Raw genomic sequence first — 250,375 nt, forward strand, 5'->3', positions numbered from 1 at the left:
CACATATGAGTGAATGAATGTCGTAAGGGATCACGTCCTTATCTTACAGATAAAGAAACTGAGATGAACACGGGAGTTGCATCTTCCAAGGGCCACAACGTACTCTAAACGTGGGACTGCGGCTTCAGCCCAGGTCTTCTCCAGACACAGAGGAGGACATTCTGAGTGATCCCGTTCCTATGAGATTCTGGAAAAGACAAAACTTCAGAGAGCAGGTGTGAGGCCGGAGGCCAGCAGGTGGGGCTGAGAGTTACTAGAGAAGACGGTGGGCAAGTTTTGGGTGGAAATGCTTGATTTGAGTGGTCATTTGTGGTGCATATATTTGCCAAAGCTAATTGAACTATCCAATTACAATGGATGCATTTATTTATTGTATGTAAATTTGCCTTGATAAAGGTTTTTGTTGTTGTTGTTGTTGTTTTTAATCTGGGTCTTCTGACTCAGACTCCAGTGCTCTTGCCCCACCACTCAGGAGACCCCACGGCGAGTTGTCAGTGACATGTGTCCGTACGGCCTGCAGGAGTTATTCTTGGCGCCCAGTGGTGTTAGAACTCCGTCTGGGCACGGACCAGAGAGCAGTCAGAAGAAGCTGAGGGCTTCAGGACCTCGCATCCTAAATCTGGCTGGAACAACGGATGAATCAATTGGCAAAAGTCAAACATCGTCACAGTCCAGGAGAGCCGACCTTGGTTTACGAATCTGGGAACAGGAAATGCCCTGTTTCCCTAGAAGCTGGGTCCCCATGACCCCACTCACCACTGGGACAGGTAACCGTTCTGGAATCTGCCCTCCTTCTGAGCCCACAGTTCCGGCCAGGATGATTCATAACACCTTTTCTCCAAGCGATGAAAAATTTAGAGTGAGACTTAAATTTAACAAGTTCCCTGGTGGCCTCTTCCAATTTGCATATCGCCTCTCTAACCTGGCCCAGATTTCTCCCCCCCAGAGCTAATTAAGAGGTTTCCTAGTCAGGCAACGACAAGGAGAGCAGGAGCCACAAGGGGGCAGCAAACACGACTGAAGTTTAGAGGCTCCTTTGGATGATAAAAGGTTCCCAAGGGAACCTCAAGGCCCTGGCATATCCTGTTCTTTTTAGCCTCATAATGATCCAGGCCAGCACTAAGAGCAAGAAGGTTCCAGAAGCACATTGCCACGAGCTGAAGTAAAGGGACAGCAGTCCCTGTAGCTTAAGAGGATTTATTCCATCTTAAGGCTGCTGATGCCACCTGTCCTGAGTTCGTTCCTGTCTTGGAACCAGGTAGGAGCTGTGCCCAGATAACACCCACGAGCTACAGCCCACCCCAGCGGTCTGCGCAGTCCTACATTTGGGGAGAGCTTCTCCCGTGCGTGCATTTGCCTCTGCTGGAAGGGACCACAGGGCTGCGCACCTTTCCCTCCTCAGTGGTCACACAAGGCAGCCTGCTGCTTTCAGACAGCGGGTGAAAAGTGACTCCACCATGGGGTTTGTAGAATTTGTTCGCTCAGGAGGCATCACAGGAAGAACTTGCAGGGAGCAGCCTGGTTTGGGGCAGCAGCCTGTGCCCGAGCTTTGCAGGGCTGAGGACTCTGGGCATCACACCCACTCCCTCCGAGAGCTCCCAACCTCCCTTGCTCACACCTTCGGTAGCACCCGCAAGTGGGCGCCGGGGCCACAGGCCGGGGGAAACGCTGCCTCGGAAATCTCTGGCCAGCGAGGAAACGGCCTGTTTGAACAAGCTCAGTACCACCCAAGAGTGCACCAGGGAACATCTCCGTGATTCACCCGCGATGGCAGACGCGATCTTGCCGGAGGGAGCAACGACTGAGAAGCCAGGGACAAGCCCTCTCTGGGAGACCTGCCCTGTAGACGTGAGCCTCTCACCCCGAGTGGCCAGCAGTGTCTGAGTTGATTTAATTGACTATTGTCAGCTTCCACGACAGGAATCCCAGAGTTCCACTGTCCTGCTTCAGCCCAAGTTGGAAGGCCAAGGAAAAATCCAGATGAGTCACAGGAGAGTGGAAACAGCTGATCTTATGGAAAGGTGCAGCAGGAGCTACGGGGGCGAGTCCTGCTAATTTGAATTATATAAAGACAGGTAGTTTCCCGGCTGCTCCCGAAGTTCACTGGGAATTCAGGTGCTTGGCAAGGCAGACCCATTTCCCCGGGGCTCAGGCTGGCGCTGCCCGCTGGCCCACGGTCCACTTAGCCCACAACCCGGTGGTTTGCAGACTGGAGGATTCCACCAGTCTTTGTTTTCGATTTTGAGTTTGATTTTTTTAAGAGTCTAAGATCACCAGTATTTTATTTTTCCAAAGAAAAATTTTTTTTAAATTACTATCATTTTCTACAACAAATATTTCCACACACACACACACACAAAAAAAGATAAAAGACTAGACACGGTCTTTTATATGGAATAATTTTGAGCTTCATGAAGTGCTTATTACATGTTCCTTGTTTGGGGAGGGGGGTCAGGAGAACTCCCGGTGGGCCGGCTGACACTGGTGGCCCCCAGCAGGACCCGCCTGAGTTGAATGCAGCCACACTGATCACAGTGCTTTGGGGAACAGAGGGGAGGCTTGGGGTGAGGTCTAGGCACGTGTCGGGGCACCACCCGTGCAAATCCAAGTGTATCGACTGTCACCCCAATCTGATGCTCCTCCTGACCTCCCAGCCGCTGGGTCCCCTCCCCCCAGGCCTGATGTCCTCACGTCTTCATGACCCATTTCCATTACCAGTGGGTCCCACGCCACCACGTTAAAACCACGTGGACTGGAGCTTTGCACGCGGACTCCCAGAGGCCTGGTCTAGCAGTTACGGGATGGGGTCTGGTGGGCACTTCAGCCTGGTGCCCCCACCACCCCACCCTATGACGACCAGAAGCCCTCAGCCCTGGGTCCTGCAGAGCGGGGCTGGGCACAGGGACGGAATGCCGGGGGGTAAATGGCAGCACCTAAGCCAGGTGAGCAGCGCTGGCCGCGGGCTGTGCTGACGCCAGGACACCAGGAGACAGGGCTCTCCCAGGTCATGGCCGCCGTGAAACACCCAGCTGGAGGAGACAGACAGGGCAGGACGTCAGCCCCTTAGGCACATTCCCAGGAAGGTCTTGTCATCCGGTAGCCTCTTTTGGAAGCTGCCCTGGCCTCTCACCACCGCCTTGGCCTCTGGGGTCTCTGCCTCTAATTCTCAGCACCCTTCTCTGTGCTGGTCCCCAACCCAGTCCCTCACGGTCCAACACCTCCGCCCCGCCCCTGCGCCGTGCACACAGCTGAGGAGCTGGCCAGAGACTTGCTGAGGGACCAGCAGGGGCACCATTGGCCCAGGGGGCTCCTTGTGAGGTCACTGTCCAACCCGCCGGACGGAGAGCCGCGGCGGGAGGGCCGCAGCGGGAGAGAGAGCCGCAGGGCCGATCCACAGCACGGAATGCTCCGGCGGGAGAGCTGCAGCGGGAGAGCCACGGCGGGCCCATCCACAGCGCGGAATGCTCCGGCGCTGGGCCTGTGAGACGCCCGCCCCAGCGCGTCCAGCCGGCCCCCCCCCCCCCCGGCCCCGCCTGGGGCACCTGACTGCGGTGTTGCAGGTGGCTCACTGACAATTGCAGAACGCCAGGCTGAGCCTGAGCGGACTAATTCTTGCAGAACTACTTGGGGGCTCGTGAGTTACCGGCGATCGGGGCTGCTGGCCATCCCTCGCAGACGTGGTGCGGTTCTGCAGACGCACGGGAGGCTGGGATCTGAGTGACAGGCCTCTGACAGTGAGGAGCCCTCCCCACACACTACGGACCACGATGTCCACGCCAAGCTCAGAGCCGGCCCTGCGGAGGGCGCCCCGAGAGGCGGGCATGGGCGCGTGGTCGGGATCAGACGCCTGCTCCCCAGGCTGCACTCCCGTCATCTGTGTGCTCACTGGGGATCTCATCTCAACCAGAGGGTGCAGATCCTGCACCTGCCTGTCCTCCTTCCTGAAGCTTGGGAGATTCAGCCCGGTCCCAGGTTCAGACTTCACACCAGTCCGGACCTCTGTCCTCCCTACAGAAAGGTCCCAGGACCCTGGCAAGAGCAGCAGTTTGGGATGTCGTTTAAACCACATCCCACAGAGATTGCTCTAACAAGGCCCTGAGGTTGTTTGATCACTCCACAGGGCTTCTCGTCTGTGACCCAAAGGCTGCTGGATGCCACAGCCTGGGGCTTCCCTGCCAACGTCAGGCCCTCACAGGGAGAGTGAAGTGGATCATCTTAAAATATAAAACACAGACCATGAGAGGCCCTGGCAGGTTGGCTCCGTGGTAGAACATGGGCCCAGCGTGTGGAAGTCCCGAGTTCAATTCCCAGTCAGGGCACACAGCTGGTCAAGGCACACAGGAGAAGCAACCATCTGCTTCTCCACGCCCCCCCCCCCCCCCCTCCAGCCATGGCTCATCTGAGTAACTTGGCCCAGGAGCTGAGGATGGCTCCATGGCCTCACCTCAGGTACTAAAATAGCTCAGCCCAGCAGCAGAGCAGCTGCTGCAGCTGAGCAGAGCAACACCCCTGGTGGGCTTGCCTGGTAGAGCCCAGTTGCAGCACATGTGGGAGTCTGTCTCTCAGCCCCCCCGCCTCTCACTAAAATAAAAAATAATAATAATACAGACCATGAGAACCAGGATGGGAGGGGATACATTTACTACAGGTATAAAGATTTACTATTATTAACAAGTTGTCATTATTATTAACACATTTATAAAATGGAAATAAAAATGACATACGCGTTTGGTGCCAAAGTGGCACATAGAAACTAAGATCGGTACAAAAATAAATTTCCAAGCTATGTATTTTTAAAACAAACGTCATTGGAACAGGAAAGGGAACAAACTCCGGACGGGCACGCTGAAACGCAAACATCGCGGCGAAGGCGCCGGGCAGGCGGCACCGAGCCCAGTGCCCGCCGGACAGGTCGGCCGGTGCGCGCAGGGACCCGGCAGGTGCACGGAAGCAAACACGGGGATGTTCCTGAGCTACAGAAGCCTAGAGCCTCTAAACCGCCGGGGCTCCTGCCGCGAGGGTCCAGGCGGACTGAGCGGATGGATTTTCTCTAGCACTCAGCTGGTGGCACCCGGGCACGGCATTGTGGGCGGAGAAAGCTAAGCCACTTGTGAAAGAGAGAAACCCGCTGCTAACAAAGAACAGTGCCCCCTGAGTCCTCCCTGCCGATCACCCATCCTAGCGAGTCTTCTGGCCGCAGGTAACAGGGACATGGGCAAAGGGGAAGCCGGAGCTGCCTGGTGGGGAGCCCCTGGGTGACGCTGGGAGCCACCGCCGAGGTCCAGGCTCTCATCCGTCTGTGGATACACTTACACCCAGCAGCAGACTCACTGGTCAGCACAGCGCTCCCGCGGAGGAAGCCAGGCCAGCCCGGCAACCCCTGTGCCCCGCCCCCACCGTGCTGCCTCAGCGACAGTGGGTAGCTTCCCTCCTGGGGCCCCATCAAGCTGGGCCGACGCTGTGCCTGCTGGGGGTGGCAGGCTGAGTCAGTGAGGGTGCCCTGAGCAAGGGCAAAGCCCAGCCTCTCCCGCTCTGCCTGGGGGCAGCGGGGCGGATGCCCGCCCACGGAAGGGCTGAGGAGCGCGGCACGCCCAGCTGCGGAAGGTTCCACTTGGGCCAGCAGCACGGAGAAGCCCCCGCGGCTGCAGCCTGGCTGTCACTGGTCCTGGATCTTCGCCCTTTTGGCTTTTAGGGACAGGTGCTGCAAGAGAGGAGAAAACGTAACTGGGGTTGGTTAGACAAAGAAACCAGGCTTTAACACAAATCCCATAAAAATCGCCAAATCAAAGCTTCCGCCTGGTCCCCACCTTCTCAGTGAAAGCCGTGCCTCCCCCGGGGAAGCAGGCTGCAGGATAAGAACACAGTGACCGACAGAGGAAGGGGTCTCCGTGAGCCACAGCGGCCCGGCCCGCCCGCCACAGCCCGCCTGCTCAGCCAGGCTCAGCGGGAAGCTGTCGGCGAGGCTCGCTCTCCTGGGCCCCAGCCCACAGGCCTGCACTGCAGCCCACACCTGCGCTCAGGGCACTGGGCTCAGCTGGACACCAAGCGAGCCCCACGGAACCCCTTGCATGCGCAGGGAAGACACAGGACAAGGCTACTTCCTAGTGACAGGTATTTCTTCCACGAACGTCGCCCTCTACCAGCATAAATGACATAGGAAGCACAACACTGTAATCACAGGCATCCGGTAATAGGACTGAGGGAGACATTCTTTACATTCTAACACAGCGACCTTTTTACATTCTAACACAGCGACCTTTTCACATTCTAACACAGCGACCTTCAACCTGTCATCTCATGATGCACATAAACTAATCACTCAAATTCCATGGTATACTGAGAAATACCTATTTTTTGCCGATCTGAAAAAATATAGGTATAATTTGGATTTAGTCACAGGACAGCTATTATATTGGCTCTTGTCATTTTTAAATTCGACAATCTACGGAAAAAGAGGTCAGTGCACCTGACTAATCAGGGTTTAAAAAAAATTTTTTTTTTTTATTTTTCCGAAGTTAGAAGTGGGGAGGCAGTGAGATAAACTCCCGCATGCACCCAACAGGGATCCACCCGGCATGCCCACTAGGGGGCGATGCTCTGCCCATCTGGGGCGTGGCTCTGTTGCGACCAGAGCCATTCTAGAGCCTGAGGCAGACGCCATGGAGCCATCCTCAGTGCCCGGGGCCAACTTTGCTCCAATGAAACCTTGGCTGCGGGAGGGGAAGAGAGAGACAGGGAGGAAGGAGAGGGGGAGGGGTAGAGAAGCAGATGGGCGCTTCTCCTGTGTGCCCTGACCAGGAATCGAACACGGAAGTTCCACACACCAGGCTTAAGCTCTACCACTGAGCCAACCAGCCAGGGCCAACGTTTAAAAATTCTTGTGGTGCTCTCGTTGAAAATCACTGTTCCAAGGTAAAGCCTAAAGTGCTAGAAATCCTAAAATATGCAATTACAGCATGGTGCATAAACCTAAGTTTTTAATAAAGAACTGTTCACCACCCGAGGTACCTGGATACCCCCTCAATGACCATACACAAATAACCAAGAGAAACCTAAGGCACGTCACCGGCACGCTCTGTGCCCAAACCCGCTGCTTTGCACACCCCGTGCTGAGACAGCAATCCCCATGGCCGACAGGGAGCTGCGGACCCCGCATGGATGCAGGGCACTAAGGAGACAGCACACCTCCAACCACGACAGAGATGACTGCGTGGGCAGGACACAGCAAAGTGGGCCAGAAGAGGCCCCTTTCTAACTGCTTATGCCCAAAAAGACCCCAGTTAAGAGAGTTCTCGCCAGATTCCAAAGATGTCTCTGAGAATCGGGGGAAAAATGTAAGGACTGAAAGGCAACTCTCTGATCAGGTCACCTTATTTTTCTCCCCGCTGTAAGTTTCACTAAATTTCTCTAAGTTCCCTCACTTCACCTGATGGGACCCCGACAACCACTGTGAGACAATGCACAGCCTCAGCCAGGGAATGGGAGATGATATCACCGCCCTGGGGGACCATTTTTGGTGCTCTTTCGGGGAAGAATGTTGAGCATAAACAAAGCCGGCTCTGGACCATTTCAGGCCTCTAGACAGGAGAGAGCCACGCTGGAAAACAAGGATAATGGAAAATCACCGGAGGCGCCAAAAACACAGGGAGGGTCCGGCCCTGGGGTCACGAGGTGCCACAGGGCTCAGGACGGAGCATCTGCCACACAGGGGCTCTCGGAGAAATCAACCCCTTCTGGGCCAACAGTGCTGCTGGGCAGAGAGCTCAGGAATACACAGGACGAGTCATGCGAAAGAAGTAACAGAAACCTATACGGGGCTGCCCTGTCCCTGGCTGAATACTAAGCTGTGCGTGTGCAAACCAAGATTTGATACGGCTCACAGATGCAAAAAAGTAATACATATGACAGCACACAGAAATAAGCCCTGTGTAGAAATAACATAGACGTAAATAACATGTGGGAATAAAATATACGGCAATAGCACAAAGAATGGGATGGGGAAATGAAATACACAAGTTCTTACATTATAAACTAGTGCAATTCCAATTCAAGGTCCACTGTGGTGAGGTAAGGATGCACATATAATCCCTAGAGCAATCATGAAGAATAAACCAGGAAGTATAAAAAACCATTAAAAGAGATAATACAGAGCATTAGAAAAGTATGATTAACTCAAAAGCAGGCAGTAAAGAAAGGAACAGAGTAAACTGGACACCCAGGAAAGAAATAGCAAGACGGTAGACTTAAACCTAACCACATCAATAACACATTAAGTGTAACTGGCCTGAACACACCAACTAAAAGCACAGTGCAGACCAGACGGAACAAGTCCTTAGGCTGATTCTGCCAGGCAGTCTGTGAGTCTGCTGTTTTCCTGTCAACCTTCCGAATATGACCACCTTTCAATTAAAAATCTTGCTAGAGAAACGAGTGATCTTTTCTTTTTTTTGCAATGAATGGGCCATTTTTGGGAAAACAAAGAACATAAGCTATGAGCCTGCTCCGTGAGGCGCACACTCCGTGAGGCGCACGTCCCGTGGCCCCGGAAGGCCTGCGGGGAAGAGCATCACCGCACAGCAACGTCGGCGCGTGGCACCGCCTGCCACTGGGCGACACCACCCGGGTTCAAGCAGGCACCTCTCCCTCTCACGGCCTGTCCTCGTCAGGGCACATCTGTGCCGCTCCACGAGAACATGACCCGCACTGCAGTACTGTCCCACTGGAAATAGTTTAGAAGAGCAAAGGATGAAGAGAGGGCTGAAGACACAGCCTGGTTTTTGTCGTATGTGTTCATTTTAAATGTTCCTCACTGTAAGCAAGTGGCACGCTGCTTCCACTCTGCACGGTTTGGGAACATGGCAATGGCTGTTTCACCCTACGTGCTATTGGGGGACAGTTTCCGCCCAGGACTGAGGGCTGTGAAGAGGCCGGGCACCAGGCAGTGTGGGGCCAGCAGCGTGCTCCTACCGTTCCCTGCTGGTAAAAGTGCGGGGCCAGCTCCAACAGCCAGGCCGACTCCACAGCGGTCACGTCCCTCATGTAGTACTTGGAGGTCTGCACCACTTCGTTGTAGATGACCCTGAAACAAGAAAGGGGCCTGAGCTAACTTCCTGCACCGTGTGATGACAGTCAAGAATCAGTTAGAGGAGACGAGCCTTCCCCGCCACCTCTAACCGGTGCCTGTTCTGAGTCCCAGGCACTGAATCAACACAGGCACCGATGTCGCTCACTTAAGCCTCATGACCCGAGTGGTGGACACGTGTGTCCATTTCACAGGTGGGGCTCTAAGTCCGGCGTGATTTCCAGAACCCCGCAGCCTACCCTGACTCTCTCTGGCGCGTGAGCACTGCCCTCAGCCCTTTATACCCCCTCCATCACAGCCCTTCTCCTAAGACACTGGCACCCGTGTCTGTCTCTCCATCCGAACTATGCTTTCGTCTCCACACAGCTGTGCCCGGTGCGGGGTTCAGCATCGAGTCCACGGGCAGACTGAGCATCGGCCGAACCAAGGGTCCCCAAACTTTTTACACAGGGGGCCAGTTCACTGTCCCTCAGACCGTTGGAGGGCCGGACTATAAAAAATACTATGAACAAATCCCTATGCACACTGCACATATCTTATTTTAAAGTAAAGAAACAAAATGGGAACAAATACAATATTTAAGATAAAGAACAAGTAAATTTAAATCAACAAACTGACCAGTATTTCAATGGAAACTATGGGCCTGCTTTTAGCCAATGAGATGGTCAATGTCCGGCTCCATACCTGTCACTGCTAGCCGTAACAAGTGATATGACGCACTTCCGGAGCCCTGACGCGAGCGTCCCGCGTCACCGGAAGTAGTACTGTACTGAGCGACGTTCTGCAGCCCCGCCACATACAGTACTCCAGGACTCACTGACCACCAATGGAAGAGGTGCCCCTTCCGGAAGTGTGGCGGGGGTGGATAAATGGCCTCAGCGGGCCATAGTTTGGGGGCCCCTGGGCTGAACGGTGAGCGAGCGGAGGACTACCACCGGCTGTACAAGCAGATCTCCGTCAGAGCAGTAACTATAACCACCAGGATACCGAGTCCACAGAGTGTATGGGGCGCCTGTTCCGGGCACTGTGCCAGGCGACAGGGACCCCAAGATGAACAAGAACGAGGCCCGTCCTTCCGCGCATTTGGGCGGCTCACCAGCGCGGCGGCTTCTCCGCATAGAGGACCGACGCCGGGTGGATGTGCAGTTCGTGATCGTCGCGGATGGTCCTGGTGGAAAAGAGTTTCATCAGAAGTACACTGTAAATGCTACAGCGAGACGTCCCCATTCTAAGGAACGTGGCCTCGGCCAGGTGGCTCGGAATGGAGAGGGCCTCCCCAGGCTCGCCTCAACCTCAGACAGCTCCGTATTGAGGGCACTCATGCAATCAGCACGTCATGACATTGAGAGGGTAGAACCCTCGGCCTGGAGCGACAGCACAGACTAGAGAGAGATGTAGCGTACATCACTTAGGTTCAAACAGTTTAAGGGCTCCATCTACCAGGACACCAGATGGAGATCGGAGTGACTGACGAAGCCCAGAGTCTGGGCCATTGTGACTGACAGTAGGTAAGGGGACTGGAGTGCCCTCTAAGGGGGAAAAGCTCATGACCAAGGAACAGCTGAAGGCTAGCTCAGGCCGAGCCGGGGGAAGCCTGGCCGCTCCCTTATGAAACCACTGCGCTGTCAACGGGCCACGGGGCAGTTCCAGGACTAAGATGAGTGGGGAGAAAAGACTAAACGGAACAATTCCAAGAGCCGAATGATTTCGTTTGGAGAAAAGAAAGCGACACTGAGCATCAGCTCTCACTGCCCTTTAATATACTGAAGGCCAGCACGGGGGCCGCAGCCAGGGCTGGTTTTCTCGGCCTGGAAAATGGAACTGGAAGCCACAGGCTGGAGTCTGCAGTGGGAGGCAGGCCTGGCACGTGCAGAACCACTGGCCGACAGCCAGACTCCCAATGCGGCCACAGTGTACCAGGAGACAGCAGCAGCATCCTGAGGCTCTCTAGAAACATCTGAGCTACTCAACGACAATAGCAGCTTCTCCAGGAAAGACCATCTTTAATGGTTCCTTCTGTTATTCTATTAGCAGAATGGAAACATTACCAGCCTCCTGAGTTGTGAATTGTCATCTGTCTACAACAAATGGAGAGGCTGAATATAATCATTGCCTAAAAAGTTAACATACTTTGCTTAAAGCACATACTTTGCTTCGGCTGGAGGCACAACATAAATAAGGGAGAATTCTTTCATTTAATTTCTCTTTCCCCTGAACATCAGCTGTCTTGTGGTTTGGATCATTTTGAAGATTCCTCCCGTAATAAATGACTTCACAAAGTATCACGTTACCTGTAAGCTCCGGTAGAATGACACCTCGCTGCATTTGCGAAGAACCCCGACACGATGCACCTCAGGACCGGATCTGGATCGCCTGCACGAGGCAGCCAGGAGAAGGATGGGTGAGCTGGCTGCGGTACACTGTGTGCTCGGGCCTGTGCCGTGAGCCCCCCGCCCCGGCTCCGAGCCCCCCCGCCAGCACCACGATGGCTGCTGAGGGAGACGTGCTGACCCCTCCTGGGCCGCAGACGCCCAGACCAAGGCTGGCCCCAGACCCTCGGAGGGCACTCCACGGGCTGGCCAGCAACCCCAGGAACTCCCTTCTCAGAGAGCATCTCGTGGGAATGACGTTCCTTCCACAAGACACACAATGGGACACTAACATAACACTACTTCTGTTATAAACTCCAGTGTGCAACTCTCCACAATTTTCAAACATCCCATTTAATTGGTATTAAAATGAAATATTCTGTAAAGCAATTAAAAATCTACTGCTACAAGGATAAAGACTTCCCATCTATTAGGTGATTCTAAAATGATACATCTGAATTATTGTGCAAACATATAGTATCATTTATTTGGCTTATGACATACCATTTCATCATTTCTGAGACTCACTCTTTTTTCACACTTGAACTCACTGAAATCAGGACAGCATTTTATAATTATAATTGGCAGCATTTTTCTTTCTTAGTGATACATAAAATAATGGCATGTCTGATGATGTTTTAGAATGAAATACAATTTATTGATAAGCAGGTTCCCAAAAGGTGGTATGGCCACAAAGCCACCAACAGTGTGAAGATCGTGAGCTTCACTGCTGTCCTGCCAGCACTGTTTTGGCAAAAAGGTACCCCTTCTTTTATTGCACAATTACTTGATTACTCCTAGATTTAGCACAGAACTGATGAATCTCAAATTTATATCTCTAACCACAATCTGGTCCAAGATTCAGTCCCTTCTTTCCAACTGCCCCTGAGAAACTTCATGGGTGAGAAATGGTCCTTGGGGACCAAGGTAGCAGGAAATCCCAGATACTACAGTATCTGAGCCCCTCAGACGTGCAACCTTTCCTCACAAATCCTTCTAGTTCACCTGGCTCACTCACTGGACTTCCGCCACCACCGGAGGCCTGCGGTGGGAGCTCCCAGCAGCCCCGCCCGACGCCTTCTTCCCGCCCCTCCCGCCTCTGCCCCTGCTGTCCGCCACGACCACTGAGGCGGCTACTCCCGAAGCCACTCAGAGAGCTGGCCAGCTCATCCTGTGGCAGTCTGTCTGTCTGTCTGTCTGTGTGACTCCCTTCACCGCAGTTTCCTGAGGAAGAACCATGTCTTCTTCATCTTTTCATCGCTTGCTCTTAATACAAAGGTAAAACCAGGCTCTGATACCACACGGCCTGGGTTCACATTCTGACCCACTCTGCACTCACCGTGTGACCATCAGCAAGTCACCGGTGCCCCCTGGCCCCGTTTTCCTCATCTAGACAGTGGGGATAACAACCACGTATCTCACGGGATCACTGCACATAGGAAAACACCGCAGAACACCGCGTGGCCTGCCGTCAGCACGTGCTGGGGGCTGCGCAGGCCTGCTGCCCGGCACACGGCAGCTGTCCCAAGGCACCTGCTGAACGAAGGAGTGTGTCGCTTCCTGCAAAGTGTAGGCTCTGAGCCACACAGGCCCTGCCCTGCCATGACCTGAGCTCAACTCCTCCCTAGGACTGGACAACCCATCTGTAAAATAAGGGTAGTGTTACCTACACCTCAGAGAGGGGGAGACTGAGAGAAGTGTGAAACCCCTGTCACAGTGTAACTAGTGTGTCCTCAGTTCGGGGCAGTTCACTGTCACCGCTAGAGGACAGAGACGATATACCCTACACAGCACTCCCGGCGTACCTGGTGACGGCCTAGCTTAAACACAGCCCTTGCTTTAATATTTAATAATACCTGTATCTGAAAGTAAAATGTAACTTACACGTAATAGCCACAAATACTGTCCAGTTAGATGTAATTTTTCTTACAAGTCTACATGGGAAAATTAACTATATACAATGAGCAATGATTTGAAGGTGAATGATTCTTAAGTGTGGTCAGGGCTTATGAACATGCTTTAGTAAGAGGAGCCCTCGGACATTGGGAAAAACACACTTTTTACACAGGGCTTTCCGTGGACACGGGCCGAGCACGCCCCCACGCTGCCGCACGTCGTTCCAGCACCGGAACCGACAGGGCACGGGACAGACGGCAGTCACCCGCGGGCAGTCACTCCTACCTTCACTCGAGTTCTTGGGCACTTGGAATTTGACAAGGAGCTTTTTCAGTTGTTCTCTTACTGTCGCCGCTCTGACAAGACCCTTGTAATTCAGGAAATGCTCCTGACACCACTGCGAGTTCTTGTTGTGCTACAGAGAAATCCAGGCGGAGGGAGAGACACAGAAAGGTTCTTGACTACAGTGACACTGCCAAGCTCATCACTTCCTCTTCCTGCGTTTGCTTACTGCGTGGGACACGATCTTCGGATCGTGACCGGCCCTTTTAGGCCCATCTCCCTAGACAGATGTTGAGAGAGACTCCTGCCCGCTCACTATCTGATTGCTCTTTGATCTCGCTCTCTGCCTCAAGGGCAAGTGAACGCTTAATGACAAGCAGAGCTGTCAATCTTAATGAGTCTTAAATGCCTTCCCAGTGAGTGGCAAGCTAGGCAACAGAACCACTTCCCTGCGGTTCTCTGTGAACCAACTTTCCTCCTTGGCAGACTTGAGTTTTTACTCTGACGACAGGCAAGCACTATGACACTTGCCAATTCAGAAATACTTCCCAAATTACTATCATTTATCCCCAAGGTATGATTTTTCTAGCAACAGAACTTCATTTGGCTCTACACGCTTAAGGATGATCATTATGTCTTAGATTAATTACTGCTGTGGGAATGTACCTCTGAAATTACAGTCTAAGCCGGGAGGAGAGTGTTTAATGAGGAAATGGGAATCGCCGAGGACTTCCCCAGAAGGCCAGCACAAGACAACGCCCTGTGGATCTGCGTGCTGCTGGCAGGGCGCTTCCAGCTGGACACGGCACACTCTGCACATACAAACGGATTCCAGCCGTAATGAACAATCTCAGTAAGAGATCAGGGTTTCCTAACAGAATAATCTCCCTTTAGATCTCTGGTAAAACAAAAAGTTAGTATTTCTCCTCTTCTAAAGAAGTGTTTCTACAATGAATACAAGGTCCTGGAAATCTGAGATCTCTCGTTTCCCGAGGCCCTGAGACATTTCTGTGTTCATTGTCTCCATCACTTTTAGGTCTCTCTTTCTATCAATTTTTACTGGTAACTTGAAGCTGCATTATTTGCTCTTAGTTTTACAGGTTACTAAGAACAATAAGAATCACCACCACCTATGGCTAAACACGGGCAGGGTGTGTGAATGCACACGGATCCTCGCCCGGCGTCTCACATCCCGTCTGCCGGAGGAGCGCTGGCTCAGGGCCGCCGCACACTCACATTGACCGCTTTGAAAAGTAATGAAGCCTACGAGCTCCTCTTAGCCTCGTCTATTTGCAGACAATGTAACAGAACTTCCTATTCCAAGGTCGCCAGCGCTGTCCAGCAATGCTGGGTGGCGAGGGAGGGCACGCCGTCAGCCTGGCGCCTGTAGGCGACGTCTCTAGACAGGACGAAGCAGGAAACGATGCCCGTGTTCTTCCAGGCAAAACTGCACCACAATCTCGGCCGGGCGGCAACCATGGCGACCATCTAACCAGATGCAAAGAGGTCGTGGCCATCCCTTTACGAACTGAACTTTCGGCACCCTCGCTCCTAGAGTGAAGGGGTGTTCAGAGGGTCCTTTAACGTGGGAGCCGGGCTCACCTTGACGAATGCTTCATACACGTTAAGCATAGTGAGATGATCACCTTCCTCCACAGCAAACTTTCGGTGCACTCGCGTCTGGAAAGGAAAGCTAACATTTAGAAGTTGACTCCCGTGAGCCGTACAGGAAGGCAACGTTATACAATAAAGGGCTTGTGGTGTCTGGAGCGAGAAACACCTGCTTTGTACCATTCTAGCTCTGTCGTTTCCTGAAAGACCTCCGACTGAATACTCAACCTTTCGCGTCCTCTACTTCTCCATCTGTAAAATAGGGATACTCAGCCTCCCTATCGAGACTGCTGTGAGATTAAGATAATTCACTATAAAGTACCCGGCACAGTTACTAGACAAATGGTAGTGTTCTCTCTCCTCCTCTCTCCTGTCAATATCTTCTCTTTCAGAACTCCTCCCAGCCCCCAACAGAGTGTAAGCTCTGGGCGGGCAGGAGACCGACTGTCAGTGCATGACAGATGCCATGTTCCCAGCCAGGCTGCCACTCAGCCCTCGGCCCTAATTCTTTCCTTCTGTAACATCCTGGGCAATGAGACCTGCCCCATGGATTCAGGAGCAGCACATACAGCAGTGCAAACACAAGCACACGCGTGGACTTATCAACTCCAGGATTTTCTCCTTGCGTCAACCACCACGTAACTCATCTCCCCTTGCTCCCATCGCTCAGTAACTGGGCACCACTACAAGCGAGGCACGTACAGGCCCGCTCCTCCCGACACGCGTGCACGAGGCTGCCGCTTCCTGCCTCCTCCAGCAGCAGCCAACCTGGAAGTCATCAATGACTGCCTCCGCCAGCACGCCTTGCCGCCAGGGCCTCGTCAGCACCCTAACTCTTCCTTAGTCTCTCCAACCCCCACTCTTCCAGGCTCCACTGATGCCTGGGCCTCAGGCCGGGCCTAGCAGCTACGTGGCTTGATCACAACACTACTGGGGTCCAGCTGCTAAGCCTGGACACTGACTGCCTACGTCACTAACGTGCCCACCCAATTCCTCCCAGAGCAGCCTGAGGGACACTTCCCCTTGCAGGGAAGCCAGCAGGATGAGAGTGAAGATTTGGGGTGCTGGCCTGTGAGAGGCAACTCCAGCATGGCTGCACAACCACGAATGAGCCGCCTGACCGTCCTGTGCCTCCACCTCTACGGATGATTATAGTGGAATCCACCTCCTGGTTTCCGGTGAAGAGGAAATGAAAGGACGCACACCAGACGCCTGGCACAATGGCGGGCACGCGGCAAGCACGCCAACGTGGGCCTCTGCACACGTGCAGTCGCGGTTCCTCGTCATGCTGACATGGCAAGCCCGCGGTGAGGGAGACGGGGCTGAACGGCTCGGGGAGAAAGCTGGACTTACCGCCTGCGACTTCTGGTTTGAGGGCACCACAAAGATATTCTGGATCTGCATCATGGCTGCGATGCTGAGGATTTCCTGAGAGCAGCCAAAATTCCCTAGGAAACAAAAAGCGTGTTTGATTTCAACCGTGCAAGGTGTTCGGGAGAAGTGAAAGACATTTTCCAACTGTTTCCTTGTACCATACACCAAATTAAGATGCTACATCCATATATAGCTTGATTTTTAAACTGTATAATACAGAAGTGCTTCGCCCTGCAAATGGAACGTCCTCTTCACAGCCGGATGACTCGAGGCCCAGGAGGACCCGGAAAAAGGAGCTGCTGGCCCACTCTGTGGCTGCAGCACTGGGCACCTTCACCATGAGCCACAGGGGAGCCAGCCAGGCCCCGTCACGGAGGGCAGGACAGCTCCACACCTGCTCCCGACTCTCTTACGTGGGCACCTGGAATCCTGCAGAAAGCCTGACAGGGTAAAGGGGCAGCAGATATGTGGGCGAGACAAGCGAGCGAGCTGCATGCCAGGCCCACTGCCCGCACCTTCCTGCCCCACAGGGTTATACTGAGAACCCTGCTGCTCAGTGTCAGCTGCTCCAAGTCACACACTTCTGTCCCTTCACTCACATCCTCACAGAAACCTGAAGGTGTCAGAGAAGCTGGGACCCCTGTGTCCCAGCACCGGTGGTGGGGACACAGAATGGTACAGTTGCTGTAGAAAACAGCTCGGTAATTCCACAGAAAGTTGAACACAGAATTATCAAATGATCTAGCAATGCTGCTCTAAGTATGCACCCAAAAGAAGTGAAACCGGGAACCTGAACTGGTGATTTGCACACCACGTTCAGAGCAGCCAAGAGGTGGAGGCTCCCGAAGTGCCCACCAACAGATGAGTGGACAAAGCGCGATCTGTACAGACAGAGGAGGAGTACTCAGCCTGAAAAGGGGCGGGGCAATCTGAAAAGGGGCAGGGCAATCTGAAAAGGGGTGGGGCAATCTGACATGTGCCACAATATGGATGAACCCAGAAGACATTACCCCAAGCGAAACAAGTCAGCCACAAGAACAAACAGGGTATGCTTCTACTTCTATGAGGCTCCTGAAGGGTGAGGCTCAGAGACAAGCAGAATGGTGGCTGCAGCGGTGGGGGGAGGAGAGACGGGGGCCTTGGTGTCTAATGGGACGGCACTTCAGTCTGGGAAGATGAAAGCTTCTGGAGATGAACAGTGGTGATGGTTCGACAGTGTCAGTGTATTTAATGCCCCGCAGGACTGCACACTTCAAAGATGGTTAAAATGGTAAATTGCGTTATGTATTTTTTAGCACAATAACAAAAAATGTCCCTGGTGAGAAAGAAAATCTTGAAGGCGCTAGTGCTAGGCCCATGAGAAACAAACAGAAGTGTTTACTGAATGAACGATGGCTGACACTGAATCACAAGTTAGCAGTGTGCCCCACACCCAACAGCATTAGGCGACAGCCCCTTCGCGACTCTACAGGTATTGTATCCTCTTCCCCAGGGTGCGCAGGATTCAGGAAACAGCTTCTCTGACAGTCAAAAGACAACCAATGGGAACTGTCAGGTTCCACCCACCTGATTCGAGCAGCATTTTTGCAAACATGGGGTTCAGAGGAAACTCCGCCATTCGCATGCCAAGCGGTTCAGTTAGGCGACAGTCTTTGTCCAGACCTGCTACGAGAACAAGCGTCAGAAGGCGTGTCCCATTGCACTGAAACGTGCAGTTGTCGAGAATAAGATGATGCATGCTGGAAAAAGGCACCAAAAGGTGAATCATGCGCTACCAAGCTCCCTCTGACACCGAGAGCCGTTACATTACAAGAAGATTCCTTCGAGCTCTTGAATATTTAATCTGAAAACCTGATACTTCTAATGGCTGCTACTTGAGGACTTAAGGATTAGGAACCGGCCCTGCGGCCTCCTCGGGCTCCCAGCCCGGCTCCCACCCTGTACCCACAGCAGCCTCGCTCGGCCCCTCTGCCCCCCACTGCCTGCTCTTTCCAAGGCCCGACTACTGCACGGTGCAGAACAAAGGAGGTCCTGGCGGTCTGCAGCAGCCTCCCGCTCGGCACACCCCAGCTCCTTGGAAACCGCTCCCCCAGCTCCCCAACCCCCACTCTCCTGCTCCTCTGCCACCTCCCCTGCTGCTCCCTCTTCGTCTCCTCTGGATCTTCGGCCATGTCCCCTGGTAGCTGCCTCAGGATGCCATCCGTGCCCTCTGTTCTTACTCTGTGCCCACTGGGTTACTATGGGAGCAGTTACAAGGCAGTGACTTTGAACATCCACACTTGCCCAGGTCTCTTTGGTGCCAACCCCAGAGCTGCTTATCCAGCTGCCGCCCGGGCAGCGACTGAACAGGACAGGCTCCCCCCCCCCCCCCCCACCCGCTGCGCCTCCTCTCCACCGGCCAGCGTCCCGGAACTGAGCCCCACGATGCGGACTATGTTCTACTATTGCCAGACTATTCCCCGGACAGAGCCCTAAAACAGAGGCTTCAGGGCTCAGATACAGCAGAAGAGGTACTTTCTCTCCTGCTCCCACAGAGCCATCTCTTTACAGAGGATAATTCAGCTTGCAGCGAAACTTAGTTGGGGGTCCCTCTCTACCTTTTCCGACTAATACAGGGCAGTGAAGACATACAGAAACAAAAATACTTGAAATGTCATTCCAACTGAAGCAAAATCAGTCCAAATGGAAAACTTCTCTGCAGTCAACACCCTCCCATCCTCACTGCAGATTACCCCTGCAGTCAACACCCTCCCATCCTCACTGCAGATTACCCCTACAGTCAACACCCTCCCATCCTCACTGCAGATTACCCCAGGAAACGTCGCTTTCGAGTTCCCACTACCCGCCCAGGAACAGGAGAGGGAGCGCGGCTCCCGCACACACGCACCCTGGGCTGCCTGACGCAGACCCACCCGGACGCCTTCAAATTCACTGCAGATCTCAATCAGTAACTGACTATTCCTTCACAGGGACGTAGCATAAATACAATACAATGGATAAAGATGGACATACCCCATAAAAAAAATTAACTCAAAATGGATCATAAACCTACTATATGTAAAAACTAAAACTATAAAAACTCTTCAAAGAATACCTAGGAAAAAAAATCTTTGTGTCTGTGGTAGGCAATGGTATTTTTGCTATGACACCACAAGTGGCAAAAGAAAAAATAAACAAATTGAACTACTTAAAACTTAAAAACTTTTGTGGCCTTGGCCGGTTGGCTCAGCAGTAGAGCGTCGGCCCAGCATGTGGAAGTCCTGGGTTCAATTCCCTGCAAGAGCACACAGGAGAAGTGCCCATCTGCTTCTCCACCCCTCCCCCTCTCCTTCCTCTCTATCTCTCTCTTCCCCTCCTGCAGCCGAGGCTCCACTGGGGCAAAGTTGGCCCAGATGCTGAGGACAGCCCCATGGCCTCAGGCACTAGAATGGCTCCAACTGCAGTGGAGCAACGGACCAGATGAGCAGAGCATTGCCCGCTGGTGGGCATGCTGGGTGGATCCCAGTCGGGCGCATGCGGGAGTCACTCTGTCTGCCTCCCCCCACTTCTCATTTCAAAAAAAGAAAAAGAAAAACTTAAAACTTCTGTACTGCAAATGATACCATCAAAAAAGTGAAAAGCCAACTCACAGCCTAGGAGACAGATTCACAAATAGAAACATGTACCACAATATATAAAGAACTTCTCTAATTCACTAATAAAAAACCAAAACCCCCGCTCTGACCTGGGTGGCGCAGTGGATAAAGCGTTGACCTGGAACACTGAGGTCACCGGTTCAAAACTCTGGGCTTGCCTGGTCAAGGCATATATGGGAGTTGATGCTTCCTGCTCTTCCCCCCTTTCTCTCTCTCTCTCTCTCTCTCATTCTAACTCTCTCTCCTCTCTAAAACAAATAAATAAAAATAAAAAATAAAAAAAGACAAACCCCCCAAATTAAAAATGGGCAAAAGTTTAAATAGACCTTTATCCAAAGAAGATATACAAGTAGCTAATAAGAATATGAAAAGGTGTTCAACATCATTACTCATTAGGAAGGTACAAATCACACCACAAGATACCACTTCATATCCAGGATGGCTACATGCCAAAAGACAGGTAATAACAAGTATCCACAACTTGTTATTATGTAGAGAAATCAGAAACCACCACACATGGCTGGTGGGAATGTCCACCAAACACTGGTATGTGAATGTTCATAGCGGCCTTATGTATATTGGCAAAATGAGGAAACTGACCCAAATGTCCATCAACAGATTAATGAATAAGGACAGTATGTGGTATATCCATACAATGGAATGTTATTCGGCAATAAAATGAAAAGAAGTATCAATGTGTGCTACACCCCAGATGAACCTTGGCAACACCATGCTGAGTGAAAGAAGCCAGTTACAAAGACCACATATCATGATTCCATTCAGATGAAATGTCCAGAACAGGCAAATCCACGGAGACAGAAAGTAGGCTAGTGGTTACCCGAGGCTGGGAGGAGGAGGGGAGGGGGAATAAGGAGAGAGTGCTGATGGGTACGGGTTTCTTTCTGGGAGATAAACACGTTCTTGGGGTGACAGCTACACAACCCTGTGAGTATACTAAATACCACTGAATGGTATATTTTAAATGGGTGAGTTATACCTCAATAAAGATGTTAGAAGCAAAAAAAAAAAAATTTCAAAGGACAAAACCCCCACTAAAGCTTAATACCAAGTGGATATTATATTCACTTAGGGCCACATTCACCAAAAAATACGTACTTTCTGAGGGGGTGAATTACAGCGACAATAAATAGAGATTCATCCATAACATGGTGTTTCCTTGCCCAAACAATGCTACAGGCTGGCAGGCTACCCAGTCCTCCACAGGGAGCTCCAGGAATGGACTGACAGGCAGTCAGGAGGAGAAGGCTGAGCCCCAGATTTCAAGATGGGGTGGAGGGGCAGAAAGGTCTAGAGAGGTGACAGCTGAAATACTGGCAGGGAATCTTCTGGATGTCTTTAGGATGGTGGCTCTGGTGATGGTTATTAATAGCTCTCAATATCCTGACATGTCTTCTGAATTCACTGTGTTGAGTAGACTTCATGAATTATTAATTCCACCTTCTTATTTCCATAAAGCTTAAGTATCCTTAAGAGGATTATTTGTGTGGGGAGAACCAATCCGATTCCTGAGCCCTAAAGTCAATACAACCTAACAAATATATATCAGTAAACGGATCAGAGAACACATAATAAGAGACAGGCGTACCTCCCAGGGCATAGAGTAACTCCAATGCTTGAACCATCGACTGTGCTGGAGGAGGCTGTAAAAAAAACATAAAAATCCTCTTAAATTAGTTTCTTGGGGTGACAGACATAAAAATGTGCCCACTTCCTGCTCAGATGCACACTCCCCTCCATGTATCCTGTTCCAGACCTCCACGCTCCTATTCATGGTGTCAGGTGCTCCTTGGACTGCCCTTCCCTCCCTCTCAGCACCCTCTGTGCTGCCTGGTCTTTAATCTCAGCTTCATTCAACATTTCCCTGGGCAGCTCTTTCTCACGCTGCCCTCCTCAGAAGCGGACTACCTTGAACTACTTCCTTGTTTTTCCTAAACTCGCATCAGACGGTTCTCATCATTATGGCTTCGTCTCCACCTCTACGCTAGAAATCCCACAATACTGCAATACTGGTTGGCAACTAGGAAGAGCCCTGCTCCAGTCCTTAACTACAGGGGTACTGACACACACTGGATGTGGACTCCTGAGAATAACAGAGAATGCTGGAGAACCTGCAGTTAAGCAGCACTGGTATCGTGACCTTCAGTCTGACTCTCTGGAGCCTCCCTCCTCTCCTTCCACAAATCTTCACCAGGCATCTCCTAACTGCCAGGCACCATTACTAGTTTCCGCTACATTATTCCATTTATAATAGGCCAGGTAATACAATTACGGTACTTTTCAAACCATGTGGCACTTTTTTTCCTAAAGGCATTCAGGTAACAAACATATTTTAGGTATCACACTGTTTTCCTTCAATTCTAGAGATGAAAAAAAGTCAGTACCAACAGGTAGCAAACATCTGCACACAGGCAGTAGGCAGTTGGTGGCAAAGCCATAAACTGAACTCAGATGTCTTATTTCCACTCTACCCCACCCACTGACAGTCAAGGAACATAACTGCCCTTAAAAGTTGTGATGACCGCCCACACACACTCTTGAGGCTAAGAACTAGACCTAATGCACTATGCAGAGGGCTTTCAACACGTTTTGGTTGGCTAAAACATGGACTGATTCCCCAGCCTTTCCTTAGCGTCTCTGACATCCGACTGCACAAAAGAGGCAAAACGCACAGCACCTAAATGGAGGAGCTTAACCCCTCAGGGACCTTGTAGCTGTGATCACACGAGATACGGTAACAGGAACAGCGAAGCACTGAGCTAGGTCTTGAATACTTACCCAACTAAACTAACATGGTCCTCTGTGACTCTTCTTGGTCCTTGACCCTATTTCCAGTCAATTACCAAGTCCCCTCTTAACTGCACTCTTAGAACTGATCATCAATCAACAGAACAAAACCTCTCACCATCCCCAAATCTTAGCCAGAGTATTTTCACCTAAACACCCATTTGCCAGTGTTTCTCTATGGTGGATTTGGTATCTTCTTCATCGGATTTGGGATCGTACGAACACTGTTCCGACATAGCTGGAAGGGCTGAGTATGTATAATTTTAGCCTGTTTTTCTCACTGTTTGGTTTTCTGTGTTCATTGTTTCCTGTACCCATAGAGACTTCAGTGATTACTTGGGATAGCTGAATAACATTCCAACAAGGTCACATACACTCTGCAAAATAGGCAATCTTCTTACTATTGGGCAACTGACTTGTTTTCAGCTCTTTGCTACTATAATTAGGACTGCAAAATATAGAAAATTAAATGTACACTGTGATTTCAATTGTGAAAAACACCATTTCAGGGGTAAATAACCAGAAGGGACTACATGAAGATGAATTCGCATATATTTTCCTCATTTTTCAGTTGTCCAAAGTGTATGGTTTTCATTACTTATACTTTTCCATCTAATATAAAGTGATGCAAAAACATTATCATACATTAACATTTTCTGTCCTCTTTGGAATTATTTTCTCAGGACAAACTTCCCTGGGAAGAAATACCAGGCATTTCTACAGCTCATAAACTAATGTCAGGAAGGCCTCCAGGACTGAACCAGGCATGAAATCATTCCCCAAACTGTGCCCGCTGTGGACCTGACCCCCTCTGGGAGTTCGGGCACTTCATCAGTGTGAAGTGGTACCGCACAGCGGTTTCCACGTGCACCGCTCTCTCTTCCAGAAAAGCCAAACGCACTCTGACACGCACTTCCTGTTGTGCTGTTTCCTGTCCCGAGCCTTTCCTCAGGGGAGCTGGACTGACTCCACACGGTGCTGAGCACTCCCGGCAGCTGTTGTGACGCTGAGCCACCACTGCTGCCGCTGTTTCCCCTCAATCTTAGACGTGGGGTTTTCCATTTGCACTTGCTGTGTTCATCTTTTCTTTGTAATTTCTTATACTATACACCAAGAGAGACAAGGCAGATTTTCTCCAAACTTACAATAAACCCATCATTGTTTTCTTTGGGGGGGAGAGTGCTATTTTTCTATTCTTTCATTTGCTTAGTTTATCATGACATATGTGACACTAGGGACTTTATTATCCAAGAATCCAGAACTGCCGCACCATTTACCAACACAGCTGAGACAGAACAAAGGGTGACAATGCAAGTCTTTCCAATCATAAAGAGCCAAGAAGAAAACATGGGTGGGTATTTTTTAACTAACTGACCTAGATATGAGGAAGTGCTTCCTAAGCACAAGAGTAACAGAAGCCACAGAGGCAGAGATAGAAAAATTTTACTGTGGAAATGGGTAGCCTGCACATTATAAAATGATACATATAAATTTAAAAACAGTAAAATACAAATAGCTAGAAAAACTTTGCAAGAAATACTGTAGACAAAGATTAATGCCTTTAATAGTTAAAAGACTTGAAAATCGCCCATAAACACTAATTCAAACAGATAAATGGCTTAACAACACAAAAGTATAGAGTGGACAATAAACTTTTTTCTAAACTCTCTTAAGGGAAGTAAAAATAATAAGGTCAAAATAGCAAATCTCTACAAGAAAATACAGGGCGTGACAGGGCCACAGTGGGCGGGGCACAGTGGGCGGGGCATTCGTGTGCTGCTGGAGTTTATAGCAGTGAAGCCATCCGGCCACAGCCACATGTCAAGCTCCTACAACATGACTATAGCTCTCTAACTTGCTAATTTCACACCTGCAAACCTGCTTCAGGAAATCAGAAACACAACCAGCCACAGGAGCCCTCCCTGCAGCTCTACCAAAGCCCTCTGGGTCCCCAGCTGTGACTCGCTCACGCAGGCCTACAGACTCCTCACGGCTCTGCCGCCCTCCACACCTCCCGACCCGGTAAAATCCCACAGGAGTCTCACGTCTCCCCCCAGGCCTGACCGACTGGGCTGGGGGCCGGCCCCGCCTCTGCCAGCACTGTAACCGCACACCCACTGTAATCACACGCCTACTGAAATCGCACACCCACTGTAATCGCTCACGATGTCTCTCTTCCCTGCAGACCAGACCCGGCACCGTGTCTGCCTGGTTGGCCCGTCTCCCCCATACCCTGCGCCGAGCCTGGGGCAAAGCAGGCACACATGCAGGAAAAAGAGAGAAAGGTGGCCTGCTCTAACACCGTCGCGCCAGCCCCTGGGAGCACTGTGCCACCGCGGCCCAGACAGGGGCAGGACTCACCGCCATGAAGTGGAACCTGAGGACGTTGTCGATGCCCAGAGCCTTGAGCTGCAGGATGACGGGCGCCAGGTTGCTCCGCTGCATCTCGGGCACGGTGCTCTGCGGCAGCTGCTCAAAGGCCTCCTCTGGGGACAGGAAACCAGAACTGCTTGGGGTCCAGTGTCACCATCAAATGCAATCACTGTGACAAAGGGGCATGTTTCCTTCTCTAGCAAGAGGCTTTAGGACTCCAGGGTCAGATGCTGATGATATTATGATATAAAGCTATTTCATGCTCAAGAAAAACCATCCCAGTTAAAAAATACTTTAGCAATTTATAGTTTTATAAGCAATCTATCTTTATGAAAGTCTGTCCTTTTATTTTATGATGCTTTTATTAAATGTTTCTTTGTCAGCAACACACATTAAATCAGAGTAACAAGTATTTGCTGAATCCCAATTGGTGCCCAGTTACCATTACCTCTTCTTGGGATAAAGTAAGTCAAAAAGGTAAGAACAGTACATATAAACAAAGAACAATTTCATAATAAATTACCAAAACAGTAACCAGACTATACCAAATGACTGAATCACATAGAAAGCAAAAACTGGCCCTGGCCAGGTAGCTCAGTTGGTTAGAGCATCATCCTGATATGCCAAGGCTGTGGGTTCAATCCCCAATCAGGGCACAGAAAAGAATCAACCAATGAATGCGTAAGTAAGCGAAACAACAAATCAATGTTTTCTCTCCCCCCACTCCTCTCTCTCTAAAGTCAATAAAAAAAGAAAAGAGAAAAAATTGTCCAAAGCTAACTTTTAAAATCAATGGACCAGGTACACGTCATACTCATAACGCAATGGCTGTCCCCAAAAGATTAAGGAACGCTTACGTGCCCCATCAGGAACAAAACGTGACTTCTCACAGGAAAAAGCACCATAAGGCACAGACGTGCCAAGGCGAGAGGGACAGGAGAACAGACAGGGAGAGACTTTGGGAGGCCTTCTTATAAAAGCCAGACAAAAGGGTGGGGAAAGGAGGGAGGGAGAGATGAAACCACTCAGTACATTCTCAGAGAGCTTATGGGTCACACAGAGAATGCTCCACCCACAAACCCTCCGCAGTCCACATTTTAACGTGCACACCCTCCTGAACACAAGGGTGGCCCACCTTCCACTGAGACCAGTACGCTTCAGTTCCCCAGAGAAAAAGCCGGCCGAAGCAGCACCTCACTGAAGAACTTCCAAAAGGCCTTCTCTGCGGCAACAACCTACATTCTGTGCAGTGACTGATCAAATGGCCACCTGGAAGGTTCTGGGTGACCGGCAACAGCAGCAAGTCCCAAGTGGAACACTGCCTTTGCATTTCAAGAGCACTCTGGGAGTTTTCTGGTAGGAAAGCCTCATTTTCCAAGGACACTGCTGACCAAGGGACAAGCAAAGCTGTCGGGTAAGAGGACAGCCCCACTGCGGACACTCACAGGAAGCAAGTGCTTCCTAAGAGTTCAATGACACTCAAACATGGACCTGAGCGTATGAAGCACTGGGCCAGCAGCCGTGGGAGCCAAGGACAGTGGCTCTGAGAAGCTCAGTGACAGGGGGCGGCTGGGCCAGCCAGAAACAGTGCCCTCGGCCACCAGTCCCACGGAGGCTCCTCCCAAAGGGGGGTGCCGGGGGGAAGAAGCACAGCCACTCCGTTCTGGCACCCCTATCGCACCACAGTGACAACCTGTATGAGGGTCTGCCTCCATCACCAGGCTGCCAGTGACCACACGTGGCCACAGCCCACGGCTCACTAGCGCTAGAGCGCCAAACCCTGGCCCCACGGCTGGAATACAGCAGGTGCCCCGTAAATGTCGGCGAGAGGACTGACTGACGCCAAGGACTGGAAAGGGCAACAGTAGCCAGAAAGGAAAGGAGAGAAATGACAAAACCCCCGGATCTGGAGTGACTGCAGATGGATACTGGACAGCGGAAGGAATGAAATCCGATGTGAAAACTGAGTCTGGACAACAGAGAGAAAGCTGACGGCAGCCCACACGGAGGAGAAGTGCAGAGAGGGGCAGCGCGGGCCTCACCGTCCGTGGGCACGGCGGAGGCTGCCGCTAAGCTGGAGAGCGGGCTCCTTAGCCGGTCTTCACGGTGTTTGTGTAGCTCCTTCAGAGCCTGGCGCGGTGCACGCACAGAGCAGGAGCTGAGCAGCTATTTGCTTTCTATCGGTGAGTCTCAGGAGAGATCTTGCCATTTTAGTTCTGCAGAGATGTCCTGACCGGAGGTGGGGATGGAACCCGACGTGGGGCCCCACAGGATTTAGGGATTGCAGGACAAGGAAATAGCACGTTAAGGGAAAGGGAAAGACAGGACACATGGCCTAAGCTACAGGGTCACACTGGCTAAAGGCAGGCCTAAGCCCGAACATCAGGTTAGAACAGGATGGCAAATGATGGGTGACGTGGGCCAGCTCTGACCAATAGGGAACAGCAGCAAAGAAGTGCTATGTTCAGAGTGAGGAGGGCGGTGGGGGCCAGGTTCCAGGAGGTCATGTGAAGGAGGCCTGGATTTTAGGTGACCTCCTGCCCACTGAGGGTAAACAGAATATTCTCCCATGCCCAGGCTGACCGAGAAAATCAGAAACCCTTGAAGAAAGCCACACTGACCTGTATAAAGGCGGTAACACTTTCCAGAGCGGCTGCGGCCCCCACGTCCTGCTCGCTGGTTGGCTGAGGCCTGGGACACGGGGACCACCACCAAGCACTCAATAGCTGTCCTGGGGTTGTAGGCTCGGAGTTTCACGAAGCCACAGTCGATCACATACACAATCCCGCTGATTGTGATGGAGGTCTCTGCCACGTTGGTGGCCACTATCACCTACGTTCCCCACAGAAAGAAAAGATAAAAGCTATTTGGTTCTTTTCACTTTTAATAAACTGTGCAAACTCCTCAAAACTCAGAGATACTTCCAACAGTACAAAACCTTTCAGAGGCAGAGGCAGTTCGCTATACTGAGAAGGGCACGAGTTTCAGGGTCAGGGCGCCCTGGGTTTGCATTCTCTCAGAACATGTGACTCTGGACAAGTTAACTGACCTCCTGAGCATGGTTCCTCATCACCACAATTATTTCCCCTCTCCCAGGGTTGCAGACAGGATTAAATATGAAATATACATAAAGCGGCCAGAGCCTGGTACTTGGCTCATAGTAAATACTCAACAGGTGCTAGTTTTTGCCTTTCACACAACTAAGGTGAATCGCTCTAGCTTCTTTCCGAGGTTTTGTGCTTTGACAGGCACGGCTCAAGGTGCTGGGGGTGCATGATGGACAAAGAAGAGAAGATACTCTCTCCCAGACGTACTGAGTGTTACGTGATTGCAGATCATTTTGGAGTGTCAAATACGATGAAGAAAATACAAAAGAATAAGAGTGTGCTTCAGGGTATTTAAGGTGTGTATTCTGTAGTAATGGGGTGTGCTGTTTTAGACTGGCTGGCCAGGGACAGCCTCTCTAGGAGATGATTTTGATTTTGAGCTGAGACCCGAGTAACCAGCAGCAGCCGACCCTGCAGAGCTCCGGGCAGAACAAAGGGCAAGAACGGAGCCGCAGCCAGTGCGGCCGAAGTCAGAGCAAGCTCCTGGTGAGGCGGGGGGAGGCGGGGACAGACTGTACCCAGGGTCTGGGCCCCGTGAGAGGTCTGCGTTTTACTCCACGTGCACTACAGCTGCCCTGGAGGACCCGACGCAGTCGGGACGTGTCAATACAGCACTCAGAACTTTTTAAGGCATTTTTTCATCCATCATTTCCTAAAGATCTTCCCACTATTTTTAAATAGTAGACATGTAAGATTTTATGTTCTAAAATCATCTATCTAAAAGTCACTATTATTTGTTCTACAGCTAGAAGAACCTGGCCTTAAGGTTGAGTGACACATCCCAGGGCACAGGGTAACTCGGGCACAGCACCCAGGCCTGTGACTGGTTGGCCACAGGTGACATTTACTGGGCAGACTGGAGCTGCTCCATCCCAGGGGCCAGGGGCTGAGCACCCTCTTCCCAGTGGTCCGAATCAGGAGCCTATCATCAGCCCATCCCTCACCGGGTTCTCTGCCCACTGCTGATAAACAGCTACTGAGCCAACCTCAGGCTAGCTCTGGGCCTCTCCGATCCAACAGGCGGGCGGGAAAGCAGAGCAAGGCCCAGGCAGACAGGAGCAGGAAGCAGGCCAGCTGCCTGCCGGCTCCTGCACACCAGTTCTTCCCACCACACCCGTCCCTACCCTAATTCAACACTAAATAGTTTTAAGCCACACCCTGAATTAATTGACTTAATCTTGGCTCTACAGGCAAACTGAGGCTTCAAACAAATGGTTTAAGAACCACTTGTAGCAACAGATCTATTGTTCCCACTAATCACAATCCACCAACAAGGTCCTGTAAGCCAAGGTCATATTGTGTCACTGGGAAATATTAGGCAGGCAGGGAAGAGGCAAAGAGAAGCCACCTGCTCTGATAATGATTGTCAGAGCAACACTTCTGCAGGTCCTGAAATCTTTAGAACATGTTATTTATTGTGTTTTTAGAGCTACTACACAAAAACACGGACCTAAAATTCTTAAAGAAGCCTTCCCATATAGCAACTTTCATTCCATCTAAAGTCAGATCTTTCCAGGGCACAGCAAGGGACACCAAAATGACTAGAGGTGTCTCCACACACCCTGGGCACTGGGTCAGTCTCACCTTTCGGACACTGCGTGACACCCTTTCAAACACTTTCATCTGCTCAAAAGAAGGCAGCCCCGCGTACATGGGGAGCACGCGGAGGGGCCTCTTCATCCCGGTCCGACCGAGCGCCCGGGCCTGCTCGATCAACATGGACACGACAGTCTCCACCTCTTCCTGAAACACCGAACCGGGGGCCAAAGACACCAAGATCAGTTTGAAGCAGGTCACTTTTTCATAGGAAAGAAAATGCAAGTCGGGATCAGGATTTCGACTGTGGGCAGATTCACGACTCCCAGTGTGATCACTTCACTTCACCCTGGGGTGGCATTTAATCAAATGTCACCAAACAGTGGTGCCGGGGGGGTGGGGTGGGGGGGGGTACAACTGTCAGATTAATGATAGAAAGCTACAGTGTCTGAGGTAAATGGCAGAGGTCCTAATAAACAAAACCAGTGACTATTTAACTCCACTTTCAGGTACTGGGCAGACTAAGGACCGCGCACGTGTACGAACAAGTTGGGGCAGATAAAATCGCGATGAGCACTTCCAAGGGAAGATTGCTGAACTGCGGAGAACGCTCAGCACCGGAAAGGCTGCGGCTGGAGGGAAGCTGAGCAGCGCGGCGCCCCCACTGAGCGCTCCGCTCGTCCAGCTGTCTTCCCAGCGAGGTGCCCACGGCGCCCCCACTGAGCGCTCCGCTCGTCCAGCTGTCTTCCCAGCGAGGTGCCCACGGCGCCCCCACTGAGCGCTCCGCTCGTCCAGCTGTCTTCCCAGCGAGGTGCCCACGGCGCCCCCACTGAGCGCTCCGCTCGTCCAGCTGTCTTCCCAGCGAGGTGCCCACGGCGCCCCCGGGACCAGAGGCAAAGGCGTCGCTGGCAGAGACACAGACGCGTGCTCAGGCAACACTTCACGAAACGCACTTGATGCGATACTCAGCTTTAATAAACAAAACAGCCACTCAGTAGAGTCTGGAACAGACTTTGGAATCAGCCAATAAACTGAAGCTGTATTTGACCCTCTTGCAGACAGAGGCAGAAGCCAATGCTCTCTGACAAGGTAGTCAGTAAATGAATGACATCTAACCAACAATTTTTTTTAATTAAGGAACCACAAAATAAAATAAAATGTGAAACAAATGGCTAAGCGAAGGGACAGGCATCTGTATTAATTTTCGTGCTGCCCTAACGTGTCTGTTTATTACAGACAAAACACCCGACAGAATTACCTGGCCAGTAAGAAACGCTAGTATGTCTCCATCCCCCTCTGTCTGGTGAATTTTCATCACAGTGTCTACAGTAGATTTGATATAATCTGGAACAGGACTGAAAGATACAGGAGAAACAGTTATCACTAGAACATATACACTATATACACTAATTATAGATCAATTACCCTGGCAGTAGTCTTGCCGCAGAATCTCATGAAACTCACTTTGGGCTTGCCCAGCAGTAATCAATATATGAATAAATAAAAGAAGTATTTATTTTTTTCTTTTTTTAAAAGTAACATTTAAAAATAATTCATCATTACATGTCAATTATGACTTTTTATTTGCAAGAAAATAAAAACAATAAACCTATGCAAATCAATGCATGCGAGGGTGTCTGGCCAGTGAAAACAGGGGGCTGCTCCCGGTGCTAATAAGCCCCACACTCTCTCCACCCCCCCCCAGAGGCATGTCAGAGAGGGGTGGACGGAGCTGATGGGGGCACTGTCCAACCAGAACGACTCCAAAGTCAAGCCCACACTCTGGATTTATCAGCCGCTGTCTCTGTCTGCCCAGTGATTCAGTGTGGGGAATTAGAATGACCCTCTTCCTGTCCAAGGGGATTCCTCCCAAAAATGTCAGCCAGGCCTTCTTGCTAGGATATGGAGAACCCCCCATGACTCAAATCACCAATGCCGCCCTCACCAACAGATGTCTTATAAACCCAGTTCTGAAAACGATCAAGTCCTTCCCCCAACATGTTACCCCTTCGCTCTTTCCAGCTGAGCAACTGACCACAGATCCACAGAAATCTCTACATCAGGGTCAGGAGTTTAAACGACACTCAGCAGCGATACTGAGCAGAGCTCCAGAACGTCCTGTCACTGACAGGAGACACCGAGCACGCCCCTCCCCTGCAGCCTGGCATCTCGCCCTGGGGATACTGAGCAGAGCTCCAGAACGTCCTGTCGCTGACAGGAGACACCGAGCACGCCCCTCCCCTGCAGCCTGGCATCTCGCCCTGGGAGGACAGGCGGCTGCCTCTCATTCCACCAGCCCCGGCCCGCTCTCTAATCACCACCACTAAAAACGCAAGTGCCATCAAACCTTTGCAGATAAAAGATATCCACGGGAAACGTCCGCCCTTCCACTGTAAGGATCACACACGTATCCCTGGTTGGGTCTCTGGTTTCGTTTTGATTAAAGAAATCTCGAAATTTCTAAAAATAAAAAAAAAAAGCAATTTTTTATTCCTCTCAAAAAAATAATAATGGCTCAGAATAAGAAAATAATACAAAATTGTGGTAGGGCACGAAGTGAGTAGGAATTCAATACGTAGAATGCAGATCATGGGTTGCAAAATAGCTATAAAAATCCTCATTGCAATCTTGAGGAAAGCACATTTTAATCACACACTCTTTACTAAGGCTTGATAAAAATAAAGTTCAGATTTCAAAACCATATGCACTGATACATCTGGGTTAACAGGTAGCTGTAGTATTTCTTAACCAGAAGTATTTGGTTAAATAAGTATTTTATTTAAGCAAAAACTAGGTCAAAGGTGTGCTCCAAGATGAAGGCACAGCAAAGCGGGTGAAGTGCAGGTCTCATCTGGGAAGAGAGACCTGATCACACAAGGTTATCAGTGTCTACAGGAAACATGTGCTCCTGTGAACAGCCGTGGGTTCCTGGCGCCCCAGGCCCAGGCCCACGGTACTGGAACCTTCCCAGGGGTCTCGGGCTAGTCCATGGCAGCAAGCGTCTTCTCCGTGTTTACAGGAGTTAGCACACTCTGCCTGGGGCAGGTCATCAACCGTCACTCCTCAGGCACTCCCACAGCACCCTGGTGAGAGAAGTGGCTCTTGGCAGTTCCTCACAAGTAAGTGGCCACGTCCCCTTCAATGACACTTGACCCCCAGGCGGCAGTCTACAGGGAGGCCTGGAATAAGCAGGCTGGCCGACAGGGCTCAGGAAGACACTACCGAAGATCCCGTCAGGGGCTGTGACCCGAGACACACAGAGACGCTGAGCCGAGAGCTGAGTGACCAAATTGGCTGGAGAGTGAGTGCTGGATGGGCAGCCGCTGTGTCAGCGACCTCGGGGGCGCGGACGTCCCACTGGGTGGAGCGTGGTCAGTGCCTGGTTCTCAGTGACCTTCCTGTTCTGCAGCTACATTCCAGGTCCCCTGCGGCCAGGCCAGGATCAGTTTTAATCCTCCTGGGAGCCCAACCATGTGACCACAAGTCCTGTCTCCTTCATTTCCCCCAGGTTCCTTTACTAAGCATGCCCAGGCCTGCTCCTGGAACCTGGGAGCCCAGCGGTGCATCAAATACAGAATGAGCCTGACCAGGTGGCGGCGCAGTGGATAGAGTGTCGGACTGGGATGCGGAGGACCCAGGTTCAAGACCCCGAGGTCGCCAGTTTGAGCACAGGCTCATCTGGTTTGAGCAAAAGCTCACTAGCATGGACCCAAGGTCGCTGGCTCAAGCAAGGGGTCACTCGGTCTGCTGAAGGCCCACGGTCAAGGCACATATGAGAAAGCAATCAATGAACAACTAAGGTGTCACAATGAAAAACTGATGATTGGCCCTGGCCAGTTGGCTCAGTGGTACAGCGTCGGCCTGGCGTGCAAGGGGTCCCGGGTTCGATTCCCGGCCAGGGCACACAGGAGAAGTGCCCACCTGCTTCTCCACCCCTCCCCCTCTCCTTCCTCTCTGTCTCTCTTTTCCCCTACCGCAGCAAGGCTCCATTGGAGCAAAGATGGCCCAGGCGCTGGGGATGGCTCCTTGGCCTCTGCCCCAGGCGCTAGAGTGGCTCTGGTCGCAACAGAGCGACGCCCCGGAGGGGCAGAGCGTCGCCCCCTAGTGGGCGTGCCAGGTGGATCCCGGTCGGGCGCATGCGGGAGTCTGTCTCTCCCCATTTCCAGCTTCGGAAAAATACAAAAAAAAAAAAAACAACCCAAAAAAAACTGATGATTGATGCTTCTCATCTCTCTCTGTTTCTGTCTGTCTGTCCCTATCTATCCCTCTCTCTGACTCTGTCTCTGTAAAAACAAAACAAAAACAAACAAAAAAACCAGAATGAACAGGCATAGAAGAGCACTTCTAAAAGAGTCAACCGGATTTAACTACAAAATCTGGGATACTACATGTTAACTTCCAAGTTGTGTTTGAGAAGCCACGTGCCAACAAAAGAAACACACTGTGCTATGATGACCCATACAGCACCATTCTTTACTTCCCTTTCAAGAAAATTCCTTTTGAGTGACTTCAGCATGCCTGCGTCCTTTGACGTAGAGCACAGGTATGCTAGCTAGAAGGGATGCACAAACAAGTGAGAAGAGATACCCCTCGATGCCCCAGAAGAGTGAATAATCCGGGGGACAGGCGTGCAAAGAACCAATCATAACATAAACCGAAGCGAAGTGACTGAATGACCAGAAAAGAGATGCAGGTTACAACTGGAGAGCGCAGGTCAGCGCCTGGCTCTCGGGGGAGGCAGCACGGACGTGGCCGTCACCTTGGCTCAGCCTTACTAGATGACTAGGGAGAAGAGACACCCCTTCTCAAGATGAGAGCAGAGTGTAGAGAACCATGTAAAGGGACAGGGGACAGAGGACAAGGTCGAGGGCAGGCCAGCCTCGGCTCTGAGTTAGCCCTCTTGCCCGCCGTCTACCCTGCAAGACTGTTGTGCAGTTCAAATAGTGACCTAGAATGCGTACACAGTAAGTGACTGTGTTACCACTCTAAAGGGGCCCAAATGCCATGCTGCTCGGGCACTTTAGTGGATGGGCACGTTATCAGTCCTATGCGCTGGATACCTGACTCCGGTGGCCATTCTGGAGGAAAGGCCAGCAGCCTAATTGAGGAAAGGTGCTGTGACAGCTCAGGGACAGATGAGTGTGAACTCCAGCAGGGCGATGTGAAAGCAAAGCACTCGGGAGGTTGTAACAGAGGGGCCTGGCAACCAGGGAGTGAGCACGCACCCGGGCACGCTGGCAGGATGGAACAACGTCTTACTCCTTCAGGTCCCCCAGCCACGGAAGTCAATGAGGAAGGGACGGGCAGAGCAGCAGCCTCAGGTTGGGAGAGGAGTTCCGGGTCTATGAGCTTCGGTCTGTGACCAGCCAGCAGCTGGCAGCTCAGGCTGGAACCAGGAGCACCGTCTCGACAGCCTCAAGCACTAAGGAGGTGGGCAGCTGGAAGTTAGGTGGGCAGCGGGAAGGGGGAACAGCCAGCACAGCGGCTGGGGAAGCCATCAGGGAGGAAGCAGAGAAGGGAGACCGTGGGCTCCAGATGCCAGCACGGGAGGAAGATTTCGGGAAGGGCTTCACAGACTTTTGAAACCAAACAAGTAAGCAGAATGGGGAGGAAGTTGATGCCTTAACAATGTCGTTGGAGTGGACGGCTACCCCTTAGCTGCTCACGAAATAGTGTTGAAGAATAAAGACAGGGAGTTACTCTTCCAAGAATTACAATTCAGCATTAACTGAGAGGGCACAAGATCTTAATCCTTAAGATCTTCGTCTTCTATCTGTATTTGGAATTATAAAACACACACAAATTATTACAGGCAGACACAGCATCAATAGTGTAGGCATTTTGAGGCAGAATGAAGGCGCAGGAAGAACGAGGCGTTCAACGCACCTGGAAAAGGAGATAGTCCGAGTCAGGTTTACAAGAGGTGAGGACACCCTGACAGTCGCACGGTAGGAAACAGAATGCAGTCAAGGAAGAGGACAGCCGGGCAGTGAACGTAAGCACGGGGGACACCCTGACAGTCGCACAGTAGGAACCAGAATGCAGTCAAGGAAGAGGACAGCCGGGCAGTGAACGTAAGCAAGGGGGACACCCTGACAGTCGCACGGTAGGAAACAGAATGCAGTCAAGGAAGAGGACAGCCGGGCAGTGAACGTAAGCAAGGGGGACACCCTGACAGTCGCACGGTGGGAAACAATGCAGTAAAGGAAGAGGACAGCCGAGGCAGTGAACGTAAGCAAGGGGGACATCCGCTCGGCTTCTTCCCAGCTCCCCGGCTTCCTTCCCCGGCAGCTGCTCGAGCCCGCTGCGCAGGAGGGGGTTTCCAGCACCAGGTCTACACAACACACCCACAGCCCAACAGGCCTTGGCCCAGGCAGACTGGTCCCAGGTGGGCCTCTGACCTCAGCCAACCCCAAGTTCCTTTCCTAGGAATCTGGAAAGAGAAACTAGTTTCCTTCCAAGTAGCTGGACCTGTAACAAAACACTGTGGGAGTTGTTACCACTCCTATTTTCTGCCTCGTGAATAGAAGCAAATGAAGAAATACAACAGCATGTGATACAATGGTCAATAAATACTTTGTAATAATATCTGATCATGTTTTCCATAATCACTTGCTTAATTAGGCTTGTATTAACAAAGCAGCTAAACCAATCAAGGCAACCATGTGGCCAGCCCCATCACTCTCTGCTTGCCTCTGCCTCCAGCCAAGGTCCCTGCTGTCTTCACCTGCGTGCCGGGTACCTGGGGCCCTGGGCAAAACAGAGCAGGTGGCATCACCCATGCCTCCAGGCAGTGGGGCAGATCGGTCACCCACAGATTCAGCAGCAGCTGGGGGACCAGGGTAAGTTCCAGTACCCCTGGACCCGTCGGTCAAACGCTGCCTTAGCCACACCTCGCCCCGCCCCCTCGCCCACTCTCACCCTTCCTGTCCTCCTCAGCCCACTCCATTCCTTCTCCTCGCTTACTTTCACATGGGAATTCACAAACCGTGCCCCACACACCTCAATCTCACACCCTCACTCCCACAGAACTGCCCTTCCCCCCTCCCCGGCCCCCCCCCCGCCCCGCCCTGGGTGAGTGGCTAGCCCGTCCAAGGCCCAGCTGAACACGAGGTGCCCGCTGACCTGCGTCAGAGTATTTCCACAGCATGACTAATCTCCCACTTAAAAAGTTACTTTCAGAAAGTCTATCTACTACAGGCAGAACTTAAAGAAGCTTTTTTAAAAAGATCTCTATATCACATCGAAAGACTATGAAAGGTAATTAAGAGCACTAAATGTTAACAGTCATTTTAGAAGAAGACTTGGATATTACAGGCACATAACTCACACCCTCCCAGGGCTCCCAACTAGGTGCCAGATGGAGTAGTCTCTCCTTTGTTTGGCTTGTACGGCCTTCCATCATCTGACCCCTGTCGACCTTCCCATTTTAATCTCCCACTGCTTCCTATCCAATCAAAACTCATTCAACCCACAGCGCCGACTTTACGCCAGAGGTGTTTTAGGTGAGAGGAATAAAGAAATGAGGGAAGACAGTCGAAGTCCCAGTCTTCAGGGAGCATACTTTTCGTGATGGGAGACACATAATAACCACTTGGATATGCACGTGTTAGGTGGTGATAAGGACTCAACAGAAAAAAGCAGAGTAAGAAGCTGGACAGCGACAGGAGCACTATTTTAGACAAAGCAGTCAAGAAAGGCCTCAAGGAGATGATAATATCTGATCAAGACTGGAATGAAATGGGGGCGGAGCCATGAGAACCTCTAAGGGAAGAATGGTCTAGAAAGAGGGTCCCTCCCAGAGGAGGAGCAGCCTGGGTTTCCCCGAGGAAGAGCCAGGAGACCAGTGAGGCTGGAGTGTAGGGAATGCTGGAGAAAGTGGAGGTCAGAGGTAGATCACCCCGTGAAGCCTACAAGTGAGATGCACACCTTACGCTTGACTCAGCTCCTCTCGCTTCCCTCACGGCCCCTCACACCTGACTCAGCCCCTTGCACCGGACTCGGCCCCTTGAACCTGACTCGGCCCCCTGCACCTGACTCGGCCCCCTGCACCGGACTCGGCCCCTTGCCTGACTCGGCCCCTTGAACCTGACTCGGCCCCCCGCACCTGACTCGGCCCCTTGAACCTGACTCGGCCCCTTGCCTGACTCGGCCCCTTGAACCTGACTCGGCCCCTTGCCTGACTCGGCCCCTTGAACCTGACTCGGCCCCTTGCCTGACTCGGCCCCTTGAACCTGACTCGGCCCTCTGCACCGGACTCGGCCCCTTGCCTGACTCGGCCCCTCGCACGTGGTTTCACCCACACTCTGTGCGTGCTTAGGATGCCCCTCCCCACCCCTGCCCCTCTGACAAACTCCTGTGCATCTTCCAGACCCAACTGAGAAGTCCCCTGGGAAACCCTCTAGCCAGCTGGAGTTAAGAATTCCCTCCTGGACCCTGGCCAGATGGCTTGGTTGGTTGGAGCATCGTCCCAGAGCACAGAGGTTGCTGGTTCAATCCCCGGTCAGGGCACATACAGGAGCAGATCGATGTTCCTGTCTCTCTGTCTCTCTCTCTCTCTCTCTCCCTCTCCCATTCTCTCTTACTGAAATCAATAAATAAAATTTAAAAAAAGAACTTCCTCCTTGGCTATCTCAGCACCTTGAACATATTGACCTGTAAACACCTATTTGTTTTATATATAAATATAATAAGTGGTCAAAATTATTAGTTGAGTTGAACTGCTGCTTGAACTAAAATATTATTTGCTAAGGCAGAGTAATAATATCAACTTAGCCACAAAAAGATGTAACGTGGAAATTGTATGTACAGGAAAAACATCAACTGTACAAAAATTCTAAATATAAAGGCTATAGTCATAAACAAATGCAAGAAACATGGCCTCATACTAAAAAAAGGAATAACAAAACACTGCAATAAGACATGGCCTGGGAGAGGAAACACTGCCTACAGAGAAACAAGACAGGGCGGTCTGATGAACACAATTAATTACGGGTTCGTTTCCACCCACAGGCTGAAAAGGAGGATCCTGTGTCCCCCTCTGGAATCTAGGTCACCAGGCAGCCCCAGAAGGCAGGCAGGCCAGTGTGCAAACATCAGCTTCTGCTAGAGGTACCCTCCCACAGATACGGCCAAGGATCCCAGGCTCACGGGGGTGGGGGGCGGAGGGGAAACAGCCTCACCTCAGCATCCAGGGTGGCCGAAGCCACAATCAATCGAAGGTCCCCACGCTTTTTCTGAATCTGAAAGAGAAGGCGTCATGAAACAGTGATAACTGTTGGATAGCTGGGATTAACTTCGGAATAATTCCGTGTGTATTTTGGGGTGTGAGGCGGAGCTTACAGATAAAACAAGACTGACCACAAGTTGATAATTATTAAAAATCATGGGTAAAAACAGGGTTTATCATTATACTCTTTTAAATTGTACAAATGTATAAAAGTTCCCAAAATAAAAAACTAAAAAAAAAATTATAGAAAGTATAAAGGAGTTTAATACTTGAATTTGTATTTATGGAAAGCAACACTGACAAATGGCCCTCTGGGTAGTCAGAATCTATATATGTATACAGGGTGGGGGCAAAAGTAGGTTGGCAGTTATTCATATGGAAAATAATACACTAATCAATAATAATACATGAATAAACTGTTTCATGCACTCACAACTGTAAATCTACATCTACCACATCCTGCATATAAAATATTAAAAAGTACTGTAAAAGCAAACAAAAAATAAGACCAAGACAGAAATATGGGTAAAAGACATTAACAGTTATCAGAAAAAAAAGATGATCAATCAATAGGCACAGAAGAAATGATCAAATAAACTTTAGCAAATATATAACAATGAGATTATTTTCTCATTTTTTTTTTTTAGTTGAGAGGCGGGGAGGCAAGGATCTTTTTTTTTTTTTTTTTAGTTGAGAGGCGGGGAGGCAGAGATAGACTCCCATGTGCACCCTTTCCAGGATCTACCCAGCAAGCCCACTGGGGGGCAATGCTCTGCTCATCTAGGGTGTTGCTCCGTTGCTCGGCAACAGAGCTATTTTAGTGTCTGAGGTGAAGTCATGGAGCCATCCTCAGCACACAAGACCAACTTGCTCCAATCGAGCCATGGCTGTAGAAGCAGAAGGGAGGGAGGGGAAACAGATTGTTGCTTCTCCTGTGCTTCCTGGGACATCCACATGCCGGGCCAATGCTCTACCACTGAGCCAACCAGCCAGGGCCAGGATCTATTTTTTAAGATTAATATTTACTGTTGGCCAAGATTTAGTGAAATAAGTCCTCTTATCATATTAGGAAGAATATGATACAGGGTAAGCCCTCATAAAATATCAGAAAGTTTGAATCTTTGGCCAAGGAATCAATGAGATAGCAGCAGCAGATGACAAACACTAAGCTCTGTACTGTCCCAGGGCCCCCGAGGGCAGCAGCGAGTGTGCGCACCACACAGAGAGGCCTGGTCAGGAGGCTGGGGCATCTGAACTCCAGGCCCCCTCCCCTGCGGGAACAGCCTCCCAGGGGGGGCACCTTTCTCTAGTTTGCACAAAGGCACCTCATACTCTCTGTGTGACCCTGTGCCAGATGCCATCCTAGGAATTTATTTTTAAAGATTTACTGATATTTTTTTTTTTGAGAGAGAAAGAGAGAGAAAGAGAAAGGGAGGGGGAGGAACAGGAAGAATCAACTGGTAGTAGTTGCTTCTTGTATGTGCCTTGACTTGGCAAGCCCGAGGTTTCAAACCATGGACCTCAGCATTCCAGGTCGGAGCTATCCACTGCGCCACCACGGGTCAGGCCCATCCTGAGAAGTTCACATGATCTTATTTAAGCCTCACAACTAATTATGATCCAGAGCGGCTCTGTGCGAGAACTCTGCGACAGGGAGGTCCCGTCCTGTGCGGCAGCCCCGCGGCACGGGCGGCTCCGGAGCCCTTGAGGGCAGGCCCGGGTGACGGAGGCCCTGGAGTTGTTACTTCATTCTACTTCAGCCCGGGTCAATCCAAGGCGGTCAGAGGCGCCCAGACAGGAAAGGGTGCCTGCACACGCAGAGACGACTCTGCTGTCCCAGCCCAGAGAGTCAACTCGGCAGCCAGAACTTGAACCTGGGCTGACCCAGACTCCATGTTCTTAATCACTCTGCTCCACCACCTCTCTCTAGACTCCTGGAACTGACCCCCCAAAAAACAATCAGAAAATACAAAAAATTTTAAAAAAGGTTGAAACAAGATTAGTCACAAGTTATAATTACTGAAGCCAGAAAATGGGCACATGGGGGGTCATCAGACCTTCTCTTTATTCTGGGGTATGTTTGAAACTTTCTGTTTTTAAATTTTTAAAAAAAGAAACATGAATGCAACCATTTAAGTTCAAGGGTGACCACTGGGACATTATTTAAAATACTTCAAATCTGGAAGCATATAAATGCCTAATAGTAAGGGAAAAATCAAATACTTTATGCTAGAGACATGATCAATAGCCATTAAAAATAACATCTTCAAAGGACACTTAATAACACAGAAAAATGACCCTGATGTAATGTTAAGAAAAATATGCAAGACACAGATTAGCATGTACATTCCAATACCTATTACGTCAAGACAGAGGCATGTACACACTCAGAGGAACACTGGGGGAAAGAAGGAAAAGAAAACATACCGACAGCCTACCAGCGATGGCGCTGAGTGGGCAAATTAGGATTATGGGTGATGATTTAAAATGTTTTTCCTTCACGTGTCCTTAGATTCTCCAAATTGCTACAATTATTTTCCTAATCAGGCAACAAAACAAAACAAAAAAACCATCTAGCCAGAAGTCTGGCAGCGAAGTCACACCTTTTTCAGCAAGCCAATGGCAATGTCTGTGTACAGGGTTCTCTCGTGGGCTTCATCCAGCATGATGGCACTGAGAATCAGAAAGGAAGGTCGCTGTGAGCATCCAGGCCGTCAAAGGGACATCTGGGTGTCTAGCCCCATGCAATCACCTTGTATCAAAATAAAGCCAAGAAACTCCTCTCTGAAAGGGAGGTAACTCTTAAGCTAATAAATATGGTGACACCAACATATCCTGGTGAAGAAAATGGCGTATTTATTGCTCTCTTTAAAGAGTTTTATCACCCACATTGGATTCCAATAGGGTCTAATGCCTGATCTTAAATTACAATACAACATACAACCCCACAGAGCACGTACGAACTGGAACAAGTCCAACCACTTACAGACACACACACAAAGAGGCACATGACCACAGCTAAGATGCATGTGCACCAGACAGTCACACGTGACATCCTTTCCCAGAACACCAGAGCCTGAGTGGGTCAGTTTTAATGCCTTGAGTGACGGACAAAGACACGCAGCAGGGAGAAAGTGTAATTATTTGGACTTTGAGTAGTACTACATTCAACAAAACGCTGCCCACTTCTGAGCTGCAACTCTGTGGTCACCATCACCCCTGCGATGTAACAGAAGCAGGATAAAAAGGATGAGTCAACAGGCTGCTCTGATAACACCAGGGGTATTAAATTGCCCTCCTTTGACTGTCTGCAAATTCCGAGAAAAACATTCGGAGGCTAAAGAGCCAAAGGAAGGACAAAAGCTTTAGGGCAGCTGAACATGGACATGAACTCCAGCCACTAACATAACTGCTCTTCAATCTGCTTGTGTCCTTCTGAAACTTTAGGAGAGTTATCATAGGAAAAAGACATTTACCTGTATTTTGTTAACAAAGGATCAACCATCATTTCCCTGACCAACATTCCATCAGTCAAAAACTAAAAAACAAAAACACAAAGATTTTAGAAATAATACATTAATACCGTATATTACTGATTCTTTTTCTAAAATGTTCAAGTACAACTAGACAACCCCTTCACAAGACAATTCCCACGAAGGACAATGAAGAAATGCCCCCGCATTTGAGCTATCAAGCAATGGCCTGATCTCAAACAAAACTTCTAACACAGGCTCCTCAGTGTCAAACATGAGCTCTCCAGCTGGGTCTGCAATTCTTCTAGCCGGATTTCACCAGCAGTGACTATCGGAACATCTGCTAGGCCAGTACTGGTTCCCGGGGCCAGCACCACCGGTACTGCTGACCGGGCCGTGAGGACAAACCTGTCTCTGCCCGAGGAAATGCCACAAGAATGAGACAGCTCTTCTTAGACTGTCCCAGTCTACGGACTTGCAGCTTTTGAGGCGACTGACCTCCATTTCAAGTGATGTTCTTCGAGGGCGCTGGAAGGGGCTGTGGTTAAGCACACGGGCTATGGTATCGGACTGCTGGGAGTTCAGATCTTAGCTCTACCTCTTACTAGCTATGAACCTTGGGCAAGTTACCCTGAGTCTGATTCATCTGTAAAATGGAAATAATAAAAGGATCTATCTCAAAGGGTTATTGTGAGAATTAAGTGAGACAGTATACATAAAGTGTTTAGCACAAGACCCAGTACATAGTGTTCAAGAATGCCAGCTACTATCATTTAGGATTAGTGAATGTTTACAAAATGCCTTAGAAATATACAGCAAGACTTAGATATTGTTACTCTCACTCAAAGCCAGTTCAGTACATAGACAAGGCTAAGCATCTCCCTCACAAGCTAGAGTTTAGTGTTTTTACTTTGTTTCTAAGAGCAGGATGCACTCCCATAATATTTTCCTCCGGAACTGGTACCAGCTGCCAGACACACTGGAGTGAAGCTGAGAACCTGCCACCAACAACTGGTTACCAGTTAAGAAACGAGTGGCTTGAAATCATGACCCAATGGAATGCAAAATCCTTTCATGAAAGATTTAAACTCAATCATGTGGTTATATAATCCATGGAAATTTATCTAAAAATGAGCTAGTTTAAATACATGTAATGGTACAGAATATTTCCTTTACCTAGTAAAATGAAAGTAAAGCTAACTAAATAACAGAAATTTGCAAAACAAGGTCTGTATTTTGTATAAATCACTACATTGTTCATTTAGCTCATCTGATTACTCCCAATTTTCCTCTGCTGCAAATTGAGAGGTTAACTGAGATCCTAATAACCCATTTCACTTCATCAGAACATTTGCACTCATGGTTTTAGAGTAATATTCGATTAGACTCTTGACTCCTTCATAGTGGTACCCAGAAGATACTCTGTTGAATTGATTGTATGCTAATTACTATTGATACTAATTATTTGAATATTAGCACGTAGGTCAAAGAACACACGTGTAAAATCATGATCATATAAAAATTAGAAAGTTCTAACTAGTAAAGCTAAATTCTATACTTTATCGATTTATACTGACTTGCCTGTTTTTAGGCCTTTTATATAAAGGCAAGCTTCTATATTCAGACAGCTACGTGGCTCAGTGGGAAAACAATAAACACACATAGCAAAGCAGCACTTTCCGGTTCTGTCACTGACAGGCACAGAACAAGGGGCAAGTCGTCCGACCTCCCAGGTCCGCAGCCTCTTCCTCTGCAGAACCAAGAGCTGAATGAACTTACTTCCAAGGTCCTTTCAGGGCTAAGATCCCAGCTCTGTAGCTCCCGGTAGACTAAATTCCCCGAAGGTCATGGGATCGGTGTCCCATCAGGGGTAATGCTGCATGTTTTGAATTTCCCCCAAATCATCATCTTGCTTATTTACAACAGAGAAAGCAGCTTGAGCGCCTGACCTTAATTCTCGTGGCCAGCAGGTCAGTGCAGTCGTCGAAGCGGATGCAGTAGCCCACCTCGTGGCCCAGAACCGCGCCCCTCTCATCTGCTACTCTCCCTGCAACCTTTGGGAAGAAAGAGCATGCTGAAAATAGAGACACAGAAATTACTGCACAGACCACATACTGTGGAAAAGCCCAAGGTCGCTTATTTTTACATAGTTGTGAACACAGTGGAAAATGGAAAGGGACAGGTTATTAGAGAACAAGTGTGATAACCTTTGTGATTTATTAACTTTATAACATGTCATCTCATTCTATGAGGCAGCTTATGAAACCTCATGCAATACAAACAGAATGGTATAAAGATGTTACAGGTTGGGATCAAAGAAATGACAGACGGAATTCAAAAGATCAAGGCCAATGAGAAAATTTTAAAAACACAGATATGCCCAAGTTATTTAAGTTGAGCTATAAATTCAGCTCCAAATTTCATGGTGGCCAAAGCAGAAAGGGAAGCAGAAGAAATGACAAGATTCTCTCTATTCCCAACGCCTTCTCTCGTACACCAAGCACAAAAGCTCATGTCTTTGTGCCTTGAAAGATAGCACCTTGCACTGGACCATGAAAGCAGGAGAGCAGGAATGATCAGACTCAACACTGGGCCAAATTCATCTTCTCTGTCGGCGAAAGAAAATGTTTCCAAAGCAAGAGAACATAAAAAAATGTGCAACAGTGTCCCAGCTACTAGAGCCATTCAAAGAGGAAATCAAGACAAGAATGCAGATTAAATAAAAAGGGGCAAATGAGCTGATGAGAAGATTAATCAAAGATCCAAGTGAACATAAATGAAAACCAGAAAACAAAATGCATAATATATTATTTTTTAAATGCATAATGTATTATGAAGATCATAAATTACTGGTAGATTTTTCACCCACCAATATATGACAAATAAAAGGTGAGTGTGAGGCCCTGGCCAGTTGGCTCAGTGGTAGAGCATCGGACTGGCGTGCAGGAGTCCCAGGTTCGATTCCCAACCAGGGCACACAGGAGAAGCGCCCATCTGCTTCTCCACCCCTCCCCCTCTCCTTCCTCTCTGTCTCTCTCTTCCCCTCCCGCAGCCAAGGCTCCATTGGAGCAAGGTTGGCCGGGGCACTGAGGATGGCTCTATGGCCTCTGCCTCAGGCACTAGAATGGCCCTGGTTGCAACAGAGCAACACCCCAGATGGGCAGAGCATCGCCCCCTGGTGGGCATGCCGGGTGGATCCCGGTCGGGCGCATGCAGGAGTCTGTCTGACTGCCTCCTTGTTTCCAGCTTCAGAAAAATACAAAAAAAAAAAAAAAAAGGTGAGTGTGAGAAACAAAAAAAAAAAGTCCAACAGCAACATCCCCTACTTCCCCAAGGACAGTGAAAGATTATTAACTTAATAATAGAAAATATCTGAAATGATAAATAAGTATAAAAGTACAAGAGTAATAATGCTTATAATTAAGTTGAAAGAAAATATTTATAAAGAGAAGCAATACTACAGAGGTTTCCTGGGGACCCAGCACGCCCGCCCAACATCAGGCAACGTGCCCCGTGGCCCCCAAGTCCGGGACGTGGGTGTGCACAGGCGCAGCAGGTGTCCTGAAGCAGAGCTTACAGCGACAGCCACTGGGCCCCAGCAGCCGCAGGCTCGGAAGCCCAGTCTCCCTGCACCAGCTCCCCGAGCCAAGCACACCAGGAAGTATCCGGCCACCCGTGTTTAAGAAACTGAAGAGCAGATGAGGCTCAGAAGTGGCTTTGCCCAACAACTTGAAATTACAGATCTAGTCGGCCCAAACAGAATCAATCACCCAGCAGCCGGTCTACAGCCCACAGTCTTTCAAAACATTTTATGAAAGCAGAAATTCATCCTATATACTGCTCTACCTCGGCAGGTTCTATTTCCTGATAACTAGTATGTCACCAGGACATACTAGTTATTGTTATTGTTTCCATTTCGACCCTACATCATTATGCAATAAATCTCAGAAAATGGTACAAGTGGTACTAGGAGTTGATGGGGAAAAGAGGCTTATAAGGAGAAGCATAAATGAACCAACTCTCTCCATAAAAATATAATCATTTTGTAGGTCTAGAGGGAGAAGCCAAACCTATTTAGTCCTATTATTTAACTAGTTTATATATATTTGCTGGAAAAAGTATGTATTTTCTTTTCAAACTTCTTTAAAAAATTTTATTTATGACCATACCACTTGACATTTGAAAAGTCATAATCTATTGGCTTTTTAATAGTTTACTCAAGGTTCTATTCCCAATAACCTCATCAATGGGACTAAATAAATACTAGCTTTTTGATAGACACAAACAAACACGGACAGGGAAGTAAAAAGAAAAACCAGGCCCTGGCCGGTTGGCTCAGTGGTAGAGCATTGGTCTGGTGTGCAGGAGTCCCGGGTTCGATTCCTGGCCAGGGCACACAGGAGAAGTGCCCATCTGCTTCTCCACCCCTCCCCCTCTCCTTCCTCTCTGTCTCTCTCTTCCCCTCCCGCAGCCGAGGCTCCATTGGAGCAAAGATGGCCCGGGCGCTGAGGATGGCTCCATGGTCTCTGCCTCAGGTGCTAGAATGGCTCTGGTTGCAACAGAGCGTTGCTCTGGATGGGCAGAGCATCGCCCCCTGGTGGGCATGCCGGGTGGATCCCAGTTGGGCGCATGCCGGAGTCTGTCTGACTGCCTCCCCTTTTCCAACTTCAGAAAAATACAAAAAAATAAATAAAATAAAAACCAATGCCTGAGCACCTATTACCTGCAAGTACTGTGCCCTGAGTGTTCACGAACTGCATCTCATTAAATATGCACACAACCCAGGAGGTGGGCAAGATGCCTCCTTCTTCCAAAGAAAGAAAGTGAACTGAGACAGGCTTCGCGCTTGTCCGGAATCGCAGCTCAAGGCAGGGCCCGGCCTGGAAGCCAAACTGGACCGTCGGAGCCACGTGAACTTGCTCAATAGTAACTGCCTCTCACAGATCAAGTTACAGCTTATGCAACCTGCTCTTCGGCTCGGCGAGTGTGTTCAGATTCCAGTCTGCACACCAAGTCCTTCTAGAGATGCAGCATTTCAAACCTGACAGCTCTATTAATAAACATTACATGGCTAATTTATACACTTTCAGTTCTTTACAGAGAAAGCGTGTGGTTTCATGGAAATTATCCACAGCTACAAATTTGGAGCTAAAATGCAAACTGATTAAGAGCTGGGATTCTAAACCACAAAGAGGAAAAAATTAAGTAACTGAGTCATCTCTGGTGACATAAAAGTTTAAGTAGTTTCCAAACTGTTACCTCTATTTTTACACACACACACACACACACACACGACTTGGAAAATGTAATTTCTAACTTGAAGACAATTAGAAAATGAACTTTGGGAAAAAGGATTACACTATAATTAAAACTCAGTACACAGCAAAAACAGCTCAAAGAAACTATTTCTTGTCCACGTAAAGACACCCGTCCATCTCAGAGCTGATTTAAAACAACAAAAGAAGGTCCTAACCAGCTGGCTCAGCGATAGAGCATTGGCCCCCTGCATGTGGAAGTCCCAGGTTTGATCCCCACTCAGAGGAAACAGAAGTGCCCAACTGCTTCTCCACCCTTCCCCCTCACCTTCCCCCGCCTCCCTCTCTCATTTCCTCCAGCAGCCATGGCTCAAATGAGCAAGTTGGCCCCAGGCACTGAGGATGGCTCTCTGCCAAGCAACAGAGTATGGCCCCAGACGGGCAGAGCATCAGCCCAGATGGGGGCTGGCAGGTGGATCCCAGTCAGGGTACATGTGGGAATCTGTCTCTCTGCCTCTCACTTGATTAAAAAAAATAAAAAATAAAATAAAATAAATAAAACATTATCAACCAAAACCTCCATTTAACATGAAAGAAGGGAACAACCAGGAGCCCAAACAAGAAATTAAGAAGGACAGCTGCCAAATACTGTGAAGTAGGAATCTGGAAGAGAAGCCCCAGCCGCCTCACAGCCAGAGCAGGCTGTTGGCTCCCTTAATGTAAGCGTTACCATCCTTAAAGGCAGGGCTGACAATCCTCAGATTAGGAAGACAAAAACAGTGTGCTCAGACCCTGAAGACATGGGAAATGTCTCAACAGGGGACCCACTTTGACAGCAAAGAATCACAAGGGATGGGGAGTTGAGGAAGGAGACAGGCAATCAGGAGCAAGCAGCAAATCCCAAATCAGCCCAGAGAATTATATCTTGAGCCACTACAGACCTTTTAAATCATTAAGGACTAGTACCAGTGGTCAGCAAACTCATTAGTCAACAGAGCCAAATATCAACAGTACAACAATTGAAATTTCTTTTGAGAGCCAAATTTTTTAAACTTAAACTATAAACATATAGGTGGGTACATTTCTTATCGAGGTAGCACCTGCATGTGGTATTATGTGGAAGAGCCACACTCAAGGGGCCAAAGAGCCGCATGTGGCTACGAGCCGCAGTTTGCCGACCACTGGACTATACCACCAGATCCTCATCCACCTTCCCCAGCAGAGGAGCAATTTGCTGAGAGGCTGTTCATTGTCCAGACCAGAACAACCTCACAATTCCATTTGCCCCGGCCAGATAGCTTGGTTGGTTAGAGCATCATTCCAAAGCGCAGAGGAAGCCGGTTTGACCCCCAGACAGGGCACATACAGATAATGTCGGTTTAATATCCAGTCAGGGCATATAAAGATAATGTTCACAATGTTTTTGTGTGATGGTGAGATTTGAGGGTTTGGGGGGGTTTTCTTGTTCAACTTCCTCTGTACTTTATTCCTCTTAAAAAATTCATAATGTACAGATTATAAAAGTAATCAGGCCATAGTTCTTTTGAAACTAAAGAATTAAATATTTATGGAGCAATGTCATATTTATTTGGAGCTTTTAGGAAATAGAAGACACAGATGGAGTCTGTGCAATACAAACAAAGCAGAAACTCACTGTAACAGCAGCCACTCTTCGGGGCTGGGTCACCCCTACAACTTTTCCTTCAGCTGTCCAGCCAGCCTCTGCAAGGTACTACAAATAAAATCACATCTAAGTATACGTCCGACACCTCCTCTTCAGAATCAGTCTCCCCCAGGGTCACTCTGTATTGTGCTACAATCACTGAGAAAAGGAACAGCAGATGGTTCTTGTCCCAGTAGACATTTTGGAAATAATTTTGCAAATGAGGGTTCTGGGGCTTAGAAATGTCAGGTAATTTGTTTAAGAGCACATCAGAGCTGACAGACAGAGCTCAATATAAATATCAACCCTATGTTTTAGTTAAATACAAATAACTGAGATTTTATATATCTACATGGATCTATGTCACGAGATTATATTAGTAGACAAAAAATTTGCTTCTATGTATTTATCTGATTTAGTTATATACTTAACTGCTATATATTTATGTTCTGTATTTATTTGGTTATGTGCATTTTTAAAATCCAAAATGGAAAACAACATTCGATTATGTTTAAAGTGATTGTTTTATGTAACAATTATTATACTACTTACTAGTTTTACTATTGCTAATTATTATGATTCTCTGATAATCTCTCAGTAATTTAACATGGCCCTTCTCCTGTGTCCTTCTGTAATTGTCAACTATTTACAACTATAAATATTTTTATTTACAACTATAGCAATATTCATTTTACCCTTCCCCTTCAACTACACAATCATGAGGACAAAAACTATGCATTACACCCCTTTGATTCAGTCCCCATTGCTCCTTTCAGAGTATGGCTATTCAATTACTATTCTGGAATTATAATAAATCAAAGACTGTTACTTCAGTACTCATCAAAGAAATTATAAGGCATAAAAGTTTAATAAAAAATATCTGATTGTGTTGAATACTTCCTCTCTGAGAGAAGACTATAAAAATGCAAACGATAGCAAAAAGAGTTCTCGTTACAAGACCCTTCCAATCAGACCTAAGTGCAAAGACACATTTAAGCACATACTCACTTGCGGAATCTGCGTGCTTTTCCCACATCCTGTTTCGCCAACGATCACCACTGTCTGGTAGTTTTCTATCAAGTATAATATATGATTCCTCAGCTGGAAAAACAGAACCACACATGGTAAATAGCTTCAAAGAGATGAATGGATGGGTGGTCGGTCACGGAAACTTAGGAGAATACACTGTCTCATACGACCTACACAGACATTCAAATACTATCGAATGAGCTATTTGCCAAAGGAGAGCAAAACATTTTAAATTTTTGTTTTAAAATTTATTGATTGATTTTAGCAAAAGAGAAAGGGAAAGAGACAGGAACACTGAGCTGCTGCTGTATGTACTGATGGTGTCAGTCGAAGCTGAGACAATTCCAACTGAGTAGAAGCTGTCTTTGCGAAAAACAAAACAAGACATGGTAACTGCACTGTCTCCAGAGAGGGGAACAGGGTAGCTGGGAGCAGGCTGTGAAGAACTCAATCTGTACAGCATGTATGTATTACAAGCAAACATGTTTTCATTGATTAACTTGTAAAAAAAAAAAAAGAGAGAGCAAGAAAGTAGCACCCATAGGTTACAGCCACATTTCCACTGAGCCGTCCTTCACCCACTGGGCGTGAGCCCCTGATCTGGCCACGGGAAAGTCACCCACAATGCCAACATCCCCGCTACTTAGCCTCAGAATGTATCTTCGTACCTACATTCGATTACAACACACTTGATGGTCTGGAAAGTCATGAAAGTGTCGCATAAATACCTGCCTTGAAATAAATGGGAGGGAGGGAGGGAGGGAGGGAGGGAGGGAGGGAGGGAGGGAGGGAGGAGGGAGGGAGGGAGGGAGGGAGGGAGGGAGGGAGGGAGGGAGGGAGGGAGGGAGGGAGGGAGGGAGGGAGGGAGGGAGGGAGGGAGGGAGGGAGGGAGGGAGGGAGGGAGGGAGGGAGGGAGGGAGGGAGGGAGGGAGGAAGGAAGGAAGGAAGGAAGGAAGGAAGGAAGGAAGGAAGGAAGGAAGGAAGGAAGGAAGGAAGGAAGGAAGGAAGGAAGGAAGGAAGGAAGGAAGGAAGGAAGGAAGGAAGGAAGGAAGGAAGGAAGGAAGGAAGGAAGGAAGGAAGGAAGGAAGGAAGGAAGGAAGGAAGGAAGGACTGCCTAATTCTCCCGCTCTGACCCCTGCTCGGCTCACGCGGGCCCACAGCAGCAACGTGCCTGGGGACGCCTGGGGAGCCTGGGGACGATGGAAAAGTTGGGACACTGCCTAAAGTACTAGCTGCTTTGAGATTTTTAGTCGGTAGAACTTAAGGTCTGATTATGTGGTTCTCAAATCTTAGTGTGAAAATCTCTTAGGCTATTTGTTAAAATGAAGATTCCTTGCCCTTCTTTCAGAGTTTCTGATTCAATAGGACTAGGGTAGAACTCAGGCATACGCAGTTTTAAAAGCATCGAAAGGAGATCTGGCTGCAGGTGGCCTAATGACTAATCTAGACGCTTCTTTGCCACCTGCTTGTACTTTGTACTTTCTTTTTTATTGGGAGAAGAGGAAGGATCTGGGTTCTGTGCAGATATTTTGTAAATCATAGAGCCATCATTGGATGGTTAGATGGATGAATGGATGGGTGAACAGTCAAGAAAATTTGAAAGACAATATGAATTAAGAAAAAGAGGCCCTGGTCGGTTGGCTCAGTGGTAGAGCGACAGCCTGGCGTACAGGAGTCCTGGGTTCGATTCCCGGTCAGGGCACACAGGAGAAGCGCCCATCTGCTTCTCCACCCCTCTCCCTCTCCTTCCTCTCTGTCTCTCTCTTCCCCTACCTCAGCCGAGGCTCCATTGGAGCAAAGTTTGCCCCGGGCACTGAGGATGGCTCTGTGGCCTCTGCCTCAGGCGCTAGAATGGCTCTGGTCCCAGCGGAGCGAGGCCCCGGATGGGCAGAGCATCACCCCCTGGTGGGCATGCCAGGTGGATCCCGGTCGGGCGCATGCGGGAGTCTGTCTCACTGCCTCCCCGTTTCTGGCTTCGGAAAAATACAAAAAAAAAAAAAAAAGAAAGAAAAAGAGAAAGCAGTGGATAGAGCATTGGACTGGGATGCGCAGGACCCAGGTTCAAGACCCCCAAGGTCGCCAGCTTGGGCATGGGCTCATCTGGTGTGAGCAAGGCTCACCAGCTTGAGCCCAAGGTCACTGGCTCAAGCAAGGGGTCACTTGCTCTATTGTAGCCCCCTGGTCAGGGCACATATGAGAAAGCAATCAATGAACAACTAAGGTACCACAATGAAGAATTGACGCTTCTCATCTCTCTCCCTTCCTGTCTGTCTGTCCCTATCTGTCCCTCTCTCTGACTCTGTCACCAAAAAAAAAAAAAAAGAGAGAGAGACAAGGCATTCAAGGAAAAGGAAATAACATAAGCAAAAGAAAGATGGAAATAAGCAAACTATACTAACTCTATTCAAGGGATGTGATAAAAAGCCCATGAAAGGCTCCCGGTTTGGTTTGGGCATGAGTTTTGAGGGATGCATTAGGGCTGCACTGTGAAATGCACTAAATGCAAAGCTCAAGCCTGGGCTTTACCTGAGAAATCTAGGCTGTGTTTTGAGAAAACCAGACAGCAGCACACAAGACGGATTTGATACTGAAGAAACTGAAGGCAATAATTCATACTTCATACACTAAACACAAAGCATGGCAAATGGGAGAGTCCAATGTGTGACGTTCGTTTGAGCTTCAAAGAGACTGAGTTTGAGGGAATAAGAGGACACCTTGCATAGCATGTTCACAGCCCAAAGAGAACGCCCACCCACAGAGGGAGGTCAAAGGGAAGGCCACCTGGCAATGGCATTGGAGAAAAGAGGGTAAGCTTTAGATTTATTGATGCTTTAGTTTCAACTTCTGCTCTTAGAGCTATTTATACTTTTGGTTTTAATGGGGGAGAGAGTGGTAAATGAATACATCTTCTAGATTTCTCTATAACATCATATGAGGTCTTAACCATGCTTCAACTCTGCTTTGCTTTTTATCAATAACTTATACCCTTTCCCCTTTCTACTTTAATTTCATCAATATAAATCAACTTCTTGCTTACTTTTCCACTTGTGGGTTCATTTATTATATCTTATAAGTATAGCTGGAAGATAAGGATCAGTCAAGAAAAGGCCAAGATTAAATACTTGGTAAATAATAATTATACTTGTACTTGAATGTTTATACATGTCAAATATTTTGCTAAATGCTCTACATGAATTACCTCATCTGGTCCTCATACCAATCCTAGGAGGGAGGTACTGTTACTCCCATATTATAGATAAGGAAACAAGCTGGGATGATGAAGCAAGGTCACACAGCACTAATGGTGAGCTTGGATTTGAACTCTGAAGTCCAGACACAGATCGATGTTCCTGTCTCTCTCTCACTCTCTACTTTCCTCTCTCTAAAATCAATAAAATAAACATTTAAAAAACAAGAAAGAAAGAAAAGTTAACCCCTTCAAATAAGGATGCCTCTGAGCTCTCTGTGTTCTAAAGAATCATTAAGTGTAAGATGACATTTGGCCCTGGCCGGTTGGCTCAGCAGTAGAGCATCGGCCCAGCATGTGGAAGTCTCAGGTTCGGTTCCTAGCCAAGGCACACAGGAGAAGCATCCATCTGCTTCTCCACCCTTCCCCCTCTTCTTTCTCTCTGTCTCTCTCTTCTCCTCCTGCAGCCAAGGCTCCATGGGAGCAAAGTTGGCCCCGGTGCTGAGGATGGCTCCATGGCCTCTGCCTCAGGGGCTAGAATGACTCCAGCGGAAAACGGAGCAACGCCCCAGATGGGCAGAGCATCGCCCCCTGGTGGGCATGTCGAGTGGATCCTGGTCGGGCACATGTGGGATTCTGTCTGACTGCTTCCCTACTTCTAACTTCAGAGAAAAAAAAAATTTTTTTTAATTAAAAAAAAAGGGTAAGATGACACTATTCACTCCAATGCTAAGTATAAAGCTCTTGTAGACAGCTTCAAGTCAACACTCAACACACTTATTCAATGTACCTTGAACACAGGCAGCTTCTGCCTCTGCTGCTCTATAGAAAGAGCAGCGTAAGGATTGTAGACAATGGTTGCTGCAGAGTTTTCTGCTACACTTGATCTCTCTTCGGAGATGCTGACACCTGGTCCCTCTGTACCTGTAACAAAAATTTATTTTTCAGATCCCCTAATGGACAGAAACATGTACAAAAGTTCCAAATTCAAAAACAAAGCTATATAACAGAAGCAATGCATTTGATCTGAAACTACTAAGATATTCAACTTCAACTTCAGAAAAGCATCTACAAAAGTACCTATGAAAATACAACAATATTCTCTGTAAGCTTCACTTGCAGTTTCAAGAACAAAGGAGACACAGTCCCAGTGGGCTCCAGACTGGGCACATACAACCATATATTACAGAACCCAGTGTTTTTAGTTCGGGCCTCCAGGTTGGTATGACCACCCACACTTAATGAGAGTGACAGAAACCCAAGTGGCTGAGGCAAAGGATGAGTCCTATTACTGTAGGATGGCAGCGAGGCTCAGGGACGACAGGCACCAGGGACTCAAAGGCTGCCTGGCTTTCTCCTTGTCTCATCTCTGCACCTCTCGACAAGTCCCTCTCGGTTCCTTAGGGTAGCTTGTCTACAGGAGCTGAAACCACGCCTGCGGACAGCGCCGGAGCTCAGGCTCACAAGTCCTCCACTCATCATTTATCTTTTAAAAAGACTGGCGCTTGATTCCTAGCCCTCCAGACTCCTGATTTAGTGCCACTGGCTATGACCGAACAGCAGGACATTTAACACCTTCCCAAGTGATTCAACCACACAGCAAACTTTGAGAACTACTTACTTAGTCATCTAACCCAGAAACATGAGTCATTACTGACTTTACCTGCTCCTATATTTGCCCCTAAAATGTCTCTCCAATAAGGTCCCCCCCACTCGGCTCCAAGGCCAAAAATCTCAGCTTTCAATAACTCTCCCCAATTTCAGTTGTACCTTCTCTCCAGGGTGTCCCTGACTGTAGTTTCCTCCCCCACCCACTCTGCACGCACTGCCCAAGTTATCTTTCTAAAATAAACCGCATCTTGTCATTCCGTGCTCGAAAGCAATGAAGTTCAAATTCTTTTGAACCTTGCCATGGGACCTCGCACAATGAGGTCCCTATCTTTCTAGCTTCATTTCTGGCTACATCTCAAAATACAGGGTGCAGCAAAACTAGGTTTACAGTTCTGAGTAAGTGAAACAATGTTTATTCTCGTGTTACTATTTATTTATTGTATTATTTTCCATTCAAAGAGCTGTAAACCTACTTTAGCCCCATCCTATATATACCCTACCACTGAACACCATCACGCTACTCAATTACTTAGGTTTTCTGGACATGCCAGAGACACACACACATCCCACGCTGCCTTTGCTCATGTTGTGCCCTCTGCCTAGAGCTCTGTTCTCCTACCTCTCCACAGAACAAAACCTTACTTGTGCTTCAGTGTCCACCTCAAAAAACATCACAATCTTTTTTTCTTTTAAGATTTTATTTCACCTGTGGTGGCTCAGTGGATAAAGCGTTGACCTGGAACACTGAGGTCGCCAGTTCGAAACCCTGGGCTTGCCCGGTCAAGGCACATACAGGAAGCAACTACTATGAGTTGATGTGTCCTGTTTCTCCCCCCTTTCTCTCTCTCCCTCTTTCATTCTCGCTCTCTCTCTTAAAAAAATCAACAGCCTGACCAGGCGGTGGCGCAGTGGATAGAGCGTCGGCCTGGGATGTGGAGGATCCAGGTTCGAGACCCCGAGGTCGCCAGCTTGAGCACGGGCTCATCTGGTTTGAGCAAAGCTCATCAGCTTGGACCCAAGGTCGCTGGCTTGAGCAAGGGCTTACTCGGTCTGCTATAGCCCCCCGGTTAAGGCACATATGAGAAAGCAATCAATGAACAACTAAGGTGTTACAACGGAAAACTGATAATTGATGCTTCTCATCTTTCTCTGTTCCTATCTGTCTGTCCCTATCTATCCCTCTCTCTGACTCTCTGCGAAAAAAAAAAAAAATCAACAAATATAACTTTAAGAAAAAGATTTCATTTATTGATTTTACAGAGAAGAAAAAAAGAGGGGGGTGGAACAGGATATACCAACTCATGGTTGCTTCACTTTAGTTGTTCTTTGATTGCTTGTCAGTATGTGCCTTGACCAGGCAAGCCCAAGGTTTTGAACCAGCAACCTCAGCATTCCAGGTCGATGCTCCATCCACTGCACCATGACAGGTTAGGCAACATCAAGATCTTTATGAAGTATTTCTTACCCACACAGGTAATCTTTCCCTTCTCTCTACACATCCATATAATTATAATGGTTAACACATATCTAGTGCTAATAGCTTTAAACATACTCTTATTTCATCTTCAAAAACCCTTTGGGTAGTTTTTATGCCCAATTTATAGATGAGGTAACTGAGACTTTCAGCACTTAAGTGACTTTGCCAAGTCTTCAAGTTAGTCAATGGTTGCACCTTTTGCCACCATTTGTCAAGGACTATTTGCAACCAAATAGTCAAGGACAGGCTCTACTGCCTGCCCCAATAGCCCATTTTTCTTTCAACCACCTTTTCTGCCTCATTTTAAAATCTCTTCTAAAGGGCATCATCCAACTCCACAGTATAATTGAGAGACAGAGAATAAACCTTCAGAGCAAGCAGAGCCCTGGTCATCCATATCTATCTCCTGACTACAAGATTTGGTGTTAAGTATACCCTCAATGAATAAACTAAATATTGGAATAGAACTCTTAAAAGTAACCCCATGTTCTTTAACGGAAGTAACATTCTGGTCTGAATTTTCAACAACTCATTCATGCCTTTATTATACTTAACGCTTTGAACTATTATTAAAGACTTGAATAAATAGAGGGTACCTCGTTACCTAACGGGAGCTTAGTTTTGGCTGCAAATAAAACTCAGAATGGATAACTGGCGGCTGACTTGAAATGCTGAATCATAAAGTCGTTATGTGACAAGCTACAGATATTAATAAAGAATTAACATCTCCCTTACTTAACATAACCCTTGCATGGGTTTATCTCCCATACCACTTACATGCATGGTCAGAATTTCAGGCACCCACTCTAAAATACCCTTTTAAGGCTTTCCTTGGATTACCTTCTCTGTCTCATTTCATTTCTGCTGCAATATACTCTGCACATCGAGGGCTGCAGAGGTACAAGCAGTGGAAAAAATAAACTTGGTTTTCAGGGAAGACTACTGGAAGGGGAAGAAGTAATACACCTGGCAGGGTCTCACATGTACACACTCCATTAAATCCTGATGGAGAAAATTAAAACAAAATAAGCAAAGCATTTTGGGGCTGAGATTCATGTTAGCCTGCAAGAAGGGAAGTGCATGACAGTCAATATGAAGTAGTTCACTTTCTGGTTGACAAAAATTATCATAAAGCAAAATAAGGCACTTTCCCTTTTTAGGAGCACTTACTGGACGTCGGACAACGCGTCGTGCTCGTCTCGCAAGCCCACGGGAAAAAGGTTATTTAGTCTGCCTGTTTCACAGGTGAGGAGGCTAAGGCTCAGAAGGGTTAAGTGACTTGCCCAAAAGCACTCTGCTTCTTCAGCAGAGCGGAGAAGTCGAACCCTGGCAGTCTGACTCCATAGCTCGAGCTCCTACACCCCGGGGAGCACCGCCTGTCCCGTTCCAGAGTAACCCCAGGGCGGTAACAGGACACGCGTGGGCGCTTTAGCGTTTCCCCATCACGCGGGTTGGGCAAGACAAGCATCAGGAGTGAGGAAAACGAGGCGCGGAGAGGCTGAGAGACTCGACCAAGGTCACAGAGCCTTTCTGCCCAGGCTGGGTGCGGACCCCCGAACCGCCCGGGACCACTGTGCGCGGCTGAGCCGCAGAGCCGGCCAGCACCGAGGCGGCGGTGGCCAGCCCGCCGAGGTCAGGCCTGCGAGCAGGTCCGCAGGCCCCAGGACGCCGGCCGCGGGCCAAGACCAAAGTCAGACCGCCGCATCTAGCCAGCATTCCGCCAAGAGACATACCAGGTCGCCAGAACTTCACCGGCCCCACGGGCGCAGCCATGCTGGGGTGAAAGGTCACGAGGAAGGCCCCACCCCTCCACCTCTTCTTTGCGCGCGAGCCCCTTGAGGGGCGGGGGGGCGTGGCCCGTGAGGAGTCGACGCCCGGCGGTTCCCGCGGTATTATGGCCACGCCCCCGTGGCCACCACCCCCTCCGCGCCACGTGACCGACAGCTTGTCCTCGGCGAGCGTTCCGGCCCCGCCCCCAGGCCCACGTGATCCACCCCGCGGTACCGGAGAAAGGGGCGCGCTTCTCCGCCCTCTGGCGCTTAGAGATCCCGGTTCCGAGAGGCCTTTTTAGGAGCGTGGCGCTGTCCGCCTGGGGGCCGCTCGCCTCCGCAGGACGAGCTTTGGGAAAGGGCAGCTGGCACGCAGTGGGCACGTAGGCAGTGCATCCCAAATTAACTGCTCAGTACTGAGGGAGTCACAAGCTAGCTCAGCTTGACTGTTTCTCTTTAACTCTCCTCCATATTCTCAGGTTGACGGGCAATGGTAGCTACCTTGTGGGTCCGCTGGTTCGGTAAATACTATTTATTGGGTGCCCAGGTACTGCGGCTTCAGTCCCTCCTTTCATGGAGTTTCTGTTCAAGGTGAAGGCAAGAGTAAATAGTAAATAAGTGCTCAGGCCCTGGCCGGATCGCTCAGTTGGTAGAGCATCATCCTCAAGCACAGAGGTTCCTGGTTCAATCCCCAGTCAGGGCACATACAGGAACAGCTCAATTTTTCTGTCTCTCTTTCTCTCCCTCTCTCCCTCCCCTTCCTCTCTCGCTGAAATCAATAAATAAAATTTTTTTTAAAAAAGTGCTCCGTAAACTGTAGTCCTTATTTCTTGTCTGTAAATAAAACAAGTGGTAGGGAAGGAAGTCTGCAGGGACCTTGAGAGTAATGCTGACCAACGGGGATAAAAATGGTTTGGAATAAGAGGCTTCAAAATGGTAGCTCAGTTAAGCTAGCACACTAACCCACTGTGTCCTACACTTCATTCATAGGATTCAAGTGCATTTTAAGAAGCCCCACAGATGATTCTTTTAATCAACAAGTTTGACAAAGATTTCACTAATCTAATGGAGAGCTAATAAGCTCACGTAGAGAAACTTTTAAGGGTAGGCAACTATAGTACTGTAGTTGGAATGAAGTGAGTGGCTTCAGAATCTATGCATCTTGAGAGCTGTGAAGAAAATTCTGCACTCAGAAAAATGACATAGTCATGGAAAGATAAGGTTTGGAAGTAAGGCATGGAAACATGACTTGGTATCCGAATTTTGCCATTTTCTAGCTTCCAGCTGCTATCTAATATTTTTAAAGGCTGTATTAAACGGAATAACATATAAAGTACCTAACACAATGTAGTAAGACCTAAGAATCAATCAATCCATGTTAGCTCTCCTTAACTCAAATAGAACAAATCTCCAGGGGGGAAAAATCTGAATTTGCATTCATTTTCCAAATACCTATTTTATTTCCATAATAATGAGAATAGGATTCAGTACCTGATATTCCCTCTGCCTAGAAATCTTTATCCATCCTTTAAACTATCTTCATAGTCATCAGCTCTAAAAAGACTTCACTAAGCTCACTATCTGGCATAAGACTCAGAACCTACGTGCTTGCTCACTTTTGTGATGAAGTTGAACTATAGTTAATTTCCACTATTACATTGCAAGCTTCTTGAGGACAAGGACTCCGTCACATTCATATTCCCAGCCCAATAACAGAGTGCATATTGAGTAATATATATGTGAACACTGTGCTTTATACTTATTTTTGGTTCTTCCTAACATTGATCCTTCCTTGTTTTATTTTTGTCTTACTTCATTAAAGGCCCAAGTATAGAAAAAGAGTTTATATTATACATGAATACAAGAGAAAATACAATAAATGCTACTTTTTCTTATTTCTGTATTTTATAAATTACTCGTATGATTTCTATAAAGAAGCCTTCCTATTTACAAAGAGAAAGTAAAGCTGGAGACTTTTGTCAACATTTTTTTTAATTGACTTTAGAGAGAGAGGAAGGGAGAGTGAGAGAGAGAGAGAGACAGGAACACCAATCTGTTCCTGTATGTGCCCTGACTGGGATCAAACTGACAACTTCTGCACTTTGGAATGATCCTCTAACCAACTGAGCTCTCTGGTCAAGGCAAGAGACTTTAGTCAATATTTAGTCTGAAAAATCATTTGAATCTTGCTCTCCAGCATATGTCATCAATTTGGCTCAAACAAAATTTTACAAAAAAATGTTTTTAAATCTAGTATAAATATTCTCTGATAGAAAATAAATTGAGGTCCACAGAGATTAGAAGGCTTGGTCAGGGCCCTGGCCGGCTTGCTCAGTGGTAGAGTGTTGGTCCTGCATGCGTAAGTCCTGGGTTTGATTCCCGGCCAGGGCACACAGAAGTGTCCATCTGCTTCTCCACTCTTCCTCATTTCCTTTCTCTCTATCTCTTTCTTCCCCTCCTGCAGCCAAGGCCCCATTGGAACAAAGTTGGCCTGGGTGCTGAGGATGGCTCCATGGCCTCCGCCTCAGGCGCTAGAATGGCTCTGGTTGCAATGCAGCAATGCTCCAAATGGGCAGAGCATCGCCCCTGGGCATGCTGGGTGGATCCCAGTCGGGCATGCAGGAGTCTGTCTGCCTCTCTGCTTCTCACTTCAGAAAAATACCAAAATAAAAAAAAGGTTTGGTCAGAATCAATGAGCTAATTTTGCAGAACTTGATCATTTAAAACCACCTCCTAGATGAGATTTCATTTATCTGTCCTGGAAAGTTCTCAAAGCCCAACTGTCCCTAATGGGTTGTTTTGCTGAAAAATGTCTTTTGGAGAAACACCTAAATAATAATAGCCTAGATATTGATGGTTTGGTTTTACTGTCATAGACTGGAAATGGTCTCAGTAGGAGTGTGTATGTGTGCGTGTGTGTGTGTATGTGTATGTGTGAAAGAGAGAGAGAGAGGAAGAAAGGGACAGGAAGGGAGAGAGATTAGAAGCATCATTCGTAGTTGTGTCACTTTATTTATTGCTTCTCATATGTGCTTTGACCAAGAAGATCAAGCTGAGCCAGTGACCTTTTGCTCAAGCCAAAGACCCTGGGCTTTAAGCCAGCAGCAACCTTTGGGCCTGTGACCCCACGCTCAAGCCAGATGAACCAGCACTCAAGCTGGCGACCTTGGGGTTTCAAACTTGAGACCTGTGTCCCAGGTTGATGCTCTATCCACTGCGTCACCACCAATCCGGCTCAGTAGACTGTCTTATCCTTCCTAATTAACTATTTGCTGAAAGAATGGCCTACAATAACAACTCTAAAATTAAAACCATTATTTCTTGAGATAGCATCCAGAATTTATTTAGTTCATTGCGAACAATTCCATGAAAATTTGATCACTTTGTTACATAAGGGTACAGCTTGCAACTTCTGAATGAGAACAGGTTTTCCAGAGAGATGCTCCCCAAAATCATGTTTCATGGGTACATGATAGAAGTTTCTCTGTGCCTATGGTAACTGGTGCTTTCTGCTTTGAACTATTTCCAGTCCAACCGTCTTGGCCACGTTTAGGAGGCAGACTTAGGAGTTTTCATCTTTGTACCAGGTAAGTCTTTTATGTAACAAATGATCTCACGTAAACAAAAATGGCTTGTAGAAAGTCCAAGAGTAGTTCCGACTTGAGACACAGCTGCATTTGTGATCATACTGTTCTGTCTTCTACTGACCCAGGTGGCATGTGATAACTAGATGGCCATTTCAGCTTAGCCACCACATCCTCACAGCATCAAGCATCACTCCAAAACTCCGTGGCAAGAGTATCTGGCCATGTATCCATCCCTGAGTCAGTCACAAGGGCCAGCGACTACAATGTACTGGCTTTCACCTAGGTCACATACTCTGCCCCACGTCAGGTGTGGTCAGCTTCAGCAGAACCACATGGACTAACAGTTGGGAACAGAACAGCTCCTCAGAGGGAAATCTGAGGGTGAGAGTATCACAGGGCAAATGAATGAAAGAAATAAAAATACAGGTGTCCATTACACTCTCTAGGTAGAACTCTTGGCTTCCTAAGAAACATCCTAACTTCCTAACTTTCTCTGGATCTGCTTTATCAAGGCAGATCAGAGAGCCACCTCCCAGCCTGAACAGCTTGTCCTTATGGAACTGCTTTTACTGAATTGTTCTCTACTGGGATTTTCCACCGAGTCTAAGGTGCAGCCCTCTGAAACGTTTAACATATGTCAACCTGTCTGGTTTGTTGGCTTGCACACAAAGGATCAAGTTCACACATGTATTAGCTTAAGTGTTTACTGAGCTCCAAGAATTTGGGTACAGAGGTGTGGAGTGAGCCACTAAGGAGACTCAGCCACCAGGAGAGTCTGTCGTGTTGGCCTGAGGAACGTGCACGAGCTGGGCAGGGCCTCCTGAGGCAGCCCTGGGGCTCTCTAGATAGGATAACCGTTGTTTATACTGTACGCTTTATTGTTCAGACTGGGACACTTGAGAATGAAGTGGGCTGTTGACAGGCATGACTCCTGCATGCGCCCGACCAGGACCCACCCGGCATGCCCACCAGGGGGCGATGCTCTGCCCATCTTGGGGCTTCGCTCTGCACATCTGGGGCTTTGCTCTGTTGCAGCCAGAGCCATTCTAGCGCCTGAGGCAGAGGCCACAGAGCCATCCTCAGCACCTGGGGAAACTTTGCTCCAAGGGAGCCTTGGCTGTGGGAGGGGAAGGGAGAGACAGAGAGGAAGGAGAGGGGGAGGGGTGGAGAAGCAGATGGGCACTTCTCCTGTGTGCCCTGGCTGGGAATCAAACCCGGGACTCCTGCATGCAAGGCTGACGCTCTACCACTGAGCCAACCGGCCAGGGCCGGAACCTAGTGTAATAATGCTCATCTGAGCATATTCAACATAAGGCACATGTTCCACGCTCACACAATACATCACTACATCCAATTCTTCTATAGGTTTGGACAACTGCCCTTGTGGAGTTTAGTGTTTGGGCACACCCAGACTAAGTCTTCATTATCAGAATGCTTAACTATCATTTATTTCTATTTATTGATTTTACAGACAGAGGGGAAGGGAGAGGGAAAAACATTGATTTATGCATTCATTGGCTAATTCTTATATGTGCCCTGACCGGGGATCAAACCCACAACCTTGGCGTATCAGGACAACACTCTAACCAACTGAGCTACCTGGCCAGGGCTTAACTATCTATCTATCACTTTGATAAGAGGATATTTGTGAGAAATTCTTACCTGATTTTAGTACTGAGGAGTGGGCTTAACTATCTATCACTTTGATAAGAGGACATTTGTGAGAAATTCTTACCTGATTTTAGTACTGAGGAGTGTTCTTTTATATCCGAATTTACCTTCATCTTAGGGACACGGTGAATGGTGGGTCCAGCCAGGCTTTCCTTTCTGCCTAGGCCACCGAGAACCTTCAAGGTAAGTGTGTGGCCGACTCAAAGAAAGCGTGCTGGTCACTGTGGCACGCACCGGTCGCCTCAGTCCTGACTCTATTTTGTATTCCCACCCTTGGGTTTCTTTCATGTAACTTTTCACTTCCATGATCTTGTACCTTTAAGTCCCTTAAGTAAAAAGTACCAGCCCAACTACCTGCAGAGGTGGGGAGGCCGTCTCTTCAGCTGACTCCGTAAGTCCTTCAGGAGATTGCTGCCCCTGCAGTCTGACTGGGTTACCCTGGAAACTGCACTGCTCTCTAATGCAGACAGACTAATCCAGTAGGGGGGAAAAAATGAGACAACTTGAATTTGACTATCAACCATTTATTTGATATTGAGGCATTTTTATCAAAGGTATTTAGGTGTGATGATAGTAGTGTGGTTACATTTTTTTTTAAGTAAACTTTTATCCTTTAGATACATACTGAAATATTTACAACCTTGTCAGCAATGGCAAAGTCTGACATTAGATAAGGAAATATAGTAATTCTCTCCCAGGGAGTGGCAACAAATATTTTTGAACCAAACAGTTTTCCACACCCAGCTTCCCCCACCCCTGGGAGCGGGGCCAGTGATCACCGTTTTACACAGGACCCAGCTAACTCGGGTACAGACGGTTCTCAGAGCTGAGAAACTGCCCTTCAGTGACACTCTCCAGGTGAGCGCCAGAAAAGCGTTCCTTACTCACGAGACTGGGCTGTTTTCTTAGGATTCCATAAGCTCTGGTTCTTATTTCTATTCGCTGATACTTTCAGGAAATGGATTTGAATCCTGTACACAAAGAGGGCTCTGTAGTCAGGTAGGCCTGTGACAGGCCATCCACCTGCCTTCCTCTGAGAAGTCACTGTGCTCATTACCTCATTCAAAAGTCTGAGTAGTTCTACAGTAAAGAATCCTATTTTAAATTTATACAATCCATCATTTCCCAACTGAATACAGAAACATTTTTATAAACGCCTATGAATAGTTCATAGAGCACACGGGAGTTGAAATTTCAGGCATATCTATTGGGTTGGGGAATAAGTTCGTAGCGTTTTTATATTGTCTTTTATTTTACAACGATTTGTTTGCTGTTTGGCAAAGGGTAAGTATTCATTCGATAAAACTCTTTCTGCTCTACAAAACTATGTTAATTGTATTTTTGAGTTATTTAATTTTTTATTAGTTTTGAGGCTTAGAAATGGAATACCCAGGAGGCAAAAATCAACATTTTCGACACCTGCTCTTCTTTGCTTTTCATCGAGGTCAAAAAGCTGCCAAAGCAGCCCGGGACATTTGCGACATGTATGGAGAAGGTGTCATAGGCGAGTCTACAGCACGGAAATGGTTTGCAAAGTTCAAAAATGGTGACTTTGACGTCGATGACACGTGCCGCAGCGGAAGGCCTTCTGAATTCGATGAAGAACTGGGAAATGCTCGAAAAGAATGCCACGGTCAACAAGGAGCTCTACATTGCCCAGCTACACCATGTGAATGAGGCTATTCGACTGAAAAGACCTGATCGACATGGTCAAACCATACTCCTTCACGACAACGCCAGGCCCCATGTTGCACAAGTCGTCAAAGCCGCACTCCAAGAGCTCGAATGGGAGGTCCTTCAGCATCCGCCGTATTCTCCGGACCTTGCACCGACCAATTACCATCTTTTCCGCTCCCTGTCAAACCATATGAAGGGTGTTACCTTCGATAACAAAGAGGTCCTTAAAAACTGGCTCAACAACTTCTTTGACACCAGACCAGGTGATTTTTGGCAGAACAGCATCAACAAATTGGTCGAGAGGTGGGAAGAGGTTGTAAACAGCAACGGCGAATATATAATTGATTAACTTATTGATATAATTATTGTTTTTTGTTTAAATAAAAGTCTTCGGTAAAAACGCTACGAACTTATTCCCCAACCCAATATGTTTGTTCATGAGGTTAAAATTTGTTTTCCAAACAAACAATCCAATAAAAAAATGGGAAGAGGACATGAACAGACACTTCTCCCAGGAAGAAATACAAATGGCCAACAGATATATGAAAAGATGCTCATCTTCGTTAGTTATTAGAGAAATACAAATCAAAACTGCAATGAGATACCACCTCACACCTGTTAGATTAGCTATTATTAACAAGACAGGTAATAACAAATGTTGGAGAGGCTGTGGAGAAAAAGGAACCCTCATACACTGTTGGTGGGAATGTAAAGTAGTACAACCATTATGGAAGAAAGTATGGTGGTTCCTCAAAAAACTGAAAATAGAAGTACCTTATGACCCAGCAATCCCTCTACTGGGTATATACCCCCAAAACTCAGAAACATTGATACGTAAAGACACATGCAGCCCCATGTTCATTGCAGCATTGTTCACAGTGGCCAGGACATGGAAACAACCAAAAAGCCCGTCAATAGATGACTGGATAAAGAAGATGTGGCACATACACACTATGGAATACTACTCAGCCATAAGAAATGATGACATCGGATCATTTACAGCAAAATGGTGGGATTTTGATAACATGATACGAAGTGAAATAAGTAAATCAGAAAAAACCAGGAACTGCATTATTCCATACGTAGGTGGGACATAAAAGTGAAACTAAGAGACATTGATAAGAGTGTGGTGGTTACGGGGGGAGGGGGGAGAGGGAGAGGGAAAGGGGGAGGGGGAGGGGCACAAAGAAAACTAGATAGAAGGTGACAGAGGACAATCTGACTTTGGGTGATGGGTATGCAACATAAGTGAACGACAAGATAACCTGGAGTTGTTATCTTTGAATATATGTATCCTGATTTATTGATGTCGCCCCATTAAAAATAAAATTATAAAAAAAAAATTTATTTTCAATTCACCATTCTTTCTGAAGGTACACCCTCTAATGCTTCCATAGTTTCTGTAAAGAAACAGTAGTATAACAAAGGATTGAACTTAGAATTGAAAACCTGTATATCTGTGTCACCACTTGTCAGCCACGTGGCCTTGAATATGTTAATTAATCTGAGCTTCGATTTCTTCACCTGAAACTTGGGAATAACAGCTGTCCAACACTATGTTGTTGTGAGGGTCAAAGATAACACATAGGAAATGATCAAAATCCATAAGTGGTTTCAACTAACATATCTACTTGAGGGTTAGGCCCGAGTTGTTCACAACCGGACACGAACCAGTTGTCTGTCTGCTTCAGAACCTGGGTTATAGAACTGACCCAGCAAATAACCCGGTGCCCATAAGGGAGTCTGGTGCACACATGAAAACCTGCAGTGCTCAGGATCTGGGTGCATCCGCACGTGTGTATGTGGCATGGCAGAGAGCACCCTTTCCCATTACAGACCTCTTCTGCTCTAGCCAGATCAGGAGAAGAAAGACGCCATCTTTCAACTCTCTTCCCTTTGTCCATGCAAATGAGACCAGACAACAACAGGGTGCCACAGCCGTGACCGTGATCAGCAGGGTGTAGAAACCAGCTGCAATGACTGCCAATGGACTAGGAATCTGGGATAATTGTCAGTGTCCTCTTTGCCCCTACTCCTGCATATTAGATTGCTAAATCATTGCCAATACACCCACCTGATGAAATTAAGCCCGTGGGGCCACTAGAGTTAGTATCAGGGATGAATCCAGCAATGCAGCTGAGGTTTTCTGTGGCACAGAAGCAGAAAACCAAGGTAGTTGTCTAAACAGCTCAAGTCTTTTCTTTGAAAAAAGACAAACTAGAGGCATATGAAAAGATCTGCAATTTCTGGCAAGTGTCCCCATTCAAACTATAGAGATAGTAACGTCAGTATTCACGTTGCTAAGAAAGGGGTGACCCTGACGCTTGCGTCTTTATGTCTTCTAACATTTAAGTAAATATTTTCTCTTTTACAATTTGGATCATCTACTTTTTCTCCACACAATATTGAAAAGTTGCATAAATAGCTGTTAGGTGTATTACTTGTGACACGCTCCCAGAGTTAAAGAGAAAATGCCCGAAAGCAAAAAAGAAAAAAAAAGGTACTCAAGTAATCAGCAAGGAAAAGTTGTTCATATACCCTAAGGAAGAGACAATTAAGAAACAGTTTATGCTGAACAGAATTTTGATCATAAAAACTAGTGATTCAAAGATCTAAAAAAGAAGAACATACAAATCTAGAAAAATGTAAAACATATTTTATGTCTCCTATCAGAATTAACCTGAGAACACCTAAACGTTGTTTTTAAGAGATATCAATATTAAAAATTGTGCAAAGAAAATGTACCCATAGTGTTTAAACCCTAAAACCAAAAGCTGGTTTATGCATGACAAAAATAAAATTAAAAGCATATAAAATAATATGTAGTTTACAGAATTCAAAGAAAATCAGGGTGACTTTAAGTCAGCTGAAAGACAAACAGGGACAGGGGACATTCTGTAAAGCAGATGCTCTGATGACATCTACTGCAAGTGGGGTGGCAGGAGGCTCTGAACGCCGAGCTGTCACTGATAGGAGGGGTACAGTGCAATGTCTCTGACAGCCAGCAAATTAACCGGGGCTCTGGTGAAGTTTCCAGAATGGAAGCCAGGATAGTGTTCAGTAAGAAGTGCTCTCCGGGAGAGCATGCCCAGCATATGGTGCAGCCGGGACCGGATGCCAGATAACTGCAGCTGCCGCTCTTTATTCAAGTTTCTAAGGGAGTCAAAGTAGGGGGAGCCCCAGTAGCTGGGGTGTCCGGGAAAGCCACGGTCAGCGGCTCTGATGGAGGTCTGGGAGCCGATGGAGCTTGCCACAGAGCCTTGGGAAGACAGCGAGGAGGAAGACTTCAAACTGGAAGATCTCGACACAGACATCCTGGATACAGGTGACCCTTCTTTAGACTGGGCTCCCTGAGAAAAGGGAACATGCTCATCCGCATGAGTCTGGGTGGTGGCCGCCATGAGCCGAACCACAGTTTGGGAGCTCGCTGCCCTGGTGGCGACTGTGGTCTGGGTCCCAGCGCTGGCGATGGCAGTGCTGGTTTGCGTTCCCGAGTCACTCACGCTCACTGCTGGCGTCTCCTCCCCTGGCTCTGTCTGAGTGGAGGCATCGGCCACCTTTCCGCCCTCTGGTTCGTCCTTGTGGCTGTTGACGTAGTCTCCCTCGCTGATGGTGGAGGACTCAGAGTCGTGGCGCCCGCCCACTGCCCTGCCCTCGGGGAGCGCCGTACACTCCAGCTCGACCTTCTTGGGGGTGCTCGAGAGCCGGGCCAGCCGCAGCCGCAGCAGAGTGCCCAACGTGGTGGGCTCCTTGGACGGTGGCTTCCGGTCAACCAGATGGTCAAACTTGCCGCTGATGCGAAAACTGGACAGGAGCTTGGCGCTGATGGGCTTTGACTGCGCATACAGGATGCGGAACTCCAGGTCAAAGTGTTCAACCACTTGGCCGGACAGAATGACCAAGTTACTGCTGTTTAATTTGCCATCTGTCCACGTAAAACTTTAGGATTAAAAACAAACAAACAGAAGCTGCTAAGAATAAGCAATTTTAGTCAACCTGAGTAATTGTCAACCTGAGTAGTAAAGCCCAGACACCCTGCTACATAAGAGTCATAACTCTGATGACAGCACGTCTATCAGGTGGTGTGAATTCAACCAGCCTTAACACAGGCACGTGACGTGTACAGGTTAATGTAAAAAGGCCAACACACCAAACCCAACACATCCTCAGCCTCAGAGTTTTAAGAACAAAGTGTGGTTTTTAAAGTATTTAGGCCAGCACTCTAAACATTCAAAGTGAGGAAACTGATGGCAGGAAGCGAGGTGGACCCTAGAGCAGGCCCAGTCCTTAACAGTGGCCAGGGAAGGGCCCCGGCCCCCTCCAAGGCTGCCACTGTCACAAAGAAGACGTTGTTGTTTTTCTAACGGTGCTATGCTGCTGTTGCTGGAAACACATTTAGAGCTGATCAGGCCGGTGTACTTACCTGTCCAGCATCTCTCTCTCTCCCCCCTCCTCTGGTGACAGAACCCAAGCCCCGCCTATCTGAGGCCTTCAGTATGCACCTCATCTGACCACAAGAGAGGTGGGCATGTGCCCAGGCTGGCCAGACTACCCTTTCCCCTTAGATATGGAGAGCTACCCAGGGCGGGCATGGGACCTGCCTCGGGCCAAGTAATTTTTCAAGGATTGATACCAGTGCTGAGAGAAACAAAGTCACTCTCTCTGGGAGACAGCTATTAAAGGCCAGGTGTGAAAGCCTGCATCTTTGCCTTCAAATGAAGAGCGTGACTGGGAATCAAGACCAACTAGAGAAGCCAGGAGACAGTGTTCTGATCAATGTGTGGTCTCTAGGTCAAAAAGACCCACACCTTTCTACACCTGGAAGTCATGTGAGTCAATAAATCCCGTCTGCAGAGTTCGAGTCAGCTTTTTGCACCTGCTAGCACACCACTGATAGAGAAGGAAGGTTCTGGTGGGAACCCTCAATGAGAACACGTCACTAAGACCCCTATCTAACACCAGGATGATTGAGGGTCCGCAACAAATGAAAGCTATCATCATCCTCAGCTGCAATGGTAGCATCTTTCATTTGTAGAGGGTACTTCTTTATATTTTAGAATAGCCAAAAACTAGTCGCACTACGTTTGGCTATTATAGATAAATCCTACTTTGGGTGAAGGTCTAGGTTCCTCCTGTTATTTAAAAACTTCTTGGCCCTGACTGGTTGGCTCAGTGGTAGAGTGTCGGCCTGGCGTGCAGGAGTCCCAGGTTCGATTCTAAGCCAGGGCACACAGGAGAAGTGCCCACCTGCTTCTCCACCCCTCCCTCTTTCCTTCCTCTCTGTCTCTCTCTTCCCCTCCCGCAGCCAAGGCTCCATTGGAGCAAAGTTGGCCCGGGCGCTGAGGATGGCTCTGTGGCCTCTGCCTCAGGCTCTAGAGTGGCTCTGGTTGCAACAGAGTGACGCCCCGGAGGGGCAGAGCATCGCCCCCTGGTGGGCGTGCCGGGTGGATCCCGGTCGGGCGCATGCGGGAGTCTGACTGCCTCCCTGTTTCTAGCTTCGGAAAAATACAAAAAAAAAAAATAATAATAATAATTTTTAAAAAATTTAAAAAAAAACAAACTTCTTATAAAAAGAAGTCTAAGAAGAATATGACTTTTTCCCGGCACTGACGGCACTGTTTGAGAAGGCGTCAATACTTTCTTCATCTGACTGCCTCGTTGTCCACCTTTATCCAGGGCTGACACATAATTATCACTCAGGAATGTGTTTCTTCAAAAACTAGTTTTTCGGCCCTGGCCGGTTGGCTCAGCGGTAGAGCGTCAGCCTGGCATGCGGGGGACCTGGGTTCGATTCCCGGCCAGGGCACATAGGAGAAGCACCCATTTGATTCTCCACCCCCCCTTCATCACTGTCTCTCTCTTCCCCTCCCGCAGCCAAGGCTCCATTGGAGCAAAGATGGCCCGGGCGCTGGGGATGGCTCCTTGGCCTCTGCACCAGGTGCTAGAGTGGCTCTGGTTGCGGCAGAGCGACGCCCCGGAGGGGCAGAGCATCGCCCCCTGGTGGGCAGAGCGTCGCCCCTGGTGGGCGTGCCAGGTAGATCCCAGTCGGGCACATACGGGAGTCTGTCTGACTGTCTGTCCCCATTTCCACTTCAGAAAAATACAAAAAAAACAAACAAACTAGTTTTTCAATTTTTAAACTCTACAGATGCACCTCACACCCCCTCAGACAATCTAATGTAGAGATGGCCAAACATCGAAGCCACAGGAGAAAAAATGGCAAAGTATCAACTTCTGAAACTCATGTTAACCACTCATTACCTCCACCCTCTATTCGGCTGCCCTGTACCCGACCCGAATATGCCATTGCCCAGACGAGACTTCAGAGGTGGGGCCGGCACGGGTCAGCACTTTCCAGGCTAAAGCACTAGATTACAAGGCTGGAAGCAAGGTGAAGGATTTAAGTGTAAGCGGATAGCTTCGGCTCTGCCCTCTGCACTGATGCTCATGCCCAAGACTGTCCTTACCTTCAAATAAGCAGGGACGGGTTCCACGGACCCAAGGGGCAAGACCTGAGACTGCTCCTGTCACATCAACCCTAGTCATCCCTGCTGGCCTGCAAGGCTCGAATCTAGGACTTGCTCACCGTCGGGTCTCCAGGTAAATTTCAACCTCTGAACTTTAGTTTTGCAGATGGCAGGGCAGGGGAGGTGACCCCGTGCCAACTACCTCCTATGGGAGGAAGCTTTGGTGACCCTACTCAGACACAGATGTACACATCACAGACTGCCTGGCCGGAAGCCTTGTGTTGAGGGGGAGAAAAAGCTTTCACCTTCCCATGGCATGCTCCTTCTAAATAGTTTAGAATAATAAGCATGGATGGGTGAGGAACTTACCTGTAGGAGCCTGTAGCCACTCGAATGCCATCAATCAGTGTGAACTTTTCGTGAACCTTCCCAACAATTTTGGTCCCTGACCTTGCATAGTAGATATTTCCTGTAATAGTCCGAACTGTCATCAGCTATTGCAGGAGAGTAGGGAAAAAGAAATGAACAGTTTAATGAACAAATGATTAAGACAAGAAGGTTTAGTTTACATTCCTAAACAGACAAATTTATAAGCTGATGAGTGGGTCACAGTCACCACTCAGTGACAGTGCACCCGGTACGCCAGGCAGAGCGGGTCACGGTCACCACTCGGTGACAGTGCACCCAGTACGCCAGGCAGAGCGGGTCACGGTCACCACTCGGTGACAGTGCACCCAGTACGCCAGGCAGAGCGGGTCACGGTCACCACTCGGTGACAGTGCACCCAGTACGCCAGGCAGAGCGGGTCACGGTCACCACTCGGTGACAGTGCACCTGGTACTCTAGCCAGGTATTCTCGGGACTCAAGTCATGCTGCTTCGCATTCAGTTCAGCTTCTCATGTGCCCGTTTCTACATTTATTTTTGAGACCCTTACTTACTGCTCTAAAAGAAGACTCACATTCTGGTGATACTAAACAGAATCCAAGAAATGATTTTTGAAACAAAGCCAGGGGATTAAATTATCAAAGGAAACACACTAGTAATAAGTAACATCTTAACAAAGGCTTAAAGAAGCTAAATTGGTATTTTTCCTACTTCTTTTGTTTAATAGGATCACTAATAAATAACAACCCCTTCTTACCCCAACACCATAAAGGTATAGGGAACACAGAATGAGCCTTCTCTAATACAGGACTTGAGACAGGAAACACTCATATCACATATGGCTTAATCAGCAATGTCATATTTCCTATAAGTATGTATTTACCAGAAAGGTACCCTGGTGACTCACTGGGGCTACATACTGTATGTATATGTATAATTATCTTTATAAAATGACACATGTAAATGTATATACAATGGTATGCAAAATACTAAGACAATCTGCATTCTTTGGAGCAGATCAGTAGCTAAATATCTTTAGAAATCTTACACCTTCAAATTAAGTGTTTAAGATTTTTGTGTAACTCTCTCATTCATTCCACAAAGCCCCTACTATGTGTGTGCCAAGTCTTGCGACAAGAGAGATACAAGGCATGCTTCTTGCTATAAAGCCCACTCTTGACCTGCAGGGACTGGACAGGAGAGAGAAAAGTAATGAATGATTGAAAACTATAGCAAGACTAACTAACATCATCCAAAGAAGTGAAAATCTACAGCCACACAAAAACCTGTGCACAAATACTCACAGTATCTTTATTCCTAATAGTAAAAGACTGAAACTATCCTAATGCCTTTCAGTGGGTGAACAGTTAAACTATGGTACAACCTACCAAGATACCACTACTGATACATACAACAATTTAAACAGACCTCAAGGGCTTTATGTCCAGGGGAAAAAGCCAATCTCAAAACATCAGATACTAGATGGTTTCATGTATATAACATTCTCTAAATAACAAAATTACCGAGAGGGGGACAAATGAGTGGTTGCCAGGGTTAAAGACGGCGGGAGAAGGGCCCGGGGGTGGGGGGAGCGGGGGACGTGACCAATCCGGTGAAGCAGGAGGGAGATCTCAGTGGTGCAGAATAGCTCTGTATGTTAACGGCACGTGGTTACACACATGTACACATGTGAGAAAACGGCACAGAGCTATTGACACACATTGCACCCACGTCAATTTCCAGCTCCTGCTATCGTACTGTAAGTCACACAGACATGACCACTGGGGGACACTGGGTGAAGGGTCCACGGTAACCTCTGTATTTACCTTGGCAATTTCCATGAATCTATTATTACTTAAAAAAATAAAAATAAAAAATAAAAAACAAAATTGATGACAAGACATAACATCACTTCAGTGGTATTCTCAACAAAATGCATAATCTGAATTTAACCATGAGGAAACATCAGACAACCACAAATTCTACAGAACACTGCCTAATATTCTTCAAAAGTGTCAAGACCCTAAAAGACTAAGAAGGAGCCTGACCAGGTGGTGGTGCAATGGATAGAGCGTCGGACTGGGATGCGAAAGACCCAGGTTCGAGACCCCGAGGCCACCAGTTTGAGCGCGGGTTCACCTGGTTTGAACAAAAGCTCACCAGCGTGGACCCAAGGTCGCTGGCTCGAGCAAGGGGTTACCCGGTCTGCTGAAGGCCCACAGTCAAGGCACATTCGAGAAAGCAATCAATGAACAACTAAGGTGTCACAACGAAAAACTGATGATTGATGCTTCTCATCTCTCTCTGTTCCTGTCTGTCTGTCCCTATCTATCCCCCTCTCTGACTCTGTAAAAAAAAAAAAAAAAAACAACTTAAAAAAAAAAACAAAACCAAGAAGGAGGAACAGTTCCAGGCGAGAGGAAGCTAAGGAGACAGGACAAGTATGTGCCAGCTGTGGTCCTGGACTGAATCCTGGACAAGACAGAGGCTTTCGTGGAATGATTAGTGAAATGTATAAGATCCTTAGCTCAAATAAGAGTTTTCTAACAAGCTTATTTCTTTTTTTTTTTTTGTATTTTTCTGAAGCTGGAAATGGGGATAGACAGTCAGACAGACTCCCGCATGTGCCCGACCGGGATCCACCGGCACGCCCACCAGGGGCTATGCTCTGCCCCTCCGGGACGTCGCTCTGTTGCGACCAGAGCCACTCTAGCACCTGGGGCAGAGGCCAAGGAGCCATCCCCAGTGCCCGGGCCATCTTTGCTCCAATGGAGCCTCGGCTGCGGGAGGGGAAGAGAGAGACAGAGAGGAAGGGGGGGGGGGTGGAGAAGCAAATGGGCACTTCTCCTATGTGCCCTAGCCGGGAACCGAACCCGGGTCCCCCGCACGCCAGGCCGACACTCTATTGCTGAGCCAACCGCCCAGGGCCACAAGCTTATTTCTTGATTTTCAAATCTGTACTGAAATGTGTAAGATGGTAACATTTAGAGAATTTGGGTGAAGAGTATTCATGAACTCCTTATATTGTTTTTGTAACTCCTTTGTAAATCATCAATTATTTTCAAATGGAAATTTTTAAAAAAAAGGGGGGAATAACTTCCACAGAGGTACACATGGAGCTGGCAGGGGAGGGCTTCCTGAAGGAGGTGATGATTACTAAGCAGAGCTTCAAAGGATCAACACATAAGAGCAAGCTTAAAAAATATCAGTATGGGCAGATTTAGGCTTGGTTTTGTGCATCTTTCTCTTCAGCACTTATCTGAATGTTGTGCAGGCTTCTGTGATTCTGGCCAAAGCACTTTTGAGGCCTGCTCACCAATGTGTGACCACGGGCTCACAGTCAGGACACCCACCATCTGAACCAGCCGCAGAGCAGGGCCTGGGGGGAGTCGGCCCCCACCGGGTGAGGGCACACGTTCACCAGCACAGACACGCCCAGGCGAGAGGAGCAGCCCGGGACAATGGCGCCGCCCTGGGAGGAGCTAAGACACGATGACCACTGGGGGGAGTCAGCTCCCACCGGGTGAGGGCACACGTTCACCAGCACAGACCCGCCCAGGCAAGAGGAGCAGCCTGGGACGATGGCGCTGCCCTGGGAGGAGCTAAGACACGATGACCACTGGTGAGGCCAGAGGTACAGACCTCCCTTCTGCCCCTCCTCCGGAGGGTCGGGACACCCATAAAGGCACCAACCAGCAGTGCCCAACTGAGTAGGCAAGCAGAACTCCTAGATTTCTGCCAAGTAGATGGGTCAGAGCCAATCACTTGATCCAAATTGTGGCTAGGACCATTCTGTGATTTTCCTGCTGCTGACCCAGCGCCTTAACTACAGAGACTGCCTTGAAATGGGGTGCTGACCCCTCAGTGTCTTCACCTGGCTCTACGTGAGCAGTCACCAACTGAACACATGGCTACAGGGCATGTGCTTTTCCTGGCCTGGCTGCATATTCCTTGGGTCCACCTGATCTCATTTTTTGACTGTTGGGTCACATGGCTAGTTCATTTCACTGGGGCTCCAAGCTCCAAGCTCCAAGCCTACCTCCATCATGATTGGCTTTGTAGCACTAGCGACAAGTTACGAACTACTAATTAAACCCAATCCTCAGATTCCTCGTTAGGGAAAACAACCAACAAGAATTCCATGGGAGAAGTTAAATAGCTGAAATTTTGCAAAACCAAATCGCTTGATAATAACAAGGCTGTAACTTTATTTCCCCTGTGCAGTAACCTACAGTATTAAAGCCCAAACTCTGCTTACTTTGCTGATGGCTTTACTCTCAGTACCAAGAACGACTCATAGTAGGTGAGGAACTAAGTTGATAAAATTAAATTCTAAGCTCACAAGTTAAGTAGCTTAATTTTTTATAAATGGGTGAAATAAATGATTATTGTTCTTGCCTCTTTCCACTAAAGAAATCAAGCTAGCTAAGTTGTATGACATTACATTTAAATTCTTAAGCTCAAATACTTTCATGCTCAGAGTGAAGGACATAAAAAGTCTAATTTTATAATAACGAGACACAAGAGGCGCCTTGTGACCATGATGGCAGTCGGGGAGTCAAAGCCAGTCCCGCTCCTTGACAGCTGTGGACACTGCGCTCCCTCTGTCGCCATTTCCTGATCTAAAGCGTAGGTAGAATGCCTCTTACTCAATAGGGCTTCTGTGAGGATTAAGTTGCATAACATTTGTCAAGAGCCTAGCACAGTGCCAAGGACAGAGCAGCTCCATAAATGGTGGTCACTATGATTAAAATCCGAGCCAACCAGCCTGACCAGGCGGTGGCGCAGTGGATAGAGCATCGGACTGGGATGCAGAGGACCCGGGTTCAAGACCCCGAGATCGCCAGCTTGAGTGAGGGCTCATCTGGTTTGAAGAAAAGCCCACCAGCTTGAACCCAAGGTCGCTGGCTCCAGCAAGGGGTTACTTGGTCTGCTGAAAGCCCGCGGTCAAGGCACGTATGAGAAAGCAATCAATGAACAACTAAGGTGTTGCAACGCGCAATGAAAAACTAATGATTGATGCTTCTCATCTCTCTCCGTTCCTGTCTGTCTGTCCCTGTCTATCCCTCTCTCTGACTCAGTCTCTGTAAAAAATAAATAAATAAATAAATAAGAATTTAAAATCCGAGCCAGCCAGCATTACAGTCAGAGGTAGCTGCTACTGAGGCAGCCCCTGGACGTCAACAGCCAGGCTCCCGGTGAGGGGGCAGCACGAGGTGAGGCAGAGGCCAAGCTTTGAATCCGGACTCTCGTTTCTTTTCTGCGAGACTTCAGGCAAATAAATCACTTCGCTCACAGCCTGCGATCCCTCTCCTGTAACAGGGATACCACTACCAACTGTCATGTAGGCAGGTCCTGTTTTTGATTGTGGTGAGGCCAGAAACAGTGTAACACAAACCTTTTCCTGTTCAGGATGAATTTTCAGATCCATACACATATCCAAGAACTGAGAGAGCAGAGCCTGGTCCAGAAGGATGTACACAGCAACTCCCTGTTTGCGACATATCTCCTGCAGGTCTCTGAAGATGTCGATGTCTGTGAACACGTCCATCACCACCGCAATCACCTGCAGGGTCATGGTGAGCAGAGGAAGAGCAAGCGTCAGCTCACACCGCCTTACAGCACCCTGCTCGGGCTCTGGGCCCCTGTCCGAGCCGGGAAAGGCTCCCCACCCTTCCTTCGGTCTCCTTCCTTCTGCGTCTGAAGTATGGAGTTTCCCTCACCGGGGACTCCTCTCCATCTCTGAAGACACGGGGGCCACTGTAGCCTACAACCCTGAACTTGGCCCAGCTAACCCATGGCTGATGTCTCAGAAACATGCATTCATCCACGGCCCTGCCTGCCTGTGAACCTGTTCCACCCAACTTCGCTTCTTTTACTAAAAGCCCTGTCTCATGGGCGCAGTTCAGACCAGCAAGCTGCCCGGGCTCTGTGGCTAGCACACCATCATCTTAGGCCTGCTGCTTCCATGCTGGCTTCAGCTCCCCATGTCTGGAAAAGAAGTAAATAAAACCTTAGATCTCTCTGAGACCCCTTCTGGGTGTAACATGCTCTAAGTCTGTGATTTTGATTGTTGTCTAATTTGGGGTCATGAGCTTTGATTTTCTGTTACAGTGGAGACGGGCCCACCCATCCACCACCAACTCAGGCACGAAAACGATCACACCAGGCAGGCAGATCCTGCCACTTTTGCCTCGAACACTGATACTACATCTTCCTAACGTTCTACTCCCTCCACTGGTCAGGACCCCACCAGGGGCTCCCACGGCACCAGCCTCCCCTCTGCGAATGGTGGTCTCTATAGTTAATCCGTCTGCAGTACAAGCCCCCAAGAACAGCAGTAGGGACACGGACCTAGGGAAACAGCTAAGGATTCTGTCTGCAAGCGCAACTAGGCCTTTCTTCTCCCCAGAGACACGGCTCCGTTCGTGCCTACTAATCCATTTCCCACACTTGGCATTCCACTACAGTTAAGGGCTCCCTCGGCCATGTGTCTCTAGGAAAATTACAGCTGTTCCGACTGTCTGTTTCCTTAGCTGCAAGATAGGTTTGCAGTGAGAACTAAATGACTATGTTACATGAAGTGCAAGGTACACAAGACCCCTTAAGCATCCGTGCGGTGACTCACTCTGCCAGTCCAGACTGAGCCATTCAGACGACTGAACCCAGGGAGCCATCCGCCAGCGCCGAGCTTTCCTTGCTAACGAGAGGCTGCTCCAGCCACAAAGCCTCTAATCACACCCTGTGCAGGTTGAAACTGTGGACTCAGCTAACTCCTGGCAGGGCCGTGGGGATGTCTTAGAAACAAGTCCCTGCAAACCGAGTCGAGGCAGTGGATTAGCCAGGGAAACTGCTCCCTGGGGCCACGGTAGGGATCCCTTGTACAGTCTGCAGCTAGAAGGGCTTCTCTCTTTTCTTTTTTTACTTTATGTATTGGTTTTAGAGAGAGAGGGAGAGAGAGAGAGGGAGAAACATCTATCTGTTCCTATATGTGCCCTGAGCAGGGATCGAACCTGCAACCTTTTGCATGTCAGGAAGATGCTCTACGAACCGAGCTATCCAGCCAGGGCAGGGCTTCTCACTTTCCCTAACCCCAACAGTAAACACTGGTCTTGTAGCATCATATTAACTTTTTTTTTAAATGTTAGGGTAATTTACTTACAGGTCTCACATCTATGGGAGCCGAGGCGTTTGAATGGGGCTGATTCGATCTCGGGCCAGAAAGGACTCAGGCCAGCACCCAATAAATAAGCACTACCCGATCAGTATCTGGGGGAGGGGCAGGCTAAGGAGAAATGCAGAGACGGGGAGGTTCTCCAATACCCCAGGGTCTTGTCCACCCTGAGGAGGGACCTTGAAATGCCAGCCCCTGAAATGCCACCGCTATGAGAGTCTGGGAGATCAAGTGATCTTTCCGGCTGCCTCTCCCTTTCCCTCCCCTCCCCAAGCTTCTTCTTTTTTTTTTAAAACAATTTCCTTTGTGGAATTTTTTTGTCATTTTTAAAATTTATTGATTTAGAGAGAGAGGAAGGAGAGAGAGAAACACTGATTTTGTTGTTCCACTTATTTATACGCTCACCGGTTGATCCTATATGTGCCTACCCGCAACCCTGGCATATCGGGACAGTGCTCTAACCAACTGAGCTACCCGGAAGCAGTCTCACCCTGAATCTTGTTGAAACCCCAATTGTGAGCTAGTCTTGGTAAAGGGCACAGTGAAACCCACTGGGCACAGTAATTTAAAAAATAAAAAGTGTTTTTTCTTTCTGACTTGGTGGCATCTTCAGAAGTTTGTACCTTCCGCGGGGTTTATGTACATAAGCGGTAGTCAACCTGGTCCCTACTGCCCACTAGTGGGCCTTCCAGCTTTCATGGTGGGCGGTAGCGGAGCAACCAAAGTATAAATAAAAAGATAGATTTAACTATAGTAAGTTGTTTTATAAAAATATATTCTGCCAAACTTAGTGAAAATCTGACATAAAGTACTTGGTAAGTAATTATTATTATATGCTTTAACTTGCTGTAACTCTGCTTTATAAATTTTATAAAGTAATGTTACTTCCCTACTTTATAAATCACCATTACTGTGGAACTGGTGGGCGTTTAGAAAATTCTACTACTAACAGAGATACAAAAGTGGGCGGTAGGTATAAAAAGGTTGACTACCCCTGATATACAGCCTATTTTGAGTTGGTTTTACCCCATTCACGCAGGCCACATAACACAGTGGTTAAAAGGCATAAAACCCTGGGCACACAAAGCCCAGCTCTGTGGCTTACTACTTGTACGACCCTGGGCAAATCGCTTAATGTCTCTGAGCCTTTGTAAGACTTGGATGATACCAGCATCCGTGTCAAAGGGTTGCTGTGAGGGTCAGATGAGACTAAGCTGGAAGGGGCTCAGGCTGGAACCAGCGTTCAATTTCGCAGCCCACACCCCTCCACAGTCTCCTGTGGGTGAATCCCTGGACTAGGCAGACAGATGGTTATAAAGAATTTGACCGACATCCAACTTACCTGCGAAGGGAGGATCCGGGATGCAGGGAAGTAAAGTGATAGAAACTGTAAGAGGCAACTAAAGAGAAACACTCAGGGGGCGGGGGGCAGTCAAGCTTCTTCCTGCAGTGGCGGACACACCACAGACTCTGTTTACCAAGGGGCAGAGACGGCTCCTGGGGGCAGGGCATCTGAGCTGAATCACAGACAAGGTCTGGACAGGGCAGAAGTGTCGGGAGGACATTCTGGCAGGAAGCCCTGTGATGACAGAGGAAGACGTAGGAAATGATGGGGTATGTACCAGTTTGGCTGGCACGTGGAGCATGCATGTGCCAGGAGCAACAGGACGTGACTGGAAGAGATGCATGAGCAAGATCACAGAAGGCCTTGAGTGCCCACTGAGGAATCAATATCCCATAGGCAATGGAGGGAAGAAGAATGGGTTCAAAGCGAGGACCCCAAGGGGCCGGACGCTGATGCTGGGAGAGGCTGGGTAGGTGGGGATCCCGCCCACCTCCTCCCACACAGCTCCACCTACCCAAGTGCCCGCAACTCGGGCACTGAGCTACTTTTCGGGGTCAGCAAGCGTTTAGGGGAACCACAGACCTAAAGAAGAAATATCAGTGGCAGAGGCTCCAGCGATGGAAGCAACGAGTGTTAGAGGAGGGGAGGGGCCATTGGAGAGCCACGCAGTGGACTGCGTGGGCTGGGGGGGGCGGGGAAGAAGAGGGAAGGATGGGGGGGGCGCAGAGGAAGATTCAGGTTCACACAAACAGAACCCAGGAAAAGAAAGAAGCCTGAGATAGAAGCTTCGAAAGTGACTCCAATGTGGCAGTAAAAGCTCCCCAAAGGGACTCCGCACGCACAGGTGTACTGAGGAGCTCACGAGAGAAAGCTAGAAGAACAGAGGCCTGCGTGGCTCTCTCATACCCCAGCGTTCCTTCAAGTACTCAGTGAGCCTACCATGAGCCCGGCATGGTGTGGGGCACTGAGGGACTACGGCCAATCCCTGACCTCAAGAAACCCAGTCCATTGAGGAAGACAGGAGACGAGCCGGGGTGACACATGCAACAGGGCCGATGGACGTGCACCCAGGGTGCCCCCGGCACCACAACCAAGGAGCCCGCCCGGCTGGCCAGGTTAGAGAGGGCTGGAGAACTACTGGAGGCAGGGCCCAGGAGCACGGCCATTAGTATTAATCACCTGCCAAAAGGAATTTAGATTCACAACTCCATTAAACAACTGTACAAACACCAGCTTTGTCACGCAGTAAGTAAGCGTCTCATTTGCTATTGGCTTCACTGCTTGGTTTTAAAGCCCGTGTGTATTGAAAATAACTGGATTTGACTGCTGGTCCCCAACACCCGCAGCGTGTTCAGAGGGTGGAAGGAGTCGTTTCCTCCCAAATGCCCCTGTACCCAACGTCCCCTCCTCTCTTACTGAAGCAGGACTCTTAAGACTTCTATAGAAGGAGCAGCTCTATCCATGGAAGGAATCAGTAGGAAGTCATTCCTTCCTTAAGATCTAAGCCCTGTTCCCCTAGACTCCCTCCTCAGTCCCCCGCCCCCGCAACCAAGCTCTGTAGAGTTGAACTAGACTTGGGGCTTCCCAAATGTCTGAGGGGACAGTCTCTGTAGTGAGCTAAGCAATGACTGGACTCATTCACTAGTCAGCCGAGCGCCTGTTTTCCAAGACCAGACACATCCCCCAGGTGCTGGTGCTCAAGCTGCAGGCGGTGGGCCCAGAAGTACATCTGGACTGATGGACAAAGGAGAGACACATCAGGAAGTGGGGCATGTCATGGTCATCAAGTGCCCGCACGGTCGCTGTGGTACTGCCCCGTCCCAGCCTGTGCCGCACAGAGCCTGCCCACTGTCTTAGTGCTAGAAATCTCTAAGTGGTGACTTTCGAGAATCTATTCCAGCGTCAACACCCATCTGAAACTCAGTGCAAGTCAGTCATGCCTGGTACCCTACACTGTCCCTACACCTCTCCAGCCACATCTGGAGCAGCCACACCTGTGTGTCAATCACATGTCACCGTCGCAGGTGACAAAACCCCAAGCTTTACTGTGCCCTACCAACTATCCCTTGCTGATTTCTACCAAGAGATTTCGTGGTCCATGTAGTTACAGTCACGATCTCTGTGCTATTCTTGGTCTTTGGGAAGGGCACGAACCGTGTTTATGCTACACTGGAATCTTTCCACATGTCTTCTTGCACAAAAGCTCTAAAGAGACATCTACAGATTTCAAAACCCCATTAATTGTTATCCCCAATTCACAGATGAGAAAACTAAAGCTTGCAGTGGTTAAGTAACTCATTCAAAGTGACACAGTTAAGCAAATGCAGGAGCTGGAATTTCAACTCAAGTCTGTGTGACTCCAGAGCTATGCGGGAAAGTGTTAAACTAAATATTACTCCAAAGAAGTCTAACCATGTTCAGTCTTCAAGTCTCGAGCTCGGACTAAATCCCGAAAGGGGCAGTAGAGTAGTACGTGGGAGCAAGCCCACCAGAGGATGCTCACAGATACCAGAGCACCAAGGAAACCTGGACCTCCCTAGGGCAGGGGGCACCCTTCCTGCAGGTGGCACTGCTAATTCAGAAAGAGCCAAGTCGGGATCTCTTGGGAAACAAAGGTGTTATGTGAACAGGCTGCAGAATCAGACCTGGACATGGGTCCTGGCTCTTCCACTTGCAAGCACTATGCACCCTCTCGCAAGTTAGTTCAGTTCTGTGAGCCTCCATGATATGCAAGTAACACTACGTATATCTTGTAGCATTTGGGGCTTCAGTCAACAAGAGACTCCATGCAACCACTTGACAGTTCCTAGCATCAAGAGCCTCATATGGCAGGTAGTCATATTTGGTCCCGATTCTGCCACTATTCCCGGGGAAGCCGTTCTATCTGCACTGAGTGTCCTTCAACGCGGCCCCTTCCAGCTCTGAAGTCTGAGTCAGGCACCCTCGATGGGCTGGTCCGGCCCTCACCCAGCACATGAGCAGCCTCAAGGGGCTACTCACTGGGTCATTCCAGTTGTCATTCCAGTTCTTCCTCTGCGTGAAGCAAGATGTTCGTGTCAATCACCCCTTCCTACTGCACCTCAGTTTCCCTCCCTCCCTCCCCACCCACAGTCCTACAGCAAGGACACATGTGCAACAAGCTTGGAATCTACCAAAGTTCCGCACACATACAAAGATAGGCCAACCTGTCCGGTGGTCAACAGCGCCCGTCTGAATCCCCACTGCCCACATGACACCCAGAGTCGGTTTCCTTCAACTCCCTAGGGCTCTTCCCACTTCTTCTGAAGACCCTCTTGCTAAAGCAAAAGATATATTTTCTCTCGATTTCTTATATCTTTTAATAGAACCGAAATTCTCTCCTTGGAACTATCATGATATCATCTTCAGAGTTCAAAAACAACAACAAAAACATGTGAATTTGTTTGTGTGTGTTCTGTCTAGATTTCAGAGGCTATTATTGTAAGATTAACAATTCAGGTATCAGATGAGCGTGCTGGTGGAGCCACCAGCTGCAGAGTGGCACAGTGCCTCTCCAGTCTGTCACTGGCCCGAGAGGGACAGAGCATAGAACAGCTGCATTTTCTCCATACTGTTACATACTGTTCCAGCCTGAAGTGTGTGTGTGTGTGGGGGGGGCTTTTAGAAAGGGAAGGAACAGCATCAAGGTGTTTGAGGGGAGGGGGTTGCCAGGCTATCATTCTGAGTTATTTGGAAACACGAAAACATTTGCCTGCTTCCAAAATCCAATCTACAAAACAAGGTACATTCAGAGACTCTTTGTTCCTCCCTCCCCACTATGGTAATAATCTCAATTAGTTTTGGTTCATTCTTCCAGTGCAGAGGTTCTGGCACGTGCATCAGGATTTTTTGAAAGCCCGTATATACCCACATGGCCCAATGAGGGCTCGCGGCACCTCTAGCAAGGTCTCCACTCCCAACTGACTTGTGGGAGCCGGACCTGCACAAACACCGATTCACATGGCAACAGAGGCAAAGAACCCGGTGAGTCATCACCCAGCACAAAGGTAAGCAGTAGATTCGAGAGTAGGTACGTAAGAGAAAATCCTATATAGTTCAAAATTACCTACAAACTCTTCAGGAAGCAAACTTTTTAGCTCTCAAAAAGTCCAAAGCAGCCCATATCTCTTCCAGCTTTGGTGAAGCTCGGCTGAGCACAAGTTCAACAGTCAGCCTGTATGCAGAAGCCGTGCTGCACATAAATCGTGTGCTTTTCAAACGTTGTACCTTACTTAGTATGGCGGAATGCCCACTTTGAAAGGCACACAGAAGCTGAGCCAGAGGGACAGGCAGATTCACAGCCCCAGTCACACCCACCGTGGGACAAGTGCTTGCGGGGAAAGGCACACAGAATCACCTGAACTCCTGCACAATCCTCCTTGCTACCCCTCCCTACCCACCCCCCTAAAATGATGTAGCTGAACGATCAAAGGTGCACATGATAGGTCTCCACAGTACCTCCTGAGCACCTATTCTGTGCCAGATGCCCTAGAAATCTAAACAGCTCAAAAGCAGCATAAGTCCTGGGTGAGGATGAACCCTAACCCACAACCGTCCATTCAGGCTACATAGCAATTTCACAGCCAAATCCTGTCAATTCCACCTAAAATTCTTCCCCTGGCCCACCCCCTGCCCCAGCACTGTCTTAGCAGAGACCCTCTTCTGATTCATAATCCCGATGGCCCCTCCTTACAACCATCCTGGATACCAGTCTCACCCCTCTGTAACCCACCCTCCTACTTCAAGTAGTGTGCAGAGCTAGTGACAGTCTGGCCCATGCCCCCGTCAGCTTCCTATCCTACCACTAACCCTCAGTCTGCTCCAGCGTGAGGAACTTGGCTGCCTCCCAAACATGCCAGGTCCTTTCACACTTCTGGGCCAGTCCCTGTCCTGCGGCGGCAGGCCCCACCCATCCTCCTGGCCTCAGCTCTAAGGTCACCACCACTCCTGAGGGTTTCTTTCTTCGGCCCCTCCCCTATGACCTGTAGCCACCTCCTCTCGGCTTCCCAGCAGCAGACTGCCAACTCGCAGGTGGAGGCAAGGACCATGCCCTCGACCTGTGGCCCCAGCCCCTGGCACAGTGTCTGATACACAATAGGCACTGAATAAGCAAGTATTAGTCATAAGGCAGAGACGCTGAAAATATACTGCTCACAAAAATTAGGAGATATCTCAAAATGACTATGAAGTGATAAAAAAAAAGAAGCATGTGCTTTTTTTTATTAAGAACATCAGAAAAGCAAACGACAAGTCAAAGAAAGTTGTTCGACTATGCGAATGAGACACAAACTCAACTTTTATTTCATTGGTGAAAATGCACTATACAAAAGGCTGAAAGCACTAGAATATCCGCACGGTCTCTGATCCCCTAATTTTTGTGAGCAGGTACTTATTGGATTTAAAGGTAATGTACCACCTTTATTGGCTAAAGTGACCCCGGTTCCAAACACATAATCTCAAAGATACAAGAGTGTGGCTGGACTAGTGCACAGAATGGGACAGGAGGTTCTACCCAGGAATGTCAGCATTACAGAACGGCCCCAAGACAAAGGAGAGTCTGAGCACCAGCCTGGAGCCCCTTCCCCCTTCTAACCCTAGCCTAAGAGCTTATCGACCATTTCCCTCTGCTGTTAACTCCACTAAAAAATAGAGCCGCGAGATGCTAAGGCAATCCCTCTCTTTCATAGAAATCCATTCATTACTTTTTCTTAAGTTCCCAGAGCCCAAGTTCCCGTCTTGGAGGTCGGCTTTGGGAATGCACACCTGCCCCACAATTAAGCCTTTTTCCATCTTTTTAATCTCATTAAACCCCCTAGCGTCTGCAGCATCAAAAGGGCCCTCAGCACTGGAGGGCTGATACTGGCCTAGCTGGAGACCACACCTACTCCCCCAAAGGCAAAGCACTACTAGCCTATTGTATCCCCTAGCTCAGGGGTCCCCAAACTACGGTCTGCGGGCCGCATGCGGCCCCCTGAGGCCATTTATCCGGCCCCCACCGCACTTCCGGAAGGGGCACCTCTTTCATTGGTGGTCAGTGAGAGGAGCACATTGACCATCCCATTAGCCAAAAAGGCCCATAGTTCCCACTGAAATACTGGTCAGTTTGTTGATTTAAATTTACTTGTTCTTTATTTTAAATATTGTATTTGTTCCCGTTTTTGTTTTTTTTTTACTTTAAAATAAGATATGTGCAGTGTGCATAGGGATTTGTTCATAGTTTTTTTTTATAGTCCGGCCCTCCAACGGTCTGAGGGACAGTGAACTGGCCCCCTGTGTAAAAAGTTTGGGGACCCCTGTCCTAGCTGCTACGACCCCATCACCAGGCAAAGAACAGCCAGCATCAGGGACACCGGGGAGACTCGGGGCTTGTTCCTGGACTTACTGTATCAACTACACTTGAGGCACAGATACTGTAACCCACAGTCACACTCAAGTACCATCCAAGCAAGTCTAACCATGACCTAGAGTTTTACTGCCACGTCCCCAGTACAGACAGCCAGGAAGGTGAGCACTGCCAGTCCACAAGCAAGGTGGCAGCTGACCATGGCTCTGGGCTAAGGTGCCTGCTCCACCCACCTGGCGTGCTGCCTTCTCCCCCGCCCCCAACCCCGACCCTCAGATACCCAGCACTCTGCTGCAGTCTCATTCCGCCAAGACAAGACCTCCCACTGCACCCCAATACCGTGTCACACTACGAGTGAGAACCGCACCAACATCCGCTGTGAGTAGGTAGGGTCGACCTAACGCAGAGGATCTGCACTAGAGGAAGCCACTGCTAACTGGGGCATCACCCGGCCAGTGGACAAGCAAGCTCCTGCCCCACCCGTTCACAGAAGGAGCAACGTTCCTCCACTCTGTGTAGGTATTGCCACTCTGGAATGTGTTTGTTTTCTACAAGAAAAGACACGTGGAGGTGACTAGCTACAACAGATTGCTAATGCCCGAGTTGTCTCTGCGGGACATTTCCGGAACTTTCTCCTAGGTAATGAACTTCTTAAGTAAAGTAGCTCCTAAGAAGCCCCTGAAAGTAGGAATCTAGTGTTGGCTGCCAGCCAGGAAAACGGCCGATCGGGTTTGGTTTAACATTTGAAACGGGAAGTATTTCTGGTCCCCTTTTCCCAGAGCACATGCAAGTCAGGCGTTGGAAGTACGGCACGATTCTCCTTCTCCACGACCAAGACTCCTCCCCCTCGCCCCTAGACCAGGGATCCGAGGGGTGACACGCAGGGTGGGGTGCGTCGGGGACCCCCGGGCCACCGGCCCGCGCTCCCAAGAGGCCTCAGTTTCCCAGGCTTGAAGAGGGTCTCGCATCCCAGCCAGGACCGAGGCGTCCCGAAGGGCCGGGCCGCTCACCTCTCGCGCCGAGCGGAGCTGCTGGCGCAGCGCGTCCTTGCAGCCGTGGGGGCCGCCCGCGCCCGCGCCGCGGGGCTGGAAGTGCGCCTCGACGCGCGTGGCGCCGCGGTAGGCGCCCTGGTAGAAGGCCGGCCAGCCGAGCTCCAGCAGCGGCGGCTCCAGGTCCGACTGCTCGGGGAAGTAGGTGCCGGACGAGCAGTCCTGCGACGAGCCGAAGGACTCCTCGGCTCCCGCCGCAGCGCCGTCCTCGCGGGGCCGCTCGGCCGCACGCAGAATGGAGCGCACCTCGTCGGGGTTCAGGAAGCGGCCCAGGCGCTCGCGACGCAGGAAGGCCGCGAAGGCGTCGGGACCGCCCGCCACCAGCTCCTCGAGAGCCAGGCGCTGCGCTTCGCTGTACAGCTCGGCCAGGTTGGGCGGCCCGCACGGCGACAGGCAGGCCTCGGGCAGCTCGTCCAGGCCCTCGGGTAACAAAGCCATAGCGGCGCACGAACCCGACCACGCTCGGGAGAACGCGGGCCGACAGTGCCTTTATAGGCACCTTTGAATCAAACCGGCCCGCGCCATTGGCCGCGCCGCCCCGCCCCGCCCCGCCCCAGCCCTCTCATTGGCTGTCTTCCCCTAACGGTGGGTCCGGACGCGAAGCACGCCGCTACGGCCCCTGGGCGTCCATTGGCTGCCCCGCCGCCGGCCCCGCCCCACGCCTTCGCATTGGCGGCGGGCTGCGGTCCAGCACTAGCTCTAGTTCTCGTTGTTTGGTGGAATTTAAATTTAACGACTCTATCCTCCTCCGAAGTAGTCGTACCTGCTCGGGCCCTCGGGGACACTGATCTCTTCACAGTCACCTAAAGAGGGGACGGGCCTGATGGCCCGTGCGGCCCGGGGTAGCCGCGCAGGCAGCAGAGCCCGAACTGAAGCCCCAAGAACCCAGGCCCCGCCATCCTAGCGCGCCCCCTGCCGGCCCTCCCTGCAAGGCCTGGGGTGGCCAGACCTAGGCACTGGAGAGGCAGGCAGGTGCCTGGTCCCGAGCACACTGACCTCGCTGCTCCAGGGCAATCAGAGCTTGGGCGCGACAAGCCAGGTCGTCTTTATCCCCTACATTTAATCATTCGTTCGTTCATTCATTCATTCATTCATTCAAGATACCGATCTATCACAATAGCCACTTCTTTGATGACACCCTGAGGTAGTTTTCTCTTCTCTCCCTTCATCGTGTTTTTGCCTGGCAAAACCCCAACCTACTTTCCACCTGCACCTGGGCAGCCCTGCAGTGCTGGGGAAAAGAAAACGCCACCAGGCTGACTAGTTGTGCCTTAACTAATGATCTCAAGTGCAGGCTAACCTATATTTCCCTCATGCATTCTTCCTTTTCCTCTCTCGTACTCTCAGAGTTTGGTTCAGAGAGAAACTTCCACATGCTCTCAGCACATCTAACTACCCACCCTCATCTCTGCCTACATACTGGGGCCTTCTGTCACTACCAATCAACTGTCCCTTCCATTTGGGCCAGCCACTCTACTACTAACCTCTATTTCTCCAGCAGTTCTCTCCTCTCTCCTGGTATTATCAATTTCCCTTCTCTACTGGTTCATCCCTATCAGCATGCAAACATGCTAAAATATTTTTCATCTTTTTTTAAATTTACTTATTAATATTTAGAGGAAGAGAGAAAGACAAGCACCAATTCGTTGTTCCACTCATCCATGCTTTTATTGTCTGATTCTTATATCTGCCCTGACTAGGGATCAAACCTGCAATGTTGACATGTTGGGATGGTGCTCTAGCCACCTGAGCTACTTACTGGGCCAGGGCTAAAATCTTTTTTCATCTTAAAACAACCCTCTCTTGACTCTACATTCTGCTAGAATGTCTAGCGGCTAGACCTTCCTCCCCATTCCTCTGCTCACTGTGACAGCACAAAACCTCAAATGAGTTGTGTACTGTGCTGTCTCCAGCTTTCCTCCCATTCTCTCTTGAACCCTGTCCATTCAAGCTTACGCCTCCTTGGCTCTACCAAAGCCTCTTGTCGAGCTCATCAAGAGCTCCACCATGCTAAATCCCACAGTCAATGTTCAGGCCGCATTTTTTGTGTGTGAGTAAATGAGAAAGCATAGGTACAACTGTAAAGTACTGCCTACATGTGAGAGCTTACCATTATTATTTAGAAACCAATAAACTGTTTAAGTAGGTGAATGCCCGCTGCTGAAAAGATACCTCTGTTTTTCCCATTCTCTCCCCATCCCAGCCTGTTTGATAAGTTTTTTAAGCCCCGGTGTGGGGCCTTCCATGTGTCCCTGCTCTGGCATCCAGCGTCCAGAAGGGTCCAAGAAAGTACTCTTTGCCATCCTCTTCCAAGATACCAACAAATGTCTGCAAATGACAAAGACAAGGATGGTGGTCTGGGGTTGTGCAACCACATAGCTTGGCAGCGCCTCTATTGCCTCAGGGAAAAGTGAGGATAACCAGGGTCTCACCTGCTGTATCGTTGTAATGATGTGGGGTAGGAGTATTTTATCTCCTTACTATAAGCCATACAAAGAAAAGGATGGGGGTGGGATGGGGTGGAGAGAACAGGACAGACAGGTCAGTGCACTCCAAGAATAGAACAGAATGGAGGGGCAGCCCCGTTACATATAAATAGGTCATCAGACAAACCTGTGAAAGTGTGAAATATATACATATATATTATAGGGCTCCGTGTTAATTCCAAAGGGAACACTGACAGAGTGAAGGTCCTCCCCAGCCATTCATCTTTACACGAATTTACCAGGTTTCGCCATCTCCCAGTCTGGAAAGACATCTGTTCCGTGTCTGAGACCTCCGGGCTCCGTCTGCTGTAGGGGCCCCTGGGAGAGTCTTCCGTGGTGGGGACAGGGATTCTCCACCTTCTACCCCAGGCATTCCCTCTTTGTGAATTCAACTCAGCACAGTCCAAGAGAGCTCACAGCAATGACCACAGCCAGACTAACAGGTGTTATTAAAAGGAATTTAATAATCTCAATTAAAAACTCAACAGCGAATTCCGTCACAGGCCTTGGCAGCTGGAAGCAACTCCCTTTGGGATGTGGTTGGGCCATGACCTTGGACACAAGCCCGCCATGGCCGCATGGCGAGGAGCTACCTGAAAGTTACTCCAATACAATATCAAAGATCCGCGAGGATTTCTTTTTAAAAAAAGTTTTAAATATATTAGACTCTCTTGATTGCCATTTTTACACAAAGCTGCTGATACAGTATACAGAGTTTAAACTTTTTCTTCACATAAAATACATTTTTTTTCTTGTGTTCTCTGTACATCAGTGGCTTCTGGTCTGGTGAGTTATTGCGGAGGACTGGGGGTCTGCAGACTCTTCCTGGGTGCGCAGAGCCAGGCCCCACGCGATGGCACTTGCATGCCCATGGGAAGCAGGTCCTCTGGCCAACTTGCCACCAAGAGACTCCGATCAAGGAGAAAGCTATAGTTTCTGGCAAAGAGGTCACTTCTGTAGAGTTATCCACTGACCACATGACCCTTTGCTCTTACATGCCCTGGGGGAGGGGAGGCTGTCCCCAGGCTACAATAGCAAGGGTTAAATATTGTCCTTTTGAGCATCTTGTATGGAGTGCCTCTGGAAAATGCCCCAGTATCCTGCCCCTGGGAAAGCAGGTGGAAGAGAGAGCTCCAGATCAAAAGGTATCTGACACCAATAACCCAAATGGTCTTAGGTTACTACAAAGCCAGCAAACTGTGGTGGGTTAGGACAGGGATAGGACATACCCTTGTTAACCTCCTAAGCCCACTTAAATTGGTCAAACAGTGCAGAGCAGTTTCATTGACGCTGCCTATCTGATGGAGAACTATATCCTGAAGTCTTCAGTCATCCTGGTTCTGGGATTCATTCAGCTTCCCAGAGCCACTGGCCAGAAACTCACTATCTGGGGATAGCCACCAATTTCCAATTGTCTGGGACATGGGGTGGGAACAAGGGCAGAGTTCACAGTGAGCCATTTGGCACCTGCTTTGGAAGTAGCTTCCTTCAATCTGCCAGAAACTGCCACCAGACCTGAGTCTCTACAGGAGCTGGTCAACCTTGCAAGCATTCTCTCAGCTCTTTGATCCATGCTAGCCAGGAGAGAGGCAGATTCATGAGAAAGGATTTGATGTTAAAGGAGAAGCTCTTTTTCCTCCCGTTAGCCATTGGTGGGGCAGGAAGACTACACAATAAATAGCAAAAATGAGCAAGAGACAATGAGTTTAAAACCTAAGATGCAGTGGGCAGCAAATTCCAGACTCCTTATTTTTCTAGACACTGGCCTCAAACTACTATTATACAGTGCCTCAAAGATGCTGGCCTGAAGGTAGCTAGGAAGCCTGAGAGTTCCATATAGATTCGGGGTGGTGTTTTCCTGCAACCCAAGGTCCAGCATCTGCATTTAGTGGCAGATGTCATCTAGAATTGGCCATGACAGCTGTTTCCTGGCTAAAAGGATTCTTACTCTAGGGAGTCTAGGAGCTGAAAAGCAAAAAGATGCTGGACCAGGATGCAGTCACTCTATCTCAGATGAACTGAATGGGCTGCTGCTGACATGCATGGTCCTCAAGAGATAAAAACCCTAAAGAGCAGTCTCCTCACTTTATCTTGTTCCTCTTCTATCCCCAGAACCTAACATAGTGCCGGGTATGTCACAACTACCTAATAAACTACATGAGTGAATAAATGCATGACCTTGGCCCCAGCTTGTCCTTCAACACCCAAAAGACCTGCAGGAAATGCACCCTGGGTACTTGAAGCCCTGCCAGATAATGGTTTATCTCTGATGGAGCATATGAGCTTGTCCTCGAGTCTTCAGTTGGCTCCTGTCGGGATTCCCAGCCTTCTGGGGGGACAGGAATGGCCCAGCAGGCAGGAAGCAAGGGGGAAGGAGCAAATGGCCAGAGGGCTTAGAGTGGGCAATAAACACCTTCAGACTCGGGACCCCGAGCAACCAGATCCCACAACCCACACAGCCCTCTCCTGAGAAGATTGTGGCTTCCCTCGGCGCTCCCCAGCTTGCAGCTGAAGCAGGCTCAAGAGGAATTTCAGTGCTCATCTGATCTGAACACTGTTTTAAAGCCAAAAGTACGTGTGTTTTAGCTCATCCCTGCCCTGCTGCAGCCATAGGATGAAATGATGAGAGCCCACCCCAGACCCTGGAGACATAGGAGGCATCACACACACCTGTCTGCAGTCCCCTGACCTTGTCCCTTCACCCTAGACTGGAACTGTCTTGGAATTGGGGTGAGGTGGCCTGAAGGTGTGACTCTCCCTTATAAAAGAGCCACCAGGGGCACAGTGACTCCCTTGAGCCCCCTGCTCTCCTGCCCAGCTGCCTACTGCTGGCAAAGCATCAGCCAGCTCCCTCTCTGGGTTGTAGGGGACTGTGGGGGCCACAGTGGGGACTGGGAATGACAAACAGCTGGCCCATTACTAATGCTGTGGCACAAAGGGAATGTCTCCAGCCACAGCCCCCGCCCCCAGCCCAGGTGCCCCCAGGGAGAATTTTTCATAGGCTCAGAAAGAGGAGAATTAAAGGGAACCCAGATTTTTCCCCCCAAATTGCAGAATCTGGACCTAGGGGGCACCTTTAGCGCTTTATGGAGGTAGTTTCAGGGAAAATAAAAGGCGCCCAGGGCAGGGAACAAGCCTGCTTACTAGTTACACCAATGGGTTTAGGCTGAGCCAGCAGACAGTGCCCAACTCATAGGCGACAATTTTGAAGGGGCTCATGAGAGAAGGCAGCGGAGAGGTGGCGGGCAGCCTGTCCCTCCGGCGAATTGAGTGGGTAGTCACACAGCTGGCCCCTGGCCTGGGCAAGGCTATGGGGAAGCAGGCCCGTGTCCAGCCTCTCCAGCATCGGGGAGATTGGGGTGCCGAGGCTGGTGGGCTGGGGTGAGACCCAGCCCCAGCCCCTCTCCTGAATGCAGCTCAGGGTACTGGCCACAGGCACCCGGGGTTTGTAGCCCTAGGCTGTCACCACTCTGGCAGGAGCAGGCTGGGAGCCCCTGGGCCAGGCAGGAACTCACAAGGGCCGGCTGGCCACTTGTTTCACTGAGTCCAGAAAAGGCAGAGCTGGGCCTGGGGTCCTGAGCATTCACTCTGGGAATGCGGGGGGGGGGGGGGCAGCAGCCCCACACTGCTCCCCCCATGGCTCAGTCTGAGGGGGCTGGCTGAGACAGTACCAACATGAGCTCACCCCTCCCCTTGGGAACGCCCTTCCAACTGGAGCTCCTCATCTAGGTTCCGGTTTTCAACACCAGTCAGTAAAACCTAGTGATCATGACATTATCCACGAAAGCAGCCAAGTTCAGTTCCCTCCTGCCTAGAGCTTCACAGCCTCGAGTAATTCTTTCACCAAATACACTCACTGTGTTCCCCTCTACTTTTTGATGTGTCCATCCAAGAACAAGATGTGATCTGGATTATTCCAGGAATGCTTTTCAACCTCGGGCCCTGGGTGGTCACACAGCCGGCTCCTGGCAAGGGCAAGGCTGTCAGGAGCTGGCGGTGTCCCTTTCATCTACCCCTGCGGGTCCGTGGCTCCCTCTGAACGCAGAGAGGACTTCCTGCTCCTGTCAGATGTGGATGGTGACCCAGAGCCTGATAGGACTCCGGGTACGACTAAGGGTCTCAGCTTCGCAGGCCCCCTCCCCTGCTAAAGCCACATTGGCAGTGGTGACAGAACTCTGAGTCTTAACCTGAGTCTTCTGGGGAACAGCCCACAAATCCTCTGTCCTGCCTGCTTCCCAGGAGTCCCGCTGTCATTTGTACACGTTGATGAAGTGTGTGTGTGTATGGAGGGGGTGGGGGACATGCGAATACCAGTCCAGAGAAGCCTTTACCAACAACAGAACTGGAATCCCAGCCCTCCCTCCCAGAATCAGAGGCAGGGCGAGTCCGGAAGCCGCGAGGGGCCCTCCTTCAGATGGCAGACAATGCAGCAGGAAGCAGACCGTGGGAGAGGTGACGGGCTGGGCAGCTGGCTGAGGGGCAGGGTCAGCGTTCCTCTAGAAAGCAGAGCCTGTCTCCCCGCAGCTGCCCTCTGAAGCCTCCCCAGCCAGGGCTGCTGGGCTGGGCTGGGCTGGGCTGGGCTGGGCTGGATTTCAGGGATCCCCCGCCCCACCTCCCACCAAGCATCTCTCTCCTCCCTCACATGGAGACTACGAGATGCGGCAGCAGCCATGGACCTTCTCTTCCATCTCCTCTATGGGGGCCTTGAACTTCAAGAGGGGGGGGTCTCCGCTGGTGACCGTGTAATACACCGAGGGCCCGTTGCTGCTGTATGGGGAAGTTCTGCCTCCGATCAAGGGGGCCTTGCCTTCACTGCTGCTCTCGCCCGTCCTGGCCACGCCGCCGCCCAGGTGGGAGCTCAGGAAGGGGTGGCTGAGCAGCTTGGCTGCGGCCCGGTGCCGCTTCAGCTCCAGGAGCGTCTGGGGGCTCTGTTCCTTGTAGCCAGTCCAGGGCGGGGCGGCATCGGCCATGCCGGGGCCGCCATAGACCATGCTGTAGTCGGGCACCTCATGCACTTTCCACACATCCCCATTGGACAGTGCGTACTGGTAGGCGCTGACCGGAGCCCGGAGGCCGTTCTCAACAGGCATGTCCATTTCACTTCGTGGGATCTTGGTAGGAAACTCAGAGAGCAGCACGGGCTTTTCCAGCCGGGGGTTCTGAGAGGGAATGGACACTATTACCAGCTGGCTGGAGGATCGGAACCCACTCCCCACCTGCACCTCTGCTGAGGGCATTGTTCTCCGGACCTGTCCTCCCTTCATCTTCCCTACCTGGGGAATGGGACCTCCATTCGGCTTTGGGGAACTCACCAATCAACGTGTTTCAGTAGAGCTGAACAACCCCTATCCTTGTGCCACAACCCCAGGCCTGGACAGGCAACATGCTCACTATAAGAATTGGTTCAGGGGCCCTGGCCGGTTGGCTCAGTGGTAGAGCGTTGGCCTGGCGTGCAGGAGACCCAGGTTCGATTCCCGGCCAGGGCACACAGGAGAGGCACTCATCTGCTTCTCCACCCCTCCCCTTCTCCTTCCTCTCTGTTTCTCTCTTCCCCTCCCGCAGCCAAGGCTCCATTGGAGCAAAGTTGGCCCGGGCGCTGAGGATGGCTCTGTGGCCTCTGCCTCAGGCGCTAGAATGGCTCTGATTGCGGCAAAGCGATGCCCCAGATGGGCAGAGCATCGCCTCCTGGTGGGCATGCCGGGTGGATCCTGGTCGGGCGCATGCGGGAGTCTGTCTGCCTGCCTCCCTGTTTCCAACTTCAGAAAAATACAAAAAAAAAAAAAAAGAATTGGTTCAGGGATGAGCTCTTGTCTGAAACCGGTCTGATGAAACTCAACCCTGACACTTTTGCTAGAACGATTGGGAAAGACGAGTTCTGCTTTTATAGGAATTGCGGGTGGTGAGAATGATATAAGCTAGTGGCTGGGGGGACACCATGTCAAAGGGCCTGCCTGATTGTGAGGCTGACATTAAGGAAGACTGGAGGTCAGAGATGCACCCTGAGGATGTGTTCTGAGCCCCAGGATCCAGCTGGGCCCAGACTTCCCAGTTACATGAGCCTTTTTCGTGAAGGCCTACTGCAGGCGGGGTTTTGGTCACTTGCAATCCTTCCTCTGTGTCCCCAGCATATCTCCACTTCAAACAGCAGAGATTCTTTTTTTTTTTCTTTTTCTGAAGCTGGAAACCGGGAGAGACAGTCAGACAGACTCCCGCATGTGCCCGACTGGGATCCACCCGGCACGCCCACCAGGGGGCGATGCTCTGCCCACCAGGGGGTGATGCTCTGCCCCTCTGGGGCGTAGCTCTGTCGCGACCAGAGCCACTCTAGCGCCTGGGGCAGAGGCCAAGGAGCCATCCCCAGCGCCCCGGCCATCTTTGCTCCAATGGAGCCTTGGCTGCGAGAGGGGAAGAGAGAGACAGAGAGGAAGGAGAGGGGGAGGGGTGGAGAAGCAGATGGGCGCTTCTCCTGTGTGCCCTGGACGGGAATCGAACCTGGGACTTCTGCACGCCAGGCCGATGCTCTACCACTGAGCCAACCAGCCAGGGCCTCAAACAGCAGAGATTCTTACCCGAGGGTCCCTAACACCCAGAAATCCCCAGATCACTAGAGCTGCCTAGACACTATAAATGAAAAGGTTGATACATTTGACCATAACAAAAGTATAAAGCCTACCAAAAATCACCATAGACATAGTCAAAAGATGCATGAGAAAACTGGAATAAATTTGCAACATATAGGACAGAAAAGGGACTCACGTCCAAAATAAAGTGCTCTTAAAAATCTATTTTAAAAAGCCCCACTACCCAAAAGAAAAAAAAAATCCTGACAAAGGACATGAATATAGAACTTACGGCAAAATACAGCATGCACACATAGGAAAGATATTCACCCTCACTGATAAACAATGGTATAAAAATTAAAACAGCAAAATGTTTACCTATCACGTGTCTTGAAGCAGATTACTACTCAATGCTGACAAGGGTGTGCGAAAACAGCAAGGCGTGTACACTGCCACAATGTCTTTGGAGGACAATATCACATCATTCAAAAAAATGTGTTTGGAAAGTGTGAATGCTTCGCACCAGCAAGCCCGTTTCCGGGACTCTGTCCCACACACACTCCCCAGGAGAGCACAGCCCGGACGTGGGCACTAGGCAGGTGGGAAATTCTGCCATGTCCTCGTCTTGTACTGGAACATTCTGCAGCTAAGAAGGAAGGCAGTCTCCTTCCTAGCTGACTTGGGATTTCAGGGATCTCCAAGAAATATATATAATATATATAAAACAAAGAAAAATAAAGCCTAGCCTGAGGCATTGGAAAGGCGATTTGATTTCTGTCTACTCGTTTCTCTCCAACTCCCAAGCCCGAGGGGACAAAGCCTCCATGTTGCCCTGTCCGTCCCAGCCAGCGGCTCTGATGAGTAGCCCCCTCCTCAGGCTCCACTGCTCCTGCTGATGAGACAAGCCTGCACAAGACCTCCCTGTTCACTGGGGAAGAAGGGTCCCTTTGAGATAGAGGTGTGAGTGCGCTGGCCTACGAATCACTTTGCATCCCGCCAAAGCAGTACTGTCTAGAAATGCTTCCAGCTGCTCACTGTGTGGTGGTAAAACCGAAAAGGCTGGTACAGTCAGCCTCTCCCTTCTTGTCCCCGGCTCTTCTGCTCTGGCCCTAAACCTCTGCCCCACTGAGCAGACACAGCTGGGCATGGACCTGAGTGCATCAGCACTGAGTTGAATAGCGTCCCCTCAAGTTCATGCCCATCCCACACCTTTGAACATGACCTTATTTGAAAGTAGGGTCTTTGGAGATGTAATCAGTTAGATTAAAATGGGGTCATACTGGATTAGAGTGTCTGTCTAACGAAGGGAAACAGAGACACAGATACACACACGAGAAAGAAGGCCACGTGAAGACGGAGGCAGAGTTGGGAGTCGTGCTAGCCAAAGCCAAGGAATGCTGGGTCGCCAGAGGCTGGGAGAGGGGCCTGGAGCAGACGCCCCGTCCGAGTCCCCAGAGGGAGCCAACCCTGCTGACACCTTGCTGTTTATAGGACTTTTGGCCTCCAGAACTGTGAGAAAATAAATTTCTGCTGCGTTAAGCTCCAAGTTTGCCGCAATTTGTTACTGCAGTCTTAGGACACCAACAGAGCATCTTTTTAAGAAAGCTGTCTCGAGCCCAGGACCAGGGGCTGCTCCTGGGGCAGGCTGCTTAGAGGTTCTACGGGTACCCTACTCAAATTTTCAAAAGATCTCCTCCAATCTGATGTGTCCTGGCAAACACAATTCTTAACATCTGGTTATAAGCCCCGCCCACCCAGGGTAGCTGCCCTGCTGAACCTCTTTTCTGGGAAGCCCAGAATTAGACCTGTCGGACCACCAGCAGGCACATGGTGGTCATTCACTCCTTGCTGATTATCAGGCCCTACTGGGTGCCAAAGCTCCCAGCTCTGACTCACACACACCCTAGGCTTGCCTTCTGAACCACAGTAGCTGCCACCATCAGACTGGATCCAGCTGGTGTACGGGCCCCGCCCAGCTACCCTCCTTCTAAAGGCTCTCAGATGAAGAGGCCAGACCAGGCTGGGGCCCTGGCCTCCTCCCAAGGCCGTGGCTGACACTGGGGTAGAGCCTGAGGCCACTCACCGGGTCTTTATTCTCCTGGTCTGTCCTGGTCTCCCGGATGTCCCCGTTGTAGGTTGCGGTCCGCTGGTCCTCGGCCGCGCTCCGCTGCTGCCACAGGATGGCCTCGCCCTCGTACTCCTTCCTGTACAGGTTGGTCCTGTCCGACAGGCTGGCTCGACGCACCACCTTCCTGAAGGCAGAGGGGGGTACTGGAGGCTGCATCCAGGCGCCACCGGCGGGAGCGTGCACGGGCACCCCGGCTGCCCGGCCCCCGACTCACCCACGGCTGCCAGCGCTGGACGTCCTCCGGCTCAGGGACGACTTGTGCCGCAGCTGGGACTTCATGATGACGTCGTGCTTGTGTTTTAGCTCCAGCAGCAGAACCTTGAACTCCTCCTCCTCACACAGGTCTGAAAGGGCAGGGGAGCCTATTACGGGAGGCAGCCTGTGGCCCCAGAGAACCCTCAGACCACAGGGTTTCTGACTCAAAACTCCCAGTCTCCTCTGGTGCGTGCAGGAAGGGGAGAAACCAATGCCATCTTTATTTCCTGGGCTACAACCCAATCCTCAGAGGAGGATGAGAACAGGAGGCCCAGGTTCTATGCACAGTCACAACTCCTAAGGCGCCCAGCTGTGATGGAAAGAGTCCTACACCTTTGACAGTTTCCAGTAGGACTTTACCAACTCTCCACTGACACAAGAAGTATCAGTAGAAACAAGTAGATACCATGTGGCCCAAGCAAGAAACTATGCAAAGGTGCTAAAATCATACACCCCCTATCATTCAACTCACTTAATTCTTTCATTCATTTATCTACTTCTTCACTGACCCAGTCATCCATCCATAGGTTTGTCTTCCACCCACCCATCCTCTTATCCATCCATCCATCCATATTTCATATTCCATCCATACATTCATCTACTTATCCACACATTTATCTATCCATCTATCAACATGTCCATCATCTATCTGTTCTTTTATCCATTAATCTATCATTCATTAATTTAGTCATTCATCCATCTATTCATCTACACATCAAACCAGCATTTACCCAACCATATAGTCATCCATTTATCCCTGTACCCATCAAAAACTGAATGGGCCCTGGCCGGTTGGCTCAGTGGTAGAGCGTCGGCCTGGCGTGCGGGGGACCCGGGTGCGATTCCCGGCCAGGGCACATAGGAGAAGTGCCCATTTGCTTCTCCACCCCCGCCCCCTCCTTCCTCTCTGTCTCTCTCTTCCCCTCCCGCAGCCAAGGCTCCATTGGAGCAAAGATGGCCCGGGCGCTGGGGATGGCTCCTTGGCCTCTGCCCCAGGCGCTAGAGTGGCTCTGGTCACAGCAGAGCGACGCCCTGGAGGGGCAGAGCATCGCCCCCTGGTGGGCAGAGCGTCGCCCCCTGGTGGGCAGAGTGTCGCCCCTGGTGGGCGTGCTGGGTGGATCCCGGTCGGGCGCATGCGGGAGTCTGTCTGACTGTCTCTCCCCGTTTCCAGCTTCAGAAAAATACAAAAAAACAAAAAACAAAAAACTGAATGGCAGCTTATACGTGTACCAAGTGTTGGGATGGACTTACCTATCGGCATTTCATCCATGGACGTCCTAGCACTGAGACTGGCCCCATGGGATACCAATAGCTCTGCCATTTGCATCTGAAACACAGGAAGAAGTCTACATTCCCACTGTCCAGATCTCAGAAAGCCTAGAAGGTGGAGAGAGTGTCCAAGGCCTCTTAGGATGTGACACAAGGAATGGAGGGACAAAGTTGGTCCCCAGGGAAGGCGTTGAACCCTGGGGCCAGGAATCCTGGGACACAGTGGGCTGACACCTCCTTCCAGTAAGCCTGGACGAAGGCACAGAAGAAAAAGGAGTCAGCTGCAACTCTAGAGTTGTCGGGTGTCTATGGAAGGACTACAAAAGCTGCCATTGGATTTAATGTTTGGGAAACAGACGGAGAAACGACTCAAAGCAGAAACACTGGGAATTTTCTACTCTGACAGATCTGTTTACCATCCTGTTAGAATGTAATTTGTCAAACGTTTTTGCAAATTCCCCAGGTCTTTCATAGCTCATATGCTAGTTATATTCAACACCTTGAGTGAGTCTTTAGTTCTTTTCAACCAACTGTCAGAGCAAAGAACAGCAGGTCGATCGATCCCGTACCGGCCTTTCCCACAGCCTTGTGGGTGAAAAACTACCTGTCCCCAGAAGGCAGCCGCGTGCAGGGGCTCCCAGCCGTCCCAGTCCTTCACATCCACGCGCACTCCGTGGTCCAGGAGGAGCTCAGCTGCACGGAGGTATCCGTTGGCTCCAGCTACATGCAGCTGAAGGAGAGGAAAGAAGTGAGCATCCCCGGGGGGCGGGGCGACAGTCCCACATTCGGAGTTGGGGGAGCTCTCCCTTTAATCCACGTCTCAGATCATTATCGGGGCCGGGAGAATAAAGTAGAATGAGGTGGAAATACCGGCCACATTGCAGAGAATGATTACATGTGCAATATGGACCTCGAAGGTAAGGCCGAGAAGTGAGCTCTTCTCCCCTGTGGTTGGCCTTAGAGCTCCTGCGGTTAAGGCAACAGCCTTTACTAAGTCTCTACTATATGCTGTGCTCTGTGGAAGAGGTCTCAGGGGCCCAATAGGTTGGTTTTAAAATAGGTCTATAAATTCTATGACACATCTCCCTTTCAGGAATGGAGCTTAAGTCCTCTCCCCTCGAACACGGACCAGATTGAGTGACTCGCGTTTCACAAACAGGATATTGCGAAGCAGCAGTGTGTGACCTCTGAGGCTCGGTCATAAAAGCTGTTGTGGTTTCTACCTTATGTTCTCTTGGATCAATCACTCTAGAGGAGGCAGCCGTCATGTCGTGAGGACACTCAAGTAGCCCTAAGGAGAGGTGCCAAGAAGGCAAGAAACTGAGGCCTCCTGCCAAGAGCCAGTATTAACTTGGATGCGGACCTCCCAGCCCCAGTCAAGCCTGCAAACAACAGCAGCCCTGGCTGCCATCTTCACTGCAGCCTCGTAAAAGACCCCAAGCCAGAACCACCCAGCCAAACTGTGCCCAATTCCCTGATTCACAGTAACTACGTGAGATGACAAATATTCCTGTTGTTTTAAGATGAGTTGGAGTTGTAGGGTAGCTTGTTATGTAACAATAGTAACCAATATGCCCAGTAAGGGAAAGCCTCCTGCTAAGGCCCTAGCTCTTCTACCCAGCACCACTCAAGGTTTCCAATGGGGCATGCCACCTTAGCTGCCTCATTTGTTCAATCTCCCAGAAAACAGATAAAATACTCAGCACATAAGGAACACTCAGGAAGTGATTAACATGCTTAGAGAGCCCGAAGTGGTCACAAAGTGCATCATGGGAGTGGATGGAAGACCAGGAAGGAGACAAGGCAAGGGGACCGCCCAGCCAAGGAGGGAGCCAGACTGGCTGGGAGGGAACAGAGGCCCCGCCCACAGAGGTGTGGCCTCCACCATGTGCTGGCCCACTCCAGCCCTCGCTGGTCTTGGTTCCGGCCCACATCCTCACCAGCGTGGCGCCCTGCGCATCGACCCAGTCAAGGTCCTGGCCCGCCGCAATCATGCAGTGGATGTCGGTGATCATCTGCTGCTCCGGAGCCGCCCGCATCTCGTTGATCTTCTCTTGAGTGATGCCTGCGGGGGAGGGGGACCCGGTCAGCACCCCAGGCCTGGGCCCCAAGGGCGGAGGGAGGGTCTTCCAGCCAAGGGGGTAGACAGACATGCCCACAGATCACTGTGTTCCAGGCCCAGTGAACACAAACACCACACGCCGGCCCACAGAACAAAGGCCAGGCTTGCCTGGCCCCCGGTGAGCACTGTAATGGTGTGGTTACTGTTACACATGCGGTTCTTCTACCTGGAAATCCCTACGGTCCGCACACCCACCCCAGACTGCTCAAATGGCTGGCTCCGCCTTATCCTCTAGGCCCGGCATGGACCACCTCCTCCAGTGCTCTCCCCCGACCACCTATTTGACCAGGGTCTCTGTTAGTTTCCTTCATATCCTTGTGCTTGGAGCATCTGGCACAAGGCTCAGTGAATTATTGCTATGGGAACGACTGAATTAATGAATATACAGGAGTCAGCAAAAGTAGGTTTACAGTTGCTCATATGGAAAATAGCACGATAAATTAATGAATAATCAAACAAGCATGAACTCTGCGTTTTGCATACTCACCACTATAAACCTACTTTTGCCCCACCCCTGAATAACTTTCAGTTGGAGAGTTGAATAAACGTGGAAGGACCCAGAAAGACATTTTAAAGCCTGAACCTCTTGTTAAAAGTTTAAGCGAGCCTGACCAGGCAGTGGTGTACTGGATAGAGCATCGGACTGGGATGTAGAGGACCCAGGTTCGAGACCCCGAGGTCACCAGCTTGAGCACGGACGGGCTCATCCGGCTTGAGCGCAGGGTCACTGGCTTGAGCGTGTGATCACAGATATGACCCCATGGTTGCTGGCTTGAGCCCAAGGTCGCTGGCTTTGAGCCCCCAATCAAAACACATATGAGAAAGCAACCACTGAACTAAGGTGCCACGATGAGGAATTGATGCTTCTCATCTCTCTCTCTTCCTGCCTGTCTGTCCCTCTCTGTCTCTGTCTCTCTCACGTGAAAAAAAAAAGAGTTTAACTGTTACTGGCAAGTACTAATGGTACTTAAAGAGAGAGTGACATGCTCTATAAAAAGGTCCACTAGATCAAACATTCTTGAATAGAATTTGGGGGAAAGAAGAAAAAGAAATGTGTGTTTATTTTTAAGTGAAATAGGGCATTTCCTTCCATTAGAATATAGACAAGACCCACACCAGAAATAACAGTGTCTGTGACATTCTCACCAACAGAAACTATAGGTATTTTCACATTGTATTATCTTATTGTGTCATGCATGAATTAATAAAGTTTGTATATAACATTTAAAAATATTTAGCAGCTTTATTTTAAGATAGTTGGTTTCCTTTATAATATCCTTTGATTCTGATAACTGTATTTAAAAGTATTATTCTGCTGGACCAGTGGTGGTGCAGTGGATTGAGCATCAGCCTGGGATGCTGAGGGCCCCGGTGCGAAACCCGGAGGCACAGGGTCGCCAGCATGAGTGCAAGGTTGCCGGCTTGAACACTGTATCATAAACATGATCCAAGGTCACTGCCTAGAAGCCCAAAGTTGCCATCTTGAGCCCAACGTCACTGGCCTGAAGCCCAAGGTCGCTGGCTTGAGCAAGGGGTCAGTGGCTCAGCTGGAGCCACCCGGTCAAGGCACATATGAGAAGCAATCAATGAACAACTAAGGTGCTGTAACTATGAGCTGACGCTTCTCATCTCTCTCCTTCCCACCCCTTCCTGTCTCTCTCTAAAAAAAACTGAATGAATAAATAAATAAAAAATAAAAGTGGCCCTGGCCGGTTGGCTCAGTGGTAGAGCGTTGGCCTGGCGTGCAGGGGACCCGGGTTCGATTCCCGGCCGGGGCACATAGGAGAAGTGCCCATTTGCTTCTCCACCCACCCCCCTCCTTCCTCTCTGTCTCTCTCTTCCCCTCCCGCAGCCGAGGCTCCATTGGAGCAAAGACGGCCCGGGTGCTGGGGATGGCTCCTTGGCCTCTGTCCCAGGCGCTAGAGTGGCTCTGGTCGCGGCAGAGCGACGCCCTGGAGGGGCAGAGCGTCGCCCCCTGGTGGGCAGAGCGTCGCCCCTGGTGGGCATGCCGGGTGGATCCTGGTCGGGCGCATGCGAGAGTCTGTCTGACTGTCTCTCCCCGTTTCCAGCTTCAGAAAAATACAAAAAAAAATAAAATTAAAAATAAAAGTGTTATCCTGAGAAGGGGTTTGTAGACTCGCGAGATTGGCACAGAAACTGTTCAGAGCCTCCGGAGAAGCTGCAGTGAAGGCCAGGGGGCCAGGGACAGGCACACTGATCGGCAGTCATCGCCGGCATCTGGGAGGAAACGGGGCACAGCCCTGGGCAGGACCCGGGGCCAGAGGGTCTGGATTGGAGATTTCTTTCTGAGAGGGAGTTTCCGAGTGGAGTCTGTATGGGGGGTGGGGGGCAGAGCTCTCTGATTGCTACATTTGTTTCCCTCCCGAAGCTCGTTTGTGACTGAGAACAGCCCACATCTTGTTTATCCGGGCCCCTGGCAGCCAGCGTGGTGCCTGGCAGGCACTGGCGAATGTTCCTGACTCTTGATTATTTTCCCAACTGGGAAGTTATCTTTATTGTGAATGTTTATTGACTTGTCACAGCCGACGAAGAGGAGACAAGGCCAGCTGAGGCCGCCCGCGTGTGTGGGTGACACTGAGGAGTACAGTACCTCCCTTCTGCACCGCAGGCGTCCTCATTTTGTTAGTCACGTGATAATAACAATAATTTCAACGGGGACCGGTCCCGTTTCCTGAGCGCTGAGCAGGAGGAGGCAGGCCGGTTCGCAGCTTGCCAATGTGGTCACCCGCCCTGACGTAAGAGCTGCTCACCGCAACCCTGCCCTGAGCCCGCTTTATGGCCCGCGCTGTGCTCTTACCCTGGTACGCCATGCACGTCTCGATGACATCCAGGGTGGGCTCATCCTCGCAGAGATCATATGGCATGTTCCCATCGGAGTTGACAGCAAGCAAGTCGGCCCCACTGCAGAGAAAGGGCCAGGTGGGGGAGGCTAGGCTTGGTCTGGCTCCAGCCTGTCATCTATACCCCAACTGTGCACCCAGCACCCACAACCCCACCAAAATGTACCCCAGCCAGGACAGTGACTTCAGGATCCTGGGGGCCCCAAACGCCTACTCTGTTGAGCCAGCAGGCAGGCACTTGAGGACATATGTCAAAGTCCTCCCTGGTGACAGTAACAAAAATAACATTAACAACAGGAGCACCATGTACCAGGAATTTGCTCAAAGTCAAGCTTGATCTAAGCCCTGCATACACATTATCACACTGAATTCTCGCAATAGTCCTCTCAGGCTGCTATGGTTGGTCACTCGGGGGAAAGCAAAGCCTCAGACAGGTTCAGTCACTTGTCCAAGGTCACACAGCTAAGATCTGTGGACACGACTCAAACCTGGGTCTCTCGTGTGCCGGCTCTTTTTTTCTTCTCCTTGTTCTATTTCCGTTTTTGCCCACATGCAAAAACAGCCTTGGCTATCCCCCACCTCTTCCTTCAAGTCCCTGCCCGAAAGGCTGACCGGGACAGGGACAGGACAGGACGGAGCCTGGGACTCCCAGACAGAAACTGTCTTCTGGGCTGGTGGTTCCCATGCGTAGTCCTGGGATGCCCTTTGGCAGAATTACCTGGAACCACTAACATAATTACCTGGATTCCAGTCCAGGCCCCCTGACGCAGAGTCCCTGGGGGTGGGGCTCAGGCTGTGTATTCTAAACCCGTCCCCTTGGGGTTCTGGTGCAGATTCTGGTGAGGACCCACAGTACCAGGCGGCCAACACTGCCTTTTCTTCTCGCACCATCACTGATCGAGCTGTGGCGAGGTCATGCTCCAGGCAGACATAGCCGCACTCAGGTTCTCATCAGAGGGTGGCCATGGGTCACCAGCCAGTCCTTGGGCCTAGCAGCCTCCACTATGACCTCTCTGGACTTCTGTGTGCCTGTGGGAAAGCTAACCCATCTCTCTGAGCCAGGGCGGCAGTACTGTACGCTCCCTCCTCCCAGAGCCGTCCAGTGGGCCCCTGGCTGCTTGGCCAAGACCTCTGCAGAACACCACCTGTGGTCAGCCGCTCTTCCTGACCCCTGCACTCAGGTGTTCCCATGGGCTTCCTGGGGCTTCGCCCCACTGGGATCACTCTGTCCTGCCTCTGGTACCAGTATCACAAAAGCAACCTGCAGATCCAACGCAATTCCTACTAATATCCCAGTGATGGGTGTTTGTGTGTGTGTGTGTGTGTATAAATGGACTCGAATATACATTTCTCCAAAAATATGCAAATGACCAATTAGCACATGAAAAGATGCTCAACATCACTAATTGTTAGAGAAATGCAAATCAAAACTACAATAAGATACCACTTCACACCCATTGGGATGGCTATGATCAAATAACCAAAGTAAGTGTTGGTGAGGATGTGAAGAAATTAGAACTCCTGGGCACTGTTGGTGGGAATGCACAATGGTACAGCTATTGGAAAAAGAAATATAGTGATTCCTTAAAAAACAACAACAACAACAACTAAACTATCAATAGAACTACTATGACCCAGCGTTTCCACTTCTGGGTGTTTGCTCAAAAGAATTGAAAACAGGGTCTCAACACATGTTGAAAACGGCATTACTCACAATAGCTAAGAACATGGAAGCCACTCAAGCGTCCATCGGCAGATGAATGGGTAGCAAAGTGTGGTATATACATACACAATGAAATGTTATTCAGCCTTAAAACGATAGAAATTCTGACATACGCTACAACACAACAGACCTTGAGGACACTATGCTAAGTGAAATAAAACCAGTCACAAAACGCCAAATACTACTTAACCCCGCTTAGACGAAGAACCTAGAGCCATCAAAATCATAGAGGCAGAAAGTAGAATGGTGGGTATGGGGGGGGAGGGGTCAGGGGAGAATGGAGAGTTACTGTTAATGGGAACAGAGTTTCAGTTTGGGAAGATGAGTTCTAGAAATGGATGGTGGTGATGTTGGTGAAACAATGTAAATGTACTTAGTGCCACTGGACTGTACACTTAAAACTGGCTACTAAGATGGGCCTGGCTGGTTGGCTCAGTGGTAGAGCATCCACCCAGCATCTGGAAGTCCTGGGTTCAATTCCCGGTCAGGGCACACAGGAGAAACGACCATCTGCTTCTCTACCTCCTCCCTCTCCCCCTTCTCTCTCTCTCTCTCTCTCTCTCCCTTCCTCTCTTGCAGCCATGGCTTGATTGATCTGAGCACAACGTCCTGAGCACTGAGGATGGCTCCATGGAGCCTCCACCTCAGGTGCTAAAAATAGCTCAGTTGCAAGCATGGCCCCAGAAGATGGGCAGAGCATCGGCCCCAGATAGGGGTTGCCTGGTGGATCCCAGTTGGGGCTCATGTGGGAGTCTGTCTTTGTATCTCCCCTACTCTCACTTTAAAAAAAAAAAGGCTAAGATGATCAATTTTATGTCACGTGTATTTTACTGCAAGAAAATTTGGGTGGTGGTAGGGTAGAAAATGAAGGGAGAGAGAGATAATGAAGAGAGACACAATGGAAAAGACAGAGCGAGATCAAGAGTGAAGGAGAGACGGAGATCGAGAGACAAAGATAAGGGCACACAGAGATGGAGAGGAAAAGGGGGCATTGAGGGAGAGGAGGAGAGAGGAAGAAACAAAGACAGAAGGAGACATAGGGGAAGACAGGATGCGGGAGGAAGAGAAAGTGACGGCACCGAGAGACCGAGAAAGGGGCAGAGACAGGAAAAAAGAAAAGGAGAGGGAAAGAGATGAAAGAAGAAAAAAAAAAAGAACGTGGAAAAAACCAAAGGCGGGAGAGGCTGTTCTTGGGGAAGCGAGGGGCACGTACTACTGAACGAGGATCTTCACCAGGTTGATGTGGCCGCAGGTGGCCGCGGCGTGCAGGGGTGTCCACAGCTCGTTGTCCTTGGCGTTCACGTTCGCACCGTGGGAAAGGAGCAGCTTGACAATTTCCTCAAAGTTGTCGATGCAGCACTGTGAGGGGGACACGGGCAGGGTCAGCTCCAGGCAGGGCCCCGGGCCCCGGGGGTGGGGGGGACGACACACCAGGCTCCCCTCGAGAGGCCACGAGAAGGACACGAACCAAACTGCCCGAGGTGGAATCCAGCTCCAGTATCCACCTGCTGTGTGACCTTGGGTAAGCCACTTAACCTTTCTGAGCCTGCTTCCTTGTGAGGAAGTTAACAATATACAGGATAGAGATATAAAGATAAGACTTTTTTTTTTATAAAGTCAGCTGTTAAAAAAAATTCTTTGAAAGTGTTGGCGGAATGAGACAACTTTTTGAATGTGGCTTTGAAACTTTTTCTTCTTAATCCCAGAAGGCTTTTTTCAAACGACACTGTACGGAGCACACAAACTTAGATAGACAATAGATTCAAGCAGAGCTGCCCGGCTGATGTGGGTGGAGGCGGGAGGCTGGGGTTTTTAGGGGGTTCCCCTTCCCAGCAGCGGCCTCCAAGGTGTGGCCCTAGATCTCTCCTAGTTTAACACCTCTGACTTAGGAGTTTCTGACTCAGGAGCTCAGTTCTTGGGGAAACCCCAAGTAATCAAACCTCCCCTGAAAGAACTCAGCTCAGTGTGAAGGCCCCAGGGGTGGGGGTGGGTGGGTGGGTAAGGCAGTCCCGAGACAGCCCTTAGGAGGAGGCAGCGTGTCTGTGCTCCTGCCTGTCCACACGTGGGACAGCTCCAGAGAGAGGGAAGGTCGGGAGGCTGCAGCCCCCCAGATCAATTCAGGGGCCCAACAGCCATTGCCTCCCTAACTGCAGGGACAGAGAGGAAAAGATTCCAAGAGGAAGGAGGGGACTCAAGCCAGGGCGATGGGCAGGGAGAGGCGATGGCAGAGGAGGAAGGCTGGGAGCCACCATCCAGGCTGCAGAAGTCAGCGGGGACTGTGCTCAGCACTGCCCACCCAGGCCAGGGCTTGGCCTTCAGTGCAGTGGCCGACGCTGCAGTTCTATCCGGAGGGACAGCACAGCCAGGCTCGTCTGTATTAGAGCCCTCCTCTGGTTGCACGTGGGGAAGAGACTGCAAGTGCAGCTTCTTTGGGAAGAAGAGGGACGGTTAGGAGCCATGTTGAAATGGCCCGGGAAAGAGATGATGGTGTCCTGGTCTAACAGACGTGAGGGTAGGCACGGGGAGAAGGGACTGGATGCCCGCCCATGGCCCCAGGTGGGTGTGGGGAAGGGGATGGGGAGGGGCAGTCCCACAGCCCTCACCCCACCCACCCCCAGTGCAGCTGGGGCTCAGCACAAAACGTGTGGAAAAGGAACAGTCGTTTGCACAGATGGTGCCAGACACCCAGGTTTTCTTTTTGCGTCAGCCAGTCTGGGCTTGGCTGACTCTGAGGGCATCTCTTCGGTCCGTGGGTGGGACGTGGGGCGCAGGTGACCTGGTGGTGAAGCTGGCGCTGACTCAGGTGGTGCAGAGAAACCTGCAGTGGCGCGGTGCGGCCCGCAGAGGGCGCCAGAGGCGCCCAAGTGAGGCGGCAGGGAAAAGCGAGGAGCCCCAACCCCTGTCCGCTGACTGCAGCCTGTCCGGCCCCTGGGGTCAGCGGACAGAAGAGCCTTATGGGCTGCCGAAAACAGGATGGGGGAGGGAGCCTCACGGTGAAGGGGTAGAGGATTATGCACCCACGGTCTTGTGATAGGGATGCCCAGGGGCTAGAGCAGCCTGCACCTGAGAGCCTGTCCAAGCAAGGGCTGGGTTGGGGGCTGGGCGCACCGGGCGGGTGCAATGGCGGAGGTGGGGGGGCACCGTGGAGGAGGGAGGCCTCCTCTCTTGCAAGTGGGAAATGGCACCTGGTATTTGGATGACTCCTCCATCCCCTCCTTTCCCAGGTCGCTCCAGAGAGACCGGGTGTGGACCCCACCTCCTCACGGATGCCCCATGCCCACTGCCCTGGCTGAGGCCTCATCGCCTCTGCCTGGAGCCCTGCGGCTGCCCTTCCACGCGTCCTCCGCGGAAAGGGTTTCCTGGTTAATCCCCGCAGGTTGCTCTCGGTTGCCAAGTGAAGGCTCCCTGTTGCCAAGTGAAGTCGTTGCCCATGCCTTCGCGGGCACCGAGAGCACTTCTTCACGTCGGCTGCCCTGGAGCAATCCTGACAATAACAATGACAACAGCACCGACGGCTCCGGCAACAGCAGTAATAATAACACGCCACCTCATCAACGAGAAGAGCTGGCGCCTTTGGAGGCGTTACTAGGGTTACCAGGACCGGGCACCTTGCTGGCCCTTGGCTACGCCTTGCTTCCTGTCATTCTCAGAACAACATTCCGAGGGCTCGACAGCCATAGTTGCTGCAGGCTGCCATACTGGACATTGCAGAGACACAGAACGTTCCATCGTCATAGAAAGTTCTATCACAGAGGGCTGTGCCTGAGCCTCAGTTTCCTGAGCTGTAAAATGGGGATACCATGTCAGCACGCTGTGGCGAGCATCAGCCCACACTTCACACAAGTGAAGTGCCCTTACAGAGAAACGAACATGTGAAAAGTTTTAATAATAATGACAGCTAATAAATATTGACTCAGTCCCAAGTGATGCGCATAGGATTTTTACATTAATGTATTCAATCATTCAATCCTCACAACAACCCACTGAGAGATGGGTCTTTTTATAGATGAGGAAAGCGAGGCCCAGAGAACTTAAGCAACTTGCCCAAGGTCACACAGCTGGAATCTCTGGACACCGGAAGGGACAGGAGGAGAAGCCGAGAGGACACACAGGGAGCCACTGGGATGAAGGCTGAGAGTGGGGACTTGCCCTGGGGCTCATGGGCAGGGCAGTGGCCGGTGCCAGTTCACCCCTTCCTGTCCTCGAAGGAAGGTGGAGAGGCTCTCACCAGCCCAGGCTTCTGGCAGCCTGGCCTCCCACCTGTCAGAAACTCAGGCCAGGGCACAGGAAGGCTTCCGTGTGCTCATTCATTAGGCCAGCATGTACATATGGGGCTCCCACAGCAGCATGGGGGTAGATGCTGGGGTATGCCAGTGAGCAAGAGACAGGGGCTCTGCCCTTGTGTGGCTCAGAGCCTGGGCAGAGGGGACCAACATCAGATGATCACACTAATGGCTAAAAGGACAGATAGAAGGGGTGCCCGGGAGAAATGGACATGGATATATCAGCATAGCTGTCGGGCTCCTGCTGTTGCCCGGGGGTAGCCAGTGCCCGTGGGAAAGTACGGTAGGGCTCAGCACAGTGGACACGAGGAACCCAAGGGCCGCTGGGCCCGGTCGGGGAGCCAGGAGACAGGGCTTTGAGTAACACCAGGAGATCGTTGGCTTGAGCATCCCCGTGGCCACTGCGTGGAGGGTGAGTCGTGGCCGAGCCAGCTAGATGCTGGGCACCAGTTAGAAGGCTGATGTCGCGCCCAGGCCAGAGATGACAGCCTGCAGCCCTTCTCCACCCAGGGGGGGCTCAACCCATCACGCTTCCCTAGGAAGGATGTTTGCTGTGATAGCGCATGGTTCAGGGCTACAGTTCATGACGGTGCAACCTTCAGCAGGTCACACAGCCCCTCTGTCAATCACCTTCGTCAGCAGGATTGCACAGATGCCACGGTGGGCGTGAACAAACGTGCTGCGTAAACTGTCAAGTTCCAAACACGTTGCTTTGCTTGCCAAAGCCTTTGCTGGGCTGTCAGGGTGAGGTGGACAAAGGCTCCCTGTCTTCTGAGGCTGTGTGCACGCCGCGTGAGCGTGCACTGGGGCTCTGCGGGTGTGTTTGTAACAGACACACGCGTCTCCAAGCAGACAAGAGCCTTTCAAATCAGGCAGTTGTGGCTCCCCTCCCCCCCCCTCCTCCCTGAGGGTTCTGGGCAGTTTGAAAAAGCGGGGAAATGGGGCACCCGTCCAGGTGGTGAGCGGGGAGCCAGGGACCCCTACCAGCCCGGCCTTACCTGGTGCAGGGCTGTGAGTCCATCCTCGTTGCACAGATCAGGGCTGACCCTATTCTTCAGGAAGTAGCGCACTGCAACAGAGCGGACAGGCGTGAGCGTCCCATCACACGACGCGTGTGCAGCTATGTGTGGGGGGTGGTAAAACCCACGCTCCCCAGGTCCTGACACGAAGGGTCTTGTTTGTTTGTTTATACTGCTTTGGGGCCCCATCACCAACTGCTGAAGCCCTTCCATGACTCCCCATTGCTCTAGAAACAAAGTTGAACACCCTCAGCATGGGCTTACGCCTGCCTGCCCTAAACCCCAGGAGGACAGGACAGTGACAACACTTACTGCTCTTTCCCGAAGGCCTGGCACACAGTCAGCCCTCCACACCCTTCCAGGACCCTGACCTAATCAGCAGCCCCCTCGCGCAGTCCGAGGACACAGCTTCCCCATCTCTGAGCCAAGCAGGCGCCCCCTGGTGCTGACCCCAGATGGCTCGTGTCTGTAACAAGCAGCGCTGCCCTTGGGTCCCCCCTGCAAAGCTGTGGATGGCCTGATAGGTGGTCCCATTCTGAGGGCCATAAGAGGATATTATGGCAAAGCCACTGACCACCAAGGTCCAGCCTGTCCACGGGCCAAAGAGGGTGTCCTGAGCCCGGCGATGGCTGTTGGAGAGTAAAGGTGACATTACATCCCTGTCCAGGAAGGTTCTAGTCACAGGAAGTGAGGGTTCAGGTCCCATGGGGATGGGCGGTGGACTAGCATCCTGTCCAGGAGAAATTCTTTGAGGCAGAAATCAAGGTTCAGCTGTTAAGAGCAGCCTGCGTGTGCAGTAATGATTGGGGTGGTCTCCGTGCTGTGTGGGAGCCCAAGACGTATAATTACCCCAGCGCCGGGCAGTTATTTTCAGCCGAAGTGGCAGGACAACTCGCTCCATCTCTGAGGAGCCTGACTCTACACACAGCTCCCCTGAGCCAAGACCCCGCCGCCCAGGGCTCCACCGGGCTCTCCTGCCTCTGGGGTCTAGTGACAAAAACGATCAACAGTGTCTTCTCACTTGAGCCTCTCCTTTGCCCTCGGGGTCAATGCAGAGCCACTCTTTCATGAATTCGTGTCTGTAATTATTCCCTTTACGGAGAAGAGGAGACAGAGGGTCAGGAAAGTGCAGCTCACAGTCACAGGCAGCCAAGTGGAGGAAGGGAGAGGCGCGGATGTCAAAGCCCAGGCTGATAGCACAGGGCTGCTCCACTCTGCTCCCGAGGCCAGGAATGGGGGCCACCATCGCGGGAGCCTGCCCAGCGGCCAGACCCGTGCTGAGAGCCGGCGTGGGGAGGGGGGTGAGGAGAGGCACGGATGTCAAAGCCCAGGCTGATAGCACAGGGCTGCTCCACTCTGCTCCTGAGGCCAGGAATGGGGACCACCATCGTGGGAGCCCGCCGAGTGGCCAGACCCGTGCTGAGAGCTGGCGTGGGGAGGGGGGTGACCGGAGCAGAGACAGCAGTGCCCTCTCCTGCTTAAGCGTCAGCGGCCCTCAGGTCCCAGGCCAAGCCTCTTCTTGCAGATGGAAGGGCTTAGGGACCCAGAAACAGGTGGAGGAAACATTGCCCTGGGGGTGGGGGTGGGGGTGGCGTAGTCAGATCTTTCAGGACATAGTAAGTGTAAATTTTCTTCCTCTCACTCTCTGCTTAAAACCCTCTCGGGGTTCCACATTGCTGTTAGAATGAAGTTCAAAATCCTTCCGTGGCCTTCACTGGGGTCGTCGAACAATGGCCCACGGGACAGATCGGGCAGGCAGGCTGTTCCTGTACATTAAGTGTTATCGGGACACGTCTGCAATGGCCCCTTGCAGAAAGGTGGCAGACCCTGGTCTTCTAGGCCCCGCAGGGCGTGGCCCTGCTGACAGGCCTCCCACCCTGCATAACTCCAGGGGAATTATGCAGTCGTCCTGCGCAGGGCTTGCTCTGGAGCTGGGCACTGTGCAGCCTGCTTGGCCACCTGCATCCTGTCCCCCTGCCTCCCGGGCCCATCTCCGCTCTCGGAGCACCGCATACAATGCAGGGAGCTGGGTCTCAGGGGCCAACTGGGGCTCAGAGAGCACAAAGGGGACATGGTGTCCCCTCCAGCCAGGCCCGTCTGCTCCCGGTCCCCAGACCCCCAACTCCCAACTCCTAGGCTTGGCCGTCAGTCTGTCAGTGACCCAACTGTTCTCACGCATTTGTTAAGCTGTGGCTTCAGGCCAGTCGTTCCTCCTCCCTGTGCCTCAACGTCCTCATCTGTAAAATGGAATCACAACGGCGCCTCCTTTGTGGGGTTGCTAAGAGGATGAAGTAAGACAACAGCTGAGAGCTGCTACTATCATTTCTTTTATTTATCTTTTTATTTTTTTTAAAAGATTTTGTCTATTGATTTTAGAGAGAGAAAGAGTGGGTGGGGGGAGCATCAACTTGTAGTAGTTGCTTCTCGTATGTGCCTTGACCAGGCAAGCCTGGGGTTTCAAACTGGCACCCTATGCGTTCCAGGTCGACACGTTATCCACTGCGCCACCACAGGCCAGGCACCATCACTTCTTTTAGAAATAAACACACAACACAACCACTGAGCTCCTGCCTGGGCCCGCCCTGTGCTGGGAGCTGGGAATACAGCCACTGACATCTTGCATTTCTTAAAGAGCTCTCCAGGTGGTCATAAGAGACAGAGGCCATCTCTGTGCAGGGGGCTCCCAGCAGCTGCGGACTCCAGGACCACAGCTGATGTACCCCCAGACAGGCAAGACCCCACAGGGATGGCAGAGAGGTGCCCCCGCCCTCCTCCAGCGCCTTCCCGCTTGGCGCCAACCCCGCCGCTCTGCCCACATCTCCCTGGCAATCTGGCTGGAATCGGGGCCAAGCAGGGCCATCTGCTCGCCTCCGTCTCCAGCTGTCGCGAGTGAGGCTGAACAGACCCATCTCGGCAGGAAGCTGATGGTGGCTGCCTTGGTTGGGAGAAATCGCCGCTGACAAGCTTGGGTTTTCTTTGCCACCTGACCCGCTCTGCCCCACCGAGCAGACTGCCCTGACTTGTGGTCAGTGCAGCCACAAGTGTGGTTAACATATCGTATCCATTCCCTCCTATAGTTACCTCGGAGGAATGGGGACAGCAAGACAGAGGGGTCTGCCTCCTGAAGGCAGCCTCTACCCGCCGGGGGAGCCCTGGGGAAGCTGATGCCACCTGGCCAGGTGACCTGCACTGGCACGTTCATGGGGGTACCCGACCACCAAGCCCTCCTCCCCTCCCACCTCGCTTCCTTTCCCATCCAGCTCCGGGCAATGTGGCCTCCAAGATGCTGCAAGTACCTGGCTCTCCTCACTCCCAACCTGTCCCATCATCCCACCTGTCTCCCTAGTCACTCACTGATTCAGTTACAGTGGCTTCTTTCACTTCCTCAAACAAACAAACAAACAAACAAACAAAAAAACTGAGCTCCTCAAGGCCTTTACACATGTACTTTCTACCCATTCTTTTTTTTTGTATTTTTCTGAAGTTGGAAACAGGGAGACAGACAGACTCCCGCATGCGCCCGACCGGGATCCACCCGGCATGCCCACCAGGGGGCGATGCTCTGCCCATCTGGGGTGTTGCTTCACTGCAATCTGAGCCATTCTAGCACCTGAGGCAGAGGCCATGGAGCCATCCTCAGTGCCTGGGCCAACTTTGCTCCAGTGGAGCCTTGGCTGCAGGAGGGGAAGAGAGAGACAGAGAGGAAGGAGAGGGAGAGGGGTGGAGAAGCAGATGAGCGCTTCTCCTGTGTGCCCTGGCCGGGAATCAAATCCGGGACTCCTGCAAGCCAGGCCGACGCTCTACCACTGAGCCAACCAGCCAGGGCCTCTACCCATTCTTAAGCCAGCAATCTCCTCTTCATCCTTCAGATTTCAGCCAAAATGTTACCTCCTCCGAGAGGCCTTCCCTGATCATCCTGATCTCAGTCGAGTTGCCCTGGTTAGTCTCCCCCACAGTGTGTGCATTTCTGCATTTTTGCTTTGAGCAGTACCTATCACAATTTGTAATGACAGGGTGATTAATTAGTATAAAAGAATTATGGTTATTTGTATAGTTTTTTTTGGGGGGGTTGGCTCCATGAGGACAGAGACATGTCTGTCTCATTGACTGGTGTCCCCAGTGCCCACCATGAAGCCTGGCTCATAGCAGAGATGCAATAAATAACTATTGTAGCAAGAACAGCCAAAATTCATGCTCTTAGCAAATTTCTAATACTCAATACATTATTACTAATAGCCATTAGGCTATGACACCTCTACACTTATCCATCCTGCATAACTGCAACTTTGTACCCTCGGCCCAACATTTCAAAACAAAGGTAACTATAGGAGGGAATGGACACGATATGTTAATTAGCTTAACGGTCTAATCATTTCACTATATAGATGTAAACAGCATGTTGTACACCTAAATATCTACAATTTGATTAAAAATAATAAACATTTAAAGTTTGTTGTTGTTTTTTTAAATCTACTGTGTGAATGAACCAAGGAAGGAAGAGATGAGCAGAAGAATGGTGCAGGGCCCACGGGGCAGCATGTTCCTGAGGCCATGGGACAATGGGGACATGTTCCCCTCTTGGGGACATGTGCATAGACCTGCGGATATGGGGCGCCACAGGGAATGTGACTCAAGGACGGAGAAGCAGCCAAGATGGATTTTGTACAGAAATGAAGCGGCGAATGCCCATTCCCACACCTGGATGGCCGTTGCAGCCCGTGGTGGCTGACCATGGGAGTCCGTGAGCCCCACTCCCAGGCCCGGGGAACCTGTCCTTTTCTTCCTGCCCAGGGTCCCAGTCCTCACCTCCTCTGCCCCGGGCCGTAACTGTGTGCCAGGCATGGTGTTCAGCGCTTCCCAGGCATCAGATCGATTAGTCCTCCGAATCCAGTGATGAGGGTTAACAACCTGCTATTATTAACTAGCTGCCTGCCAACATTGCCCCGGGTCTAGGAAGAACAGAGGCTCGGGTAGGAACCTGGGAATGACTCGCCCAGGGGCAAGTGGCTGAGGTCGGCAAAGCTGGGGTTCTAACCCGGACCCGGCTGCCTCCAAGGGCTGACTGACCACTTGGCCACCCTGCTAGAATTGTGCCAAACAGTTTCGCCAAAGGGCGGGGACGTGGGCAGCAGAGAGAAGTGCAGAACCGATGCAGGTGTCAGTGTGGAGAGAGCCACGGAGGTGGCAAACGCTGACAGAAAGGTCAGGAGCATCGCCTGTGGTTCAGTGTTCTAGAACATTACAGGATAATAACCATAACAGCCGCTACCGGGCATTGCAGCAGCCTTGTCAGTGTCGTTTGCAGGCGGGGCTGCGGAGGTCAACACTTAGCCTGGGGTCCTCCGGCGAGTGAGTGGCAGCTCTGGGGCTGCTTCCAGAGCCTGAGCTCCCACACCGCTCTGTTTGTCTTCCCGCTGCATCGCCAGCTGCGCAGACAGACTACAGCCCCTCCCCCCACCATGCCAAGAGCCCTGCTGGCCTGCCCTCAGCTGCCACGCCCACCCCTGGGCCCAGCCTCCTCCGTGGGTCATCCTCACCGCACTGACCGCCCCGTTTCCACCCCTTCCTCAGACCCCAGGTGTGCTATGCCCTGCGTTCCATAGTATCCGGCACCTGCAGCCTGGTCAGGCCAGCTCTCTGGCCCACCCTCAGCCTCTTCCCCTCCTCAGGGAGCCAGCAGGTGGCGACAGGCCCAGCCTACTGCTGGGACAATGCCAGAAGGGCCAGCACTCTCAGTGAGAGCAGCTCCTTTCTTCCCCTCTCAAGTCAAGGCTGTCCTGAGTCCTCAGTGCACTGCACTTCAAGATCACCCCACTGAGCAATTTCAAACTTTCCACCCACCACTGCTCCTCCCTGAAGCAGAAATAGCCAGAAATAGCTGCTTCCAGGGAAGCCTAGCGGCCTGGGGCTGGGGGCGGGGACTCAGTCAAGTCTAATGGTGGCTTCGGCGGTGGCTGGTGCAGCCCAAGCAGTTCAGCCCAGGATCCCGGGTGATGGCTCACCCACGGAACAGGGTGGGCAAAGAAGACCTCGGCTTCCCTCAGAGTCTCACGTCCAGGCCCGGGGGCCCAGCCTTGCGCTCCCCCAGCCAGGGCACCTCTCTCCAGGGCCCCTTGCAGAAGAAGAGGGATCAGACGCTAACAATTGTTGGCAAAGATGTGGGGGCACTGCCGGTGGGAATGGGAAATGGAGCAGCTGCTTTGGAAAACGGTCTGGTGGTTCCTCAAAACCTAGACACAGAGCGACCATATGAAATAGCAATTCCGTTCCTAGGTGGTAGACCCAAGAAGAAGAAACACATACGTCCACACGAAACCTTGTATACAGATGTTAATAGCAGCATTATTTATAATAGCCCCAAAGTGGAAACAATCCAATACTCATCAATGAAAGAGTAAATGGATAAAATGTGTTAGAGTCGTACAGTTGAATAGGATCTGGCCATAAAAAGGGACTGAAGTACATGCGACAACATAAATGAGCCTTGAAAACATTGTGCCAAGTGAAAGAAGCCACACACAAAAGGTTAGGTCCCCGTGTGATTTCATTTACATGAAATGTCCAGAATAGACAAATCCATAAAGACAGAAGGTAGATTAGTGACTGCCAGGAGCGAAGGGGTGGGGAATGGGAGAGACGGCTAATGAGTACAGGGTTTCCTTTGGGGGCGATAAAATTTTTCTGGAATTAGATGTGAATACACTAAAGACCACAAATTGCACACTTTAAAAGGGTGAATCACATGAATGATAGCTCAGTTTTAACAGAAGAGGCAGGGGGCTCCAAGCTGAGCCTTGAGCATCTTGCTGGGGAGTCATTCCTCAACCAGCCTGGGAGTTCTGTGAGGCCACTATGGCATCTGTCTCATGCATCATGGTACCCACAGTGCCAAGGACAGTGCCCGGTACACGGGAGGTGCTCAATCAGTACTTAATGAGAGGAGAGGGAAGAAAGAAGGCCACTGGCCGCTCGGCCTCTTCTGGGCCCTATGTGATCTGGCCTCTGCCCACCTCTCCTGGCTCTGTCCCTCTTAACCACCATGGCCACTTCCAGGACTGCCCACGCCTCACCCTCTCTTCTGTATCTCCCAGTCTTCTTGGGTGCTATTCTCTCTGCCTGTTCTTCTCTGTCTTCACCTGTTAATTCTTAAATATCAGGGGGTTTTAAATATATATATTTATTTTAGAGAGAGAGAGGGAGAGAAAGAGAAAGACAGAAACATCAATCTCTTCCTATATGTGCCCTGACCAAGGATCAAACCTGCAACCTTTACACTTCAGAACGAAGCTCTAACCAATCGAGCTATCCAGCCAGGGTACCTGTTAATTCTTAGTTAGCCTCCAGGTCTTAGCTTAAATGCTACTTCCTCTGTGAAGCCTCCCCCAGCAGGTCCAGCTGGGCCAGGCATTCTTATGCACTTTTTGTTCCCTCTTCAAGAAAATTCAATACTCCACTGTAGTTGTGTATGGATTTGTCTGTGTCTTTACTAGCCTATAGGCTCTGGAGGGGTAGGGGAGTAGGAACCATAAACTTTTTAGCTACTATGACATAGTTCAGGCTCCTGGTCAATATCTGATGATGACAGGAACAAGCAGAGCCTGCCTGGCCTCCACCCAAGGCTCAGAACTGGCCAAAGCATCCTTTCTTGGGCTGTTTTATGCTGTGCCCTTTGGATAACAATGGTCTCAGGCTGGGTCACAGACTCTTCCATCTCAGAGTGAATCTTCATCCTTTGGATCTTACAGAGGCCAGTTTCTTTCTTAGCATCTCTGATACCCTCAGGACCATGAGGACAAGATGACCAAGGGCACACCAGGCATGTAGCTGTAATCTTCTCCTTTCCAAAACTTCCATGTCCACAACACATGGCTGTGCTGAACAGGATTTGTTGACAGAGACTCCTATCAGCTACTCAGATGCCTCTGTACATGCATACAAGTGCAGAAGAAGTGATTGCAGACCGTTTGGAATGCAAACTCTATGTGGGCAAAACTTGTCCGTCTTCTTATTTGGAGTATCCAGCCTCGAGAGTTTCAACAAATATTTATTGAAAGAATGAACAAATAAAATTTTGTTTTGCTTCTACAAAAACAAACCTAAAGATACGAGGGAAACCTAATAAAATATGTACAAAATCTACATGAAAAAAAACCAACAGAAAACCAAGGGATGACATAAAAAAAAAATTTAATGGAGAGATGTTCCATGTTCATGGATAGGAAGACTCAGTCTTGTCAAGATGTCAGTTCTTCCCAACATGAGTTCTAGATCCACTGGGACCTCAATTAAAATCTCGGCAAGTTATTCTAGGAATACTGACAGACTGATTCTAAGGTTTATATGCAGAGGTAAAAGACACTATCCAACTGCAAGACTTACTTTCGAGCTACAGCAGGGGTCCCCAAACTTTTTACACAGGGGGCCAGTTCACTGTCCCTCAGACTGTTGGAGGGCCAGACTATTAAAAAAAAAAAAAACTATGAACAAATCCCTATGCACACTGCACATATCTTATTTTAAAGTAAAAAAACAAAACGGGAACAAATACAATATTTAAAATAAAGAACAAGTAAATTTAAATCAACAAACTGACCAGTATTTCAATGGGAACTATGGGCCTGCTTTTGGCTAATGAGATGGTCAATGTCCGGATCCATATTTGTCACTGCTAGCTGTAACAAGTGATATGATGCGCTTCTGGAGCCGTGACGCGTGCATCCCGCGTCACTGGAAGTAGTGCTGTACGTGAGGGACTGAGGGACGCTGCGCTTTGCAGCGTCACCACATACAGTACTCCAGGGCTCACTGACCACCAATGAAAGAGGTGCCCCTTCCGGAAGTGTGGCGGGGGCCGGATAAATGGCTTCAGGGGTCGCAGTTTGGGGACCCCTGAGCTACAGTAATCAAGCCAGTGTGATATTGGTGAAAGGACAGACAGATCAATGGAACAGAAGGGAGAGCCCAGAAACAGATCCACATAAATAGAGCCAACTCTCACCCATTGCTGGTGGGAATGTAAAATGGTGGTACAGCCATATGATCCAGCAACTGCACTCCTTGGTATTTACTCAGAGGAGGTGAAAACTACGTCCAAACACAAACCTGTGTATGAATGTTTATAGCAGCTTCAGTCGTAATCACCAAAAGCTGGAAGTAACCCAGATGTCCTTCAGTAAGGGAATGGATAAACTGTGGCCCATCCAGACGACCACGGGATACTATTCAGTGCTAGAAAGAAAGGAGCGATCAAGCCATGAAAAGATGCGGGAGAGATTTACCATATTTTTTGCTCCATAAGATGCACTCCCCCTCCCCAAAAAAAGTGGAGGGGAAAATGCCTGTGCATCTTATGGAGCAAAAAATATGATATTTTATTAAATATTTTAACACACCATTTGGTTCAGAATATTTTTTTTCCTTATTTTCCTCCTAGGTGTGTCTTATGGTTAGGTGCATCTTATGGAGCGAAAAATACGGTAAATGTGTATTAAGTGAAAGGCGTCAATGTGAGAAAGCTACATAATGCATGATTCCAACTATGTGAAACTCTAGAAAACACAACACTATGGAGACAGTAAAAGAATTGATGGTTTCCAGGAGTTGGGGGAGAGGAAAAACAATGAATTTTTAGGGCCATGAAAATACTCTGTATGATACCCTAACGATGAACATATGTCATTATACATTTGTCCAGACCCACAGAACACACAACACCCAGAGCGCACCCTAATGTAAACTGTGGGCCTTGGGTGTTTATGACGCGTCACTGTGGGTTCAAAAGTGGTAAGAAACATCCCACGCTAGCGGGGGTTGTTGGTAATGGGGGAAGCTGTGCATACGTGCAGCCAGGGGGCGTACAGACAGCCTGTGTACCCTCCCTCAATTTGGCTGTGAACCTACAGCTGTTCTAAAAAGTAAAAATATAAATAAAATCCAAACAAGCAAATAGAAAGAAACCAGGGAAGCCTATGTACAAAGTAAGCTTCCGTTAATCCTCTTGAGAAATGTGCAGTCTTTCCGAACTGCGCAGGGTGGGGGTGGGGGTGGGGGGTGGGGGGATCACTTCCCGATGTGGGAGCAAACATTTGTGTACTAGATTTTCTCAAAGGGAGAAAGAACTGCATGTAATCATCTCGTGTGGAGAAGACGTGGGTCTGGAAGGTTTTTCCAGCCAAGCGGCAAAGGCTGCGTCTCTGCGCACTGGCCCCCTCCCTCCGTTCCCCTCCCCGCTGTCAGCCTTCCCCCTCCATAGGTGTCTTGCCTTCCTGCCCCCACCTTCATCCACAAGTACTTTATCTCAGGGTCTCAAGGCAAGGGTGCTGCTGGTCCAGAATATCGCCCTGGCACTTCTCCAATTCCATTCACGAACCCATCGGACCTCAACTGTGCCAGGTCCCTCCCTGTTCCTCCCTAATTCTGCTTCCTGAATCCTCCCAGCGGCTCCCCTCTGTGGCTACTGCGCAAGCCTGGGAACCTGATCTCCCTCCGGCCCCACAGAGCCTGGCCGCCCGGGGAACTCTCCAAGGTATCTATCTGCTCTTATCCCAATTCCTCTCTCTCCCCAAATACCCTGCATTCCTCCCCTTGACTTCCTGTTGCTCCCGCAACCTCGTTGCTCTCACCTTATCTATCCTCCATTAAAAAAAAATAAAAATAGCCCAATTATTTTATATCTTCAGGCAAGAAATAGATAAAAATATCCCCAGCCCTCCAGGTAGGTATACCATACCCATAAGCACTAAAATGTCTTCACAGCCATCATCCTAATATCTAACATTTGTTGAGTATTTTCCAAGTGTGGGGAACAGTGCTAAGACATTAACATGTCTCATCCCAGTTGAGCCCCACAACCCTAAGACGTAGCTGTTATTATCAACTAATTCAACAGAGAACTTCTATAATTTGCTCAAGTTCACTCAGCTAATAAGTGTTGAGACTCAGTTGTGATGTGGTTGATTCCAGGCACAGAGAGCATTTCAGGCACAATTAGTAACAAGAGAGCCTCACTCTAATATAACCAAGAATAAAATCCATTCCTGCCGCTATTCAGACAGAAAGGTTGTCTGGAGGGGAGAAAACTCCTCTGGCTCTCACCTGCCCACTTTGAACCTTGCGCCTGGACTCCCCGGCCCCACTCTGCGATTTCATAACCAGTTCCCCAAAGCCCTTGCCTGTCTGCCTGGTTCTCAATTTTCTCCTAAAGCCGCTGTATCCTGTTTCTCTCCCTCTGCACTGTGCTACACAGGTCAGGGGCAAGTCCCACTCTGGGCTTTGCTTGTCTAGCTGGGGAAGTCAAACGAGGTTTTTGAAAACTTTAAAGGTAAGTACCTGAGAAAATGATATCAGGGTTTATATCTTCCCTATCAATGGAAAAGATAAAAGTAAATAATCATAAAATTCATTAAAGTCACAAAGTGAAAAAAAAAATACAAAAAACATCAATGTCGCAAAGCATGAAATAAGATGACCAAAACCAAACCTCTACTATAACAATGCATAAAATCATTGATCCTCACTTATAGAGCAGTAAAGATATGGTTGCCAAAAAGACCAAAAAACTTCAATAGTGTGCTGCTTACAAGAGATGTAACCTAGCAAAATAAGAAAAGAGACTAAAATAAAGAAATGCTCAAATGTAGAACAGGCAGATGCAAACACACACATACACACACACACACACACACACACACCACAATAAAGGCACAGGGGTTACAACATTATTACTATGATGCAGAATGGAATTCAGAGCAAAAGGAGGAGGTAATTAACTTTTTTTTTTCCCCTTGGTATTTTTCTGAAGCTGGAAACGGGGAGAGACAGTCAGACAGACTCCCGCATGCGCCCGACCGGGATCCACCCGGCATGCCCACCAGGGGGCGATGCTCTGCCCACCAGGGGGCGACGCTCTGCCCACCAGGAGGCAATGCTCTGCCCCTCCGGGGCGTCGCTCTGTTGCGACCAGAGCCACTCTAGCGCCTGGGGCAGAGGCCAAGGAGCCATCCCCAGCGCCTGGGCCATCTTTGCTCCAATGGAGCCTCGCTGCGGGAGGGGTAGAGAGAGACAGAGAGGAAGGAGAGGGGGAGGGGTGGAGAAACAGATGGGCGCTTCTCCTGTGTGCCCTGGCCGGGAATCAAACCCGGGACTTCTGCACGCCAGGCCGACGCTCTACCACTGAGCCAACCGGCCAGGGCGGAGGTAATTAACTTTAGGTTGCATTTTAAAAGGTATTTCAAAATGGAGCCCTGGTTGGGTAGCTCAGTTGGTTAGAGCATTGTCCAGATACACCAAGGTTGCAGGTTTGATCTCTGATCAGGGCACAAGTATCAACTAATGACTGCATAAATAAGTGGAACGACAAATCAATCTCTCTCTCTCTCTCTCAAATCAATAATAATATTAAAAAGATACTTCAAAATGTAATTATAAACAGAAAGCAGACCTGTGGTTACTTGGGGCTAGCAGTGAGTCATTATCAGTAAGAAAATCTTATGAATTGCATCATCAGTAAAATAAGATCAGGAAAACTTAGTGTACAAGTCAAAACCACAATTTTCCCTGGTAACCTTTGGCTCATACGCACTCTGAAGAAAAGATCGGGGTGGGGAGGGGGACACAAAGATTTATATATATTGTTTATAATCAAGAAATACTAGAAGCAGCCTGAATGTCTAAACAATGGGGCACTGATTAGGTAAATTATGGAACATCTGAATAACAGAACATTCTGCAGATGGTATCTCTGAGGAATTTTTAACTACACGGGGAAATGCTTGATAAATAATGTGAATGGAAACACAAGAGATTGAAACTATACATTCAATGCAATCCCTGTTGGAAAGAAACATGCATTCCACACATGCACACACTTCCCACTGGGGAAAATATTAAGATATCTACTGTGCTTATCAGTGATTTCTATTTTATAGTTGCCAGAATTTTCCAAATACTTAAAAAGTATGCATGCATTATTTTTATAATCACAATCTTCCAGTTCCACTAAAAACCAAAAACTCTCGACAGAACAATAGCCAAGAGGTAAACACCATATTTCTGCTAAGAGTTTCTAGGACAGAAATGCGCTCTCAGGCTGGCTGAGACCATGGCGGAAATGCTGAGGCCGGGATTCCCATGTTGGGTAAAAAGTTAAATAGCAACAATAACAACCTCTTTGTTGGTATCAAGCAAGGGTTGGCAAACTATATAGTCCAGTGGCCAAATCTTGCAATTTTGAACCACTTCCAAGGATGGCGTCTTTTTTTTTTTTTTTTTTTTTTTTAATGATCGGGGGGGAAAATCAAAAAGCAATAATATTTCATGACACCTAAGAATTATCTGAAAGTCAAGTATCACTGCCAATGGCTGATTTCTGTCATAACACAGACTGTGTGGTCCCTACAGTCCATGGTACTTCTTTCTTTTTCTTTTTTTTTTATTACATGAGAGAAGGGGAGCAGAGACAGACTCCCACTAGCGCCCCAACCAGGATCCACCCAGCAATACTCTGCCCATCTGAGGCATTGCTCCATTGTTCAGCAACAAAGCTATTCTTACTGCCTGAGGCAGAGGTCATGGATGGGGGTCATCCTCAGTGCCTGGGGCCAACTTGCTCCAATTTAGCCATGGTTGCAGGAGGGGAAGAGAGAGAGAGAGAGAGAGAGGGAGAAAGAGAAAGGGGAGAGGTAGAGAAGCAGATAGTCAACTCTTCTGTGTGCCCTGACTGAATATTGAACCTGGGACATCCACACATTGGGCCAACGAGCCAACGGCCAGGACCACCCATGGTATTTCTTATCCCTTCCTTTATAGAAACAGTTTGTTGATCTGGTGCAGCACTTTGTGGCTAACAAAGTGTGTTGAACCACAATCATTTGACTCTCACAATGAGAGTCTAGTGGTCTCCAGTAGCAGAGGAAGAGATGCGTGTATGTCCAAGGTAGACCTCGAGGTAGTGGCCAGGAGGGGCACAAGCAGATCGGGCTCAATTTCTTCACCTGCCAAGGACTGGAGGGGGCACAACTTCCACCTGAAGACCCTGCTGTGACACTCTCCTCCCCACCATCTCACCGCAACCCCCTACCTCAGCCGTCTCTCCCTTCCAAAAGCTGTCACATTTCCTGTCAAGAGCGTGACCTTCTGCAACCTGTACGGTGGAGGCTACAGCTGAAAACAAGGTGGTATTTTTATCTAGCTCCTTCTTCCTGTTTATTGGCTGGGGGGGTTACTTGCTGGTATTTGGTTTTGTCATTTCTGATACGGACTCAGCTCCATTTTGCATCAGAACAGAGACAACTGTCTCCTCAAAGCGGAGGCTGCCTGCCACCAGGCCACCTGCCGCAGGGGCCCTGTCCCTTGCACACTCCCCTCCTGCTGCACCACTTCCTGTGACATGGAGATACTGTACCCGTTTTCTGCCGGCTCGAGAGCAGAAACCAGGGAGGCTGGGTGAGCAGAGAGGAAACGGAGCATTTCTAATACGTGAAATGGAAAAATCTGCTCTCCTGTCAGAGAGGACTTGGCTGGGCCGGAAGGGGAGCAAGTTGCAGGCTTTGAAGAGCTTCTGGAACAAACCCATTATTCTTAGCAAGGCCTGGCTGGGAGGGACCAGGTCAGCTGCTGAGGACAGAGTTCATCCAGGCCTTCGGAGTCCTTTGCTGGGAACGTCCTCGGCCCTTGGATCTGGGCATCATTTGCTGATGCTCCCAGCAACAGACAAAAATGGACCGTCCTCAACCCTCCCGTCCCCAGGACTCAGTCCGATGTGGGAACAAGGGCAGTTACCTCAGCATCTCACAAGCCAGGGATAGCAAGAGCTCCCATGGATGGAGCACTTACTGCGTGCCTTGCCCTGTGCAGGAACTGTGTCTCATCTAGTCCCCACAAGAGCCCCGGACAGGAAGGACACAGCCTCTTTGATCTCTCCTATTTTACAGGTGGGGCTATGGAGGCACGATGAGTTTAATTAACTTGCCCCAAACCACTCTGCTAAGAGGCTCCAGTCACCCCACCCTTGAACGCCACGCTTGCTCCACCATGATGATTTCAGTACACGTCTTAGAGCTAAACCTGAGCCCAGATGTTGGACCTCAGGCTCCGGGAGACTTCCTGTTTCCTGTCCCACCAGCATGCCCAGCGCCAGGCTCCGGGCCAGCAGGATGAAAGGGCTACTCTGACCTTTGCTGTAAACACTCCCACCCTGGAGAGAGGCCACCGAAACAGACCACTGGGGGACAGGCAATCCTCCTTAGCACTGCACTTGGCATGAAAACACAGGTGCGATGGCTAGGAATTCAGACCCCACCATTTCCCAGGGATCTGATCTCAGGTACGTCATCTCCTCTACCTGAGCCTCAGTTTCCCTTGTTGGTAAAATAGGAGTTACAACCTCATAAAATTAGCTGAGAGTAGAACACAGAGCCTTGCCCCCAGCCCACACAGTCAGTCAAATTTTCGTGAACCAGAGAGATCCTGCACTGAGTCCTACAGCTGACAAGGAGTCTCTATGTCCACCCACGGTGCTGAACACACGTCAGTCCTTACCTGGGTCTCCTTCTTGTTCTAAGGGGCGCTGCCCGGGCTTCCCTACCGTGAGGATGGGCCCGGGCCTTGAGGCACCCTCTTGAGCTAAGTGTACCCCAGACTCAGCTGGAGAGAGGTGGGGAGCAGGCTGCAGCCCCTGTCCTCAATAGCCACCTACAGGTTTCTAAATCACAGACCTGAATGTGCTCCTTTCTGCTCAAACACCACTCGTGGCTCCCCAGTGCCTCTGCACTGTCCCTGAGCCCACCTGGCGCTTGTCACGGCGTGGTCCCAGCAACAGCAGCATCACCTGGGGACTTGTTGAAAACACAAGCCCTGTGGCTCTCCCAGGACCTAGTGAATCAGGAACTCTGGGGACAGTCCGGCAAGCTGGGGTTTAACCAGCCCTTCCCCAGGGATTCTGATGCTCTGGCCTCTTCTCTCCCCATTCTTTCCTGAGTCCCCTGTGCTCCAGAAACCCCCGACTTCTCTCCCTCCTCCACAAATATTCACTGGGCACCAACTCTGTGCCAGGTGTGGGCACGCAGCAGCGAACAGGATAGACACCTGCTCTGCCCACCTCCAGTTTGCAATCTGCCCTCCCGCAGTTTGGAATGTTCTTCCCTCCTTCCCAGCAGCCAAACCCATGCCGGGCCTTCACATCAAAGCGGGAGACTTTCCATAGACACAAGCTGAACGTCAAAGGGGCCAATGAATCCACAACTGTAGCACCTCGGTGAGGTCTCCCTTGACCCTGAACTCAGGCAGTGGCCTTTCAGCCGCATGGGGCCGTGGAGCACTCGAAATGTGCATAATCTGGCTTGAGATGCGCTGTGAGTGTACTTTGAAGATTTAGCACCAAAAAAAAAAAAAAAAGAGCTCATTTTTTGTACTGATGACATGTTGCAAAGATATATGGAGTTAAAGGAAATAAATTATACAAGTTTATTTCACCTGTTTCCTATACTCTTTAATACAACTACTACAAAATTTTGAATTCAATACTGTGGCTCACATTATATTTCTATTGAGTGACGTTAAGCTGGATTGTAAATATTTAGTCATGTGACTGTGGGCACAGTTTATTTGTTGTGCATCTCCTCCTTCCCTTCCTCCCTCCCTCCCTCCTTGCCCTCCTTTCTCCCTTCCTCCCTTCCTTCCTTCCTTCCTCCCTCCCTCCCTCCCTCCCTTCCTTCCTCTCTCCCTCTCTCCCTCCCTCTCTTCCTCCCTCCCTCCCTCCCCCCTCCTTCTCTCCCTCCCCTCCCCTCCCCTCCCCTCCTTTCCCTCCCTCCCTCCCTCCCCACCTCCCTCCCTTCCTTCCTTTCTTCCTGGATCCCTTTCCCCTCCTCTCTCTTTCCGACAAACTTTTATTGGATATCTGCTCTTGAACTGGCCCCTTCCATGAGGCTGGGCACAGTGTAGGTCTTAATACTGTTTGCTGAATGAATAAACCAACACTCGGAATGCAGACTGACCCTGAGGTGACCCTGAGGGAGTGTCCCTCCCATTTAATCCCCCATACCTGTTTGTGTGAGTGTAGTTTTCCCATTTCATTTCAAAAGGAGCCAAATTCCAAAGATGTCCTTATGTAACTCAGGGTTGGGATCAGTTTTCCTCATGCATACAGGGCTCAGGTGCAAGCAGGTCCCGGGGTCAGGACTCTGTGTGCAGGACAGCTTGTTCTCGAAGCTCCAGGAGGCTGGCCAGAGCGTGGATCTGGGGCTTCGACGTTTAGTGCCAAATTCTCCAGTGCGGGGAGGGGGGGCACCAGGCTCAGCCATGCACGGCCCCACGCCATCCCCCACGGGCCTGAGAGGGTGAGGGTGCATGTGGGTGAGACTCAGGCTTCTAAACCCGCGGGGCCTGGGCGGGAGTCACTGTGGGCATTACAGGCCTGTGTCCTGGAATATCAGACTCAGCAGCCCCTGACTGTACCCTTCCCCTGCCCCAGATGGAGAGGCTTCAAGATACGGGGATGAGGCACAGCATCTCGGCGAGCTGCTGTGGAAGAGCTGGGAAGGCAGCAAGAAGGCCGGTGTGGCCTGTGGCCTCTTCCATCCCGGCCCACTCAAAGCTAACACAGGGTTGTGGCCCCTATATCACTGCCCAACTGCAGTAATATCCCTCATCCCTTTCCTCTGGTTTCACTCTCTTCCCAACCTAGCACTGAACCCCAGGGCCCTTGCTTATGCTATTACTTCTGCCGAGAAAACTCTCCCCTCGCTCAGCCTCCTCTATCCTTCTGCATGGCTGGTTCCCCCTCACCCTTCAGGCCCCCTGAGGTCACCTACTCAGACAGAACTTCCCTGAATGACCTCGCTACATACACCACAGTCCTTCCGTCCCCTATCAAAGCACCCTGTCTACCCCTTCACAGCAAAGGATTTAGGGGTAGGGATAAGGGACCAAGCTGTCACCTTTGGCTTACAGCCCGCGGGCCGCATGCAGCCCCCTGAGGCCATTTATTCCCTCCCCCGCCCCCTGCCGCACTTCCAGAAGGGGCACCTCTTTCATTGGTGGTCAGTGAGGGGAGCATAGTTCCCATTGAAATACTGGTCAGTTAATTGTTCTTTATTTTAAATATTGTATTTGTTCCCGTTTTGTTTTTTTACTTTAAAATAAGATATGTGCAGTGTACATAGGGATTTGTTCATAGTTTTTTTTATAGTCCGGCCCTCCAACGGTCTGAGGGACAGTGAACTGGCCCCCTGTGTAAAAGTTTGGGGACCCCTGGCTTAAAGAGTCTCATCTTAGGCCCTGGCCGGTTGGCTCAGCGGTAGAGCGTCGGCCTGGCGTCTGGGGGACATGGGTTCAATTCCCGGCCAGGGCACATAGGAGAAGCGCCCATTTGCTTCTCGACCCCTCCCCCTCTCCTTCCTCTCTGTCTCTCTCTTCCCCTCCCGCAGCCAAGGCTCCATTGGAGCAAAGATGGCCCGGGCGCTGGGGATGGCTCCTTGGCCTCTGCCCCAGGCGCTAGAGTGGCTCTGGTCACAGCAGAGCGACACCCTGGAGGGGCAGAGCATTGCCCCCTGGTGGGCAGAGCTTTGCCCCTGGTGGGTGTGCCAGGTGGATCCCGGTCGGGCGCATGCGGGAGTCTGTCTGACTGTCTCTCCCTGTTTCCAGCTTCAGAAAAATACAAAAAAAAAAAAAAGAGTCTCATCTTCCCCTTTAAGTAGGCCCTAATTCTACTTACTAGGCACCCAACCCACACACTTCAAATATCCGCATCTATAGGCCCGCTGAAAGGAGCCTCACACACAAGAAGCCATGTGTGTGTGATGTTCCAGAACAAGCAAAACTAACTGGAAACTTCACACCCACGAGGGTGGCTAAAACCAAAGAGCTGACAATACCAAGTGTTGGCGAGGATGTGGAGGGGTTAGATCCCTCATCCATTGGCAAATGGTACAGTTGTTGCAGAAAACAAACAGGCATTTCCCTAAAAGGTTAAACATAGAATTCCCATATGACCCAGCAGTTTTGCTCCTAGGTACATCCCCCGAATAATTCAAAACAGGAGCTCAAACAAATATATGCACACTCGTGTTCATATGCACAATAGCTAAAAATAAAAATAAAAATAGGCGAAGGGTGCAAACAAGCCAAGCATGTGCGTGTGTTTGGTCAGGAAAAGGAATGGAGTTCTGATCCATGCTCCCACATGGGATGAACCTTGAACACATTATAAGTGAAAAAAGCCAGACTCAAAAGATTACACCAGGGGTCCCCAAACTACGGCCCCCGCGGGCCACATTCGGCCCCCTGAGGCCATTTATCCGGCCCCCGCTGCACTTCCAGAAGGGGCACCTCTTTCATTGGTGGTCAATAAAAGGAGCACATTGACCATCTCATTAGCCAAAAGCAGGCCCATAGTTCCCATTGAAATACTGGTCAGTTTCTTGATTTAAATTTACTTGTTTTTTATTTTAAATATTGTATTTGTTCCCGTTTTGTTTTTTTACTTTAAAATAAGATATGTGCAGTGTGCATAGGGATTTGTTCATAGTTTTTTTTATAGTCCGGCCCTCCAACGGTCTGAGGGACAGTGAACTGGCCCCCTGTGTAAAAAGTTTGGGGACCCCTGGATTACACGTTATACAACTCCATTTGCATAAAGCGCCCCAAGTGGGGAAGCCCATCAGACAGAAAGCAGGCTGGTGGCTGCCCGAGGCTGGAGGAAGGGGAGCCTGCTATTGGGAACAGGATTTCCCTTTGGGGTAATAAAATTTTTCTGGAACTAGATAGACCTAGTGGTTCTACTTAATGTCACTGACTTGTATACTTTAAAATAGTTAATTTTATGTTATGTGAATTTCACCTCAAAAAAACAAACAAACAAGTAACCTGTAGTGGTTTAAAAAAAAAAATCAGAACAGTTCTTGCCTGGGGGGGGGCAGTAGAGTGCTGACTGGAAAGGTCTACCAGGGAACTTTCTGGAATGATGGTAATGCTCAAGACTGTCCAATAGAAATATAATGCGGGCTACAAAAGGAATTTAAATTTTTCCAATAACAAAATGAAAAAAAAGAAACAGGTGAAATGTTGAAATATATCTTATTTCACCCACTGTATCCAAAGTATCATTTCATTTCAATATGTAATCAATATTTTTTAAATTCTTTTTTTTTAATTCATTTTAGAGAGAGGGGACAGAGAGAAAGAAGGGGGGTATGAGCAGAAAGCATCAACTCCCATATGTGCCTTGACCAAGGAAGCCCAGGGTTTCGAACCAGCAACCTCAGCATTGCAAGTTGACGCTTTACTCACTGCGCCACCGCAGGTCAGGCTATTTTTTAAATTCTTTATCTTGACTGTGGTGCTGGTCACATAAATCTACATCTGTGATTTTAAATTTTGCTCAGAGTTAAACACACACACACACACACACACACACACAAGTGCACGAAAACCGCAACCTCTGAGTAGGGTTGGTGAATTGTATCCATGTCAGTTTCCTGGTTGTGATATTATACTATTAGAGTTGTACCACTGCAGTATACTGGGCTAAGAGTAGAAGGGCTCTCTGTTATTTTGTTTTTTTTTAATCTGCATGTGAATCTAAAATTCTGTCGAAATAAAAAGGCATAGGCTTCACTCCGTGGGGCGGGGCCATGGACTCCCGGGATCAAAGGCAGAGGGGGTGCAGGTGTATCGGCAATTACCCTGACTGTGCTGGGCGCATGCACTGGGCTGAGGGCATCACAGGCAGGCACAGGAACAAGATAACCACTCTGATGGACGGGACCATGCCATGAGGGCACACCACAGGGACCCGGCCCGGCCAGGGGCTCAGCATGACCCCAAGACTGCAACGTTAGGGCTGAACGACAACTGGCGCAATTAAAGAATAATCACAGCTGATTGCTAGCATGTTTTGGAAACTTCCTCAAAAGAAAGACTTAGTTTAGTCCTCGGTACAACACTTTTAGGTAGGTGTTTTATATTTATTTAACCAACAGAGAAACTGAGGCACAGAAAAGGCTGCGTGATTTGCCCAAGGTCACCCAGTAAGCAGTGGAGCCTGGAAGTGGGCCCAGATGTTTCGCTCCAGGGCCTCAGGTCTGACCCATGCACTTTGTGAGCCCTGGGCTGGACCACACAGGAAGCTGGTCCCCTGTGCCTGGTGGACCTTTAACCATCTCCACCCCCCGGAACCACTCCTCCTGCTGCCCCATCAGCACCTGGTTGAAGTTTGAGCATTAACGTGCTGACAAGGCCAGAGGAGGCCAGAGGAACCATGAACACAGTGCCCTCTGACCATCACTGCAGGGGGTGGGCCTTCGGTGGGCTGCACAGCGTGTGTGTGTGTGCCCAGTCTTATCCTCTCTCAAGTTTCTTTTAAAAAAACAGTAGTTTCTGCCCAACCTGTGGTGGCACAGTGGTTAAAAGCTTCAATGTGGAAAGTTGAGGTCACTGGTTCAAAGCCCTGGGCTTGCCCAGGTCAAGGCACATATGGGAGTTGATGCTTCCTACTCCTCCCCTCTTCTTTCTCTTTCTCTCTCTCTCTCCTTTCCAAAATGAATAAATTTAAAAAAACCCAATAAAATAAAATAGAAAATAAATAAAAACAGCAGTTTCTCCATCGAGTGATGAACAGATGAACAAAAAGTGGTATATCCATTCAATGGCCATTATCCAAACATAAAAGAAATGAAGTGTTGATACATGCTATCTGGATGAATTTGAACACATAGTAAGCAAATGAAGTCAAATGCAAAAGGGCACACATTATATGCCTCCATTCACAGGGAATGTCCTGACCAGGCCAATGCACAGAGACAGAAAGCAGGTCTGTGCTGCCCAGAGTCTGGAGGGGGGAGAAGAAGCTGGGGGTGACTGCTAATGGGTATCGGGGTTCCTTTTGGGGTGATAAAAATGTGCTGGAACCGGGTACAGGTGATGGTTACACAACACTGAATGTACCGAATGCCACTGAATTGTATACTTCGAAATGGTTCTTTTTATGTTATGTGAATTTCACTTCAATTTTCTAAAAACCCAGTCGTTTTCAGGCTGTGGGACAATTTCAGTCCACAGCTGATGCCCCCATTGCTGACACACCCAGGTCAGGAGGCCCACCCTCCACCCCAGGCTGCCTCCTGCATGCCCGGCTGTGTCCTTTCTGGGAGAAACACACGCTTTGCCTCCCACCCCAGATGTCCACGGAGTGGAGGGAGGGGCCAACAGCCCTCCTCTGTGCCGGGCTGCGTCCGAGAAGCCGGGACAACGGCCAGCACTTGTTGGGGACACTTACTAAGTGCAAAGCGCTTTCATGTCATCCTGTTCCGTCCTCAACAAGACCGGGGTATGTTCATAGACACGGGAAAGAGGCTCCGAGAGAACAAGTTCGCTGCTGAAGTTCACCGAGCAAGGAAGTGGTGGAGCCCACGGGCCTGCTCTTCCCGCCGCACACACCAGCCAACAGAGGCCAGCGCAGCCGGGATCGGGGAGTTCCTCTGTTCCCCAGGGGCCCGTGGCCTGTGTGACCACTCTCCCTCCAGAACAAGGAGCAGGACTCAAACACCCGGGCGATGAGTGTGCCTTCAGAACAGGGCCAGGCTGTGCAGGCCGACGGAGGTCACAGCGGAAGCCAGCAGGCCCGGAGGTGAGAATCCAGACACTGTATTCCAGCTGTGTGATCTTGGGGATGGTGACAAGCTCTCTGAGCCCCAGTCTCCTCCTCTGTGAAGTCGAGCTTACGTTGCAGGGGCTTCAGTATGGGGTGATGCGTACAAAGGACACAGGTGCCCTAGAGCAGCCAGGGGTCTGTGTCCTAGCGCCCAGCCGGGGCGGGGCAGGGCAGGGCACAGGCTGAGGAATCGGGGAGGTGGAGTGTGCTGCGGTGAGCCCTCTGCTTCCCCTTCTTCCTGTCCCCTCGCCACCCCCAGGCCCTGGGGCCATCTCACACCTGCCTGGTTTGTTTATTGATTTTTTTTTTTAGAGAGAGAGGAGTGAGAGAGAGAGACAGAGAGAGAGAGAAGGGGGAGGAGCAGGAAGCATCAACTCCCATATGTGCCTTGACCAGGCAAGCCCAAGGTTTCGAACCGGCGACCTCAGTGTTCCAGGTCGACGCTTTATCCCGCTGCGCCACCACAGGTCAGGCCAACTTGCCTAGTTTGTGCCAGGTGTTTCCTGGGGTTTAGAGAAGGGTAGGATTTGCCTCACGCTCCAAATCCGAAACTCAGGCTATTCTGAATTCCAGCCTAGCTAAGGGGACAGAGCCCAAGAGACAGACAGCCCTGTGGGAGTGGGGCTGAGGCCACCATCAAGATTTCAGGCCAACCCAGCCCGTTTTAATGGTGTTTTCCCAGCCCGAAGGAGGCCACGCTAATTAAATAGAGTGTGCCAGTCTGCAAACTGATTTCTGCAGCTCCACGTCCGAGAGGGGCCAGGAGCTCCCAAACTAGGTCAGAGGCTGTTAGTCCCTCAGAGTTACCTGGAAACCCTCACTTCTTGTCTTCCTCTCAGAGCTAGGCTCTCTGCTGCTCCATCTGGGCCCCACACCAGCCCCGCCCTGAGGCCTGGGCTCAGGTCACTGACCAAGGTCTTTTTCTCCAACTGCCCGGCCCTAGGCATTGCACTCTTCCCCCGGCGACCCCTCAGTGCCAGGCTGGGAGGTCCAGGTGAGCCTGAAGTCACACCCAGCGGCGGCAGCAGCAAGTGGGGAGGGCATGGCCATGTATCGTGGCTGGTTCAGGGTCAAGGCCCCTGGCACTGGAGGCTTCGCTTAAGGGCAGGCCCAGCGGAAACTGCTGAGTTCATCATTGAGAACTGAAGAAACCAGCCCAAAACAAAGTCCAAAAAGAAGGCAAAAGTGGTACCTTGGGGGCTAAAGATTACCAGCTAGAAGGCCCAGACTGAGGGTCGGAGCTCAGACCATGCAGCCATCACCAGCCATGGCCCAGATATGTGCTGGAGGTACCCTAACAGTAAGAAAGGTTCTGATGAGCGGGGCTTGCTGTGTGCCAGGTCATGTGCCCATGAACCTTACACACACGTCCTTATTTAAACCTTGCAGCATCCTGTTAGGGTCCTCATCTTACAGATAGTAAAACTGGGGCTCGGAGAGATGGAGTGACTTGCCCAAGGCCACAGAGGAGTCAGGGTTGGGCCCAGGCCTGGCTGACCCTAAGTCCTTGCTCGTCACCATTTGCTAGTCCACCCCTTGACTCACGGGGAAATCTCACAGTGCATCCCTGGTGGCCAACCAGGCTGCTGGGGCTTCTGACGTGACTCCAAATCACATGGCCGTGGTGAGCTCCCTGGAGGCAGCACTTAAAGAGGTCACGCTGAAGGAGCTGGTTGCCACTGACTAGCTGTGTGACTATGGCCAAGTTACTTTACCTCTCTGTGCCTCTGTTTCCACAACTGCAGATGTTCAGTGGATGAACATTTATGTAGCAGTCTAAATGCTTGGCACATAGCAAGTGCTAGCTTCTTTTATTCTCCCGAACTTTTTGTTTTTAGATAGCTTTATTGAGGTATAATTCATACCTTATAAAACCTACCTATTTAACAGGTACTATTCAATGAGCTTTTTTGTTTTGTTTTGTTTTGTTTTTTGCTGTACCTATAGGGTTGTACAACTGTCATCACAATCAATCTTAGAACATTTTATCACACCACAAACAACCCCCACACCCATTAGTAGCCACCCCCTCCACTCCCTACTCCCACCCCAAACACTGGATAACCACTAATTTACTTTCTGTCTCAGGAGATTTGCCAATTATGGACATTTCACACCAATGGGATCATACAGTATGCGGCTTGGTGTGTCTGACACCTTTCCCTGAGCCTATTTCCAGGGCCCACGCACGCCGCAGCACGGATCAGTACCCTGTCCCTTCTCACGGTAGAATATTCTGTTATAGGTACCCGCAACATTCTGTTGATGCATTTGTCGGCTGATGGACATTTCGGTTGTTTCCACTTAGGGGCTACGATAAATAATGCAGCTATGAACATTCAGGCACAAGTATTTGCATGGACATATGTTTTCACTTCTCTTGGGAGTGAATTGCTGCTTCTTTATGTAAGTTTTTGTTAAATAAAACATCCTCCTCGCAGCTGGTGCCACCCAGCCGAAGAGATGGGAATGAACCTTTCTTGAGCGAGTTACGCTGCGCCCGTTACTGTTCTAGGTAGGCTTTGCATACACAGCTCCATTTAATTCTCGCCAGTGCATCGCCATCTGGATGTCAAAACCGAGGTGCTGCCAGGAAAAGCAGCTTGCCCAGAGCCACATAGCTCAAGTGCAGAGGGGCCAGAGTATGAACCTGAAACAAGACCTGAGTCAAAAGGAGCAGGGGGTACGGGCCGGGGAAGGGGAACCGATGTTCCTTCCCCTGGCCCAGCGCAGTGGGGCCACCACGCTCCTGCAGGGAGGTCAACCTGTGAACAGGGCCTCAGGGCCCCAGGCAGAATGAAACCAGCCAAGTTCATGCTTTACAGACGAGAGAGGAAGTAAGGGGTGTATCAGGCGTCTGTGGTCAGGCTGGGGTGTTTCAACCGCGGGAACTTGTCTCTGGGAACTTCTCCATTTCCACACGTTTTGTATTCTGTGCTATGGTTTGTGAGGACAAGAGAGGCAACTTACATCCCGGAGACTCCTCGCAGGTGTGCCTTTCAGGGGTTAGGAGGCTCAGTCCTCAGCCCGGAGAGCCCAGAGCCACGGCCATCTCCAAGCCCCAGGGCACCGATACTGCGCACCACCACCACCGTATCTGTTGACATGGAAACCAACTCCTTCCCAGCCACCAGGCGTTCATGCCCACAAACTGCACACCCTCTTTTGAACCTCAGAACACCTGGGAGGCTGAATTGGGGACCTACAGGGATGAGCTGGATGAGCCAAGAAGCAGAGCAGAGACTCAGACAGGCTCCGAAAGCCATGCCTGATATGCCTGATGGAATCTGGAGGAGGGAGAGCGGGGTGGAGACGCCAAGAGCTCCGGACCCTGTGCTCTTACTCCCCGCTCTGTGGGCGGGCCAAGGCTACCTCATGGCCGTTCACACCCTCCTGCGCATCGGCTCTGTCAAACACATCCTCACTATGCAAACACTTGATTATTCCTGCCCCAACCAGGGCAGTCCTTCAGGGCTGCTCAGGGCAACCAACCACATGCATTACACTAACTAGGGAGTTTTCTGGACAAAGGGTCAGGCAACAATTGTATTTCTGGACCACAGGGGCTTCTCATTTCCCTTCTGGTACCGGCTATAGCAGGGGTCGGGAACCTATGTCTCTGAGCCAGATGTGGCTCTTTTGATGGCTGCATCTGGCTCGCAGACAAATCTTTAATAATAAAAATAATAATAACGTTAAAAATATAAAACATTCTCATGTATTACAATCCATTCATTTCCTGCCGCTCATGTTCATGGTTGCGGGTGGCTGGAGCCAATCACAGCTGTCCTCCGGGACAACACCAAATTTTTATTGGATAATGCATAATGTACACGGGTCGTTGTATGGCTCTCACGGAATTACATTTTAAAATATGTGGCGTTCATGGTTCTCTCAGCCAAAAAGGTTCCCGACCCTTGGGCTATAGTCTCCATATATGAGCTTTCATATATTTTTTTTTCGTTTTTAAGGTAGTGGTAGGGTTGTACAGAAGTTAGGAACCCAGACTTCAACATTCATTCGATCGGGCATCAAACTCCAACTCACCCCTTCGGTGCTGTGAGACCTGAGCAAGTCTCTGAACCTCTCTGTGCCTCAGTTTCCTCTTCTGTAAAATGGTCACAGCAAACTCTACCTTACAGTCTCTATCTCCACTGCCCCTGGCCCAGTTCACCACTCAAGAGCACATCAAGACCAGAAGAGACTTGCCAAAAACAGAGTTTTAAGAAACCTACAGAGTTGTGTGGGCTTTAGGAATATATTTTCAACTGCAGAGACAGGTCCCCAAACCTACCTACCGGTCTATCTGTATAATAGCCAGCCCCCCACCCCCCCCAGACACACACACACTACATTAATTAGAGCTTAACCTTACGTTTCTCTCAGTGAAAAACAATTTCCCTAACCATGATCCTCCTAGAGCGAATGGCTTCTCTTGGATCCAGCAGCTTATGAAATAAGGCATCACGTGACATAAGACAACGTGATTACATTGCTTTCATAAAATAAGGAGAATAGGAGAATAGACAGGCTCTTCAGGACCCAAATGTAAATCTTTCCTTGAATTAAAAAAAAAAAAAAAAAAGTTCCCCAAAGCCTGAAATGATTGTTATATAACGTTTTCCAAGCACCTAGTGTCAGAAAATACTTTTGAAAATGTCAGCTGGGCATGACCCTTGATGTGGCATCTGTCCCGAGGCATGCTGAAAAGTGCAGAAGAGGGAAGGAAGAACTTCCCAAAGATAGAGATTCCTTTTGCTGTGTTTCATGATGGAAATTCACCATGGACTAAAAATGTCTCAGTGCAAATGAGGTCTGATTGCCGGTGGTGGGTGCGCCCTGGGAAGCCTGGTTCTAAATTGTGACTTTATCTGACAGACCTCATTGGAAATGGGTTTGGAACACGGCTGCCAGGCGGCTGCGCCCACCCACAGTTGGGGGCCGTGGGCTCTTGGCTTCTGTCTCGGGCTCCTTCCTCAAGTAGGACATGCTACCTGAGCCCTCACTCCCAGCCCAGATCTTGCTGAAGGCCTTTAGGTTGCGAAGGGGAGGATCGGGCTTTTAAAAAGGGGAACCATGGCCTGACCTCTGGTGGCGCAGTAGATAAAGCGTCGACCTGGAACACTGAGGTCACAGGTTCAAAACCCTAGGCTTGCCTGGTCAAGGCACATATGGGAGTTGATGCTTCCTGCTCCTCCCCCCCCTCTCTCTCATCTCCTCTCTAAAATGAATAAGTAAATAAAAAAAATCTTTTTAAAAAAGGGGGAACCATGTTCCCCCATGTTCCATGACTGTGGCAGAAGTCCAGGTTCTGAAGTCAGACAGTCTGGGCTCATCTCTTACCCAGGAAAGTTACTGGAACTTTCTCAAGCCTTAGTTTACCCACCTGTAAAATAGGGCCACCAAGAGTCCTTATTGCATAGAGTTGCCAAGAGGATGCGATGGGATGGATAACGCACGGCATGACTTTCAGCACGGTGGCTGGAGTTCAGGTATCAACCAGAACTGCTGGAGACAATGACGAAGGTGGCGAAGGGGCACTGGGGGACTCCGAGGTGGCTTATGCTAGGACCTCTGGCAGGCAACCTCACCCATTCTTAAGGGACCGAGAGAAGATAGAGCCCCTCCCTAAAAAGAAGAAACTACCCCCCACCCACAACTACCACATCCGCAGCCTTAACCCCGGAGAGCTGCACCCCACTGGTTACAGCAGCCCAGATTCCAGTCGACTGATACAAACTTAGACTGAGTTTGCTTCACACCAGCAACACCTCAGAAAGTAGCAAAATGGAGATGACTGGAGCAGGGTAGGATGGTCTCTGCTCCGGGTCTGGGACTCTTCTGTTGTCCCACTGTAGTAACTTCGGCCTTGTGCTTTACATTCATCATCCTGGTATTTTTCCATTCTCTAGCTACTCCGTCATGGCCTAGCTACTTCCTCTTCTGCCGATTACTTCCCCATTACCATAGCTGCTCCTTCATCCAACTCTGTCACCCATTCAGATGAGCACTCATCACCCAGCTACTCTGCCACTCCCCAGCTTCTCTCTCGCCCTCACATTATCCAGAGGGATTATCTTCTAATTTAATGCCAGATTGGAATAATCCAAGATATCTTGGCTTTTGCCAGGACAAATCTGTCCTGGTGTGTGTGTGTGTGTGTGTGTGTGTGTGTGTGTGTGTGTGTCTGCAGAGAATTGTCTTCCTAAACCAAGCAGTTGCTGTATTGGAGATGAAACGTTTGCTACTTGTTATCTTTGAGCCCTGCAGCCTGGGCTACAAGGAGTGCGAAGGCAGAGGCAACACAGTATAAGGCAGGGAGCACTGCCTCACAGAACCAGGGGTCTCAGCCACACGAGAGGACCCAAGCAGGTTGGATGACACGGCCCTGGAGCAGCTCTTCTAGCTCCAGGTGTGATGCTGAGACAAGAGGCTCCTCCCCTCACCAGGGTCCTGCTCCTCACCATCCCTGCAGTTCAGGACGCTCTCTCCTAAACACTGAAACAGCTTCATTATGGATCTGATTCAATATAAGGAATCTCATCCCAAGCTTGCCAGAAAACAAGTTATTTTTGGCATCCGTGGGCAGCAAATAAGAAGAAAGTCATGAGCCGGAAGGAATGACTATGTAGAAGCCCAGCCCATTCAGAGGAAGGCTGGCCACCATGTCTCCTTGACAAAATGTTAGGTGCCAAGGAACTTGGGAGAACTTTGGTGGAATAATCTAGGGTGTTTTTTTCTTTTTCTTTTTTAATAACAAGGGAACAGATCACATTAACTCTGAAAGGTTAGAGAAAGCAATTTATAGAAGCTAATTAGGGTCCCTCCAAAGAGCTTTTGTAATTATAGATGGGTTTTAAACACACATTCAAATAGCTCAGGTCAAGCAAGATGAATATTTGTGACTACCCTAAGAAATGATACAGGAAACCAGGAAATCCCAGGCACTTTGAGTTCTATGGTCTCAGAAATAATCTGCCACAAAATTCTTCAGTAGCAGATTCTTTCATTTTAGGGACTCTAAAAGCACTCTCCAATGCATGCAAGCATTTAGTGTTACATTATGTGGGGTGGCCAAACCCTTTCACTTTCCACTGGCTTGCAATGAAAATTGCTGTTACTGTTGTGTTTTTTTTGTTTGTTTTTAACTCTTTCATATTAAAGTGTAAATGACTACAATCAGAATATTTTTATGGGAATGACTGATAGGAGGCAGATACTGAGTAAACAAAGATAGATAAAATTAGGGCAATTAGGGCAATGGGGGTGAGCAGAAGAATTAGAAAGAAAAAAGAAGAGATGTTAACCTTGCCTTTGGACCACTAAAACTGAAGCCAGTGACAAACGATAGTAATAGCTACTTGACTGTGTTCACTGTCCAGCCTTTATCTCTGAGAATCTTCAGAGCCACCCCATCCCTCACAGTCATTATTCTCTCCACTTTACCGAAGAGAAATCCGGCCACAGAGAGATTAAGAACTTGCCTAAGGTCACAGAATGGTGACTAAAATTTAGTTTTGTCTGACTCTGTGTCCCTAATTTCCAAGGTCTGTTACCTTTCTGCAAAACTTCCCAACATTTCTACCAAGGGCCTCTGCTGATTCTGTTTCCCACATGCCATCTATATTTTGAAAGATTCTATCTATTGAACACACTGCATTTATGAACTAATAATTTGTTCCATCTGGCAGATGATTGGATTTCTGTTCCTGTTTCTCTTTCAACATTGATCCAGACTTTAACACCAATTATGGAGGGTTCACCATAATATTATAAAATCACATAAATCACTGTCATGGCTATGCAATTAATAAGCAATAAAATTAAAATAAGCCTAAGCACCATTCCCTAGTGCTGAATTCTGACTGCCATGGTTTAGTGTCAATACCAGTCACACAGTTGGCATGCTCGACCCAGAGTTCAGGGTTCTTAGAGAGAGAACTGTTACAGTGTTTGGTCCTCTGGGTACATCCAGACATTCCAGAATCTTAACAGCCAATCACAGTATTTGATCAACGTGACATGCTCATGGTTTATCAGAATTATGCTAGAATTATGGTCTAGATCAGGGGTCGGGAAGCTTTTTGGCTGAGAGAGCCATGAATGCCACATATTTTAAAATGTAATTCCATGAGAGCCATACAACGACCCATGTACCTTACGCACTATCCAATAAAAATTTGGTGTTGCCCCGGAGGACAGCTGTGATTGGCTCCAGCCACCCGCAACCATGAACATGAGCGGTAGGAAATGAATGGATTGTAATACATGAGAATGTTTTATATTTTTAACGTTATTTTTTTTTTTATTAAAGATTTGTCTGCGAGCCAGATGCAGCCATTCAAAAGAGCCACATCTGGCTCACAAGCCATAGGTTCCCAACCTCTGGTCTAGATCAAAGCAAAGTGTAGAGCAGGGGTCCCCAAACTACGGCCCGCGGGCCACATGCGGCCCCCTGAGGCCATTTATCCGGCCCCCCCACTGCACTTCCGGAAGGGGTACCTCTTTCATTGGTGGTCAGTGAGAGGAGCATAGTTCCCATTGAAATACTGGTCAGTTTGTTGATTTAAATTTACTTGTTCTTTATTTTAAATATTGTATTTGTTCTCTTTTTGTTTTTTTACTTTAAAATAAGATATGTGCAGTGTGCATTGGGATTTGTTCATAGTTTTTTTTATAGTCTGGCCCTCCAATGGTCTGAGGGACAGTGAACTGGCCCCCTGTCTAAAAAGTTTGAGGACCCCTGGTGTAGAGTGTGTGGTAGATTTTAACAATAATGGCTGCCAATGAATCATGCCCATCAGTACTCATGTGCTTGTATAGACTCCTCCCACATTGACTCTTAGCTTGGCTTTGTGACTTTCTTTGGCCCATGAGACATCAGCAAACATGGTGCAGGACAGAGCTTGATAAACTCTTGTGCTTGCCTTCTTGGAACCCTGAGAGCACCATGCTGGATGAAGCCCAGGATCAAAGATCACGTGGACCGAGAATCCCAGCCATCCCAGCTGAGACCAGACACTGGCTGACTGGTAGCTAACTGCAGCCTCACGAATGATCCCAGGCAAGAACAGCAGAACTGCCTAGAGATCCAAGGAATCATTGAGAAATAAATCGTTTTAAGCCACTAAGTGTTTTGGGGTATTTTGTTATGCAACAATAGGCAAGAGATGCAGCATGGTTCTTGATGGTGACTCAACTAGAGAACTGCCATTACTACCTCTGTGCTGCCCAGGGAATTGGGGTCCTTGCACCAAAATGCCTGTATCCTAGGATTTCTCTCGAAGGGTCAGGAACCCTGCTTCCTCCATCAAAATCTGGGCCTCATTTAGCTTTTCCTCTGTAAATGACAAAGGTACTATTTCCCTCTTCTCAACTTGGCAGGTTTCATATTTCTCCTGTCTGCATCTTCACCTCTGCTCTGGCCACATTTCCTCCATCAGACATGGCAGACAGAGGATGGGGCCGTGAGCCCAGTTCTGTTTCATCGGTACCAACATGGGGTGGATGCGCTGGCCGATGCAAAACTCTGAGAAGATTCTGGAACATGCTCCTATTTGTCAAACCTCAGCCTTCCTCCACATGGTGGGTTGACTTTGGCTTTGGTGACAGTTCAAAGATTTAGGTTTCATGTATTTAAAGAGCCTCTGAGCTCCTTGGACAGAAACAATGACCATTTTCTTACTCCATTAGAAAGGAAACAGTGGTCCCTAGACGCCAAGCAAGAATAAATCATGCTAGAAATATCCCGTTTACCTCATCAGCAGGGTCACTAGACTGAGAAATGTCAAAGAGAGTGAATGTCCAGACTCTAGTGAGCATTTGGGAAACCTCTCAAGTATCTCCTTACCAATACCCTGGGGAAATGCTGTTTGAGTGGCATGGTGTTTTGGATTTGAGGAGGTTCCAGAAACGTTCCAATTGGCTGAATCCCTGAGGAAGGCATCACCTGGGTAATGGGCCATGGTTTCCAAGTCTACCGCAAGTGATTTCTTCCCCCAAGAATAGCCTCGTATGATCCAAGCAATAGGAGGCTGCCAAATGAAACCACAGTGCAGTTTCACGTGAGAAAGAGAACTGTCTGGCATGCCAGGCATTCATTTAGGCAGGGCCGACTCATTCTGTATCTGCAGGCAGACCTGGCTGGAATGTCATTCATAAATGTCATTGTAATGAGAGGGTTGTACAAGGAGGTGCATGATCATCGTGTTTAATGCTATTCTGTCAAGATGGGTTTCCATAATCACATTGTCCTGAGCAACAGGATGGTAATTTCAAAGTTGTTGGTCACGTTATCCTCTTCCCTGGACGGTATTTAGAAAGCATTGCTCATACATGATCTCTTTTTTTCTAGGTATCTGTTCTTGACAAGGCTCTCTTTATAATAACATTCTCTACTGTTAAGGAAGTTGATACTGTGCTTTCTTCAGTGACTTTGCTAGACTCAGAGTCCCATCACGGCCTGGCCCAGCCTGTCATTTACTAATGAGCCACATGATCTGAAGACGTCCAGATGGTATTCCATGAATGCCTGTGCATGAATCTCTGCTATAATTTAATCCTCAGAGAGAAATCTTCCCAGTTTCTATAGAAAAGGAAGGCTCTTTTTTTTTATAGTAGAGACTCTTGCTATTGTTCTCATATACCAACTGCAGTTGGTATACATATAACAGTATCGTTCATTTCATTTCAGTTGAACAACTATCCCGAATGGGTAATGATTGACTCAGATACGTATTTAAAAAAGAAACAACAGACCAAAATGGAGTCACTTTTGTTAGGCCACATCACCAAATCAAAACTTAGTAACTAATTGTTATGTCAGCCTTTCCCAGGGCTGAAAACTGTGAACCGATCAGTCCAGAATCTCCTGGCCAACACTAGTGAGATCACCTGCCTGACAAAGCCCTGAGTTTTCCCCTAAGGCAAGGTGTCCTTGCCTGAAATAACCCTCTCTTTTAACTTTTTAGTCCCACCTTCTTTCTGCCCAAAAACCTCCCATTTTGTACAAATGTTTGGAATGCCTTTCTAGTTGCTAGATCGGATGCTGCCAGATTCATGAATTGCTTAATAAAGCCAATTAGGTCTTCAAATGAATTTCGTTACATGAATATGGGTTGTGTCCCAACCTCCACCTTTGGCCATGACCTGTCCAACACTGTCATCAGGGATTTGAAGTCCAGGATTCTGTAGTCCAATACTGTAACCTAACCACAGTTGATGACTTACATTACTTTAAATTAAATAAAATCAAAATTCCAGTTCCTCAGTCATTCTGGTCACATTTACACTGTGCTCAATAGCCACATGTGACTACCAGCTACCATACTGGACAGTGTATTTCCATCACCGGAAAAAGCTCTACCGGATAACTCTGGTCTAGAAGGCAAATGCTCCTGGCTTTCATAAACAACATACAGGCATACCTTGCTTTCTTGTGCTTTGCTTTGTAATACTATGCAGATATTCTGCTATTGACAGATTGAAGGTTTGTGCAACACAACATCAAGCAGGTCTATTAGTACCATTTTCAAAGAGCGACTGCTCCCTTAGTGCCTGTGTCATGTTTTGGTAACTGTTGCAACATTTCAAACTTTTTTATTATTATTATATTTGTTATAGTGATCTGTAGCCAGTCAACCTCCATCAACAGGAAGGCAAGATCCTCCATCAGGAAAAAGATTACAACAAGCTGAAGGCTCCGATGATGCTTAGCATTTTTTAAATCAATAAAGTATTTTTTTAATTAAAGTATGTAGTGTTTTTGAGACATGATGCTATTGCTATTACATACTTACTAGACTTGCAAACATAACTTTTAATTGCAGTGCAAAACCAAAACATTCCTGTGACTCACTTTATTATGGTCTTTTGGAACCAAATCCACAATATCTCTGAGGTATGCCTGTACAGTAGAAATTAATAATTAATATTTCATTTGAATTAGACATATTTATTTATGGCCTGGCCAGCATCCATTTTCCCTCCTTCTGGTGACAGTATCCCAGTTTTCCTTGGGGTAAGCACAACATATCTCCAAGTGTTAGTCCATATGTTTTAGGAGGAGCTGATTCCAGGGGTGGGCATATGACTCAGATCAGACCAATCACAGCATTGCATCCCTGCTCTAGCCATTGTGATGAGCTCAGAGGTAGGTATATAGCCAATCTTAACCAATGAGATTTGACTCTGGGACTTGATAAAACTGGGGTACCGTTGGATGGAGAAATTATTCCTATTGGGGTCACTAAGAGGAGTAGTTATACAACTCTATGCTGCTGACAATCATCTACTCAGAGACATGTTTTGGAAGGTCCCTGTGTCCCCGTATGCTTAAGTTAATTTGAGCTGGATTTCTGTTGCTGGTAATACAGAAGTCTTAATTTATCATTCAAGAAACCCAAGTTATTTGAGCAGGCAGGTAATGGGCTCAGAACTCAGCAAGATAAATTTAGGGCCTCGACGTCAATGTTGAAACTCAACTGTGGGTCCAGCAAGGTTTCTGGATGTGCTGATGATGTTGCATTGTTTGATCTGAGGGGGTGTGGTCACAGGGCTCTGCTCAACATAAGAAAATGCAACCAGTTTTCCCCTTGTCAGTATGAACAATATATTTCATCAAATTTTTAAAATGTCAGTTGCATAAGTACAGGATGGGGAAGATGTAACTTCGCCAAGGGCAAACTGACTTGGAGGTCTTAGTTTCTTATAATCCCAATATAAGTCAGCAGCGGCTGCCCCAAACGCCAACAGAAACTCGGACCATGCTAACAGACAAACTCAACCTGAATGAGGCCACTGACAGTTCCATTCACCCTAAAGTGAGCCAGATCAGACTTCGGGCAAAGACGGAGGCAGAGTGGAGCATGTTCACAAATCTCAAAGTCACATCTCATAAAAGTCGGCACAAGGAACCGGAGTAGTGAGCCTGGAGGGACGAGACGGGGGGACGGGCTCTGGGCACGACAGTCTCGGCGAGACAGTGGAGGCAACAGACAACCTTGTCACCTACAAATAATGCTATTTTCTATGTGGGGAAACCCCAAAGAAACCTAGAGAAAAACTGAGGCTAAGGAGGATTCCGTAAAATGGCTTGCTACAAAATTAATATATAAAAACTTAAAAGCCTTCCTTTCAGGAAATAAACAGGACATATATGGTAAAAACAAACAAACCTGTAGCTTCCCTAAAGGACATGAGAGAATACTCGCCCAATAGAAACATATAGCAGGCCCTGGCCGGTTGGCTCAGCGGTAGAGCGTCAGCCTGGCGTGCGGGGGACCCGGGTTCGATTCCCGGCCAGGGCACATAGGAGAAGCGCCCATTTGCTTCTCCACCCCCCCTTTCCTCTCTGTCTCTCTCTTCCCCTCCCGCAGCCAAGGCTCCATTGGAGCAAAGATGGCCCGGGCGCTGGGGATGGCTCCTTGGCCTCTGCCCCAGGCGCCAGAGTGGCTCTGGTCGCAGCAAAGCGACGCCCCGGAGGGGCAGAGCATCGCTCCCTGGTGGGCAGAGCATCGCCCCCTGGTGGGCGTGCCGGGTGGATCCCGGTTGGGCGCATGCGGGAGTCTGTCTGACTGTCTCTCCCCATTTCCAGCTTCAGAAAAAGAAAAAAAAAAAGAAACATGTAGCATTTGCCTACTTAGAAAGCTCATTATTGGTCCTGGCCAGTTGGCTCAGTGGTAGAGCATCAGCCCAGCATGTAGAAGTCCCGGGTTCGATTCCCGAGCAGAGCGCACAAGAGGAGCAACTATCTGCTTCTCCACCCTTCCCCCTTCCCTTCTCTCTCTCTCTCTCTCTCTCTCTCTCTCTCTCTTTCTCTTTCTCTCTCTCTCTCTCTCACCCTCCCACAGCCATGGCTCAAATAGTTCAAGCAATTTGGCCCTGGGTACTGAGGATGGCTCCATGACCTCACCTCAGGCACTGAAATAGCTTGGTTGCTGAGCAGAAGAGCAGCAGCAGCCCCAGATAGGCAGAATACCACCCTGTAGAGGGCTTCCTGGGTGGATCCCCGTCCAGGCGCAAGCGCGAGTCTGTCTCTGCCTCCCTGCCTCCCGCCTCTAACTTAATAAAAAAATAAATAAAAGAAAAAGAAACTCATTATGACAAAGATATCCATTTAACAAATTAATTTTTAAACTGTGGTAAAATACAGGTAACATAAAATTTACCATCTTAACCATTTTCAGTGTACAATTTATTGGCATTAAGTGCATTACCAATGTGGTACAACCACCACCACCATCCATCTCCAGAACTTCATCTTCCCAAACTGAAACCCTGTTTCCATTAGACCGTCACTCCCATTTTTCCCTGACTACTGTCCCTAGTTAAATTTTGGGTTTTCTTGTTCGGGTGGCGGGGGAGGGTTATTATGGTAAAATACACACGACATAAAACATACCATATCAATCATTTTTAAGTGTTCAGTAGCATTAAATGCATTCATAATGTTGTGCAACCATCACCACCATCCACCTCCAGAGCTCTTTCCATCTTGTAAAACTGAAGCTCGACCCATTTACAATATTCATCAATTCTGGAGGAATCTATTTTTGAAATTTGGAGGCAAAACTTGACCAAATGATCTTAAGTATTATGTGAACAGCTGAAAATAACCAAGAACATTTTGTGAAAGACGAGCAATTATGAGAAAGGACTTGTTCTGATACTAAGCCACAATATAAAGCTAGAAGGATCAAAATAGTATGCACCTGGCACAAAAACAGACTGTTGGAACAGAATAAATGGCTTGGAAAGTTACCCTTCTTCACAGATAAGGCTCTAGGGTTTGAAGATGGCATTGCAAACTCAATGGGAAGGGAAAGATGTTGGGACAATTGATCAACTCTTTGGAAATAAAATAGAGATATATTTAATTTACTACTTTATACTGAAATGAGATTTTAAAGATTGCATATTTAATTAGTTAAATAAGGCCACAAAAATCTAGAAGAACATGTAAGTTAATATACATAACTAGATGAGAAACACGTTAGAACAAGAGTCAGGACACTTTCTGTGAAGGGCTTGAGTTGAAATATTTTCATCTTTGCAGGCTTGATGGTCTCTGTTGCAACTACCTGATCTGCCACTATAGTGTGAAAGCAACCACAGATAATATGTAAATGAATGAACATGGCCATGTTCCAATAAAACTTTATTTACAAAAACAGATGGTGGGAACCTTTGGCCTTCCAGCCATAGTTCTCTGACCCCTATTGTAGAGAGATAAAAGTAAATTACAAGATAATGGGAAACAGAAAATATCATCTGGTTTGACTACATAAAAATTAAGAACTCCAGGGTAAAGCCCTTTCCAGATGGCTCAGCTGGTTAGAGCATCTTCACGATGCAGCAAAGTTGTGGGTTGGATTCCTGGTAGGGGCACATATGAGAATCAACCAATGAATGCACAAATAAGTAGAACAAATATATGTTTCTCTCTTTCTCTCCCTCAAATTACTTTAAAAAAAATAACTCCAGGGCAGCCCTGGCCAGTTGGCTCAGCAGTAGAGCATCGACCCAGCATGTGGAAGTCCTGGGTTCGATTCCCAGCCAGGGCACACAGGAGAAATGCCCATTTGCTTCTCCACCCCTCCTCCCTCTCTTTCCTCTCTGTCTCTCTCCTCCCTTCCTGCAGCCAAGGCTCCATTGGAGCAAAGTTGGCCCGGGCACTGAGAACGGCTCCATGGCCTCTGTCTCAGGCACTAGAATGGCTCCAGTTGCAATGGAGCAACGCCCCAGGTGGGCAGAGCATTGCCCCCTAGCGGACTTGCTAGGTGGATCCAGTAGTGTGCACGTGAGAGTCTGTCTGACTCCCCGCTTATCACTTCAGAAAATAAATAAATAAATAACAACAACAACAAAAAACTACAGGGCATAAAAACACTACTATAAGCAAAATGTAAACATGAACACACTTGATGCAGAAATTATCTACACCATACATGACAATGAAGTGTTGACATCTCCTTCTCCGTTTACATTCTTTCCCTTTCTCTCTTGCTCCCCCCACTCTTCTTTCACACACAAACATACACAATCATTAAAGTTAATAAGAAAAAGAAACACGGCCTGACCTGTGGTGGTGCAGTGGATAAAGCGTCGACCTGGAAATGCTGAGGTCGCCGGTTCAAAACCCTGGGCTTGCCTGGTCAAGGCACATATGGGAGTTGATGCTTCCAGCTCCTCCCCCCTTCTCTCTCTCTGTCTCTCTCTCCTCTCTCTCCCTCTCTGTCTTTCTCTCTCCTCTCTAAGAATGAATAAAAAAAAATCACTTTAAAAAAAAAAAAGAAAAAGAAACACATCACTAAAAAACAAACAAATCAGAGAAAGAAAACAATGACCAGTAAGCTCATAAATAGGTAGAAGTCAAATCTCAATGTCTCAACCATATGCAAATTAAGACAACAGGACAATTTTCCATATATCAAATGTATGAGCAAAGGTGTGTTTTCAGCCTGACCTGTGGTGGCACAGTGGATAAAGCATCAACCTGGAATGCTGAGGTCGTCAGTTCAAAACCCTGGGCTTGCCTGGTGAAGGCACATATGGGAGTTGATGCTTCCTGCTCCTCCCCCCTTCTCTCTCTCTCTCTCTCTGTCTCTCTTCTCTCAAATGAATAAATAAATAAAAATAATAATAATAAAAAAAGGTGTGTTTTCAGTGTCACACTGATGAGGAAGGCAGTGATGAGGCAGACCTGGTACTCACTGCTGGTAGAAATGCAAACTGACCCAACCTTTCTGGTGACCAAATGAACTTTGCAGATGTTTACATCCTCAACTCTATTGAGCCGGGATCTACCCTAAGTAAAAAAATCAATATGGTGGCCAAATAGTTTCATACAATGATAATCATCACGGTGTAATTTATAGTAGCAAAAATTAGAAACAACCTCAGGATCCATAGCTTACACTTGGCCTCCCATCTTCCATCCTAGTTATACCATTATTTTGTTTAGATTCTTTAAAGCACAGAGTAGGTGCCTAATTTTACTGAATTGATAAAGGAATGTTATGGCAAAAGTTCTTTTCTAAATATAGACACACTCACTCTATTTCTTGTGTATAGAGATACAAAGAGTTGAAGACAACAAGGTTGGGTGTACCCCATCCTCCCTCCCTCCAAATCCACCCTACTCCATGCCTGGGGAAGCCCAACCATTTGGACTGTATCAAAGGCTTCCCGGCAGTCTGCTTTCTGGTTGGGTTTGGTAATGGGGAAGATGGTAAGAAGACTGCAAGGCAGATGGAAGAAGCCACTGTTCCTGTTAGGCAGCACACAGTACCATCCTTTGGACCCAGCAGGTCCCTCTTCCAATGGCCCCTTCAGGTTTAGGAGTGGTAACAGCTACCCGCTTTTGCTAGCCCCAGGGTACTGCACCATTCCATGCTGGTTCCTATAAACCAGTGGTTCTCAAAGTGGTCCCAAGACTCTTTCAGGGTCCCAAGAGGTCAAAACTATTTTCATAGTAACACTAAGGTGTTATTGCCTTTTTCACTGTCTTGACATTTGTACTGATGGGATAAGTGCAATGGTGGGGGAAACAACTGTCACGCTAGCATAGTCAGTTCAGTGGCACCAAACTGTACTAGTAATCGCCATATTCCCTGCTTAATACACATGGTTAAAAAAAAAAAAAGAAAAAGAAAAAGAAAAAGAAGAAGATAGACAGATGGCAAATAAGCATATAAAAAGATGCTTCACGTTATTTATCATCAGGGAAATGCAAATCAAAGCAACAGTGAGATACGGCTACACACCCCTAAAAATAACCAAAATCCAGAACACTGACAACACCAAGTGCTGGTGAGGATGTGGAGCAATGGGAACTTTCCTCCATTGCTGGTGGGAATGCAGAATAGTACCGCCACTTTGAAAAACAGTTTGGCGGTTTCTTACCACGCTAAACACACTTTTACCATTCAATCCAACAATCACACTCTTTGGTAGGTGGAAAACTTGTGCCTACACAAAAACCTACAACCGGATGTTTACAGCAACTTTATTCACAATTGCCAAAATTATGAGTAATTTGCTTCTTAGCTGTCCTTTGGTAGTTGAATGGATAAACGGTGATTCATCCAGACAATGGGACATTATTGAGTACTAAAAAGACATGAGTTATAATAAAGCCATGAAAAGGCATGGAAGTCTGAAGTGCATAGGACTAAGTGAAAGGAGCCAATTTGCAAAGGCTACATACTGTATGATTCCAACTATAGGACATTCTGGAAAAGGAACAACTGTGGAGACAGTAAAAAGATCAGTAGTTGCCAGGAGTTAGAGTGGGGGAGGGATGAACAGGCAGAGCACAGAGGAATTTTAGGGCAGTGAAAACACACCAATGCTCTGTATAAGGTCATAATGATGGGTACCAGGCATTATACTTTTGTCCAAAGCCATGGAATGGACAATATGAGAGTGAATTCCAATGTGAACTAGGGACTGTGGGGGATGATGGTGTGTCAACTGATGTTGATCAGTTGTAACAAATGTATCACTCTGCTGGTAAATATTAATAATGGGGAAGGTTGTCCATGTGCTATGAACCTAAAAATTGAAACAGTGTCAGATTCCACAGTGCAGTTAAATTTCAAGAAACTAACACCTCTTGAGTTTGATTTCTATATCATTATCCACAATTATCTGGAAAGGCAATTAAAATATTTCTTCTGTTTTCCAATGACGTGTCTGAGTGAGGTGAAATTTTCTTCATGTACTTCAGCCAAAATAACATACCACCACATATTGAAAGCAGAAGCAAGAAGCAAATCCAGCTGTCTTCTCTCAAGTCAGACCTTAAAAATAAAACCACACTATTCTCCTCACTAATTTTCTTTTGTTGCTTTGAAAAATATCATTATTTAGGTTAGCATATGCGGTGGTTTAAGAACATGTTCACACATTTCCTTCCCTTCGAGAGGCAGAGCCGAACTCCCTTCCCCTGAGCGTGGGCTGGGCTTGCTGAGTCATTTCTAATGAATAAAATATGACAGTGGTGATGGTATGTGACTTCCAAGGCTGGGTCATAAAAGACACTGTGGCCTGACCAGGCGGTGGTGCAGTGGATAGAACGTCGGACTGGGATGCAGAGGACCCAGGTTCGAAACCCCAAGGTCGATAGCTTGAGCGCGGGCTCACTAGCTTGAGCACAGGGTTGCTGGCTGGAGTGTGGGATCATAGACATGACCCCAAAGTCGCTGGCTTGAGTCCAAGGTCACTGGCTTGAGCAAGGGGTCACTTGCTCTGCTGTAGCCCCCCAGTCAAGGCACATATGAGAAAGAAGTCAATGAACAACTAAGGTGCTACAACGAAGAACTGATGCTTCTTATCTCTCTCCCTACCATCTGTCTGTCCCTATCTGTCCCTCTCACTGTCCCTCTCTCTCTCTCTCTCTCTCTCTCTCTCTCTCTGTCTCTGTTACAAAAAAAAAGACATTGTGGTTTCCACCTTGTTCATGAGTGGGGATCACACTGGGGAAAGCTAGCTTCCATGTTGTGAGGAGGCTCAAGCAGTCATACGGAGAGGCTCACATGGCAAGAGCCATGTGAGTGAGCCATCTTGGAAGTGTTTCCTCCAGTCTCACCTAAACCTTGAGTTGACCACAACCTATCAGAGCTCCTGAGATAGGACCACCTGGCTAAGCTGCTCCTGGATTCTTGATGCACAGAAATTGTGTGAGATATAAATGTTTACTGTTTTAAGCTGCTGATATTGAACTCATCTGCTATGTGGCAATAGAGAATTAGTATGACAGATAATGGATTTTATGTTTCCATGAATAATACATTTATTTTAATTCCTCAGGTTTTCATTTCTAATTAGGTAAATATCGATCCATAGAAACCAATTAAACAAAAGCTTGTAGGAATTCTCAGTTTTTAAGAATATAAAGGGGCGCTGAAACAAAACAAAACAAACAAAAAAAAGAAGACTATTGCCCTAAACTCTCTGCACATTTCCTCTTTACTAAACTTTCCTCAAATTATCTCATAGCAGAACACCGTTTGTTTTCCATCGGGACGCTGACTGAGATAACAACACCAAAACATTATCAATGGTTGTTGCTGTCCAGTGAAGTATGCATGATTTTTTTTTCTTCTTTTTTTTTTCCCCCCTGCACTTTGAAGATTTTCTGCAACAAGAATGCATTATTTTTATAATTAGGAGAAAAGAAACTTCCCTTTGCAAAACTCATCAAAAGTGAAAGTCAGAGCTGTGTTTCCACTAAAGTCATCGGTTTCCGGGTGCCCTGCAGAGCCCAGGTGGCCTCGATGTGCCCAGGGCTGGGGTGGAACAGGAGTGGGGTGGGTGACGTGCCAGCACCCCTCGGCCGCCCTACCCCAATCAGAATAACTCTTTCCTCTGCTTTACATATTGGTTTTCTGCAAAATATTTCATTTAAAGTTTCCACTGCTTAAAAAAGAAACAGTCTGAAAACCCTTACCATGAGCATAACAATGAAGATTACCGAAGAATCACTCAAACTCTTGAATGCCAGTCAAGTTTCCGTAAAGAAAACCCTACAGGTTGTGAGAGAATAGAAGCCCTATAGTCAGACATTCCAAGGGAGGCTGGGCCCACGTGGCCTTGGAAGGAAGCTGCTGCTAGAGATGAAGAGCTTATCCAGGGACCCCCCGCAACGCAAAGGGCCTGAGGTCAGCAGAAACCTCAGCGTCTCTAAGGCCCAAAGAGACACAGATCAGAACTACAAGGGAGTGGTTCTCTTGTCTTCTAGGAAAACCAAACGCATGAGGTGCCAGGAACTCCTGGTTGTTGGAAGCCTGGGCCACTTATCTGCCTTCAAGTCCTGGGTCTGACACGTGACACCTGTGAGACCTCAGCCCGTGACACAGCCGCTCCAATGGGGGATCTTTCAAATGGGGTGTAAGAAGGTAAAAGGAGGCAGCCATTTTGGAAAACAGTTTGGCAGTTGTTTTTTTTAAGTTAAACATAAATTTACCTTATGATCCAGCAATGCCATTCCTAGGTAACTCCCCAAGACATGAATACATACGTCCCCACACAGGCTTGCACATAAACGTTCTTAGCAGCATTATTCATCATAACCCCAAATGAAAATAATCTAAATGTTCATCAACTGGTGAATGGATAAACAAAGTGTGGTCTGTCCATACGCCGGGCTACAACAGGACAATTAAAAGGGGATGACATCCTCATATATACCACACTCTGGATGTATCTTCAAAACGCTATTCTCAATGAAGAAGCCATCGCGAAAGAGCACACACTGTATGAATCCAGGTAATGAAATGTCCAGAAAAGCAAACAGAGGCAGAGAATAGATCAGTGCTGCCCAGTGGGAACCAGGAAGGGGCTACAAATGGGCACCAAGTTTCTTTCTGGGGTGACGAAGTGTTCTGAAATTGGGTTGTGGTGATGGATGAACAATTCTAAATTTTCTGAAAACTGTTGAAGAACACCCTTTAAACAGGCACATTTTATGGTATGCAAATTGAACTTCAACAAAGCTGTTTTTGAAAAACTGGCTGTAGGAACAGGAGGATGAGGCTCAGGTAGGTCTGAGGCCAGGGAGGGCCCCCGGTGCCCAGACATCAGCCCCAGGGCAGGCAGATTCAGGGAAGGAAGTTTGGTGAGTCCCCCCACCCCCCACTGCCTCTCTCTGGAAAGACTCACATTGCCCTGTGGGGGAGGTTGACTCAGCCACTGCTGTGAGCTCAGGGGAGGGGGGGCTGCCACCCCACGTTGCCATCCCGCTGTGAGCTAACGCCCCCGCAGCCTCCCCGACACCAGCTCCCCCTCAGCGCAGGGAAGCCATTCTGGCCAGCTCCGAGCAGCAGCTCCGTCATGCTGGCAGGAAGCTGAGCCCAGCTGGGCCAGAAAGCCTGCTGACCTATGACAGCTTCACAACCCTCCTCCAAACTCAGCCACCTGGGGACCCCCAGGGCACCTCTCACCTGCCCCACAGCCTGCCCCAGTGCGGGACACTGGCCCTCCACCCTCACTTGGCTGTCACCAGAGCCAGGGATCCAGCCCATGGCACCTGGCACTTTTCTCATTCAAACTTAAATATTCAGTTCGGCAAAAGCAAAACCACCAAAAAACTTACATGCCCATCAGTAAGGAACCAGTTCAAAAACCCTGGTGGCTTCATACCGTGGAATACTACTCAGCAGTTAAAAAGAATAACACAGATCTAGTAGTCCACTATAGATGTACTGACATAAAAACACCTCCAGTTGGGTGAAAAAAAGGAAACTGCAGAATAATGTATCCAGGATGTCATCATTTACTTAAAAACCAAAACGAAAAATCCCACTAGCTCTCTATTTCTCCAAGCCTACAAATACACAGGTAAGTGAGGAAAATGCCTGGAAGGAAACCATCAAGGAAACAGCAGTACTCATTACAGAAGGAAGAGGGGCGGGGATGGGAGGGAGAGGGGAAGGGAGGGACTTTCACTCCATACACTTCTGTGCTGGATTTTTTATGAGAAACATGTTTGTGTATATTTGGGTTCTTTAAAGACATTAGAGTCTGAAAGAAAGAGAGAGAGAGAGAGAGGGAGGGAGAGAGAGAGGGAGGGAGGGAGGGAGGGAGGGAGGGAAGGAAGGAAAGAAGGAAGGAGAGAGAGAGAAAGAAAGAGAGAGGGAGGGAGGGAGGGAGGGAAGAAGGAAGGAAGGAAGGAAGGAAGGAAGGAAGGAAGGAAGGAAGGAAGGAAGGAAGGAAGGAAGGAAGGAAGGAAGGAAGGGAGAGAGAGAGAGAGAGAGAGAGAGGGAAAGAAAGAAAGAAAGAAAGAAAGAAAGAAAGAAAGAAAGAAAGAAAGAAAGAAAGAAAGAAAGAAAGAAAGAAAGAAAGAAAAATAGAAAAGAAAAGAAAAAGAAAAAGTGTGTGAAAATGGTCACTGTGCTGGTACAAAGTTCAGCTGTCACATCCAGGATCTTGTCTAATTCCTGCCAAACCCCCCTGAGGGCAAGGCTCAACCACCCATTTTTTGGATTAAGAAATGGGACCCAGAGAGGTGAAGTCAGCTGTTGAAAGTCACAGGCAGGGCTGAGGGCCCCCTGGTGCTCTTTCTAACCAGAACCCATGGGAGGGCTCTGGGGGCGGAGTCAGGGCTGCCGGCCAGCTCAGGGCTGTGTGACCTTCTGAAGCAGCAGGGCCAGCTCACTGGGCCTCTGTGATGCCCCTTCAGGGAGGGAGATGGGATGTGTCAGGGAAGAGGGGAGTGAAAGATGAAAGGAGAGCTGATGAACTATCGCCCACAACAAAAATTAAACATCATGATGTGCCCCACTGAGTGGGATGGGCCTGCCACGTCACCCAGCAAATCACACGTGGGAAGGAGCCTTGCAGGGTCGTGTCCCCTGAGCCTGGGACTGCATGCCTCTGGGAGGGGGGGGTGCTCAGCCCAGGCTCTCGGCTGGGTGCTTCCAGGGTGGCCCACTCCCCAGAGCACTGTTTATCAGGACAGAAAAGCAGCGGTGCTCCCCAGAGGGTTCTAGAAGCTGAGGAACAACAGACATAAAACACCCTCCAGTGCAGCAGGTGCCACCATGTCTGTTCTCTCACTACTTTAGCACTAAGTGTCTGGAGGGTGTGCAGAGGCAGGAGCCCAGAGGGACCCAGGAAACACTGGCTGGGTCCCTCCAGGGACAGCCAGAAAGGATCTGTATACAGACAAGGACCGGAGGCTGCTGGCGGGACCACCAAACACCACACACACACACACACACACACACACACACACACCCCTCAGCTGCACAGTGAGCAGGCGTGGCCTCTTAGGGAATGCTCAGGGAAGAGGGCTTTGGTCAAATCATGGGTCCTCCCCTCATCCTTCTAATGCAGGGGTCCCCAAACTGCGGCCCCCTGAGGCCATTTATCCGCCCCCCCCCCCCCCGCTGCACTTCCGGAAGAAGCACCTCTTTCATTGGTGGTCAGTGAGAGGAGCATAGTTCCCATTGAAATACTGGTCAGTTTGTTGATTTAAATTTACTTGTTCTTTATTTTAAATATTGTATTTGTTCCCTCTTTGTTTTTTACTTTAAAATAAGATATGTGCACTGTGCATAGGGATTTGTTCATAGTTTTTTCTATAGCCTGGCCCTCCAATGGTCTGAGGGACAGTGAACTGGCCCCCTGTGTAAAACGTTTGGGGACCCCTGTTCTAATGTGAAGCAAACCAACGAGGCCAGTGACAAGAGCTTGGATCCTGGGGGTTCTGATCCTGCTCTGCCACCTTGGTCAAAGTTTTGAACCTCTCTGGGTATCAATTTTCCCATCTGTAAAAAGAGTGTTTTATACCTGTCTGTCGGATATCATGATTTCTGGGGCACATAATAATAATAATAATAATAATGATATAATTAAAATGTGAAAACAGATTATATGAGTATATATGTGTTTATGTTTATTTAGTCATTCATTTTGTAAAGTGAAAATGTCCTAGACAGCATTATGCATATTCTTCTGCTTCTAGACATTATGAACATAACTAGGATTATTTATATATATAATAATTTATATATTCATACTTATAACAATGTTTATATTATATAACCACTTTATATTATATAACCATTGTGTGGTTGTTTTCTTACGGGTTATTATATTTGTATTATTTTACTACATTATTATTCTATTTTATTTCATTTTATACATATAAGTATATATGTATACTTACATATATGTATATATATAACGAAATGTTCAAGAACTTCACAGTAAGCCCTTGAGGTGGAAACAATTGTTATCCCCATTTCTGGAGGTGGAAACTGAGGTGCAGGAAGGGAAGTGACTTGTCTACCTGCCAGGGTCACAAAGGGAAAAAACTGACCAAGTCCGCGGGAGACCAGCTCTGTGTGACTGAGCAGAGCCCATGCGGTTAACCACCCCCTCCACCATTCACCTGCGCAGGAAAGCTAAGGGAAAAGGACCCGCACACAGAGCCCAGCAGGTGGTCCGGCACACACAGGGGGGCCTAAGAAAGGCAAGGCCCTCTGAGCTTTGAGCTCTAGGAGGAGGGAGATGCGATCCGACCAGTTCACCAGATATGTAGCATGCTAATGTGCAAGAAGTCGGTTGTCAGTAAATATTTGTGGCAAGGAAGGAAAATCAGGATGATGTTCATTAGCCAAAGGCTGGGTGGGGTTCTTATTGCACACAAAAAGAGTCTAAGATAAATTCGGAGCGTCGCCCCAAGGCGCGGGAGATGGCCAGCTTTCCCCACCCCAGCCCGCCGCAACCCTGCTGCACAGAATGGGGGGGGGGGGGGGGCAGACCCTGACCGGGAGGCACCAAGGCTGCAGCGAGCCCGGCTCAGAGCGGCCTACCTTCCTCGACGTCGTTCCTCAGGGAGGCCTCCAGCAGGGCCACGCTGGCCTCGAAGGCCACCTTCTTCCTGCGGCCGCCGCCGCTGCGTTTCCGCTCGTGCTTGCGCTTGCGGTGCTGCAGGTCCTGCTCATACTGCGCCCACTTCTTCAGCTGCTGCGCGCGGCGCTTCTGGGCGGCCCGCAGCCGCTCCAGCGTGGGCACCTTCTCCAGCAGCTGCAGCTCGGTCAGCAGGTCCACGTGGCTGGCCATGGCCCCCGCGCCTGCCCACGCCGCGGCTGGGGGCTAGCACGCTGTGCCCGGGGCCGGCGGAGCGCGGCGGCTCCGGTGGGGCTGGGGCCTCATGGTGGGGCCTGTGGCAGGGAGAGAGACACAGGTGGACACGCTTGTCAGGCTCAAAACCTGGATCTGATTATGTCATAATCAAAACAATTTTTTGCTATCTTATTGTTTTTTCTTCTCTTTTCTAAAGATATAATTGACCTGTACGTTGTGTAAGTTAAGGTGTTGGTCTGACCCTGGCCAGTTTGCTCAGTGGTAGAGCATCTGGCCCAGCGTTTGGTCCCAGGTTTGATTCTGGGTCAGAGCACACAGGAGAGGCGATAATCTGCTTCTCTACCTTGTCCTTTCCCCCTTCTCTCTCTCTCTCTCTCTCTCTCTCTCTCTCGTCCCCTCCCACAGCCATGGCTTGATTGGAGCAAGTTGGCCCCAGCACTGAGAATGGTTCCATAGCCTGACTCAGGTGCTAAAATATAGCTCAGTTGTTGAGCAATGGCCATAGATAAGCAGAGCATCACCCCATAGGGGGCTTGCCAATTGGATCCTAGTTGGACACATGTGGGAGATTGTCTCTCTGCCTCCCTGCATCTATCTCACTTAAGAAAAAAAAAAGTGTTGATCGGATACGTTTATATAAATATATTGCTACATGATTGCAATTGTAGTGTTAGCTAACACCATCACATGGTACCATTTCTTGTGGTTATATTGTTATAGCATACAAGAGTGTTATATTGTTATAAGAATGAACTGTTATACTGTTATAACATATAAGGTGTTTATTGTAATTTTAAAGGAATGAGTACTATATTTTTAATTTCTCGGTACTAATCTGTCATATGCTAAATGCTGACAGATATAAAAAACTGAAACAGAATCTCTCTGGGATTCTTCATTTTAAGAGGATAAAGGGGTCCTAACATCAAAAGGTTTGGTAATTGCTGAACTACTGAGACCTAGAAAATCTCAGTTGAAGTGTCCCTCTTTGATCTTTAAAGAAAAAATTCTTAAGTCACACTTTTTGCTGTCATTGATTCCTGGACCACATGAGGTCAACAAACTTTCAGAGTTTGAAGCCCATGGGCTCTCAGACGAAGAAGGAAAGGGTCTTGGGACAACGTGACCCTCTTAAGCCTGTTTTCCCACCTATAAAATGTTGTATCCACCTCCCAGAATTTATAGGATGCTCAGGAATAAAAAGGGCTGACCACAAATGTTACACACCCAGTAGAGTAGCAAAGAGAAACCAGCCTGGAGGAAGAAGAGCAGGGACATGTAAACACAGCGTATCTGAGAACCCCCAGGCAACGCTGGTGGAGAACTGGGGATTGTGGGCGACAGAGAAAGCCCGGCACAGGTCTACATTTGCACGATGTGAAAATTTCCGTTGTCACAAAGAGGACCAGAACGGCCTTGTGCTTTAGGAAGGGACTGTTATTTCCTGATTTCCCTGCCTCATTTTTCACCCAAGGGCTGCTTGTCTTCAAGAAGGTACAGACCAGGCAGGGTTCAGCCTTAGCCCGGCCCAGCCCGCTGAGTGCTCAGGTCAGAATGTCCTTCAGGTCTCTCCCAGCTCTGAGACAGGAAGACGGACCGGCGGAATGGGGAAGGGGCTAGCTTGGCAATACTCCCAGGGCACAGGTCAGGGGATCTGAGTGGACCTGGCCCCAAGGGGAAACAGAAACCGTGGCCAGGCTGAGCAGGAAACAGCAAACTGGCTTCGGTTGCCTTTTGTTTTGTTTTCTTTTGAATACCTTACAAAGCTTTTAAAATAAATTAATTAAACTTTTATTTTGATATCATTGTAGATTTCACATGCAGCTGTAACAAGTAACACAGAGAGATGCCGTGTACCCTTTATCCAATTTATCCAAGTGGTAACGTCTTGCAAAACTACAGTATAATATCACAACTAGGAACCTGACGTTGATGCACTCTAGTAATCTCATTCAGATTTCGCCAGTTTGTGCAAGTGTGTGTTCAGTTTTATGCGATTTCATTACATAGGTAGGTTTGTGTATCCACCACCATAGTCAAGATACAAACAGTTCCATCACACAAGGATCCATAACACACACACACACACACACACACACACACACACCACATTCTTGTCCTTGCCCGTGGCAATCACGAATCTGTTGCCCATCTCCAGAATTTTGTCATTTCAAAAATGTTATATAAATAGAATCAGACAGTAGGTAACCTTTTGAGACTGGCTTGTTTTACTCAGCACAATTCCCGTAAGATTCACCCAGGTTATTGCCTGTATTGATGGTTCATTCCTTTTTAATAGCTGAGTAGTATTAGTATTCCATTGTGTGGATGTGCCCCTGTATGTACGTAACCATTCATACATCGAAGAACATCTGGGTTGTTCCTGGTTTGGGGCTATTTTTTTATATGAACATAAGTTTTCACTTCTCTGGACGAAATGCCCAGGAGTACAACTGCTAGCTTGTAGGGTAATTCCATGTCTGGTGCTATAAGAAACTGTCAAACTTTTCCAGAGTGGCTGGACTATTTTCTATTCCCACCAGCAACATACGAGTGATCCAGTTTCTCTGCCAACATTTGGTGTTGTCGCTGGCTTTTATTTTAGCCATTTAGAGAGATATTTTGGTTGCCTTTTTAAAAGGAACTCAGAGTTAAATGTACAACCATACTGTATCATCATGTTGGTCAGAACTCACTGGGAGCTAGTGGGCCACGTGTTTACTTTTCCCACCTCCTTAAGCGATTAAACGTTCATGAACACCTGCTCTGTGACAAGCCCTGATTCAGAGACGGGTGAGGGACCAGCTCTGCTTTCGAGGAAAACCCAGTCTGTCTGTCACTCTATCTATAAATTCACTTAATTCTCTTGACAAGCTAATGAGGTAGGTACTATGATCATCCCCCTTTCATAGATAAAGAAAGTGAGGCACAGAGAGATTAAGTAATGTACCCAACATCACACAGCTAGAAAATGAAAGAGCCAATCTGCCTGGGGTTATCAGGAAAGGTTCTCCAGAAGAAAGGACAACTGATAATCCCAAAGGGTGAGTAGGAAGGAGTTCACCAGGTCAGAGGTAGAGACACGGGTTGAGAAGGAGCTTGGTAACATCAGAAGGAGCTTGGTAACATCCAAAGGCATGCAGAGGGACTGACCATCGTGCGGGGAGTTCTGAAAACAATACACACAAACGTGGCTTGGGACAGAGCTGCCCAGCCCAAAGGGAACAGAAGTTCTGGAGGGTAATGGTGAGCAGCTTGTGATTATGGGCCAGAACCAACCAGAGAGCCCATGCTGTTCAACATTATAATTCATTGGTTGCATCTAAAACTTGGAAATTTCATAGTCGAAAATAAATGTTCAGCTTTTCTTAGAACAGCTCAGTAGCTGGCCATGCTGGGATCACATGGAAACAGTCAGCACGTGTGGAGTGGGACTGTCCCCTCCATATGGAGCATAATTTTTTTACCATAGTCCCCACCACCTCCCATTACTCTCACCTGACCTCCCTCACCAAATGACATTACATGCTCACTCCTATGGTCATTTGAGTTTGCAAGCCCTGTCTTAGGCAGAGTGAGACAGAAGTCTCCAAATATCTGGAGGTCCGATCTGCACCAGAAAGGGAAGGTAGTCTATGCGCCTCCCCAGGGCAGAACAGGACCAAGGTGCAGGGGAGCCACCGTGTACACCCACAGAACAGACACTGGCCTCTGGAGCTGTCCAACAAGCACTTCAGCAAGGTGCTTACGGTCCAGGGGCTGTCTCAGGAGGCGGCAAATTCTTCATCACTCCCTGGACAACAAGATTTCCACTGTGTTTGATCAAGCTGAGTGCTCTGTAAGCCTTCTCTCAACCCTAAGGTGCCGTACCCAGAGATGACTCGCTTCTTCATTATTAAGCATTGACTGATCACCTGCAAAGTGGGAGGCACCAAAAACATGCTAAGCTTGCTAGGCCTGAAGATGAGAACAATCCTGCCAATCCCTGACACTGTGAAAGCACTTCATCCCTCCCCAAGAACTCGCCCAGCCACCATCTCAGCCAAGTGGAAAGAGAATCCACTCCAAAGGGATTTTCAGAAGTACGGGGACAAGGCTCAATACAGCAGGGACTCAGAGAGGACAAGTATCCCCTTCTCACTTCCTTTTTAATCTATCAGGTTTGCTCCAGGAGAAAGTGTCAGTTCGGTACTAACAGACCTCTGACATCATTACAACCGTGCCAATCTCCCTTGTAAACAAAGAGAAAGCAGCCCTCAGGCTCATGGCCTTGGGTAAGCGATGGTACCCAGGATAGCCTGTAATGACATTTCGTTGTGTTTTCTGTGGGTTTGTTTTCACCGTTACTGTTTATTTGTGGTAGTGATACGAAATTTCCTTTTGGAATAAATCTTCTTCAGTGAAACGCTAGCACGGTGGGTAGCAAAGAAGAAAAATAAATGGTGGTGGTCTTTAGTGATGGCAAAAATTGTAGGTGATGGACATTTGGGAAACAAACCTGGCCGCTGATGCCCAGTGATGACAATCTTATTAGAGAAGCACTCGTACGAGCTCATTATGTCATCTGACAAGTAGTTATCAGGCATCTATCTACCACACGCCAGGATTGTGCCAAGGGCTAGGGAGGCGGCAGAGTCGGAGATAGGCACAGACAGCCCCTGCCCACTGGACAAAATGGAGGCACAAGGGAGTGGGTGACAGGCTCCAAGGATACAGAGCAGCACCTCAAACCCTGGCCTGACTCCCAGTGTGGTGCTCCCTCCTGGGTCCCACGGCGGTGAGCCTTCGGCAGACAGAGGCTCTCTCTGCAGAGACCTCCCTGGCTGGGGCAGTTTGCTGGGGGTAGGGGGGTGGGGGGAGAGGAATTAAGAGCAGTTGCCCAGCCCCCTGGAGAAAAGTGAGGACAATGCCTCCCAAGGGCCAATGAAAGGGGGCCAGAGCACATTTTCTCCAACTTGGCTCTCCGGGCCAGCCCCTCCCGCCTCGCCCCTCTGGGTTCCCGGGAGCTGGGGCTCCAGGACAGCTCCCTCCTGACTGCCGGTTTCCAGGTGACCTAGTTTCCCCCAATAGACCCGCACACCTCCTCCCACCGCCGGCCGAGAACACCCTGCTCGGTCCAATTAAAGAATTGCCACCCTGTTGCTAACACAGCAGCTGGGCGTCTCCCTAGACGGGGCGCTGCCGGGGGTGCTGGGGTAGCCCTCAGACGTCCTGGCTCCAAAGGGCGGGGGACTGGCCCGTCCGGAAACCGGCCTTGCACTTCTAGACGTGGTCCCGGGTGGGGATGGAGACACAGCCCACACTGCCAGGACTCGGGGCGGCAACAGCCTCAGCCACACTTCAGAGGGATCCCCAAAGTCCTCCTCTGTAGGGAGACCCACTTCGTGGAGGCACGGAGCCCAGTGTGTTGTGGGAACGTCCAGATGGACCGTCCTGTGGAGAACTGGGCTCGTGGGGCCACAAGCGGGCTGGCCAGGCGGTGTGGGAGGGGTCTGCCAGGGCCAGGTGCGGGGAGGGTGTAGGTCATCAGGAAGAGCGTGTGATAGGAGAAGAGAAATCAGAAGCAATGAAGACTAGAATGGGGAACTTAATTTTTCAACAAATGGCTAAGTGAGTTCTGGCTGAATGAACCGAAATAGCCTGACTGTGGGCAGCAGGAAGCCCGAGGCCGAGGCACTTGACCCTCGGCGAGGCAGGGACAGGCTGTTGGGTGAGTCCTGATTCCAGCATCTACTGCTGTCTGACATAGTCTGAACCTGATTCCTCCTGCTGCATCTGCTAACCCTCGCTCCTCTGAGGAGGGAAACGGAGTCAGGAGACATCGGGGAAGCAGGGGCTGCGCTCCAGAAAGCTGAGCCTTCGGGTGGAAAGGGGGAAGAGGATGCTGGGTCTCCGGGGGCTGGTGGAGGGGGCATGGGCAGGATGCACTACAGAACCCCTCTGCCCCCAAACGAAGACTATTACAAGAGTATTGACTGGGGAGAATATACCTCTGGGTAAACAAGGAGAGGAAGAAAGGCATGGGTCCCTTGGAAGATGTTTGATGGCAGCCCTTGTAAGGTCCCCCATTACCATCCCATGCATGTTCCCTGGTTGGCAGAGCCCGTCAGTAACAGCCTAAGTCCGGGCACAGTGATTGGCTGGGGAATAGGTACATGACCCAAACGGGCCCAATCAGAAACTCCTTCTTTCCACCAGCCTGTAAACCCAAAGCATGGACCCCAGTTGCTGCTGGAAGTGATCTTGCCACCAGCCGTAGAGGAAGCCAATACTTGGGAGTTAGAGGAGAGAAACAGTCCTTTAACTTAAGGGCCTCTGGACTCCAGCTATCCAAACCAACAAAATCCCCTACATCATTGAAACCAGTTGGATTGAATTTTGTTACTCATAGCCAAAAGCCCCCTAACAGACAACGATGCTATTTTTAGGGATGCAGGAATAGAGACCCCAGAAGAAAGATGAGTGACCTCCACTTCCCCCTACAATGGCTATGTAGGGCCCATCAGGCCCAAGCTGAGGGCTAGCCTTGAGGAAGGGTGGGGAGGCCCAAACCAGGTCCCTGCCTCCTGGGATAGGAGAGAAGGGCCCGAGCCTTGTGACTTCTCCATCCCAGGGAGCAGCTGGCTGACACATCTTTGGACTCGAGCCTAGTGCCTTGAGAAAAACAACACGAAGAAAGGTGAATTTAAAAAAGAAGAGGCTTTAAAGCATGAGTCAGACAGTGTCTCAAAGTTCACACTGTTAAAAGAAAATGTTAAGATATTTTATTTTTTGAGCAGCCCACATCCAGGCCTGGGTAACCCCGCAGCTCCGGAGCTCTCGCGATGCTGCCGGACCACACCAGCCACGCAGGGCCGCTGCCCAGCCAGCACGCACCCCACTGAGTCCCCAGCCCCCCGGAGTGAGACTGCACCCCACTGAGTCCCCAGCCCCCCGGAGTGAGACTGCACTTTCCTGACTGCGGCTCCAAAGGCCTGGGACAAAAAAAGCATCACGGAAGCTGAGGACCTCCAGGAGGAGCTGACCTGTCTGTCTGTCTGGACTATTTTGAGAACCTGGTGCCCATGGAGTGCGGGGGCTGCCTGCGCCACAGCTGGGCCCCGGGCACCACTGCGGCTCGTATGTGAGGATGAGCAGCAGCCTCTCGGCTTGCTGTGTAAGGAGCCCCTGGGACACCAGGCTCCACCATGGCACCCATCCACAAGGCCTTCCAGAGCTACTGGGAAAACTTTTAAGACAATGTAGTCTAACTGCCAAGATGAAGAAGGTCATGCACTGACAGGATATGGAGGTGATGAATACCACAGAGTCACCCTGGTGGGGTAGCTCGGTTGGTTAAACATCATCCGGATACACCAAGGTTGTGGGTTCAATGCCCAGTCAAAGCCCATACAAGAATCAACCAACGCATGTATAACTAAGTGGAACAACAAATCGATGTTTCACACACCCTCTTTCCCTTCCTCTCTATCTAAAATCAATTCTCAAAGAAAATTATTTTTTAAAAGCGTGCTACAGAGTGGGAGACCAAGATGAAGAGCCAGCGATGGAGATCCGGCGCAGAGTCCGCACACCGCTTCCTGGCTGAGGAAGGGCAACAAAGAAGAGGAGACAGAAGAAACCAACCGAGAGGCTCCATCCAATCATCACTCCTCGACGAAGCTCATCTTAGAGGTCGGGGAGAAAAGCCAGGGCTCTGGCCTGAGATTATTGCTCCCTTTTTGTAGAAGTGTCCTGACCGGTGCCTTAGGCACATAGCACGGACATCCCACTTTAGGCTCATCTCACCTTTTCTGAAACTTTGATGGAGCTATAGAATCCAAATTCAATTTAGTCGCGTAATTCCCCTTCCCAGTAGGTACTGACGTCCCTCACTCCCGGGGACCAGAAAACGGACCCCCGCGACCCCTACCTACTCTGCCCACGTTATCCCTCTTCCTCACTTGACTGGGTCTCAGCCTTCACGTGTTCAGCCTGCCGTCCACTTGCCAATTGTGTATAATGCATGTACGAGTTTATTAACATCTCAAAGACGTTGAAAACCACTTCGGTATTTACACTGTGCTAGCTTCTTCACAGGATGCTTCTGTGTGCACGACTCTTGTAACAGCTCAGTGAGGTGGAAGTTAACATCCTATTTTTACAAGTGAGACAACAAACCTTGTGGAGTAAGGCACTCCTTATTGCTTAACTGGCAAATGGGCGTGTTGGGATGGAATTCAGATCTGTTGGAAAGGAAAGCCTACAATGTTTTCTACTCTGCGTTTATTTGCAAGCAGTTATTGAATTCAGATGGTAGGTCCGCGTCGCTTTTGTTTCTTATTTTCTTCCATGTTTTTACCCTGCGTCTGTGCTTTCCCTCACTTTACCTCCCTACTCCCGAGTGCACGCGCTCAAGGCTCCTGAAAGTTACTGAGTAGTCATTTTTAAAGTAATGATTGTTTCCCTCGCTGTAAAAGTTGTGTACTTACCTTAGACCATTTGGAATGTGCAAAATGTGTAAAGAAATTAAAGTCATCGATGATTCAAAGGAAGAAAAAATAAAAACACAAAAAAGATTTTTTTTTTTTCTTGTTCTTAAACTATTCTTCTGCACACAATACTGGCAGCAGCCCCGAGGAAGGCGGTGAGTGCTTTGTCCCGAGCTTCCTGTAGCACTGAGCACAGGAGGAAAGGGAAACAAAACACGGCCTCGGCGGCCCCGCCCCCTCCGGCTCACGTGGGACCCACTTTCCCTCCTAAGGATGCACACCCCCGCACTCCCACAGCACACTGATTTGAATAACAGCATCCCCCTCCCCCTCCATAAAGATACTTTACTTATGAGCAGAGTGCTTTCTGGGGCCCTTGGTGCTCCAAATATCTGAATTGGAAATAAATGAGCCTTGTCTCCCCCCAGCCCGATTCCCGGAGGATTTTGTAGACTGTCCTATCCCTGCTGGGATGAACCTTCTAGATGTTGGGCACAATCACCCTAGACAGACATCCTGGTTTTAAATCTGTGGTGGGACGTGGGTCCCCAAGGGTCAGCTCCTTGACTCCACCACTCCCTGCTGTGCTCAGATCCTTCCTTTAGACCTGTAAGTGGTGGTCCTAGGCTTGGCCCTGACTTGTCACTATCTCCTGTAGGCCATTGACTGTGACCCAATGTGGCAAGACTTGAGGGCGGGGGCTCAGGAGAGGGCAGCAGGACTCAGAATCCGTAAGTCCACCACGAACAAAGAGTGATCTCTCAACCCATGTACCGTGGGCTCCGTGGGGGAAAAGAATCCTGCCCGGCATTGGGAGAGCAGCCCAGCCTCTCTCTGAACTGGTGGCGCCACACTGGGAGTATGGGCCCTGGGCCTTACCAAAAGCCATGAGGGTCAGGATTAGCTTTGTTACAAGAGTTGGGATCATGGCGTGGCAAGACGAAGATGTGGGATCAGGCAGGCGTGAGGGAAAACGAACTTAATGTTAACAATTCAACAAAGCCGGGCCATGGTACCAGGCTGGGGTCCCCACCACCAAGAACCCCATGACCACCCATGAGACAGCGGAGAGAGAAGGCCCTGGCCCAGCGGACAGACTATATGGGTTAGCAGCAAGCACCCCATCAGGCGGATCGGCAGCCCAGCACTTGGTACCCACCAGGCTCGGCAGCCTGTTAGGACCATTCCAACTACATCCTGACGGATGATGCTTTGGATTCATTCTACCTGTGACAGTGAGACGGCTTTCTCAGGCTCAGCTCCAAGAAAACTTCAAAGGAAGCCACGGCTCGAACAAACGAAGGATAACCCAGGAACACACCAGTCTTCCACGCTGAGCTTGTCCCCGAGAACCAGAGCTCACAGAGAGGCCCACACGCTTGTGGGTAAGAATGCCAATGCGGGGGAGGCTGCAGGGGACAGAATGAAGGTGCCAAGGATGGGGCACACACAAAGCTGACATGATGTCGACGAATACATTACTCAGTCACAGTGACAGTGCTAAACCAAAGCGCCTGTCTTCTAAAGAAAGCTTATGTAATAGTTAAGCACAGGGAACCAGGAGTCAAATTACACATACTGTTTCTCCAGGCTGCAGGGAGTGTGGTCCAACCCCTGCCTTCCGGGGAAGACAAACACTCCCTCTGCAGCTGGAGGGATCATTTTCCGAAGGAGGTCACCTGTAGCCACACAACACCCTCCCGGGTTACACACTTATTCAACAGGGCACAGCCATACACATTGGCTAAGCCGGAGTGGCCCCTGTCTCCTCTGTCTCCCTCTCTCAGCATGATGGGCTTGGCCAAACCTTGCTCTGTTGTGCCAGTTCTTAGGTTGTTGTGGCTACTTAGAGCGCTGTGAGGGCAGGCATTACGAGGCTATATGTGATAATGGGAGAGATGAGTGTTCTGGTTGATTAGTAACGCCTGCCACAGATAAAGGAGTGGGAAGTGGCTGCGAGCACACTGGGCACGCAACTCTGTTCTGCGTCATGCTTACCTCAACTTGGACTTCCGTACTTGCCTTTGCCCCACTGTTCAAAATCCTTTAGTCTCAAACACAAATATCTAGAAAATGATCCGATCGAGGGGAAGGGCCTCTCAAATTCCAGTGTATCAGCCAAACAACCCAAAATCACCATAGCCTCCAAGGTACGTAAGAATCAAGAATACCTTAGGTTATAATAGGAGTTTCTCCAAAAACGTGCAGTAGGGGGTAGAATGATTAGATCCAGGTTCTAGGAAGTTGCCATCCTTGGCTAGAGCCCTCCCAAGTCAAGAATGGCAGCCCCTGCAGCTGATTGTCACCTCTCCCAACTCTGAACTGGAGAGTAGGGAGATGAACCTCCTGCTGGTAACTGGGCGGAGTCCGTTCTCAAAGGGGGAGGGGCAAAGGCACGGCTCCCAGCCTGGGATCACTGTCCTGTCCTTCCCAGGCATCTTGCACCCCACACCATTACCAACATAAAGGAGGAAGGGGACCATGGTCTGCTTCCTAACAAGACCCTTCTCTCTGCTTCAGAAACCCCAAAGGTGGCCCCAGCAAGCTCTCTTTTCCCCTTTAGCCAGGGGTGTTCCCAGCCAGTGAGGAAGTAGCTGGGATGGGAACTTTAAAAAGCTTTTCATACTGCTTGTTCACTGAGGTTTAGAGAATAATTCCAAGGGAACAAGGACAATAAAGAAGCCCAGCCTTGGACTCCCCCTCTCACCAAGAGCACTTTCTCATTTTCCACTTCACCCAGCAGCTCCTAAACCAGACTCGTAACTGCAACTGTCCTCCGTCTTCCACTCTGAGTGATGACATTGTCAGCCAGCTAAATCAGGAAGTTCCCAGATGCTCTGCGTTTTGGTATGAAGTTCCCGTCCAATACGCACGCGGTCTTTGAAGTCTCCGAGTACTCGGTGTGTGACCTTCCAGGTCACCACTCAGGGAAAAGCACGCTGCAGTAGACTGCCTTTACATTACTTTGGTTCCTCCCCTCTTTGATCTGCAGCCAAAGTTCCTTCGCTTTGATTCCCTCCTCCCGGCTCCTCTTGGATGTACAGAACTCCAAGCATACCTCTGCTTCCCCTCTGACCGGCTTTAGTTCCGCTGAACATGGTAAATTCTCTGTAAGCCACAGATTCAAACCCACTTTGGTCTACACTCAGCTGGCTGGGTCCTGATATTATTTCCATCATCTCACTCATCATTTTCTCCAGCAAATTACCGAACACCCTCCTTATTTGACACCCGCTGTTACTGGTCAACGAGTGTCAGTGAATGTTCTCCCCTAATTCACTTTCATTTTTTACTTAAAGTCACATTCATTTTATTTAAAGTCACATAAATATTTACTGTCATCTACTATGCGCTAAGCAGGACAGTGGGGGGTGGGCGGGGCAGCGTTAGCTCAGAGGGTCCCTTAACGAGCAAAACTATTAAACAGAAAGGTTCTGCTTCTAATAACAGCAGGGTAGCTCTTAGCAGACCTCCCCTCTCACATATAACTCTACACATACATGTATGTAGATAACCTATTGAAAGGTACTAGATTTGTCCTACAACAAGCATATAGAAACGAGAGGGGAGGCAACACTTGAAAGAAAGAAAAGGCAATAGATGATGTCCATGTTTTTATAGCTTTTAACCCGAAGGAAGACCCAAGCCAATGGTGGCTACAATTTGGATAGAAATCTTTACTTTACTGTTTGAAGGATTAGAAGACAGAATTCAGGTAACTACAGCTAAAATGTAAGGAGAGACAGCCCAGAAGAGGGTCACAAAACAGTATCCCCAAATTCTGAGTTTACATCCTGCCCACCTCTCTCTGGATGATGCATGCATAGGGCAGGTTCCAAGCAGCCCGACTGAGGGTAACACAACCAAAGAAAGACTTCAGCTGCTGCCCACTCAAGGGAAACTGAGTTTACAGTTTAAGTTTGGTCAAGTTGATTGCCTAAAAACTTAAGAAATATAATAGAATCACTAAGTCTCATTCACAATATTCAGGATGTAATACAAAATTACTAGAAAAAAATGTTTTAATTGAATAGGAAAATGTGGTCCAAACTCAAGAAGAAAGTCTACAGAGATGTACCCCAAGAGGACCCAGATGTTGGCGTTAAAAGATAAAAATTTTAAAGTTGCTGTTAAACTCTGCTCAAGGGTGTAAAGGAAAATATGCTTGCAATAAATGAACAAATAGGAAATATCAGCTACAGTATAGAAACTACAAAGAGAACAAAAACTATTAATTAGATCCGCTACATCCCCACCAACACCTTCCTCTGTACTAATTGAGTTGTGCTTTTCAGTAGGGACAGTTACACGGTTCTAATATTGACTCCAGTGACCTTTCCCTTTTATTTATTTATTTTTGGGGGGGGCATCTTCCAACTGCAAGGTATTGGGCAAGCTTTGGGGAGCAAATATACAACACAAAATCTTAAACTCTGGTCGCTAAAAACATCTTTTCCTCTGATAGCATCTACCTACTAGTTGTAGGAATAATATAGCTCTTTAAATATAGGACACTTCCCATGCCCTTCCATCTCTTTCAGGTCTTAAATCAGAAGAAGAAATTGAAGTCCTTCTGTGGCCTCTTTCCAGCTCCCAGATCACTCTTGCTGGAGCCATGTGCCCCACATAAAGCTCAGAGGAAGGAGGGTGAGGGGCAGGCTGTCAGGCTGAGTATACCTCCACATTCTTCTTCCAGCAAAAGTCTCCTCCACTAGATTAGACAGATCGTTTCCATGAAATCAACTCTGGACACAGACATCAAAGCGAGTCAATGGGGAGGCACTGGCCATTGTAACTTCTCTTTATCCAGTTTCATTAACACGTGTTTTGTTATTTAAAAACCTGGTAGGAAAGAGGTTCTCAAACTTGGCTACACACTGGTATCCCCTGGAGGTGCAAGACTACTTATATCCACCAAAATGGCCAAAAAGAAAAATAATCTTTTTTATAAGACGGAAAATAGCAACTGTTGGCAAGAATTCTTATACACTGGGAACAGAAGTTGATACAACCACTTTTAGAACTCCTCAGCAATATCTTCTAAAGCGGAACATTCACACAGCCTATAACCCAGCAATTTCATTGCTAGGAATATACCCAACAGAAATTTCTATATACACTTACCAAAAGGCATTTACAAGAACTTAATGGCACTGTTTATAATTGTCTCAAGGTATAAACTCCAAAATGCCCACCAACAGCAGTCTAGAAAAGAATTATGGTGTATTCACACAATAGAACATTGTACAACAATAAGAATGAGCAATATACAACTGGACTCTCACAAGGTTAACGAAAATGAGCCAAACACACACACACACACACACACACACACACACACACACACATAAACACACACACAAATATACATACTATATGATTCTATTCATGTGAAATTCAGTAACAGGCAAAACTGATCCATGTTATCAATCAGGATAGTGATTTGGGGGTCAGGGCGACTGGAATGTGACATGAGGGGTACTTCCGGAGTACTGGTGATATTCTGGGTTTTGTTTCTTTTTTTTGTTGTTTTTATTTAGCAGGATATGAGTTGTGAAAAATTCATTCATGTAGGGTTTGTGACTTTTCTAGATTTGTTTTACCTTAATTCATTAAAATTTTTTAAAATACTGATGCCCGGGTTCCATCTTGAGAGATTCTAATGTAATTGATCTGAGGTGCAGCCAGGCATTAAAAAATGTTAAAGAGCTCCCCTGGTGGGTCTAATGCGCATCCAAGATCCACTGTGTTAGAACTTGGCAACCCTCCCTAGGGTTTCTTGGAGCAGGAAGTGCCGCTGCTTCTCTAGCAAGTCTAAAGCAGATGTCTTTTGTGGAACACCGCTAACTCCAGGAGAGGTTTATAGCTGTCACGTGGGAAAGGGGCTTCACCGCCAAATACGTCGTTTTTTAACTTCTAATCATCAACTGCGCTTCTAGAGATGAGTGTTTTAGCTACACGGTCTCATTTGATCCTTACAACAAGCCTACAACAAAAGTACTATTAATCCTTATTTTACAGAAGGGTCAACTAAAACGTAGTGGGGTAATGACCAAGGTCATACAGCCAGGTAGGTAACAGGGCTTTGATTGCAATCCGCATTGGCCTTGACATTGAAAGCCATGCTCCTAACCACTGTCCCAATCTGCCTCTCCGAGACTTAAGAGCGCGCCTACCAGGCAAACGCGAGTGGTGGGCTACACAGCCTTTCCCAGGGTGGTTTCCTTGCCTCCAACCCACCAGCCACACCACTGGCCCATTTCCACTCGGAAACCAAGTCCGAGTCTGTATTTCCCTTGCAGGGAAGCATTTCATGCCTCTCCGTTGCCTAGAGACTCAAGTTTAAACTCCTCAGCCTAACGGTTCAGGCCATCCAGTATGTGGCCTTGACATTTTATTTTAACTCTATCTCTTACATCTGCATGTCCCAACGCACTAAACACTCAATTTTCCAGCTACACTGAAAAGGTCGGATAGGTTCACACCTCCACCACCGTCCCCACTGTTTGTTGAGACCCTGCTAGGTGCTGGGTACAACAGACAAATTAACTTCAATCCCCACAACGAGCCATTTAAAATAGGGGTCATTGTCCCCGGTACATAGATGAGAAGGTAGAGGTCCATCTTGACATGCCCAGCGTCACCACTCGTAAGGGGCAGAACTAGGACCTGAACCCAGAGTCGGCATTCTCTGCTACAAAGCCCACAGTTTCCACCACAGCCCCTCCTCACCTTTATTCATGCTATCCCCATGGGCTGGTACCAGCCTTCTCTCTTTCCGCTCGGCGAACTTTTCTTTATTCTCTGAGCGCTAATGCAAGTGCTGTATTAACCCCATCTGTCTTCTCTGAAGGGCCCAAGCACTGTGCGCAGCACTTGACTGGCCTCGTCTCATTCACACAGGGTCTCAATGTCCCTTTTATTCCCTCTGAGTTGGTCTTTATCTGTCCTGTGCCCAATGAGTGTCTTTCCCCTCTCCAGTTCCAAGGCATACGACCACGTCTCCATGGTGGCACTCCACACTCTTCGGTAACCGACAGTTTCAGATCTGCCTCTCCCATCGGACTGGATGCTCTTGAAAGACAAGGCATGTACCTTATCCACCTAGACGGCCTGCTACAGAGCCACCCAGCACATGGTGGGTATTTTGGAAACGAGAGAGAGTAGACAGGGCGGTGGAAGGACCAAGAGACTGAAAAGGCACGGAGGCTGTTCGATCAGTTCTGTCACAAGGAGTGGTCCTGTCACAGGGAGTGGTCCTACAGCTTGGGTCCAGGGTTGTAGCATCAAACAGACAAAATAGACCTGGCTACCGGGGGGAAGAGGTCACACGGAGGGGGCCAGACCCAGGACGCCTCTCACCTGGCCCCCACCTTGCCTTCCAGGAAAGGATGGGTTAGGATTGCCCCTGGCTTCACCGCTTCTTCAACTCGGCATGCTTTGCAATTGGCTCCATCTGCCCCTGCTTAGCTGCGTTGTTGTAAAACAATGGTTGGGTGCATTCCACAGCCCTGTTTCAGCTATTCTCCACCGCTCCTTGCCTTGTGTTGTTCTTAAGATTACCCCAGTGAATAAAGATCTCCAGGACAAGCGGCCCAAAGGAAATGTATAGATAGCTGAGGTGTGGCTCCTCCCAGGTGGGTAGATCAGCTGGTCCTGCCCCTTTCTAAATAGATCTATTCTTTCTGAGTAGGAGGTCCCTTTACAACAGTGGTCCCCAACCCCTGGGCCATGGACCGGTACTGGTTCGTGGGCCATTTGGTACCGGTCCACAGAGAAAGAATAAATAACTTATATTATTTCCGTTTTATTTATATTTAAGTCTGAACGATGTTTTATTTTTTTAAAATGACCAGATGCCCTCTGTTACATCCGTCTAAGACTCACTCTTGACGCTTGTCTTGGTCACGTGATACATTTATCCATCCCACCCTAAAGGCCGGTCCGTGAAAATATTTTCTGACATTAAACCTGTCCGTGGCCCATAAAAGGTTGGGGACCACTGCTTTACAAGACAGAGGCATCTTTAATGTTCACTCATTCATTGAACACCTGTTTGGTGTATCCAGTCTACAATGGGCGGGCGCTGTTCAGAGCCCGCCTTCTTGTCACCCCTGCGGTGACTGCCTATTCATGCCACCCACGTCTAACCTCTATGAGCGTCAAAGGCTGTGGGTTTTTACGGCCAGCCTCTGCTCCTTTGCTCTCATTCTTCCTGCACAAACATACCCTTGTCCCGGTATGAGCAAGCAGTAAGCAGTACGCACTGCAAACTCAGCTCGGTCTCTACACAGCCTCCCTCCCCACAAACCCGTTAGTAAACAGGGAAACCGCCAAAGAGACTCGAACTTACGTGTCCCTAACTGCCTGTCTCTGCTGCTGCCCCCACTGGAGGTAGGCTGCATGACTTTCCCACTGCTAATCGAGGCATTTTCTAATGAGGATTTCAAGTCCCACCCTACTCCCTATATCGTTGTGTATAATGTACTTTACGACTTCATTTTGTGATATTCAGGAAGATAGAGTTAATCAAGCAAAAGTTAGCTTAGTTTATGTGTTCCTCCTAGCACATTTGAACGACATTGTTTTTTTTCTCCTATCTGTCCACATTTCGGCTTCCTCCAGGAGACCAGGGACCAAGCCTGAGGATCCAGGCGGGTTTAATCTAATCTTACATCTCATTCCAATCAGAAAGCCAGGTCAAACGTAGTTCTTAAATATTTAACCACCTTTATGTAGGCCCAGTCTTAGAGGGTCAGATTTTGAATTACCAAGGAGCCTGACCCAGAAACATCTTTTCTCCTTTCAGATTTGGCAAGAAATTAAAGTTACTTAATACTCAGTGTTGGAAAAGATGATGGGGGATGGTATTCCCACCTACTTGTGATGGAATAGAAATTGGTTTGGCCTCTTCAGAGATCAATTTGACAATGTCTTGTCATAGCCCAAACTGCAGGGAATCTTCCTGGCAGATAAAATCACACCAGCGTCTACAGATTCGGTAAGCTATACAAGCAAGGGCCTTGCGGCAGTAGGAAAATGCTACAAACGATCTCAACTGTCAGCTCGGAAGCAGAAATAAATTACGGTTAATTTTTATTACCAAAATATCATGTAGCCTTCAAGACTCGGGCATATCTCTATGTGTTGACATGTGCTAAGATAAATGAGCTGAGAAAAGGAAGTTTTGGAAACGTGATCTATAGCTGCGTTAAAAAGAAAAAGGGATAAACATGTAAATGAACGTGCATTTGCATATGTATGAGAAATTTATGGAGAGACACATAAAACCTTCCGGAATTTCTTCTGGGGGAAAGAAGGAGAGGCTGGGGGTAATGTCTGGAGGGTACTATCGCTTTCCATTCTCCACATTTCCGTACTGTTTAAGTTTTAATAATGCATTTGTATTTTATAATTAAAAAGTATAAAATATTGCAATAAGAAAACAGAAGCTGGATTTTATAGGTTAAAAAAAAAAAACCCTAATGAAAATTGGGAGGAAATTGTCCCTATTTCTTTTCTTTTTTAAATTTGTTGATTGATTTTAGAGAGAGAGGAAGGGGGAGAGAGAGAGAAAGAAACACCAATCTGTTCCTACAGGTGCCCTGACCAGGATTGAATCCGCAACCTTTGTATACTGGGATGATGCTCTCTCTAACCAACCTAGCTAACTGGCCAGGGCTGTCCCTAATTCTTTAGAAGGTGATAGGCGATGTCTGTGAGGCAACCTTGCTCTCTGCCTCGAGCGTGGGAGAGCCCATGATGACTCCAGAGTTCCAGAAGGGACCTGGAGACCGTGACAGCCACCGAGAAGGGCCAAGAGCCCCGAGGAGAGTAAATGTGAGAATGTGTGGCTTCCTCACACTCTTGGAGCCCAGGAAATGAAGCCAGTTCTGACTGAGACTCTGAACCATTCCAGGAGCCAAGAAATTCTGAGAGCTCATCAGCGTGGCACAAACACCAGGGCTTCAAAACAGTGCCAAGAGGCAAAGGCTAGGGATGCTTAGGTAAGTAATGACACACGTGACCTGGGTGAGCAAAACAACCAGCCCAGCCACCTGGGGCACCAATGGCACAGGGCTTTGCTCACCTAGCCCCTCTGCTCTGAAGCTATCTCTGACTCCCAGAGGCTGACTTTGCTGATACTAATATAATAATAATAGCTGAGACGGAGCGAATACATCTGACATGCCAAGCAGAGGCTGAAGGGTCAATTGTATCATCTCGTGTTATTATTATTCCTGTATTACACAGGGGGAAATTTAGGCTTAGTGAACATAAGCAAGTAACTTGCTCGAGGTTGCAGTAAATGGTGGAGGCAGGAATCAAACCCGGGCCTGACTCCAGAGGCAGCCAAGGTCACTGTTAGCTGTCCCCGTGTGGGGAAGAACTAGAAAAAGGCACTCCCTCAGAGTAGGGACAGCCCTAAGGAGCAGCACCACAGCAGTCTCATCCAAAGCAAAGCCAGACGTTCCGGGTTCAGATCCTTGCTCTGCCGCTTGCTGCCTGTGTGACCTGGGGAAAGTCAGAGACCCTCTCTGTGCCTCACTTTCTTCCGCAGTAAAATCAGGGATGGCACCTCTTAGCTAGGAGGACTAAAAGAGTTAAAGAGACAGCGACTAGCTCAGAATAAGTCCCAAACGTTAACGATTATTCTTCGTATGAAGAAAAAGACGCCCTTTCTCTCAGGCAGATGCGATTCTGCAGGGTGCAGAGGTTGGCAAGCGGAGCGGGCTAGGTTTCACCCCTCCCCCAGCCAGGTGCCGTCAGGCAGCGGGCGACTTGCAAACCTGACACAGGTCCTGCCGAGCATTTACCTCCCGTGCACTGCCAGTTCTTCCTCCCGGCTCCCCCTCCACCAGCCTGGCTGAGACTCAGAATCACCTGGCACACTTTTTAAAATGACAGATTCCCAGGACCACACCTGGGCTGGTTCTGATCCAGGCAGGCTAGGCTAGGGGCCCAGGGGTCTGTATATTTAACAAGCCCCAGGAGATCAGGTGACTCGGGAAGAGTGTATTCCTGGACACACGTTTCTGGAGATCCTAGAAGCCCCCCACGCCTCGCTCTGAGAGCAGGCAGCCACCGCTCAACGCTTGGTCCCAGCCTGGGCCCAGGGAGAAGGCGCGCACTGAGTACGTGACTGCCAGTCAGCCAGCAGAGCAGGTAGCTGTGCAAACAGGCACATGAACGACAGGCTGGATTTGCTTTTGTGCTTAAGTGAGTTGTGCCCGGGGTGCCTCATCTGGAGACTTGGGGTTCACCAGACTCCTATTCCTCAAAGCACAGTGGACAGACCAGAAGGATGATTTCCCTTGGGAGCCTGTTAAAAATGCAGGTGCTCAGGCTCCAAACCCACCAAATTGGAGTCTGCTTTTTACAAGAACCTCAAGATTCATGAGCAAGTTTGAGGCATGTATCTGAGACCCCCTTATCTGCTCAGAATAAATTCAAACCACTGCATATCTCTAACTCATCCAAATGCCCATTGGGGCCAATCTCTTCCTTCAAACTCCCAGAGAACCCCAGAAACAAGCATGATCCTTTCAAAAGCCCAGATCCAGGCTCAGAAGCCAGCGGGGGGCTCACCATGAATCTCTGCCTGAATCAGTTATTTATTTCAAAATCCACATCTGACCTGTGGTGACGCAGTAGATGGAGTGTTCACCTGGAATGCTGAGATCGCCAGTTCAAAACCCCAGGCTTGCCCAGTCAAGGCGCATACGAGAAGCAACTACTATAAGCTGATGCTTCCCATTCCTCTCTCTCTCTCTCTCCAAAAAAAAAAAAAATCAAGGAATAAAACCTTTATTTAAAAATTCACATAAAAATACACTTTCCTGCCTGACCAGGCAGTGGCGCAGTGGATAGAACGTCGGACTAGGATGCGGAGGACCCAGGTTCGAGACCCTGAGGTCACCAGCTTGAGCGCGGGCTCACCTGGTTTGAGCAAAGCTCACCAGCTTGGACCCAAGGTCGCTGGCTTAAGCAAGATGTTACTCGGTCTGCTGTAGCCCCCTGGTCAAAGCACGTATGAGAAAGCAATCAACGAACAACTAAAGTACCACAACGAAAAACTGATGATTGATGCTTCTCATCTCTTTCCGTTCCTGTCTATCTGTCCCTATCTATCCTTCTCTCTGACTCTCTCTCTGTCTCTGAAAGAAAAAACAAAAACAACAACACTTTCCTAATACATTGAAAAGAAGACAACAGCTCTAGCCATTACAATTACAGGGCATAAGACATCCCCTTCTTCAGTACAGAGTCGCCACCCCAGCTTCCCTGACCGAAGCCATCCAGAGACATCGGATGGCCCAAAGAAAACAAGCGATGTCTTCCTGTTGGCCAAGCTTCAAGTGATTGGGCAGATTTCACACTGGAGCTTGACCTCATTAATCCAAAGCCTATCACATTGCTGTAAATGTCAGTGGAAAATAGCCATTCAGTAGGTTTCCTTCATTCCACCCGAAAGGGAAAAAACAGGAAGCTGACAGCAGCTGCGCCCCAGCTTGGCTGATCCCAAGGGCCCGGCTGACAGGGCGTTCCTTGTCAGCACCTATTTCCCCTGCCCCAGCCTGCTTGTCCAGATAAAGGTGGGTCCTGAATCTACAGGAGCAAAACGCAGCGACGATCGCAATTCAGATCATTCAGGCCCCCAAGCACCTGCTCGGGAAGAAAAATAGCGTGGTCTGAGTTTCTTTGGCCTGCATTACCAATTGGCTGATCACCATTCAGACTCATCTAAATCTCTTCTTCCCATTCAAAATGTCCTGCGAGCCAAACCGCCGGGACTCCAGGGGACATGAGGCGTTCCAAGACCTCATTCATCTCTTTAATGCATATTGATTGTCTACTGTGTGCCGGGCATCATGCTGGGCAACTGGGGACATGGAACTGAATGAATCAGACACAGTCACTGACCTTACGGGTTTTATAGTCCAGTCTAAGCTTCCTCCGCCTTGGCACTATTGACTGACATTGGGGCTCGTATCATTCTTTGTTGTGGGGGCTGTCCTATGCACTGTGGGTATTAGCAGCATCCCTGGCCTCAACCTACTGATGCGTCCCTTTTCCCATTGCTACAACCAAAGATGTCTCCAGACATTGTCAAAGGCCCGCAGTTAAGGACCACTGATCTCGTCAGTGAGACAGACTAAAAGAATAATGAAGAGTAATGACCACAAATCACCACTTACTCACAATTTTGGTAAATACCATGGAGGGAAATCTTGTGAATACTACACCAACAGTATCCACAATTTGAAAGCTGGGCATTCCAATGACAACTCTGAATTATATATATATAAAATGTCTATATTATCTGTATTCCAGGTGAAGAAACTGAGGCTCAAGGTAATGAGGAAATTTTCCAAGGCCAAAAAGCCAGTGGAAGGCAGACTCAGGATTGGAACCCTGGCCTTAAACTCTGCCTCCCACGGAAAAGGAAATCTGAGCCTTTGTCTTCTGTAAACAGGTAGGGTATGTGGTCATGTGATACCCTGACCAGCCATCCTAAAAGACTCATTCCTTCCTGGGGTCACCGTGGAGCTCAGCCAGCACCTGCTACATCAATCAAAGTGCACACTGCCTACATCAAGGCACGTTTGTGGGACACGAGCCGGCCGAAGAATGCGGCCTGAACTCTGAGCCGCGGAAGAATGCCTCCCCCTCGCCAAGTGCCTGCACACAGGGCCTTCCCAAAAGTCAGGGTGGGGAGAGAATGGGGCAGTCAGCCCCACGGCAACCAGAGCACGCCCCACTGTGACCCATCTCCAAGTTACCTTCTGCCCAGCATCCGAGGGTACACAGTGTAAAAAAATCCGGCATTCCACAGGCAGCTGTAGATAGTTACAAGGTGCATGCCCTGACAGGATAGCCCGCGTGGTTAGAGCATTGTCCCCATATGCCAAGATTATGAGTTCGATCCCTGGTCAGGGCACATACAGAAACAAAGAGATATTTCTGTCTCTCTCTACCCTCCTCTCTCTTTAAAATCAATAATTTTTTCTTTTAAAGGAGCATAAGTGAGCGGGTACAGGATAGCACATAGCAACTTTGGAGACCTCCGGACATGAATGCCTACCACATATAAGCTGCATGCCTTTTGCAAATCACCTCATCCTTTGTGCCTCAGTTTCTCCCTCTGTACAATGGGGAAAAATACGTCCACTTATATGAGGTGGTATGAGGATCCAACAGCGGCAGTACAGGTAAAGAGTCTGGCCAGTGGCCACTGGCCAGAAAAGTACTTGGTACAATATCATGGCCAATAAAGGAGCCAAATCATGACATTTTTTTCTACGGCACCCCCCTTCCTTCAAATGAGAAACTGAGTCCCAGGGAGAAAGAAACACGTACGGAAGTATCTCCTCTCAGGGAGCATCTCAGGAAGAAGGAGGGGACACTGGCGCTTCCTGGGTAGAAGGAAGAGGAAGGGACAGTTCGTGTATTGGCAAATGAGCAGAGCCCGGCCCTTCCTCCCAGGCAGAAGTTAATCCTAGACTTTCCCAGGTGTCACGACCAGGCAACCCTCTGCAGGCTGCAGGGTACCTACTTCGGGTCAGCGACTGTTTAATCATTCGGGACCCCTTGCCGGGATGGTCTCTGCCTACCTCCCTGGCTCTGCCTACTGCCCTGCCCCCACGGACCGCATGGTGATGGAGCCCTGCCCCCACGGACCGCATGGTGATGGAGCTCCAGCTCCCACTCCCCACTGCTCTCACAGACACGAAGCCTCCCTGCCTCCCTGGCTCTGCCTACTGCCCTGCCCCCACTGACCGCATGGTGATGGAGCCCTGCCCCCACGGACCGCATGGTGATGGAGCCCTGCCCCCACGGACCGCATGGTGATGGAGCCCTGCCCCCACGGACCGCATGGTGATGGAGCCCTGCCCCCACGGACCGCATGGTGATGGAGCTCCAGCTCCCACTCCCCACTGCTCTCACAGACACCGAGCCTCCCTGTCTCCCTGGCTCTGCCTACTGCCCTGCCCCCACGGACCGCATGGTGATGGAGCTCCAGCTCCCACTCCCCACTGCTCTCACAGACACTGAGCCTCCCTGCCTCTGCCTACTGCCCTGCCCCCACGGACTGCATGGTGATGGAGCCCTGCCCCCACGGACCGCATGATGATAGAGCTCCAGCTCCCACTCCCCACTGCTCTCACAGACACCGAGCCTCCCTGCCTCCCTGGCTCTGCCTACTGCCCTGCCCCCACTGACCGCATGGTGATGGAGCCCTGCCCCCACGGACCGCATGGTGATGGAGCCCTGCCCTCACGGACCGCATGGTGATGGAGCTCCAGCTCCCACTCCCCACTGCTCTCACAGACACCGAGCCTCCCTGCCTCCCTGCCTCTGCCTACTGCCCTGCCCCCATGGACCGCATAGTGATGGAGCCCTGCCCCCACTGACCGCATGGTGATGGAGCCCTGCCCCCATGGACCGCATGGTGATGGAGCTCCAGCTCCCACTCCCCACTGCTCTCGCAGACACCAAGCCTCCCTGCCTTCCACCAGCTGTTCTCTCTGCTATGCAGGCTGCCTGCCCCTCAATTACCCACCACCTGGAAAACGGCCTCTGAAGGGCTCAACTGGGTTCCAGCAGCAAACGTTGCCCACCTGTTATTGGTCATCACAGACTAATAATAACAGCAACTGACATTTGCAATCACGATTAGTATCCATCCAGAAGGCCCTGAGCTGAATTTCTTACCCACATGGTCTCACTTTTCTCCTCACATCACCACCCTAGGTAAGTAGCTTATCTGCTTGAAAGTTAAGGCATCTGCCCATCACCACTGAGCTACCAGGTGGCAGAGTCAGGAATGGAACCTGTTGGCTGGCCTGGGCCCACCTGTTCATCCATCACTCTGTTCTTCACTCCTCTTTCCTGCTAATGACACTGCGATCCAGCGCCCCCTGTCACTACCTGTGGGGAACATTGGCCGCACTCTGCTTCCAGGCCTGCCCTCCCCCACAGAGAAAGAACCCTGAGAGCCGCCTGATAAGTAAACATCTGTTGAATAAATCAATGAATCCTGAAGAGACGGCAGCCAGGAGAGCAAGGCTTCCTCAGGACAGGTCCATACTGAACTAGAATTTCCAGGAGGCAGGCTGAGAGGCTTTACCTGTCCTTCTGCCCTGCTAGAGGCAGAAGAGGTCTGACTCCCCCAGACTGGAGCCAGGGGGAGCCCAGTGCAAAGGAGGAAATGGTGGTGATGGTGACAGAAACCACTTCCTACATTCCTGCCCACACCAGGTGCTGTACTAAGCACTTTCTGTACATTATGGTCTCACGGAATCTTCACAACCCCATGAAGTCAGCAAGACTATGACTCCCATTTTACAGATGAGAAAACTTGGACTCAGAGAGAGTACATAGTTTACCCAGGGTCACAGAGCTTTTAAGCCTAGACCTGTAATTTGAACTAGACCTGCCTGGTCCCTTGCTCTTCGTGCACTGTAGCTTTCTGTAGGAGGCAGGCTTGTCCCAGCCCTCCTTGAAACCCAGTCTCTAAGACGCCACCCGGTCTCTGCTGGGAGAATGCCAGCTGGGACCCACTAGACACCACATGCTCCTCAGAGCAGGTGGAGTGGAGGGGCAGGTGGCCAGGCAGGGGGCGGAGGGCAAGGCTGGGTGAGGGTCCTGAGGGTCTGGGCACACCACATGAATTCAGGTGTGTGCCTTCTGCAACCTGCAAAACCAGGCTGGCTGCAGCTCCCGGGAGTCACAGAAAGCTCACTCTGGATGATGGACCAGGTTTTGAGAGGAGCCTGAGGCCTTAGTTTCCAGAGTCCTAATGGGCCCTGCAGGAAGGTCTGGCCCTGGGGGAAACCCACCTTCCTGGTCAACAACCTCTTAGCCCTGTGGCTTAGGCTCCCAAACAGACTTAGCTAGTTTAGAATTTGATCTCCACTCCATCATCAGTTACCCAAGACCGGGCACCTGAGCATGCCGTGGCCTCACCTGCCATGGCCTTCCACGCCAGGGAAGATCCAGACAGCAGGAGGACACAAGCAGACCCAGGATGCCTGCACCACGGAGGAGTCACATGAATGTCACAGTGGGGGAGACGGAAAGAGGGGATGGGTTTAGGATGGGTCAGGTGGTCTTCCTGTGGGAAGACACTCCAGAGGCTGGGAAGTGCTGGGACCAGAGAGGGGTCAGGAAAGTTCTAGGGTGGTGGACACTGTTGGGTAGACTCCAGCTGACACCATGTGCAAAGTTGAACATCCAGAGGGACCTGGTTGACCTCTTGCCCCCAACATCCCAGTGGCAGGTGGGGGAGAAAGGGCTGGGGACCTGTGTGGGAAGGCCCTGTGCAGGCTGCCAGTTGAAAGACTCACCAGCGCCCACCAGCCGCCTGCAGGCTGGCTCTTTATGACAAAGCAAGGGAGGGAGAGCTGGAAACTCCCCGGGCCCTGCAGAACCACCCACCAGGACTCCACTCCTGCTCCAGCTTAGGAGAAGAGCCACGCCCCACTCAAAAACCGGTGCGAAAGGCGCCAGCATTTACTTAGGAGCACTCACCCTGCCACGCTCCGCTGCACCAAGCACTTCCCGTGGGTCCTCCCCCACCCCCCAAAGGCTGAGTCTTAGCCCCATTTCCTAGAGACAACTGAGGCTCTGAGGCCCAGCGCCGTGCCCTCCGGCAGACAGCTAGTCACCTAACGAGATAAAAAGCTTTATTACCAGCCTACGAGGAGGCCTCCCAGACGGAGGGGTTTTCTCCGCCGCAGGAAATGGCAGGGCACACAGAGAAATAAATAGCCCCGCGGGCTGAGGCGGCTAACGACAGGCCCCTGCCCGAGAAAGCCCTGGTGGAAAGGGCGCCTGGTACCACAGGGCCCGGGTCCTCCACAGAAGGCGATTCAGAGGCGGCACCTGGTGCTCGGGGCCGCGGGGAGCTGGTGGGCTTTTCTGACACCGAGAACAGGGGCCCATTATGTGGCATCCAATCACATGGGCGCGCAAGCAGCTAGGCTTTCGGTTCTGAGAAGCGCTTACGCCGCCGCATCTCTCCTTCGGCGCCCGAGGTGCCCGGAGCGCCGGGTCTCAGGTTCCCGATAGGGCCAGATTCAAAGCTCGCCGAGGCTCAGTTATCCGCTTGAGGCTGGGAGCTGCATCATCAGCATCTCCAGTGCAGCCGGGCCCGGGCTGGGGGGGGCGGGGGGAGGAGGGAAGGAAGGAGCCTGCATCAGGGGAGGAGGCGGCAGCGAGCGCCTCCCCCGCCCTGCTCGCCGCTCGGCGCGGTCTGGCAGCTCAGCCGGGGCGCTCCGGGTGACCTTGGGGGGACCCCCTGCGCGACCTCTCGGGGCGGGCTGCACAGTTTCTGCCCATCCTAGGCGCTCGAGGGCGCTCCTCTGGCCGAGTCGAAGCGCGGGACTCGGGAGGAGTAGCGCTCCGGGCGTGGAGACCCAGCAGCGGGCGCACCGCGACCGCTTGGAGAAGCCGGGCACACGCGGGGTCTGCCCGGAGTCGGCGAGCTATGTCAGCAGAATCCCGGGCTGGACGGGTTGGCATGTGGGGTCGCCTGCCCTTGAGGACCTTTCCCGCCTGGGTAGGAACGCTCCCTGAGGACCTTTCCCGCCTGCGAGGACCGAGCACCGCCACGCGAGGGGGCGGCGCCCCCATGCCCAGCCCTGGGGCTGGGCGCGAGCTGTTTGGTGCTGGTGGTAGCTCCTGATTCCTGCTATTGAGCCCCCCAGCAGACTGAGACCCGAGGGTCCAGCATCAGCCGAAATCCCCCTGCCCGCCCTTAGATCGGGCCACGGCGACCCCGGCCAACAACCTGCCACCCCACCCCACCCCGGCCTCGTCGTTGGCGCGCAAGACCCGGGAGAACGCCCCCACCTCCGCTCGCCTCCCAGTCCTGCGCTCCGGATACCCGCCTTCCCAGTGCCGTCCTCCCAATGATCTGGAGCCGCCGGCCCTTGGCCAAAGCGCCCCACACGCCCCTGGCCGGGTTGTCAGAAGCCGAGACCACCTCCCCGCCGCCATCCACACCCCCTGTCCGCCCGTCAAGCCGCAGAGCGCAGCAGGGAGGCGGCGCCGCCGGGGGACTCACCCGCTCTCCCGAGCCCTGCCGGGGCGGCTCCCGGCCCCGGATCCGTCCGTGGGTCCCCGACCGCGGCTGCCTGCGAGGCGACTGAAGCCGGCTTTGCTCCACCGCGAGCCTCTGCACCGCCCTCGGCTCCTCCCCCAAGGCGGAGCCTGAGCTCCCGAGAAGCTGGTGGGCGCGCTCCTCGGGGTCTGGCTGGCGAGGGAGCGCGCTTAGGGTCCTGGCGCTCTAAGGGTAGAGACCCCTCCTTTGAGCAGCTGGAAATCCAAGGAAGTTGGGACGCGACCAGACTTGGGAATAGTTTCCCTTATGGTCTCCACTTTCCCGCCGCCGCCGCCGCCACCACCACCACCACCACCACCACCACCATAGAAAAGGAAGCCTAGGACTGCAATACTTGCTCCCATTTGATGGAAGTGCACGAGGAAGCCCAGAGAGGAGCAGTAACCTGCCCAAGGTCACACAGAATTAGTACAGCGCCAGGAATTCAAGTCTCCTACCTTGAGGGCCTGCGCAGCCTGAGTCTGAAGGCTTCCTAGGACGTCTAGGCCTTGCCCTGGGGACAGGTCTGTGGGGTTAGAGAGCAGTAACTAAACAGGGGAGAAGGGGAGCCGTGGCCTGCAACGTGGACTCGCATCGTTTCCTCTTTCTGGAAAGAAAGGAGGTGAAGCGAAGGAGGAAGGAAGTGGTCGTACCTCCGCTGACGTCTGCAAAGATCTAGAAAGGGGCTGCCTCCCTGAGATTTCAGGTTAAAAATGAAACGGAAAACACCGGGTGGCTTTTGTCATAGAATTTAAGCCTCTTTCCTGGGATGAAAGCTCTGAGCATCATCTTTTCTTTACAAGACAGGGGATTTAACTACCTTAAAGTTGCTGTTCAGAGGGCTCCCTCCCCACCCCAGCCCCCTCAGGAAGAGGAGAGAAAGTTAACAAAGGGAGGGGGGAATCCATCGCAAAACATTCTCTGGAATCCACACTCCCTGCCTGGCTTTGGAACAATAGCGTTCTCTTCTCCACAAAGGGCCTTGTTTCCTGAGCTTTCTCAGCCTCCAGATTAGAGCCAGCCAGTGCACACAAGGTTTAAATTTGGGGGTTTGGGGTTTAGTACCCAGTCCATTCCATTCCCAGCAGTCTTGGGTGAAGAACTCCTCTGGGTCATTACTCACTAGCAATGTTCTTCTGAGGCTGACAGTATAGACCTGATCTTAGCGGTTTTCTGTTTGCTAAAGGAGACTCAGAGATCTTTCATGGGGAAGTGCCAACCTCAGTGTTAGGCTGATTCTGGGCCCCCCAATTCCTAGCGAAGCCAAGCCCACTCACCCCCAGGCTCCCTCTCAGTTCATTAATAAACCAGTCGTGAATGACACTGTTTCAGTAAGAGCAATTAGAGAGCAGAGCCGGTGGGCAGGGCTTCAAGCGATGTTTAAAATATCTCAAGGGGATCATGGTTCTCCACAGAATGTTTCCACTCAGTTGTCATGGGGATCTGTGGGCTGAGGGTGCGAATCCATTTCTCCAGGGCAGAGGAACGTGGAGTCTGTGTTCCTGAAATGAACCCTGAGGACCGGCCCAAGTCCCCACACCGTGCTGCCCACTCACACCGCACACAATGTTTGATGCCAGAAGTTCAAGTATGCTCAGAATAAGGAGGACTCACATTTTCTGGTTTCAAAACTTACTACAGCCTGACCAGGCGGTGGCGCAGTGGATAGAGTGTCGGACTGGGATGCGGAGGACCCAGGTTCGAGACCCTGGGGTCACCAGCTTGAGCACGGGCTCATCTGGTTTGAGCAAAAGCTCACCAGCTTGGACCCAAGGTCACTGCTCGAGCATGGGGTTACTCAGTCTGCTGAAGGCCCACGGTCAAGGCACATATAAGAAAGCAATCAATGATCAACTAAGGTGTTGCAACGAAAAACTGATGATTGATGCTTCTCATCTCCGTTCCTGTCTGTCCCTATCTATCCCTCTCTCTGACTCTCTCTCTGTCTCTGTAAATAAAAAAGAAAAAAAACTTACTATAGTAATCAAGACAGTACAATAAATGTATACTAGACATTTAGATCAACAGAATAAAACTGAGAGTCTGGATATAAACTCTTATATTTACAACCAGTTTATTTTCAGCAAGAATGACAAGACAATCTAATAGAATAAGAATACTCTTCTCAGCCCTGGCCGGTTGGCTCAGTGGTAGAGTGTCGGCCTGGCGTGCAGGAGTCCGGGGTTCGATTCCCGGCCAGGGCACACAGGAGAGGCGCCCATCTGCTTCTCCACCCCTCCCCCTCTCCTTCCTCTCTGTCTCTCTCTTCCCCTCCCGCAGCTAAGGCTCCATTGGAGCAAAGATGGCCCGGGCGCTGGGGATGGCTCTGTGGCCTCTGCCTCAGGCGCTAGAGTGGCTCTGGTCGCAACATAGCGATGCCCAGGATGGGCAGAGCATCACCCCCTGGTGGGCAGAGCTTTGCCCCTGGTGGGCGTGCCGGGTGGATCCCAGTCAGGCGCATGCGGGAGTCTATCTGACTGTCTCTCCCCAGGGTGAAGAGAATAAATACTCTTTTCACCCTGGCCGGATAGCTCGGTTGGTTAGAGCGTCATCTGGAGGTGCACAGGTTGTTGGTTCAATCCCAGGTCAGAAAACATACAGGAACAGATCAATGTTCCTTCTCTCTCTTTCTCTATTTCTCTTTTCCTCTCTCTAAAAATTAATAAATTTTTAAAAAAGAATAGTCTTTTCAACAAATGGTGCTGGCACAAATAAACTCCCACATGCAAAAGAATACAGGATCCCATACCTCATACCATATACAAAAATGAATTCAAATGAATCAGACTGAAACTGAAATGTAAGAACCAAAACTGCAAAAGTCTCAGAAGAAAATGTAGGCACACATCATGACCTGGATTAAGGAATGGTTTTTTAGATATGGTACCTGAAACACAAGCAACAAAGGAAAATATAATTAAGTTGGGCTTCATTAAAATTTTAAAAATCTCTGTGCTTTATACTTAAAGGACACCATCAAAAACATGAATATATAGGCCCTGACCGGTTGGCTCAGTGGTAGAGCATCGACCTGGCGTGCAGGAGTTCCGGGTTCGATTCCCGGCCAGGGCACACAGGAGAAGCGCCCATCTGCTTCTCCACCCCTCCCCCTCTCCTTCCTCTCTGTCTCTCTCTTCCCCTCCTGCAGCCAAGGCTCCATTGGAGCAAAGATGGCCTGGGCGCTGAGGATGGCTCTGTGGCCTCTGCCTCAGGCGTTAGGATGGCTCTGGATACAACAGAGTGACACCCCAGAGGGGCAGAGCATTGCCCTCTGGTGGGCATGCCGGGTGGATCCCGGTCGGGCGCATGCGAGAGTCTGTCTGACTGCCTCCCCGTTTCCAGCTTTGGAAAAATGAAAAAAAATAAAAATAAATAAAAATAAAAAAATATAAAAATATAATTGTTATGGGCTGAATTGTGTGTTCCTCCAAAACTCACATCTTAAAAGTTTTATAAATATCTTTTTAACTGATTTTACAGAAGGTGGGGCGGGGAATGGGAAGTAGTTGCTTGATTCCAGCTGTTCGTTGGTTGCCTTTCGTATGTGCCTTGACCAGGCAAGCCCAGGGTTTCTAACTGGCGACCTCAATGTTCCAGGTCAGCGATCTATCCACCGTGCCACTGCAGGTCAGCCAAAAGGTTTTTTTTTAATTTTTTAAATTTATTGATTGATTTTAGAGAGAGGAAGAGAGAGAGAGAAAGAGAAATATTGATTTGTTGTTCCACTTATTTATGAATTCATTCGTTGATTCTCATATGTGCCCTGACCCAGGGTCAAACCCCCAACCTTGGCACATAAAGACGACACTCTAACCAAGTGAGCTACCCATTCAGGGCCAAAATTCACATCTTAAAGTCCTGACTCCCAGTAGCACAGAATGTAACTATTTTAAGAAGTCTTTAAAGATGTGATTAAATTAAGCTGAGGCCCTCAGGGTGGCAATCTAATCCAAAATGACTAGTGTCCTTATGAGGAGGAAGAGATCTCAGGGATGCAACACAGAGAAAAGACCTTGTGTAGACACAAAGACGCTGGCCATCTGCAAGTTAAAGGAGAGAGGCCTCAGGAGAAACCAAATCTGCAGACACCCTGATCTTGGACTTCTAGCCTCCAGAACTATGAGAAATACATTTGTTGTTTAAGCCACCCCGTCTGCAGTATTTTGTTATGACAGCCTTCCCAGACAAACACAAGAACACACAGAATGGGAGGAAATATTTGGAAATTATATATCTGATAAGGGACTTGAATATGGAATATATAAGGAACTCTTACAATGCAGTAATAAAATAACAAATAACTCAATTAAAAAATGGGCAAAGAACCTGAATAGCTATTTCTCCAAAGAAAATAGACAAATGGTCAATAGGTACATGAGAAGATATTCAACATCATTAACCAACAGGAAATGCATATCAAAACCACAGTGAGGACCCTGGCTGGTTGGCTCAGCGGTAGAGCGTCGGTCTGGCGTGCAGGAGTCCCGGGTTCGATTCCCGGCCAGGGCACACAGGAGAAGCACCCATCTGCTTCTCCACCCCTCCCCCTCTCCTTCCTCTCTGTCTCTCTCTTCCCCTCCCGCAGCTGAGGCTCCACTGGAGCAAAGATGGCCCGGGCACTGGGGATGGCTCTGTGGCCTCTGCCTCAGGCGCTAGAATGGCTCTGGATGCAACAGAGCGACGTCCCAGAGGGGCAGAACATCGCCCCCTGGTGGGCATGCCGGGTGGATCCCGGTCAGGCGCATGCGGGAGTCTGTCTGACTGCCTCCCCATTTCCAGCTTCAGAAAAATGAAAAAAAACAAAAACAAAAAAAAAAACACAAAAACAAACAAACAAAAACCCACAGTGAGATCACACTTGCAAACTCACTAGGATGGCTGTTATCAATAAAAACAAGTACTGGCAAAAAGTGAAAAAACCTCAGACATTGCTGGTGGGAGTGTAAAACATGTCATGGCTTTCAAAAAAACAGTCTGAGAGTTCCTCATAATGTTAAACATCGGGTTACCAGATGACGCAGCAATTCCACTCCTAGGTGTATACCCAAGAGCCATAAAAGCATGCATCTTTATGAACTCATACACAAATGTTCATGGTGGCATTAAAGATAATAGCCAAAAAGTAGAAACCACCCCAATGTCCATCAAATGACAAATGAGTAAATGAAACATGGTATGTCCATACAATGCAATAGCACTTGGCCATCAAAAAGAATGAAGTCCTGATACATGCCACAACACGCATGAAGCTTGAAAACATGTGCGCAGGGAAAGAAGCCAGACACAAGACCACATATTGCATGATTCCGTTGCTATGAAGTATCCAGTATAGGCAAATCTATAGACGTATAACCTACAATACTGGTTGTCTAGAGTCAGGAGGGATTTGAGCGGCAAGTAGAGAGTGATAAAGGACACTAGTTTTTTTGGGGGGATGATGAAAATGTTCTAAAATTGATTATGGTAATGAATATACCAAAAACCATTGAACTGTATAGTTCAAATGAGTGAATTGTACTGGGTGTGAATGCTGTCTCTATACAGGTTTTACCCCCCCCCCCCAATGTTAAATTATTCTCCGGTTCTTGAAAACAAAACTGACCATGTCTTCTAAATCTCTCCCGGTGGTCCCCAGGCCATCAGTGAAAAGCAAATCCCTTCATTTGGAAGCCATGCGTGAGCTGGTAGACATTAGGGGACAGTCCAAGGCTAATGAACATTCTTATTGACTATGGGAAACTTTTGAGTACCTAACAATAAACGGATTGGCTCCATCATATAAAATCTAGGACATTGATGTTGACAAATATAGAATTAAATATCTACATAGCTTTGGGTCAACTAGTCAGCCTCAATTCAAGTACTCATAGCTACATATAAATTATATGAAAGGTAGAATTTGGGTGAATTATATGACTGTTATGATGCAAGGCAAGGTCTCTAGAATAAGGAAGACCTAGAGACTTCTGAGTCTGAAAAAAAAATGAGCTAGGGTAGTTCAAAGGCACTTATTCTCCAGGTTATTTAATCCACTGGTTCTAATGCCAGGCACTGGGCCCTGGCCGGCTGTCTCAGTGGTAAAGTGTCGACCCAGTGTGTGGAAGTCCCAGGTTCAATTCCCGGCCAGGGCACACAGGAGAAATGCCCATCTGCTTCTCCACCCTTCCCCTCTCCTTCCTCTCTATCTCTCTATTCCCTTCCCGCAGTCAAGGCTCCATTGGAGCAAAGTTGGCCCAGGTGCTGAGGATGGTTCCATGGCCTCCCCTCAGGCACTAGAATGGCTCCAGGTGCAACAGAGCAATGCTCCAGAGGGGCTGAACATCGCCCCCTGGTGGGCATGCCGGGTGGATCCCAGTCAGGCACATGCTGGAGTCTGTCTCTGCTTCCCTGCTTCTCACTTCAGAAAAAAAAAAATAAAATAAAATAAAATAATGCCAGGCACTGGGCAAGTGCTGGGCTGGCTGTACTCATTCATTCCACAAATAGTCCAGTGCGTGGCTCAGGGTAAGCCTTGGTATGCAGCTGCTGCTGCTGGTGAAGTTGTTGGCTCCAGGCCTGGCCCAACCAACAGATGTGCAGGAAGAGCGGACGGTGCCTTGAGGGCCCAAGTGAAAATGCGCCAAGCGGTTCTGCCATGAACCCGCCGGGCAGTCACTTCCCCTTCCAGAAGGTCTGTTTCCTGGTCTGTAAAACCCCGATTGTGCTGGAGTACCTGCGTGTGTTGTTGTGTGCATTTTTTCCCACGTCCCCAGGCTTCTGAGGGAAGTGACCTCCCCTCGACCTCTTTTGTAAGGTCCCCAAAGAGCACAGGCCGAGCTGCTGGCACACAGTGGGGTCCACGCTAGCGGTGTGGAGGGAGCACCAGGTGTTTGTGGCTGGCAGGTGAGCTCAGTCCTGTGATGCTGTCAGTTTAAGGGGAACGAGGTGGCGGCAGAGGGATTTTCATTTTTATGTTCAGTTTAGAGAGAATCCTCTGGGCTGGGCTCCCCTCCGTGGCCCTCAATCTTGGCAAAGTGTTGGAATCACAAAGGGACCTTTTAAGTGTCGATGCCCAGGTTCTACCCCGGACCATATGAATCAGATTCTGGAGGTTGGGCTTGTAGTTTTAGTGTGTGTGTGTGTGTGTGTGTGTGTGTGTGTGAAAGACAGAGAGAAAGACAGAGAGAGGGACAGATAGGAACAGACACACAGGAAGGGAGAGAGATGAGAAGCATCAATTCTTTGTTGCGGCACCCTAGTTGTTCATTGGTTGCTTTCTCATATGTGCCTTGACCGGAGTCGGGGGGTGGTGGTACAGCAAAGCGAGTGACCTCTTGCTCAAGTCAGCAACCTTGGGCTCCTAGCAAGCGATCTTTGGGCTCAAGCCAACGACCATGGGGTCATGTCTATGATCCCACGCTCAAGCCAGCGACCCCGTGCTTAAGCCGGATGAGCCTGTGCTCAAGCCCGCGACCTCAGGGTTTCGTACCTGGGTCCTCTGTGTCCCAGTCCGATGCTCTTTCCACTGCGCCACCGCCTGGTCAGGCTGGGCTTGTACTTTTAAACATATATGCGTACACCCAGATCGAACACACTCCCCGGGTGAGTTACAAATGCAATGTGCAGCCAGGCCGAAGATCACCAGCTACGCTTGTGTTTCCCAAACCTCAGGAGACCAGATCACCTGGGGGAAGGTAAGAGAGGAAGTGTCAAAATGCTGATTCCTAGGCCTATCTTTCGTACTCCTTTCGCACGCTTTGGTGTGCTATGGGGCCTAGGGGTTACCCTGACTGACAGGGTTTCCTAAATTCTCATAGTAGAAGAGTCATCTGGGGCACTTAATAAAAAGTGCAGGTTCCATTGTGCAATCGCCAATGTAATAATCAACTGGGGAAGCAACAATCCTCAACAGATGCTGAAGCCACCGAGTGAGAGGTTCTGGGTAACAGAAGTCACATGGTTCAAACTATCACACCACAGATTATGTACTAATTAAAAATGGAGAGAGGCCCTGGCCGGTTGGCTCAGCGGTAGAGCATCGGCCTGGTATGCGGGGGACCCGGGTTCGATTCCTGGCCAGGGCACATAGGAGAAGCGCCCATTTGCTTCTCCACCCCCCCCTCCTTCCTCTCTGTTTCTCTCTTCCCCTCCCGCAGCTAAGGCTCCATTGGAGCAAAGATGGCCCGGGCGCTGGGGATGGCTCCTTGGCCTCTGCCCCAGGCGCTAGAGTGGCTCTGGTCGCAGCAGAGCGATGCCCCAGAGGGGCAGAGCATCGCCCCTGGTGGGCGTGCCAGGTGGATCCCAGTCGGGCGCATGCGGGAGTCTGTCTGACTGTCTCTCCCCGTTTCCAGCTTCAGAAAATTAAAAAAAAAAAAATGGAGAGAGACGCACCTTTACAACAGAGAGACCCAGCGGTCTCTACCTGAATCGAGTGATCACACCCACATCTCCGAGAGGGGACAGGCTGACACCATGGGCCTCTGATGTGAGTGCAGCAGGATGCCCTCAACATCTTCTATGTCACATTCTTGCCAAAAATACTTAACCTGATTTTAATCATGAGAAAAATTTAGGCAGGTCTAGAATGTGGGGCATCCCACAAGCCTGGGCTCTCTTTGAAAACATTAGTATCAGTTGTTGTTGGGTTTGTTGTGTATGTGTGTGTGTGTATGTATGTGTGGTGTGTGTGTGTGTGTGTGTGTGTGTGTGTTTAAGGCAGGGAGTTATTCTATGTTAGAAGGATTAAAGAGACATAATAATATATATATATACATCTTTATGTGAACGTGTGAACCTGGATTGAATCCTGGGTTGAAACAGGACACAGCTCTAAAAGAAATTCCGTAGGCCACTGAGAAGTTCAATATTGCTTGTATGCTAGATGACGGGCCGGCATTCACGTTACTGTTCTGAGGTATGATGATGGCGATGTGGTTATGAAGGAGAAGGTCCTGATCTTATTCTTAGGGGACGCATGTTGAAGAGAGGGCAACAGAAGGAGAAAGAAAATCAGAAATGTGCCCCAAATGCTAACAATCAGGGAATGTAGGTGCAGGGTACTCAGGTGTGCCTGCACTTTCCTTTCCAGTTCTCTGGAGGTGTGATATTTTTCAAAATAAAAGTGTGTGGGGAGGGAGAAGGCAGCTTCCTGAGCCCTTCCCCTCGGAGAGTCTGACTCAGCGGACCTGGAGTGAGGCCCGGGATCTGTATTTTTTAAGGAACACCCAGGTGGTTTTTACGTGGTTCAAGGCTTCACCATCCCTAGAGGTCCCCGCAGCAACCTGCACTGCAGGCTGCCTTTCGGTTTCTCAGACGCCCCATACTACCATCACTTTGCACATCCTGTTCCCTCTGCCTGGACTGCTGTTCCCTCCTTCTGCTTAATTTCCACCTTTCTTTCCGGTCTCAGCCCAAATGTCACTTCCTCAGGGAAGGCTTCCAAAAGCCCCTCAATCACCCCACCCCCCACTACTGGTTCTCACGGCCCCAGGACCACAGCGGTAATTCTACACAGAGTTGTGACTCGTGGGTGAATGTCTGCTTCTCCTTGTACAGAGTGGTACGGGCTGAACTGTGTCTGTCCGCCCCCGACCCCATTCACATGGTGCAGCCCGAACCCCACTGCCTCACAGTGTGACTGCATCTGAAGATAGGGGCTTTAAAGAGGTGATTCAAGTCAAATGAGTTCGTGTAGGATAGGTGGGCTTCCATCCAACATGACTGATGTCCTTATAAGAAGAGACTCAAGACAGAGCAAAGACCGTGGGCAGACACTGGAGGAAGACAGCCGTCTACAGTGTGTCCATAAAGTCATGGTGCACTTTTGACCGGTCACAGGAAAGCAACAAAAGACGATAGAAATGTGAAATCTGCACCAAATAAAAGGAAAGCCCTCCCAGTTTCTGTAGGATGATGTGGCAGCATGTGCGCATACGCAGATGATGACGTAACACCGTGTATACAGCGGAGCAGCCCACGGCCATGCCAGTCGAGATGTGGACGGTACAGAGGAAAGTTCAGTGTGTTCTGTGGCTCGCTAAATTCGAATCCGTGACCAAAGTGCAACATAAATATCGGCGCGTATATAATGAAGCACCACCACATAGGAATAACATTACTCGGTGGGATAAGCAGTTGAAGGAAACCAGCAGTTTGGTGGAGAAACCCCGTTCTGGTAGGCCATCAGTCTATGACGAGTCTGTAGAGGCTATACGGGATAGCTACCTAAGGAGCCCTAAAAAATCTGTGCGTGAGCCCACATCAAACTGCACTGAATAGGTATGAAACTGGGAGAGTTTTCCTTTTATTTGGTGCAGATTTCACATCTCTATCGTCTTTTGTTGCTTTCCTGTGACTGGTCAAAAGTGCACCATGACTTTACGGACACACTGTATATACAAGCCAAGAAGAAAACCACCTGTCGCCATCTTGGTCTCAGACTCCTAACCACCCGAATTGTGAGAAAATATGTTTCTGTTATTTAAGCCACTCAATTTGTGGTCCTTTGTTATGGTGGCCCTAACAAACTAATGTAGATAGCAAGCGACACTGATCAGGGGTCAGATCTGTTTCGTTTACATCCGAATGTCCAGGGCCTCACAGAACTAGGCACTCAGAATGCCGGAGAACTCATTACCGGTCCTGGCGGATGTCGGGGCTTCAGTGAACAGCACTTGAAAATGCAGCAAGATAATATTGGAGAAATTACAAACAGGTTTGGGCTTTCTTCCCTCAGTGTTTGTTTCATCGTCGCTGTCGCTGGTGCCTGCAGCCTTTGCACCCGCCTAGCTCTTGTCACCTCTTGCCTCTGGGGGAGCACAGGTGTCACCTCAAACAAACAAGAGTGGTTTCTCAGGCCTGAGTTGCAAAACAGACTCTGTAAACCTCCACAGTCCACGTAATAGCCAGGAAGCCAAAGCACTTTTCAGGTGTCACCGCCTCAGACCAGAAAGGAAAGGGCTGAGGAATTCTAGAAATCTAGGCTTGGAAGATAGAGAATCAAAGCTTGAGGTAAAAAGGCAAAATGTTTATTCCCAAGCTAAAGATCAGTTGAAGAGAGGCTCAACTTCTGAATTTTTAGGAAAATGCAAATAAAAAATCCAGAATGCCTGATCGCTGGTAGCGCAGTGGATTGAGCGTTTACCTGGGATGCTGAGGTCCCAGGTTCAAAACCCCGAGGTTGCCAGCTTGAGCATGGGCTCATCAACATGATCCCAAAGGTCGCTGTCTTGAGCCCAAGGTCGCTGACTTGAGCAAGGGGTCACTGGCTTGGCCAGAGCCCCCGGGTCAAGGCACATACGAAAAGCAATCATGAACAACTGAAGTGCTGCAACTACAAGTTGATGTTTCTCATCTCTCTCCCTTCTCCTTTCCTGTCTCTCAAAAATGAAAAAAGAGGCCCTGGCCGGTTGGCTCAGTGGTAGAGTGTCGGCCTGGCGTGCAGGAGTCCTGGGTTCAATTCCCGGCCAGGGCACACAGGAGAGGCACCCATCTGCTTCTCCACCCCTCCCCCTCTCCTTCCTCTCTGTCTCTCTTCCCCTCCCGCAGCCAAGGCTCCATTGGAGCAAAGTTGGCCCGGGCTCTGAGGATGGCTCTATGGCCTCTGCCTCAGGTGCTAGAATGGCTCTGATTGAGGCAGAGCAACACCCCAAGATGGGCAGAGCATTGCCCCCTGGTGGGCGTGCTGCGTGGATCCTGGTCGGGTGCATGCGGGAGTCTGTCTGACTGCCTCCCCATTTCCAGCTTCAGAAAAATACAAAAAAAAAAAAAAAAAAGAAAAAAGAACACAGGTCCATCAATATTGGGACAGGTCAGGATAATGAACCAGGAACCTGTGGGGCAGGCAGCTCAAACATCAGAACTGCCACTTTGGAGAGAAGTCTGGCATTGTTTAGGGAAGCTGGATACGTATGTCCGGTGACCCAGCAACTCCACGTGAGGAATAACCGACCGAGAGAAAAGACATGTAGGAGAGGACATTCATCGTGGCTTTTATCTGTGACAGCAAAAGGTTTAACAACATTCTAAATGGATATTAATAAACTAGGAGGTATTTTAATACGATGGAATTTTATTATCATTAATGACACCCTTTCGCCATTCCTACAGGAAAGCTCTGCTCCCTTTTTAACATAAAAATCTCACAGCTTCTTTAAATGTTACTTAAAATTTCAAAATAGAGGCTTGCAAAAAACCCTTTCTCTGACGCTGGGGGGTGGGGGTATGCCCTGGAATTCAGAACTTCAGAATTTTATAATATAATGTGGTGCGTATACTCTGTATTAGTGGTCCTCATACTTGAGCAGGAGTCGGAGTCACCAGGAGGGCTCCTTAGAGCACAGAAGGCTGATCCCACCCCAGAGATTTTTGGTTTAACAGGTCAGAGGTGTGGCCTGAGAATCTGAATTTCTAACAAGTTCCCAGGTGAGGCTGCTGCTGCTGGTCTGGGCGCCACACTTTGAGAAGGACTGCTCTCTATTATATAACATCCCTAGAGGGTTTTAGAATAGCACCCCATAATCAGACATTAGTATTTCCACTTTAAAATAAACATATTATATAGAAATAAATATATTACAGTAAATATAGAAATAGCTTTATGTCAGTTCAGATTAGGTTTTGCTACTGAGTCAGCTTTTGTTAACTAATGAAAAATCTCTTTTCAGAGAATTTTGATTTTTGGAAGAAAGTATAAGGGGTTGTGGACTAGTAAGTGATATCTTGTGTTTTATATGTATGGAAACATTAAAAAACTGGTAGTGCCCTGGCCGGTTGGCTCAGCGGTAGAGCGTCGGCCTGGCGTGCGGGGGACCTGGGTTCGATTTCCGGCCAGGGCACATAGGAGAGGCGCCCATTTGCTTCTCCACCCCCCCCCCCTCCTTCCTCTCTGTCTTTCTCTTCCCCTCCCGCAGTCAAGGCTCCATTGGAGCAGGGATGGCCCGGGCGCTGGGGATGGCTCCTTGGCCTCTGCCCCAGGCGCTAGAGTGGCTCTGGTCGCGGCAGAGCGACGCCCCGGAGGGGCAGAGCATCGCCCCCTGGTGGGCAGAGCTTCGCCCCTGGTGGGCGTGCCGGGTGGATCCCGGTCGGGCGCATGCGGGAGTCTGTCTGACTGTCTCTCCCCGTTTCCAGCTTCAGAAAAATACAAAAAAAAAAAACACAAAAAACTGGTAGTGTTAGAATATGCTTTATTTTATTATTATTATTATTATTATTATTTTGTATTTTTCTGAAGCTGGAAACAGGGAGAGACAGACAGACTCCTGCATGCGCCTGACCGGGATCCACCCGGCCGAATATGCTTTATTTTTAAGTACACTTGACTCCCACCATCAGGGATTATGAACGTTTGTGGAATGAAGGAATGAATGTAGAATAATAACCCTCTCTTAAAGAGAGCAGTGGGTCTTGCATTGTTCCTATTGGCCACCAGGTGGCAGCATAAGTCACCCCATAATAGAGTTAAGTGGGATGGGAGATATGTATTCCTATGGCCATCTTGAGAAAAAGCAATCTGTGTTTGCAGCAGGAATACGCCAGGATCCACGTGGTCCAGTCACTATTTGTAATAGAATAAATTTAGAAACAGATGTATTCAAATGCCATTCAAAAGTGGACTGATTAAATCATGGCAGGAAACATAATGAAATATTATTCAGATGTTTAAATGAATGAGTTACGTACTTCACCAAAAAATGTGGAGGAAATAGATGAATAAAACTTTCGAAATCAATTATATGACATGAGGACCTAAGTAAAGGGAAAAGGCACATTCCTATTTTTGGCTAGATGATTCAATAAAGATATCATCTTTCATCTTTTAATCTATAATTACAACGGGATGTAAACAAATATTCCAACAGGATTATTTCAGAATTTAACAAACTGACTTCAAGAAAGGTCCTGAAAAAAAAAAAAAGAGAGAGAGAGAATTGTGGGGAGACAAACTGCCACATCTTAAAGTGAGATTAATAATTCACTGTGAATGCAGGAATACACAAAGAGATTAATGGAGCAGATGAGTGAGTCTGGAAGTAGATCAAAATATGTAAGGTCATTTAATAAATAATAAAGGTTGAATTTAAATCAGTGGAGAAAAGATGGATTACTCAATAAATATGGTTTGCACAATTGGCTCGTCGTCTGAAAAGAAATTTGACTGGAGGCTTACCACAAACCTATGGCAAGATAAACTCCGGCTGGAGAGCTGAATCCCAGTATACACGCACAGTAACATACTGTGCAGCACTGAGAATGAGCGAGCCATGGCTACAGTCGGCATGGAGGAATATTAAAGATAGTGCTGAATTAGGTGGTAAGACCACAAAAAGCATGGAAAGGAATACTAGAGAAGTCCATATAGTGGTTTCCTACAAGGGGAAAGGGGCAAATTTTGATTAGGAAAAACCATACTGTTTTTCTCTTCCATAATATCTGTTCCTTGATCATTTTAACTATACAGGTGTTCCTTTTACAACAGGTTGTTAGGTTGTACCTTTTATGCCATTCTGTATGTTATATTTTACATAAGGTTTAAATTAACTAAATACATGAGAAGACGTAGGGGTTTCTTTTCCATTATCTCAGAGTGAGTAAGACTTTTCTAAATATGACATATAACCCAGAAGCACTTTTAAAAGGTTGCTTGATTTGAGTCCCTAAAAAATTCCACATGGAAAAACACTTCAACAAAGTCAAATGACAAACACCTATTACGGGAAACCATTTTCAATTCTTATCACATTTCTTAGTAAAAAAGAGCAAAGGGTTGGAGGGTGGTTTGTCAGAACCTGGTGAGTTGCATTATCCATTAAGCCATATAAAAAACAAACGGAAAAAGGTGGAAGCTCTCTTTGTATTGATGTGATGTGATCTTCCAAGATAATATTGTACTGTGTAGAGGATTTGTGTAAAAAGCATGTCATGCACATGCTGACTGCCTCTTCGTGGTGTCTGTCTGTGACAGGTATATGTGCACGTGCATTTTTCAAAGATGAGAAAGCAGCAGATCCGGATGCGTTGGGGTTGAATGATATTCAAGACACTGCCGGATGACAAACAAAACAAGGCTAGATAGGAATCCGGAGACTTCTTAATTTTAATGGAAAACTTCACACATACAAAAGTAGAGAGAGGAGGATAATGCAGCCCTGTGCAGCCAGCCCCCACTCATGATGAGCACACGGCCACTCCTCCCACTCTGCCCTCCACCCCACGTGGTGACTTTGGAGCCAATCCCAGACCTTCAGTATGTATAGCTATAAGCATTCTCATTCATTCATATCCTCTCTCCTCTCTCAACAAACACAAGCACATCTAAAAATAAAAACCCATCAATAATTCTTGTATGTAATCAGGTATCCAGATCGTGTTCGTGTTCTAAATCTCCTGATTTTTTCAGTTTATTTTTTAAGTGATTCATTAGACTCAGGATCCAAACAAGGTCTACACTTTGTTATGTTCTAAATGTCTTTTAATTGACCCTCCCCCTTATTTCTTTTCATCCCCTTTACAATTTATTTGTTAAGGAGGAAGAGAGATTAATAGGTTCCCCCATCCTACCTCATTTTTCCCCTCTTGGCAATTTATTTGGTGGAAGGGGGGGAGGTTTGTCCTGGACACTTTTCAGCATTCTGGATTTTGCTGATTGCATCCCCATGGTTTGTCATGTTTGTGACAGATTTTACTCACTTGCCCCCAAGGTCCTCGTCCACCCTTCTTCACCCTGGTCTTTCCCTAGGAGGCTGGCTGGAGGGCTGTATCAGCCAGGCTCCCATGCCCTCTGGCTTCAGTTGGCCAACAGGGAGCCCTGGTAACAACGGAAGGGAGGGAGGAGAATGAGGTCAGTGTTTACTTCTCTGGCTCCCTTTCTGCAAGGCTGACTTCCGTCGTCTGTCCTTTGAGACCGAAGGTGACCATTTCTCTCAAGACAGCCGCTCCACTCAATTCCTTCTCCTCCCAGGTCTGGTCAGGTCTCCCTGCTACTGGTAAAGGCTTCTCTACCGCTCAGCCAGGACCCCGCACTCCCCTCCTGTCTTCACCTGTGTAAATACACCCCCCTCTCATTTCCCTAATGAGTTCACCATCTGCTTCCTGGTGGGATGTTTCTCTGTCTCGCTATTTCCAGTGAACAGGTGGTTCAATGGAGGCTTGATCAGTTTCAGGTTAAATTTTTTTGTAAAATATTTTATGGTGGTGTTCAATGTTATATTGTATCACTTCAGAAGGCACAGGATATGGGTCCGTTACAAAGACCCCCATCAACTTTTCACCAAATAGTGTTGATGTGTCCCGGATGATCACTGTCTCTTGCTATTGTCAGAGTTAGAAAATGGTGGCCTTCCACCATTCCTTCCCGCCAGCAGCGATCGCGGTCGGAGAGCGGACACTGTCTCAATGAGCAGGGCTTCCGGGCTGAGAACTCAGTGTGGACTCTGGATCCGCTCCTCTCAGCAGAGTAAACAATCACACTCCTCTCTATTTGAAGATTCAGTCATTCATTTATCTACCCCACCAGCTGGTCACCCATTACAGACCCTGCGAGGCCTCAGCACCCTCCAGGTCCAGCTCTGCACGGTGGATACTCTGAGCCGAGTGAAACACATATCCTGCTCCTGGGGAAGGCTTTCCAGTTCAGAAGAAACCTCTCTAGCCCTGGCCGGATGGCTCAGTGGCAGAATGTCGGCTCACCATGTGGAAGCACTGGGTTCGATTCCTGGCCAGGGCACACAGGAGAAGCGCCCATTTGCTACTCCACCCCGCCCCATCTCGTATCTATCTCTCTATCTCTCTTCCCCTCCCCTCCTATAGCCATGGCTCGATTAGAGCAAGTTGGCCCCAGGCGCTGAGGACAGCTCCCTGGCCTCCACCTCAGGTGCTAGAATGGCTCCAGTTGCAACAGAGCAACAGCCCCAAATAGGCAAAGCATTGCCCCCTGGCGGACTTGCCAGGTGGATCCCAGTCCAGGCACATGCGAGAGTCTGTCTCTGCCTCCCTGCATCCCCTCCTCTCACTAAATTAAATAAAAAGAAGAGACCCCTCTGGGGCAGAGCTAAAGCTCCCAATATTGTGAGTACTCTGCTCATGGCTTGTGAGGGGCCAGGGAACCCAAGGGCAGCAAGTTCCTGCTGTGTGTGCTGGGCAGGATGAGTAGATTCCCTATGGAGAACTGCACATGCTAAGGACATGAGAGGTCATGGCATGCTTCACGTGAGGGGTTCAAGATGAAACCAGAGAGCTCAAGGCTCACCCCTTGGCCTGCCACTCACCACAGCCCTGACCCTCAGTTCCCTGAGCCTACACGAACCCTGAGCAGGGCAAACCTAACACTTACTTGACTATGATGAGCCCTGGCTTACCTGCCCACCCATCAGGGTTTGACCTGCATGGCCGTTTTGACCTCCCCACTGCGGGTCAGGCTGTTTACACTGTTGACTATGGGGAAAGGGCTCCCAGGCCAAAGAGCAGCTACCGCGGCTCCTCCTGGAAACGTGGTGATGACCTCTCACCTGGAGCGGCTCCTGCTTTCTTCACTCTGCCTCTTCCTAGTAGCCCATGCTCTCACCGTCCCCTCCGTCTGCGGCCCAGCCATGACGGCCTGTGGCTCACTGAAGATGCTTTGGGAGATCCTGGGTCGGCCATAGTCTCCTTCCTCCTCCGCGATCACCACCGCCCCCTGCTGGCCTCCCCTTTCCAAGCCCCCGAGCTGGAGGTCTGGGCAAACGGGCGGCGAGGCAGCCTCATGAGAGGCCTCGCGCTGGAAGTGCCACGGGACGGGAATGTCTGGGCCCCACGACAGGTCTCAGCACCCCAGGGGCCTTCTGGGCTCAGTTACTGGGCGTTTGAGAATTAAAATTCTCACGGAGCAATCTCTGTAAGAGAGGGGTCATCTGTCCACTTAGGATGAAGCTGCGAAGGTGCGGGGAAAAGGTGACAGGAGTGACTTCCAGTCCATTTCTTCCACCAGAAAAGCAGAAAACGTTAAGCAGCCAACAGACACACAGGGACAAAACTTTTCAAATTCTCAGGCAGGCTCTTTTAGGTGAAAAGTTTCCAGCAAAGACGATCTGACGAGAAGTCGGACCAAGGCCTCGTTTCCGCCCACTCAGAAGTGGGCGGCACACAGGTCCGACCTGATTACCCTCTCTGGCCCTTCTTCCTCATTTGTAAGAGGAAGTAATAATACCGGGGAACTCCTGAGGTTTTGTGGGCGACTGTTATTACACAAACACTCCCTTTCTGTATGTATGGGAGAGACTCCACCTGCTGGGCACTCACACAGTTCCTGAACAAATGAAGAAATATATCCACAGTGACAATATAAATATTAAACAAATAAAAAAAGGGGGGGCTCCAGAAGGCAGTAAGAAGCAAGGGCACTCCTGTCCTCCCCTCCGTCTTCATTAGCGAAGGCAGAAGCAGGTGTCAAGCTCACGCTGATTCAGCGAAGACACCGGAAGGTCACTGGGTTCCTTGGCTGCAGAAGCCCCCTGTGAGGGGTAAGTTTCTAAGGGCAGCTCCCAGTGTCCCTTTAGCTTTCGCCCAGGGGAAAGCCATCCTGCAGCCCAATGTTACCAGCAGACTCGGGCCAGGACACGCGGCACAGTCACTGTCCGGCCCCGCTGGCCGACGCGGCCCGAGCTCCGAGAAGCCCGCTACACCTGCTCGCCGGCCGCCGAGCCCCTGCCCGAGGTCTGGGCGTCGGAGGAGCGGGAAGCCTGCTTCGGCAGGTGGATGGGGACGTAGATGTTGGAAGCACAGTGCTCCTTGAGGTACTCTCCTCCCTTCTCTTCATACTCCTTCCTGGTGATCCAGACGCGATCATCATCCAGGTGGTCCAAGGCCCAGTCCCGGGCTCCGTGCCAGGCGTCCAGCACGGGGTTCGAGGCAGTGTGAACCTAGAACACAAAGACGGCGTTCACCAGAGGCCGGCTCCCAGCAGGACCCAGGAGCGACTGCCCAGCAGGCCCAGCTCCAGCCCTGCCACTCACACCCAGAGGTGCACACAGCAGGGCCCCGTGAATCCGAGACAGTGCAGGGCTGCCTATCTCTGCGCCTTCCAACAGTGCTGAGCTGAAATGCCCCCAACTCCTCAAGACAGATGCAAGAACGCCGACCAGCAGACTCGACCTCACGAGCAAGCTGTCGTCAGCCATCTTACAAACACAGGACCCGCCAGCCTGGGTCAGGGAGGGACCAACTGTCCCTCCTCCTGCTCCAGTGATGTCGACCACAAGCTGGACATGTCAGATGGAGGGAAGCAGAGCTGGCACTCAACCTGGCGGAAAGGCTGGCCTGGCCCCAGTCCCTGCTCTGCAAGCAGAAGGGAGCAGAGGCGACGGGAGGCGCTCTGGCCGTGGTGCCCAGTGAGCCTCAAGGGAAATGAGCACAGGGGGGATGCTGCCCGTGCCCAGCGCCCGCTCCTGGTTATCAGAGTGAGGGGCAGCTGACGGGAGGCGCTCTGGCCGTGGTGCCCAGTGAGCCTCAAGGGAAATGAGCACAGGGGGGATGCTGCCCGTGCCCAGCGCCCGCTCCTGGTTATCAGAGTGAGGGGCAGCTGACAGGAGGCGCTCTGGCCGTGGTGCCCAGTGAGCCTCAAGGGAAATGAGCACAGAGGGGATGCTGCTCGTGCCCAGCGCCCGCTCCTGGTTATCAGTGAGGGGCAGCTGACAGGAGGCGCTCTGGCCGTGGTGCCCAGTGAGCCTCAAGGGAAATGAGCACAGAGGGGATGCTGCCCGTGCCCAGCGCCCGCTCCTGGTTATCAGTGAGGGGCAGCTGACAGGAGGCGCTCTGGCCGTGGTGCCCAGTGAGCCTCAAGGGAAATGAGCACAGGGGGGATGCTGCCCGTGCCCAGCGCCCGCTCCTGGTTATCAGAGTGAGGGGCAGGCTGACGTATTCTCCATGTACGCTTTTCTGCATCCTCGCATTTTGTTATCTGCATGTCTCCCTCTTTCAATTTAAAAAAAGAAATATAGAAAATGTGATTGATATTCTGCTTTGAATATTAAACATAGATTAAAGACCAGAAGGAAAGCCACGAAAAGTTGAACGGTGGGTATCTCTGGATGATGAAACGATAAAGTAATTTTTCTCATCCACACTTCCCTATTGCTTCTGCGATCAGAAAACAAATAACCGATGCCCCTCCCCAATAGCTGGTGACACGAACAAGCAGTACCTGAAAGGACGACTGAAAGGGTCTCATCGCCAACAGCTCCTTCTCGACTCTGCCCCGCAGCCCGGGGTACATCGTGTTCCCGCCCGTGAGGAAGACGTTGCGCACCAGCGCCTGCTGCACGTCCTCTGGGTACCTGGGAAAGGAACACGCTGCTGGTTCAGCCCTCCGCCCGGGAGGGCAGGGGGGGTGCAGACGTGGAAGGGCAGCTCTCAGTACAAAAGAGAAAACATCTGCACAGTTTTTGAAAAACTTCCAGTTTTCCTGTGTGTCTTTACAGAATGCCAAATGTCTAGTCAAAACCTTACTTTGAATGGTCAATTCATTCCCTTAGCATAATTAGAAGTTTTGTGCCTTTTACACTTTTTTTAATTGATTTTATTGCAGTTTGATTTACAGACATTCTGATGAAGGCTGGGCATATTTATACACCCCCGTAACCCCCATCACCACCCTCTGGATAGACATTTCCATCACCCCAAGAAGTCCTGCCTCCCTTCTGAGGGTCCATCTATCTCTGCTTCCCCGCCCTCCAAATAACGGCTTTATCTTGACTGGCTGGCCACTTTCCCCCCGTCGTTAGACAAAGCTGCCAGCCACTCAGAGCAGCTGCAATCGCTTTTCCTCCTTGCTAGGTGTCAGCTTCCACCCTGTTTAACCCACAGCCTCCACCGTACTAGAAGTCACAGTCTCCACTTGTCCCACTGAGTTATGAAAGCTCCCGCTGCAGGGAAACGCCTGTGTAAAGGGGGGCAGGCATGCTCTGGGAGAAATGCAGCTCCTAAATCCTAAATACATGTCTACAAAAGGGGAAACCCTTACAAGTCCTGCCCATCTCTAGAGTGATTTATAACCACTAGTCTTCAATAATGTGAAGGTTTATAGGACCGCCAATGCATATATACTATCACAAAGCTCAAACTTGAAAGAAATTCTTAAAGCTCCTCAAACCAAGACAATTCTTTTCTGAGCATTTCTGTGTTCAGAAAGGATCACGGAGCCCCAGCTACGAGCCAGGTCTGGGCCGAGATCAAGAGTACTATCCGAGCACAGCACATCCAGGGGACAGCGGGAGACTCCCAGTGCCCGACCAGCACACCTGGCCTCAGCCGAGTCGTCTCGGGCTCACCTGTCCAGAATGTACTGAAGAGTCTCTGCCACCCCAGCCTGCTCTTCGCCTAGGAGCGACGGCTGGAAGATAATTTCTGGAGCTCGAATCCTTTCTGTCCCAACAAACAGCTGATGATATGCTGCCAAGTTAAACACGGGCTTTAAAAACCCAAGGTTTAGAAGAGATTTTTAGGCCACATGACAAACACCCAGCTGCCAGTTTCCCCAGACCACACTGCTGATGCCTTTAGCCTGTGCTCTGTTCATGCCCGAGTAACCCTCTCCTGGTTTGGTAATTCAGCTCTCTACCTTTTCCCCACCTACAAACTGGTGTCACGGAACGGGCCCCCAAGAGCAGGGACAAAGACCCCAGGAAGAGGGGCAGCAGGAAGACCAGAAGACCAGGTCTCCCACCCGGGCCCCGCACCGCAGAGAAAGCTTCTCCCGGACGTGTGTCTCAGACTCGGGCCGGCCTCCCTGGCAGCCACTGTAGTGACACAGGAATACACCCAAAGGAGGACAAGGAGTAACACCATGGCCTTAAATTGGAATTAAACCACTAAAGCCAGTCCTCACATCTGAAGTCTCCAACTACTTGCCCAGATGTTTCCATTAGATAGACTACTACTCACAGTCATGGATCTTGGTGCTGGAACCCCAATCAATAACCAGGGGAAAAACCCTGACTTTGGATGTTTGAGGAATCAGCACCCGCTTTTCCAGAAAATATTACTGGGATTTAAAAAAATATATCCCTAAAGCAGCAGACTCGACTAGCCTGGTCATTTATGCCACAGATTCCAAGCATGAGCCCGATCTAGGCTGCAGGGGTCCAAACCTGGACAGCGGCGACCGGCTTCTCCACTTCCGGCGTCTCCTCTGAAAACAAGGGCTCGAAGTCGTTGATGTTCTCCACGTCCTCCAGAGCCGGCTCCAGCGGCTCCGGGTCAGGGGTCTGTGCACGGAACAAACACAGCGAACACCCTGGGACTTCAGCAAGCCTTGGTTTTATTAGTTCACTGTCACAAAAGAGAACTGGAATCCCTCAATGCCCTAAACTAGTGGTGGTCAACCTGGTCCCTGCCGCCCACTAGTGGGCGTTCCAGCTTTCATGGTGGGCGGTAGCGGAGCAACCAAAGTATAAATAAAAAGATAGATTTAACTATAGTAAGTTGTTTTATAAAGATTGATTCTGCCAAACAGCGAAAATCCAACATAAAGTACTTGGTAAGTAATTATTATTATATGCTGTAACTCTGCTTTATAAATTTTATAAAGTAAAGTTACTTCCCTACTTTATAAATCACCATTACTGTGGAACCGGTGGGCGGTTAGAAAATTTTACTACTAACAGAGATACAGAAGTGGGCGGTAGGTATAAAAAGGCTGACTACCTCTGCCCTAAACACTCACAAAAACTATGAAAAAACTTCTAATTAAAAAACAAAAGAACACATATGAGCACAAGGATTAAAAGACCGAAAGTCAGGAATGAGCTTTTGCTTTGTCCCCTACCTTTCCTACTCATACAAGACTCAACACCATGTTCTCTCTGAAGACTTCTGACGGGGCTCACCCATGCCTGGGGCGCTGGGGGCTCCCTACCTGCAGTGGTCACGGCTCCACACACAACTACGGGGACACGTGTGAGAGCTGGTATCTTACAAAGTGCCAGCAAAATTAAATAATCTCTTCATAATGAATAAATCCACGCCGATACTAACGGGCTTAACAATGAGCTAACACCTGCTGTGATGTGGCCGCAAGCCCCAAGGTGACAGAACAGGCTTCCTCTTCAAAGACAAGGAACCTGAGTGGGGCCTGACCTGCTGGTGCCATTCCAGACAGAGGTTTAGAACTCATTTCAATTCTGATCTGCACAAAGAAATCAGGTGGGGGTGGAGGGTAGACCTGGATGACATCTTCGGCCATCCGAGGCGCTGCCACGTGACATGCGGAGATGAATTTTACCTTCTGAGCTCAAAAGGGAAATGTTACAGGAAGAAATATTCTGTTGCATTCCATGAAAGAATACTCTAACAGTAACAGCTGTTTATAAGGTGGTGTCTCAGAAGGGTTCAAGCAGACTCAATACCACCAGCCAAGCAAGCCTGAGTCCTACGTCGAGCATGTATGTGTCCTCTCCCTCGCTTCTTCCTCTCCATGTCTAGAATTACCAACATAATTCCGAACACCCCAATATATTTCCTTCGTCCCCTTCTATATATACTACAGATGTAAACTGGCACTCAAACTCACTCTTAGATGAGGCAATGTCCTTCAACGCTCCTCCAACATCGCCCCCCACCCAAAGGTCATGTGGCATGTGAGGCTCACAGAGGGGTGACGATGTACCTCAATCCTATCACTGTACATGATGCTAGCACATTTAAGGGGAGGGTAGACCCTGGAAAGGACAGGGACTATTTCATCTGAGACTGGGGAACAGGATGAGAGGGACCGGTTTAGAAAGAGGTAATTTAAGGAGGAAAAAAGGTGGACTAGGAGGCAAGAATTTAGGCTTTCATTCTTGGTGGAGGAGGGGTGAGCATCTCCACCTCACTGAGTGGAGTCAGGAGCAGGGACACCTGCTACTTGCACAGTCCTCACTGCAGACAGCACTGTACTCTATGGGCGAGGAAACTGAGGCTCAGGAGGGTTAATAACTTGCCCAAGATCACATTACACTAGTAAGTGGCCTAAAATAGAACTTATCTCTGAAGTTTTGCTCTGATTTAAGCTAAAATTCTATAAATCATGATGTCCCACAGACTTAAGAAATAAGATCCTCAAAACCCAGCTCATTCTCTTCCTAAGACTGGCTGACGGCCATCCGTTTCAACCCCTGCCTTTCAGTGCAGCCTCAGCGTGAGCTCGGTGAGCCTGGGGCTGGGCCGCCCTGTCTGACCCTGGACGCACTTGTGGCCGGGCAGCCTCGGGCAGCGTGAGCTCGGTGAGCCTGGGGCTGGGCCGCCGGGTCTGACCCTGGACGCACTTCTGGCCGGGCAGCCTCGGGCAGGGTGAGCTCGGTGAGCCTGGGGCTGGGCCGCCGGGTCTGACCCTGGACGCACCACTTCTGGCCGGGCCACCTCGGGCAGCGTGAGCTCGGTGAGCCTGGGGCTGGGCCGCCGGGTCTGACCCTGGACGCACCACTTCTGGCCGGGCCACCTCGGGCAGCGTGAGCTCCGTGAGCCTGGGGCTGGGCCGCCGGGTCTGACCCTGGACGCACCACTTCTGACCTGGCAACCTCGGCACGTCCCTTCCCTCTCCTCCTTCACAGAACGTAAAGGAGTGTGAAAATTAATCAAGGTGACAACCGCAGAAGTGCTCAGCACCAGGTCTGGCACATGTCACATGTTGTTATCACCAGTCATTGCCACTCCTATCTCCTCGGCCCCTAACTGGCACAAGATCTTGAGATCCTACGTTTGAAGTGTCTCCTCCTCCACCCTCTACCGAGAAAGTTCAGGTCAAGGAAACACATTTTATCCTCTCTGCCCACAGCCAGCCTTGCCGCTCCCTAAACCCGTCACCCTAACTGCCGCCACCCATCATTTTCCTAAACCAGAATCGCATCAGAGGACTCCCTTGCTCGACATTCACTGAAGGCTCAGTCTGTATGAGGAGTGCTCTCAGCTGACTGATAAAGGGCGTGACAGCCTGGCCCGTCTCCCTCCTCACTCCACCCCCCACACTCCCTGTGCCGGGCGGGCCGTGCTCCCTGCTCCCTGCCCAGGCGGCTCTTGCCTCTAAAGGGTCCTTCCCTCCTCACTCCGCCTCCCACACTCCCTGTGCCGGGTGGGCCGTGCTCCCTGCCCAGGCGGCTCTTGCCTCTTAAAGGGCCCTTCCCTCCTCACTGGCCGCTTACTGAAACCAAACCACCTCAGGGCCCAGCTTAAGTCTCCCAATCCTTTCTTAAGACTCCACCTGTGTTCCCACACACCTCCCACACCCGCCAAGCTTCACCACAGCCCACTAGGTGTGGTTCTACAGCCCTATTTGTCTGGAGGCAAGGAGGGCAGGAACTGTACCTTAATCACTGCTCCACCCCTCGGCCTGGGCCCTGGGCCCTGGCCCGGGCACACCACACCCAGCTGAGTGTTGGACACTTGGAAACACCCTCCCATTTGCCTGGAATAGAGATTATAAAAGGTCTAGGTTTCCAAAGGGTTCTTCCGCTACAACAAAAATACCATCACCCATTTTCCTCTAGCTATAACCAAAAGCATGTCACTTTAAAAAGAAGATAACTTCTTAGCTTCACTGAAAATGGTAAAAAGATATCTTACTTATCCCAATCCATGCTTCCCAGAGAGGAACTCACTAATGATGCAGGACACGGGCATCTGGAGAGAGCGGTTTCTCTACCGTGCCGGCTTCTCCCCGCCCAGGGCTTGCCAGGTGGGCGTGCACTGTGTGCTGTTCAGAAACACAGACACCACTGTTCTTTTGGAACTGAACAGGACGACGGTGTGCCAAAGCACGTCAGAAAAGCAGCAGCACAGCTGCCCAGAGCAGCGCGGGCACAGGCGGAGGCCAGCTCTCGTCCTGGCCGGTCAGGCCCTGGCTTTCCGCACTGGGCCCACTGTGTTCGCCAACAACGCTGGTGCACTGTGACCTGGACAGTGGGCGTGCCGACGGAGCCCACTCCGTCCCTGCATCCTCCCTGGGACGCCCGCAGCACAGCAAGGGCTGCAACGACTGGTCTGTAGAAGTGGGCCTTAGAGAATACCGAGACAAAAATTTAGCTGTATTATCCAATCAGCCATTACTGCTTGAATAGCATTTCAGTATGAACTTTATTCACATAAAGCTATCCTCTCCATTCTAAATGAGTAGTCAGAAAATACTGCAAATACCTTCTGAAAGGTAGAAACTAGTTAGCCAGTGTCAGGGTCAAATTTATCCCAGAAAGATTGCTGCTGTTCTGGGCTCCTGTCACTAACAATCACCATTAATAAATACTTACTCACCATTAAAGCTCTGGGGTCAGATCAATTAATCAGATTTATTGTATATAGAGAAATCTTTTGAAGCCTGATATTTCAAAATCTCCCTAAGCCCAGAGAGAATGAATATGTACCTCCTAATCTCAGAACAAAGTAGGAACTTAACAAGAATCTGCTGAATGGGTGAAGGAATGGTTGGATCCAGCATGTAACAGATGCAGGAAGATGAGCAAAGGAAAAGAAAAAATAGTTGCCCAGGTCTCTCTGTTTAAATCTGCACTCCCCACTGGCCGGTGGCTTAGCGCACGTCTCTGCTGTAAGGACGCTGGTGTCCTGGGGACATGGGAAGCATGAGAGAAACCAAATGCAGACGAATAAACAGCAAAGACAACCTGAAACACAGACCTGACAACAGGGAGAAGCAGCACACTAGAAAGTGCACGCTGTTTCTACCAAAGCTGACCCGGGGCGCTGAGAGCGAGTCGATGGCAGGAACCCCTCTACCCGAGCCCTCGGCCAGTCGGATGGCAGGAACCCCTCTCCCCGAGCCCTCGGCCAGTCGGATGGCAGGAACCCCTCTCCCCGAGCCCTCGGCCAGTCGGATGGCAGGAACCCCTCTCCCCGAGCCCTCGGCCAGTCGGATGGCAGGAACCCCTCTACCCGAGCCCTCGGCCAGTCGGATGGCAGGAACCCCTCTCCCCGAGCCCTCGGCCAGTCGGATGGCAGGAACCCCTCTACCCGAGCCCTCGGCCAGTCGGATGGCAGGAGCCCCTCTCCCCGAGCCCTCGGCCAGTCGGATGGCAGGAGCCCCTCTCCCCGAGCCCTCGGCCAGTCGGATGGCAGGAACCCCTCTCCCCGAGCCCTCGGCCAGTCGGATGGCAGGAACCCTTCTCCCTGAGCCCTCGGCCAGGCAGTAAGCTGCACCAGGACACCCGGACTCAGGCTGCTCTATCAAACACGCGTGCTCGTGACTGGGGGCTGTCCTTGTGCCATCCACAGCCACCAGAGAGAGGTAGAGAACGCAGGTGGGCGCAGCACTGAGCGTGAGCCTCAGCTATGAGGGGTCACTGCAAACGCCACCTTCGTGTCGAACCAGAGAGCTCAGGAGTCACCAGGAAGCCCTGCACTACACGCAGCATCACACTAGAGTTTTCTATAGGACTGTTTCCTTCTAAGTACAGGTTTTAGAGCCTAAGAAATTTGACTTAAAAACAAAAAAACAATAAGCTAGACTGCGAATCCCCCCTTAGAGAACACCAAGATGGAGAGGAGGGAGCCACAGTGCACTTGATAAAGCAACAGAGACAGTTAAGGGGCAAGTATAGCTAACTGCCAGAGAACCAGCAGAGAAGCAGGTTCAGGACAGCACCACGTGATCAGTGTGGGCATGTCCCTCCTCCTCTATACACACACTGCCCCGCCCCGGGAGCCAGGCGCCCACAGCATGACACAGCGAGGGTCAAACCCCCCCCCCCCCCCCGCAGTCACTACAGGTCAGCGCTCTCACTGCCCCGCCCACTCCCCTGTGCACATCACTCCGACACCGCTCTCTCTGGAGTCTGGTCACAGCCCCTTTTCCGTCAGCCTTCTCCTGACACTGCTTCTGCCCTCAGGAAGGGCTGCTCTCTCTCTGCTCCCACAGGCCCTCCCCCGAGCGGGCGCTCAGTACCTCAGGCTTACTGTCCACCACGTCCACCTCGAGGGCGACTTCCGGCTGCAGGATCTTCTGCTTGGCCTGCTCCACGGCCGAGCTGAGCTTGTGGATGTAGGACTGCAGCTCTTCCGGGGAGTCCATGTTCAGCTCCACCAGAGCTTTGTGGAACTGATCCATCTGGCCGTCCTCGAGAAGCTCCTACAAGAGCGGTCACAGTTCATCCTCAGTCACCAGTGCGTCACGAACAGGAAGGAAGGAGAATGGCTGAGAAGCCAAACAGAGCAGAGCTACAGCAGGAGAGGGCTCCCAGGGCCCCCAGGCAGCACGATCGATGGTGAGCGTCAGAAACATCACCATCTTCTGGGGAGGAGAAGGGAGGGAAGGTCCCTTCCAGCAGACACGTGGGAGACTGCGGGATGCTGCTTGTGTGTGCAGACACACGGTGTGTTTGACGTGGTGGAAACGCATGAGCTGCACGCGCCAGATGTGTGCACTGTGCAGCACGTGTGCTGCGCTTTACCTGCTGCTAAGCCATCCTCTGTGCTGATGATCCTAGACTCCTTCTTGACCCCAAGGGCGACTTAAGTCACTGAATCTTATGGGCAAGGAAGAATAGACAGGAGGAACACCTTCCAGGACCACCTAGCTGAGCAAGGCTGGGACCGCCCGGGAACAGCTGTTACCTGCACGTACAGCAGCCGGTCCAGCCGCTCCTGGTCGAGCTGCAGCTTCTCCTCCCGCCGACGGGCGTTGAGCTCCTGCAGCCGCCGCAGCTGCTGCTGCCGCCTCTCCTGCTTCTCCTCGGCCGTCAGAGTGCTGCCCAGGAGCTTGCTGGAGAAGGGGAGCTGCATCTTGTGGACATTGTTCTCGTAATAGTCAGGGCACCGCCATTTCTGCAATTCTGTAAAGAAAGTGAACGTTATGAAATAGCGACGCTATTAGCACAGAAATTAGGAAGTCACTACCAGGGTTCCAGGTCCGGGCGGGATGAAGAAGCACACGCTACCAACTGCTGAACCACCCTATCAACAAAGTGCGGCCATTAAACCCGGACATGATGCCAAAAGAATGCTCTATGATAACTGCTAAATAAAGGCCTTCAGACAGAAATGACACCGGAAGGAAAACCGGAACACCGGAATGAAGAAAGGGAAATCGAAATAACAAAACTCTGGTTGAATGTAACAGACTAAGCTCCCCCTGAGGTTGAAAGGCTGGATAATTTAAAGTAAACACCACGGTGCTGTCTGCTGAGCTCCTGACGTACGTGGGTGACCGCAGAAGAAACCCAGCGCCCGGGCGGGAAGAGAACGGCACCTCGAGCACGCGCACATTTCCGCATTCCACTCGGCGTGGTGGAGCAGCAACCCGGAGCAGCCTGGGTGAAGTGTGTCCACTGTAATCGCGGGGGCAGCCACCGAAACAACGACAGAAAGCTCTGGTTGAAAACCACAACAGACAAAATGGAATAGCAAAGAAAAATTGTTAATGTTCTAATAACCCAAAAGAAGGCAGCAGAGGGAAAAAGGAACAAGGAGAAGGAACAACAGAAAACAGGCAATAAAATAGTGAACCTAAATCCAAATGTATGAATAATTAAATCAACCTAAAATCGTCTTACTGTACCAATTTAAAAAAAAAGACAAGCTACTAATAAGTCTTATAAAGACTCAACTATGAAGAAATTCCCTTTGAATATAATGACTTAGGAAGAGTAAAAGTAAAAGGAAAGAAAGACAGCCCTGGCCGGTTGGCTCAGTGGTAGAGCATCAGCCTGGCGTGCAGAGGTCCCAGGTTCGATTCCCGACCAGGGCACACAGGAGAAGTGCCCATCTGCTTCTCCTCCCCCCCCTCCTTCCTCTCTGTCTCTCTCTTCCCCTCCCACAGCCGAGGCTCCATTGGAGCGGGGATGGCCTGGGCGCTGGGGATGGCTCCTTGGCCTCCGCCCCAGGCGCTAGAGTGGCTCTGGTCGCAACAGAGCGACGCCCTGGAGGAGGAACGGAGCATCGCCCCCTGGTGGGCAGAGCGTTGCCCCCTGGTGGGCGTGCCGGGTGGATCCCGGTCGGGCGCATGTGGGAGTCTGTCTGACTGTCTCTCCCCGTTTCCAGCTTCAGAAAAATACAAAAAAAAAAAAAAAAAGAAAGACATATCTGGCAAGCACTAATCAAAAGAAAGTGGAGCGGCCGTATTAACATCCAAGCAGACTTCAAAGCAAGGAAAATCGCCACGGATAAAAAGGAGCCTTCTATAATGATAAAACATGAATTTGCCAAGAAGACATAAGAATCCTAAATAGGTACCTAACCAAAGAGCTTCAGATACTTGAAAGCAAACACTGACAAAACAGAAAGGAGAAATAGGAAAATCCACAATTGTACCTAGAGATATCACCCCTCTTCTCCTAGTAATCGACAGCACTAGTAGAAGGAAAATGAACAGGGGCGGAGAACTGAACAACACTATCAACCAACAGAGCCTAAATAACATCACAGCATACTCCACCACCAACAGAATACATATTATCTCCTCACATGTAAATGCAACATTCAACAAAGCAAGCCTTCACAAGTTTAACTGATATCAAAGAAAGTTCTTTAACCTTATTAAACGAAAAATGGGTCACAGAAAGATAACAAAAACTTTAAAAATTTGAGTATAAAACCACACGTTTCTAAAGAATCAAAGGCTCAAAAACAAAGTCTTAAGGGAAATTAGAAAATATTTGAACTTGGCCCTGGTTAGTTGGCTCAGTGGTAGAGCATCAGCCTGGCATAAGGCTGTCCCAGGTTCGATTTCCAGTAAGGGTACACAGAAGAAGCACTCATCTGCTTCTCTACCCCTCCCCCTCTCACCCCCCCCCCCATTCTCCTCCTGCAGTCATGGCTTGCTTGGAGCATGTTGTCCCTGGGCACTGAGGATGGCTCTGTGGCTTCTGCCTCAGGCGGTAAGAATAGCTCTGTTGCTGAGCAATGGAGCAATGCCCCAGATGGGCAAAGCATTGCCTAGTAGGGGGCTTGTCAAGTGGATCCTGGTCAGGGTGAATGTGGGAGTCTGTCTCTCTGCCTCCCCTCCTCTCACTGAATAAAAAACAAAAATTTTAACTCAAAAAAATGAAAACATAACATATAAAAATCTATAAGACACAGACAAAACAGTGCTGGGGGAAACTCATTGCTCATATTAAAAAGAACAAAGGTCTCATAATAATCTAAGCTTGTATCTTAAGAAACTAAAACAAAAAGCAAAATAAACCTAAAACAAGTAGAAGCAAGAAAATAATAAAAAGAACAAATTAATGAGACTATATGAATAATCCTATGTATTAAAGAAATTAAATTCATATTTAAAACCTTCAGAAAAAGAAATCCCAAGGCTCAATGGTTCCACTGGCAAATTCTACCAAACGTTTAAAGAAAATAATATCAATTACTTATAAATCTCTTCTAGAAAGAAGAGGAACACTTTCCAGCTCTCATTTCATGAGGTCAGCATCACCCTGACATCAAAACCAGAGAAAGGCAATAAAAACTACCTAGCAATCTCACGAACACCAAATACCCCACCAAACAGTACCAAATCAGATCCAGTAATATATAAAACATGTATCTATACATGAACAAGTGGGTTTATTCCCTTAAAATGAAGGCTAGTTCCATATATGAAAAGCAATCATTATACCAAACAGTCCAAAGCAGAAACACCATAGGATCGTATTAATTGATGTACAAAAAGCATTTCACAAAATTCAAAACCCATTCATAGTAAAAATGCTCAGCAGAACTAGGAACAGAAGGAAACATCCTAAACTTGATAAAGGGCATCTACAAAAAGCCTAGAGCTAGCTAGCATCATGTATTTACTGGCAAAAGACTAAATTGGTCCCCCAACCACCGCAGGATAAGGAGTTGGGAACAAGACGAGGATGCCCGCTCTCACCACTCCTATTCAATACGGCACTGGAAGACCTAACCAGTGAAACTAAGCAAGAAAAAGAACTAAGGGGGGGGGGGGGGGAGAGGGAGAAATAAAACTATTCACAGAGGACATGTCTCCATATAGAAATTCTCAAAAAATCTACAAAGAACTAGAACTAAGTTTAGCAAAATCACAGGATACAAGGTCAACACAGAAAAATTAACTGCATTTATATTCACTAGCAATGAGCAACTGAAAACTGAAAAAAAAAAGCAAAGAAATAAATACTTAGGCATAAACCTAATAAAACATGTACAGGGTCTAGAGCAGTGGTAGTCAACCTGGTCCCTACCGCCCACTAGTGGGTGTTCCATCTTTCATGGTGGGCAGTAGCGGAGCAACCAAAGTATAAATAAAAAGATAGATTTAACTATAGTAAGTTGTTTTATAAAGATTTATTCTGCCAAACTTAGCAAAAATCCGACATAAAGTACTTGGTAAGTAATTATTATTGTATACTTTAACTTGCTGTAACTCTGCTTTATAAATTTTATAAAGTAATGTTACTTCCCTACTTATAAATCACCATTACTGTAGAACCAGTGAGCGGTTAGAAAATTTTACTACTAACAGAGATACAAAAGTGGGTGGTAGGTATAAAAAGGTTGACTACCCCTGGTCTACACACTAAAAACTACAAAATACTGATGAAAGAAATCAATAAAGACCACAACAAATGGAAAGACATACCACGTTCATCAACTGGGAGACTCGGCATAGTAAAAATGTCAATTCTCTGATAGATTTAATATTATATCTGGATTTATATCTATCTATAGATTTAATGTACTGTCAATCAAAATTCCAACAGAACTTTTTTGTAGATATGGATGAACCAGCCAATCCTAACATCTATACAGAAAGGCAAAGGGACTAGAATAGCCAAAACAATTTGCAAATAACCTACATGTATAAGCTAACAGTTAACTAAACAGTTTATGAAAGTAAATAGCAAAAGGGGAAGGGTAATGAGTAAAGGTAATGAGTAAAAAAGCAAAGGGGGCATCCTGAGAACAATTTAAGGAACACCTGCAAAGGTAGACAACATCCAGAGGCTGCAAGCAAAGGACCTCTTCATTACCTTCCACGTAATCCTCGGCGACGTAGCTGTGCTCATGCAGGATCTCCTCCATGCGGCTGAGAGTGATCGCTGCCAGGTGGCCAGGATACTTCAGCTGCAGGAGGCGCTGGAGGTAGCCAGCTGCTTGGCTCCCTCCCAGATTGATGCGTTTGCAATTCTTAGCGTCTAACCTACAACGAAGAAATGGAAATCAGCACTCGATTTTTAGCAAAATGAAGGAGAATATGGAGCACCTTTGGAGAGAAAGGATAATTTAAACGTAGATGAAGGAGGAAGAAACAGACCATCTTGGGAGAACATAAAGAGACTTTAAAGTTCCCTTGGTCCAACCTCTTAAGTGATGCAAAATTCCTAGTGCACCCCCAGGCAGACATGTAGGCATCCAACTTCTGGCAAGGGTTTCAGAAGGAAACCAGACTCAATGGGAAGAACATGTACTCTGAACTCAGACCCTTACGTGACTCGCCATGTAGTTCTCTGTGGCCCTAGAACCACGTATCCTCGAATTAGCTGGGGAAAATGTTAAATGGACCAATTCCCAGGACTCACTTGCTCTGGGGTCGTCTGGGAATCTGCATTTTAACAAACTTCCCAGGAAACTCTAGTGTGGGCCAGACATTGAGAACCCCTTCCCTAGACAGTCCAGTTCTGTCAACACAAACACATGAAGTAACAACACATATACTGGCTTGCTGTAATCTCATAAGAGTACCAGGTCCCTTTCACATGAACTGAAGGGAAAGAACCAGAGTAATTTGATTTCCTTAATGTGAGAAAGTAGCAGAGCATCACGAAGTTGCTGCACATTGAAATGTCGCTGCGATAGCACATCTCACCAGCAGATGCCAGTACAGGACAAGATATACTCCAATCTATTTCTCAGCCTTCAGGTAAAATCATTTTCTCTCACTACAAGATAAAAATAATGTTTAAAAAAAAGTTGTGCATACTGTTTTACATAATATAGACAACTCCGTACAGGAGTGTTTGGCAATGTCTAAGAACTAATTTTCTCTTCAAGAGAAACTCCCACTATAGGGCTCTATATAGTCCACGGCATTTGTCTTGATTTAAATGTTCAGACTGCTTTACCGTTTCCAAAGTTTAACATCTACATTGTCTCATTTCAGTCTCAGGGTAACCCTGAGCAATCAGTTTTTCCCAACTGTACATGTTAGGAAACTAAGCAAGGAGGTTAAGCATCTCTTCTTAAGCTGAGCTGCAAACGAGGCATTCAACTCCAAAGCCAGGGCTATTTCCCCACTTACACACCCTCTTCACTCAATGAGGAATCTTCTCAGAAGAGCATGATGCTGGCTTAGTCTCTTATCAGACAACAAAAGCCCAACTATGATAACAGATTGTTTTTTTTATTTTATTAATGGATTGATTTTAGAGAGAGAGAAAGGTGGGAGAGAGAGGGTAAAGGAGAAAGAGAGAGAAACATCAATCTGTTGTTCCAGTTATTTATGCATTCATTAGTTAATTCTTGAATGTGCCCTCACCAGGGACTGAACCTGCAACCTTGGGGTACCGACACAATGCTCTAATCAACTGAGCTACCTGGCCAGGGCCTCAAAATGAGAACAGATTTTAAACATGACAAAAGCTACCCTCACCTTTTATTCAACTCAAAATATTTAATAAGTACCTATTATGTGCCAGGCACTGTACCTGAAAAGGATCTAAACGATGGTAATTAAAGAGCTTTAAATAAAAACAATACAATCTTAACAAGAAAATGACTTCAGAACACAAAGATGGCCTGAATTTTTATTGATCCCCTAGCACCTGCAGGTACTGTGTTAGCTATCTCACCATACATCAGAATTATAAAATTCTAGAACTGCAGATTTGGACCTCAAAGACTATCCACCCCAACTCCCTCTAGGAGGTCACAAAGGATGAGGGTAAAGTGACTTACCCATGGTCACAAAGTGAGAGGCCAGAGGTAAGCCCAGAGGCCGGTTCATGGTCCAGTACTTGCCCTTTCAACTCTACCTTTAAAGTAGGCTCCCAATAAACGTTTCCTGAATGCTTCTCAAAACAGTACGCAAATGCTGTAAGAGCAACTCACCTCCCTTCTAAGATGGGTAAAATATGAGTACACTGGTATCCAGATGAAATGATGAGTCCACTGGAATTCAAGTTCTTTGGCTGATTGTGGTAGAAGCTGAACAGGCTGTCTATTCCGTAGGCAACCTTTGGAACCCCGTAGCACTCAAAAAGAAGCTCAGACATCATCTGCCGTGAATACAGTGGATTGCACACCGCTTCTGTCAAAACTATAGGATGATCAACACAGCCCTACTTTGAAAGAAAAGCGCAAACATATGAGTGTTACAAGAGTACTCTTCTTCAAGCATAAAAAAAATCAAAATCCTTATTGCAAGGGCTGAGTTTGCTTTTGGTCCTCAATCAAAATGCTGATCAAAAGCAATTGTAAAACACTCCTCTCTATTGGAAGTTGTTTTGGAAAATACAGACGCAGGGAAAAATTTTTTTTTTTTTTTTTGTATTTTTCTGAAGCTAGAAACGGGGAGAGACAGTCAGACAGACTCCCGCATGCGCCCGACCGGGATCCACCCGGCACGGGCGAGGCTCTGCCCACCAGGGGGTGATGCTCTGCCCCTCCGGGCGTCGCTCTGTCGCGACCAGAGCCACTCTAGTGCCTGGGGCAGAGGCCAAGGAGCCATCCCCAGCGCCCGGGCCATCTTTGCTCCAATGGAGCCTTGGCTGCAGGAGGGGAAGAGAGAGACAGAGAGGAAGGAGGGGGAGGTGGAGAAGCAAATGGGCGCTTCTCCTATGTGCCCTGGCCGGGAATCGAACCCGGATCCCCCGCACAACAGGCCGACGCTCTACCGCTGAGCCAACCGGCCAGGGCCTAGACACAGGGAAAATTTAAGGTTAAGTCAAGACCCTTCCAAACTATCAGCAAATCATGTTGGCTCTACCTTCAAAATATCTCCAGAATCCAAAGGCTTCTTACCACATCCCTCCTTTCCTACTACCTCCCTCATCTAAGTCACCATTCTCTCTCTGGATTATTGCAACAGCATCCTAGCTGGTCTCCTTGTTTCTACCCTATGACCCAGCCCATTCTCCCTGTAGCAGCTACAGTGATGCTCTTGGGACACAAGTCATGTCCCTGTGCTCAACACCATAGCTCCTCATTTCACTCAGTAAAAGCCTAGTCTGTAAATTGTCCCCTGGTCACCTCTCTTACACATGGCTTGCTCCCTCAATCACCTCCTTCAAGTCCTTGCTTGAACATCACCTGTACCCTGAGTTGTACCCTTACCATCTTATTGAGAAAATATAACCCTCTCCTCTCCTTCTACCATGCCATAGAATCTACTCCTCAATTCTACTTACTGTCTGTCTTTTCATACTAGAATGTCGTCTTATACTAGCTCCATGAGCACAAATTTTGTGTTACATTCACGAATGTATTCCAAACGCCTAGAAATGTGCCTGACACGGAGTAAGTGCTCAATCCACATTGGTTACAAAATGAATTTATAACCAAACGAGCAATATGTCCCATGTATGCTCCAAGAGAAAAGGGGCGGTGTTCTGTCCACTGCTGTACCCCAAGAGCCTAGCGCAGTTTAACCACGTTAGAAGCTTAGTATTTGATCGAGTGTCTAAATGAATGACTAAATAACAATGAGCACTATTGGAGTGACTATTACTTCTCCGAGCTCAGAGTGAGAGGAGATACAACCTCATTCCTTCGCCTCAAGCACAACCCACCTCCCGCCCCTCCGGCCCTTCACCTGTGAGGAGACACCCAGGTGCTGGAAGCTGTAGTCAAAGAGCAGCTCCTGCAGCTCCAGGTTGACCGGCACGTTGCGGTCAAAGGGCGAGCGCAGCATCCAGCGCAGCGGCTCCAAGCTGCCCAGAGCGTTGCCCACCTGCGGACCCGCCCCGCCGCGAGCTCCGCCACGCCCGCGAGCACACACGGCGCGGAACTGGAGCCGCGGCTCCGGGCCAGCGTCTGGCCCGGGGCACGCCCATCCGGCACGGATCTGGAACGATCCGTTGTCCAGCACCAGGGGCACCGACAATGGCCCGTGTGCCACTGGACCAGACTCCAGCACTGGATCTGGCGTGGCACGGGCATCGCGGAACGGGAACACGTTGCCCGCCGGCCCAGCGGTACCGGGCGCCGCCATCTTGCAGCGCGCGCGCTGGCTCCGCCCCTCAACGCAGCGTCCGCCAGGCGGCACGGAGCCCCGCCCCCATGCGTAACGCTGCGCAGATCAGGTTCTAAGAAGATTCTAAACCTTATATTGTCGCTCGACCCCGCGACCCTCCTCACCTGATTCAGCCCTTGTGGCCCAGGCCACCTTTGCGATCGCTAAAGACCCGTCCATCCTAGCTGATAGGTCCTTCGTTTGCTTAACCTAGTTCCAGCATGTATCCTGACCACGCCCACTCGCTCTAGCGGGATCCTGAGCAGTAAGGCCCGCCCCAGTGCGTAACGCCATCAAGTCCCGCCCTCTCCTGGCATCTGGAACTGGGGGCTAAGCTCCATGGGCCCCGCCTTTTCGCCTAGCCACGCCCTATACTTTGGGTAACTCATCTTCAACCGCCCTTAGCTCCGCCTCCATAGGTTTTGTCGCCTTGAGCCTGTCAGGAATGAAAACTTAAAACTTAAGGTTACTGTTAAGTTTTTTGACCGTGGAACTCGCTACGCAGGACAGGACTGTTCACTTTGTGAAGATTGATCAAGCTGTCCCTTTATGATTTGTGCATTTTTATGCATGTATATTTTATCTTATAATACAGCATAAAGTCTTAAAATAGCTTTGTGTTTATTAACTCCCCAAAACTGCCTTCTAACCAGAGATCTCAAACACTAAGAAAAGTAATGACAACTGTTTCTAAATATGTATAGTCTCTTTCTTCCGTTTAGTGGTATAACTTCCCCTTGTGGTCATTTAGCTTGGTGTAATCATGAGTTCTGGCCAGTGGGGGTGGAGTGGAGGTGATGTGGACACCCAGCCCCTAAATTTTAGGTCTAAAAAGATTGGGCATTGACTCCCCTACCCCATTTTCCTGGCATTTCCCGTTTCCACTAGCTAAAGGGATAAAAAGAATTAGAGCTGCACTTGTCTCCACCCTCCCAGCTCTGGAACACTGAACTATGAGAGATAAAAGCAAGTTAATTATAAAAAGTGACTGTGAATAAACATCCTTAACAAGAGGTTGAGACCCCAAAACTTTCTTAAGAACCTCTATAAACACTTCTAAGCCAGATTTGGAACTAGCTTAGTGACAAAAGCAGATTGAAAGTGTTACCTTCCAACACAACCCATTATTTCAGACACCTGAAGGTATACATCATTAAGCCAAGAGAGCAGGGACCAGCAGAACACAGAGGCCAGTAAATATAAGCGAATGGAACTTTAAAAACTATATCTAGGTATGCTAATGTGGGAAAATCACCAAGATACATTTTTTAAAGAAATAAGTGAAGGCAGTAGAGTGTATAAAAAATTCCTTTTAAGAAAGGATGGGAGATAAATACGTATGCTTTTGCTTGTATTTTCATGCAGATAGACAAGATAAAAGTATTTACCTATAAAGAGGGGAGGAGGTGCGGTGAGTCAGGTGTGAGAGATTTTTTTCACTGCATGTTTTTTGATACTTTCCATTTTTAATCATGTGAATGTATAGCCTTTTCCGAGAAAAAAGAGGAGGGAAAAGGACCATCCTCCCCCTTGGACACCAAGTCCCCAAATTTCAACTCTAAAAAGACTGAGCACACTCTCCTCTACCCCATTTCCCATTTCCACTGGCCTTTGTAAATATTCTGGTCAAGTTTATTCAGAATCTTATTGGTACGCTTTAGCATTTGGGTGCACTTTCTCACGCTGATTAAAGGAATGCCTAGGACAAGGGCTGACAGAATCACTGTGGGCAGAAGGACTTAGTTCATATTCTTGGAATGCGCTTTCCTGTGCAGAGTGATCAGGGCATGAATATTGCTGGTCCGATTGTAAAACCTTACCAATTTACAACGCTTAGGATTTAAAAAGAAAAAAAAACAAAAAACCACCAGTCCAAATTAGCGCTGAAATGTCCCAAGCTGGACATTTAAAAACAAAAACAACAACAACAACAAAACAGAGTTAACTGATTTTCAAAACAACATGATGAACAAAATAGTAACATTTGAAATGAAGACAGGATTGATATTGCTCATGTTTCCTTTGGCCTCAGATTCAATCTGGCTTTAATATAGCGCTGCTGCTGGCATTGCTCTATCTGAACGGCAGGTTCGCTGCTGCTGCATGCCCAAGGGTTTAGGGAGGAAATACTGATGGATTTTGCCTGGCCTGGCCTCGGATTCGGACGGCGAGCTCACTGCGGACCCAAGGAGAGCTTCAGAGTTCTCCCTTCCACTTTTACCCACGCACTTTGGTGCCGGGGGGAGGAATGCGGAGACGGTCCCATCTATCCCTGCTCCCTGTTTCTCCTGGCAGCCCAAAAGCGAGCCCGGGATGAGTGTCTTAGGTACAAGGGTGCAGGACTTCCCTTGGGGCGCTAGGAGCCTGGCTCCCTCGCCCCTTCCACCCTCCGGCCCCGCGCAGGGGACGCGCGGGCTCCGGCCAGCTGAGCACCGAGCCGGGAGCCAGGGGAATGTGGAGCGAAGCCAGGCGAGTCCGCGGAGGTGGACAGCCGCTGTCCCGAGCCCGGCGGCGTCTCATCTGCCCTCTCAAAGACGGGAAGGACGGAGCTGATGCAGCGTGACTTTCCCGTCTGCAGAAGTCCGGGCTTTCTCTGACGGTTGCACGCCGCTCTCGGAGTCGGAGCGCCGCCCCCAGGGCCCCGGGCCCCGCTGTGCAGCAGTGGGGGGCGGGGCCGAGGGAAGAACAGCCGGCTCCCCGGGCTCCTCCGGCTAGCTCCGAATCCTGAACGCGGGACACTAGTGACGTAAGGGAGTTAGGGGGGTGACAGCAGACATCTTAAATGACCCGTTTAAATCGTCAGAACCTCGAGCTGCTGAGAGGACCGGCTCTTATCCCTCTTCCTCTCCCGCCCCCATTCGGTGGCTGCAGAATCAAGGCGATTGGAAGTGACCGTTGACATAGGCACGCTCACACGAATACTCTGCACACAAATGCACACACATTCATCAAAGCTCTCACACGATATAAATACGGCCTTCCCCCATCACACACACACACCTTTATACAGCAGTGCTGTCTCTCCTACACGGACACACCCAGGCCGGCAGCAGTCCTCAAGGAGAAATGGATACTGTGCTCAGGCGTTCTCCAGGGTCTTCCTCACACCGATGGCACCTGGAGAAGTCGTTCCAAACAGGCCTCTGCCTTGATGGTGGACACCAAGAACCTCCCACGTGGCTTCTCTAGTAGTGAGAGGGGACCCCGGAAACCGTACAGCCTTCCTGCACTCTCAGATCCCATCTGGAAAGTCTATGGCCCTCTCCAACCATTTCAGAACTGGCACCCATGGAGGCAGTGTGAGTGATGCCCCTGAAATAGGATCTGCCCCCCCAAAAGGACTGGGTCATTCAAGCAAACGCATGCTCATACAAGCTGTGCAAGAAAGGGGGAGGTCCGGGCCCAAGTGGCTCAGGACTGTTGCTACTCAACAGCCAGATCTTTTCCCTGTGGCTGTGTAAACCTCAGCTCGGACTTGGGGGCGGGGCGGTTCTCTAGGCGGAGAAGTGCCTTTCAGACCAAGCAGTCGTGTTGTGAATTTCTGCGTGTCCTTGTTTACTGTCCGACTCTTCATTAAATGGGAAGCTCCAAGAAGGCAGGCCTGAGTCTGTTCCCCATGGAACCTAGCATGGTCCCAGCTGTGATGGACTGCCTAATAAATATTCATTGAGCCCTGGCCGGTTGGCTCAGTGGTAGAGCGTCGGCCTGGCGTGCAGAAGTCCCGGGTTCGATTCCCGGCCAGGGCACACAGGAGAAGCGCCTATCTGCTTCTCCACCCCTCCCCCTCTCCTTCCTCTCTGTCTCTCTCTTCCCCTCCCACAGCCAAGGCTCCATTGGAGCAAAGATGGCCCGGGCGCTGGGGATGGCTCCTTGGCCTCTGCCCCAGGCGCTAGAGTGGCTCTGGTCTCGGCAGAGCGACGCCCCCTGGTGGGCAGAGCGTCGCCCCCTGGTGGGCGTGCCGGGTGGATCCCGGTCGGGCGCATGCGGGAGTCTGTCTGTCTCTCCCGGTTTCTAGCTTCGGAAAAATATAAAAATAAATAAATAAATAAATAAATATTCATTGAACAAACGTGTAGGGCTTTGTACATAAATAAAACCTTTTTTTTTTTTTTTTTTTTTTTTTTTGATTGAAGGATGAGAGCATCTAGCAAAAATTCTCAGATGGATCTAACCCTGGAGAGAGATTTCAAAACAAATCTTGTCCTGGCAGTTGAGGGGCAGAAACGGGAGAAACATGCTCCTCCCCACTGAGTCCCCCAAGCACCTACAGCGCCTCCCTTTGGTTCCGACCCATCCTTCCTCGGAGACCTCCCGGGACTCTTTAACGACAGTTCCTTCCTCCCGTCACACCCACCTGCTTCACCAGGGCGCCAGATCCAGTTCCCCTGCTGCCCGTCCAGTGCTGGGATCCCCAACCCACGCCAAACGCCAAACTGACACCAGGCCGCGGGCACCATTGTTTCTTCTTTATTTGCGGATATAATTATGCACCGCACTCTAAATTATAGATTTTTTTTTTCTGATATACATTTCATCTTATTCACCACGAGCACACCACACACACAGTAAACAGTTCCACAACCTGATAAATTGCACAAGATGAGTTTGGATTCCTGAAAACCCTCAGGCCAGGGGGCCCAGCCGCGGCTTCCCGCCTCTCGCCTCGCCACTGGAAATCGCCCACCCGAAACGGATTTCCCGGCCAGCCTTCCCGCTGCAGGATTGAAATGTCTCCGGAATGGGAAGCGCTCTTGCTGGAAATGGCTGACCTCTGCAGATTCTGAGCACTGGACGCCTGTGAAATGTCCCCCTAAGGTCAAGGTTCTGCGCCCGCGAGCTGCGCCCCCTCTCCCTCACTTCCGGGTCCCCTCGCTGGCAGGGGGCTAACTTGTCGCGGGGCCTCTCCAGGAAGGGCTGATAACCCTGCCCACAATGCGCCCCGCCTTCCCCGAGACCAGCGTGTGTTGTGGACAAGAAAGGACAACAGAAACGCAGACGCGAGATGATGGATTGTGGATCCCTATCCCCTCCCACCCACCCCCCATCCCCGATAAATCAGAAACTAGGAACCAGAGATGTTTAAAGCTCGGCTTCCCAAGCGCGGCGGTGGGGCGCACGGGGTGGACGGGGTGGGGCGGCAGGGAGAGGGCGCGGCGCCGGAGCTCGCCCTCGCCCCCTAGTCCTCCGCGTTGGTTCGGTAGGCCTCGATGAGGCCCTCGAGCGAGTGCACGAAGCCGGACACGCTGCAGATGCCGCCAATGACGAAGATGGCGACGTCGAAGAAGACCTGGTGCCACAGAAGCTTGCGCCAGAGCAGGCGCAGGTGGAAGAGGCTGGGCAGGAGGAAGCAGAGGCCGGCGCCCGTGAGGCTGCCGGTGAGGCCCATGAGCAGCGCGAAGTGCGGCACGTAGATGGCCATGAGCAGCGTGAAAACGACCAGAGCGCAGCGCAGCGTCAGTCCCCACGATTTGAGGCGGCCGTCGCCGCCGTAGCAGGCGGGGAAGAAAGCGCGGCTGCCTTCCTGGAAGAGCGACTTCTCCAGCACCTCGACAGCAGCGAAGAAGGGCAGCGGGTAGGACAAGAGCGCCTTGGCCACCAGGAAGATGTTGACTACAGCGCGGATGGACCCGGGCAGGTTATCCGTGATGACCTCCTTGGTCTCGTCGGCCCAGGTGAGGTAGGCGACGAGCGCGAAGAGGCCTTTGAGCACACAGGCGGCGATGTGCGTCCAGTTCATCATGCAGTGGAACTCGCTGGGTTGCTGCATGTTGCCCTCCAGCGAAGGCAAGAAGATCTGCGACGTGTAGCTGAACACGATGATGCCGATGGAGATGGGAAACTTCTTGACGTCGATATAGAACTTGACCTTCTCCCAGGCCCAGTCGCGCGCCCGCGACAGGCAGTAAGCGATGACTAGGATGTTGATGACGAAGTGGGCCAAAGTGCACAGCAGGCTGAACTTGGACACGGCTTTGAGGTTCTTAAGGAAGGCGCAAGGCAGCAGCACCGCCGTGGCGATGATGGACCAGGACTTCTGAGACACGGGCAGCCCCGGAAAGCTGTTGTACATGAGGTTGCCGCTCACCACCACGTACAGGATACAAGTCATCACCAGCTCGATGATCTGCGCCACGTTCACGACGCGGCCGCCCAACGTGGGGAAGCGCGGAGCGCAGCACGCGTTGGCGATGGCCACGTAAGAGTCCCGCACGCGCACTACCTCGCCGTCCTCGTTCTCCTCGTACAGGCAGGCGATGAGGATCTTGCCGGTGTAGCAGCATACCACGGCGGCGAAGATGATGAGGAACAAGCCCAGATAGCCTCCGTGCAGAATGGCGTAGGGTAGGCCCAGCACGAACATGCCCTGCGGAGCGAGGAAGCAACCAGATCCGGGGCTGAGCTGGTGGGGCCTTGGAAAAGGGGGGGCTGAGGGCGTAGCTTAAGGCTATATAGCCAATAGGGGGCGCTAAGGAGTGAGCTTTGCACCTACGCGGCAGAGAGCAGAAGTTAAGGGTAGGCTGAAACGGGGGGGGGGGGGGCAATGCCACTTAAATGGGGAGCCTGGGTGTTGTTGAGTCAGAGGTGGAGAGGGAAGTGTGTAAGGACGGACTAGCGATGGAAAGGCGCGCTAATGGCTGGGAAGGAGTGGAGGGGGCTGAGTGTCTGGGGAGAGAAGCGGAAGCGGGGACGTGGAAGGAGGTGCTGGAGGGAGACGTGACCAGAAAGGGCTTGGATAAAGGTAGAGAGCTGGGCCTGAGCCACTAGAAAGAAGGGGCGAGGGATTTAAGGCGGGGCTGCAGAAAATCTAAGGAGGGAAGTGCGGTGCCTGTAGGCCGGACCGAGGAGGAAACCGAGGTGGCAGTGAGAGGGAGCAGAGATGAGGGAGAGAGGAGGGCAGAGTGTGGGGCAAGCCACAGGGAAGAAAGCACGTAGGGAACGTGAGGATTTTTGCGAAAGGCTCTAGGAAGTAAGGCCAGAGGCGAGGGGTAGGGGAGGCCGGGTTAGAAGTAGGGAGTCTAGGGGTAAGGTGGGAGTTGGGTTGGGGAGCTGGCGCCCTAAGAAAGGGAGTAAGTGGGAAAGATAAAGGCAAGTAGGAAGAGCGCTATGTGAAAGGCTAAATAAATCAGGTGGGGATCTTTAACTAGAAGCAGTGGGATCGGGCGGGGAGCTGTGGAAGGAGGGTTTAGAATTCATACGGGGAGGAAAAGCTAACGAAATCCAGGGAAATCCAGGGTTCCTCGGGCCTGCGGGCTTCCAGCCTCCTGCTCTGGCCTCCTTCGGGGCCTACGGAACGGGGCCTTCAAAGACGCCCCCGGCGAGGGCGCAGACGGCCTCTGATAAGGGCGTCCCCGCTCTTCCCCACCCCCCACCCAGTCCCTGGTTTCGCCTGGCCGTCTCGCCGGGCCCTCGCGAGGGAGGCGCCTGGGGACCCGGGACCGACCACTTAGTGCGCAGGGACCCCAGGCAACCCCGCCGCGGTTTCCTCTCCTGGGAAACCCCACGTTCTGCGCTTTAACGACCGTGCCCTTCAGGGACGCCATCGGGGAAGGCAAGCCACAGGGCTCGGGGGCGCCTAGGTCTGAGCCCTCTTCTGCCGGATAGCGGTGGCCTGCCGGCTTCCAGTCCCCGGAATCGAGGTGTGGACTTCCACCCAGCTCCCCACGGGGGAGTCCGGCGCCGCCTGGTGGGGAGTAGCGGGCAGTGGTGTAGACAGTAAGGGTGACAGGGTGGCGGGTGATTCAGAGCGTTAGGAAGCGGCTTCGCCAAGGTCACGCGCAGAGGAGCTGTCGTCTGCTCTTTGCGGTGTAGCCGGGATTTCGGAAGAGAGGGGTGAATCTGTGCGTAGGCAAAACTGAGGTTCCACGGACCATATGTGCTTACGTGACCACACGTGACATGTGTGCGTATGCTTGTGTACACCTGTATGTCCCCAGCAGGGCTGCACCCGAGAGAGCGGGCTGGCTGCTGTCTGCATGAGTCGGTGCTTGTGTGCGCGCGTTATGTGCAGACGGGTTTGTGTGTGTGTGTGTGCTTGGTGTGTACAGAGAGGTGCTTCCGTGTGTTGGCGGTGCAGGGATGAGGAAGGTGCGTTTGAGGATCATCTCGTGGGTTATATATTGTGCATGTCGTGTGCACTGTGCAAACGACGTTTGTTCCTGGGGGAGGATGGCTGTGGCCATGTGTGGGTTGTGGGCCTGGATACCTGCGTGCGTGTACAGGCCTGTGTGTCGGGAGGAGAGTCCCAGCGCAGCGGATTTTCCCTCTCCTTTCTTCCTGAAAAGGAAGCTGGGAATCCATTCCGGAGTCCCGAGCGATACCGTTGACTCCAATCCTGACTTTCTTTCTCCCTCGCCCCTCCCTGCTCCCCACCTCCTGTTTTTCTCCTTCTGGCTGGGCCCCGGAGAGGTGTCTCTGACAGAACCTCAACCTAGCTGTCCTGCGGCTGAGGCCGCCAGACGTAGTGCGGAGCAGGGCGGGAGACACCGCCTGGGGGCGTCGACTCCCGCTCGGGGCTGGCGGGGATGGGGGAAGGGGAGACCTCCGGGACTGGAGGGCTTCCCGAGGCCCAAGCCGCCCAGGGCTCGGCGGGGGGTGGGAAGGTAGCGCCTGAGACGCAGAGTTGGCGTGGGGGAGGGGAGGAGGCAGAGTTGGGAATCCCGCGCTCACCTGGATGGCGTTGGTCACGTTCCAGCCCGCCTCCCACGCCGTGATCTTGGGCTTGTCCTGACCCCCGAACTCGCCACCGGCCCCCACAGCCTGGTCCTTGGAGCCCGAGGGCGGCAGGGGCGCGCCGCCGCCGCGCTGGTAATGGATGTCTCCCTCGACGGGCGGTTCGACACCCTCCTCCCCGCAGGGCTCTCCCTCGGTTTTCAAGATGTCCATCTGCAGACCCTGACGGTGCTCGAAGTCGAGGTCGTCGCAGTGCGCGAACCCCACCGCCTCCTCGTCCGTGGCCGCCTGAAAACCCATTCTGGCGAACATGCCGCTCACCTTGGCCTGGGACTTGTTGGACACGGACGTGGCCACATTGGACAGCTTGCTGCGGAGCAGGGTGGCCATGGCCGCGGCGGGGCCCGGGGAAAGGACAGAGGGGGCTGGGGTCGCGGGGGGCGCGCGGCAAGGCTTCGAGAGTCCGGGGGGCGCGAGGCTGCTATCTTCGCTTGCTTTGGCCGCGGCGCTCCGGGGCGCTCTGGCTCATGACCCTTTGAGCCGGCGCTGGAGGCTCGCTCGGGGCCGACCCGGAGGGCGGCGGGTGGGCAGCGGGGCTGGCGGAGCGGCGGCGGCAAGTGCACTGCGGAGCTGCCGCGGGGCGCGGGCTGGGCTGCGGCGGCGGCGGCGGCGGTGGCGGCGTCAGAGCAGCTACGCGGAGCCGGCGCGGCGCCCCCACCCGCGCGCAGCCCAGTGCGCTCCCGCCCCTCGGAATCAGGCGCTGGGGGTGGGCGGGGAACACCCGGAGGCTGGGGGTGTGAGGAGGGGGCAAGGGTAAGAGAACGGGTCACCCAGGAACTCAGGAGACTTGCGGTGGGGCAGAGGGCGCCCACGGAAAGGGAGCGTGCGCTGGAGGGGGGCGGGGGGCGGGCTGGGGGCCGAGTGCTGCATTTCCGAGGGAGGTGCTAAGCTCGAGTCCTGGCCCTTCCCACCTCGCCTCCGCAGGGAGGGAGGGGCCGGGGTGCACGGATCCACGCGGGCGAGACAACCCCCTCCAGAGTCCGGGAAGCTTTCGGCCCCAGATTCTCCGGCCCAGGACAGGTCTAGAGACACTGAAAGGCAGCCGGACAGTTACCTGTCTCCGCCTGGGCGGGCCGCCTGGGGGCCCATCGGCCTCCCTGGCACCCGTCGCTGGCATTTAAAGCTGGCTGCAAGTCCCCCTTGAAGGCAGAAATGTCTGTCATGGACCGACCGCTCTCGAGAATACTCAGCCTGGCCTCGGCCACCGGGACTGTCTCCAGCCGTCCAGGCTGCGGCGGTGGAAGCAAGTCTTCGGGTCGCTCTCCACCAACCGCTCTCCAAATGTGTGCAGAATGGAGGCGAAAGGTTGGCTTTTCGCTTTCTCTTCGTTTGGGGGGTTTGAAAAGAGACAGGATTTAGTGAGGGCACCTCTCGACAGCATTGTGGCGGGTCTGCGAAGGCCCACACGCCGAGGAGCACAGGGGGTGCCAGGGAGAGACGCGCTCGCAGCGGCGGGCCCAGGGCGCGGAGGCGCGCGGTGCGCTCCGGCTCTGCTCGCAAGGCGGTTGCAGGACCGTGAAAACCTGGACTGTCTCTATTGAGTGGGGTGTGTGTGTTGCGCAGGCAGGAGTAAGAGACAAAGACCAATATTGCATCAGATATTGATACGGGCTGGATCTGAGAGGATTCCGAGGATTAGATCTAGTAACCGTGTTTATTTTGTAAATCTAGTTTTGTTCGCTTTTGAACCTGTGTGTGTGTGTGCAGAGCTTGCGTCCTGGGTTTCCTGTGCATGTTTCCGAATGGATCGTCTGCGTTTCTGCCTGTATGAGTCCTTCCCTACTTGTGCCTCGGTGCGGCCCGCTGCTCGGGGGATAGGTCCGGGTATGTGTCCCCAGCTCGGCTCCCTCCCAGACCCCTCCTAAGCAGGAAACAGCACCATTTGTGACCCTCTTGTCCCAGCCCAGGTGAAGGAGGACTAGCAGCTGTGACTGTGGGGGGGGGGGTGTGATGAAATTGGCAGCATCTGAAGGAAGGAAAGGGGCCTGTCAGTCTCTCCCTTCCAGAGGCTCTGACTCTCGGAGGACTCCAGGCTCTCTCTCCCCTTGCAGTATTTCTAGATTAGCTCACGTCAGCGCACAAGTAGGGCGGCCCGAGGGCTTCAACCAGCCACCAGCGTGTCCGAGCTGCCAGGACGAGACAGGCTCCCACCCCCAAAGTCCTCCCCTACTCCCCACTGGCTCACAGTCTCCCAGAATCTCCTCTCCAGCTAGGAAGCCTCCACCACTTTGGACAGAGATGGTCCTAATCCCTCCCAATATACCCTTTCAATTCCCCCATGAGCCTGCCTGGTGGAAACCCAGACAGAAGCCCTCCCTCGAACCTGAAGACCACCCCACACCCACTATGAAAAGGAAAGCTCTCCATAGGGACCTTCCCCGGACACAAACCCTCGGAACCATGATAGGACTCAGTACAAAGACAGGACAGAGATCCTCCCTACCACAGACAGAGATTCTCCTCCAAAGAGTCTTTGAAATGGAACTGATCTCCCATCCCGGAGATTGCCTTGGTACAGAGCCCCTTCCCACCCCAACCCCCTAGATTCCGAGGAGAAAGAGCCTTCTACCCAAATTCCTAAAGACAAAGCTCTTCACCGCTAAGGATGGACCCCCCATTCCTTCCACTTCCCTTTTGGCCCCCCGCCGGCTGACCTGGGGAAAGACTAGGGTTCCTTAGTGCCCCACAGACACTCCCAGACCTGAGGGTGGTCATCGAGGCCTCCTCTGACAAGTGAGCCAATGACATACAGGTATCAGCTGGTCATTGCCAATTCATTTTCTAAATGAGGATTTTATGAGAGTCCAAAGTGTTTACCTTTTCTTTCCTTTTCCTTTATGATGGTCGCTGCTGTAGGACTCAAGGTGGACTGTGAAGTTCTTTGAGTAGTGAGAAATTCATTATTCATTCATTCATTCATTCATTCAGCAGACCTCATCACTGCCCTAGGATGCCTGATGCCTGTGGCTCTCTTCTGGCTGTTGTGGGAATCACCACGATGACCTGTCTATGCTCTCCACCCCTATTCTTGGGTCTAGGGGCCACCTCGGAGAACATTCAATCCAAACATCCTTTCTGCAATGCTTAAACCATCCCCCAAACCGCCTAGCAGGGCCTCACTGTCATCCTTCATGTGCAGATAAGCAAATCCGGACCTGGCTGTGGGTGCCCTGCTCAAGGTCAGGGAGAGTCAAGGGTAGGGCTGAGCTAAGACCCAGGAATCATGATTGATGCCCCTCCTGTGCCTCCCTTCCATGACCCATCTTCTCCTTCCCATCTCCTCTCCCTGCTTGCTTGGTATCTGACCACTTTGCTGTCAAAAAAAAAAAAAAAAATGATGAAATTAGACTCGTTCTTTTGGCTATAATCAGATGCCAGCCACTGGGGGCGGAATGCCTCTGTTTCCCTTCATTCCTGGGTGCCAAGCTCCTGGGCAGAGCCCACCCCTCATTGCAAAGTCCTGCTCCATCCTATACTAGCTGTGTGACATTGGAATACATGCCCAGCTTCTCTTAGCTTCCATTTCTCATCAATAAAATGTGAAAATAATAACAATCGCACATTGAGAGGCTCCTATGAGATATTGCATATAAAATGCTCAGCATGTGCTAAGTGACCAATATGTGGAAGCAGTTATTTTATTATTGTTATTGTTGTTATTGCTATTGCTCTATCCAATGGCCATTTCTCGTTGTTTGGGGGAAAGTCAGTGTGCAAGATAAAGCCTGCGATTGGTCTAAGAGTGGGTGTGAGATGGAATATACACTCTTCTGCCGGCACTCCACCCCCTGTCCTCACCCCTCCAGTCCTGCACTGACCTGAGGGGAAAGAATGGAAGGCAGGAATAGGGCAGAGGGCAGAGGACCTGGCAGACAGCTCTAGGAGACAAACAGGACGACCTACCTAGCTGGTAATGAGTTAGGCTGTGCTCCGGTGAAACCATCAACCTCCAAATTCTCCTAATAGCTCCTCTAGGGGCACCCTCATGAGAAGAATTTGCAGCAGCCTGGCCCCCTGTGTTGAAACACAACACACACACATGCACACACACACTCACAGAGAATGACAAGCCAACTGACAGGTGCACAAAGAAATGAGGCCAATACACAGATTCAAGCACATGAGCAGATTTACACAGATTGACAGAGCAGCACACACAGGTCAAGGATGGTCTGGCACACAAACAAACACGTGCAAGATTTGCCCTGAGACTGTCTGCCACACAAAGAAACCAGGAGAGACACCCCTAGATCCGTCCCCATAGGCAGAACCACTGGGTCACAGGCTTAGACACACAGCAGTGCGAGGACAGGCATAGACACGGGGACTCATTCACACAGTGACAGACACCCAGACACGGGAACACACACACGATCCACATTGAGACAAACAGTCGGGCACCCACAAATGCAAGAATACTCCTATATGATCACGGAAGGGGAATAGAGCAGAGAACAAAGGGAGGGAAGGGGCAGAGGAGACATAAAAGGAACAGGCTGGAAGAGGGCAGCAGGGAGACAGAGCTCCGGGCAGAGGCGCCAGCAGCAGGGCACAAAAGACACAGAGATGCCACAGCCTTCCCCTGGGCCAATGCCAGCACCCAGATCTGTGACACAGAAAATGGAGGTTGGGTGGATGTGCAGTGAGGGAGCCAGAGCTGTCCCTGCTGCTGACCTTCGAGTAGGGACAGAGGCTCTCCTCAAGGGCCACACAACCTCCCGCTGTCTTGGGCTGGAGGTGGGGGCTGGGCTGCCTGAAAGGGGTGGGTGAGGGGCTCCTGAGACTCCCGCTAAGCCCCACGAATCAAGGACTGCTTTCTGGATCAGTCCTGCAGCCTGCGCCCAGGGGAAATGCACACCCGTCTCCCCACACGAGATCAAGCTCTTTATTTTTGATGCCTTCGGTACCCAAGGGGTTAAATGCCTGGCTAATGGAGATAGAGGCCATTTGGGGGGAATAAATAGGGTTAAATAGAACTGGGCTTATCTTCCAGAGCAGGCAGCAACGTGGGGGATGGGGATGGGGCATGGAGCCCTTGATTTAATGGCCTGGAAAGCCAACATCATGAGCATCATTTCGGGGCTGAATGATCACAGGCAGACACCCCCCTCCTCTTCCTTTCCCAAAGCACGTTCTATCCATGAGTCTTTTCCTGCTGAGCGGATGGGCCCTGGCTCTGAACGTCAACCCACCTCCCCGTCCAGCTGGGGCACTGGTGGGGTTTCCTCGCACCTGGAGAAAACCATGCCCGCCTTGCCCCAAACCAAAACCCAATTGCTTCATCCTGTGCCCACAGGCACAAGGGAAGAGAAGGGCGGCAAGGCTGACGGTGCCACGTGGGCAGCCCAGGCCCAGAACAAACACCCTGATTCTTCTGCTTTTGGTGGGAGAACTCAGGACCACGGAGGCTGCAGGTGCTGCCTCTGCTGGTTCAGGGTAAAACAGAGCAAAATTCAACTTTGTAACATTAGCCGTTTCCCTGGCTGAGGTAGTGAGCAGCCCGTCTCTGGAGGCACGCAGGTAGAGGCTGGATGTCCCATCCGAGGTCACGAGGTCACGTCCCGGTGAGTCCTGCCTCAGGGCAAGGGAAGCTGGGTTTCACTACTTCTGGGCCTTGAGGGTCAAGCCTTCTGTGTACATGGCTCTAGGAAAGGCCAGGGCAGCCAGGGATGTTGGCCGGGCCTGGCCCTCAGAAGCCTTTGAAACTAGGAAGAGCTGCTTGGAACTGAAAGAGGAGCTGGACCAGACTTGGTGGGTTAGATCAATGGTTTCCACCCTTTTCTGAGAACACAGCCTCATATTATGCTGGGAAGCAGACAGCATGGTGACTTCCTTCTCCACTGGGTCCCCAGCACATAGTAAACACTCAATAAATATTCTTGCGTTTGAATTAAATTGATGTCACAAAACCCTTTTCCTCCATGAACTTCTAGGATAATTGGCGGAGGAAACACACAGACACAATGGCCAACATCAGCTCTGAATTCTGAGCTCTGTAGCTCTTCCAAACGGAATTTCCAGTTACGCTCACATTCCGTCTACCCAGTTGAAAGCCACTCATACATACCCGTGTGAAATGTGATTTTTGTTCAGATCAGGCTTGGGATCCACACCCCAGACTCAGACACTCCTTTCAAGACTGCTCTGCACCCCTAGGAATCTGTGGATCACCAGTTATAACAGCTGAGAGTGACAGTGTTGAGGAGGCTGCGACTCCATTGAGCCCTGTGACGAGGACCTTGGATTCCAGGAGTGTAGAGGGTTTGCTGTGGGTTTGACCTCCTGGATCCTCCGAGCTGTTGGTGCAGATCTAAACTTTATTGAGTACACTTCGTGGGCCAAGCCCTGTTGAAAGCACTCAGGATTATCTTCTTAAATTCGTACAGTCCTTAGTTAGTCCTTTTTCATGTTTGGAGGTTGCAGGTAGAGACTGCAGGCATAGACATGGGAGGTGGCGTTGGATGAACACCAGCAGGGGAAAGGAGAGGTCGGAGGGACAGCGGTGGGGGTGGAGGTGTTGGATTATTTGGGCTAGGGAAGATGTGGGTGTTCCTTGCTTAGAAGGATCAAGAGTTAGCCTTTGCTCTCTCACACAGATTGAGAATTGCCTGCCTCACTGAGTGCTTTGGGCCAAATTGTACCCCCTTCCCCAAATCCATTATGATGAAGCCTTAACCCCCAATATGACTGTTTTTGGAGGTATGGTCTCTAAGGAAGTAATTAGGGTTGAATGAGGTCATGAGGGTGGGGCCCTGTTGTGTAGGATTAGTGTCTTTATAAGAAGAGATTTCAGAAGAGAGCTTACTTGTTCTCTCCACCATGTGAAGGCAGGGTAAGAAGCCAGCCACCTGCAGGCCAGGAAGAGAGTCCTCGCCAGACCTCGATCTCAGACTTCCAGCCTCCAGAACTGTGAAAAAACAACTGCCTATTGTGTAAGCGACCTAGCCTGTGGTATTTTGTTATGGAACTCAGGCTGACTAAGACCCCGAGTGCCTCCGCCAGCCCCTGACCAGCACTAGCTCAGTGGCCAAAGATTCTTCTAGGTCACAACCGCTTTGGACATCTGATGAGACTGAAGACCCTCTCCAGAAACAGCCTCAAAATACCACTCAGCTTCAAATCCTCGATAGCCCACCTGTGTTGGTTGTATGGCCTCCAGCCTAAGGGCCCAATCGAGGACTTTCTTTCTCACCCAATTCCACTGAGAGCTGGATTTAGGTGAGATATCAATGTTAACATCTAACAAATATTTATTCTAGGCCAGATTCTAGGAGAAGTACTTCACATGTGTTCTCTCATTATTGCCTTACAGTGTCCCGTGAGCTTGGGCTGGTTCATGTCCGTTCACAGAGGAGGACACTTAAGTACAGAAAGGTTCATTCATTTGCCCTTGGGCTCGCAGCTAAGTAGTGGCAGATCCAGGATGCGAACCCAGGATCAGAGCTGCCCTTGTAACCTCAGCTCTCTAGGTGAGTCTGCCAGCAAGGGCTGGGACCTTGGCCTCCAGGGAGAGGCTGCACTCCCGATCTGACTCCCACTGGTGAAACAGGTCTCCACGTCTGTTCTTGGGCGTTCTCCCGGCACTGACCGCTACATGTGTTCGTTCAGGTGATCCTCATCTTCCTACTGACCACACGGGCAACTCCTCTGGGACAGGGGCGTGGGGAGGCCCAGGACAGGTGAAGAGCAGGTGCTCAGGGGTGCTTGTGGATTTCACTGAAGTCTCCATGGAGTCTGGAGGGCTGAACTCTGTGTCCTGGCCTTTCCAGCCTCAAGAATACATGGCTCTTCCCACAGGATGGCACAGCCCTGCATGGCTCATAAACGTTCCTGGGACATGAATTGTTTCCTGACCTGGGATATGTGAGCTCTGACCCAGAGTTGCTTAATTTTATACCTAAAAAAAAAAAAAAAAAAAAATCTACAGGCAGATTCTAAGTCTCCTGGATGACCAAATTCTGCTTTGATTGTCATGGGCCTCATGACAAAAGAACAGAGGGGGGCTAAATGCTGAAGCATACAGAACCCTGCTCACTGTGCAAGTGGCGATTTAATTTTAGCAACACATCATCCATCACGTTAAATTAATCGTGTTATTTTGAAATGTCTGATTTTGGAGCTTTCTTTGTATCAAGCGGTACATTTTCTCAGCTCCTTCCAGTTGTAGAGAACTGAAGGGGTAAAGTAAGGCTTTATACCTAGCTTTGTGTGCGTACCTATTTTAGTAAAATGGCAATAAAGTTAATTTGTCAGATGTTGAGAGGGGGCTGTGATTTATTTTTTCCCCTTTAAAAAGGGCTCATGTATTACTCGAGTGTGAGAAGCATGCATTTAATTCATTCTGACCAAGTAGAAAATAAGCTTCACACATTGGCGCCCCGCACACAGCCCCCGCCACCTGGATGGGTCCCCGTCCTCGCTTCTGCTCCCCCACTGCTGCCTTCGAGGGGAAATATGACAGCGTAATGAACAGTTGTACGACGCGGTATAAAAAGGCAATTAAGGGAACTATTGGACTGGGACAAGCCAGCATGACCTGGTTAATAGCTCTGAGCCGAGCTGGGCTGTGGGAGGAGAGGCTGGAGGGGGAAGGGCTTTCTTGTCGACAGTGAGGGGCTCGGCTGTTCCACCCACTGCCTTGCCTGCCGGGTACCAAAGGCACCCAGGCTGGCCTCAGGACCAGTGGCCCCAGGGACAGCTGGAGGTTGGATCAGATTTTAGCTCAGGAGTCAGCTCTGCCACTCCTGGTTGAGTGACCAGGGCATGCGACTCGAGGTGTCTCAGCTTCAGTTTATTCATCTGTAAAATGGGGATAAAAATGATTGTCCTAAAACCATGTTTCAGATACGGAAAAGTTGAGACACTCCTGATTAAACCGATCTGTGCACAAAATTGCATGTGAAATCCAAAGGAAGATGTGGAGGATACTTTTACTTTATGTTCAAGTAGGATGTTTCAGTACATTGCGTGTGTGCATGTGCGTGTGTGTGCTTGTGGGTGTGCGTGTGTGTGCTTGTGGGTGTGGGTTCACATCAGTTCATCAGCTCCCCATCCACCTCGGGATAGGGTGTGAGCTCTCTGATTGGATCTCCTGGGGTCGCCCATGTGGTCATTTCATTCATCTTGAGGTCACCCGTCCTCAGCTCCTCGGCCCCTGTTCTCGCCAAATGCCCCTATTTGTGAACTAGCTTGGGCATATGCCACCCTCCAGGATAGAGACAGAGAGAAACCCTTCCTGCCCCATCCGGGCACCTGCTTCACTCTGCTCCACGGTGTTGGGGGAGGATAAAGGAGACATCACACAAACAGTAGACAGAGAAGCACCCGGCCCAGAGTCCTTGCTCAATAAAAGCTAGCTATATGCTTATTGTTGTCCCCATTGGAAAAGCGCTGGGCTTATATGTAATGCCTAGCACAGTGCCGGACACATAGTAGATGTTCAATAAATGTTTGTTGACTGAATCAATGAATGAAACTCACTTGGTTCTATTGTCTACTGTAATTGTACATTTACCCTTCTCTGGGCCTCAGTTAAATAGGGATTTTATTCTGCTCCATAGTCAGAGATATGTCTGGCAAACTGGAAAGTCCTGCCCACTGTGAGAACTTGTTCTATTTGCCTTCACCCCCACCCCCTCTCATCTATGCCTGGCACTTGGATCTCTGAGAGTGGGGGTGGGGAGACTCAGCCCCCCTCCTCCCAACATGTGTTCATCCTAAAACAGGAAACCAGTGGTGCACATTAGTCACACGGCCCCATCCCCCCTCCCTACAGCCTCAGATGGAAGGGGCTCTGAGAGCCAGCCCAGTGACACAAAGGAGCAATCAGGACTCATTATGGCTCATTAGGGTGGGCTCGGTGATTGGCTGAGAAGCCCCAGCCTGTTCCTCACTCAAGATGAAGAGGGTCTGAGCAAATAGGCTGGAAACCCAGTTCCTCCGCTCTTTCTCTCCAGCGTTGGGCCCCAAGGCGGGGGCACTGAAAGAGGTAAGGGGGGCTCAGGAAGAGACCCTGCCACCCAGGGCAGGGGGGGCCCTCCAGGCCTAGTAAGGGGGGCTCAGGAAGAGACCCTGCCACCCAGGGCAGCGGGGGCCCTCCAGGCCTAGTAAGGGGGGCTCAGGAAGAGACCCTGCCACCCTCCAGGCCTACCTACTGACATCCCCAGCCACTGGAACCTGCATCTCTGGGCATGATGCTTACTTGGTTGGACTCTAAAGCCAAACCTGGCTTTCTCAAGCATCCATCGGCCCTCATGCTGAAGCCCAAGTTCCCCAACTCACAACCTACAAGGCCCTGTGTGTCCTCCTGACCCCATGCGGCCTCAGCAGCCTCTCCAGCAGTTCAACTGGTTCCCTGTCCCCGCCACTGCCACTGCCACTGCCACTGCCACTGCCACTCGGAGTTAGGTGAGCCGCTTCCCAGCCCCCTCCCACCGACTCTCACTTCTGTGGTTCAGAACACACCCTTAATTAAAGGCAGGCAGATTTCTCTCCTGCCATCTCCATTCCATCCCGGTAGCTACGACTGACTATCCCTCCTCCATCTGGGAGGGTGCAGGGGCTACTGACTACAGACATGGAAACAATTTCGGGAACCTCGGGTCTTTGGGGAACGTATCTAATGCTTTCTGGTCCGAGATCAATAGGTGAGGAGATCACCAAGCCCTTAATTAAGCTAAGTCCTTGAGAAGATGAGGTATTAATTAAGCGTCCCAGTCTCTCCCCTGGCGTCAGGGAAGGGGGTGGCTTCTTATTCAATGTTTTCTTGGAGCAGAACTTTTCTACATATTTTTTGTTTTCCTGTTCTCTTTTTCTGTTTTATTTCATGTGGTTCAGAAATTAAAAATATATATATAATATATAAAATATATATAAAATATGTATAAAATATATATATATATATAAAGTGAAAAGTCTTTCCCTAACTCCTGTTTCCCACCCACCCCTCATCTGACTCTCCTGAAGCACCCTTACAGCTTCCTTCAGTGGCCTTCCATTGGCCTAAACAAGTACGAGTGTATGAACAAATGCAAAGACATAGTCACACTCTCTCTTCCTTTTTTTTACACAAGAGGTAACACATCCTATACCTTGCTGTACACTATTGGGGTTGTTCTTTCCACTTAATTTACCTTTGGAGATCTTTGACAAAGAATATAGAGATTATTTGGCATTCTAAAGGTGCTAGGGTTAGGCAGCACTCTCTAATGATTTCTCCTTCCCTCTTTATACTCTGCAGCTTAGATGTGCCATTCATTCATTCATTCATTCATTCATTCCTTTACTCAGCTCCGTGCTGGATCCCATGCAGGGTGTGGGGGTTGCAGAAATGAACTAACCCAGCCCCCGCCCCCTGTGCTTGGGCTTAGAGGCTGCAGGGAGACAAGGCACTCCAGAAAGCCAGGAGTGGGAGAGAGGGTGACCCCTGGCTCACTTTTGTTGTGTGTGACCTATCTTTCGCACGCTATTGATCTGAGCTGGGTTTTTCTCTTCTCCTCCCTTGAGTGCCTGTAAGTCTGCCCATCAGGGTGCTGTGGGGAAGTCAACTTCCCCCATTTTAGGGCAAAGATCTTCCAACAAGGTTGGGCAATTTCTAAGAATCTCTAGCAAGGGCGTCTGAGTTTTATAAAAGAAAATTCATAATTAGAATTTACATAGTTTGTCTAGGAACAAGCAAAAATTCCCATTATATTCTTTTTAAAAAAATTTTTTTATTCATTTTTAGAGAGGAGAGAGAGAGAGAGACAGAGAGAGAGAAGGGGGAGGAGCAGGAAGCATCAACTCCCATATGTGCTTTGACCAGGCAAGCCCAGGGTTTTGAACCGGCGACCTCAGCATTTCCAGGTCGACGCTTTATCCACTGTGCCACCACAGGTCAGGCCCCATTATATTTTTAATACAAACAACAAAAACACAAACAGAAAATGATGCCCAACTGAGGTGTCGACAGGTGGGGGCACAGAGGCAGAAGGAGAAGACTCGGAAGATGCCTGAAGTTTTGTAAATGAAACATTCCTTGATACATGTGTGGAGGATGCAAATAGCATGTTCATATCAGGATCCACCTTAAAATAGTGCATTTAATATTTTTTAGGCTATTGTCAAACAGGATATAACAACAGCACCTACCCTCTGAAGTCACATCGCTACCACTTACTGACTGCTGCACACCACACAGTGTCTTAGCAGTCTTATGAAGTGAGTATGACCATCACAACCACTTCTTAGGTGAGGAAACTGAGGCACAGAGAAGTTCAGCAACTTGCCCGGGGCAAATGAATAGGAAGGGACCTGAGTGGGTCTGTCTGATTTTAGAACCTGTGCTCCAACCACTACAGGATACCATGCTCTGAGAGCACCTGTCACCTCTTGGGGCCTCAGTCTTTCTCGTGTGTAAAACGGATACAAAGTACATCAAGGGACTGACGTCAGGATTTAAAGAGACAATGCTTGTGAAGTATGTAGGACACTGCCCCTCACACTGCCATTAATATAATCTAAGATTAATATCAAACATACTACTTCACTCAGGCTGCCAGGAAAGGGCCACTTCTGAGCAGGGCTCTGAGAAGGTTGCACGCCTGCAGCCAAGAGTCAGGGACAGGGGAGGGATGAGGGGAAGCTCATTGTTTTAATGAAGTCACTTGTGTGTCTCTACCCTTTGCTTGGTTCCCCCGGAACTTACCCTCTGCTGAGTGGGCCAGGGTCCCTCTGGGCAGAAGAGTCTGTTTTGGTCCCATTTCCATTACACACTCGGCTGAGCAGAGGGGAAGGGAGCCAACACCCGCCAGGCAGTAATTAATTGTCTATTTGGACTCCTGCTGTCGCCTGGATGGGGGGGTGGGATGCAGGACAGCCCCCTCCTGGACGGCCTGGGCTGGCTGACATCAGAGAGAGGAGTCTCTCTGCGCATCCTGCCTCCACTGTCCCCTCTGAGTCCATGCCCAGGCCAGCTGGGGAGGGAGCATGGCAGAGTAGAGGTGTCCTCTGTCCGCTTTGATAACAAGACCTTCTGGTCCTGGTCAGTGTTGCCTCTGTCTCAAGGGCTCCTTCAAAGGTAGTAAGTGATGCTTTGCTTTAGCCTTTGAGGAGCAGCTCTAGTGAAGGAAAAAGCATCCTAGACTTGGAGTTTTAGGACACTAGGTCTTGTCCTGGCTTTCCACCTAGTGGCTGTGTTACTCTGGACAAGGCATCTGCCGTCTCTGAGCTACCAAACCTCTGAAAAACGAGGCAGAGGGGACTCTTGTGAACTTAAGGTTTTTGTACCTCCGGAATCCGTTCTTTTGCAGAATCACCTGCTTTTCTCCTCATTTCATAATAATCCTCCTTAATATGTATGACTTCAGTGGGGCCAACCCTGCAGACCCCAGGGACAGAGATGTGACCCTGGCCTAGACATCAGTACTCTTTGTGAGGCCTTTTTTCCTAGCATGTCAGAGAAAAAAAAATCCTGTCACTTACAACCTCAAGAGGCGTGAATAATACTATTGCCTACCTACCATTGAAAGTAGTAGGTGTGAGCTATAGACATAACGTAGCTGATAGTACTTCTCAAGCCTCAAGCCATGTGGTAGATCTTTGAATACAATCATCACCATCACCATTATCATTGCTGTCCCCCGGGCCCGCAGGACACAGGGGGAAGTTTACCCAGTCAAAGCCAGGGCTTACGGGAGTCCTTCCTGCACCGAAAGGTGGGAGCTGGACGCTCATCTCACTTCCATGCCGGGGTCTTGGTTCTCATCCCTCCGTGTCTGGTCATCCAGCCCCGCCCTCTCTGTGCGGGGCACAGGCTGCGGTGGCACAGGGGACATGTCGGGCCACTTCTTGTCCACTCACCTGAAAGAGTTGAGGACAAGGTTCAGGAACAGGGAACGTCAAGTATTGATTCCACGGTGCGGAAGGCTGGAACGGTGCTGGGTCGACTGACACGCGCTGGGCATTTGTCAGAGACCGTCATTGACGTGACCCCAGAACGAAGCCCCAACTGTCTACTCCCAGGAGCTGACCTTTGGGCAGCTGGGCCCCCTCGTGGAGGGGTCTCTCTCATGCAGTGCATTCCTGCAGGAGATTGCCAGGGCAGATGGCGGGGCTGCCCAGGGACAGAGGCAGGGTTTGCCAAAGAGCAGCGGCATCTGCAGATCCCGCTCCCGGGCGGTCTGAGCGGAGGAACCCGTGCAGATCCCGCTCCCGGGCGGTCTGAGCGGAGGAACCCGTCCAGATGGGGCAGATCCCGCCCGTGGCTGGTGCTGCCTCCCCAGGCCAGGGGCTCCGAGGGTGGTTCTGGAAGTTGCTTTTGAGTGGAACTGCTGGCTGCCTGGCCTGGGGGGCCACAGACGATGGCCTCCAAAACATTTGGGAGGTGGAGACATCTAAGAATCAATCAAATTGATTCATCACCTCAAAGACCAGAAAGGAAGCAGGTTTATCTAGAGAAGCTTCACTACTTGTTCCTCAGAAGGCTTAGCAGGCAGCTGTGGTCCATCCCCTCCCCAAACAAGAAAGGTCTCAAACGGCCAATGGAATGGGGAGCCCGGGACTCTCCCCCGCCCCGGTTGTTCCTCCAGCTCCATCTAGCACCCCTGGTTCTGCTCACTGAGCTTTGGGCGTCCCTTCTCCTCGCTGTCTTAAGCTGGGATCTCTGAGAAGCCAACAGGATGTGGGTGCTGGTAGCTTAGATGGCAGGTGATTCCAGGAAGCACCAGCTGGGGGCAAGTGATGGGGGGGGGAGCCAGCACACAAATGGGAGGGGCTGTTGAGCAGGTTTTGCTGAAGGCAGCTGGGGCTCAGTCCCACTGGGGGGCTCTGGGAGGCAGAGCTCTCCTCTGATTGTACCAGCGGAGGGATGAGGGGGTGGGCTGTTTCCTTATTCTCCACTCCCACCTATCATCGGCCGAGGGCTGCTCTGTGCAGGGCAATAACTCCAGGGCAGCACAGGCTCGGGTGAGAAGCCCACAGGACTCAGTGCAAGCTGGGATGGGGGATTCCAAGATCCCCGGACCCATGGATCAGACCCAGAGCCCCCACTGTCCAGCACTGGGGCAAAGGCTGCACCAGTGCTGGGGATACTGAGAATTGCCGGGAATGGTGGGGGGTAATCCTCAACCTGCGAGGCTGGGAGTCGGCGCGTCAGTGCTTGGGAGACATGGGCGGGGGCGGGGCACTGACCACACCTGGTACATCACCCTCTCCATCCTTCCTCCCCTTTCTTCTTCGTTTCCTCTTTTGCTTTCCACTCCTCACCTCCAGATTCTCCTTGTGCCGCATCCTCTCAGCATCTTTTCCTAAGGTGCCTGGAATCCAGTGTTTCTGAAAGTGTGCTCACTCAGCTATTCAGGATTCTTATTCAAAATGTAGACACCAGCCCTACTAAAGCAAAACCTTCGGTTATGGGCCTAGGAAACTGTATTTAAACACATATCCCAAGTGATTCTGATGTGTGCGAAAGCTGCTCGTCTAATCCACTACATCCTGGTGGCAATGGGCATTGGCTGGGCTGTGGGAATCTCCAGGCCACGCCCT

General features: G+C 49.9%; 5 protein-coding genes, 2 long non-coding RNA genes and 2 other non-coding genes across 11 annotated transcripts; 2 read left to right on the forward strand and 7 right to left on the reverse strand.

The window, feature by feature from the left end:
* Positions 1 to 4,632: 4,632 nt before the first annotated feature.
* Positions 4,633 to 58,858, reverse strand: DHX35 (DEAH-box helicase 35). Its single transcript, XM_066387814.1, has 22 exons — positions 58,728 to 58,858; positions 54,697 to 54,830; positions 50,699 to 50,791; positions 49,682 to 49,759; positions 44,722 to 44,826; positions 42,776 to 42,837; positions 41,903 to 41,972; positions 39,253 to 39,312; positions 32,418 to 32,530; positions 31,329 to 31,425; positions 30,119 to 30,277; positions 28,049 to 28,259; positions 25,416 to 25,540; positions 21,856 to 21,910; positions 18,181 to 18,276; positions 16,594 to 16,688; positions 15,232 to 15,309; positions 13,633 to 13,762; positions 11,374 to 11,455; positions 10,179 to 10,250; positions 8,968 to 9,079; positions 4,633 to 5,701 (listed from the first exon to the last, which is right to left on the reverse strand). The coding sequence occupies exons 1-22, from the start codon at positions 58,765 to 58,767 to the stop codon at positions 5,657 to 5,659; spliced, it is 2,112 nt and encodes a 703-aa protein (XP_066243911.1). The 5' UTR covers positions 58,768 to 58,858; the 3' UTR covers positions 4,633 to 5,656.
* A 4,685-nt stretch (positions 58,859 to 63,543) lies between these two features.
* On the reverse strand, positions 63,544 to 63,619 carry TRNAA-UGC (transfer RNA alanine (anticodon UGC)). Its single transcript has one exon. It is a non-coding gene; the product is annotated as a tRNA-Ala (tRNA).
* Positions 63,620 to 64,538: 919 nt separating this feature from the next.
* On the forward strand, positions 64,539 to 65,917 carry LOC136407148 (uncharacterized). Its single transcript, XR_010751777.1, has 2 exons — positions 64,539 to 65,305; positions 65,387 to 65,917. It is a non-coding gene; the product is annotated as an uncharacterized lncRNA (long non-coding RNA).
* Positions 65,918 to 66,885: 968 nt separating this feature from the next.
* On the reverse strand, positions 66,886 to 88,938 carry FAM83D (family with sequence similarity 83 member D). The gene is made up of 4 exons (XM_066387816.1): positions 88,442 to 88,938; positions 77,950 to 78,117; positions 72,535 to 72,659; positions 66,886 to 69,637 (listed from the first exon to the last, which is right to left on the reverse strand). Exons 1-4 carry the CDS (start codon positions 88,916 to 88,918, stop codon positions 68,662 to 68,664), a joined length of 1,746 nt encoding a protein of 581 aa, XP_066243913.1. The 5' UTR covers positions 88,919 to 88,938; the 3' UTR covers positions 66,886 to 68,661.
* Positions 88,939 to 93,813: 4,875 nt separating this feature from the next.
* PPP1R16B (protein phosphatase 1 regulatory subunit 16B) lies at positions 93,814 to 189,592 on the reverse strand. 2 transcript variants are annotated; one of them, XM_066387818.1, is made up of 11 exons: positions 189,465 to 189,592; positions 161,154 to 161,504; positions 113,166 to 113,236; positions 109,098 to 109,243; positions 106,119 to 106,222; positions 103,119 to 103,243; positions 101,783 to 101,908; positions 101,161 to 101,236; positions 99,869 to 99,998; positions 99,610 to 99,778; positions 93,814 to 96,125 (listed from the first exon to the last, which is right to left on the reverse strand). In XM_066387818.1, the coding sequence occupies exons 2-11, from the start codon at positions 161,401 to 161,403 to the stop codon at positions 95,616 to 95,618; spliced, it is 1,707 nt and encodes a 568-aa protein (XP_066243915.1). In that variant the 5' UTR covers positions 161,404 to 161,504; positions 189,465 to 189,592; the 3' UTR covers positions 93,814 to 95,615. The 2 variants fall into 2 exon arrangements, with proteins under 2 accessions (XP_066243915.1, XP_066243914.1); XM_066387817.1 differs by lacking the exon at positions 189,465 to 189,592 and adding an exon at positions 188,971 to 189,083.
* Positions 189,593 to 204,073: 14,481 nt separating this feature from the next.
* On the reverse strand, positions 204,074 to 226,117 carry ACTR5 (actin related protein 5). 2 transcript variants are annotated; one of them, XR_010751778.1, is made up of 10 exons: positions 225,704 to 226,117; positions 224,002 to 224,231; positions 221,925 to 222,094; positions 217,552 to 217,769; positions 216,884 to 217,066; positions 211,104 to 211,220; positions 210,285 to 210,424; positions 209,159 to 209,291; positions 206,340 to 207,878; positions 204,074 to 204,790 (listed from the first exon to the last, which is right to left on the reverse strand). XR_010751778.1 is itself a non-coding variant. In XM_066387820.1 (9 exons), exons 1-9 carry the CDS (start codon positions 226,100 to 226,102, stop codon positions 207,636 to 207,638), a joined length of 1,833 nt encoding a protein of 610 aa, XP_066243917.1. In that variant the 5' UTR covers positions 226,103 to 226,117; the 3' UTR covers positions 204,074 to 207,635. The 2 variants fall into 2 exon arrangements, 1 of the variants encoding a protein (XP_066243917.1); XM_066387820.1 differs by having other exon boundaries at positions 204,074 to 207,878.
* On the reverse strand, positions 224,733 to 224,808 carry TRNAN-GUU (transfer RNA asparagine (anticodon GUU)). The gene has a single exon. It is a non-coding gene; the product is annotated as a tRNA-Asn (tRNA).
* A 5,050-nt stretch (positions 226,118 to 231,167) lies between the features above and the next one.
* Positions 231,168 to 235,609, reverse strand: SLC32A1 (solute carrier family 32 member 1). The gene is made up of 2 exons (XM_066386102.1): positions 234,791 to 235,609; positions 231,168 to 232,487 (listed from the first exon to the last, which is right to left on the reverse strand). Exons 1-2 carry the CDS (start codon positions 235,181 to 235,183, stop codon positions 231,300 to 231,302), a joined length of 1,581 nt encoding a protein of 526 aa, XP_066242199.1. The 5' UTR covers positions 235,184 to 235,609; the 3' UTR covers positions 231,168 to 231,299.
* A 188-nt stretch (positions 235,610 to 235,797) lies between these two features.
* On the forward strand, positions 235,798 to 243,107 carry LOC136406206 (uncharacterized). Its single transcript, XR_010751640.1, has 3 exons — positions 235,798 to 236,158; positions 241,681 to 242,071; positions 242,166 to 243,107. It is a non-coding gene; the product is annotated as an uncharacterized lncRNA (long non-coding RNA).
* The last annotated feature ends 7,268 nt before the right edge of the window (positions 243,108 to 250,375 follow it).

This window comes from Saccopteryx leptura, chromosome 5 (genome assembly GCF_036850995.1).
Source record: "Saccopteryx leptura isolate mSacLep1 chromosome 5, mSacLep1_pri_phased_curated, whole genome shotgun sequence".
Taxonomy (NCBI): domain Eukaryota; kingdom Metazoa; phylum Chordata; class Mammalia; order Chiroptera; family Emballonuridae; genus Saccopteryx; species Saccopteryx leptura.

Bases quoted from the DNA above. Each gene is read 5' to 3' on its own strand.
- FAM83D (XM_066387816.1), bottom strand. From the start codon at position 88,918: ATGGCTTTGTTACCCGAGGGCCTGGACGAGCTGCCCGAGGCCTGCCTG. The intron at 78,118-88,441 runs GTGAGCGGCCCG...ATGACCCTGCAG, and splicing joins AGCTCCGCTCGGCGCGAGAG to GTGATTGCGGTGGTGATGGA. The intron at 72,660-77,949 runs GTTTGTGTTACA...CTCCTGCAATAG, and splicing joins TTCATCCTGAACAGGAAAAG to CTGATGACAGTTCGGACTAT.
- DHX35 (XM_066387814.1), bottom strand. From the start codon at position 58,767: ATGGCTGCGCCCGTGGGGCCGGTGAAGTTCTGGCGACCTG. The intron at 50,792-54,696 runs GTACATTGAATA...CTGTTTTTCCAG, and splicing joins AGAAGCTGCCTGTGTTCAAG to CTGAGGAATCATATATTATA. The intron at 49,760-50,698 runs GTGAGTATGTGC...TTTTATTTGTAG, and splicing joins AAAGCACGCAGATTCCGCAA to TACCTTGCAGAGGCTGGCTG.
- SLC32A1 (XM_066386102.1), bottom strand. From the start codon at position 235,183: ATGGCCACCCTGCTCCGCAGCAAGCTGTCCAATGTGGCCACGTCCGTG. The intron at 232,488-234,790 runs GTGAGCGCGGGA...CTCGCTCCGCAG, and splicing joins ACGTGACCAACGCCATCCAG to GGCATGTTCGTGCTGGGCCT.
- ACTR5 (XM_066387820.1), bottom strand. From the start codon at position 226,102: ATGGCGGCGCCCGGTACCGCTGGGCCGGCGGGCAACGTGTTCCCGTTC. The intron at 217,770-221,924 runs GTAATGAAGAGG...CTTTCTTTACAG, and splicing joins CGCCGAGGATTACGTGGAAG to AATTGCAGAAATGGCGGTGC. The intron at 207,879-209,158 runs GTACTGCTTGTT...TTTGTGTTCTAG, and splicing joins CCTTTCAGTCGTCCTTTCAG to GTTCACACTGCCTCGAACCC.
- PPP1R16B (XM_066387818.1), bottom strand. From the start codon at position 161,403: ATGGCCAGCCACGTGGACCTGCTGACCGAGCTGCAGCTGCTGGAGAAG. The intron at 109,244-113,165 runs GTAAGGCCGGGC...TCCCCCTCACAG, and splicing joins GACTCACAGCCCTGCACCAG to TGCTGCATCGACAACTTTGA. The intron at 101,909-103,118 runs GTGAGGATGTGG...CCTCTCCTTCAG, and splicing joins ATGCGCAGGGCGCCACGCTG to CTGCATGTAGCTGGAGCCAA.